The sequence below is a fragment of the Haemaphysalis longicornis genome, unplaced genomic scaffold, assembly GCF_048455015.1.
Source record: "Haemaphysalis longicornis isolate Haplotype H1 unplaced genomic scaffold, Haemaphysalis longicornis Haplotype H1 scaffold_1, whole genome shotgun sequence".
Taxonomy (NCBI): Eukaryota; Metazoa; Arthropoda; class Arachnida; order Ixodida; family Ixodidae; genus Haemaphysalis; species Haemaphysalis longicornis.
In genome coordinates, this window is record NW_027526203.1 from 448,227,005 (window position 1) to 448,515,362 (window position 288,358).

At 47.7% G+C, this 288,358-nt stretch overlaps 6 protein-coding genes, 2 non-coding genes and 1 pseudogene across 16 annotated transcripts in view; 6 read left to right on the top strand and 3 right to left on the bottom strand.

Annotated features, from left to right (window-relative positions):
* LOC144162325 (tubulin beta chain-like) overlaps window positions 1-6,096 on the top strand; it is an 11,547-nt pseudogene extending 5,451 nt beyond the window's left edge.
* A 6,237-nt stretch (window positions 6,097-12,333) lies between these two features.
* On the top strand, window positions 12,334-60,132 carry LOC144155960 (uncharacterized). Its single transcript, XM_077687690.1, has 2 exons — window positions 12,334-12,454; window positions 57,399-60,132. Exons 1-2 carry the CDS (start codon window positions 12,440-12,442, stop codon window positions 59,499-59,501), a joined length of 2,118 nt encoding a protein of 705 aa, XP_077543816.1. The 5' UTR covers window positions 12,334-12,439; the 3' UTR covers window positions 59,502-60,132.
* On the top strand, window positions 52,422-52,494 carry Trnar-acg (transfer RNA arginine (anticodon ACG)). The gene has a single exon. It is a non-coding gene; the product is annotated as a tRNA-Arg (tRNA).
* Trnar-acg (transfer RNA arginine (anticodon ACG)) lies at window positions 52,570-52,642 on the top strand. The gene has a single exon. It is a non-coding gene; the product is annotated as a tRNA-Arg (tRNA).
* A 99-nt stretch (window positions 60,133-60,231) lies between the features above and the next one.
* On the bottom strand, window positions 60,232-108,341 carry LOC144155961 (uncharacterized). Of its 4 annotated transcripts, none has more exons than XM_077687692.1 (16): window positions 107,839-108,341; window positions 104,381-104,484; window positions 104,230-104,304; window positions 104,031-104,073; window positions 103,535-103,950; window positions 101,334-101,401; window positions 97,911-97,953; window positions 94,713-94,860; window positions 92,089-92,179; window positions 88,468-88,518; window positions 82,175-82,370; window positions 77,513-77,721; window positions 75,630-75,830; window positions 74,970-75,195; window positions 64,867-64,949; window positions 60,232-62,337 (listed from the first exon to the last, which is right to left on the bottom strand). In XM_077687692.1, exons 1-15 carry the CDS (start codon window positions 107,897-107,899, stop codon window positions 64,935-64,937), a joined length of 1,947 nt encoding a protein of 648 aa, XP_077543818.1. In that variant the 5' UTR covers window positions 107,900-108,341; the 3' UTR covers window positions 60,232-62,337; window positions 64,867-64,934. The 4 variants fall into 4 exon arrangements, with proteins under 4 accessions (XP_077543818.1, XP_077543817.1, XP_077543820.1 ...); XM_077687691.1 differs by having other exon boundaries at window positions 97,911-97,956; XM_077687694.1 differs by having other exon boundaries at window positions 97,911-97,956; window positions 104,381-104,472; window positions 107,839-108,340.
* Window positions 108,342-121,234: 12,893 nt separating this feature from the next.
* LOC144155963 (uncharacterized) lies at window positions 121,235-134,388 on the bottom strand. The gene is made up of 7 exons (XM_077687700.1): window positions 134,165-134,388; window positions 132,904-133,376; window positions 130,190-130,689; window positions 125,936-126,057; window positions 125,801-125,859; window positions 125,373-125,459; window positions 121,235-123,176 (listed from the first exon to the last, which is right to left on the bottom strand). Exons 2-7 carry the CDS (start codon window positions 133,361-133,363, stop codon window positions 123,061-123,063), a joined length of 1,344 nt encoding a protein of 447 aa, XP_077543826.1. The 5' UTR covers window positions 133,364-133,376; window positions 134,165-134,388; the 3' UTR covers window positions 121,235-123,060.
* Window positions 134,389-134,427: 39 nt separating this feature from the next.
* Window positions 134,428-162,289, top strand: Sil1 (Sil1 nucleotide exchange factor). 5 transcript variants are annotated; one of them, XM_077687695.1, is made up of 9 exons: window positions 134,765-134,924; window positions 136,878-136,943; window positions 138,215-138,456; window positions 141,354-141,520; window positions 147,285-147,458; window positions 153,808-153,929; window positions 157,166-157,430; window positions 160,458-160,495; window positions 161,881-162,289. In XM_077687695.1, exons 2-9 carry the CDS (start codon window positions 136,906-136,908, stop codon window positions 162,179-162,181), a joined length of 1,347 nt encoding a protein of 448 aa, XP_077543821.1. In that variant the 5' UTR covers window positions 134,765-134,924; window positions 136,878-136,905; the 3' UTR covers window positions 162,182-162,289. The 5 variants fall into 5 exon arrangements, with proteins under 5 accessions (XP_077543824.1, XP_077543823.1, XP_077543821.1 ...); XM_077687698.1 differs by lacking the exons at window positions 134,765-134,924; window positions 136,878-136,943 and adding an exon at window positions 134,428-134,561; XM_077687697.1 differs by lacking the exons at window positions 134,765-134,924; window positions 136,878-136,943 and adding an exon at window positions 134,475-134,620.
* A 24,767-nt stretch (window positions 162,290-187,056) lies between these two features.
* Window positions 187,057-288,358, top strand: part of Idua (alpha-L-iduronidase) — a 114,338-nt gene continuing 13,036 nt past the window's right edge. Inside the window, exons 1-9 of one of the 2 annotated variants that reach the window (XM_077687701.1) lie at window positions 187,057-187,364; window positions 189,083-189,220; window positions 207,517-207,725; window positions 216,150-216,242; window positions 217,146-217,324; window positions 233,744-233,844; window positions 236,814-236,892; window positions 239,343-239,734; window positions 286,314-286,417. In XM_077687701.1, coding sequence (XP_077543827.1) covers window positions 187,171-187,364; window positions 189,083-189,220; window positions 207,517-207,725; window positions 216,150-216,242; window positions 217,146-217,324; window positions 233,744-233,844; window positions 236,814-236,892; window positions 239,343-239,734; window positions 286,314-286,417 — 1,489 coding nt within the window. In that variant the 5' untranslated portion in view covers window positions 187,057-187,170. The remainder of the gene's footprint in view (window positions 187,365-189,082; window positions 189,221-207,516; window positions 207,726-216,149; window positions 216,243-217,145; window positions 217,325-233,743; window positions 233,845-236,813; window positions 236,893-239,342; window positions 239,735-286,313; window positions 286,418-288,358) is intronic. The other variant, XM_077687702.1, reaches the window with a different exon arrangement.
* On the bottom strand, window positions 222,884-223,493 carry LOC144142475 (serine/threonine-protein phosphatase 4 regulatory subunit 2-like). The gene has a single exon (XM_077674021.1). The coding sequence runs from the start codon at window positions 223,491-223,493 to the stop codon at window positions 222,927-222,929; it is 567 nt and encodes a 188-aa protein (XP_077530147.1). The 3' UTR covers window positions 222,884-222,926.

Here is a 288,358-nt window from a genome sequence, read left to right on the forward strand (position 1 = left end):
AGTGCACAATATGGTGGCCCGGGACAGTGGCTGTTCACAGCGGACGGCTCTCCGGCTGTACAGCGCCTCGGGTGTGGGTCTCCTCATGTATGCGCTGCTGCTGGTGAGTCTGCGGAAGCTCCACAGCGCACTCCGCTTCAACACCATGTAGCCGCCCAGGTTGCAGTGGAGTGCTGCTGCTTGTGCAGCTTTTCTGCGCGTGTGTGTGCGTGCGTGCGCGCGTATACGGGTGTGGGTGTCTTTTCTGCTAGACCATTGTGTTCCGTACCTTGATGTGATTGATTGATTGTGGGGTGTAACGCGCCGACGGCTTTAACGCGCCGACGCAACGCAGGCGATGAGGTGCGCCGTAGTGGAGGGCTCCGGATTAATTTTGACCACCCGGGGATCTCTAACGTGCGCCGAAATCTCGTACACACGGGCGTTTTTGCTTTTCGCCTCCATCAGAAAGGCGTGTTGCATTTTATGCGCGGGACATTGGGGCAAGAATGAAAATAAAGAAGAGGACGATTCAGGGGTTGACAGAAAGGAAGAGAAGGAAGGCGAGCAGCGTTCGGACGCCATGTTTGTAGGAGATTAAGCAATTCAGTCTGATGTAAATAGAGATTTTCTTTCTGTATGGTGGCTTCGGACTCCTTTCTTCATCAAAGCGGCCGCCGCGGCCGGGAATCGAACCCGTGACCTCGTGCTCAGCAGCGACCTTGATGTGTATTGTATATGTGTAGTGTTTCTATGTAGTCGTACTTTGCACAATTGTTTAACTCATGTGTGTATATGTATTCGTGCTTTGCACAATTGTTTAACTCCTCGTTTTTCTTTATTTTCTTTTTTTCCCCTATGTGTTTTATATATGTCCCTTATTAATCTTGCCTATGTGTTTTATATATGTTCCATGTTAACTTTCCTCTACCCTACCCCCTATTCCTATGTACTCTTTCCTCCCCATCCCCCCTCCTCTACACCAGCAAGCGTTCCGGTGTCCGCCCCCAGGCGAGACAATTTACGCCTGCTGGTGGGCCTTCCTCTCTTCCTAAGAACAATACATACATACATACATACATACATACATACATACATACATGCATGCATACATGCATACATGGATACGTACATACAAACAAACAAACAAAAAGTTCCCGCGTTTTTGCAGCCGCCCCTTTCCATAGGGGCGATTTCCCGTGCAAGCCGGGTGAGCTTCCCAACTTCAAAGCGTTGTAGTCCCACACAAGGGCCGAGCGCCAGGCCGGCGAGTCGCTTGTACCTATTTTACCGGTAGGTGCCCGGCGCCACCAAGGAACACGAATTCACATGGTGCCTTCCACAGCCACGATGGACTCTCAACTCGCAACCGCCTGTGGCAGGACATGCCGCCAGACTCTTTCACCCCCGGCAAAGGCGCAACGCCGGGCATGATGGCCGGGGGCCCCGCCAGATGGACAAGGGTCAGGAGCTCCTCGATAGGGTAGAGGCAGCTTTCCAGACGTGGATTCCCCTTTCAAGGGTCCGCACTCGACCAGGGACGCCTGTACCCATTAAAGTAACCGGTGGGTGCCCTGCGGCACCAGGATTCGAACCCAGTACCTTCCGCATACGAGGCGAGTGCTGTACCTCTGAGCCACCGCTGCATGCATACATACATACATACATACATTTCTGCTGTCCACGCCGACCCACAGTGACCTGAACCACCTTGATTGATTGTACGATTTAACGCGCCGACGCAACGCAGGCGATGAGGCGCGCCGTAGTGGAGGGCTCCGGATTAATTTTGACCACCTGGGGATCTTTAACGTGCGCCGAAATCTCGCACACACGGGCGTTTTTGCTTTTCGCCTCCATTAGAAAAGCGGCCGCCGCGGCCGGGAATCGAACCCGCGACCTTGTGCTCAGCAGCGCACTTAGCCACTGAGCCACCGCGGCGGGAGACCTGAACCACCTTGTCTCGGCCACTGCAGTCGGGGGTCACCACCTGAGGCAGGAGGTTTGGTTTCCTACTCGTTCCTTTTCATGAATCACTTAATTAGAGCAGATTATTGAACTTTTCTAATGCCAGCAAGCAGATTCCACGATAGAATGAACGTGCATGTACAGGCGCTTTCTTTTTTTTTCTCATCATTTTATGAGTTGTGCGAAATCCAGGCAGTAGCCCAAAAAAGCACTCTGTTTTCCTCTAGTGTACGGACTTCGCGAATTAAAAAATTGCAAAGGTGGCGCGGGTGATGCGCGGTTTACGGCGGCTGCAGTTTTTATCAACTTTGGGACTTTGCACACGGCAAGGTGTAATTGTTACGATAAAAAATTGTTTGAAAACAACAATTACATCAAAATGACAAACAAATCAAGATATACTTTGCGTTCTGCCATGAATAAAAAAGTTTGCAAAAAATACGTGAAATCATACTAGACGCTAGATTGTCGCTCACTTTGACGCCTCCTGTCTCCGTATCTGCAATAGCGACCAACTTGTAAGGGATAGGTAATGTCCAGCAGATATTTCTTATTATATCTGTAAAATATCGCTTGTCTAGAAAAATATGAATATACGCGAAAAAAAAAAAAAAGATTTGACTCCTCTGCTTTTTCTAAGAATGCGTTAAAAATCAAAATAAAAAAAGAAACGATCTCCATTTTCCTCAAAATTGGGGAAACGACACTCCTTAAAAGGGCCAACAACGCTGCTGAAAAACATGGTGCATTGTTTTGTTCGAACCGAAGTTATGAGCGGCTGAACTCACGTGTTCGAGACGCGTCTCCGTGCCGTGTGCTCCGCTACTGCCACGGCTTTTGTGGCTTCGCGCTTTGATAAAAAAAAAAAAAAAAGTGCCTGTTTGCATTCTGCCGCCACACCAGGGAATTTTCAACATTTTGGGTTCTTTTAAAAGAGAAATCCGCTTTGCTATTTTTTTAATTGGCAATGTTTCACTCAATGAGCACTGCTACGCCTGTGGCGAGGACCCTATAGAAAGCGCGCTTTTGCGGGCGTCACTTTTATTTTCGCAAAACTAAAGAGCAGGGTAACAAAACAAAGAGTTTCTTTTTTGGTGTGTCGACTGCCATAACTGATCCCGTTCTGGGCGGGTGCAACAGAGGAGATGCATTGACCTCCTATAGTAACTATAGTAATGGTATAGTAACTATAGTAATGGTAGCGAAAAAGTCACTACCTCTCCTCGGCGGGCGCATTTCTGCAGCCGACGCATTTTTGGGTGCGCTCTAACAAAATGAAATCTTCCTTCGCAGAGGATGCAGATATACCGACCTTGAAATAAGCAATAAGACAGCGAGCATCTGCGAAGGGAGGGGCTCTGACGCGCCCAACCTGGGGGACGCCGCGAGCGTGTGAACTTATCGTGAGGCTATAGGTAAAGAGTCCGTCGTAATAAAGCGCTTAACAGATTGAGATGTCTCAAATCTGTTTCGCAGTCTTTATAAAGCAGTCCTACATGTCTATTCTTCGGTTACGTATCACAGCAGCAACGGGGACCTTTCATTTGCTCCTTGTATACAAGAAATTTGGTGTGCTGTCTTTGTCGTGTGTGTACGTCCAAGTTGTGACGGGAATGTTATAAGTGTTTCACCTTACTTTTATGGTTGTGATCATGTCTTCTGAGAGGCTTAAGTAGGAAAGAAATGCTTTGGATCTCAGTCACGTTACCCTAAAAAACTACCAGGCGTCCGCATTATTTCTCTTTAATAAATGCGTTCGTACTGCAACCGGAACTCTGTTATAATTAAATTACTCCACTGGCTTTTGCATATATGCATATAGGCGTGTCCAGGTAAATGTCGATGTTTTTCCGACATCGAAACCAACTGTTCGTTAATTTTAACATTTAAAGATATGCCCCATTTTTAAACAAGCGCCCCCTTTTTAACAAGTTGGAGGCACGGGGTCAATTACGGCAGTCGGCACATCAACAAAACTCTTTGTTTTGTTACCCTGCTCTTTGTTTTTGCTAAAACAAAAGCGACGCCCGCAAAGGCGCGCTTTTTGTCGGGTCCTAGCCACAGGCGTAGCTGTGCTAGCACTCGTTGAGTGAAACATTGCCGATAAAAAATTAACAACGCGGATTTCCATTTTAGAAACACACAAAATGTTGATAATTCCCCTGTGCGACTGCAGAATGCCAACACACACATTTTTTTTTATCAAAGGAGCCACAAAAGCCGTGGCAGTAGCGAAGCACACGGGAGACGCGTCTTGAACGTGTGAGTTCAGCCCTTTATGACTTCGTTACGAACAAAATAATGCAACATGATTTTTAGCAGTGTATTGGCCCTTTTAAGGATTGTCGTTTCCTCAATTTTGTAGAAAATACAGATCTTTTTTTTTATTTTTAAAGTTACGCATTCGTACAAAAAGCAGAGCAGTCAATCTTTTTATCTTACGTATATTTATGATTTTTCTAGACAAGCGATATTTTACAGATATAATAAGAAATATGTGGCCGACATTGCTTATCACTTACAAGTTGGCCGCTATTGCAGATACGGAGATATGGGCGTCAAAGTGAGCGACAATCTAGCATCTGCTCTGATTTCACGATTTTTTTGCTAACTTTCTTATTCATGGCAGAACATAAAGTCTATCTTAATCTGTTTGTAATTTTGGTGTAGTTTTTATATTCGAAGAAATTTTTGTCGTAACAATTGCACCTTGCCGTGTGCAAAGCCCCCAAGTAGGAAAAAACTGCAACCGCCGGAAACCGCGCGTCCCCCACGCCACCTTTGCAATTGTTTTGTTCGCGAAGTACGCACCCTAGAGGAAAACACATTGCACTTTTGGGCTACTCCCTGGCCTTCACCGAACTCATTAACATATGAGAAAAAAAAATGCGCGTGGACACGCATGTTCGATCTCTCCTGGATTTAACTAGCCTTTCCTAGCTGTCTGCTTGTAATTATGTTTAAAACTGCTGCATTACAAGTTTTGAACGTCTCAATTTTTTACTTCTTCCCCTTCTAACCCCCGCAGGTTCCCCGGCCAGTCGAACGCTGACCTGCGCAAGCTGGCGATGAACATGGTCCCCTTCCCGCGTTTGCACTTCTTCATGCCCGCCTTTTCCCCACTGACCGCCAGGGGCACGCAGCAGTAGTGAGCCTTGTCGGATCCCGAGCTGACCCAGCAGATGTTTGACGCCAAGACATGATGGCTCCGTGCGACCCCCGGCAGGACCGGTAGCGGCCATCTTTTGCGGCCGCATGTTCATGCGAGAGGTGGATGAGGAGATGGTCAACGTGCAGACCAGGAACCCATCGTACTTCGCGGAATGGATCCCCAACAATGTCAAGACAGAAGTCTGCGACATTCCACCTCGTGGTCTCAATACGTCTACTACTGTCACCGTCAACAGCACCGCCACTCAAGAGCTCTTCAAGCCCATCTCGGAACAGTTCAGCGGTATGTGGCGGCTTCCTTGGACTGGTCTGTTAACTCAACGTGCCTCAAGGGTAGCGCACACATTTGCCATTTGGGCACGTCTGCACCCAGCTTGTGCACACTGTTTGCAAAACTGGTTCTGCGCAGAGCCTGCCCACGTTCACGTCGCCTATAGGCTTCACGCGTACCAGCTAGAACCTTCTGATCATAGTTGAATGAAAGCAAATTTCTGGCACGTAATTAGTCCTGCAGACGCGCTCCTCTGATTGCTTATCATCAGTGTTTGTCTCAGTTTCAGTATGGTGTACTCTCTGTAAAAGACAGCGCTGATTCGATGTTTCCCAAGAGGAGACATCAGTTCCATTCACGCGGGAAATATTGGTCAGCCTGCGCCAGAGATAATCTGAACCAAAAGGTGTGCAATGTGATGTGCAAAGTGATGTGTTCCGTATTACTCGGTGCACGTGACCGGCCTAGCTCGGTTATCTTGTGACCCCTCATTTCTCGTTGTGTGTGTGTGTGTGTGTGTTTTTTTTTTTCTATCTGCGCAGCCATGTTCAGACGGAAAGCTGTCCTCCACTGGTGCACCGGGGAAGGCATGGACAAGATAAGAGTTTACACCGAGGCAGAATCACTCCGAGTACCAGCAGCACCAGGAGACTACGGCCGACAAAGAGGGGGAGTTCGATGAGTCCGATGGAGGCGATGAGGCCTGAATGCAACTCTTTTCACTTTAACCCATGTTTTCGTTTGCCTCTTCTCCCCTGTGTGTTTGTTTATGTACAACTTTTATTCCAATTCCCTGCTCCAGTGCCAGTTCGCATTTACTAAAAGTTTTAAAGTTTCGTTCTGCCTGTTTTCTTTCACTGCCTACCCACCCCCTATATTTGGCCATAAATTTTGTTCCACCACGTCACGTTGTTTGTTGCAATGGGAATCGGCACATGACCATTGCCATTGATGGTAATGAACTGCAATAGTCATAAATATAATTTCAGGGAAAGCCTTTCTACAACCATTTTCCGTGCGGACACCTTCATCTGTTTGCGGAAGTGTTAGTGGGAAGCGCAGACTGCAGCTTTCAACAAAATAAGTTGCTTCCTCGCCTATTGATAAGACCATTATAATGGTATCCGAGCGCTGTCTGCTAATGGTGGCACTTTCGTATACTGTGCATATAAATCGCCGATTACACGTGTGACGTTTTCTACCGCTAAGAGATTCATGAATTGCTGAGCCGAAATCAAAGAACGCAGCCAATGTACGAGTCCAGTAAGAAACAGGCGCAAAATAGTATTTTTTATATGCGAAGCATCTCATGCTCGCGGGGCTGTGTCTCTCCCTCCCTCGTTGTCGTTGTCCGCCGTCCGCACTCTACTGCGCATGCGCGTCTCTTCAGCCCCGTCAGCGGTTGGGCTGACGTCATCGCAGTCCACTATAAAAAGAAATAGTTAGGCGGCACCCGGTTACGATCCCACGACTCTCTGGCCGCAACGGGAGGTACGTGGCGCTCTTCCCACTGCGCTACAAACCGAGACGGGAGCACGTGCTACGAACGCGCCTTATGTCCTTCACTCATTCAAACTACGTCAAGAAGCTACTGATACAACGAAGGCACGCGAAGCTGAACGTCAACGGAAATGACGAACTGAAAACTAATGGGAACTTCAGTCGACCCCAGGCTGCTTCGCATACTACTCAGGGTTCCCCGACGGGAAGATGGTGTAATTGTTTTTTCTTTCTCGGAAACAGGTTTCACACCACGGCATGTAGTACGCTTCACGTGGGCTGTACAAATGTGCGCCATATATCTATGTCCCGCTGGCGCGCTATTTTGTTTCTTGAGGTTTAGAAATCTTGGACACTCTTGGTGTTCACACGAGGAAGCCTTGCAACGGAGACATCCAAGCGACTTCCTCACGTCACCTCATGTGTACTAAAGCTCGGCCCACACCTTCACTCACGCGGAGGATGTGACTTCAGGATACCAGTGTGTGCAGACCATGTTGGTCGCTAATCTAGACACCAGAGCAGAGCTGTCGTAGCACCGGTAATTCTAGGTCGGTGGATGTTTCTTCTAAAGCTTCTCCATACGGCTTTCGTCCGCCGCCCGAAAAGCGGTCGTGGGCGTAATTCAGGCGATACAGGGGCTTCAGTTTTTGCCTCGGGTAGAAAACGGCGCGTGCCGCTCTCCGAATTGGGAGGGGCCTTCGGAGCAGCCGGTTGGGCTGCGTCCAGCTAGGGTTTAGCACCGCGGGTGGATATTTCATAGCCGCTTGCATAAGAGGCGCGGATGGCGATTTATAGGGCAATTCTACCCTAAATTATCGCTCCTATACACACCATATGTACAACTTTGTTTGCGCCTTGAGATGTTTTTAACGAGCGGTGACTTAAACTGACGCTGGAGCTACCTGCATCACTTCACAGCCGTAGCAAACGCCACGTTGTGGCTAACGGTCACGCCGCGCAAGCATCCGCTTGTGGCGTCCGCACCATCATCATTGAGCCTGTTGTGTGCTCGGCGCGTTTCCGCGTCCAGCATAATAAGGAGCAATAAAAATAGAATGCATATATCTTTAGTCGCTGCTAGTTTACAGGCAGTCCAACGACACCACGCGGCCTCCGCCCCTAAGGCTCGTACTATTTCCAGATCGCAAACTAATTCTCAGCAGCGAGCCGTACAAAAACCTTGACGCAGAGGTCATGTGGTGCGAGCGAGCCCCACGGCGGGTTGCTTCGCCGCATGAATCCCCCTTAACACTGAGGTGAGTGATTGAGTGAAAAAGCTTAGTCACCACTGAAAAGTGACGGAACATCCTGGGAGCGGCAGCGCCCCCTCCCCACGGTCAGGAACCTGTGGGCCCTGGCGGCGTCCTCCGCCAACTAGATGACTGCTTCCTGAACTTGTAACTGTTAGTTGACCAGCGCGGCCTCCCATTGCTCAAGACATGTGAAGTGCATCCCTACGTCAGGGCGTTGGGCTCGCATTCCAACAGTTGCATAGTTTCTCTTTCTTTTCCGCAGGCCACGCATACCCCATCATCATTTTGTGAATACTTCCCCATAGAGCTCTTAGTTCGCAAGCAACCTTCTCTAGCCTCAAAAGGCAAAGCACTGCCCTGGGAATTATCGTAGAAATTTTCCTTTCTGATGTTCAATTTCTCAGCCCTGTACATCTCTAATGACGTTTTAGCTTCCATCTTTTCTCTCCATTTATTCGTTTCTATCTACCTTGCCTCTTTTTTGGTTACCTTGACTGTCTTGGATTCTCCACTGTTCTTTCTGTATTTCATCGCTAGCCTTCTAGTCTTCCTTAACCACTGTGTGTCCACGCTTTTCAAGTATAGGTACCTAAAAACCTTAGCTGCCACCTACGTTGATCCATTGCTCTCAACCTCATCTCAAAACATATTTTACTCTGCGCTTCTCTAACTTCAAACGACGCTCAGCCCATATCTCCCTGCACTGCTTCGTTAGTTGTTTTTCCATGAGCGCCTAAGGCCAAACGGCCTACTTTTCTTCGGTTAAGGCCTGATAGAATGTCTGATTTTAAGCAGAGTACAGCATTCGCAAATGTGATACCCCGGAACCATTACTCCTTTCTACATTCCTCTCACTACTTCATATTAGTTATACCCCCACAGAGCTCCATGTTTCATTAGAGCTGCGTTTCGCTTTCCCTCACCCTTAAGTTGCTCATCGTGAGTTCTTAACTAGTCATCCCCTTTGTTTATCCACACTCCCAAATATTTATATTCCTTCCCTCTGGGTAATTCGCCTTGCTGGATAGACACTGCGTCAGTGGTAGCGTCATTGAAAACCATTATTCCCGATTTTTCTGCGCTAAAATTTAACCCGAGAACGATGGCTTCCTGGCTGGTAATATTTAAGAGCCGTTGCATATCGGTCTGGTTATCATCTAAAAGAACAATGTCGTCTGCGTATAACGTTCCCGGAATACGCTGTTGTACCACTTCACCTTGCAGCATATGCGTTAGGTTGAACCCTACTTGGCTTTCTTCCAGTTTCTTTTCTAACCCTGCCATGTAAAGCATAAACAGTATTGGTCTCAAAGGGCATCCCTGTTTCAGACCCCGATGGGTGTTGACCTGCTGGGCACATTTCTGTCCTTCCCATGTAAGGTGCACTCTATTGTCTTTATAGATTGCTATAAGGAGGTGTATTAACTCTTGATCTAATCCCTTGAGTTTCAGCATTCTGCACAGCAGTTCTCTGTTTACGTTGTCATATGCCCCTTTAATGTCCAAGAACGTAATCCATAATGGTGTAATCTGCACTTTCGCAATTTCAGTGCATTGCATTATCACGAACAAATTATCATCCAATCTCCTGTCTTGTCTAAATCCATTCTGCAGTTCCCCAAGGATTTCATTTTCTTCCATCCATGCTTGGATTTCTGATTTTATCACCTGTATTACGAATCTATACACCACTGACCTTACTGTGAGTGGTCTGTATGAATCAATACTGGCTTTGTTGCCCCTGCCTTTATATATTAAATTTATCCTACTTTCTAGCCAGTCCTCCGGTATTTGTTTGGTTTGGCGAGCCTGCGCCCCCCCCCCCCCCCCCCCCCCGCCTCCGAAGTGGCAAGTCGGACTCCCCGTCCGAAGTGGCGAGTCTGTGGCAAAGGCGTCCCGGTAGCAGAATCCTAGGGCTGCCTCGTGTGCCCATTTCGTTTCCCGGTAGGGACGAAAGCGTCGGCGTCCTTATCAGTCCAGCGTGGAGTTGAAGGGTATGCGGGCCTTGACGCAAGATCTTGGACGTGATGGAGATGACCCTTCGTCGTGCGAAGTTGGGCAGGGCTGCCTGGGAGTCCGGAAGGATGATCATGGCATGCGTCGATCACCGTCAAGGCGAGAGCTAAATCCGCTTGCTCGCCGATTTCGGGGCATGGTGATTGTGTCGCCCTGTGGATCAATAACCATTTCCACCGGATGCTCCTGTACAGCCCTCGGGTAGAAGCGGTAGCAGTGTAGTACAAGCAATTCTTGAAAGTTCGCGGAAACCGACTCAGAAGGATGATGATCATGATGAAACACTTTATTTTAATTGGCCTGGCAAACGAGAGATTGCCCAAGTCAACCAAAAAATCTTTGAAAAATAGCAAGTAACTAAAACTAAAAAAATAGACCCATATCAATACAAATGGTATACATGGCCGTAATCCATGATGGCGCTGGGTGTAAACCTACACGTAGGTTCGTACAGCGTTTTCAAAGCAACGCTCTAACATGCAGCCAGGTACACCCCCCCGGCACATCATCGGAAAATGTAGGCTTACTCCAGGCTTCTACTATTCCCTTCCCCCAAGTCCCAAGAGCAGTGGTAGACACTGCTGTCTATCCCGTCCTTCCCGCACCAGCTCATTCTCGTCGAGCGGGCATACCGCGGTCAAAACGGCACATGGATTCCCGTGAATACGGAACCACTTCCACATGATCTTCTGACCAATGTTCCTAATGAAGTTATTCTCTCTCTCTAACACAAGACTCATAATTGATAAATGCTGTCATGCCGCTGAATCATCGCGCCATTCTCTCCGCATATCGGTAAAAGAGAATTCGCAAAGATTGCCGTCTATTTCATTTTTAAGAACGAACGGAAGAAATTTCTCTAATTGAGTGAACTACACTTGGCGCAGTGATAGAGTCGCTTTCGCGGTAACTTTTACTGGGATTCTTTTTCTAAGGTATCGACATTAGATTGAGAAACAGCTTTCGCAAGAATGTCGGCTTTGCCGCAAAGCGCGTGCTATGTGACGATGGACACGAAAAATTCTGGCCAGCGTATAAATACGACGCCTCCGTACCGCACAACCAGAATCACCCGGCACCCGACGCACCGCGTATACGATGCATCCACGTACAGTCATGAACAAATGAAATGCGAACACGACAATATGAACCAGAACACGCAAAATTGAAGATTTTGTTTGAAGGGGGGGGATCCCATAATGACGCACTATTGGTGTATTTGGACAGCCACATTGCCCAACTTTGTTACTGTAATTAAACCAAGCGTCGATTTGACCTGCATTGAAAGAAATCGCGCTAGATGTTGTTCTGGTTCATAATTTCGTGATCGTGTTTTATTTGTTCATGACTGTACATGCGCCAAAACCATATAGGTGAGTGCGGTGCCGATGTGCTAGTGACCGTTATGTCCTTGTTGTTGCGAAAGCCCACTAGGAACAAAGCTGACGGCCCGCACGATGCACAAGACGTCCACGACGTGAGAGCTTCAGACAAAACATACGCCTATGAGAACGCAAAAGCCGAAAATGTCTCACAACCTTACAAAGGTCGGAGTAACCATTCGCACGATCCATACCGGTCACAAGGCTAGCGCCAAAACCCGGCTAGAAGCCGAACGGCGCCCGGCAGGCTCTCGACCAGAGCCCACGACTACGCACCCAAATCCAAAGACCTCTCCCGCTCCCAAGACGCATCTTCTCGTGTATGAGTTCCTGGCTGCGTGGCGATACTTCCGGCCGCTACAACCCCCTGGACCCAGGGTACCTGAAGCAAGGGGCGCAAATTCCACAACACCGACGGTACTTCCACGCGGTGGCGTTCCGGGACCTGAGAGAGAGTGTGCACTGGTGATGGTGGCACCGTAAATGCGCGAAAAGCCCTGGTGATTGCGTTCTTTTCCCCTAGCCGACGACCGGGTGTTCAAACCCAGGGCGGGCCAGCCCGGTTCCCTGGGTTCTTGCGGTTCAACCCCTGGCTCGCGTCGAGATGTCTCGGCTGCCAGGGCGCGAGCCTTGTCCTCTGTCGGACGTCATCGGGACGTGCAACGGCCACTAGCGCGAGAAGCGCGCGCCCCTGATTAAAAGATTATTAAATGCGCCTCCGGTGTCGCCCGTGGGGGGCCACGCACGCCGGGCGAGGGGGGAGGGGGTGGCGCTCCGCCGAGCGCCCCCTGGCTGGCCTCATTTCCCGGTGACGTTTCGGGAAGCCCACTGAAAAAGAAAGCGCCGCCAGTCGAGCGTGTCTTTGGCCCGCGATGCCGGCGCGCTGACGGACGCCCATGTCTGCGCTCACGGTGAGTCCCACTCTGCCCCCGCGCGGCTCCGTGACCCCGAGACCGCGGCCCACTGGCCGGCCCGCTTGGTGTCACGGCTCCGCCCGGAGCTCGTTCTGTGCCCGGCTGCAGGAAGCGCGCAGCGAACCTCCGATAGGGCCGAATCCAGAAAAAGACTCCCGGAATCGGGCCTGCCGGTGAAACATCCGGGTGCCGTATTTTTAGCCAAGGGCCCTCGCTATGCCATGCACGCCGGTTCTCTGTGTGCGCGCTTCCTGACATGCCGGACCGTTGCCGGACGACAATGCGTTGTTGCGGTTATCGCGCCACCGAGTCACTCGCTGTACAGCTTGTTCGCCCGTCGGAATAACGTGGGTCCCCCTCGAAGTTCGTCGCCCGCGAATACGTCGTGCTCGGCTGCTTCGGACACAGCCGGGTTGTTCCCGCTCGGTCGCCGCCGTGCGCTGCTCCTCCGGCTGTTTGTCCACTACGGGGGAGTGGCAGCGCAGTGCGCATCGGGCCACTTGGCAGAGCAAACTCGCCCCCGTGAAATCCTGTGCGGTGGCATGCGAGTCGGTCGCACGACGAAACGGCCGCTCCACTCCGAACAGGGGCTTATACGAACCAATCCGTGCGCCTTTGCCGTGTAGCGCCAACCAGTGCGGTGCCCCGCTCTCGGAGCTCCGGCTCGACGCTCGCGCACGAGACCTGCCCCGGCTTGGCCGCGCATAGGCGCCAGCGGAGCGGTGGGGCCGGCGGCGGGGCACCATTGCGAGGGGTGGGCGGGGCGCCAAATTACCCCGGCGGCCAGGGCCAAGGCCGAGAAGCCAGGGTATGCGCAAGCATCGCGCGAAGACGCTGTTCGAGAAATGTAATCCCCGGGGGCAGCACGCACGGCGAGTTAACCAGTGACCGTGAATTTCCCCTGTCGCCGGTAGTTAGCACGGGAAAGCAATATCGAATCCCGCTGCTCGCGGAACGCTTAGCTAAGGTTGTTTGCCTTGCGGAGTGAGCCCCGAATGAATACCTTAGTGTGTATAAATTCCGCCGACGTATACTTTTTCTGTGTTGTTTACCGGTGTTTACATTATTTATTTTCCGTCTCGTTCATTCCGAGCAATCAAACCAGGCTTTTCTCCAGTCTCAAAAGCAGTATCGGGTTGTTCTGCTTTTTTGTGTGTGTGTTTTCCGTCTACTGCTTTGATTCAACCTCACTTTTTTGACAGAACTTCATGACAAAATATATGATCTCACAAAAACGAGCCAAGACTCAGGCAGCAGAGAAAAGGACGACATTCGCAATGCGCCCGAGAGCGAAAATGCGTTTGTCACTGCTGCGTTTGTAGTTCGAGCTAATGATTCACTTGAAATTTTACCTTCCTGCCTGATTCTACTTTATATCAGTGTAGAAAGCGGAAAGAACGACGTGTCAAAATTTTCTTTGTTTAGACTGCGGCCAATCACACCAGTGCTCAGATGGCAGATCTTCGATGGCTTTCGAAAGTGCATCGCTTCTCATTCCCAGCTGTGAATTCCCCGCACAATGCACTGATTAATTCACTAAGAACTTTCGTTAACATGAGAAGTAATTATTGTTATTCTTTAGTTCGTCGTCATACCTTGTTCTTTATTGATTTGATTTGATTGTGGGGTTTAACGCGCCGACGCAACGCAGGCGATGAGGCGCGCCGTAGTGGAGGGCTCCGGATTAATTTTGACCACCTGGGGATCTTTATCGTGCGCCGAAATCTCGTACACACGGGCGTTTTTGCTTTTCGCCTCCATCAGAAAAGCGGCCGCCGCGGCCGGGAATCGAACCCGCGACCTCGTGCTCAGCAGCGCAAAGCCTTAGCCACTGAGCCACCGCGGCGGGTACCTTGTTCTTTAAGGGCGTTACCGCTTGATAAGTATTGCGAAAACCAACGTTCCAGTTCCAACGTTCCAACGTGCGCCCAATATATCATATAACTAAACTAAGGTTTCCGTATATGCTGCAGAAATAGAAATATCAATGCCCTCCTGAGCGCAGCCATACGTCATACCTGCTGATACATTTCAGCAGCTGGAGAGATCCTTAGCCTTAGATTTGTACCTGAAACGTTTGATGCTCCGAAAAAATTGTCAAGTTTACAGATATTTAGTTTTAGCGAGTGGCTGTAATGCTCTTTAGCGTATTTTCTAAACGAGCCTGATTTGCTGCTGGCACTTCTCACGCCATAACAATGTAGTAAAACGAAGGGTCTATTGGTAAAAAGAAAACTCATATTATGGCGTTGACCTACGAAAACGTTACTTTAATACTAACAAGTCGCGCGGCAGTGCTGTGTAAGTGTATATTGAAATGAATTTCCGAACCCATCTTATTGCTGTAGTTTTATCCAATTATGCTTTCCCGGTACTGCAGCTGAAAAAAAAAATCATGTGCGGTTGAGGTATTAATCTACCGCTATATTGTTGTTCGGGACACAAACGTTAGCCACTTGTTTCTGTCCTGCGTGCGTTTGCTTGTTTGTTTTGCTCCAAGAAACGTCAACAAACTGTCGTCGCCAGCAACCACCGCGTGTCAACCTACATATTAGCGCGCGACGCACAAACGACGGCGCATCCGTTTTGACGTCTGCATCATCCAAGAACGCCTCACCCGTCGAGTGAAAGGACGAAGCCGTCGTCAGCGTCCGACCCTCGCAGGCGACGTTCATTGTGTTGTGCTCCCGTGCTGTCGTCGCGACGGGCAGTCGTCGCAACTGGATAACGCCGACGTGAGCTGCCGACACTCCTAGATCTACAGAGGAGCAACCCCACACGGCGACCGTGATGCGTGTCAACGTGACGACTCTCGAAGCACGCTGGGGAAGCAAGGTCAAAAGTGCTGCGTGAAAAGTGCAGGTCACGGTGGGACTGAGTGAGTTTGAAAGAGAAGGCCATCATCTCCTTCAGAGCTTGCGTGTGGTCATCAATCTCCTGGTGGGCCAGCCCACCGCCACGATCATCCCGCTCTGTGAAACGAGGGCCTATCGTTATCCCCCACAAAACATGCCACCACTACCCAGAATGCATCACTGCAAGGAAGCGAGCCAAGTGATGGCGGTTAATGCGGTGCTTGTGCCCAACTTCTTCCAGTGCACAGAACCGCCCATACAATGATGGCGCTCTCATATAACGTCTGCAGAAAGTAAGCGTGACACGCTTTAAGCGCTCTCAATTACACGTAGAAGTACGAGCGACATAGCTTGTATTCTTTAAAGCTGCGCGGTGGGTGTAAAGTGTGCGCGGCAGCATGCAGCTCGTCCGCGAAATCGAATATATACGTTCAAATCTGGAACCATATACTTTAGTGAGTTTGGCTACCGCGGGGCCGACAAGTTACCCACCTGTCACGGTCAATTTATTGCGGACAGTCGCTCGAGATGAGCGCTGCACAACTGGTAACACGCGCGTAGGCTCATTCGAAAGAGAGCTTCGATCGCGGCCGCCTACCTGCAGAAAGCAGACCGACGCCGGGCGGCAGAGGCTCCGAGGACCCAGTGGCTAATGACACACTCTTGGCAGCTGGGTGCGCCGGCAGCGTGAAAAGTGCGAGTTACTACCGCCGAGTCCGTGTGGCACGCCTACTTCGAAAGCACCAGAATATGCCTGTCTCTGTTCCAACAACTATACCTATATATCTCGAACGCACGGCTCGCTTCCCGCCTGGCCCTCGAAATTGTTCGTGCCTTATTCCTAGCGCCCTGCAGTGTCGACCGTACTCGTTGGGCCTTTTCGAACTCACGGTGCAGGACAAACGCTCGCCCCGTATGTGCTGAATTTCCCGTCTGTCTCACACCTCTCCAGCACATTATCTTGGTTCAATGAGCACGTGAGAAGATTCAGGTCCAGGAGCCTGTAATGAATGCCAGGAGCATGACTTGTAAGAAGAGATTTGATTGCTTACTCGAAATATACGGCGAGAACAAGTACGTCATGAGGAACAAATTCACGAAGCTCCGTTGCGGCCATCCTGACTTCTCCTGTCACGTGCGTGTGTGCGCACTCCTGTCTGCATTTGTTGACAAGCTTTTCTAGGCGACGCAGTTTGCCGCCATAGCTGCGAAACTAAACTACATGGCGGCATTGTTATTGTTATATACATATTGTTCTATACAAGGCCTTTGTTATAGCGGCAATAGCTTTACTCTGTGTTTTTGTTGCTGATGGTAGCAACGCTCTCGTCAACTACAAAACAGTCTTACTTTCAAAACATATTGGGTTCAACTGTGAATGCGGTTTTCTAAAAAACAGCAGAACCACCCGACTCCGTTTCTTCTCTGTTTAAGCCAAAAGTTCTCCTTTCTTTTTTTTTTTTTTTTTTTTTGCTATCAAAAATCTTTCCATTCCTCTTTTTCCTTTCCCTTTTTTATATCTCTTGTTCCTAGTAAGGTTTTATCCTCGAGTTTAAGACGACTATCTCTCTTTCCGGCGTCGTTGTCAGACCCCATTCCTGTCTAATAGAACCGATCGAACCCCCTTTTTCGCTGCTAGAAACTCTGCTATTCATAGAACCGACATCGCGTAAAGAATAGACACGCAGCCAAAGTTGGCAATGAAACAGGGCTGTTTGTAGATTGGCGTGTTGGTGACACGTGCACAACGTGCTCCACTCGCATCCCCTAAATCGTCGGCGTCGTCCTCGCACCTCGACAAAGCATCGATAAGCAGCACACGTCGATTAGTGCACATCACGGCGGAAAGTACTCGAACACAGTGACTCGCTAAGCGCTGCGTGGTTATGCGGTGTCCATATAGGGACGGAAAACCGTGAGTGACAAGCGTACGTGAGGTGTGTACACATTGTGTGCCGCCCATCGTGCAACGCTGACGAACTCCCCTTCAGGCTTCGAGTGCGAATTTGACAGCAGATGCACGAGTCCGTTGGACCCGCGTCCCACGCTTTTAACAACCTACGGCAGCTTGGTAACTGGGACTATTTCCGGTTAAAATGCGGTGGCCGCGTTTCTATCTCCTGCTACCTCCCCTCCCCCCCCCCTTTTTTTTTTCTTCTTTTCTCTTTTTGTTCAACGAAGTGTATTGAAATTACGCAGCAAAGCGGGAGGTACTTACCAGCCCCTCTTATTTCAGGTATACGGGCAACTGAACATTTCCTGCAGTCAGTATCGGACAGCCGTGAAAGGTTGTCGCGCGTTCCCCAGTTAAAATCCTGGGGGAAGCACTCATGCCCAAGAAAAAGCTGTAGAACACCTTAATTACACTCCAACAGATTTTAAATCGAACCTTTCTATGCCTCACTGATGGCTTCGGTGTCCAAGCACAACGTACTGCAGAATAGCCAACTTTACTCAACGGGTTTCACGAAATGATGATGATGATAATAAGCGGAGGCACATCAAGCGCCTCAAAAAAAAAAAAACAGTTCTCGCGGTCGGAATCTAACCTTAGTCGCTCGCGTTATGAAGCCGACGTCTATCCGACTGCGCCATTCCGACACTTTTTTTTTTTATTATTACCCACCATTCCGACACGGCCGAAGCAGTTTGTATTTAAAGCGAACTTTTCAAACCTTACTCAAGGCGACCGTTCCGTCACCTACAACTCCAACGATAGAGAACGAATCCCTCCCGAGAAAGCTGAGCGGTTCAACCATCGTTGTCGTTAGACGAAGGGGCATTAGTTTTTTGAGTGACTGTCCTTTACCGCAAAGGCGAAATAGTGAATTTAGTGCTTTCCGTACAGATGTTATTCGCAAATTCTCACAACTAATTCCGCTCTCGCACCCATCTTCTATCTGTAGTAGGCGTCCGCTCTACAGAAGAGAAAATGTATGAAATTTTACGCACTATTTGTAGAGCCCGCAAAAGTACACGCCAACGCTTGCAATTATAAAAAAACGACAGCAAAGAGGGCTATTTTCTCAATGAGTTACATCATATTTAAGACCAAAGGTCACTACAAAACACTGGTAAACATTCGCATCAACTTGAAGGCTGTCAAAAGCAACCAATTGACATATGAGCCCAAGGACGCGAGTACAATTCCCGGACGCGGCGGCCGCTTTTCTGATGGAGGCGAAAAGCGAAAACGCCCGTGTGTTCGAGATTTCAGCGCACGTTAAAGGTCCCCAGGTGGTCAAAATTAATCCGGTGCCCTCCAGTACGGCGAGCCTCATTGCCTATGTAGCTTCGGCATGTTAAATCCTCACAATCAACCAACAAATTGACATACGATGCAACATCCGGCTAACCCATTCTGCGGAGCCCACCCCGCCACTTTGTTCTCTACGATCCTGCATGCAATGTGAAAGTCACTGGAGGAGCCGAAAAATGTATCAAACCCCCCAAATGCGCAAGCAAAGCGGCTCGTGCCAGGCGAATTTTTCCCTGTGCCACCTATGCGCGAAACTAATTAACCTGTATGCGAAACGCATCAAGCGATCCGGCTTAGTTAACTTTATATGATTCCTACTGATAAGGGTACTTTGAGGAGGTACTGACTAGTATCGCAGACTTCTGCTTATGGCGAGCTGGCTTTAATGGGCACCTTGACTTAGCTGGTATGGCAACTATACTTATCATGGCCATCGGGACCATAAATCATAGTAGCCTGGTGGTACAAAGATACCAAGCCACTTCCTCTGAACTGCGCTCTCTCTTTTTAAGTGCGAATGCACTTAAAAAGCGACCCCAAACCATCCACCGCCGGCGGCGTTGGCGTCCGCAGTGCTCCTCTATATTTGAAAAAGAAACAGCATCCGGCGCCAGGTTTCGATCCGAGGACTTTGCGGCCGCAGCGCGACGCTCTACCGAACAAGCCACGGACGCGACGGTGATATCAGTGTTATACGCGCCTTATATCTTTAACGCATTCAAACTACGTCGTCAGCGGCGTGCGTTGGCGACTCAGCGGCGTTATAGCGGCTTGATAACTGCGTGGTGTACACGTGATACTACAAACCCGATGGAAGAGATGGAAGAGAAGGCGGCGAGGCGGTGGGCTGCGGGGGCCGAGCGCAAGCGCCGCAAGCGGGTCGACAACCGTGCATTCGCACTTTCACATTCTCCCCCTCGGGGAAATGCGGGGGAATTTTTTTTCTGTGAAAGCAGAGAACGAGTTTCAATGGTGTGTCTAGAAAGGAAGAATAAACTGAAATCAATTATTCCAAGAATAAAACTTGGTTTGTCTTGCATTGACGCATATTATATTTTCGTGAAGTGATCAATTAGGTTACCGTGGTAGAAAATCCCCCCCCCCCCCCCCAAACAAAAAACACACTCGAATGCTTACCGGTCGCGTCAGGCAACTGTGCTGGATGTTCCGCTGACTCACTTGCTCTGTTCCTGAAGGAAAAGCTTCTCTCATTAGTCTATTCCCCTTCCTCGACTGTCAGCTGAGCTTGAAATCTGCTCATCGTGTCTCTCTTCCTTTTTTTCCGCTAATGATCCAGCCGACTTCGGGGTATTCGAACCGAGAATTTTAACACGCGCTTGCCTCATCCTCACTGAACCGCTGTAGCCGCAGTTAGGATACACGTGCTTGTCCACTGGTACGGTACATCTACTTGCTGTTCTTTGTTCTTTGTCTTCACCAGATTCTATCGTCCGCTGTTCCGTTAAAGTGCGCAGTTACTCGCGACGCACTGCAGTTTCCTTGCCGACGGCACGCACTGAAAGAAAATCAGCACAAAACGCAGATACCATGTCTGGCTGGAGTGCGTGCGATGACCTGAACGAGTGCATACCTGAGCCGAAAATAATGGGGTGGGGCGGGTAAAAGGTGTAACAACTGGTTCAGGCAGAAAGAGAAAACGTACTTTGCTGGTTTTCACGTTTCTGAATTGCGCAGGCGGAAAGGGTGACACGCCAATGAGCAATGAAAAGAACGAGAGCGAGCCCTTATAGAACGCCCTGAGACAAAATTCCTCCCCCTCCCCCCTCCAAGGAAAAAAACGCAACTAAAAGAAGTGGCATGTGGATCTGGCATTGCGAATGACTGTTTTGTACTACCCCAGTTAAACAGATCGCACGCGTGAGAACTATGGCGAGCACGAGTCACTTCGCAGCACACAAAGTATCAATACTTACATATAGATCGAGACGTTGGCGCAGTAAGTCTTAGCAGATCGCGCGCACTTTTGTCGCAGGCGCACGAAGACGCGAGGTGCATAGCAAATGCGATCTTTAAACTAGCTGACTGTGCAAGAATCACAATTTCAGATCTTTGAAAGTTTCATAACCTAAGCTGTTGATAATGAAGGCCATGAATGACATTCGTGGGATGTTCTTAAGGAATCATGTTGCAGTAAAAAGATGCGGCCTATCGTCAAATATTTCATTTGGAGACACTGAAGAAAAGAAGTGTGCTGTACATCATAGCGAGATGGTATCGTTAACAAAGCCTTGCCTTTTTTATTTGTGCTGATGCTGCTGTTTATATTGGCCAATGCCGCTTGCCGCCTGTCGCACTGGGGAACTGGGGCCAGTCAAGCTGCTCTTCAGCTTTTACAACAAAGCTGTCTATGGCTGGGATTCAGCACATTATCTACGACAACAAAGCGATGTAGACAAGGATCGAACGCGAGTGTAGCGCCACTTTGCGGCGCCCACTCAAATTCCTGGGATCATAAAACTGTGCACCATACCTTCTGCGTGTGGGAAAAATTCATTAAAAAATTAAAGCCGTTCCACTCAATGTGAAAGCTGTCGGGAGTGCAGAGCAGTGATTTGCCATAATGGGCTGTAGCGTCGTCATCCGCTCACTGCTACCACCCGCTGCAATCAAATTTCCCGCCTTCGCAGTGCTCGCGCGCCCCCCGCCTGAAACTGCGCCAGCGGGAGTCCTGTTCTTTTTGTGCTTGCTTTTCCTCCCGCACGTGCCGGCGTTGCACTGCCACTTTTTTCCTCTTACTGTCGTAAAAACCAACCCAACTCGCTTTCCTAACTAAATGAACGCGGGCGCTACCGGGTATGCGTATATTTTGCCTCAAATGTACCTATTCTTTGCGCTAAACAATGGGGAGATGTATGACAAGCGCCAGCGGTTCACGAGTTTCGAACACTTATGACTATATAAACCGCTCGGCTTTCGAAGCCTCTGGGTTACGCCGCTACGACGGAACGCCGTGATGCTCTACTTGGGTCCAGCGAGAGAGCTACGACGACAAGGCGAGCCCCTAAAGTGCTCTGCACTTAATAACAAGAGGTCCTAGGGCCTTCATATTGGCTATAAAACGGCTTATATTCCCCCTAAAAATGTTTTCCTAAGAATACACTTGTGTTTAGACGTGAAGCTGACTTTCAGCGGATCGGAATACGCCTGGTTTTCGTAAGCTGGCTTTCCCACATTGTGTGTCGCACAGAGTGGCATGGCCATCCACGCAGGGAGTAAAAATTCAGAAAACGTCTCTAACTCCCGTGTTATCAAAAGTATTCGAAAACAAATTACATGACAATTAGCCGCTAAGACGACTGTACCATCACGCCGAGTTTCATTTACTCGTAATAATTAGTTCGCAGTGAAGTTGTAAACGTTGGAGAATTACCGTCTGCTGTCCATACATGACCACCTACGGAGGGAGCATGGTTGCCGAGAACGGTTGTAACTGTTGTTTTACGGGAACAATCCGGGGAAAAAATGTACGACTCTATCATTAGACACCACAGCTTCGCTGGTCATCCTTCTTCGCAGAGTGGAAGGGCACTGAATTTTTTCCCGGTTTCCTTTGTGTGAGTTATATACTTTGCACAATAATAAAATTCTATTGTATTTATTCTATTCTATTCTCATTATATGGAGGAAGGATCTCAGCTAAATGCGATACCAGTAAGCGTTCTGATAGCGCCGATACCCGATGATTGATAGTCACATGCACTCGAGGCGTATATTTGAATATATATATATATATATATATATATATATATATATATATATATATATATATATATATATATATATATATATATATATATATATATATATATATATATATATATAGATGAGTTTTGCAACGGGCCAGAAGGAACGGTCAGGTAAAAGATAAGAACAACTTTGCGGTTAACTTGTTTATTATAAATTAGTCCGACAGTTTCGGAAGTGGAACTTCCTTCCTCAGGGACGGTTCATTGTGGGATTGTCCCTGAGGAAGGAAGTTCCACTTCCGAAACTGTCGGACTAATTTATAATAAACAAGTTAACCGCAAAGTTGTTCTTATCTTTTACCTGACTATATATATATATATATATATATATATATATATATATATATATATATATATATATATATATATATATATATATTTGCGAGATTCGGAAGACGCCTGGGCATGCTGAAGTTCCGGTGTTGAACGCACGAGCCAACCACGGTGGATAAATTGATAGACCTGTGTTACACGGCCGTATCCAGTGCTCGTATGGGCAAGCCTACACCTTGAAGTCTGCTAGTCCATTATACGGTAAAATGTGGAAAATTGCCCCGTTTTTATTCTCTCTCTCTCTACGGAATGGCTTTGGTTGCACGTTAGCCTCATCCCTTCGGCAATTTCATTAGCGCTGCTTAGGTGCGAGGTGGCCGATTGCCACAGATAATCACGCCGCGCGCGAAAGCTGCGATGTTTTCTCCGCCGTTCGCCGCAGCCGAACCAGCGACACGGGACCATGTCAAATCGCCGTTTCGCGTGCGTTCGACGCTGGGTCGGGCGCCCCTCCTTCGTTCGCAGCGGGCGACATCTGGAGCGGGCGACAGCGGCCGAGCGTGCGTTCCTCCGAGTCGGCCGTCTCCTCGGCGACAGCGACGACCGCGTTTCCAGAGAAAGATCGCGTTTTCCCCGCGCCTCGGGGCCCGCGCTGAATAATCCCCAAGCGCGAACGCGTGCCGCTGCACGTTCCGCGCGGCCGACCGGGTGGGCGAAAATCGGAAGTGCCGCCCCTTCTATGTGACCGCTCGACCTACGCTCCCGGTCCGCTTAGAGAAGAGAACGAGGCTGGGCTGGATACGAGCGCGTGCGTCTCGGCCTTTGCCTCTACGCCGGCTTCCTGAAAAAGACCCGGCGGAATTTGCTGGAATGGCGTCGTGCGCGAGAGCCATTCACATGTACGCAGCGACCATCCCGAATACACCGAGGCCAGTGGCCGAACCATCGATATGTCACGGTGACAGCTTATGCTCGAGAAAATATGGGCATGGCTTGAAGTCCGGGAGACATTTTGAGGAAAGAGTCGCGTTTGTGGAGGTTTCTGTGGCTGACGAAATCTCGAGAGGCATTGCTGCACAGTGCATGCAGGGAAATCTAAGAAGCGCTCATCTGAGTGCGTGCGGTTAAATAGCGGAAAATGAAAAGTGTGGCTTCACAGCTTGGATTCAGAACAAAAGTTTTGGTTAGATGTCAGGAGACAATTCTGGCGTAGACGTCGGCTAGGCGTAGCCTTTACTCGTGGATGCTTTTACTTATGAGGCCGCGATGAAAACTGAGACTGCCTGCAGTGCCATTCACTGTCCTGAAACTCTACTTCGTGCACTCCGTGTTCGCTCAAAGTATGGCACCGCACGAAACGACCTTGGTGCAGCAGCACTTCCGTGGCTGGACACTGGCCCTCTGCCAGCAGTAAAGATTTCGGACGTGACGCTGGGAAACTACGTTATGCTGTCAAAACGCCTGGCCTCTGTAGGTCCTGACCCTGTACATACGGCAGGATTTTTTTCTTGTAGTTGTTTGCTATTCATTTTATTTGCTTGCGTGATGTTTACGTGATCGTGGCGAGCTGTTTGGTGCTCCATTTTTTTTTTTTTTTGCTAGGCGTAACTGGTATTATTATATGTCATATGTCTTTTATGTTAAGACTAGCTCTTTTTCGTTTGTTTAAAAGAAAAAAAAAACGCCCGTGTGTTCAAGATTTCGGCGCACGTTAACGATCCCCAGGTGGCCAAATTAATCCGGAGCCCTCCACTACTGCGCGCCTCATCGCCTGCGTTGCGTCGGCGCGTTAAACCCCATAATCAATCAATCAATCAATCAATCAATCAATCAATCAATCAATCAATCAATCAATCAATCAATCAATCAATCAATCAAATGAATATTTTTTGTTCATGCTACCTGGCCACAGTGAGAAATAACAGGCTAAGGATTCAGGTTGTGAGCCTACGTCTTGTCCTTTCAAAAAACGTTGTTCTATCTCTCTCCCTCCCCCCTCTCTCTAAGCATTCAGTATAAATTCGTGCAGGCATGAATGAGCCTCGACTTAACGATCACTGTAGCTCTGGTGAAGTCGCTCTGCTAGCTAAATTAACTTAGAGGACAGAGGCTCGTATCGCAAGAGCACATTAATCAACTTTCGCAGACAAGGGTTAGGTGAAGGAGTCAGGCACAGGATGCCAAACGTGCGCGTCCAATTTAATACAATGAACTTTGGCATGCCTAGTTCTGAATTATTACTGTTTCACTACAATGGTAAATTTTGTTTAGAATTTTTTTTTTTTTCAACAAATGTGGCGCTAGTGCTAACCACTGTAGCGACAGGCATGATTTTTACGAGTTCTACATGCGACTCGACGCAGACAGCCATGCAGAAGCTAGCTGATACTCGGTTACAGCCAGTCAAAATACAGCTGATATTCAGCACAGCCAACCGAGAGCGGGATCAGCATACGCGGCTCTATAAGTCGGAATGCACACTTCGCCGACTGTCTCGGGAGCCGGGGAAGTGACCGAGCCTCCGGGCGTCCGGTTTTCCGAGCCAAGCACAGGGCCGCGGTAGAAACCAGCATGGCAAAAGCTAGCCTCCTGCCCGCAGCCGGAAACACGTGCACGTGCACTAAAACCAGCGGAGAGAGAACGTGCCTGAAGCAACGACCTGTGTAATACGCAATGCTGAGAGGTGCGGAAGCGTTACCGGGGAGGAAAGTATATCTGCTTCATATAGTAGTGGCTTCATGTTGAACATATCAGAAGCCTTTATTCCGTCTTTGTGTGTTGCTCCAGTTGACATAGAGCAGCAGGGAGCGTTAGCTGTATGCATGCGGTGAAAGCGGTCCGCCGGGGCCGGTGCTCTCGACTCAGCGCGCATGCATATATACGCTCCCGTGTGTCGCCCGGTAAGCAAGCAGCGCACAGGCGTGCACGCCTCCGCCATTACGTCTCCGAAATGAACTGATCGTGACCGGTGGGCAGACGGAAAAGTAGTCCGTTTCGTTTTCCCGACGCACCACTTCCGACGCCGCAGGGGTGCGAACAGAGCGTGCATGGCGCACCCCTGATGTGAGTGCCGATGAAGCGGTAATGTCATGCACGCCCGACCGGTGCTACATGAATCCGCGGTATCGCTGGAAGAAAGCCCCTCGACGGTGTATGTGAGAAGGCATCGGCTAGCGAAACTGGTCCGTGGGTGTGAAAGAACTTTGCAAGCCCTGTGGTCACTGTGGTTTTTTTTTTTTTTTTTCGGACCTCGCTAGAAATACTGAGGGGACGCAAATATTGAGTCTCATAACGACACGCGTCGTGCGTTTTTGCTTCCATTTTCATCCAGCGGAGCATGCGCTGTGGCAGAATGGACGGGAGCACCCGTCATCACTGTTTCTCTCTCTTCCCCCCACTTCCGTCTTTACTGAAAACTCTTCTATTTTGCATGGATATTCAGGGAACTATATCTTGGACTAAGTCAAAACGCGCGTCGTTCATGCTACCTTACGTATTACCTTGTGAATAAAAAAAATGCTATTTTCTGAAAAGTCCCTTGAGAATGCCACTTCCCTTCAGAAGACACTTTCAGAATGCCAATAGGGTTTTCCTACCCTATTCTAATTCTTGAAGAAAAAATTTTGAGAAAGAGAGAGAGAGAGAGAGAGAGAGAGAGAGAGAGAGAGAGAGAGAGAGAGAGAGAGAGAGAGAGAGAGAGAGAGAGAGAGAGAGAGAGAGGGGAGAGGGGAGGGAGGGAGGGAGGGAGGGAGGGAGGGAGGGAGGGAGGGAGGGGAGGGAGGGAGGGAGGGAGGAATAACTGTTTTTATTGAGAACGCTATGGTGGCGCTTTGGGGTGGCTTCCTCAGTCCAAACTCTGGGATACCTTGAGCACAGGACGCATTAACTTCCCCTCTCGACCAGCCGACGCTGGTCCTCGAGGGTGGAGCTGACCAAGCGAAACAGTTTTGAAGCACCTGTAATATACTGAGGCGCGGCACCACTGAAATCCGTGGCGAGGAACGGGGTCATCGCGTTTCTCATCGTGTATACATGCACACATTGAAGACAAACATTTTTTCTCCCAGCGCACATACACCATGCATGCACAGGAATGCTAACCCCTTTAAAACTAACAGCGATTCCTCGAACAACAGCCTTTCCATTTGCTCTAGCCTTTTTTATCCATGCTGGAGTTTTCATGCCAGTGATGTCAAGAACACTGCTGAAGAAGAGGCCGCAGGAGCTTGCACACATCTGCGCGCACATTTCCCACTGGGTCCACTCAACCTCCGAATACTTCTCCTTGCTCGCATCGCCTCCGCCATAACCTCCCTCACAGATTATTCCCGGCGCCTCTGGCCGCTGAGGAAGGCGTTAATGGGATGCTCGTAATGGGGGTGATGGGAGGCGGCTCAAGTTCGTAAAGTATGGTGTAAGATGTAGTATATAGGCGATAACCTGCAAAGGAAATTTCAAGCCGGCGATGCCAGCTTTTACGCACCCCCCCCCCCAACTCCACCACCACACACACACCCACAACCTGAACCCCTACAGATGCGCATAAATATCGATGTTATATCGATACCCCCACGTAGTTATATCGATTTCCTCAGCAAACATATTTGCAGCATTCCGGAATAGCACTAAATGCTCTACATAGCGCGTTGCCGGAGGATACGGCCCTTCGCTCTGCGTATCATCGCTCGCACAGACGTAATTCTTCTCGTCGACTGCGGGAGGCCCGCCAGCTGCCCTTCGCGTGGCCCTGCTCCATTCCGAACGTCGACATCGAAAAGCGACCCGGAAAACACGCGCTGCGAAAGGAGCCGTGCATTCCGTCCCGGAGAAGGCGGTCTCGGTGCACGCGCTCTTGCTTACGGTTCTTGGCGGCGTGGCTCGACATGGGTCCTGGCGTTCCGGTTGCAATCGCTTAATTTGAGGTTAACGGACGCCGCTTCGCATGGCGCGCCGGGCGTGTCGGCGCCGCCAGTGCGGGAACCCGTTCTCGCTCCCGCAGCCATACCTCGGGGTGCGCCGGGTGGTTTGGCGACTAGTAATGCCAATCAACCCTCTTTCTCTAGATATTCAGGTGGTCGTCAGGCGCCAGTAGAGAGTGCACAACGCACCGGTTTAAGTTGCAATCGGATGATAGCTCTTGCTTCGTTTCTTCCACTTAACTATACATGACAGCCAGCAGAGGACGCCGAGAACCCTCCGAAACCAGAAATCCTCAACGAACGCTGCTGTCGAATGATGGAGGCGCTGTTAGTTAGTCGCCTGTAACATGAATTCGAATTTCCTTCCATGTCATCAACTAATTTGTGGACACACGCTGTAAAATTCAGAATCCATTTATTTTCCGAATTCGATGAAACGGTTCACTGTAGCGTATCAATACTTGCCTTTTAACTCTGCCGCCGCCATAATAGCTGAGTGGCTGAAATTTTTTTACCCAAAGCAATGGGCTTTCCTGTGTTGGCCAGTTGTTGCGCGTGTTACCTCTTGCACAACACTGCATCGCAACCTGCATCGCAGACTCGGCACTTGGGAATATAATGGGATGTTTGCCGGCGCAACCTCCAACGAGCTCTTGGAGCGGGTCGCGGGGCACGCGGGTGGCATCCGTAGAGGCGCCGCCCGCGATACGGCGAGCGAGCTGGCACGTTTCCGCTCGTCCCCCCTTCACATATCCCCTTAGCTCCGCTGCTACTTGACCCAGACGAAGACCACGATCGAGCGGCTAAAACTAGAACAAAACTGGATCCATCAAAATGGGAAAGCGCCCCACAACGCCCGCCGACTTAATTCCCAAATGGCTTCGGGGAGGAAGTCTTAATTTACATGGACGGCTGCTGCTCGCTGAGGATGTACGATCTTGATCACAGTTGGGGTGAACACGGGAGCGCGTGTCATTCCGTGCGCGGGAGCCGCCTGTCGGCGTTCCGGGTAACTTCGCACGCGCATCACATAGCCTCGTTGCAAACGAACTGCGCATGCGTGCGAAGTTACCTGGAACGCCGACAGGCGGCTTCCGCGCACGGAATGACACGCGCTCCCGTGTTCACCCCAACTGTGATCAAGATAGTACCGACCAAGTGGCGAGCATATGCCGCATCCGAAAGGACTCGCGATCCTCAACCATGCGGGTTACTCCGGGCACGACAAGGAGGACCCTCACACAGCGACCGAGACGTGCTGCACTTGGGGTGCCAGGCCACGTCCGGCGGTCTGGCATCTACAGTGGGGTTGCCCCGGCCTTGGCACCGGCGTTACCTCATTGGAGGAATGGACAACACCGCCCCCTGGCCCTAATGCGGAAGGCGCAGTGTTCTCTTTGTGGAAGTTCGTCGTGACTCGTGAGCTAGGCAGGCCTAGTTGGATTAATGTGACAGTCATATCCCTCCCCTTCTTTGTTATCATGTTACCCGACTGAGCTACAAAGCCTCCCACCTGCGAAAAAGTTTCATTCATTCAATGCGAGGCGGAATCTCTACACACGGACCTTTTTGTGTTTTGCGTCCACCAGAATCACCGCCGCCATGGATCGAACCCAAGAACTCACTCGTAGCAGCCGCTCCATACTTACGTCCCCACGGCGGGTGGTATTAATCCAATTGAAATGGCAGCACAAAACACATGCACTGATAGAAAGCGTTGTGTTGTTCTCCTCTAACGCCACGCTGTATTCCAGGCTTTAGTTTTGAAATAGCGCTGTGTTCTCCTCTACCGCCACACTGTTTTCCAGGCTTCATTTTTGAAATCAAGTCGGATAAAAACAAAGTTCTAGGGATGGGCTAATAGTTCATTTGAGGTTCGAAGTGAATTCGAAGCGAGTAGTGATTTTGTCGAATAATTTCGAATCGAATGGTTCGAATAGTACACATCACAAATTAAAAAAAAAAAATGGGCAACGTTTCACCGGCCTAAGAATTACAACTCACGTGGGCCCAGCATTTTGTGGAACTATTGCGAGTTGAAAATTTCTTTAGAAATCGCATGCACAGATTTCCTTTACTTTCTGCACAGTTTTCGGTGAAGAAATACTAGTTGCTCCACTTGCTCCGGGAGAACGAGGTCCCGCCGGCTGCTGATAACATTTCGTGTGGTCAAGAACGGCCTCTCGCTCCTCGCCTGGCAGGAATTGAAAGGTGCCACCTTGGCCAGGGCTGGGTAAAGCCGGCTTCCATGGTTCCCCTACCACTCCAGAGGGTTTTCAACCCGTGGGGGCCATAGGCGCCGACAACGATGAGCGGTTATCAGCGGCTTGCCATATGCACATATGAGTGGTCTGTGTCTCAGTATTGCTACTTTTTCTTATGGACATCGTCACTTGAAGGCAGATGTCATAAAACTATACATAATTCATTCAGTACTGAAAATGAGGCCAAGCCGGATTCACTCAAAATCAGAATCCGATTCAGATTATGGTGCGCGTGCCGAATTCTGCACCCAGGCTTGAGGCGCGCTGTAGTGGAGGTCTCTGGGGCAATTTTGACCGCGTGGGGATCGTAACGTGCGCCGAAATCTCGACATACTATGATGATGATAATGATGGGTACATTTCATGAGTGTGTGTGTGTGTGTGTGTGTGTGTGTGTGTGTGCGTGAGAGAGAGAGAGAGAGAGAGAGAGAGAGAGAGAGAGAGAGAGAGAGAGAGAGAGAGAGAGAGAGAGAGAGAGAGAGAGAGAGAGAGGGGGGGGGGGGCGCCCCCCTTCTGGAAAAATGTATGTATACATATATAAATATTTATTAACAAAAGGGGTGGCCAGTGGCTTAAGAAAAGGGGGGGGGGGAATGTTTGGAAGAGGGTGCAGGGCTCCTCTAGGCCTAGTCATACCAAGGAGACATTGCTCTCTGGGAAAATAAAAACTTTCCACCTATGGTGGGAGCACAGGGGCGCCCAAGTGGTCTGCCACTGGTCTGTCACAGCACACGCAGTGAGCTGCCGTATTTGCTAGATTCTATAATTTACTCAATTCCAAGCAGATACTTAAAAAAATGTAAATACAAAAGTTATGGGTCCAGTTAGATTACAAGATTTATATTCAAACGCAAATAGTAGTCGACAAAACAGAAAAGTGACAGGCAGATGGCTCCACAGCTTTTAACGCCACCTAGAGGCTCCGCTAAAAGGGAGTATTGTAGCCACTTGTATCCGCGGCCGTAGCCAACCAAAGCGCCAGTTACCATAGAGTTAATACTACCAGTTACTTAAGCCGACATTTTGAACAGTTTTCCGCTGATTCCGTATCGAATCGGCAGTACAAGTGCACCGGCTTGGTGCCACTATGTCGGCAACGGTGTCATTTCAATGTCGCCTTTGAACGAACAGTGTGATCGCGGCCGAGAGCTCGTGAAACCTCTAGGCATGACAAGGGATTGGCACTGCTGATTTATGATACATTTATTTATGTCTCATAAATAAATGTATGATACATAAACCATGCATTGATACATTGCGGGGTCTTGCGACAAGCGTGGGATGACACCTCGGAAGAATTGACCGAAAAGCTTGGCTTTTGGCTGCCTATACGGGAGCGCCGAATAATTCGAAAATATCGAATACCTGCATTCGTATCGAAGCGAACAACGAAGAGAGGGCGATTCGATCGAATCCTCGTTAACACCGAATATTCGCCCATCCCAAGAACAAACCAAGTAATTTATTTCATTACCTTGTAAAAATTGCATCAAGGAGGGCTGCTTCGCTCATCAAGTCTTAGGTAGCTTTTCGGTGCTTTTCTTAACGTTTGTAGGGCTGACACTTTTCTCCCAATTCGCTTATATTGTGGCCCGTGCAACTGACGTGAGGCGCCGGAGGAAGCAGATCTCTCCTACTTTCCCTCGCGCCCTCAAAATATACAGAGCACTTGCCCCTTGAAAAAAAAAATGATGGAAGCTCTCACTAACGCGTAATACTTGAAGGTAGCGAAGCTGTACGCAACCTTTACGACCATCCCGACGGTTTAAGTCCATGATTGCAGCCTATTTGTTTCTCCTTCGCTGGCGCAATGACCCTTTAAAGTGTGAGCTTCCTCCATTTTTTTTTTTTTTTGGAAGTGATAATCATTGGACCTCACCTTATAGGGGCGTACCCCATGACCTGTCTTTCTCGTTTCGAGCAAGTGCTGCCACGATTACGGCGAACGCTGGAGTTTTTTTTTTTTTTTCTGCCAATTTTTTTCCTAAGTGGGCATGCTTGGCTTGACAAACGTGCACCGGGGACGCCAGGCGGTCGCCGCGAGGCACGTACATGTACACACAAGCGCTCGGCATTTCCTTGGTTTTTTTTTTTACATTTTTGGGTGCGATCGCCGCGTGGAACATGCCGAGCCCGCTCACGCGCGCTCGGCATGTTCTTGGTATTTTTAACTGCGGACACGAAACTCCAAAGATTGCTAAACAGCTTCGCTGTTAAAAGAAATCCGAACTACGCCCCATCACAAGTGCCACGAACACGTGTTAACCTCTACGTCGTGCTAACTAGAGCGAGAAAAAAAAAAATCCCCGTTGTTTTCGCACTATAACGGTCTGCCGCCGCCTTTGCGGCTAGCCTATAGCGGCGTCACCTCTCATCGGACACTCGCCTAGTGCGGAAGTGTTGAGGAAAGTTGCTCGTGACACGCCCCGTGGCACTTGTCTGTGCTCGTTACACGAGTCCACAAGCAGTGGAAACGAGCAGAGGAGCCGCAAAGGAGGAAAGGATGGCCGAAGGTCGCCAGGGGGCGCTCCGTTTATTGGCGTGTCACTGCCGGAGAGGGGCAGCCGGCGCATCTCAACAAAATGATCTCAAACGCGCTCCGGAATGGGCAGCAGCGGCGAGACTTCCCTGAGCGCGCGAGGAACCCGCATTCCGGACGTCGGACCGTCGTCATCACTGGCGCGCGAACGGAGGCCGACGTAAGAAAAACGCCGGTTGGAATAACAGGAGGAAGTGCGACGCCACCGTCAGATGCTCGGCGGCGTTTATTTCTGCCGCCACTTTCGGTGGAGGCCCCTCCCGCCGCTGCACAGTTCCGCGTTCAAAGCAGCCGAGCGCGCGCCTCCTCGGAAAGCATGTCGGAAAGCCCCAGTGCCGCGGCCGATGTCGGCCGGTGTCGGCGGCGCACCACTCTCTCTGCGCGATGGTTTATTCAGAGAGCGAGCACAGTTTCGCTCGCAAAGAAGCCGCTTTCCGTTCCTGCGGCTCGGAACTGCACCGACCGCTGAAAGGGAGCGAAGGCGGTTTTACAGCCAAGCTGTATATATACATGGCTCACTCCCCGGGATTTCTCTTCGTGCCGCGGTCCGAGAGCAGAATAAACTTTGCGGCAAAGTCAACTTGTAGCTCTCAATTTAATATACATGTCCTAGAAAGAATCATACGGCAATTGTCCGCTAAAGCAACTCTTTCATCACGCCGAGTTTCATTTTACTTGTTATGATCAGTTCGCCGTGTCGTAAACAATCAGGAATTCCCGTCTGCTGTGACAAGAGGAACATTGGTATTGAAAACGGCTTTCACTCGTTTTTTTATCAGGACTGTCCAGAAACAAATACCCTACGTTCGTCTGCTTGAACAACTACATAATTGTGGATAGTTTTACCTGGTCAAGTGTCATGGCCAACTATCAGTCGAAGTTTTCATGCAAACAACATGAGGCCGCCGCTCCTAAGCCATGCATTCCAGCAGCACCACAAAGCCACTGTAAAACTGACAGTCCTATGTTTGTCTGCTAAGGAAAAACTGTAGTTTTGAGGTCCTGGCTTCATTACGATAATTAACTGAGAAGTATGCTGAATAACAAATCGGAGAAAAGTTTTTGTGTTGAGTATCTTGCACTCGTTGAGACTGCGCCTCGATCAATGCGCTCGTAAATAAAAATGTTCCCAAACTGCCCTTGAAAGCGCATTTGTCAGTGATCTCGTAATACCATTGTCATTGGCATTGTAACAGCTTCGCTGTCCAATCATGTGAGCAGGGCTGAGTGACATTCACTTTTTTAAAGCTTTGTGGTTTTCCTTCTGCTGCCTTTGACGTCAGTTAATTGTGAGTGCGGCAATTAATATCCGGATCGAGGTGAGTGTACGTGAGCAGAAGGCACGGGAGAAACTGTTGACAGCTTCCCCTCCCTCCTTCCCCTTGTGCGTATTAATGGTTAAGGACCTCAGACAGTTTCTCAGTCCCACTGTCCGTTTCACGCTGCACTGAACGTACCAACAGCCCGATTGTCTACCGAAACCTGTGTGGATCACGATACCTGGCTCTTACTTAAAGCAATCGCAAAAGTTCCTGAAATTCGGGACGATTTTCGACTAGCAACGCGTGATTGTCTCGTTCAATGGCGGTTCTTTGTTCCCCCCGACACATCTCACGCTACACACAAGCAGAGCCTGTGTCTTCTTTATCTTTCATATGATTGGCTATGTCACCGAAGGGTAGGAGCTGTCATTCATTCATTCGGCTCTTTTAACTGCTGCGGTTGCACTCGCATCGGGCATAAGTGCCTGCGCTTTTGTGCGACAGGGGGCACACGGGGCGGCCAGGTGTCGCACTCCTTGCTGGCATTCGCACCTACATGTTATGTCGGAGATTCATGACCATGCGTCAAGACACAATGCCTGTGATGAAAGCCCCAGATGGTCATCGACATCGTAGTTTGTGTGGGCGAGTTGGCTCAACGTTGCGCGCAGAAAGGGACGACGGACCACGCGCACCCGCTCGTGCGCATTCGCAGGAAAGGGAACTCGCAACGCCCGGGACAGGGACCAAGTGCCGAAGTGCGGGCGGCAAAAATGAAACAGATCCGCTGCACTGCCAACAATTTCACTGCGAGCTTTGAATGTAATCTATGCGTCACACACACGGCTGTTCCTTCACGTGCCATGCCCGCGTCAAAATGCAGCCGCTTTCAGCGCGAACCGGGCCGGTGGTCTTGAATGCAGCCTTCCCAACCAGCAGGAACGACGCATAAATTGTGGAAACAAATTTCCCGCATTTCCGCTTACACTGCGTACATTATCGTCGTCGCGCATATTATTTACATCGCCTCCTGGCTCCATTAGGGCCAATGGGAGTGCGGGGGTCTAGAGAGCACTCGCGCTGCGGGATGGCCGAGCAACATACGCGCTGCTCGGTCGTGCCGCGCGTACAAGCGCGCAGGCCGCGTTCAATCACGTCCGCACGCGTAACGAACGCGCGCCTTTAATGAGCGCGCACGCACGCATGCGTGCGCGGAATCTTTTCGGCTCGCCTGCCCTCAGCCGTGAACAAACCGGCCAGGCCGCCCCGCCGCCTGAGAATTGGCGGAACTGCGCCTGTTTTGCTTATCTCGCAATTTTAGAGAGATCCTGTTATTATAGCGCCGCTTCAATCCGACTAGGTTACTGTCCAGAGCAACGAAATACTCCACAAAAAAAGGTAGCACCAGATCGACGACGAAAAACACTCGAGCGCCACCTAATTGCCAACATATCTTGCTAGGCTCAGACCGCCTGATCCAACAACACAGCCAACCAACCAAAAAGCACTCGAGCACTCTGTATATAAATAATGATTATACACCTCCCCCCCCCTAACACCCCCCCTCCCCCCCCCAAAAAAAAAAATCGAAATTCTGCATAAACCCCTGATGCCTCAGACATTTTACAGCGAAGCTGTCTATGGCTCGGATCCAGCAGATCATCTCTGGAGACAGACAGAGCGCAGACCAACAACTGTCAGCGTATGAAAAAAAAAATTACGAAGAAATAAAAACAAGTCCCCAAAATATGGAGGATATTTTGACACAAGACGGCCTACATTGCCCCTGAAAAGCATCTTCAAGGCAATGCACTTGTGTTTAGAGGTGAAGTTGACTTTTAAAAAATCGGCGCAAACTTGGTTTTTGAAAGCTGGCTTCCCTACGTTGTTCTTTGCGCAGTGAAGCATGCCATCTACGGGGGGGATTATGGTTACAGCACCGCTTTATGGTCCTCTCACCGCCGCCACATCTTTCCCGAGTCGTGCACACCCCTCGCCACTCGCGGCGTCTTCGGCGGCCACCTGTGCTGCGCACTAGAGCCTGCGCTGTGACTGGCGTGGCCGCGCTATAATAAAACGTCATTGTCTCTACCCACAGATAGCGCGTGTCCTTGGTCTGTGATGTACAGATTCAACATAGTGAATCCCCTTACAGTCCCCTTAAAATTGTGGGGATCCTGATGCCCAGACCATTGCGCGATCCCTGGGTTTGTGCCATCACGCGGCGCTTTTCCCCTCTCTCCTCCGAAATTCCGGCTCGTCTTGGCGCCTCTGTGTAGAGCCGAGCCGTCTCTCAAACTCTTGCGTGAGGTGAAGCCTGCAGAGACCGTTGCGGCGATAAAACACTGTCACGCAGCGGGCGCTCCGCCCTGGTAGCGGAGCTAACCTCACCTCATTGGTCCGTTTGAACGAGGCCCGAACCCGACTCTCGCCGAGACGCGAACGCGCGCCCTGCGCGGGGGTCCGTTCGGAGAGACGCTTCCAGGACGCCGAAGGCGTTGGCCGAAGGTATGTGACGCTTTCTTTACCAGCCGGCTACAACTCTGTTGCGCCGGCGAAAGCCCACCAGCCCTTCCGGCTGCGGCCCGTGCCTAAGGCTGCTCCTGTCGCCCCTACGCTTGCATATAGTAAGGCCGTACCTACCACTCGACGATCACGCCGTGCAGTACGCGCCTGTGAGCGAAGGGGCCCCGTCTCCCTCGCTGCTGCGAGCCGATCTGGCCAGCACGGCGATGCGCGCGCGCGCACAACGTGCTCGCACCCCGGAATTTGCCCTGACAGAAGAGCCCACTGGCTCTGCGCCGACGAAACGCGCGCACTTGCGCGTGGCGCCCGATCGCCCCTTTCACCTAACGGGAAGTACGTACTTGTACTGTAAATTATGTAATTGGGACTGTAAAATATGTGATTAGAACGTCAGTGTAAAATAAACGTCTTCCCTCCGTACCCTGGGCATATTCCTTTGTCGCCCCTTTCTCCACCTGCCCAACAGAGGCGGTGTTGATTTGGGCGACGGCGTTTCAGTATCGTGAGCGTGCTCAAATAGCTCGAACCCGCGGTGGTTCCTCGCAGTGTGCATGAATGCCTGCCTTGTGCAATGCTAGGGTTATGCATATTGCGAGGTAGAGAGACCACAAAATTCAGCACACAAATCTGAAATATAGCTAAACCCCAACATAGCAAATGCCACCAGGGCGCCAGCTTCGCTGGACTTCCCTCTTCAGAGGGTGTAATGCCTCATACTTTTTTTTCGGCCATCCTTGTAGGACACTTGAACATTTTGTTTAAAAATAATGCCTCAATTTCTTTTTTCAGCCTTGTAGGACAAGGGCACTAGGCAGGGGTGTGGAATGAATGCCCCGTGCAGCAGCTCCGTGCTTCAACAGCTCCGCGTACTACAAACTGCCTTTCGTGGCAGGATTCCCGCATACCGAAGAACCGCTTGCAGTGCGAATATTGCTGCGACGACATGAATGCAAGTGTTCGGCGTTAGAGGTCGGCGTTCGGGGTGTTCGGCGTTCGACGTTAGATGCCCTGTGGCATCCCTGATGTCTCAAAAAACAACCAGCGGTGATTTCGTCTCGGCCCCTTGGAGAACAGCAATGCTATACCAGTTTATTTATTTATTTATTTATTTATTTATTTATTTATTTATTTATTTATTTAGATAGTTATTTATTTATTTATTTATTTATTTATTTATTTATTTATTTATTTATTTATTTATTTATTTATTTATTTATTTATTGAATACTGCCAGCCTGAGAGCCAGGCCTTGGGCAGGGTGGGATTACATGTTTACATTCACAAGGACGCAATAGTTAACTGGGTACATATTAATACAACGCAGAAGAAATAACACGACACACATTGACAACATTTGTCAAAGAAAAATAGAAAACAAAAGAAAACACAACAGAGAAAGCGCACACCTGCACAGAATTTTACGCGCATGGCACTTAACGTGCCACTGCAGAAGAGTGAGCCGATAACAACTATTTGCAATTAGAAAGCCACGGTACGATGACAAAAATTGCTATACAAGGAATAACTTAAAAAAAATGTACTCGGAGAAAAACGTTTGCACATCGCTGAAAAAAAAAACGGCAACAATGTTCGCATAAGAAAGAACACGATACGCGCATAACTGTTTTGAAAGGCATCGTTTACAGATAAGAAACCACTACGGCACAGAGAACATGAAAGTCAGAAGCAGCGATTAGCACAAAGCAGCATTAAATATACCCTTAAGGAAGAAGTTAAACGAGAACAATGAGACAGCAACTTAAATAGAGAGGTTTTGCATGAATACTTCTACAGTAGGGCATTCGACCATACTCTGAGGTAGGGAATTCCAACTAGCAACTGCTTGAGGAAAGAAGGAACGTTTAAATACGTTTGTGCGACAAGAAAAATCTGTAACTTATTTCTCGTGATATGAACACGTCGGGCGGCGATCGGTCATAGTGAGGTAGTTTGCTTTGTGTATGCCAAGTTTATCATGGTATATTAAATAGAACAACTTTAGCCTGTCGCGGTGACGTCGCGTTTCTAATTTTTCTATATTTGCGGCCTGAAGGAGGCTCGATAGGGATATGCGCCAGCTGTAAGAATTAAAAATAAATCTGACGGCTTTTCACTGTACTCTTTCTAGTTTGTCGATGTTCGTTCGCGTATTCGGGTCCCATACCGGCGCGGCATATTCTAGTACGGGTCTAATGTATGTTTTCTAGGCTAGTAATTTCACTTCCTTCGTTGAATTTCCCAATGTTCGTCTTAAATAGCCGAGCTTTCTCATTGCCTCATTTGTGATATACGTCGTATTGCTCAGAAGTGAAAACAACACCTAAATATTTGTAACTGGACACTGCGTCTAAAAAGCAATTACCGACATGATATCGAAAATTCAGTGGATGTTTTTTACGGGTTATAGTCATTGAAACAGTTTTTTTAGATTAATTGACATTTGCCACTTCAGGCACCATTCCTGTATATTTTTCATGACATGTTTAAGATTTCTTGATCGTTAGCAGATTCGATTTCATGGTATAGCACACAATCATCAGCAAATAACTTAATTTTTGTTGGTATGTTCCTAGCGATATCGTTAATGAAAACTAGAAACAAAAGAGGCCCTAACACGGATCCTTGAGGGAATCCAGATTGAACTACTGCAGATTTGGAATTTACGTCGTCCATAGTAAACGCCTTGTTCCCGATGTGAGAGATATGCTTCTAACCACGGAAGTAATGAATCGTTTTGTAAAATGGGTTTTAATTTCAAAAAAAGTTTAGGGTGCGAAACACGATCAAATGCCTTTTCGAAATCGAGGTAAATGATATCAACTTGCCGTTACCTGTCTATGGCTGATGCGAGGTCATGAACGGTTTCCAGCAGCTGTGTTACCGTGGAAAAGTTCTTGCGGAAACCATGCTGTCGGTTGTCAAGCATATTATTGTGTTCGAGGTAAACGGCGATGTGCTTGAAAATAATATGCTCTAATACTTTGGCGCAAGTACACAGCAATGATGTAGGCCGTAGGAACTGGGTAGCGATTCATTTTGATTTTTAGGAATAGGGGTGATTTTTGCATACTTCCAGTCCTTCGGCAGCAAATAGATTTATTAAAACAGAGATATTTAGAGCACCACTCGGCATACCTGACCAGAAATGCGTTAGGAATTGCGTCAATTCCAGGCGTCTTCTTTATGTCCAAGTTAAGAAGTGAAAAGACGCCTTCTTCATGAATATACACATCATCAATAGGCGGGAAAACAACAGAGGGACGAAATATCAGTGCAACATTATCGTCAATGGTGAACCAGTGTTGCTTTGTAGGATTAGTTGGTTGTGACCACGGGGAAGTTCGAACGCAAAAGTGAAAGAAATAACGCGAACAAAGTTCGTCCGTTTGACATGCACGTAATCGTTATTAGCAAGATGAATGGTAATGAACAACGCCCGTGTGCACGGTAGTTCAGCTTTCGGCTTTAGTTAAAGTCCACCATGCGCCCAAAGTTATCTGTACCCTAATCTACAGTCTAAGAAGTCGCCGCAGCTGGGCTTCAACACAACGTCCCTGAACGACCAATCAGCGTGACCAAATGTGCGAATTTGGCGAATGACGAGGCCGAGCATGCGATTAGAGCAAAAAGTAGAATCTTCGCTGGGACAACAGCGCAAGGCGTGCATGTGCGCTGTTTTCCCAGCGCAGATTTTTTTTTTTTTTTTTGCTTGGCGGCGTTATTTGACAAATACGCACATTTGCTCACGCTGATTGGTCGTTCTGGGACGTTGTGGTGAAGCCCACCTGCGGCGATTTTTTAGAGTGTACAGCGCGCCTCATAGTTCATATGTAGCTTCGACACGTAGAACCCCAATTCGATTGCACTTGAATGGCAACGAACGCTTGGGATGCAATCAAGAAAAGCGGTACATCAAAAACAGCTACCTATAAATACTAATGCCTTAATTAAACAATGAAATATTGAAACTTTCGTCGTTTCGAACCAAGCTGCTTTTATAAACGCATGTCTTGTATAGCGTAAGCAATACTGGCCTAACGTTGTAAATGTGAGGTCTAAGGGGACAAGACAAAACTCCCGCACGCCTTTGCGGGAGCAGTTGTTACAGAAGGGGGTACACTACCACAGCTGTTGTCGCAAAAGTCTGCTGCGCATAGGGCCTAAGCAAGCAAATAGGTTCGAGCAATGAGCAGGTTTGCTTCGATGAAAACATGTGTTGCGTTTAGCTCTAGCGGACGGACAGGTAAATGTAGGTACGTGGTTCAACAACCTCGTCCGCAAGTTTCAATCAGGGCTCCATCACGTAAGCGTCGTACTCTTGCGACTAGGCGCAGGTAACTGAAGCAACCACTTTCCTCGGTCTCTTTTTGCTTCAGCGCCGACCCGTAGCAGTGCGGAATGGCGACTCCCGGGAGCTGTTTGCTGGAAATATGTAGACCGGCAAACGGACAGGAAGAGGTTATAGAGTCGAGTCCCTCTTTGCCGCCTGTGCAAACAGCAGCTTTCCTTGTTCACGCAAGGCTGACCTTTGTTCCTTCTGTTTTATCCATTGTATACCAAGGGCTATTTTGAAGCGGCCAGCAGCGCTGGCGCATTTTTGTTTCCTTCAGATATAGAACAAAGCGAGCGACGACGATATATTGCCAGCGTTTCGGCACAGTGGTGAAGGATCCCGTTCGCATAGGGCGTGTTGTCGCACCGCCAAGTGCGAGCCTACACGATTATCTGGCGACCGCAGGCGGTACAATGGGGCGATGTCGATACCTCAACACGGGCGTGTATGTACGTACGTCCGTGCACGCGGGAAAGCCTACTTGCGACAAAAGCCGACGCAGAGGATCCGCTCCCGCCCTTTCGCTCGAGACACTTATCTGATCCCGGCGAACGGAGCGCGACGCTTTCGCCGAGCCGTTGACCTGTACGCGTGTATGCATATGCATGCGGCGTAACGGCGTGACAGCGGCCGAGTGCGTCCGCTCAGCCTGCGCCGATGTCCGCCCCGGCGTTTCGGGGGTAGCCGAAGCTGACAATGCCAAGTGAGTTCCTAATGGAGACAAGCGTGCCTATTGTTGAGGCCGTTGCGAGTCATCTGGACGCCAGAGGCAGTGCGCGGAGGGGAGGTGGCCAACTGCCACTGAAAAGAGATACGAGACGACAATCTCGTTGCCATCGATGTCTTTATGTGTACCAACAAACCGGGTGTGCGGACACTGAGATATCCGCGTGCACGTTCACTCAGCTCCCGCAACATTGGCTGTGAATAGCGCATCACTGGCCTGTCTACGTGCATCTCGAAAGGAGGAGTTCAGGGGTTTATGCAGAATTTCGATTTGGGGGGGGGGGGGGGGGGGAGGGGGGGTCGGTGGGATGTTTGGGGGGATGTTGTATAAATCCCTAGGCAGGGTGCTTGTGGTTGTGGAATCTTTTTTGGGGGGTGTCGAAGTTCTTTGGGGGGGTGTTAGGGGGTGTTAGGGGGGTGTGTATAAATCCCTGGAGGAGTTTAGTACATACAGTAGAGTTAATTAGGCGATGTACTCTGTTGCTCTCCTTGTGTTGTTGAGAGAGGGAATGGGGGCGGGAAAGTCGTGTGTACAGCGTAGTCAGGCGGGAAGGGTGCATTTAATTTATTCTGTACCTGTTGCACACTTGGGGCCAGTGACTTTCAAGAAATGAAGCTGACGCTAGAGCAGCCGCGTTATGGGGGAGTATGTGACAATAGGAGAGCGTGTATTTGCATGTCGCGAGGGTGCTCTCCCCACGGTCGGCTTTAGAACGCCGTGAATGTCTCGTCAATACGCCCACCTTTGTCATCATCCGGATGAAACAGCAGTGCTTACAATGGCACACGTAAACTTGGCGAGGAAGCATATGCCCCGCAGGACACGCAGTTGTAGGGGAGGGAGAAGCAAGTTGAATACTTTCAGCATAGCTGACACGGGACGTTATAACTGACGCGACACTCTTTCAGCAGGTAATCACAAGTAACGCCGTTATTTGCGAAGCAGGCTTCGGGTGGAGACAAAACTGCATGGGCTTTCATAAGTCACTGCTAGCGAGGTTTGTCTGAGATGAAACCTCATCCAATTTCGCGTGGATAAAATAGAAGAGGGGGAAAAAGAGAAGAGAAACAGCCGTCGCGGTGGTTCAGTGGAAGACGCTCTGCTGCTGAGCATGAAGACGTGGGTTCGAACCCGGCCACGGTGGCGGTTTTTCTGCTGGAGACGGGAAACCATAATGCCTTTGCGCTTAGGCCTCGGCAGACGTTAAGGATTCCCAGGTGGGCAAAATTAACCTGCAGCCCACCTGTATGGTGGCCCTCGTAGCCTGGGTGTTGCTTCTGCACATAAAACCATTATTTTTTTTTATGTTCTGAAGTACATCCGAGCTAATAAAATGGTATAGGAGTAAATAAACTATTCTTTAACTGAAACACACTGTACACGTGCATATCCCCCTTCACTCCTTTCTGTAACACGTCTAAACTGCTTCTGAGGTCACATATATATCTAATTGCGGTAAATTGTTCATTCAGTGTCCATCGAATAAGGGTATGAGACGCGTGGTTTCTGACTCTCCTGTTAAAATCCAGTCGTGTCCCACAAGAAATTATCAGGACAAAATGCAACTTTAACCTCGTAACTTCCTGCACGAGGAGTCCGCGGGCAAGGCGGCTCAGTAGTTGCACAAGTTAACGCAACAGTGAGATGGAGAGTTTTCCCAGCTAGGTTCGCAGAATCCCAAGATGGGGGCCACGTGCTTCTGAGGCCACATTGCGAAATGACGAGCCAGTTATAACGCTCCAATCTGGGCCCCGGCGCGCACCCGGGTACGCGAACCAGGGGAGTCGCAGCCATGCGAAACCGATCCGCTCTAAACCCCGCGGTAACTCCCCCCATCACGGTCCCCCTGCCCTGCAGAGGTAGCAGCGAGGCCTGCGTTGCTCAGAGGCTGGACCGAGGCGCGAATTAGTGCAGCCGGACGGTTGCCGAGCGGGGGTTCCGGGACAAAGTGGCCAGCCGAGGAAGAAGAGAAACGGGCCAGCGGACTGATGAACATTTATCCTTAAACGCAATACGCGCAGTTACACTATTGTTTCCGGGTAGGCCGCTCCGGGAGGAAATCTCCCCGCCGAGCGCTGGCGCCTGACAGCAGCACGGGCGCGAAATCCGCGGCTGCGCCGGCGTGCGGTACCGACCGAGGGACGACGCGGAGTCGGCCGGCTGCAGTAAGGGCGCTGACACGCTCCGTCGAGCGGCCGGCCGCGCAACCTTTCCGCGGCAGCGGCAAAGAGCCTTCGGAAGAACAATGCCCCCGCCAGGAAGACGTCGCTAATCGGCCCCGATCCCGGCCTGGCCGGCTTTCGCGCCCTCCGGGGTCGCGGGTCCCAGAGGTCGTGCGCTCTGCGCGCCGCGGTCGGAACGCCAGCCCCCGAGCGACCCAGACGGCACTTCCTCCCGCGAGGTTTCCGGCTAGCCGGCCTCATTGCGGCTCGCCAGAGGCGCGCGCTCAGCGAGAAGTGATTGAAAAAGATACAGGCAGCAGCCACACGGGCCGCCGCGATAGCATCGCGGAAGTGATCGGCGATCGGCGACGCGCGCCGTGGAAAGGCGTCAACGGCTTTCTGGAGCATGACAATTTTCGGACGCGCGCTGCTCGCTCGAAGAGCTGCTGCTACCGCGCTTCCATGGTCGCCGCCGCCCATGCCGATGCACCCCGGGACCATGCCGGCAATTTGCCAACGCTTCACATTCCAGAAAAGCCTCCGGCGAAGCGAGGCGAAAGAAAAGTGAAAAGTGCGCAGTCATTATACCTTCCCCCCGGCCGCCTCGGAAGAGGGAGTCAAACAGGAGCGAAAGAAACGGAGGTCCGAGAAAAGAAAGCGACGGCCACGATGCCTTGGCCCGAGGTCACGAGGGAAACCAGTTCCCAGTCGTGCACCTCCCTTGGGCTGGCCCACAGGGGCCAACGGAAGATTTCGCTCGTTTCTCCCCGATTCGGGGCCCGGTGTGGCAGCGCGCGCGCCAGGCGGGCACGATCCCCCAGCCAGCGTTACCGCCAGCTCTGTCGACAAACCGAGATGCCGCGCGCGGGTGACCCGCATACACTCCGCGCGGCGACAATCCGCATTCGCGTCGCTAGCAGCGGCCACGAGCGCCGACACGGAATTGGGCCGCGTGCACGACCGCCAGTACCGCGGGCTGCTCCCATCAACGTTATGCACGAGTGAATGCGCACAAAAACGGGAAAGCAGAAACAAAGCGAAAAAAAACGCACGCCGTTTGGCAACGACAGCACCGAAAGTCGGCCTTATGTGGAGTTTAAGTAACTTAACTACTGGTCGTTCATTGCCTGCTTACTACGTCAGGTAAAATAAATAAATGTCTTTATCTCTCTCTCTCAGGTAAAATAACCAGTAGTGGACCGACACTGCCCCAACCATATATAGTGCGGTCGGATAAGTTTGCTTAATTTACTTTTGCGTGAACGAAATACCAGTTCGAAGGAACTAACCTGAAGGGTACTTTTTTTTAAAGTGAAAGCCTTGCATGTCGCACCAGCGGTAGTACCTGGCGGTGCCCGGATGTTTAATATAGCAAAGGGTCTAACACATATTGAGGAATCCCTAAAACGGGTAATTTGACCGCAAATCCTGATTCACCTTTTTAGGGGGTGTTTGGAACAAACCCCATGAAACAGTTTTGATATGTTAGAATTGGTTACTTATATATCAGAAAAATAAGCTCGATATCTGAACAGGCAGCGAGATAATGAGTAATTTCCGGAAGAAAGAAAAAGAAAACATTTTAGCACTTGTTTTCACTACACGTAATGGGCATGCAATTTCCAATAATCCAGCCTTATAAGTGAGCCCCTTCGCCATGGTAGGAATATACTCCCGAAACATGAGGGTGCGAAAGGGGCACTCTGTCTGTCTGTCTGTCTGTCTGTCTGTCTGTCACAAGATTCAACCTCCGGGCCAGAAAAGAGGTGAAAGAATATGGGCAAGACTGTTCCAAACTACTAAAAGTGCTTCTATGGCTCATGCATGTCCATATTATCCAGCGCAAAGCTGCTGACATATTAGAGACAAAATATAAGTACGTAACCGATAGCACCAGCGTTCCTTTGGTTGGGAATACACGTTGGATTGTTTTTTTTTTGTTTTTTTTTTACTAAAGCAACTGAAAAGCAACGAGTTGAAAACGGTGTGGAAACGAGGTGATGTACAGTCATGGATGAATGAAATGCGAACACGGAAATATGAATCGGAACACGCAAAATTGAAAAATACTGTTCGTTGAGGACCAACAGTGGCCCGTTATTGTTACATTTGAAAATCCACATTTCCCAACCTTGTTTTTGTAACTAAGCCACGCGTCATTTTGACTTGCATGGAAAGAAATCGCGCCATTTGTGTGTTCTGGTTCATATGTTCGTGTTCGCGTTTCATTTGTTCCTGAATGTACAAGCAAACGCTAATACAAAAGATGCCTCGAGCTGCTCAGAGCACAGCTGAAACAAAATTAAAGTCCCAAGAGGCGGCGCGCGAGTTGTGCGGAACGCGGGAAAACATAATTGAACTGGGCAATGCTACAATGCTACTGGGCAATGGGCAATGCTACATGTCATGGAAGGAGCGACAAGGGAGGGGAAAGTCGTGAGGAGGAGAGAGGAGAGGGTGTTACGAGGCATCGCCTTTCGACGATGTTGCAGCGAATCAAGCAGGTACGCGGCCAATTTTGACTCGGGGTCTCGTCGTTTCCAAGCTTGATTTTGATCAACCACGAAGTAGCAGAGACAGATAAATTAAGAATCCTTGGGATGATTGTTCAAAGCAATGGCAGAGCAAACTTTACAATTGCACAAATTAAAAACTCAACGCTGCAAATTGCAAAGATAGTTAGGAGGGTAACCAAAAAGAGAGCAGCAGGGCTGAAGGAAGAAGAAACCTTGCGTATCATGCAGGCCTTAGTAGTAAGCAGAGCTGCTTACAGTCTGCCTTTTCACTCTCTAAACAGGCAGGAAAAGGAACAGGCCAACATTATATTGCGTACTGCATACAAAGCGGCTCTCGGTCTTCCCACCTACACGGAAAATGAAAAACTCATGAATCTCGGCGTGTCTAACACTTTTGAAGAAATTTGTGAAGCTACCCTTGTTTCACAAAAGGAAAGGCTGCAAAAGACGAGAACTGGCAGGGCCATTCTGCAAAGAGTAGGCTCCAGGTTAAATGTACAATCAATTATCGACAAAGACGACCTAAGCAACGCCGCCAGAGAGAAATTGAAAGCGCTCCCCATTCCAAGAAACATGGACTCCCACTTACATGAAGACAATTTCCTACGCAGAAAGTTGAAAGTTGAAAAAAAAAAAAAAACCAAACGTTGTATATACAGACGCTGCCTTTTACGACAAGACCAATGCTTCCCTAGCCATCGTCGACCAAAAAGGAGTAATCAGCGACTGCCTCACATTAACGAACACCAGCACAGAGGAGGCCGAAACTGGCGCCCTTCTATTGGCCGTAAGGTATGGAGAATTCCAAGGAAAAAGCCTCTTAATAATTACGGACTCTAAGAAAGCCGTACAAAACATTATAAGTGGCCGAATCCACAAAAGGCTCACAAAAATTTTACCTCTAAATATCACCAAGTTCCAAAATATCATTTGGACACCGGGACATGAGGAGCTTGAGGGTAATGAGAGAGCAGACCAAGCTGCGCGAGAACTTACTAACCGCTCAGCCAGTAGTCTTAGCTTACTCACCCCTCTCCCCAATACCTTCGGTGAGCGACTCAACATTCAAAGAAAAGCCAGAGCTCTCTTTCCTCCACCAGATAAAAGCTTAACAGCTGCAGAGCATCAGACTCTTAGACAAATACAGACGAACACCTATCCCAACAACATCCTCAGGCTATCGAAGATGTTCCCCGAGAAATTATCAAACGCATGTAATAAGTGCGGTGAAATATCCACCCTGTTCCATGCATCTTGGGGTTGCCGTACTATATGGCCCTCAGTAAACACCAACACCAAGTTATATGAGCTATGGGAGGCAGCTCTGGCCAGCTCTGACCCTGGGGTTCAGAAGTATCTGATCTTTAGGGCCAAGACTGGGGCAGAGGAAACAGGGGCCCTGGAAGGAGGGAACCTACCCTAGTTCAATCAAGACCTTTCAGTTCAAATAAACGTTTAATCTCTCTCTCTCTCTCTCTCTCTCTCTCTCTCTCTCTCTCTCTCTCTCTCTCTCTCTCTCTCTCTCTCTCTCTCTCTCTCTCTCTCTCTCGTCATTTCCATGTGCGTTTTAGAGGACCATGCTTTCTTTGGTCTCAATGGTTTTCACTGGTGTTTTAGAAGCCAGAAATTGGCTTATGACGATGGCAGTGGATGACATTACGTAAACTGTCGTTCTGGTTGGTTGACAATGCTTCCCGTTTAGTCTATCAGAAAAAAAAAAATCAGCAGTAAAGCGGAAGGAGGTGGATGGCGCACAGCGCGGTGATAATGAACAACCGTGGTGCCTGCAAGTGCGACGATATGAGTTCTCAGTGCGCCACTCAGAGAGATAAAAAGCTTGCTCCTCGGTGGCCACGGCTGCAAACTGCGTCCAAGATCCTTACACAACAGGGGTAATCGCCGCCCGGCTCCACTCACTCGCATCTGGACCTCGTCACGACAAAGAGCCGCGTCCACTGCCCATCGTCCGATGCCGGGCCGTTCGAGTGTTCCCGAATGCGAACGTAAAATGCGGACACAGCGAATTCGCCGGGCGGCCTGTCCTAGAAGCCACGTGCGACTTCCGCCTGCGACGGATCGTGATGGCAATCGCGGGGCATAAAAACCGCGCCATAATGACGCCGTGCAGACAACTCGGGGTATAGCTTAGGAACAAGTGCTCTTCCTCACGCACAATTGAAAGCTCGGCGGGCTGCGCGTGCGCGTTCAGCCCAGTGTGCGCCTCGTGTGTCACCCTCGTTCCCTGCTGAGGGGAAGTCGTGGCCTACATTCACGCACCGAGGGGCTCCCCCGGCGCTTTAGGGGCGACGCTATATTCAACACGCCCCCCGCCGGCTAGAAGCCCTAAGACGGAAGCGGAAGGATGCGGGTTTCTTTGGCTCGCTCGTGGGAAATCACGCGCTTTACCGCCGGTGGCCCAGTCTTTTAATTCGCTCCCCCCCCCCCCCCCCCCCCCGCACTGTCGCGTGATCACCGGGTAAAAGCGTCAAAGGTGCTTTGCGTTGGAAGGGCCAAAATGCGCCTTCTCTAGTGCAGTAACTAAATAGGAAGTCTATTCCTCTTTTTGATGACGTGCATTATAGCGCCGATGAAAGCAATTGAGTTACCGTCATGCGTTGATATGTTTTACGAAACCATAAAAGGATTTCACCCGGGGATACACCAACGCGAGGTTTAACGAAAACGTAGCACTTGATGAGGCGGACCCTACGAAAAGGGTAAACGTTGGGCGCATACCACCAGAACCACCGCCAAATAGCCCGTTACTCGGCTCGCTAAGCGTGCACTTTCTGCACCAAACACCGATGATCCTGCCAAAAGGAGAGAGACACAATTATTGCGCCGGTTCTACAAACCGATGGACTTTCAGCCTTGTCAGCTTCAGTCGCAGGGTTTGTGTCATGTGTCATGCAGTATACACCGCAATGACCTGATTGCTGAAGTGACAATTCGTGTCCGGCTCGCGGAGCGCAATGCGTTTAGGTAACTTTGACGTATACGGTCCACAAAGCGCGCAGCTCCCCTCTTTCGGGGCACATCTGGTTCCTCGCGCACGTCTATTCGTGTACGATATGGCGTGCTATTCGTGCATACCACGGCCGTGCCGACGCTTCGAATGAAAGCGGACACGAATGAACGAGTCGTTCCTTTTTCTGCCAGACGAAGGATCGCCGGAAAGAACACTTACATTCAAACAGCACTAGGCAGTTGCAGACTAGAACAAGCACGACAAATATTCAACGCACGGACAGCTCCCCCCCAAAAAAGTGCATCAGTTACCGCCGCCAAGCGGGTCCTGAGGCCGCCTTAGGTAACTGGCGATTACGGTCTATAGTCCTCAAGACTCGAAAACGGGGGAAGGAGATAAGGCGGCGTATTTTCAGGCCCGTGGCGACCAAACTGTGTCGCTGTACATGAGGCCTGGCGGCGGCAACCGAAGCCGGGTAGATAAGAACGACACGTTCCTCCGGCGTGCTGCCTCTGTAACACCGAAGAAAATGTGTCTTGCCGGCGCTAGAGGTTCGAGAAGGCTCCGCGCTTCGGTCAGGATGCAAGCAACATGGGAACACAACCACTAAATAAAATACACACCGGCAACGATACGCGGAAAACTATAGATGAGGGGATAAGACCCGAAGGCACGTGGCAATTGCCTTCAGGCCTGGGGCGGGGAAAAACGCCAGCTTTTCTGTGCGCCAGTATATCCACCAAAATGTGCCTTACTCCGTGGAAAAAAGTGGAGGATATTTATACGTATCGTTGTTGATTGTTCTTTGCTGGATATTACATGTACTCGGGCTGTTTAGAAGGCCTTAATTAGTCTTGCGCAGATATGGGAGGAGGGGATAAGGGGAAAGGAGCTAACATTTACCAGACACCCAGGCATCCCTGCGCTAAAGGCGCACAGTACTGAGATTATATCTAAACTACGTCAATGCGTGTGTTTTAAGCATAGGCATAGAAGGCTCGAACACACCGGATCCGTTTCTCTGGACCAGCGGAGTGCCGGCGCATTCCTACTTCGTGGCCGGCGGAAGCGCGCCGTATGCAAAATTCTGACGCCGCGTGGTGCGCGTGGCGTGGCGAGCGTTTGTCCGCGTGTTGCCGTGTTGGGCGAATTGAAATAAAAAGCAAGCAAATTTAAAGGGGCCTTAGAATAACACGGAGGAGCATCATTAGCAAATCAAAGTGTCTAACAGAATTCCCCCCCCCCCCCCAAAAAAAAAAACAAATCCGCGCTTACGCACATGTAACGAGTGTAAAATAGATCTTAATTTTTAATGCATAAACGTAAGGGCCCCAAAGGCAAACCTACGCAGAGATGTACGCGCGCAAACATTGGCGTAGCCAGAAATATTTTTCTGGGGGTTTTCTACGCCGCCGATAAAAAAAAAAAAAAAAAGGAAGAGATGCTGCGCCCCAACAAAATTTTACTCATTTTTTTGGCGTTAATAAACCGACACCCTTCTTATTGTTTCTATGTTATAGTACATCTATTCGGTTTGTAAATAGCTTAGGCGAAAAAAGTGCTGAAGGAAGGGGGAGGGAGGGATGTGGCGCTCAGAAAATTTCGGGGGGTGTTCTAACAACGACCTCCCCCCCTCCTTCGTGCACAGACGAGCTCATAGAAAGGAGGCGTAAATGCACTATCTGACCGTTCAATGAATTTTATTTATAGAGCTTAGGGCCAGATGTGGCACCTGCCCGCGGCGGGTGGTCGTCCCTGTCCGGGATGCCCTGTGCCCGGCCGCCGGTCAAGGCCCTCGTCACTATAGTTTCTACTTTTTTTTTTTTTTTTTTTGCAGGTTTCTTGCGGCATTTTATAAAGTTGTCGAACCGGAGCTGCGCCGGAGCAGAAATCCGGAACCAAACCGGTATTTTACGGAACCGAACCCGAACTCCCCCACAATTCGCATGCCTTAATTTGTTCAGGGCGTTTCTTGCACGCCTAATTGCTGAACCTTCTGCCTAGTTGAACCTCGATTTCCTGTTGAACTTTCATTTCTCTCGTCGGGCCGCTGCCGCAGCTGCATCCATTAATTGCTGCTTCCTCTCGACGGTCGACGGTTGCGGCAAGCGGCATTTCGAGCTGCTCTAGCTTCTTCCACCGTGGCGTACTTTCTAGTTCTTCTCCCCCCGCGACTAGGGCAGTGTGTATCGTCCCTTATTGGTGCACTCATAGCGGTGTGGAATGAAGCTCTGAGCCCACGTGCAGAGCGTCCTACGGTTCGCCGCACGTTCTCACAACCCTCCCACGGCGCTCTCCGCGGCTCGAGCTCCGATTTCTTGCGCGATTTTGTTCGTCACAACGATTTTCTGCACCTCACGCATTTCATGAAACATGGAGATCTAACGTTTTCGCTTTAAAATGAGGAGAAGAAACGAAATAGAAGGAAGCGACACATGCAGACACAATGCAGTAGTAAAGAAGCCTGTGATCAGGCTTTCAAAGCACGTAACAAGTGACCAAGGAATATTTATTTTGTCCTTCAGCCCTAAATTTCACGGAGCGGCGATTCACGCTTTGAAACCAGTGAGTAGAGCCACTAGATCAGGTTCTAACCAATGGGGTCTGTATTCAACCTGAGGTGCCCACGGAGACGCGCACAAAATGGACCTTTTTCCAGTACCGGTCCCTCTAGCGGCCGCCACGGCGAACTAAAAATGGCAGTAAGGCGCACCCCCAAGAAAGTTTGGCTTTCCGAGAACTCGTGCACAAAATAACCTGGTGCTGCAGCCCCTCCCGCACTGACCAGTCACCCGCACCTTTCACATGAATGTCACCGTAGCAGGCGAACGTTCTCGTGACTAATCTGCGGTGTTCGAAGCGTCCCCCCCCCCCCCCCCCTTTTTTTATTTTCATTTTCGTAACCCCCTCACTGGCAGCCATGTGCTGGCAGCGTGGTCAGTCTCAAGTGGTTTCGCCCCTTTTCTTAGAAAGCCATTATTGTATGCACGTACGAACCCACCACGAGGAGTCCAAAGAGAAAAAAAGAAAACGTGCAGATTATAGCCGCTCCCTAAGCAGGAAACCGAGGAGCGCGCTTTTGTTTATTTTGCCCGAGGCGCCTGCCAAGAATGGCGGACCGGCAGCCCGCGCATGCGCAGATCGCTACTGGAAAAAGGTCCATTTGAAGCAGGGATTTATACACACCCCCCTAACACCCCCCCCCCCCCCAACACCCCCTCAGAAGGACTTCGACACCCCTCCAAAACGATTCCACAACCACAAGCACCCTGCATAGGGATTTACACAGCACCCCCCCAAGCATCCCACGGACACCCCCCCCAAAATCGAAATTCTGCATAAACCCCTGATTTGAAGGAGGCCGGTTGGGTACTGATAATGGATTTTGGACCTTTACGTACGTGGTTATGTGTTATGTGGCTACGAAATGCTGGAAACAGTAGGCGGTGTTTAAGTAAAGTATCAGTATGGAGTATTTTAGCCTGGTTATGACATGATTATGATACCACATAAAAACAAAAACAAAAAACCCTAACCCAAGAATTCAAAAAAATTAAAGCATTACACCATTCCGAGGGACGCCGCCGGCATGCCGGGCCTGTGGCGCAACGGATAACGCGTCTGACTACGGATCAGAAGATTCCAGGTTCGAATCCTGGCAGGCTCGTATTGATTTTTTTTCTGATGGTTTTAGTAGCACCAAATTTTTAAATACCATTCCGAGGGACACGGTCGCTATGCCGGGCCTGTGGCGCAACGGATAACGCGTCTGACTACGGATCAGAAGATTCCAGGTTCGAATCCTGGCAGGCTCGCTTTTTTTTTCTTTTTCCCCTGCTGTTTTTTGTCGCACCAAGCTTTTTATTGTTGCTATGGGCACGGGGCGTGTGAACCAAGCTTAGTGTTTACATTTTTCGCATTTCGAGTCCTCCGTCCAGGCATGTCCTCGGTATTTGTCAAAGGTCATTGCGCACGGCTTTCGCCCTCCGTGCCATGGCCTCGCTCTCCGAAAATCCCATGGCTATATATATTGTATAGAATATACCATGACCCAGAGTAGAACCATCGCAGAAGGCAGTGTTTATGCCGTAACTGGCGACACCTTGCACTGTGAAGAACGCAAGGCTCGTTCGGCTCTCTAAGCGAACCTTAAGCCGCTGGAACGGCGCCCCGCGGCCCTTCTGACAGCGGCACCTCTTCCACCACGGTCAGGGCCGTTCCGTCGATCCACCCCGCCATCGTTGTCAGCGATGAGCGCGACACCACAACAGGCCGTTGCAAGCAGCCGGCTACAGGCGCGAAAAACAAAAGCAAAGGTGCAAAGAAAAAAATGCATAAAGCGGGCCGAGGAGTGTGCCTTTGCTACGCGTGGCGCAAATGCTGGGATAGCGCGTACCGCGTGACCTGCGCGCTTGCGAAAAGATGACGAAAAGATGCGAAAACGCGGAGGGACCCTAGCAGAGGTGTACGCCAGTTCCGCTTCAAAAGAAGGCTCGGCGACACCAGGACATCTTGCAAACGACATTGCCTCTTCAACACCATTACTTTATTGTCCTACCCGCCGCGGTGGCTCAGTGGCTAAGGCGTTGCGCTGCTGAGCACGAGGTCGCGGGTTCGATTCCCGGCCGCGGCGGCCACTTTTCTGATGGAGGCGAAAAGCAAAAACGCCCGTGTGTACGAGATTTCGGCGCACGTTAAAGATCCCCAGGTGGTCAAAATTAATCCGGAGCCCTCCACTACGGCGCGCCTCATCGCCTGCGTTGCGTCGGCGCGTTAAACCCTACAATCAATCAATCAACTTTATTGTCCTGCGCTTCACTGCTTCAATGTCATGGCTGAAAATGCCAACGGAAGATAATTATAGCAGCGTGTTTGGCATCCTCCCTCTGGCCAGATCCCCTGAACCCTTCAATCCTCACTTGGTCCTTCCCTTCAACTACGGAAACTCGTGTGTCTTCGCTAAACGGGGTGTGTTATTACTGCCGGTCCGCTGTTGGGCACTGCTGTGACTTCAGCCCGCCGCACGACTCGATATCCTATGCGCGCACGGTACAGTCCCTACAATATATTCTAGTATGCAAAGGGTTCCTGGAATGTTTTTTTTTTTTGCACGACTCCAGTGTTTTGTATTCCTCCCCCCCTCCATTCCTTGTGCAAATAAAGATTACAATTATGTACAATGCTGGAAGCATTACACGCGTTTTCGGTAGGGAAACAATGGCATAAGATTCATGTGGGGCGGGCAGTGGCGTTTCATCCCAGCCGTGGCGGGCGGTGCGCTTAACTTCTAGCTACGATCGGAATGAGGAGCATCCTCACGACAAGAATCTCTGCTTGTGTTTGTCGTCTCGTCGGACTCGCCAATTATTACTTCCACCAAGCCTGAGTTTGCCTCTGAGAGCAGTGTGTCATCCACACCCTTTTCACTAACGTCAGAATGATGCCGGTTCTCAATCGGACAGGACAGAGACACAGACACATGCCTGAAAGTGTTTCACAAGCACCCAGTAGCGCCACGAGCATAAAAAAAAAACGACAAGAGAGGCGCCATTTCTTCGTTCACATGGCTTCTCTTGTTCTATTTTAAGGCACAGTTTTGTGGCGATTTCTGTCCAGCCGATTTGTGTACAGCCGATTCGCAGGAATTTCACTCTCTCCTGGTACAATATCTTACATTTTTTCTTTTTCTTTTCACTGCGACCCATCACGGAGGCTCGGTGGTTGTGCTGGAGAGCACAGCCAAAGCCTCCGCTCGACCCGGGTTCGACCTGGATGTGGCGGCCGCTTTTCTGGTGAAGGCGAAAAACGATAACGTGCAGTGTTGAGATTTTAGTGCGATTTGAAGATGCCCATGTGGACTAAATTAATCCGTGGCTCTTCACTACGACGCACCTCCTAGTCAAACTGTGACTTTGGCACATAGAATCCCCCAAGTTAAACAAAAAGATACGGACAAAGTTAGCGGGCGATCATGGCAACGTGATCAATGTGAATTGACAGCGCCAGCTGTTGGATCATTCGTAAACATTTCCTTTTCATTTCACGTACTAAGTCGTTGCGTTTTGCGCAAGTATTACCCTCTATAGGTTCACTAGTTCCTTGCCTTTTGTTTCTGTCCTTCGAATGTGCATATTAAGCAACTTCGGTGCTTGCAGCAGATGCGACGATGCGGTCGACTGTAAAAGCACAACCTCTGGTGACATCAGCTTTGGTTCTAAATAGCGCGAGCTTTGACGCCGTGTCAGTTCCGATCATGCCGCTGTAATCACCCTCCAATAGTTTGTATTTCCCACCAGAAACACAACCTTCGTTGCATCAGTTAGCATTGTTGGTGGGCTTCGCTGCGTAACATGCAAGTGCACGGTGAGGCATGCTTGGGGAATTTTTGGTCACGTCGACGCGAATGCTGCCGAGTGCAGCTAGCAACACGGCACAGAAAGCATTTGCAATTCAAGCGAGCGAACACCAATCAGCCAAATAACAAATTATGTTGGTATATCATGGACTTTGCCCACGATGAGCTTCGTAGTCTACGAGAAAACGATCCTCGAGTGGGGAAGGGTTGAGCTGGCGCTTTCTGGCAGTACGCACAGTGAGCACTGCACACCACGAATTTTTGTCAAATTAAATTTTAGCTGAAACAGGTGCTGGTTTTTCAATCATTCCGTGAATACCTGAGATGCACGATTGGGGAGAATCTACGAGTATGCTGTTGTATTTTAAGACACACGGATGGCAACAAAAGCAATGTAGTACCACAATTTCTCCAGCACGATTCAATCCGATTATAACAAACAATTAGACTGAAATCATTCCTCCTCCATCCGAGACGGCTAATTCGGATCCGGGACCGCAAGCTCGTGTTGGTCATGCCACTGCAAGGAACACTAGAGAGTGAGAACTAGCATGTACGCTTGTACACGAGGAGGAGAATAAGACAACCTGTACGCACACATTTCGTGCAAACCTGTAGAAATCGAGTTCACATGCCGGCCACTGCCAGGCGCACCATGTGATGCGAAGCCTTGTACTGCGCTTACATAAGTTTCATTGAAATGTGAATGAACACTGCATAATTTTAATGCCCCATCTTTTCTGGGACCTTGAAACATGTTTGTGCATTGTAAATTAACTTGTGCAGTCTTACGGTCACCTGCGTCAAGGGCGTCTGAGCCGAATGTAGTAAAACCTTATGTTTGATGCGTATGCTGCTTGAGCCCGTCGCCCATTAGCTGGGCTGAGGCTGCGCACGCCTTATCTATCTTCAGCAAGAAGGGCGCATACCCAATTGTTTTATAATAAAGTTGCCCGCCGTTGTCTAGCCAATCTTTTGACGAGTGGAGAGAGATTTCCAAAAGAAAAGGATTATTATGCTCTTGGCGGCCACGGCGTGTGAAGGGTTCTTCACAGTTAACATGCGTGCAATCAGGTGACTTCAGCGACATACCGCGACGTATTTGTCAGTGGTGTCCAACATAAGCCACAAGAAGACACTTCCCAGCTTAACAGTGCGCAAGCACTAGAAAGGTTAATCAAGCGAGAAATTGTACAAAAATTGAGAATTGTCTACTAATGTGCAAACATTCTTTCTGCACTTCTGTTTTCCGTTTTCTTGGTGACATTGAAGAAATACACAATTTTTTTATTTTCACATAGGCAGGAAGATTACCTAGACCTTCAAAGTTTCATCAATTCATTTTCGAATTTCATCTTTCGCAAAGTCGGCTTCACTGCCATACACAAATGCATTGCTAGGAGGACATCTTTTAGGCACAATGTCAGTAGTTTACCAAAATATGAAGGCGCTGGGACCTTTTATTAAATACTTCCATAACTTCCGTAAGGCTCAATGTGTCGCAATAAAACTCTGCACAGAGTCCGGTTAAAGATAGCTTCAATGCTACGCACAGATGCACTGGAAGTGCATCGCGGCACGTGTTTATTTTTTAATTTTTATTTCTGAAGGTACCAATCATCTATCTACACTCGCACTATTATAACGATAACATGCATTAATTTGACCATTTCTGCATCTTTTTTGCAGACGTAAGGCGCCAAACTTTTGTGGTGGGGTTCTCACAAAAGAATGCTTATGCATTAAAATCACGCGACAACCACCCGCTGCACTGCCTTTCCCTATTGCTTCCCCTATTGTTTCAATAAATGTTTCTCTCACTCTCTCTAAAGGTTAGCACTTACCTGCAAAGTTGTATTGAATAATGTGAAAGCAGGAATTAATGCTGAGTGAAGCACACACATTGGAGAGAACAAGCAAGGTCTGTTTGGACTTGCTTCACGACACAAATAAGGCTTGCTTGTTCATTTAAAACAAATCTGTACCGATCATTCCATTTTTAAACCGCTTTCAAAGAATATTTGTCTAAAAGCCCTGTGTCGACAGCAATAGTGAAAGACAGGCTGCAGACCACTTTCTCCAGTCTACTGGGGTATTGTTAGGAACCAACCAAATGGCTTTTTTTACTAGCAACGATTTCCATTTTTCCATGCCTCCAATGTTCTTATTTTAAAACAAAGCTTTCGGCAACACTGACAAGCCGTGTTCCTTTGCAGATGAAATCCGTCCTGCTGGTGGCCCTCGCGGCCGTGGCAGTGCGGAGCCAGTCCGACTTCACGGACCAGGCGACCAAGTCGTTCCTGGGCATGCTGTTCGCGCCGTTCGGATCAAACTCAAAGCAGAGTGCAACTGCGGCAGCGTCGGCTCCGCTCTACGAGGCCGCTTCCAGGCCCCTGAAAAGTTCGGCCTACCATGACGAACCCGAGTACCCCAAGCCGAGCTACAGCCTGACACCGCCACGCTCGTACCGGCGGCCAGAGTCCCCGTACAGGGCCCCGGCCAGCAGCTATCCACGCAGCAAGTCACGCTCTGGACCCTGGATACCGCCGCCAGAGGAGCACTGGGTGCCTCCACCCAGCCACTGGGAACCACCAGCGTGGCAGCCACCTAAGCCCAAGCACGGTGCAGTTACCATCAAAATCCGTCCAGCAGCGCCGGAGGAAGACCACCACCACCACCATCACTCGTGGGACGAGCATTCCCACGGACACGACCACGGACACGACCATGGACACGGCCATAGCTGGGGCATCAAGAAGAAACCCCACTACAAGACTGTCGACGCAAAGATCCGCATTCCACCCGTCAAGTTCCGCCTCCATGTAAGCCCGAAGATCCGCATTGTGAGTGGCACCAAGGACCCACTGGAGAGACCGCCCCCACCTGAACCGGAGGAGCACTTCCCGTGGGAAAAGCCGAAAAGCGCCGGGTGGGAGAAGCCCACCTGGAAACCGCCGTCTGGGTGGGAGAAGTATGCCACCAGTGGGTGGGACAAACCCCACTCGGGAGGCTGGGAAAAACCGTCAGGATGGGACCGGTACCCGTCAAGCGGCTGGGAGAAGCCCACACATGGCTGGGAACGCACGCCGTCTGGCGGCTGGGAACGGTCGTCGGGAGGCTGGGAACGGTCGTCGGGAGGCTGGGAGCGCACGCCCTCGAGTGGCTGGGAACGATCGTCGTCGGGGGGCTGGGAGAAGCCAGCGGCTAGTGGCTGGGAACACTACAGCACTAGTGGCAGCTGGCATCCTCCCCCGGGCAGCTGGAAGCCGGACACCAGTGGATGGGACAAGTACACCCCTAGCTGGGACGACTCACACCACAAGCATTTCAAGCCCCACCAAAGGCACTACCCGCCAGACTACCCTCGCTATGACCCCAAGTTTCGCATCAAGGTTCACCCGCACATAGTGACCGACCCTCCACCGTCTACGACCACCACCACAACGGAAGCCCCAACATCTGAAGGCTTACGCACTCGCGACGATAAGCCGGAAGAACGCGCAGACAGAGTGGACACAACTACCACGACAGAGCCAACTACAACAGAGATGACCACGACGGAGCCCACCACCACGACGGAGCCCACCACCACAACGGAGCCCACCACCACGACGGAGCCCACCACCACAACAGAGCCCACCTCAACGGCTGAACCGACAACGTTCAGCGAGAAGACTGTGCCACCGACGACGACACCAACCACCACCTTCTACACCGTAGACCCCTCACTGGATCAGACCCCTGCCAACGGGCTGGAAAGGGAAGCCACCACGTCCGGGCCAACCACTGAACAGGACACCACACAGAAGACACAAGAAACGACCACCAACCCCACGACATATCGCATAGACGAAGCCACTTCAGCAATGACTACAGCGGAGACAACCCAGATGAGCACCGCTTACACAGAACCTTACGAAGAGCGCGACGGCTTCACGCCTTCCATCCTTCCAGAGAAACGATCACGAGACCCCAGCACAACAGAAGCGAGCAGCAAAAACTACCCTCAAGGCAAAAGTGGTGGCCAGGATAGGCCAAGGGACCCCAGGTTTCACACAATCGACGATGAAAAAGCATACAGAAGAGACCATGGCCTCGACAGTGAAGCAACCACAGTTGAGGAAAACAGCAGCGAAGAGGTCATAAGCACTACGTCTGCACGCCCGGCAACTACGCCAGCAGAATCAGATGAGCACAATGAGGTGACCATGCGCAAGCCGGAGAGCAGCGCCAAGCCCAGCAAAGTTGACAGGGACCTGCCACTCGTCGCCGACCCGTCCAGCCCCGAGGAAGTATCTGCCACTGGCCTGAACGCATGACTAGTGTCGATGTTGGTGGGCGATGGAGAAGCAGGCCACTGGCACACAGTGCTGGGTTCCGTGGCCAGAGCAGTGAACGAGTACAAGAACTACTACTGAGCACTGCACCCGAGAAGAGCATCCGCCCCCCCTGCACACACCACCCAGGGGGGTCCCCATTTGCATGCTCGTGGTGCCAAGACCCGTGCTACACTGCCAGCTTCTCGCAAGCATCCCCACCAACATCGCAAGCTCACTCACGTCTCAACGGAGAGACTTGCATTTGTGCAAAAGGATCACTCAAATGCCCGAATCCAGACACATGGCAACTGGCCAGTCCACTGTTTACATTTTGTTGCAGCCAACGTTTTTTTTTTTTTCCTCAACTGAACAGTGGGTGTACTTAAGACATTTCATTTTTCGTTGTAAATAGTAAGACATGCTAACTTTTGAGAGACAGCTCTGAATTTGTTACTCCAGTGCGTGCCTTGGGCAAGGTTGTGGAACTCTAGTTACTTAAAAGGATACTGCCATACAAGAAATGCAGCGTGGTTTGGGGAGAACGGTTGTCTCCATGCATTGGTGCACATGTGTGTATGCAGGTGTTTGTGTGTGGTGGCGGGGTACAAATGTGAATCTGGATTTTCACTGTGCTGACATCGCTAATAAATATACAATCGCAACTTCTCTGCCCCTTTTTCAGGCTTATTACGAGCCTAACATCCTGCAAACAATGTTCAGGACAGACAAGTCATAAAATTCAAAATTTATTTGTAACAAAAGTACGACTGTTCGAAGCCGGTGAAACGCAGACAAGGCACAAACACAGGGGCACTCCCAATGAGCAATCGCACACAAGGCAGCTTTTACTGGGTGCAGTGCAGTGGGGTCCAACGAACTGCACTTGCTGTTGAAGTGATGTAGAGTTGAAAACAAAAATAACTTGGGACATTGTGCTGCAGTTCTTTGAAGTTCCCATTGTTCGCGAAGGCCACGAGTATTTGATTGTCTCAACTTGAGAGAGCACACCCTGTGAGTTGTGATGAGGAACTTCTCGGACAATGTGACACAAACACAACAGTTAAGAAAAGTGATAGTGGAGTTCAGTGAGAAATTTGAGCAACTGACTGCAATGTACCGAGGAAGCATCACTTCCATACAAGCACCCAGAACCAGTGAGCTCAAAATTTAGGAATTCCACAAAGCATACATTAAGCTTCACCCTTTCTGAAGCGCGGTCATCGGCCAAGATGACACGCTTGCTGTGGCCATGGTGATGCCCGCAGTGGTGACAGGCACATCTGCCTTTTCTGGTCATGGAAAGGCAAAGAATTTCTGCGCAAAGAAAGCCACGAACCATTACCTACTACCGGCAGAGGTGAACAGCCAAATGGTGGCAATGTCAGGGCAAAAAGGGGGAAAATGCAGACGGCAATGAACAGATCAAAAATAATAATAACAATAATTAAAAAAAAAGGTCGGTTGCAGGGTTTTTGTGAGATGAACCCGTGCAACCTTGTGCGACCTATCCATGCAGGGTACCAGCAGCATGTGATGAGTTCCCACCCCTCAACAAAAGAAAAGAAAAAGAAAAGCAACCCAGCCATGTTGAATGTGTGAGTGGGACTCCCAGCTTAGTGCCCTAAAGCAGCTTAGCTACAACAAGGAAGAGCTGAGGGCAACGCTAGCAGATGATGCACCACCCCCTTGGCTTTCTCTGCCTGGTCCAATGAAGCACCCATTTCTAATTTAAGGGGGGACGTGGCAAGTAAAACGACTTTTTTATTTATGGACCAAATTGAACCAAATTAGGAGCATTTATGTAGCTAACCATTCTAACAAAAATACAGAAATCAGATTAAAGATACCTTCTATACTTTTTAAGTTGGAAGACTAATTACCTAAAGCTTGCAATCAGCATAATTAACTAATTAGGCATGAAGTCAACCAGATTTTTATGTCAGTGTGATTAGAAATGCCTATTCTGTGCAAGGAAGCTATTAGATTATTGCATTATATCCTTTAAGCATAAAGAAAGAACAAGTAAAGTTTCACCTTCCTTTCAAAATCAGAAATAGTGTCATGTCAAAAAGAAAGTGAATCTTCTGTCTTTCTTTTTGGATACCTAAAGGAAATAAATCAATAATCAAATAGCTTCCTTGCACAGAATGGACCTTCCTGGTAATGCTGACATGAAAATCTTGTTGAGTTCTTGCCTAATTAGTTAATTAATCTTGCGACAGCTCTGTGAAGGTAATTAGTCTGGTAACTCAAAAAGTATAGAAGATATTTTAAAACTGATTTAAGTTTTGTTAATAGGTTAGTTAACTACATAAAATCTCCTAATTTGGCTAAATTTGGTCCATAATTAACAAAAATAGTTTTACTTGCCACGTCCCCCCTTAAACTGGGTGTGCTTGTTTTGGTTAAGAAGAGGAGCATGCTTTCTCGGTATTTTACAGAAAGTAACACAAGATGAAAGGGAGGAAAACAACAAAGAAAAGGACTTCAGGACAAGCAATACTAGCCTAAAAACATAACTTCCAGGTACCAAAAGAAAAAACAGACAGTGCACAGGTAAAAATTCCTTGCTCACTATCACTGCCAGGGTGCTTGAGTATGGGTACTGCACCCACGGACAGACCCGCAACAGCTTGGGGCTGGAGGAACAACAGCCCTGGCTGGAGGAACAACACACCAAACTCTTACACGGCAAATGTCAGCTAAAGGGGAACGGGATGACAGGCTTGGTCCCAACAATACAAGGCAGTCGACTGGTCAGAAGTACGCGTCCAGTGAGGCAGTTTCCAAAATGAGCGTTGAACAACAGCAGATGTTAAGGCAGCGAGACGAGTCACTGAAACACAAAAACAAAAAAGGCAAATGTAAAATGTGACACAATGACTAAACATTTTCTTTTTTTACAAGCACCAAATATAGATTTTTACGGTCTTCAAAGTGCTGGGAACCATGTAAGGTTGACAAGCAGTGCCCACTGAGTCCCTAAAATTGAGGCCCTGTTATACTGAGCAAACACATAATGCGAACAAAATGTGAAATTTTGCAGGTGGTTCCACTGTCTGTTTTGCTATATTATTCACATTTCAGAGGCAGCTCTTGCCTAACTAGTCCATCCCCAGAAGCCAGTAAGAAATAAGTCAATGACTGCAGCCAATTCGCTTCTTTGCTGCTGCTGCAACGACTTTTACTCCATCATTGTTGATATAAGTGTGAGCTTTCTTCATTTTTTGAAAGTGATAATCCTTGGACATCACCTTGGAGGCGCAAACGCTATGACCTATCTTTCTCGTTCTGAGCAAGTGTTACCACGATAACAGCACACGCTGGAGATCCCTTCTTTGGGGGGGAAAGGGGGGGGGGGCAAATCTTGGTCAACCTCCCAGAAGGGCACACTTGGGTTGCAAACATGCGTTAATGTAGTGCCGTCGCTGCGAGGCACGTACACATGAATGCTTGACATTTTCTTGTTTTTTTTTTTCTTTTCGGGCAGTCGCCGCAATCTTGGCTGATCCCCCTAAGTGGGTATGCTTGGCTTGACAAACGTGCGCAGGGAACGCTGGGCGGTCGTCGTGATGCACGCACACACGGGCACTAGACATTATCCTGGTTTTGTTAACTCCCAAGCAAAAGTTGGGGATTTCCATAATTTGCCTAAATTCACGTGTAACTCTGACCGAGGTGATGCCCAAAGTTACTTTGCAAGTAGTATAGCTACTGAGGAAGGCAGTAGAGTTTCCAATTCAGAAAGCGCACCAAACAGTCAAGAACAACAACTTAGATTTAAAGGAGCCAACTACAGTCGAGCACGGATATACCAAACATGGATACATTGAATTATTGTCTATATCAAACAGTCTGACCGCCCCGTTGAAATCCCATGCAAAAGTATAGCGCTGTTGTATGCGTGTATCGAACTCCCGATGACGGGCACATTCAATATATCGAATGCTGCTGTGCAGGCGCCCCTGCAAGTGCGCTTCTTCTGACTAGATTTATGTGACGGCGATGACTTCTAGTGGGCGCTGCCATGCTCGGTGAGGACGAGTCAGGCGTCTCGTCGATTTGATGGCCTCCAACACCTGCTGCTTGCACGCTAACATTGGGGGCAGCCGAATGGCAGCAAGAATGTGTGGAGTGATTGGTTGCCAAATGCAATAAAGGAGGAGGGGAAACGGACCGGAAGCACTCGGTTCTGGCATTTTGTCTGGTGCTTGAGCGGTTACCAGTGGTGGCTCGGGCAGGGGAAGCGATGTGGCATGTTGCGTGTTTGTTTTGTCCGTGGCACCCATTTCGGAGTCAATCACGAAAACACCGAATAATTTGGATGTAGCGACGAAAGTGGACATTATTCGACGAGTACAGGCCGGCGAAGAAATGTCGGCTGCAAAGGTATTCGAAATGTCTCGCAACATTTTTGAGCCCGATACTGCGCATCAAATCTGACGTAAAGGCGCAGGCGGCACGGCCACAGCCCGGCTTATCCGGAGCATGTCGTGTGCACAGCGGCTTTGTTGCGCGGCTCCATACGAGAGGTGTTCGGACACCAAAGACAACGGCGCTGAGTACCTCGAGAGTGAATTTTGAGAGCTGTCAGCGTTGCCATGCGCCATTCCAAATGACGCAGCGGTACACAAGTTTGTAAGTGCTGATAACGATGTGCAGGCTGTGGCAGACATCACCGATGCCGAAGATGTGGACCCTACTAGTGGCCCTGACAACGTTCCCAACTCTCTACTGAAGCCGAGCTTGCGTCAGTGTTCAGATTCCCCACTGTTGTGGGATAGTGCACAATGCCTGATTTTCTTATTTGGACTGCATAAGTTTGAAGACAGTGTGGTAAACTTTATGACACAAAAGAAGAAGCAAGTGAATCTCAGACTTTTCATGTTAAATAAAGTGCAATGGTCGTCCCACTGCGGTTCGAATTTTCCGTGCTGTGAAGAACAAATCAGTAAGCTATCACTTGTTGCGTCTTGGAAAGCTCTCAGTAATGTGCAGAGTTATCAGATAATCTTCAGACACGCATATTTTATGTTTTGAATCATCGATATATTGAACTATTTCGTGATCCCATTGGAGTTCGATATATCCATGTTCAACTGTACTCAAATTTGTCAAATACAAATTCTCTAGCCCCAGTGAAAGAGCATCACTTAAACACCATACGCCAAAGCGGCTTCGCTGGCAACAATTATGAACGTATTTCCCAGATCCACCGGTGTTATGTATGCTGCCTGATATCCAAGATGAATACTGGAAACTGATTTAATAAGAGAATAAAAAAAAATACTTAAAAATATGATCTAAACTTACACAGGGAGAATGGCTTACACATGTTTGGACTACGCTTGACTCCTACACCCACCTGTGTAACAAATTTTCATTTTTTTTGTCGATGGGCGGCTCTCCCAGTTCATGCTGGCCAAGATGAAGCTAGCTTTTAACAAACTGAAAGAAAAAAAAAAATCCAGGTAACCAGTGTCTTTAATACCTGTACTAAAATAAATGGACCATAGAGTGCTTGCTACCTTCCTGAAAAATTTGAGTTTGAACAAGTACCGTATTTACTTCCGTAATGAACCCACTTTTTTTCTAGAAAATTCAGCCTGAATTTGGGGGGAGGGTTCATTATGCGGGAAAAAATTGCAAGAGATTTTTAAAAGTTGATATTTCATGCAATAAAGCTGCCAAGAAAAGCGCTGTTAGAGCCTTACCATCTTTGTAAAAACACGTAGGTAATTATGTAATCAAATTTCTTTTTTATTCCCAATATGCTAGTCATATGGAGCTGTCCTCACTGAAGTCGCTTGTGGCTTCACATTTTTTGTTGGCCCACAGCGCACCGTCTTCCGTGCCGTCAAGGCACTCCAAAATATCTTTTACGACACTGGGAAACTTCCCATCTTTGGAACCACAAAATACAAGGCGATCCCTGTTCACCACCCAAAAATCTCTCCTCCTCACCCATAGCGTACATGCACTGGGCCAACACTAAAGTGCCGCCCAGCCGTGCGGTTTCCATGTGCATCAACGTATGCTCCACCACCATCAGTTTAAAACTGGCTGTGTAGCTCATGTACTGGCCCATCAAACGGCCGGAACACAGCTGAACAACAAAACCACGGACCGTAATGGCGACGTTGCGGAACAGCAAAAGCAGGAGTGCGGAGTATGTTTAGTGCTTTGTTCGCACGCCGCCAAAACCAGCTGTAACAGCAAAGAGCGGGGAGTAGGTTTTGCGCTTTGTTCATAAGCCGCAACGTTTTCATGGCGCAAGAAGGTTTGTTGTGTGTTCAGCAGGTGGCACCCTGCAAGCGTGGAGGAGCACAAAACAGTATCAGTGCAGCAAGTAGAAATACCATCGGTGAAAGAGTATAAATATTTAGGAGCATGGCTGAACGACAGCGAAGATTACACGCACGCGCATGAGGTGGCACAACACCTTAAAGGTGCTGTGCCACCAAATTTTAAGTCTGTAAAAAGCCTGCTGTAGGCTTTCTCTGTATGCAAGGACCCTCAACACGAAGTTCCGGGTACAGCAAGCGCTTAATATATATTTTAATTTGCTTCTAAAAAGTACCTAAAAGCTCTTCTGGAAATCGGGACCCATCGCTAGCGCCACTAACCATGACGTCAGTGAATTGCCAGCATAACAAACGGTCTCTTTTTTTTGCCTGCTCAAAGCAGCTCTGAGCAGCTCCAAGCAGCTCCGTATTTTATTTGCCCATAGAACGTCTATGGCGGGAGCAGTTGTGGGCTGCTTGGAGCTGCTCAGAGCTGCCCTAAGCAGGCAAAAAAAAGAGACCTAAAGTTTGTGACGTCACACCACGTTAGCGACTCGAGCGACGTCAACGTGAACTCCAGTTACCACAGTGGTTTGTTTGGTCGCTTGGTCAGCTTGGTCGTATCACACATATCCCCAGTGCACTTCACGACAGCGACGACAACGCGACGGCGACGCCGACGAGTCGCCAAACCATCGCCCAACTGCCGAATTTCCAGACCGCGTTGTCACACTACGCCGACGGCGACACAAACACTCCGGCTGATGGAAAGTTGCCGTAGTTTGACAAACTCGCCGACCGAAGACGCCAACAAAACGGGTCGCCTGAGTGGTCGCGCAACGCGTCGCCGGGAATCGACCGAGAAGCGAAAACTGCGCCCCGACAACATTCGTGCCGCAATGAATGCGGCTCTATTTTGTTAGTTTCTGGAGTGAATAAACTCAGTAAAGTCCATGAAGCTCATACAACTCAACACTAGCGCTAATGCGATCCGTATTTGGCGTTCGACGCTGCGGCCGTGCTCTTCGGAAACGCCGCTACCCCGGAGCTGCAAACTGCATATGCGTGTGCGATCGGCTCGCCTGTAGAAAATATAAGGTCAGTTTTGTGCAGAAGAGTTACGTAGGGTAATTTGGGTAATAAGAGATCAATATCGACCAGGGTTTTTCACGTAAACCGTAAAACCGAAGTACGGCAAGCACTATCCCTACAGTGCAAAATCGCAGTGGCAGCCGGGCACACTTATTTTTGCGAGCCCTTTCACGAAGAAGCAGAGTTGATGGCGACAAGCTATTGCGGGGGCTTCGCGGAACCTTGATGCGCAAGCGCTATTTAAGAAATTTCAGTTTACCAGCCAGGAATTCTGTAAACTATCTAGTAAACACCGACGTACGACTCGAAGGATGGGTCTCCATCTATTACACCGGCTATTTCGCGCCCGGACGCTATTTGTTCGGTGGCGCAGTGGTCTCGCGCGTCGCGCCCGCCCGGTCAACGTTGCGGGTTCAATTCGCGGCAGGGGAAGCTTTCTTTTTTTTCTTTTTTTTAGTGGTTTTTTAAGGGGCATGGTCCGTGTCGGCGAGTCCGTGTCGGAGCTGTCGCGGCTTGACATGACGAGTCGGCGTGTTTACTTTCGTGGTGAAGCACGTGTGTGCGGGAGCAGATGCCGCAGTAAAGTCGCAGCGTACCGCAGCGCCGCCAGGCGCCGCATCGTAGACATACGTGGCAGAGCGTCCTCGCAACACTGTGACGTCACGGCTTGAATCGGCGCCCAGAAACCGAAACCGTATCCTGTTCCCATGAATCGTGCGATAATAAATTTTTTACTCAGAATATGTGCATGTGAGAGCATGTATCATGCTTTCTAAAGAAATATAAACCGTTTGCAACAAAGAATGCACAAGCAACAAATTTGGTGGCACAACACCTTTAAGACGAAAGGAAGACGGAACGCAGCTATAATGAAGCAGCATACGGCAATAGGGATACAGCAAATACGAGGTGGTAAAGCGGGATTCACACGACGGAGAAACCCTCTCACGGAGGCGGACGGATATGTGACGTCAACAGCACGTGACCGGATTATCCGGCCTGGCGGCGCATCCACACGTGCGGAGCTACGCGGAGTGACTAGCAGACGACAGCGCCGAGGAACAGGTTCCATTCCCCGCCGAGGGCCACCGCCGTCGAGCGAAAACATGCGGAGGCATTTTCTTTCGCGGAGACACCGCGGGCTATCCCCACCGAGGGGCGGAGCCTAAAACCGGTCACGTGGGCGGGTCCCGCGGGCCAAAAAGAGAGGGTTTCTCCGTCGTGTGAATCCCGCTTAAGGGGAATCTGGAAAGGTCATGGTACCAGGATTAGCTTTCGCAAATTCGGTTCTGCGCATGAAACCAGAGACCCAAGCGGGCCTGGAGGTAAATCAGAGGGCGGAAGGGCCCACAGCAAAACTACAAATGAAGCGATACAAGGGGATATGGGCTGCTCATCTTTCGAGGCGAGGGAGGCGCAGAGCAAGATAAAGTTTGAGGAGCGACTTCATGACATGGAGGACGAAAAATGGGCCGCGAGGGTGTTTAACTCTTTTGGGACCGGCGGAAAAAGTGATGAAAAAGGGAGGTCTAGTTACAAATTTTTTTTTACATAAAGCAAAGGCACCATCCTGCCTTAGCATATACCAAAATGCAGCTAATTATATGTTCTTTTACATACAATACCAAGTTTTACTTCAACACTGACGATAGAACCCTGAAAAAATCTGAAACTAAGAACTTCGTAAAAAAACTACAGAAAAAGATAGAAAAAAGCGTAAATATAAAAATATTAAAAAAGAGTAAAATTATTTACGATACACAAAATCTAACACAATGCTTTGTTTCTTCATTGAAAAAGTTTGATGTGGCTAGGTGCAACTAGTTTTTTGTTTTGTGTGTGATCTCTTTGGCACTAGGGCCATGGCTACGTCGTCGCCCAGGTACACGCCGGGCTCCTGTCTCGGCGAAAACTTAATCCGTTTCTGTGCTGGTGGCAGGAGATCACCACTATAGGCGCCGTGCAGTGAACAGAGGGCGACACTGAGCCGCGACACCCAGCGCCGCCATCGGGGAATAAGAAAAACACTGGGTCGGCCACCGCTCGCCAGCGTGCTCGGGTTTCGGTTGCGCTCCTGCTTGGCGGCACTGGATCAAATGTAGTATACGCAATTTTTAAGTTTTATATTAATTAAAACATACTACTGTAATTCTACCGCACCGGGGTAGGAATAGACTGAAGGACGGAACTGTTGACTACGCGTACGGAGGAGGAAAGCAAGCGATATTGACTTTGCCATGCATAGTCAGAACGCAGGTGGAGCCTTTCGTGCGGACGTTTTCACGTTTCCACATAGTTTTTTCAGTGAATTTGTGTTTCCAATAGAAAGCACAAATTAATTAGCTGCTCACAGCATTGGAAAGAAGCCGTTTTGTTCGCATACTTGAAATCGGACCGCCGCGGTTTCGCGAGTACGGTGCCCGTCTCACAGGATCGATTGTTTGGGTGTAGTGCGGTGTGTACGCTGCGCTACGTGCTAGTAGCATTGACTTCAAAGCAAGTAAAATTACCTTAAATACGCGGGCTCCAGTGTGGATCATGCGGGTGGGAAGCATGGAGAACTGCGCACCAACTGGGGGAGATTTTCGATTGATTGTGCGGTTCAACTCGCTGACGCCAGACAGGCGATGAGGCGCGCCATAGTGGAGGGATCGGGATTAATTTTGACCACCTGGGGATCTTTCACGTGGCCAGAATCTCGAACACGAGGGCGTTGACGCTTTTCGCCTCTATCGGAAAAGCGGCCGCAGCGGCCGAGAAACGAACCTGACGACGATTTTCAATTTCACGGCTTGAATTATCGCCAAACATTCCCAGAATGCGCCTTGATCCTCGCCCCTGACAGTTCATTCCGGCTGGTGCCAGTTCGTCCCACCCCGAGAACACGGAGCGAGCAAGCTTTCTTGCTCCGTGCACCAAGTCAACTATCGCCTCAGGAGCGACAGACTACAACCTCTGTGCCTTCTGTCTCCTTTTCCGTGAATACATTCACAATGTACACGGGTTTCGCTGCAAGACTACCTCTTCCTTTTTACGGGGTAAGCAGGGCCTCCAAATATTAGAATCATCATAAACTCCGTTTATTTTTTATTGTTCTCTGAAGTTGCTGTTGTGAGCCCCGTTAAAACGGCAGCTGAGTGTTACGTGCCGCATGAATTTTCATTATAAACGCCGCGAAAGACACATGCACAAAGCAGAAAAACCAACCCTCGTGTAAATACTGCCAATGCGCGCGGTATTCGCTAGGAGGGGAAATTTATTGTAAGCTCACGAGTATTAACAGCTGGCAAACCGATATACTTTACTTTGACAGCAGCATGTAATCTGATTGGTAGTCATCGCCGTTGTATTTTCTAAAAATTTCACGGAATTGTGCCGCCTGTGAGGCTGTGACCAGCGACCAGCCTTCCCAACTCGGACGATTCAGGGCAGCGAAGGCGGTAGCTTTCCTTCTGCGCTTTGTTTCTTTTTAAAGCCTCTCGGTCGATAACACTCCATCCTGTCGCCGTTGCAGCGTATTCCGAAAACTTGAGCCGCTTAAGCGCACCTAACCACTTGATAGAAGCCTTTGCAAGGGCGCGTGCACAGTGCCTAAAGCAGGCGGCCGGCCAGGACGGTGCGGCTCAGCCTACCCAGTGTTGCGCGGAGGCGCGGTAGATGGCGCTGCGCCCGCTCGGCAAACTTGACTGCACGGAGCCTATAGGTAGTTAACACCCTAGCGAATAAATATAAACCAGCCAGAACATAGTTCGAGCGCACGTATACCTACTCCAGAGCCAATTGAAACCGAAACCAACACCCACCTTTGAGCACGATTTGATGTTCCAGGCTGATCGACACCCGAATCCTCACTCGAGCTGAAATCCGATCTCTAAAGCCGCATTTCGACTCTTCACTGCCACTCTCATCGTTAAAATCCACAGTAGAAGGCGAAGATATGCGAGCCGAGACGAGGCGGATTTCTTATCGCGCTCACACGAGTACGACGCCATGTTTGTTTACATTCGAAACCACTGCCTGTCAGAACAAAATACCGTATTTACAAGACTGTAGGTCGACCCTTTTTTTCAAATTTGACAATCCAATGTAGGGGGGTCGACTTAGAATCGAAGTCGAACCGTCTACCGCTAGTAACGGCAAGAGAAACGAGAAATCGGGGGTGTTACGAGGTGGGGACAGCTTTGCATTCTCGTTCCCATGGTTATGGTCTAAAGTGTGAACCGCATGAGGCGTTTTCTGCTCACGAAAATGCGCCGCGCTGACGCTGCCGCAAATACCACGCGCATGCTGCGAGCTACGGCGGCGGCGGCAGCATGGCGGCGTCACCAGCCACGAAGAGGCCTGTGCGCGTAGCTCCAGCGACCGCTTCTAACCGCTCCCTAAAATATCACTGAAGGCACAAACGAAGACGTTTGTGCAGGAAGGGATCTGATAATGCGGTCGAAAACGACACTATAAAGCATTATCTGCGCCGCGAGGGAAAGCGCTAATCAAATATCCGCCACCGTGATAAGCCTAAACATCTCCGGCGGCGCCAGCCGGCAACTGCCACCATGAAGAGCGCGCCTCCCCATTGGGGCAAGTCGTCAGGCTCCTCCCGCTGCCGCGTGGTAGAACTTAAAAGCAGTAGAAGCTGCTGCGCGCGGAACCGTCGACGCGGAGGGGAAAAAGTCGCTAGCGCAACGCTGGCGCGCACGAATCGCGTGCAAAAACGTGTGAAGAAGCGTTCTATTCGTCTCTAACAAACAAAATGAGTATTAGCGAATCCCTTGATTAATGCACCACGCTAACGTAGCCCAAATCGTATCACGCTGTTCAGTACACTTCCAAACGCAGTGGTGGGGGGTCAGTCGCTCAGAAGTAAATCGCGCGCGCCGACGCTTCCGTCAGCCGCCATGTTATTTGTTTGGTAGAGCCGTCGTGTGGGTTGACGGAAGAGCTTCTCTTTGTGATACGATTTTCTAGGCGGCACTCGCTTTTTTTTTTGACAGATGCCATTTTTGGGGGTCGACCTACATTCGAGTCGACTTACAATCGTGTAAATACGGTATCTGACGCATTGCCGCCTGGCGATAAAAAAAGAAACTTCACAAAAGAGAAAACTCCAGTTTTCAAACTATCTCCTAGATGTCGCTAGGTGTTCCATCGAGCGAAAATTTGTATTCTGCAGGCTCGCGAAACCATCGATCATATGTGATCGATGGCCTATGGAGCGGTCCCGAAAGAGTTAAGTACCTGTATATGAGGAGCGTGGACACGCGGTGGAGATGGAGGACCAGACAGCTGACCAAGCAGTACGGAAAGTCGGTAGGGGAAAGTGGGGTTTACACAACAGTTAAAAAGCAGGTAAAGGCAGCAGAGATGACAAAGTGGGTGCAGAGAATGGAAGCGAAAAAGACCCTGGTGACTTATAGGGCCGAGAAACGGGAAATTAAGAAGGAGGGATTCTATGGCAATACGAGAGGCAGTGCATTGCTCTTCGAAGCACGGGTGGGGTGCCTGAGAACCCGGACATACATGGGTACCTGCAGGCAGCAGGATGAAACATGTGAATGCTGCAGCAGTGATTGCGAAACTATAGACCATATTGTCAGGGGCTGCACAGAGATACGACCCCCGCGGGGTGAGGGGGAAACGACGCTGGAGAAGGCTTTGCGATTTGGGCGAGGGGGAACCTCAACTTCAACACCATAGAGGTGACGAAGAGGCAACTGGAGTGGTGGTGGAGGAAAAGTAGGGAAGGGATGGGTACGCAGGCGGAGTAATCATACGGATGAGAATTTAGAACAGCGAGGGGAGAAAAAAGGGGGTGGGAGTGATTAGTTTAAAACAGGGAAGAGGGGGAGATGGGAGGGAGGAAGCAAATCTATTAGGTTAGCTGGGCAAGTAAGCGTAATAAAACAGGCAAGTTGGCTGCTGGAAACTGACACCCCGATACAAAGGAAGAGCCACTAATCATCATCATCAACATCAGTTTTTAGTTGTGAGCCACAGCATTCGCGCTCACATCTCCGGTTACTGTTCAGATTCCTTTTTGTTGGAATGCGTTTTTAGCCTTTCTGACTGTACTGTAGTGTGATATCAAGTTACTGCGATCATCTACGGCATCAGCAAACATGCTGAGATAAAAACATCCACGCTGCATTTTTTATTCATTGTGACAAAAAAATAAATTCGCAAGACGAAAAGTGTGGGGAGGGTTCATTACACGAGTAAATACGGTACATTGCTTGCAAAAATGTTTGAACACCCGTAGAAGGTCCCCGGTAAAACAGCGGCACATGAAATGCGCTAAAATGGAAGATTTGGTAAATTGGTATATTTTAGAAGAATAAACAGCTTGTAATAAGACACAAGAAAATACAGACAGCACTGTGTCTGTATTTTCTTTCTCGTGTATGGTTACAAGCTATTTATTCTTTAAAACACGAAAGTTTTTTTATCTGAAAACACTTGAAATGAAGATGTTAGCAGTATCAATCCTTACAAATGCTTTTCCTTCTGTTTTTTTTTTTTAATTTAAGGTGGCTATAGAGCTCGTAAATCTCGTAAATCGTAGGATGTGCCTACAGTTGTAATAAAGGTTAGACCCTAAACAGCACTTTTAATTTTCACAGCTCCTCGCACCTGTTCATGGAGCCACAATATATCTAGTAGGCGAAACGGCCCATTGCAGGAGCCGCAAGCGAGCCACCAGATAATGCCATCACAAAGACCAAAGCAGAATACATAGCTTCAATAGCAGAGGTGAGGGTAGCGGCCCCTGATGAACGATATTGTAGTGGCCAGGATTCATTCCGGGGCTCCGCAGTGAAATGCCGATCGCAGCAGCTGTGCCGTTTTTTCTCCCATGAGAGATGCCGCTACTTTAACCTAGGTTAATTAATGCCTGTGACGTTATCTGGCTGCCCTAGGAATCGTCGTTTCCCCTCCCGTCTTGTTCTTGCTCCGTGCACCTGACAGAAGTTAGCTCCTGTGGTTTAATTCGACGTTCTTTGCATGTTGTCGACTACATAAAATGCTGACTTTCATGTGCACAAGCAAGCATATATTCGATCAGTTTTCAGCCACTTTAACAGTGCCATACAGCGCAGAGATTTCTGTCATCAAGCCCAACCTTCGATAAACTGCTCCCAGTTTTGTGGTCCTTGAAATGCGATATACCAAAAATCCACTATGTTCTGACTAAATGAGCTGCCAGGTCGAATACATACAAAAAAGCATTTTTTTTTAGTTGTGTATACAAATGACAATTTTTTCATGTAGTAAGAAGTATGCAAATTAAACCTTACGAACATAAAACTTCATTATCTAAAAACACAGGTCTAAGGAATTACATATAGGGAAATAAAATCTCATTGATTAAAAGCTCTGGAACATGACAGCTAAATAAACATTCAAGACCAGACCAAAATTTAATGTTTAATACAGAGTGCAGAAAAAATAAAAGAAAGAATGCTATGCCTAATTTCTTTTTTGTGGTTAATTTTATGCCCCAACAAAAAACTCTGAAAGAATCTGCTTGGGCAGTCAATTTTTTAAATGCTCAACCAGCACTAGTTAATAACGTACTCCTAGCATCCTGCTTCTTTTTTTGTTTGCTTCATTGGTTATCACATTTCTCCAGCAAGGCAACAAGCAAGTCAATTAGTGTAAAGTAGCACTGAACAGGAAAACAAACCCAAAATAGAAAAAAAAAAAAAACAATGTCTCCATGCTCATGAAACAGACAGCAGAAATGCATAAAACTGTGCCGGGCAGTAAGTAAAGCCTAATAAAAAACACCAAGGCTATGAAAACGTCAGCTCAGAGGTTTGGCTCCACTTTTACAAAATGCTGTTTAGACCCTAGGAACTGCGAAGTTATGAGAAAGAAGTAGCACATCTGATTGGTTCCCAACAATTCCCATGCCACAACAAACGCACGGCGCACAGGACACACCACTCTACAGAAGTCCAAGAAAGCTAGACCAGTTTACCGATACCCTACATGCAGCAATGCCACAAATGCTCAACATTTTTGACAGACGTGGTACTTTCTATGCCGTAGCCTCACGGACTGAACAAGCCACACTGCACCCGGCAAAGCTTACGTTAAACTTCCTCTCGAAGCGGGGAGGCTTGCGGTCGATCCCCTTGTGACTAGGAATGTGTTCATAGAAGCAGTTGTCCCCGAAGTCGCAGCCACTGGTCCTCCAGAAGAAGCATTCGTTCCCGTTCACAGGCCCCCTCAGCTTGGGCCTTGGCGCGCTTGCTGCCCCAGCAGGTTCTGCACTTGCTTCTGCAGCAGGTGGCTTGGCCTGCTCCTTTCCGCTTGCACTGAGCACAACGTGGAATTTCTCTTTCAGCACTATTTTCCCACACGTCCTGCTTAGGTTCAAATGCACATTGGTAAAGTGTACAAAAAATGCCCCACGATCAAGGTGCATGTGGTAGAACAAAGAATTACAGCCAAGTGGTCCACCCATAAATGTAGACTATTCTGTAGGTACCAGAACAAATGTTTCCCATCAACGTAAACCTTTCGAAGACCCAATGCATAAGCATGCTTTCCCTTTAAAAAATAGAATACGCACAGTATATTTAAACACTTCAGAAACACCTGAGCATTTCAGAAGTCAAACGTGAGAAAAAGAAAGGGGCAAGTTTCCGTAGAGAACAGGAAAAGAACCAATTTAAAAACAGGGACGAAGTTCCCTTTAATGTCCCCACATTTTCATGCCCCGCACAATGCACGACAGAGGGCCACTCACGTGACGTTGGCCTTGGGGGCGTAGCCGTTTTTCTTCTTCTCCAGGTAGTTGTTGTCTGGGAAGCGGATCAGGAGGGTGGTGCCACAAAGTGTAGTGCCCTGCAGGGCATCCATGGCTTTGCTTGGTGACACCGTGTTGCCGTAGTTGATGAATGCACAGTGGCGATCGTACAGGAGACGGATGCTGTGAACCTCGCCATAGCTGCATGCAGAACAAGACAGAACGGACACTGCATTTCAAAGCCACCCTGTTTCCCTTTTGTTTTTCTTTGTCAGATACAGGAAGGAGTATGTGAGCAAACATTCCGATTTGTGAAAAGGCAGCTTCAGGCAGTGAACGACCTGAAATTTCCATAGCGCAGCAGGCCATTTGCAACATTAAAGGAGCACCGACATGAAATTTCGAAGCAGAGGTAACTATGCGAATAGCTTCCTGCACGTATTGAGGTATCTTGCAGGAAGTTTGAACTACAACTGTTGTGGAGAGGTGTACAGCAACCCATTCTCAGGCCCATGTGGGACCTGACAAAGAAACGTCTACTCCTTTCAGCTGCACTCAGACAGGCATGGTGGCCACGTTCGTTGCCTCAAGTCGCAGGTTACATGGAAACCCGCCCGTCCAACGGGGTGGCGGGGAGAGCTATGTGACGTCATCACAAGCTGTACGGCGAGGCACAGGAATTCCTCCCCTTTGAGGAGTTGATGTAAAGATGGCTAGCGGCAGCAAGGTGACCCTCCCCTCCCTCGGCCTAACTGCGGCCATTATCAGCGACCGAACCGAATGGCTCATGTCACCTAAACAAGGCAGAACTCCAGGAAGACCGGAGCACCAGGAAGGTTTTGATAACACGCTTCCTTGAGGATTCCCATGGTTTGCTCGCTCTCTTGCCTGCCTGCCACCTCAGCACTGTACCCACTGCAGATGTGTGGGGGACTGTCCGAGCTTGACTCATGCCACACCAATAAAATATTTCAAATTATAATTTGTGCATGAGCGAGAAAGCTGACAACAGTGCCCCTTGGACACAAGAGCCTGCTTGATGTATTCAGAGCTTGGCAGCCAAACTTTTGATGTCAGGTGGCACGCACGACCTGGTATGTGCGAGCTGCGAGCCAGTCAGGGAACGGCGAGTGGGCAGGGCCCTATTACTGGGCTCATGGGGAAGGGCATGTCTACGGAGGCGGTTTCAAAGCGCTCACAGCACCCAGTTCTCCCTGCCTAGACAGGTTCAGGGTTACCCACCATGGTAGATAGTTGATGGCTGCTTTCACTAGATGACCCAATTTCAACCCACATTATCACCTCTCTTCCTGCACATGTACATTTGTTTTCACCAAAAGTTCTTGTGAGCAGCAACGAGCTGCAGCTACCTGCGCTGCTTCATGGCTACACTGCGCATCATGCAGTCGCTGCGCAAATGCGCCCCTGTCCAACGCAGTGATGCCAATCTGGAGTCTGTCCCGGTATTTACACTGCGATGGGTCGCCTGGTGCGTCATTCTATGATTACTGGGCTGGTAGGTATCAACAGCAGCGCGGGATGGAGGGAGAACGCAACACAATATTTCACATCAGTACTCCTTTGAAGATTTCGGTGAAGAATGCATGGCTCCACCTGCAATATTAATACCAAGTGCTTATTCAACTATTTCTGGCTTAATTCGATTTCAGCTTTAACAGGTGTACGACTGTACATACCTAACAGTGTTTCGAGAACAGCCCTGGGCTATAAAAACATGCCCGCAAGAAAAGAAAAGTAAAGGACTCTTTAGTAGATAGATGGCACCCCTGTCTGGCATCAGAATCACAAGAGTGCAATGAGGAAACAAACTTGCGAGCACTGTGCTGGAGGAGCACTGTGAGGGGCCCCTGAGGGCGGCCTACCGGCTGAACAAGGTCTGGAGCATCTTCTCGGTGACATCGGTCGTGATGTTGCCCACCCAGAGTGAGCGGAAGCCCTCCAGGTTGCCAGGGTTCTCCTTGATGTCCGGTGCCACGGCATTTGGGCCGCACAGCATGTTGACGGCTGTCTGGACGTCAGTGGCACCATGGCCCAAGGCCCACTCGGCCTGCTCTTCGCTGAACCCCATGCTCTGCCAGGCACCAGGAAAATTTTTACCCAAAATGGCAGAGGGACGCACAGCATGCTGCTACACACATTGCAAAATTTCACAATGAGGGTTGTACACTGCCCTCATAATCACTACAACATTTGCACCTTTTTTTTTTTGTTCTTTGGTCTGGTTAATCCATGCAGCTGACAACTGGCTGTTTGACCTCAGTTGGATCGATTTAATATCTTAGTTTGATGAAGCTTACAGAGTCCAATAAGATATGAAGCTGTGTATTTCAACTTAGTTAATCCAATCTGACCAAATTTAATGGTCCCCTCCCAAGCGTTCAAAGTCGACTGCACTAGCAAGAATTTTCGTTCGGCACATATACACTTCTAAGCAGAGGCGCGCTTTGCACGAACAGCAACTGCTGTCGAGCATACTGATGCAAAATCTGAATCAAGTACAACAGTCGATTTCTATTAAAGATGGGGTCTTTTCTATGTCACCACAGTAACAAGGCAGCCATTGCTGAGGACTTTGAAATTTTCTTCTTTTCTTATCACCCGCATTAACAATCTGTGTCAAAATTGGCATGACTAACGCTCACAAGGCAATCTTTCGTATTAAGCAAGGTTAAAAGCTATTTAACATGGTTTTTTTTCAACACTAATGGCAAGCACAGCTAAGCCAGTGCTGTCTTTTAAGATTGCTGCCTGGTTCCACAGAGGCTAAAACCTGTTTAGTGTGTAGTTTTTCGGGGGTGATGCCCACTTAAGGTCAGTTTTTTCCCTTGGTGCACAAAAAAATACCGTATTTACTTGCGTAATGAAGTCACTTTTTTTTCCGGAAAATTCGGCATGAATTTGGGGGGAGGGTTCATTATGAGGGAAAAAAAATTGCGAGATTTTTAAAAGTTGAAATTTCACACAATAAAGTTGCTAAGAGGTTGCTAAGACAAGCACAGTCAGAGCCTTACCATTTTCGTAAAGACACGTAGATAATTATATAATGAAATTTACAGTGGTGCCACTGATGAACGGTGATTTGGAGCAATTTTTGTATCAGGAAATTATCAATTTTGGAGCAATTTGGAGCACCTAAATGCCAGTTTTGGAGCCGCTTGGAGCAACTAAACATCAACTGCTAGATGTGCCCAAAGCGTCTCTCAACACTAAAAATTGACCAGTATCATCCAGTAATTGATGTGTAGGTCACCATGGAAGGTGCTTCACGGTGCTTTTCACACATGCAATCACAAATAAACGGCACAGCTGAAGAATAATGGTCTTCTTGTCCTTACTAGGGGAAGACTTTTTCGAGGAGCCACTGAAATTTCTAGGAGCCACATGCATTAAAAATAGCTTTCACAGTCGACTTTCCCAATAGCCCAAGAATAGCTAAATAGCCAATCAAAAAAACTTTCCCGCCAGCCTCAAGAAAACGTAGCCCAACCTGGCTATTTATAGCCCAACCTGGCATCCCTGGGGAAATGGGATTTTTTTTTTCACGTATTTCGAAACAGTCGCTAGAAGTCGCCACAAGTTTGATGCAGTTAAATCCCCAAAGTATACTCCATGCAATAGCAAAAATGCAACAAAACGTAATTTTTAAGGTATTTAGTTCCTTTCTGGTGCGGATAAACAGCAACATGCAACACGATAATGAATATTGAAAGGCTTCGACAAACCTGCGTAGCAAAAAAACAACGCGTCTCTCGCGCCTCTTTTCCAGTTTATTAATTGTTGAGGCAAGCCCTCGTGTTCAACTTTTTCATTTTATTTGATGCAGGTGCTTGCAATCAGTCTTCGTGCGCATTTCCACGCTAGCTGGAACGCGCACGCAATTTTTTCATGCCCGCGTCGACGATTCCGCGTGCGGGGCAGCTTCTGCCTCGCTCAGAAAATGACGCGCATTGCGTGCGGCAGTGGGAGGAGCCTGATGACTTGCACCAATGGGGACGCTCGCGCCTCATGACGGCGGTTTCGAAGCGCTCGAGACAGCCGGCTGGCTCTGCCAGAGATGTTTAGGCTTACCGCCCCGGCAGATATTGCACGGGCGCTTTCACTAGCGACTTTCACTTCACCGCACAAGAAACTTCGTGTGTGCCTTGAGCGGTATTTTAGAGAGCGCTTAATTAAAAGCGGTCGCTCGAGCTCCCCAAACCACTTCGCGGCCGAAGCGGCCGCCATGTTGCCGCACCGCGCGCAGCGTGCGGGTGGTTCCGCGGCAGCGGCAGTGCACCTATGGCCTGCACGGCACGTTTTCGCACGCAGAAAACGCTCCATGCCGTTCACGCTTTTCACGGCCTGCTCCCCTTGCGACGGTCCACTCAGCGAGCCTGGCAAGCGAAGCAGGAGCTTGCAGCCGAGTGCGTCACACATGCTGCGACAGGGCGCTCCTGCTGGCTCTCGGAGCAGAGAGGGCCAGCAATAAATGCCACCTAAAACTATCTATTGTTTATAGCAGGAATGATTGGAAACTACAGCCAGAAGGAAAGTTTTTAACCGCGGTGCGCCAGCACTGCAATGACTTGCTAGATGAAAACACTGTATCGGCGGTACAGCGACGGCGCTAACCAAACTCGCCGCGGCTAACGCGATGACAGGTGCTAGGGAGTTCAAGTTATCAAGCCGAATTAGTTACACATGTCTAGAGACCACTGTGAACTAGTGCTTGTAACAGGCTGCACGCGATTTGCGCAACACAAATTTTGGCGCACGTTTGGCGCACTTGCTTGCAAAATCGTGTTTTTTTTATCAGGATGGCACAGGATACCTCATTTTGCGCTAATTGGCGCATTTGGCGCAGAAGTGGAAGCACTGAATTTATATTTTATTCGCAACTCGCCATCGTCCCCCTTCGCCATGGAGCTTCCCTCCTCACTGAAGTCGCTTGCGGCCGCACTTTTGTTGTTGGCACCGTCTTCCCTGCCGTCAAGGCACTCCAAAATTTCTTTTCCGACACCGGCAAACTTCCTTTGGGCCCACGAAACACACGGCGACCCCTGTTAAACACCCGAAAACCTCTCGTTTTCGCCCGTAGCCTACATGCACTGGGTCAACACTGAAGTGCCACACAGCTGCGCCGTTTCCATGTGCAATGCATGCTCCACGACCTTAGTTTAAAACGCCGCTCAGCAGGACCACAAAAAAAGGTTGGAACACAGCTGAACAACAAAACCACGGAGCGTAATGGCGAAGTCGCATAACAGCAAGAGCATGGAGTGCAGAGTACGTTCAGTGCTTTGTTCGCACACTCGCGGAACCAGCCTAAACATCAAAGAGCAGGGAAGGAGTGTGGAGTACGTGTGGTGCTTTGTTCGCACGCTGTAACGTTTTTTTGGCGCACCGCAAACGCCAATTTTTAAATTGTAAGCCACGGCATTCGCGCTCACGTCTCCGGCTGGTGATAAGATTTCTTTTTCTTGGAATGCATTTTTAGCATTTCTGCGTGCACTATAGCGCGATATCAAGTTACTGTGATCGCTTACAGCATCAGCAACCATGCTTAAAATAAAAACATATTCCCACTGCATTTTTTATTCAGTAATAAAAAGAAAATTCTCAACAAGAAAAATGGGGGGGGCAGGGGGGCTCATTACGCGAGTGGGTTCATTATGCGAGTAAATACGGTATATGGGCCAGAAACATATGGGTACGACAGTGGCATGGCTGGACAAAAATGGGAAAACATACTGCCACTTCGGTGACAGACATTGGAGGGACCCCAAAAACAACACACAACTTTGCTTTGGTCAAATTGGGCTGTTTACACCTCACTAATGCATTGTCTGGTGGGGAGTGACGCTGCCATTACTGAGAAATATACATCGCAATGCTCCTTTTAATGGAAAGAATAAAATCACTGCTGTCTGAGATGCAAAAATTTCTAACAGAATACATGCGATGTGCACAGGCATATGGTTTCAGCAGTCTGCCAACTCAGGCATGCAGTGCAACATTTGCTAGTCCCCTTGCAGCGACAGGAGTGGAGAGTTGTGGTATGCACAGGTGCGAGAAATAAGTTCCTCACTCTTGTTACTCCACCAATTCCAAAACCTTAAGTTGAGGATTGCTGCTTGAAATAATGCACAGCCATGCAAAGCTTAATTAGGATTACAGTGTTAAAAATTCCCCTGCCCACAGCTTGAAAAGTTTCTTTTCTCATGGGACAATTCTGCAATAACGAACACTGACGTCCTCTGTACAAGCTAATGCAGATAATTGGTGTATGAGAAATCCGTGGTAACAACCTAGCGCTTGTCACAACTCAAGACTCCCTACATCTGAACCGCAACAAACTGATGAACCCTCACGGGAACGTGATTGAGCCAACATATGCTTCCTATCTGCCACTTCTCCCGCGGTGAATTTATACGGGTGCACAAAAAATGTGAAGAAGCATTACAAACGCAAGGTCCCCCGATTCTAAACTGCACAGCAATGCACCTAAGCCAGGCAACCAGGTGAGGGGAAAGAGGCCTCCTCACCTTGAGCTCGTAGACGTGCACAGTGTGCAGCTCTTTCTCGGCATCCGGGCAGTTGGGTTCAAGCTTCAGCACCATCTTGAACGCTTCGGCCGCCTCACTGTACCGCTGCAGGCCAAGCAGGGCCTTGCCCCGCCTGAAGAAGCCCTTGGCTGATTGGGGTCCCAGCTGAATGGACGTGTCTGCATCCTTCAGGGCCCTGCACATCACCACACAGAGCGCAATAGCATCCCCACAGGACAAGACAGAAACGAAACACCACGTCAAAACGTGGGCCCCCCACTGAATGAGTCCTCGCTTACTCCACAGTGTGAAACCAAGAACAGCCGAGTGCCGACGAACATCCTGGTGACTCAGAATGCAGAAAATGTCCTCCTCACATTGACTGCAAACTTGGCAAAAAGCAACCCCAGTTTGCAGTGTGCACGATGGCACGACGCAGGGCACAGTGGAATTGAGGACAATTTCTACAAAACTTGAAAACCCCACAAAATGTTCAAATATTTCCAGCAATACTGCTCAGCAACAGTACAGCAGCACTGTTGTCTTTAACATAACAGTACTGCAGGGCCACACGCATGTAAACCCGCAGTCAAAAGTTTGCAGGACAGGATTTCAACCTTCAATGTTAGATTCTCTGCTCTCTGGTGGCTCAGCCCTTCATGTGGATTTGTAAGCAAAGCACCACGCTTTGAGGTATCATCACCATATGCACAACCGGAGCTTAGACCTCAGAGAGCAGGGAAATTAACGTTAAAAGTCGAAATCTTGTCCTGTAAACTTTTGACCCCAGGTGTACAGTCATGAACAGAAGCTGAATAGACAGACGCCTAAGCTGGAATGATGGAACAGTGACCGATCGGCACTATTTTATGATGAAAGGGAGGAAGGGAGGGAGGGCAAAATGAATTCCTCCGAGCACTTAGGCATGCCCACGTGCCCTTTGTGGTCCATTGCAAGGCGTGTGTGCATTCTTTGTAAACGAAGTGCACCATGTCTTGCTGGATAAGTGAACTTTGTTTAAGTTTTCTTTATTTTGCACTAGTGTGCAGCACAATGTTCAGCACAGGCCTTCTGCATCCTGGAGCATTTTCACGTGTGTGCTATTCGCTGAGAAGCATTGCCGCTTTACCATCACAGACGTTCTACAGCGGCGCACTTAGCGAAAGCGATGACAACTTCAGTGAGAAAGAGAATTACGTGCCTCCATCAATTAGTGATGACAGTGATTCAACAGAAGCGAGTGACGAAGACCACGACGGCGGATGAGACAGCACCAGGTGGATCATAACTCAGTGAGGTACACATTTTGTCTAAAGGCAATGAATAGGTGGCGAAAGATCTTTTCCTAGTATCTAGAGGTTTCCATTGTCTAAAGTTTTATTTGTAAGCGCACACAGCTGCCGAATCATGCGGAGAAAGATCAGTGAAACCTGCAGTACTGCTGCAACCTCATTTAACAGCTGGTGGGTGATCTGAGGGCTCGAGCCAAAAAGTGGGGCCTGTCTGCATGTATGGACTGCGAGGAAAGGCCATTTGGGATTAGCCATTTTTCCTACAAGCTCCCACGCCATAGCAACAAGGTCTGTGCTGTCTGTAGCGATAGGAAAAAAGGAGGCAGGAAGGAAACTAATTTTCTGCAAAACCTGCAGCAACAACCCTGGCCCGCACCCAGGAGAACATTTCGAGGGGTTTCCCTGGCTGCTCAAATATCGGCAAGGGAGTTGCAAGCAGAATGCAAGAGAAAAAATGAACAACCTGCGAGTCTTTCTTGCACAGTTTGTGTTTTGAGTTGCGGTGCCAGAAACTGCTAAGACGGCTGTGGACTGGAATGGCCGGAAAGTGGGTAAAAGTTCCGGACTGCAAAACGTTAAGGCAGTTGCCTCGTGTTATTTTTGAATTGTTTACTGCTACATTGTATTTGAGCCCCTCTCCCCGTTTTCATTTCTTCATCTTTTGGTGCTAATTACTTTGACAGGGTCCTTTACTGCAACAGCATTTTTGTGTTTAAAGGAGCCATGAAGACAAAATACAAGTTGGGTTTATTAGAAAGACTGCTTAGTCCCGATAACAATGATACCAATATCATCGCAATCTTCGAACAAATAACGGAGATATGAAAGGGACACTGAAGCGATTTGTAAACATTGCGGGATTACGAGCGAAAATTGAAGTCCGGAGTCCCTAGGCCCTGTTTCGACCACTCTGAGCACATTTGCGCGAATTTATTTAGTAGAAAAATCAATTCGAAAATGCTGTCCTCCTCTCTGCACCCTCGCTCATTTTCTGTGGCGTTTTGGTGTGACGTGAGGAGGAGATGAGCTGGCAATTGGTTGCGCTACTGCATGGCTCGCTGACCTTCCGACAGCGTCAGTCGGCCCAGCGTTTCGTCCACCGGCCGCCGACGGGTCGTCGCAATTGGATCGCACAATTGAAACGAAGCCAGGACACGATTGTGAATGGAAGAATGTGCCTTTCTTTACTTTGTTAGTTTGTAGACTGTATCTAGCTCCGAGTCAAGGTCGCTCCACACATGTGCACATGTGACGCTTCGCTGACTGGTACGCCAGTATGAAAATCTAAGGCCACTTGAAGGCGGGAGAAGAGTCAGCGAAGTCAATACAGGTACTAAGGAAATAAAATCAACTGATACTTTTACCGTACAGCGTAAAACTAGGGTGCAGGAAGCACTTACTTACACTGGGTGAACAAGCACAGCGTGTCAGCAGCACGACTACGCACCTGCGAACGCTTTTCCGTCTAAGAAATGCAACTGCTAGACGTGAGATATTGTGGAAACTTGGGGGGATGCTCACTGCACGGGCGCAATACAACAAATACCGTATTTACACAATTGTAAGTCGACTCGAATGTAGGTTGACCCCCCAAAATTGCACCTCAAAAAAGAGCAGCGAACGCCACCTACAAAATTGTATCACAAAGAGCTCTTCCGTCCCACACGGCGGCTCATGCTTCCACAGGAGCCATGCGCTCGCGGCATGCGAGGTAGATGTTAAAAAAAAAAAGCTTTTGTATAAGCACCCAGAATAACCATGCACTGTGGGTTGAGCGGGAAGAACACATTCGCTGCGAGATGACAACCATCGAAGCAACCGGCAGCGGCCACTGCCACGCGATACCAAAACAAACAACATGGCGGCTGACGGAAGCGGCCGCGCGCGATTTACTTTTGAGCGACTAACCTCCCACCATCGCGTTCGGAAGTGTACTGAACAATGTACTATATTTGTGGCTACGTTAGCGCCGCGCATTGAATCAATGGATTCGCTAACACTTTAGAGACGAATAAAACGCTTCTTTACGCGTTTTTGCACGCGATTCGTGCGCGTCAGCGTTGCACGAGCGATTTTTTCACGCCCGTGTCGACGATTCCGCGCACGCAGCAGGTTCTGCTTTTAAGTTCTACTGCTTCTACCTTGGTATGACGCGTGACAAGTGCGGCAGTGGGAGAAGCCTGACAACTTGCGGCACTTTGAAAGCGTTCGGGACAGCCGGCTGGCGCCGCCGGAGATGTTTAGGCACCACGGTGGCGGATATTTGATTGGAGCTTTCCCTAGCGGCGCAAATGATGCTTTATAGGGTTGTTTTCAAACACATTATAAGCTCCTTTCCTGCACAACTGTCTTCTATTGTACCTGCAGTGATATCTTAAAGAGCGGTTAGCTACGCGCACCTCTTCGCGGCTGGTGACGTCGCCATGTTGCCGTCTCCGATCGCGTAGCGCGCAGCAAGCGGGTGGTATTCGCGGCAGCGTCAGCGCGGCTGTGTCGTGCGCGGCGCGTTTTCGCGAGCATAAAACGGCTCATGCGGTTCACACTTCAGACCATAACATTGGAAACGAGGGTGCAAAGCTCTCCCCACCTCGCAGCACCTCCGATTTCTCGTGTCTCTTTCCGTTACTAACGGTAGACGGTTTGAGTTCGATTCTAAGTCGACCCCCCAACATTGGATTGTCAAAGTTGAAAAAAAAAAAAAAAAAAAAAAAAAAAAAAAAAAAAAGTCGACTTACAATTGTGTAAATATGGTATACTCGGGAACAAGTTAAGAACGGCACCAGCTCATGTACGGTATCACTCCGCCTAAGCGACGGACCCGGATGTCAACGGGCGCGCGCGTTTTGAAAGGAGACTGCCACGAATGCGTGATAGCGTCTGCCTTTTCTCACGTAGTTTGTTTGGCGTCGCTGCAGCAGTTTATAAGCATATTAGGTCCAAAAAGATACAAAAACGGCTTGTGCCATGTTCAAAATATTCCCAGTAACGCGCTACTTGTGCTGCGCGGAGTGACATCCGGCTGCGGTGATGAGGCACAGCGGCAACTTCGGTGCCGTTCTTAAAGTTGTAACCGAGTATAGTCACCTAAACTGCTTGAAATGCTAAAACTAAATAAAAGTCTAAACTGTTTATACATTATATACCGTATATTTCCAAGGTCAGCAGCGTTCGCCCGTGGCCTAGTGGTCTGGAGCGCTAGGTATGTTATTGCAAGTGTTTTGCAAGTCACATGTTCGAATCCACATTTTTTTTCTTTTTTTATAAGTTGACTGTTTCGTTTTCGGCCGATGTCTTCCTTTTTTGGGGCCGTGACGTTCACTGCTCCATGAACTAGTTCACGGAACGCACGCAGGCTGACACTTACGCGCTAGCGAGTTCTCGATGGCGTGCTGTTGACTAAGCACCGACGGCTTGCGGGCAGTGGGCACAGGCCAGAATCAACAGACCCTTGGCCTGGTACGAACACGCTTTTTGCGATACAGGCACGAGTGAGGCAAGCTCCAAATATGGGGGAAAAGCGCATGGCATTTTAGCGTCTGCGGGGACGCGGAGGGTGTTCATCCACTCCTTAGGCCTCGGCTAGTGATTGCTACGCCTCGAAGCCGTCCTGGGAGGCTTATCTTATGCATTTTACAGCCGACAACATGGCAGAAGCGCGGTACGACAATTACTGATATCGAGAATGCCCATCCAACAATGCCGTTGGATGTCAAGCATGTTTTACAGAACCAAAACCGAAACTTGTTTGGATGCTAACCTTGGACATCGTCCAATCACGGTGCGTCTCCTCCCGTCGTCACAGCCTCTAGTTAGTGCGGCCGCCGCAAACCGCGCATGGTAGTTTTTCTTCTTTCGCGCTTTGTAAAATAATTACCGACTTGTCAACCGGATAACCGATGAAAAGTGTGCCAATTTCAGCGAGTCGACGCAGTGCAAGCAAAAACGGGACCTTGACCAATTCACTTCAGTGTCCCTTTAAAGAAAACATGTGAAGCAGTCGCGACCCCCTAGCCAATTTCCCGCAACTTTTCTATGACGTCACGGAACCTTGCTTGTTCAATTGGCGGCCGCCTAACTGACCTGTCGCGACGACACATGACTGGACGTCTGTAATGGGGCCTCTAGTTCCATTTGACCGCATCACTTGAATGCTGACGTGTAGTTAACGCACTGAAAATTATGTTTTATTGTTGGCCCGTACGACGTCATTCTTGCTCATAACACGTCAATGTGGCGCAAAATTGGAAAGTTTTTAAATACTTCTTGCTTTTTTTTTCGTTAAAAAAACTTCTTTTGTGGCTGTAATGGAGCTGAGTGAGATACTGAATCCTAGTTCTTTCAAATTAAACGAAGTTGTATTTTCTCTTCATGGAACTTTTATTGTCTTTTTGGGTGAACTACTTCAACAAGCAGACTTCCTTTATTAAACAAGCTCATGCATAGAGACCCTTCCCGTACCACCAAGGTATAATGGGTTCTACAAGCAGACTGGCACACGGAACAGCTTCCTAGAATCAGTTCTGCGCAGCTGGTGTGCACCTGTTCTAACTCACAGGCCATCAAGTTCACCTCACACGGCACGCACTATTCTACTGTATCCGTTTCAACAGAGAGAAGGGAAGAAACCCCAACTTTACACACGCCCTCCCCCAAATATGCTTCTGTGGTAAAGGAGAACATTTATTTTGCTCTTGTTTTTTTTGTTTGTCCAATTACCAAAGGAAGTATCTATCGGCCACCATCCTGTTGTTTCAGCTTAGGCTGTCCATGACCGTACAAGAGTTTCAATTAGGGGAATCTAAATTGCAGAGCAGTTCATTGCCACCCAACTCCTACAGCATTCCTCCCACCCATATCCCAGTTTCTAAAGTTAATTAGGGGTAAGCCACAGTGTTAGTTCATCCCCCTCCCCCTGCATACACGTCTACACACAAGACCACCGTGCAAGCTGCTCTGATTTAGATAAGGGTGTCCCACTGTACATGTAAATAAATCACTCACTTGTCGAACTTTTCCAGGATGGCATAGCAGTAGGAGCGGTTGCCATAGTAGCTGAAACACAACGTAAAACAATAATTTAATCACACTGACAGACCACTCTGCCCCAGCGTACCCATAATTCCATTAATTCATTCCGCGTACATGCCCACCAACAGCCCACCGCGCAATTCAGTGGCATGTAAAGTGCATAAAATAAGAAATAAAAGCCAACATGTCATCTTTTACGACTGCGGCACACTATTGGCCGAATGGGGCTTGAAGGGCAAAAGCTGTACACGATATGAATCTCTGTATGGTTTAGTTGACTGCTTAGAGTTACTAACTCGAATACAATTTTGAGTACGATTGCAGAAGACAATGAAGTACTTCAGTATGTTCTTTCAAAACACTTGTGCGATATCAACATGCATTTTGCAGGAGTGGAAATATTTAAATGAACTGCAGTTCTCCCATCCTTTTGAGAAGCGGTAAATGCACTTTAATTTTACATACCTATATAATTTTGGTATTGTGAATACCTGTGTGCATGTCCCCACTTCTATTAGCTTTTCGAATGCTAGCGTACATGTATTTTTATGACAAGGCACCAAAAATATCCATCTATTCAGAGTGAAAAATTGTACAATTTAAAAAAAAAACCAAACTATGAAGCAATGATCACGAGTGATTGATCCAAGCCATTTAAATACGGCGCTAAGGATGCACCTCCGGGTATTTAAAGATAGCAGAAGCAGCATACAGATGTGCTTATATTTCACTGGCTTTTATTCTTGCCAGTGCCAACATTTTCGGGGTAATTTTTTTTTTTATGAATTACAAGACAACTATAGTTCATTCCACAAGCTACGTGCAGCACTGCGGAGGCTACATTGTTGTCAACAGTGCGCCCACTGAGGGCGCCTAACTCACCCTGAAGGAAACGACAAAATGCGCCGGGGCTTTGCGGTTACACCTGCCGCGAGCGGAGACAGAAACGTCCTTTAAAGGCCCCCTTCACCTTGAGTTAGGTGTGCTCAGTGGGCGCGCTGTTGACAATATAGCCTCCACAGTGCTGCACGTAGCTTGTGGAATGAACTATAGTTGTAGAGTACACTCTTCCCCTTGTTTGTTCATTACTTCTCACGGCTACTTCTTCCAGTAGGGGTGCTAGCGTAATTGCACCTTTGCTCGTATATTGGCGGTTCCAAAAGTTACTTCTGTACGATATTGCATTCTGGCATGCCACAAACATGAAAAAAGTTGACACTGAAATATAACTGCACTGTAGGCAATGCATGTGAATAAGGATATGAGTAAGCAGCCAGGTGTTCCTTTGGAAGATGCATGAATATTGAAGTTCCAGTGCTTCATAAAAAATAAAAGAAGACACTGGAGGAGAAGTAAATGAAAAGAAAAGGTAGCACGATGACAGCAAGCTAAAAATAGCAAGTATCCTTCTGGGAGCTTTTGACCCTTTGAGATAAATGTGTGGACACAAGAATAATACTAAAAAAAAAAAAGGCCAAGATACCATTCCTACATCATCTTAAATCTCCTGCGACTCATTACAAGCAAGATCCTGGATTATTTTTTCACGTGATACATGTTCTAAACGATTTTGCTGGTTTGGTTCATACGAAAACCACAATATAGGTAATGCATGCTCCATTACATTAGCATGCTATTTGGTGCCAAGGAAAGGTAACACTAAAATCTAGAACTCTGCCTCAACTTCACCCCAGCTATTACAGCTGAAAACAACACTGCAGTTAAGGCGGCACGCTGGTAAACCAAAAATGTTTATTTTTACCGTTATGATGATAAAAATTAGAGTACTTGTGTAGTTTTTCATTCTGATTGTAGATATGAAATTTGCTTTTGTGTAAAACAACTACATTCAAAGTTATTCGGATTTTTATATTTTAATTTTTGGCAGCTTTTGTAAAAGAGCTGCTGGAGTGATGCAGCTGAACGATGTACCAGTGAACTGTACACAAATCAAGGAGTGCAATAAGACTAACATTATCATTCTATCTGGTCTGTAGCAGAAGTTACAACCGTTTGAAGTTTGTGCTTGGAAGGCAAGACCGGTTTTTCTGGTTCCCACCTTCCAAGCCCAAACTTCGAACGGTCATAACTTCTGCTACAGACCGGATAGAATGATACTGCTAGTCTTATTGCACTCCTTGATTTGTGCACAGTTCACTGGTACCTCCTTCAGCTGAATCACTCCAGAAGTGTTTTTACAAAAGCTGTCAAAAAATCAAATATAAAAACCTAAATGAATTTGAATGTAGTCGTATTGCACAAAAACGGCTTTTACATCTACAATCAGAATAAAAAACTACACGTCCTCCAATTTTTAGCATCATAACGGTAAAAATAAAGTTTTTGATCAAAGACCCGTGTGTCCCTTCAAAAAGCTGCAGAACATCCACTCTGCGTGCAAAACTTAGGCTAAAAAATTTCTCAGGGCACTTAGGTCTGCTTACAAGCTTCAATGGTGAATGAGTGGCAATGCAAATTAACGTCTTTGCTGCAAAATTGTACTTTTTCCATTTCCTTCTTTGCTAACGTTTCTGTCATTTGGCGTGAATTACTTCGACCAGTTTCTTTTCAGCTACACCGTGTTAGTGTCTTTTTCTTCGCTTTCGTTTCTCCCTCTTGCGGTGCGAATTATGTCAACACGCAGACTGACACATGCCACAGCTTCCCCAGGGTTAGGGTTCTGCGTAGAAAGGGCGCTCGTGTGCACCTGTCCCACTCACGTGCCACCACGTTCAGGTGTCACGTGGAACGCACTATTCTACAGCTTCTATGTTCCCAATTTATAGTTCTCTGAATTTCGTGACAGGCAACTTAGCCCCTCAAAGTGCCTCCTTCCTGGCCAATCCCCAAAGGGAGTATGTGTAGCAAAGTGTGGTGATAGCCCAGTGGTAGCGCATCGGGCTGCTACTATGTACACCCGGGTTCAAATCGCATTAAATCACACTTTTTTATCTACTCTATACAGCCGAGGCCACTTTCTTTACCAGGCAACAACAGTTTTTCGCAGAATTGGGCCCTCACGGCTTTTGCCTTAATATGCAGTACCATAGTCTGTGGACTACAGGTACAAGACCTACGCAGCTGATTTACCCATCCCCATCAAACCGGATCCCACAGCTGCACCCCCGCTGATAAGCAAAACCATACGCTGGAAGGTTCTTCACTGTGGGTCAAGGAGCCGAAACAAGATGTAGGCAAATGCAATCAAGCTGCACACAGGGCAGCAATCAGCACAGCCACCACTTGCAAAAAGAATGGCTAGACCGCTCAGTTTCTGCGCAAAAACACTCCTAACCCAACAGATGGACGACAGAGGGAAACATTTCCGCAATCTAATTGTGCCTATGAGGTCCTGTACTGGCACTTGAAGCGAGTCTCACTTTTACGGAGAAACGTGCCTATCTGAAATGTCTTTCCTTTGTTTGAGTCGGACAGTGACTGTGTGCTCGCTTCCACGATTGCCAGCTCAAACTTTACCCGAGCATGTGACGAAACTTAAGGTGTCTAAGCAGCGATCAGATTGCAACATAGTTCAATTTTATCAGTGGAAATAAAAGTCCCAGAAAAAAAGCATGCTGACCACAACCAACCCACCTGTGCTCGTCCCCGCACTTCTTGATGGCCTTCGTGAAGAGGTCAATGGCGTCCTTGTAGCGGCCAAGGGTGCACATTTCACACCCTTCCCCTGGGATGCAAGAAACAAAACTTGGGCCGCACAAGTCATGGCTCATGCCCAAGCCCTGAGAAGGCTATTATGCCATTCGTGAGCCATCAGAAAAACACATGCTTTAACCGGTACATAGCCAGAAGTGAGGCCCAAAACATGCAGCTTGTGCGGCTTTCAACGATGCTGCTATAGCATACTCGGCTATCATTCCAGGAGGTTTATTTGTCAGCATGAGCTATTTGATGGGGGCATGGATATACGTGGAATGAGGAATAGCTGAGCTCTGGTCAGCCTTTCAGACTACAAGATAAAGCTATTTATTGCATAAAAAACAAATGAAAAAAGGATACCCCCTAAAATCCCCGAAGAAAAACGTAAAGAAGTCAACGTAGCTCTTTGGCGGCTTCACTCTCCAACCAGCATATCAAGAGCTCTAGCAACCATTCTGTGTAATTTACAGGACAGACGTGCATTCTGAATGTGTGAACATTTCTTTAGATTGCCGTCAGCAAAACACGTACACATGCCCTTATATACGAAGTCTAATACAGTGTAGATTATTTATAACAAAACTGCTTATAGTACGGGACTGGATATAACGCAGGTTTTCCTGGCCACCGGTAGGCCTCCCATAGATATCGATGCATAAGCTGCTTATAATGCGGTTGCCCAAAGCGCAATACCACTTTAGTGCGGTTCTTGGTGGGTGCTGATCGACTGGTGCAGATGGAGAATCGATATAGGGTCGCGAGAAAGAAAAAAGAATGGTTGATCCAGCCACCTAACGCAGCCTGCGCTCCCTGCTCTCCTCTAAACTTTGACATAGAAAAGAAAAAGAAAATAGCCTCCCTTTAGTTCGCATGTTCCATTTGGACACACGTGATAACCACAACTGTCCTTGCTTGCCACACCTCAGAAGATAGCGAGCCCCTTCCCCTCCCCCCTCCCCTGCACGCTGTAAGTTGTTGCAATTAGAACCTTGTACAGATAAGCAATCACCCTCTTCCTTTTCGAAGATCTAAAGATAGCGAGTTGAGCCACGACACCAGAGGTTTCCACTACCTGTACGCAACCGCCTTCGGCATCGCAAACGCAAAGTGCAAATAGGGGGGGAAAAACAAAAACCAAAGAGACGCTTGTGTTTTTATCACGTTGTGTCGCCGTATGCTGGGCTGGCATCTGTTCTTCTAGACACTCAAAACAAACACAAAGCATAAATCAAAGCTGTGCCCATGATTTGTTAGACCATGCAGCAGCGGCTGATGCCGGGAAAAAGACGAAATTAAGATCGTACCTTCGTTTTTAAGCGGCGTTTGGTTGAGCCACGATAAGCAAAGAATGATTTAAAGGTGGCTTGCGATATGTTTGGATTCGCGCATGTTTTGTTTATAGCGCGGTACCGCTTATAGTGCCGATTTTCGACATACGTTATAGGCAGTCTACACTGCACCAATCACGCAGACAAGCTTAATTGTGACAGCGAGGGTTAGAACCCCTGCAAGAACAAGAGGCAGCATCATCGGTCGCTTATTTATCTAACATACAAACAAAACTATGAATATCAGATCATACACACCAATTCCAACCTTAGAACGCCAGATTTCTTAGCAAAGTTCTTTGAATAATGCATCAGACGTGGCACCTCTTTAGAGTTTATTCAGTGAATGTCAGAACCATTTCGTCAAGGTGCCTTTGTTGGGTTGCATAGCCCAGCAGTGGCATCATTTTGTTCGCTTTTATAACACCAAAAGGGAGAGAGAAACACTGCAAACTGCAAGACATGACAGAGCTATTTGCTAAATGAGCAGATGTCCAATTCAAGCTTCGAAGTCACTTGCACCTACCTCCAATAGTAGTAGAGATAATGGACAGTCTTTTAGTGATACTATTCGCAAAACACATGCTCTTAGCAATGTTCATGCAGTTTAGCAAATTTCACTCGATGCGCTCGCAGCAAGCTACCTACAGTAAAATTCCGAACAAGTGCAATGCTGCAAACTTCTTTTTTTGGGACCGACTCAGAGGATTCTTTTGATGGTTTTGAGAGCGATAACTAATATTCTTGGCAAAATGTCAAGTTCGTTTTCCCGTTCCGTTTTTTTTTTTTTTTTTCCTCTGGCGGGGGAGCTTTGTTGCACCCGTTTTGAATTTTGGCCCTATTCAGGGATAGCGCCCACTCCCCACTTTGCCAATGATCTTGACTTGCCTGCAGGGGTGCTTGCTCAGAATTTCACAGTAGTGTACAATAAATGACGAGCCGAGTTGTGTCATGAGTGTATAAATGGCACTGAAAAGGCCTCATAACGACCTCCCCTCACCCATGGCAATTTTAATCAGATATCTTGAGATGAGCTCCCATTCCTAATGTCAGCCACAGAGGGGCTGACAAACTCAAAACAGGAGTCTTTTGTTATTTGCGAGCTCAAATTAATTCCGCTTAAACCACACTACCCTCCCTTTCCCCGTGTCTCGTGCACAGGCGAGTTTAACAGCAAGATCCAAAAGGTAAAAAACTACACTTGAGCATAACCGCAACAAGCAGTATACATACGTGCCAGAGTCCTGCTTTGAGAGCGAAGGCTCTCCGCAGACACAGTCTTGGGGATGACACCCGCAGAAGCAACCTTTGACCTTGCTCCCGTACCAGTGGACATTTTGCTGAGTGCATTGGCCACAAAGGCACTGTTGGGGTCCAGCTCCTGGAAGAAATTTCAAAGCAAAAGTGAATAAAACTTGCACACAGGGATGATGGCCACCCATCACAGCTCTGGGTCCAATAAGCTCTTAGAGCATCGTGCCCCTGGGTCCCCAATGGTCTCCTGTACTGGTAAAGTAGCCCCAACAGAATAGGGGGAAGAGGTTACACAGGCGCTACACTCAGAGCTGAGGGAGACATATGAACATAGAAAAATGCTGGACGCTTATGAAGCTACTCGTTTTTCGTTCCTTGCATCTTTAACAAAAATTAAGTGGACATGCCCCACTGTAAAAAATGCCATGGCATGCTTTTGCTTTCACTCCACGCTAAAAATGAATTCCATGCAGTGGGGCTCAGCTTCAATATGAAGGTTGACTGACTTGGTTCAAGCAGTTTTCAGCACAGCATTCTAGCTTGCCTGCAAAAGACGGATGAAGGCCGTAAAAATTGGCTTAGAGTTGCACACCATGAGCAAGGAAGAAAAAATTCTAATAAAACGGCAAAGTCTGCCGAAATGAACTCAACACTGTAAATGGCCATCTTGACTTTGCTGCTGTTTTATGCCCCGCGAAAGCTCACACCTACCTGCAAGCACTGCAGTGAGCACGAAAGCAGAAGAGTCGCACAATTCAAAAAAGACTATAATATATGCTTCCTTTATTGTCACAAGAGCAACACAATTGCTTGGCCATTGTGACTGTTGATGATGTGTCTAAAATAATGACAGGATGGGTGTAATAAGTGCTTATGTGTGCAGAAAGCCCTTTATCCGAAGGTGGTCACATGCCAATGACAAGGAATAATAATGATGGTGAGGCATACAAAGTGCCTGTCCCCTCAAATGTGTCCCGTGCCTTGGCGAGGGTAGTCAAGGTATTAGAGGGCCAAGAGCAGGACCCTGCTTATGCCGAAGCAATGTGGTTATGTAGTGCTGAAACCGCTCCACCACATACCTTGCTAGCTAAAATACGATGTCCCTTGGAGCCAGAACTTGTATCAAGCTTCTCAATGGTGTGTTAAAGTGTTAAATTTCACTTTGCCCCAGTGCCAGGAGTGAAACGATGAAAGGATTCTGATCCCGCTGCTCATAAAATACGCGCAACTTCAAATACATCACAATCACAAACAGCATTTGCAACTCAATTTGATTCGCATACTCCCGACTTTTGCTGTTAGAAGTATTCTTTTTTATATGTACTATGTACTAAAAAATTAAAAATAATAAAGTAATAAAGGTTTGCTCGCCGTGGGTCATGTTGGCTGAAGTGCAGTGCTGCTTACAGGCAAAATTAAAAGGCAGCATAAGTGAGTAACTAAGAGTTATGGCCCAAGTGAGTAACCCCGAACAAGGCCACTGCTGCACCCACACACGTGTACCACTTTTCAGCAACTGACAAAAAATACATGCAGCCCCCTCCCCCCACTGTAGAACTTTGCTAGAGTCTGCTGTGTTTCTGTTCCACTGCCTTGCCATCTTGACTCAATCTTTCATTTGGTATTCTGTACCCTTTTCTTGCATTAAGCATTAGTGCATGAAAAGGTGTGTGAATTCCTGACAAAGCAAATTATCTATACCCATGTTCAGAAGCTTCATATAATCATTTTCGAAAACATTCCATTTGATTCACTGCCAAGTTATGGCTATTTATAGCTGATTAGTTTTATATTTAAAAAATGTTTAATTGCTAAACATGCACAGTGAACTTGCCTTTTGTTTGCAAGAGAGGTAGGAAAAAAAAAAAAAAAAAAGGTTTGCTTGCACGAACCACAGCATGCAAAGTCTAATAAATGCGTTCTGAGGTGCTTTTCTTGCTTTTACTTTTTCTTTTGGTAGATTTAATAATCCAGGCATTGTATTATGTTTAGCGGCACATTTTCGCTATCGGTGTGATGCCCGGTTGCTAGCTCATCACTGGATATCATTGAAATCATTTTATCCAAACTGCCATCACTATAATTTTTAAAAATTCAATAGAACAATTTCATTTCAATAAACACTTGCATGGCTAGTTTAATCTCACAAAAATGCAACTCAAGATGCTGAAATGCCGTGACTATTACGCTTTTATTTACCCACTAAACATTCGTCAGACACGAAATTCTCATTAAAAAAAAAATGTAGAAGGAAAACAGCAATTTTCACCCTCTGGCCTTAAAGTGTATTTTGAGATGTAGAAAATCCCTTTTAGTTCCTTAATGAGAAATTGATTTCCCACAGCAAAATTTTCAATTTGTCAATGTAAAAAGAATAAACTGCCATGTCATTTTACCCACCTAAACTTGTCAAGTGATGAATCTCGAACAAGATAAAAATTTCGAATAAGATGTCATGCTCCATTATTAATATGCCGTACACTGCATGGTGGACCTCAACCCTTTTTGGTGCCTACATACTCCATACTGAAGAACATCCAGCGATTTTTGAACAAATTTTATGCAAGAAAATTGGAATCCTAGTCATGACAAGTTAGCTTTTTAATAACACTAAGAGTTGAAAATGAACATGAAGCACTTCCAAACTATAAAAAAAAATTACGTGCATTAAATCCATGAGAACAAGGTCAACAAGAAGAAAACAAAAATAAGCAGAGCTTTGGTATACGCTATGACAATTTAAGCCCACAAATCTGAGTTGAGATGCAACAACTTGAAGAAAGCAATTCCATTTTAATGAAGGTTTACAGTATTAACAGGCAAATACGAGAAATACGAGACAAAACAAATACATGACAAATTTAGAAAAACCCGTGGAATTTTATACTTCTTTTTTTTTGGGCTGCTACCAATGTTTCAGACATCGTGAAATATAAAAGTACTACTGAGTATGAATTGCAAATGATCTCGGATTAATTCAATGCCATACAATCCTAAGCTGCTCCAAAATTACTTAGAGTTTTTACTTTCTGAGCTTATGACCGATACCGCAACCTCCCTTCCTTGCTATTCATGAAGCAATACTTAAAAGAAACAAAATTTTGCTGGTTCGCTTTGCTTCAAATGTCACTGCCAGCTACTTCCAAGACTTTTAAAGGCCGAGCAAAGCAAAGTTACCTCGTCTTCCTCAGTCTCGATTTCCTCCTCCGAGCTGCTGGAGCTGCTGCATGGAACAGGAAGACGACAATGAGACGCATGAAATAGCTGGAAGCAGAATTCAGTAACAGAAAAAGCTGCACCTTTCTTCACCCAATTGTAACGTGCACACAAAGAAGCGGTTAGAGATGATATGAACATAGAGTGAGATACAAGACAAACCATCTGGGTCATTAAAAGGGCTGCTTTTTCCCGAAAGCGATAACAATTTAAATGCAAACTTCGACCGAATAATGCAAATGCTAATGAAAACATTTGAAGCAGTGGCGAATCTCCCTCCACTTTCTGACAATTTCTCTATGACAACACAGAATCAAGTTGGCGATTGGCGACCACCAACTTAATAAGCCACTGCCCCAAAACATGACTGGATGATTGTGGGAGGGGGGGGGGGTCCTCTAGTTCCTTGAATGCAAACATGCTGGCCCAAACAACATCACTGTAGCATGAAATTTGAAATTTTTTAAATATTGCATTTTTTCAGTTAGCCTGTGTGGCTGGAATGGAGCTGGGCGAGTTACTAAGGCTAGTTCTTTCAAGTCTAACAAAGCTGTATTTTGCCCTTATGGCCCCTTTTAATGACAGCATGACATCACTGCCAGCGCAGCATGGTGGAAAATCGTTTTTTTAAATCAGTGCCAGTCAATAAAAGTGCAGTTTATACACTTACACTCATACTTTTACAATACGCAAAATTTTTTTTAATGCCTCGCAAATTAGGGGCGGTATGCAACAGGGATGCCAAGCTTAGTTGTTTCCGTTCTATTTTCGTGTGCATTGGTGACCTCTTTAAAGCATTATCACTAATCATGTCACGCACAAACAGAACTCCACAACTCTCAAAGTGTAATCTGTCAGCCACACTGGAAGGTCCATCAACATATTTTTGCCCAAACAACCTGACAAGAACTAAGAACAATTGAATTCCTCATAAAAAACCCTTGCTGTCACCTGAGGTGGAGTGGTTGAGTTCTGCAAGTTTCCAATTTTGTGCACCCCGCGTTGTGCAATTCCTGTTCTCAGTGACAAAGCATGACACTAAAAGGAAGGTGCAAGGATCAGGCGTATTCAAAAATATCTGCAGAACTACGAGCATCAGCGATTCTGCTGCTTCAAATCTGCTGCAATGGAGGCACCCTGACATCGGTCATGCGTGTTCTGTGGCTGAAGGTTGTGACACAGCCCCTGAAATTGAGAACCTTTCAAAGACTGGGTTTTCATGTTGCGAGTCTCATAAACTACGTTTTTGTAATGATCAATGAATATTTTACCTGTAAAGTGAGAAATCAACGCCCCTTTCTTAAGAGAAAGATAATTAAAACCAGAGTTACTGGATATAAACCAGTTGCAAAACTCCCCGTAGGCCCCACGCATCAAATTCCGGCCTTCGGTTGCCCCCCTGTGCCGGGGCAAGCACGGGACATGTTGACTAGCCTGTTGTCTGTCGGCAGAAAGTTGTAGTACTCAAATGCTTGCGGCTGCTGCTGTAAGTCATTAAAAAAAAAAAAAGCAATAAAAACATAGGTACATTTTACCTAATTAATGTCTTATAATTTAAAAGCGAGCTTTATTTTACAAAAAATTGTGAATAAGTGATACTTTATAGAAAAGTTTTTGTCCCCTAGGGGCGCTTCAGTACACACGTTCCTCAGCTTCAACAGAGCAGAGGGGCAAGTGTACTGAAGCCTCTAGCCATAGAACACAATTCAGGTCCCACCTTGGATGCCCCAGCTTGGAGACTTGGATGCAAGACAAGACCCAAACTTTGGAACATGGTATACAACTGGCACCAGCATTGCATTGCCAGAACACTGATGCAAAATCTGGAAATATGGATGTGGAAGCAGCCCTGGTTCTTTTTCAAACAGCTCTTATCAGAGCACAGCCTGTGTTACACAACCCCATGTCTTACGGAGACAGCTGCACCTACTTTGCTCCTTTCATAGAAGGGAATGTATATGCCTCAATAACGTTGGGAAGCTAGGCAGGACTAGGAGGCGCTGTCTAATAATGAAGTGAAAACCACTGAGTGAATATGTTGGCGAAGGCCTTCCTTGGCAATCTCACGGACTACAATGACTGGGCCCTGAGAAACAACTCAATGCAGCAGCAATGCAGCACAACCCCTCCAGCCCTATTTTTTTTTTTAAACAAAAAACGTTTTCCGTGAGTTTTCTTAAATTTTAGGGCCCCATACGCCCACAAACAAGAAATTGCACTGGTAATGCAAGTATTAGCTGATTTATTAATGAGGAAATTAAAACATATGGAAATTAAAAATTTTGTATCACGCACAAACATCCTTTCACATGTTTTCCTAAACATTGTGACCACATGAGCCAACAAACAAAAAATGAGCTTTGTAGTGCACGTATTTACGGATTTGCAAGCTTGGGAATAAAACTAGAACCCCCGTTTTTCAGCGTCAAACGTCGAAATTTTCTCGTCACCGGAGCGCGGATTTTTTCCATTTCACTTCTTTATCCCTGTATCCCAAAAATGTCAATCAGAACTCATTCGGCACATCATCTTCTTTGTAGTGTCCAGATCTGCGAAAACGTACCAACGGTGACGCCTATCGCAATAGGCATCATTGAAGAATCCTTCCCCAGAAAAGAAGCAGTTTTTGTTTCGTTCGCTATGCGTTAGAGGAACTTTTTTGTGATGGCGTCAATTGACACCACCAGGGCCGAAAGGGTTAATGGCCACATACCACCCCATCCCGTTCGTTGACTGACCAGGACCCTTACCGCACAACTTAGCCTGAGGGTGCTGAATCCCAACAAGACATGATTACTGGCGTGACAAGGACGAAAGGAAGAGGCATGGGATGACGCTGGCACCCTCCAGTGTCTCTTTCTTTTGTCCTCTTCAGATACCCTAGTAATCAATGTTTGATACCAACTGTCCCAACTTTTTGCCTTCGCTGGATCACAGTGCAGCCATAAAGCAGCTGAAGCAAAAGTTTACCCACAGCCACAGCTCAACCTCCCTGGCCTGGCTACACCTTGGCTGCCGATCTACAAACAGCCGTCATAGTGATCTCTCTTTCACTGCGGCTTGGGAGTGGAGACCTGGGCCCATTTGCCCGAATGCGATCAGTCGAGGAATAGTTATCAACTACGACTTAAGCACTCCCTAGAAAATTGGTCATTTGCCCAAGACCTAAATAAGCAGGAGATAGATAAATGGCCTTTTCTGTCGGCTTTTCCAGCAACTGACTTAATTGCCGTGGCCGACTTCGACTTATTGCAGACGGTGGTCGCCATTTATCGTTAGCGGGAACTTATGTGTACGTGCAAACGGTCCCTGGACTTCATCCAAGCACAGGTGCCACAGAGGACAGCTGGCATAACAATGCTTATACAAGGGAAGATTACTTGCCTGTCCTCTTTTTCGGGGGCCTTGTTCACTGCCTTCCTGTCCCCCCGCTTCTGCTTCTGCCTGCGTCGCTGGAAAACAAGAAAACAATACTTGAACTTGCATTTATACTGGCATTATGACCTACATCTTCATGAAACAGAATTAGTGGAATGCAGCAACATTTGTCAGGAAGTGAATGAAATGTACTGAAATAAATACAAATTGATATTAAAAAAAAAAAAGCCTTTTCCAGTCTAGGGTTTGCAGTAAGAAGACAACTGCAGATAAATTTTTCTGCAAGTTTGTGAATAGTTGCCCCTGAAAGTGAGCTCCACAAAATCCCTTTTGGAACTGTTTAGGGCTCTCGGAACACCATGACCCGAATAAAGAAAGGTGTTCGTGCAGAGGACAGTTGTGTGAATCTGTTGAGCACCAACGAAAACTGACTGCACAACTTGACACTGAACAAGGCAATTATTTAGAGTATGCAAAAGAGCTTTACATTAGACAGTTCAATAATAAAAAAAAGAGCCTGTTACACCTCTCACAAATAATAAAATAAACTTGCTTTAACCCCCTCTTAGTCTAGTTAGCATGCAAGGGAAGTCATTTTGCTGGTTTTCTTTTCCCCACTGCTTCTTTCGAAAGTAAAAGTTACTTAAATGGCCATCTACCCAACGTTTCAGACACAGCTTCTGCCTTTCTTACTTCCACACTTGCTAGGGTTAAAAAAAAATGAAGGGAGCTCACACTAATGCGTGAGACATGAAGGTAGCGAAGCTGTACGCAACCTGCACGACCACCACAAAGGTTTAATTCCATGACTGCAGCCGATTTGCTTCTTCGCTACCACTAACCTATACTCCATCATTGCTGCTACAAGTGTGAGCTTCTTTAATTTTGCTTTAAGTGATAATCATTGGACATCACCTTGGAGGGACGTACGCTATGACATGTATTTCTCATTCCGAGCAAGTGTTGCCATGATTACGGGAAACACTGAAGATTCGTTTTGGCGGCCAATCTCCTAAGTGGGTATGCTGGGCTTGACAAACGTGTGGTGGGGACACTGGGTGGTCGTCGCGAGGCACGCTCACACGAGTGCTCAGCATTTTTTTTTTCTTCGTTTTTTTAACTGCCAGGCGGTCAGCGCGAGGTCCACGCTCATTGCACGTGCTCGGCAATTTGTTGGTATTTTTAACTGCGGGCACGAGAAATTATGACTTGCTAAACATTTTCACTGCTAAAAAAAGGCAGGAAACGGGAGGGGGGGGGAGGGGGGGAGGAACTAGAGTCATGAAACGTCCCTTTTCATGAGTCTGACAAGGGACGTTTCTCTATGGGATGAAGCCTTAGTGCAAAATAAACATTTCTTGTGCAGCCACTGATGTTTTGCTACAAATACCAAGTGTTGTCTACACCAAGGAGAATAGCTTTGCTTAAAAAAACTACCTAGACACACTGTCATTTACTTTTAACCATTTAACCATACAGACAGAACACCAGCACACATTATTTTACCAAGCTACATGGCTTATGCAGTGGTTCAGTCTTTTTAACACTCTAGCTAGCTTCTGCGCTGTAAGAAACTACTGCGTCTCAAGGCCATGCTAGGCATAAGAACAGGCCCATTCTTTTGTTCATCTGATAATTAAGCCCCCCAGAAGTTTTCTTACTCGAAATATTTGAAAGCTGCAGTGCAAAATGCCAAGACAAACGAGCGGAAACACAGCCACACAGTTTGTACTTGTTTATCGTGCTGGATTACACTGAAACTTCCAAGTAGGCAGTGAACCAACTAGCCAATGCAAAACTTCTACTTCATCTCCCGATAGCTGGTAACTGTACAAGTACAATGCTTACACAACTTAACACTTTGGTGCGCTTTACAGTAAGATTACTATTTGAAGCCCCATGTGGCAGTAATTCCTTCATGGCACTGTTCAGCGCAGCATTTCCAGTACTATGACTGGATCCTCACCACTTGTAGACATCTTGAGTGGTCACATTACACCCCAAAAAGGACTCTGTAGGCAAAACCCAGACGTGCAGAACTCTGGGCAATATGTTACTTCAGCACGCCAACCCCAAAACACGTGCTGCTCAAGTACACAAAATACAACTAAGAAGACAAACCAATATCAATGGACCAAACTAAGTTACATCCTTCACACACTAAGTAGCACATTTCAGAGCCAACACGGAAGCGCAGGTCTGCTTACCTTGTTGGCCTTTCGAGCAGCTTTCTTCGCATCCTTGTCGGCCTGTTTCTCACCAGGGGTGAAAGCCGCCGCACTTTTTTCCGCCACTTTTTTCGGCGCAACCACTGGCTTCTTTTCCGGTGCAGTGGTACTGGCAGGTGCAGCTCCACTGGCGAGTGTGGCCACACTGGCAGATGCCACAGCCTTGCTGGACACAACAGGCTTGGTGGGCCCGGTGGGCTCCTGAGTCTTGGGGCAGCAAGCAGAGTTGACGTGCGGAGGCGCCTGCGTCGGTGCAGCCCTCTGGGCAAACGCAGCAGCAAGCTTGGCCACAGAAGCCCCCAAAGGGGCAGCTGTCACCTCAGCACCCCCACTGGGCGCTCCTTCGCACTGAGTCGACGCATCCTGGGCAGGTACTTTCCAAGCGAACGGCGGTGCTGCAAGAAGGCGCTCTCTTTTTCAAGACCTCGCCCCCCAAACCACTCCAGGTGTGCACCTCGAATCAAGTGAGCCTCACCTTCCAGCTCAAAGGCCTTGACGAAAACGTCCAGCATTTCCGGCTGCAACAAAGAAAAGGCAACACCGGTGAAGAATACTGACTGTGAAAACACGGCCGTCTGCAATGTGAGAAAGCTGAAAGCAAGCTCAGACTCATAACTAACACTCGGCCACTACACTAGTTGCCAGAAGTTCCAGCACTGTGTTGAGAAACTTACGGGTGTCAACAGGTTTTCCATTGAGTCTTTCCCTTCTGTCAGGATCAGGTAGGACCTACATAGCCGGTCAAACACCTACGGGGGAAAAGAGCTTCATGACACTCACATGTTCAATGTGTAGACGGGCGTTAAAATATAGAGCCACACTCACCTTTACACAGAGCCGATTACCTCGCTGCTTTGATGGATGAAACTGCAGTGCTAGCTGCTGATAATTCTGCTTTATATCAGCCTCCGATGGATCTGCAATAAAAGCTATTTTGAAATACAAAGTGAGGACTGAAGGACCCCCCTTAGCTCAAATCCAGAAGTGCAGTAATGCCTTTGTAAATGTTAAACGGCTTTCACAGTTATGCACTATGTGATAAACACTTAGATGCAGTTCTTTTCCTAGACACCCAATACTCAAATTTTAACTTCGGCAGCAAAAACAACGGTCAGTTTTTAATGAAGAAAACTGTAAAGAAAGGCTTATATTTAGACAACATTTCCTCTTTGAGAGGAAATAACTTTGGCATGAGAAGGCACAATGCAGACCCTCTCGTGCATAGTTGACCTGGTTCCCGTCACCTGTACATTCCCAAGCTGCTTTAATCAAACCTGCTTGAGCTTCTGGCTGATGTTTGAGAACTAGTACACTAGTCCAGACACGAGCTGCGTGTAGTCGTGAGAGTTTTAGTAGCACCATGAACAACATTTCCGATGCCGTAAAGGCTTCAGCATGAGCGCCTCTGTGCAACTTTCCCCTCTGATGTGAGCACCAATAATGCGATAATGTGCCAGAGGTGTGCCACTGTCTTTTCGCTGAATCTTCTGCAGTCATTCACTCTGTACTTTTCGAATAGCTCTGCTGCTCTCAACCTCTTCCAAAAACTTGGTTCAGTTACCACTGCGAGGCAAATGGCATAGTTTCATAGATTACTTTCAGGACTTTGCAGGCATTCAGAAGCAAGTGTGCAGTGTTAATCACATTTAACCTGAACTGTTTACAGGAAAACCTCGCTCAGCTGATTCTCGTGTACGGCTTGGGTGCTACAGCCACCGAGCAGCAAGTGTAATTTTCCCGAGCCCACTCATTTTAGGAAGCCCTGCCCCACACCGAAAACAGGAAGGACACAGACTGATTCATGGCACTAACAATGTTTTCACACCCAGCCACAAAAATGGAAGGCGTACAATAGCACTGCGATACTGCCGAGAGCCAGCTCATACCACGCGTACCCGACGAATGCTGTATTGCCTCCAAAGTTCCTTTCTACCGGTAACACTGTGAAGTCCATGTTGAAACTTGTGCATGCCAAGGTCAGCAAGTTTGCATTTACTTTCCAATCAGTTGCACATTCCTTGAGAAAAAGTTGCGCCTCAGCTAAGAGCAATTCAACCGTCTATTGCCTGCAAAACTTGACTCTCCACAGCACCTGGACGCGATGTTTTAACACTGCAACTCCTTATTACGCAGATTTGAATGCCACAGTTGCAGATGCTTGGAACGTAATAAAAATAAGAAAGCGTGAACATGGTGTGCACCTCTTGACTGTAGTGTGCAAATTCAACATAATTACGGAGAAGCATGTATAGTCATGGACAAATGAAACACGAACCGCGGAACACACGGCCAAAGATACCGGCGCCGTCACCTGGCAGCGGCCGTGCAAAACACACGGACATGCGCAGCTGAGATGTCAGGAGCGAGGGTGCTTGCCTCACTGCGATATTTTGCCATCTCCTCGCTCACATGCTTGCCTTGTTGCCACGCAGGAGGAGTGCTGAAAAGCACCGTTAGTGAGGTGGCACGAGGTAACTGCAGGCACTGCGCGCTTGGTGCACACGAGCGCCCGCTCCCCGTCTGTGCCGGTGTCACACTGCCAACATAGCTTTGCATGTGTGGTGCAGTAGTAACTGGAGAAATTGACGATGGACACCTGGGTCACGCTCAAGACCATATTCAGTGCTGCCCGCTCTGGAGACTTCTACAGGCACTATGGCGCCCACAAAGCAAAAAAATAATAATAATAATAAATCAGGCCACCAACACTATAGGGTTAAAGCAGAACGGAGAACTGGAACTCAGTACACCTGCGCATGCATACAACCAGTTTTGCAACCTCTGCGCACATGCAGTTGCGCTGGTCACCTACCAGGTACCGTACTGGGACTGATTCTCCACTCTGCTGTAACTCTATTGTGCAAGGGCAACTGGCCCATAGAATGAGGTGCCTAACTTCTTAATTTTTGTGAATGTTAAATTCTGCCAGAATTCTAATTATTAGAATTAGAATTCTAATTACTCCAACCCACACAATGCTTGCAGTTAATATATATCACTGGAGACAAATTCTGGTGGTATATTTACTGTTTGCTACCGGCACCGAATCCGCAAAGTGACTCGGCCATGACTGCATCAAACAAGGGCACGTTCTTGGCAGCCAGCTCCGTGTTCGATTTTCGAGCCACTGCACCACAAATGCCATCCGAAATTAGGCAGCATGCTTTTATTTTTGTCTCCACTTCTGTGCTCTGGTTTTCTTCAAGAAGGCATGATGAACTCAACGGTATGCCTTACGGGTGCGTGCAAACGTTTCTTGCACAAGCACTGGCCGCAGCTGCAAGCAATTACGCGCCGCATTGCTCTCAGCATGACCAACACCCTCAGGTGCGTCGGCGGTAGTACTTGCAGTGCTTGCAGCGCCCCTGCAGCATTGCGACAAGGCAAGCATGCAAGTGAGGAGAGGGCAACATATAGCAGTGGGACAGGCACCCTCGCTCCCAACGTCTCAACTGTGCAAGTCCGCGTGTTTTCCACGGCCGCTGCCAGGTGACGGCACTGGTACCTTGGGCCATGCGTTGCGTGGTTCATATCTGATTTATCCATGCCTGCACATCAGGCAGCTGAAGACCATTCAACAACGCTGAAGTCCACACAAATTTGAGCGAGCTGTATGAATGTTTGTAGCGCATTTTGGGGCAAATCGTTACTAACAATATCTCAACACAGTTTGGATTCATTTTTTCAGTTTGTTGCAGCCGGAATGATTTTTTTTTTTCTGAATAGCTTCGAGTACAGTACGGTGAACGCCAATACAATTACAATGCTGTAGATAACAATACAAACAGTTGCTTTTCCGGGCTGACAGTCCTTCGTTCTTTATTAAACGCGCGGTGCCATGAACTCGCTCTACCCGAATGTAAACACGCGCGCTGTACATAAACGCAGGCCCAAGATACAAGCCAGCATTTCTTCGCACGATGTAACAGTGACAGTACAAAAAGAACGACGCTAAATAAGAGTTCAACAGGCTAAACAAGTTCAGCACAGACAGGAAATGGGCTGCTGTTTCCTACTCCTACGTGTCCAAACAAGTTCAGAAATCAGTCAACCACAGGTAGTGTTCCGGGGAATATTATTCACCAAGCCAAATGCGCGAACTACAGGAATCCTGATGCACAAACACCATCCGAGTAACAATGAAATTTGCACAGCGCGTTTGATGCACAAACACCATCCGAGTGACAATGAAAAAAAACACCATCCGAGTGGCAATGAAATTTGCACAGCGTGTTCCTAGTCAGGGAGACCTAGTCGACAGTAATAGGCACAAAAGAACTCACCTGGCCCATCGAGCTTCAAAATTTTCAAGGCTTCCGCCTTTGTTATCTTCAGCCTGGGCATTCTGAAGAACGAGGACGGTGCGACCTACGAAGCTACCGGTTCGAATCGTTCGCGAAGGTGCACGCATGAAGCACCGAATGCAGTTATTCCCTGCTGTTACAGTTGGCTACTGACTGAAAGCATCGCTTTCGGTAACGCAAATTGCAAAACTTCGCGTTGTTGGCAGACAATACGCTAGCCACCGAACACCGGCACGGGCGCATTAGTGAGAAGAACGAAGTAAAGGTGGCAAAGGGATCACGGCACGCAGCACATGCGCTTCAACTTCTTCAACATTCGCCACGTGACACGCAAGTGACAGAGGAGACAGACGACTATTACGCATCAGTTGCCTGACACTTCTGACATAAACCTATCTTTTTTGAACAACTGTACACACTGCGCTACCACATTTCGACAATTAGGCCATTAGACTGATTACACGTCTACCGGACGTCAAAATAGCATAGCAAAAAAACGCATAGGCAAAAAAAAAAAAAAAAAGCAAGCGAATTTTTCGGGAAATCGAAAATAGCGCTTATAACCAGAGTTACTGGATATAGAGTAACTCTGCTTATAACTGGCCCTGAAATCTTTCCTGTGTCCTCGCTACCCTAGCCCTCGCGCAGCGAATCTGTCCTAGAAAAAAAGTGGCTGTCATGCATAAAAACATGCTGTCATGTACTTCGGTGGCTAGATGCCCTCCCCCCCCCCCCCCCCCCAACCTTTTTTTTTTATTGCGAAAGTATGCATAATTTATTGAGCGAGAAACCGTCGGCGTCTGTAGCGGCTCCTGAAACCATTCATTGTGACGCGTTCCATAGCGCGTGCGTCAAAACCAAAAGGGAAAGAATACAAACTCGCGGCGCGTCCCACAGCGTGTGGTGCGCAATGAAACAAACAAACAAAAAAACAAAAACAAAAAAGCACCGCGCGGCATGCGTGGAGACACGTCGACAAATGGAGATGTCTAACCGATCTGAACAGGCTAATGAATGAGTTAATAACTGGTGACCAAATTAACTTTGAATTATGTAATTCCTCCTCCTGAACAGGCGCAGAAGTCATCAACTTTTTTTTTATTATTCAAAAGTTTGCTCTGCAGTATGCAGTACGATGGAGGCGGGTATGGCTAAATGTACTGCTGGTCTGTGGTTTTCCTGGTTCGTAGTCGTTGCCGTCCACTGAAAGAATTACAATTTTCTGATGGCATCCATTGCAAAAGTGAGACCGTGGAGAGGAACCTTGCTGAAATCTTACAGTTCACCTCAATTGGGTGGAAAACGACCTCTAGGAAATAGACAGCTGTATGAGCTTAGGGAGAATAAAAAAAAACGCGTACAAGTAACAATTTATTATTTAAAGGTAACAACTGCATTCTTTGGGTAAATGCCTTTAAGCAGTACCAACTCTTCAAATTTATAGGTGTGCGTGCGGAAACTTCTAGCATAAATTTGAAAATAAAACATGTATCAATTTTCTGAACTGTGGATCCAATCCAGGCACCACGGTATTCGAAGCAAAAATAAAAAACCTGTTTACAGTTCTATTCCAAATAACAACGAAAGTTTTGTCTGTCATTTTGAAATACACATCAACAGTTCATCGCACATACATATTACCATATCACAAGCAGGTACCCTCTGCCACACGATTCCGTGATGAGGGCAGAGCTGACTGGAGACAGCTGCAGACAGGCACGTTCCCAAACTTAACATATATATGAAGAAACATTTACCCGACTGGCACAATCAAAAACCCAAACTATAGATGGGAATACCAAAACACAATGGCTGTCCCCAAGGTCAGAGACTTTAATGCGGAGCAATGGGAGGCACTGTTGACCAGCCACCGTTGCGAAGACCACAATGGTCTGGTTCAGTGGGCACACGAGGCAGGCTTTTCGAGCTCTGGACCAAGGGTACTATTCCGGCTGAACACTGTCAGGAGCTGTAGCACATGGCACGTACCTGGTGAAGTGCCACCCAACCCTGCAAAATAGAGCTATAATAAATGTTTTTCCTATCCAGTCCGCGTATGCCTCAACTGGAACTTACAGACTAAAGGTTCATCCAAGGAGAAAAAATTTCCCCGCATTTCCCCGAGGGGAAGAATGTGAAAGTGCGCATGCAGGAGTTGAATTTGCGCGGTTCGGTAATGTTCGCGAAAGAGAGATAACACACACACACACAACTACAAAGAAAGAAAGATGCATTTATTTACAGACACCTATTTGTGTTGTCGTTGTACTTGATTGCTTGAGCGGATCTCAGCTTTGAAATTTCGTGTCAGTACTCCTTTAAGCGGGTGCATTAGCCCTTCTCACGCCCGATTCCTGGCCAATCCCCCACGTGGGTATGTGCCATGTCAGCGGCCAGGCAGCGCGCGCCCATCTCCCCCCGTTGCCATGGAAGACAAGGAGATTCCTGGCCAATCTCCCACGTGGGTATGTGCCATCTCCCCCCGTTGCCAAGGAAGACGAGGAGCGCGCGCACCCGCAGCTGTTGCTATGTGGACGGACGGCGGTCAACGGAATTCAGGGTCGCTTATAAAGTGCATTCGCACTTAAAAAAAAAAACAACTCAGTTTGCTTGCGATTAGACAAAACGATTTAAGATCACTGGAATTTTCAGCTTGAAGAAACCCCCCCTATCTCGTTGCTGAAGAAATTGGTCATCTTATGCGCGAAAAAAAAAATATCTTTTGTGCACCAACACACATTCACATGGGGGAATCGGCACATAATAAACAAAGGCTCCGCCCACAATGCCATCAAAGCAGACTTCATTGCTAATTACGGGCTTGTTCAGTGAATGCAGTCTAGTATTTTCAAAGTTTTTGCACTTGATGTCCTTCTCAGGAAGAGGTCAACTGTGTTTCTCTTCTTGCTAGTTTACATGCCGGGATTTACATTTAACAGAAACGAGGCCGTTACGGTAAAAACTTATTGCACTTATGTCCAAGTCAAGCTTAGTTTTCACATCAACCATTACAAAAACAAACAATAAGCCATTGCATGAGTGTACATAGTACTTCAGTATTTCTAAAGAGAAGCAAAAAAGTGACACAATCATTGGTGCCTTCAAGTGATGCAACTCCTGCAATTGATGTTGCTATAGGAGCGACGAAACTGTCACTTTCAGCGACATCAATGAATTTACGCAGTAATGAGTGAGAAACTAGTGGATTCCATGGCCGAAAATGGACAGAAACAAGAGACATGGCACTCCCATTGCATAAATATTTAGTAAACACATGTTGAACGTTAGCTTGCACTGAGCTCACAAGCTTGGCAACCTTCATCAGTAAACTTTTACAGCTAACAGCTATTAACTCGGGATATGCTGGCATATAAAGATATGCACATGTTGAACATTAGCTTGCACTGAGCTAACAAGCTTGGCAACCTTCATCAGTAAACTTTTACAGTTATTAACTCTGCATATGCTGGCATATAAAGATATGGGGGATGTTCTAGAGTTGTGAAGAGTCCATGCACGTGACATAAACATCAATCTCGCATTGTATGAAAATATTTCATCAATCACATGGCGACAGGCTCCAAGCGAAAATTTGTCCTTTGAAACACATGCACAGATGTCGCAACATCCTCCGTCATAGCACGAAAAAAAATAAGGGTTTTAGGTGCCCATTGTAGGCACTGTAATTTAGGCATATATAGGCGCTAAGTACTACCGTATAGGCATATATAGGCTCAAATAACATTTACTCGGGCAGCGTATTTCAGTGCAATATTTCGGCTTTTAGTAAACATAGGATACAAACGTCGTGATTTGTAAAATGTAATTTTACTTTCATCGTGAAACACAGTCAAGGGTCGCCATTTCAAAATATGTTGGGAGATCCAGGGTGGGTTTAACTGCCTTTGTTGGGCAGCAACACAACTGAAAACATTGGGTGTCTACGACAGGTTGACTGATGACCAGGAGGGACAATGCCAAACATGCATTATAGCCCCATAAGAGACGGAGAAGCCGAATACTCTGGACATGCAAAATTTGTTACCTTTTTTAACGTGCGACTGCTAAATGGGCGATGATGATCAACAAGAAACCTAGAATGAACAGTTCTTGCCACAGACATCAGCATTTATACGGGTGCACACACTGAAGGCTGCTTGTCTTGGAAAACAATGCTGGGGCCATCTTAGACATGGACCATCCAGTCTGATGAGGTCCACTGCACAAACTGTGGATGTTTATTGGACCAGGTGACCATGCTGTATTAACTGCTTTTGAGCCTCAGTAACTGTTGGCAATGGGGAAAGTGCAATGCACGCAACTAAGTACAACTACGAGCCAAGACCTCAATGTCAAAACTTCTTCAAGATGGAACGACATTGACAGCATGAGCCAAAATCAAGGCCGGCTCCTCCCTTAATGAGGCAGCCACTCCTGCTTACTAGCAAGTCGCGGGCTGTACAGCTTGCACAGTGCCAGATTTGTTAGTGGCACTATCAATAAAGTGAGACAGGAGACCAATACTCCTCTTGCCTCTCGGCACCCTTCGTTTCATAGGAGGTGCTTGTAATGTTCAGGGGCCCTCATTTGCGTGAAAGGCTCTTCCAATAAATGATGCCCCAAGCGCAGGTGTTAAACTGTACTACCAGGCAAAGCTTGACGATGAGAAAATTTAAAAAGTGTTAAAGAACATAAAACAGCTGTTTACTACTTGCACTCCCAGAGGGATATGACTGCCCAACCAGCTGTGTCAAAGAAAGAAAATCCAGGCACCAAAAGTTGGTTGAGCTGTGCACAGATCAAGACACAAACTGCGTCCCGACTGAAGACAAGTTGCATCTACCGAGCTCAAGGAGGTGTCTTACGCACCCCGCATATCATTCCCTAGGTGGAAACTAAACCTGGCCACCCTAGCTGCCCACAGTGTGGCCACGGGTACCCTAACAACTAGCACTACATGTGGGAGTAGTAGTAGTACGAAACTTTAGTGAGCCATAAAATAGGAGTGGTTCCCTAATCCAGGAATCTAAGTGATGACCGAGCTACCGATGCCCTAGATGCCAGAAGTTGCTGGACGTCCAGGTGGTCGCTGGTAATCTGCAGGTTCTCCTACAGCTCATGGAGGGGGAGGGGGGAAGGAAAGGGTGGGAGGTCAGGGTTATGTGCATGTTCTAATAAAATGTGGACTAGTGTGCCAGGCTTAGAGCAAAAAGTGCATTTGGCAGGAAATTGGGTGGGAAACGTGGTGTAAGCGAATTGGATGGACAAAAGTATTCATTTGGATGTGACAAAGAGTGGTTTCTTCTGATTCGGACAGCTTGGAGAGGTTGAGGGAATTGTCTGCCATGTCAATAGTACTGTGTAATGTCCTCAAAGGTTAGGGTCCCTTGAAGACTATCGCATAGCTGAAGCAAATTCTCGTTCATTAGTTGCTTGGCATATTCAGTGGCAGTTTGGTTTAGTGACGCAATTTTATGGCGAAGTCGGCGATTGTGGCGTTGGTGTTTCCATCGCTTACTGAGGCTCCGATGGGCTTCCCAAATGCGAAGGAGTTTGGGGTCGATGCTGGGTGTTTGATAGGACGTGGCGATGTTTTTGGTGTGCGCACGTACTGCTTGCACGAGGTCGTCAATCCAGGTGCTAAGGGTTCATGCTAATAAGGCTCAATGGTATCAATTGAGCAGGAGGATGTAGCCTTTTGGAAGGCGTCCCAATTAGTGATACGGGCCACACCTGTTTTGACGTTGTAATGGTTATTCTGGATGGCGAGTTGAACAATGTTGTGATCAGAGCCCAAATTTTCAGGAGTTGAAGTCCAGATGACATCGAGATTCCCAGCTGAAAAGGATAAGTGTGGAGTTGTGTCCCTGGCAGTACTTGTGCCCATACGGGTAGGTGATTCCGGGTGACTGAGCAGGATAAGTTGAAAACCTTCTGCGGCCTGGGCCAGCAGGGTGCCTCTTTTTGTTTTGTACGTGTAACCCCACTGCGAGTGAGCGGCGTTGAAGTAATCCGCCATGATCATGGCCTGCACTCACAAGTTTTGCACCTCTCATAGTGGTGGAGATATCAGCTGTCTTTTGAGAAGGGCAACAATATACTGTATTTTTGCGATTCTAAGCCCACTCCTCTACTTAAAAAAAAAATTGGGTAAAAAACTTTCACGCGTATCTAAGCACCTCTTTTCTGCGAGGAAGCACGCGTTGCCAAGGCGGCCAACTAATCGTTCGCTTTGTTATTAGCCGGAGATGTCGGAGTGGCACAGTCTCTGGCCTTTTGTGCACGGCCAGGCTAGACTGGAGGTGCACACCCTATCCCACTGAGGCTAGCCCGGCTGTGTTTCGTTTTAGTTCCAACACGATGGGAAAGCTACAGAAAGCGTCCCCATCAACCCTAAAGGTGGACTTCAGATGCGTGGGAGCGGGTTCAAGTTGCCGTTGTGGCCAATTTTTATGTATGCTGTATAAATCATCCTTTGTGATTGTCTTATCTAGATATTGCTGCAAAAAGGATGTGTTCATGTTTGCGTTGTATGTATGTGTGTGTGTGTGGGGGGGGGGGGGGTCATTTTATATTTATTGAATGTAAGCACCCCCCCTTTCTTTGGACATTGCTATTGTGGAAAAAGGGGGTGCACAGAATAGAGTAAATACGCTAAATTCAGGATGAAAAGGCTAGATTTGGTCGTAGTTGAAAGAGAGAGGAGCTCTATGAGAACTTGATAGCATCCCCATTGCAGGGTGACGTGATGAATTACCGAGGTGGTTTTATGCACCATAGCAAGTGTAGGGAACGTGTCAATAGAGCCCTAAGGGACGTAGCCCGGTAGTTTGCGACAGATGAGTTTGCCTCCTGCAAGCCGACAGCCGCAGGTTTTGGGTCAAGAGCGTTAATGAATTGATTTAAGGCAGCTGCTTTCTGTTTAAGATTGCGGCAGTGCCATTGAAGAATGCTCGTAATATTAGACTGGGTCCTGGCCATCTAAAAGAGATGCGGTGGCGAAGTCGTCGGGAGTACGTACGCGAGTATGGGAGGCTTTGGCTGTGGGCTCTGATAGGCCCTTTAGAAGACCTCTCTTGACGTGCGGTTTCCAGTTCGTAGTTGTGATTGATAGCCGTGGTTGAACTACCGGCGGTGGTAATTTCCTGTCAAAGGGAACTGCGATCAGAACGTAGGGACCGGAATTCTTGCTGTAGCAACTGATTTTTCTTGGCGGACGTTTCGGAGTTCTTGCGTGATGGAAGTCAACCGACTAGCTAATTCAGAAAATGTGTCTTGGATCAGAGGCGGGGGGGGGTTGTGTTTTCGTCACAGGAGAGGTAGAGGCCTCTGTTGTGGGCGGATTCGATTTCTTGCATTTTTCATTGGGTGTTGCCTGTGTGAGTATACCTAAGTGAGCACGCAGTGACGCTAGTAATGTGTTTTGTTGCACAAGTAATTGATACAGATGTTGGCAGTCCACACAAGAAGTGGGGTTTTTGGGGTAAGGTTGGGGGTGTTAGAGGGGTAGTTTGGGAATGAGCTCTGGGAGAGGCCCGTTGGGCCTAGCAAACATAACCGAATACATGTGGGACTGCGCAGATATTATACAGACAAGGCACACATATGTTGAATTCCAATGGCAGATCCGGAGCACTTTCGGAGCAACTTTTCTGCTCTGTCTGGAGCAGACGCGTTCCAATGGCAGATCGGGAGCAACCAAATCCTGTTCCAATGGCAGATTGGGAGCGCCATTGCAGCCGAGATCGCTCCGTGGAGCAAGAAAAGTTGCTCCGCCGAAATCGGTGGAGTCGGCCGGAACTCAATAGGGCGCTTACTTTTGCCGCGTGATGTCGCCAACGTCACCGCCGTCTGCGGTTCTAGCCAGTGCTCGCCTCCTCTGCCTCCTTCAGCTGCGCAGCGCGAGACGAACGCGCCGCGGGAACCAGACGTTTCGGGAAGGCGCGACGCAGAGGATGCTGGGAATTTTCTTGGAATTCAACAATACAGACTTTTTTCCCCCTTCTCCTGGCACTTGGGCAGAGTGGCTCCACCCCACAGAGGACCCACAAAAACAGCTCAAACTTGCTATCTGCAAGCACACAAAAAGCCCTGGCTGGTACCAGACCTCAGTCAGACACTTGACCACCTCCTCATTAAGGCTAACAGAAGAGGAGCACTGGGAGGCTCTCCTCCAACACATTGACACAGTCCTTGGGGGCCACTGGTAACAGCAGCCCCACCCCAGCAAAGCAAAAGCCTTTACAGAAGGGCAAAAAAAAAAAAAAAATTATCTCTCTCTCCCAATGTACGAACACAGACTGCCGAGAAATTGCGGTAGAAGTTTTATACGATGTGGTGCCCTAAACCACAGTTCCCGAGTAAGCTCTGCTGCAATTATGAAAATAGTCACCAGCAGACAGGGCCAATCTGCAGTGCAATGCTATACATTTTTGTTGTCGTACACCACTGTGTAGACCACCCCCAATAATAATAATAATAAAAGCGCATGTGCACGACCTCCTCTGCCATCGTCATCTTCCTACCGTAACTTTCGTTTCCCCATCCTAGTAGCTGGCCCGAGTCTTTACTCAGGCCGACTTCCCAGTCTCAAAAAATTCAAATTTTGGTGTTTTACGCACCAGAGCTGCACCTGGGCTGCAAAGCATACTGCAGTGCAGGGCTACGAATTAATTTTAACCACCAGAGAACCTTTACAATGCGCTGCAGTGTCGACACACAAGCATTTTCATTTCAGTGAAGAAAACAGCAGGCACGGCAGGGTTCGAACCCATACCTTCAGCTCAAAGTACAATGCCTCAGCCGCTGACCTACCAGAGAGCGTCTGTCTCGGCAGTCCCACTTCACAGTAGGGACAGCTGACACCTATTGCTCTTTCAGCGAGCATTATAGCACAATATGGAATAAATGGAATAATGAAATAAGCTTGCTACCTCCTCATGCCTCATCCCCCTTGGAGGGTCGAATGTAGTGTGCAACATATGTTTGCATATTGTGCAAAATTGAAGTGCATTTGATAGTGGGACGCTTGCCAGACTCACTACAGACTCTCCAAGCAGCAACCCAGCCTGCATCCTCCCAGCTCCATTAAAGATTACTCCCACTGTATTCAGCAGGTCAGAAACTAGCTGGGAAGAGGTAGGGCAGAAAGGTAAAAGGGGACAAAGACACCACAAGCCCTACCAAAATGCTTACTTCGCCGTATTCCTGCTGTCCGCGGGCTTGTTGGTTTCCTTACCGACTAATATGCATTTTGCCGAGGGATGGGCCAGATCCCACAAGACCGATAGTCTGGAAGCTTCAATGTCCCACACCTTTGTCCCCGTATTCGACAACCCAATTGGTGTCAGAGTGGCTGAGCTGCCATTGTGCACCCTCTGAATACTGCAGCAACATAGATTTGAAATTGGGTCCAAGTACTCATGTTGGATGCCTCTATGTAGGGAAGCAGCTCGGTATCTCCATGAAAGTTCAGTTTGGGAAACTGAACTTTGGTGCAAGTAATGTAACTAACCACATTAAAACAGACGCGCGTTCAAGGAGCTACCTGTACTTTTTCCAATGGCTGGAATTTTTTTCGTAAAAAAAGTTAGGAGCGCGACTAGGACAATGGCAACCGAAAGACGACGAGTTCGTCTCGTCGTCTTACTGTTTTCGTCCCAGCTGCGCTCTAATTTTTCACCAATATGCTTCAGGGTTCGTACACGCTTCAGAGACAAGAATGCAAGGATATTCAAGGCCTCATCAAGGTATTTTCAAGGGTATGGGCAAGTTTTCCCACTTCTTAATATTATTCTGCTCACACGCTCAACACTTCCTTCTTTTGGTCTAAAAAAGGGACAAAAGAAAGACATTTTGGTGCAACTCTCCCCTTTATAAATGAGCAAGATTGGTGCACCGGCAATAATATTAAGGGGGCACACTGGTCTTAAAAACTTTTTTTTTGCTTTATGACCAATTTCGACACAACTTCACGGGCTTGTTCAGTTTTTCTAGCAATTTCAAATATCTAATTAGTTTTCATGTGAGATAACTAATTTCTGAGTTAAAATTTTTTCTAGATTGCTCTTGAGAACAATATGGAAATAACTATTCAGCAAAAGATTACCAGCTACACATGAAGATACCAGAAGTTGTGTAGAAGGAAATAGTATGGGAAGCAGTTTTTTTTTGTTTTGCAATCACATTCTAACTTAAGTTTGAACTACTCCTGCTAACCAATTAAAAATAATGCTAATTAAACAACTACTGAAACACAAAATGCAAAATCTGCTTCCCATATTGCATGGTTTAAAGGAGCCATGAAGAGAAAATGCAACTTCGTCTAATTTGAAAGAACTAGGATTCAGTATCTCACTCAGTTCCATTATAGCCACAAAAGATGTTTTTTTAACGAAAAAAAAAAGCAAGGAGTATTTAAAAACTTTCAAATTTTGCGCCACAGTGACGTGTTATGAGAAAGAATGACGTCATACGTGCCAACAATAAAACATAATTTTCAGTGCGTTAACTGCACGTTAGCATTCAAGTGATGCGGTCAAGTGGAACTAGAGGCCCCATTACAGACGTCCAATCATGTGTCGTCGCGACAGGTCAGTTAGGCGGCCACCAATCGCACAAACAAGGTTCCGTGACGTCATAGAAAAGTTGCGGGAAATCGGCTAGGGGGTCGCGACTGCTTCACACGTTTTCTTTAATATCTCCGTTATTTGTTCGAAGATTGCGATGATATTGGTATCATTGTTATCGGGACTAAGCAGTCTTTCTAATAAACCCAACTTGTAATTTGTCTTCATGGCTCCTTTAACATGCAGCTTCTACAGTGCAAAACAAATGATCTTCCTAGCTGCACTACATGCTGGGATGTATCTCTCGAGAATTTTGTATCACTGCGATACCACTCGTGGCGAAAAAGTGGGGAATTACGGGAAATTATTTCTTTGTTGAAATCGGGCCTCTATGGCTTTTATGAGTACCTGGTACTGTTTCATGTACGGAATTTTCTGAGGAAAAACTGCAAATCAAGAGAGAAGCGATACCTAAAAAAAATGCTTTTTTGGGCAATTTTTTGGTTAGGAAATTAAAATAGGCCATGCCATGTTGAACACTTTAAAGCGACGAACTTAAATTAATACCCACCCACAACCCTCCTCCTCTAAATTCCTGTATTGACAAGAGGGGGGGATGGACGAGTGCTGACTTAGCCCACCATCACACGTGTCAAAATGAAACCTCCCAATCAAGGCATGTAGGCTGTTCAAAGTCTTGCTATTATCTGGGTTATTTCATCCTGGAGTGTCAGCACCATTTGTTCTTAAAAAGTGGTGGGGCCTAACAACGGAAAGGTAAGCAAAATGAACAGGGCGAGACAATGAAGAAAGCAGCATCAAACACGAGGGGACCGATGCAAGTTTCTCGAAACTCCGATGCGTGGGTTTCATTCTGCATGAGCCGTGGTATAACAAGGCACGCCCACACTGCCAAGCTTGCTTGGAAGTGGAAAAAAAATGTTTTTGGTGGGGAGTGTGCGCGGCAACACTGATAAGATGTGAAAATGAAAAGTAGGTCCCATAATTGGGATGCTTCTTGGTTGCCCAAAGAATTCAAGGGTTTTCAAGGAGAAAAAAATTCCAGGCTTTCAAGGCCCTTGAAAAGTGAAAAATTGCGAACCTTGTGCACCAACTTGCCCAACAGCGTGTTCAACTGGAAAGTTTTCCCCACTGTGAGATCTCGTCTCCACCACAAACTCGCCCTCACTAATCAAAGTCGTACTCCACTTCTCAGCTGAGAGGAGTGTAGAAGGCAATAACAGATGTGATGCTGGGCAGATACAGGAGCACCTTTTATGAGGCAAGAAACTATGGGCAACCTGCAACGCATTTCAGCTTCGTGTTTCTTCTCGAAAATGGATGATTCACTCACTGAGCAGAGAAGGGGAAAAAATGTGAAATTTCGACGATAGGTAGAGTTTTTACGAGCACACATTTCAGCACATAACACAAGAACACACATGCTTGGTGTGGCCACCTCATTTCCGGTGTATCGGTGACGGGCTCTTGACATTAGTGATGGTGATGCGCACCTGAACTTTTAACTACTGCTCAGATATCCTGCCGGTGCTTCATGTGGAGAGCAATTCTGAAGACTCAGATTGGAGTCTTCAGAATTTCCCTCTACTACTAGTTGATAAGGTTACTCTACTCTTGCTCATGTCGCAAAGTAAATGGCCAGTCAAGCGTATTAGATGTTTCACTGCGAAGTGTTCTTTGGCTACTAATCCCGGTTTCAGAGACATTTCCCACTTCCTGGCCTCCATAACACACACAGCAGGATTGCTCCTGTTGTGTGTGTTCTGGGATCCTTACCGAGATGCCTTCAACAAAACAGAGTTGTTTGGCAAAGTGAAACACTGCTTTTGAAGGCAATAATCAGATGAATTCTGCCCACAATTTTTTCCCCACCTATTAAAATTATTTACTTTGAAGAATAAAATCCCCCTGTTCAGAAATGCCTATAATCGAGGGATGACATTGACACCCATGGGGGGCTACATCACACATTACAGTACATTACTTCAGCTCTCCGCTCTGTGAAGAATGAAGGAGCTGTACCTGAAGCTCACCCCAGGTTACTATGTACTAAAAAAATAAAAAGCAAATCGGACACTTCACGCCAATTCCACACAAGCTCCCGCAACTTTTCAAAAAGAAAGAAGACCAGAAAGAAGGAGTACGACAATGTTAAAATCTATAAGTTAAAATTTCACCCTCCCTTACATCACCTGCTCACAGAGGCCTAATGCTCATATAGCTTCACAGAAGACTGTAGCATGTTTTACATCAAGCTGTCCACAGAGACATTACAGGTGCTTCCTCAGCCTACTCACCTATGTGGTTGCGTGTTCTCAGCTCGCGATGCCACACAGAGTTAAGGGGGGAAGGGGGTCTTCAAAACAAAAACTGATTACTATTGTGGTGATTGGCAAATGTGTGGTTTTTAGTTCCAACTGCAGAAGTTAATCTTGCTTTTGCATAAAACGGGTATTTTAAAATTCATTTGTAGATTAAATTTTGAATTTGTTGACAACCTTTACACAAAAATATTGTAGCCCAGATGCAGCTAAACATGTTACCAGTTAAATGTGCATGCAATAAAGATTGCGACAAGACTTGCATTAGTATTCTATCTGTTAATGCAGTTTGGTTATATTTTTCAAGCATAAATTTCAGTTTCCCATTTTTCAAACCCAAAGTTCTTATTTTCATCATCATATCTGCAATAGCAAAGTTTTTGACTTGAGACCCCTTTAACAGCTGTCAAAATGGTTTGTCAACTGTGTGCAAGCAGTCAAAACACGATAGAATGAGACATGAGCTCTGAAGTATTCGGTTTGTATTTCGTATCTAGAACATTTTTCGCACTCTTGCAATAACAAAAGTGTCACCACCCAATTTTAAACATGTTCACTGCAGATGAGAAGAAGAAGAAAAAAAAAATGTCACTGTATTATCACCAAGTTTAGTCAGATTTGATTATGAAGTGCTAGTTACCAATTTAAACTTCATCTAACAGGGTACCACATGGTAGGCACACTTCTCAACACTAGCAACATTAAGACCCAACCACTTGAACCCTTTGGACAAGCCATGCCTTTATGTGGAGAGAGATGAACAAGTTGCTTTTTTAGTGTGGCAAACAGTTGTTTTGTCCAGTGCTCCACCTGACCAGTATGTTTGCAGGACACGCACTGTGCTGCAAGGGAATAATTTGGGACAATGGAGTTATGCTCATAAAAGCTTGATTTGCCTAACTCCCCCACCTCATCGTGGCTCGTGACAGCCACAACAACTTTGACATTCAGCGTCCACAATGTTTGACCAAAAATATTTCAACCAATCGAAAAACCCTAGAACACCTTTCTGCACTCCCTGTAGATATAGTTCAGCAAGACTACGAAAAAGAAAAAGAAAAAATCCTGCACAACCATACTGAAGGTGTGCCCGGCCTTTGTGAGGATGTAGACAAGTACACAGTAATTTCTCATTCAAGCACACCTGATTAAGTCAGCCAGCTTATTAACTAAACCATCGACAACATAATCACGCAACCTTTCTGCTGTATTCTGTACTACCACATAGTACACGACCTTTCCGCACTTGTAGCAAGGTTCTACTGTTTGTGGCATGGCACACAATTAAATTTGTTTACCTGCATGACTTAAAGGGAAATAAAAGAAGGCACATATGTACGCCACATTCACTAATTGCACCGTGACAGTGAGGACACAAAAGGTACTTAAAGCCACTGATTTAAGTACTTATTGAATACAGCCCCGCAGGTTTTCCTAGGCCCGCCATATAGCATTGTTTTACCTCCATGGAGAGAAGAGATGATAAAGTAAATAATGTTTATTGCTGAAACAGCTAATGTAGCAATATCAAGAAAATGGTTTCAAACAAAGCTAGGTAGAAAAGCGGGCCCACCAGCAGGGATGGCACCAAGTGCTAGCAGCTTAACACAGCAGCCCAATTAGAGTGTCCCAAGCCTGGCTTGCTACGCCTCCAACACATTTGTATACACCTACATTAAAATCCCACCCTAGGGATTGAACCAACTCCTAAGCCTATCGGCCACTAGCTTCATAGAAAAATAACAAAACTATAGCACTACATAAATGAACAAACAAGACTACAAAATTGTTCAAGTGAAAACTACGGTACCCATGGTGGCACTCTATATGTCATATCTCAAAACTGAGATGTGCATGCCATTTGCTAAACAGAGATATGTACAAAAAGAAAATGCATACACACGATTGCTGAGCAGGTTACACATACAACACAAGAGTTCAGCACCTCTCCTTGCAACAGCAGAAATATAATGCAATAAACAAAAACTAAGCACATGCAGCTTCAGTCAACACAATCATAAAATGGGAACAAAACATGTGGCTGGCAACATACTCCTGAGTCTCAGACATAAAACTGTCCTTTGCCTGCCGCAAATTGCAATGAACATAATAGTTAAAAAGGCAACCCACCAGTATATACAACCGCCTAGCACACCTATGATACTGTACACTTTAAATATGGCTCGCACATAGCACCTCACTCCATCAGACGAATAAGTTAAGCAGTCCAGGTGCCATTCAAAGCAGTCGGGGCACAGCACCAATAGAAAACACCATAAGGTCCACAGGTGTCAGTAGCGGCTGTGGCCCTGAGACTTGGACTTGGCTGCTTGTAGCAAACTGTCGAAGTCCAGGCTGTTGACGTGCTGCTCTCGCTGGATGTAGTAGTACCTCTCGTACTGGGAGTCTGAAATCACACAGTCCACGCTTTAAAAGGTCCCCCATTCTCACCCATGTTCCAGGAGAAGACAGGTTACAGTTGAACTCAGCTATTTTCATGTACTCAGCTAAATACAACATGTCTGTTGGTTTACACTGGCCAGCACTTCCACATTTCTACAAATTGATGGGAATCTGATGCTGGACTTAATGCTAGTTTTGTGCCCTTCTCTGTGCCTCCGACCAATGAAAAGGTGTGCATTTGGCTGAGTTGAAACCAGTTGAGAACCAAGTCCCCCTGCACACACAGTCCATGCCACCACTGGTCATTTGATTTATTGATTGATTGTAGGGTTTCACGTGCCAACGCAACGCAGGCGATGAGGCGTGCCGTAGTGGAGGGTTCCGGAGGAATTTTGACCACCTGGGGATCTAACGCGCACCGAAATCTCGTACACACTGGTGTTTTTGCTTTTCGCTTCCATCAGAAAAGCGGCCGCTGTAGCTGGGAATTGAACCTGCGACCTCGTGCTCAGCTACAACTGGTCTCAGGTACGTCACATTCAACAAAAGCGATACAAGATTTCTTTCCCTTTAAAGCTGCTGTGGTGAACTTGCAAGGCGTTGCCGCTGTTTGAACGCTGTGGCAAAGCTTGCTTACTCAAGTTTCAAAGAGACGTGCACATACAAACTGCCTATTTTAGATGTTCATTCACACGCAGTTGTGGAAATAGATCGTGGAACTACATAAAGGCAATTGTCACTTAAAGCTGCAAAGGAATCCTGGATTCTTAAAATTGTGCTTCTTAAGGAAGAGCACTCTCATTAGGCTTCCCTGCTGATAAACGGGACAGTTTCGCAATTTCGTCAAGTTCACAAGATTCCAGGAAAGAGTTACAGACTCTTGCACTAGGTTTTGAAGATGAAACAAACGTTTAACTGCACTGCACTGATGAGACAAGTACCGATGCAAACAGTGTTAGAAGCCGTAAGTAAGGTTCATGAAGTAATAATCATGAAGTAACAATTCCCTAAAACGACGGGGTAGCGCCATGCAATGCATGTGCTCTGGGGTTGGGGCTGTCGCTTTGGGGAAGCTGTGCAAGGAGTGTGAGCCGCAGAAAAGCAATGTGGCAAGGCAGGGTTCGTACAGGCTTGAAAAGCAAAAATTCAAGGGTTTTCAAGGACTTTCAAGGACCAGAAAACACATTTTCAAGGTCCCCATCTCACGTTTTAAATGGGATTTTTTATAACTTTTCCAACACAATGCAAAAGTTTTTTATTGCACAATACCTAAGCACATTAGTGCACATTTAGATAGTTGCTAACGGGTTCGTAAATGCTTCCCCAGCTTTATTTTTTATTTCATGGCTGGTATTTAGAGGTTTTTCTTTTTCCTTTGTTTGCTGAGGCTGTTTGATTTTAAAACTTAGTTAATGTTGCCTGCATCTCCTCCTTTGTCAGCAAGAGTATCAGCTAAAATTAAATCCGCAAGTGTTGCTGCAAGGCAGGATGAACAATGTACACGTCCACCATTTGCACGAAAAAGCAAACGCAGATGGAGCGTATGAGGTACAGGAAACATGCAAGGAGCATGCGTCCACAGACTATATGAAAGATGCAAGATAGAGAACAGAAGCTGGCTTTCACTGGATTGTATCGTGACATGGATTGGATTGACAAGTGTCTGCTCCCACCAAACTTGTAATTTCACGCAATACACTTAAACTTGATTGTTACGATGTTTCTTTACATTTGTTAGCACCAAAAATCCACGACAAACACTTTGAATTCTTGTGAAAAGACAGGGCCATTGATTCTCTCTGGAAAAATCAAGGGTTTTCAAGGACCATTTAAAAATTCCAGGACTTTCCAGGCCTTGAAATTGACACTACTAAATTCAAGGGTTTTCAAGGACCTGTGCGAACCCTGCAAGGGCGCGAAGCGACAAATGAAAAAAAAACTACAAACAAAACCCAAAAACAAGCCAAATGCTTGCAGGCTATTAAAAAAAAAAGGCTCTCTTTAGTTACTTGTGAGCAAGTGCCACTCAGTACTGAACTTGCATTTAGGGTTAATGTGACATGCCATGCTACTCATCTCTCACCATCAACACTTCAAGTAAAGATGATGGTATTTCACGCCAAAGAACACATGCCGGATTCACCCCCATGCCTGACCAATCTTGAAACAAGACACGTTGGAATCGAAACTGACAACTGACCTAAGTCAGCCCAGTTGGTCCGACAAAACTGCCGCCGGCCGCCGAAGCAGAGGTCAAATCGAGGGAGCTTGGGGTCATCGTTACCATCTGGCAAATGGGAGGAAAAAAAAAAAAAGTGTCATCAGCCAAGTGAACCATCCAAAAAGTTCAAGAAACAGTGCTTCAAGTCACCCATCTCATTCGCCGCATAAGCAACAGATGCCATGGTCTCAAGAGCACAACACAATACGCTTGACCCAAGCCCTAATCATCAGTAGGATTATTTACGGCACTCCATACCTCAGTCTCAAGAATAGCGAGCGCGACAAACTGAAAATCCTTATCCGGAAGGCCTACAAGCTTGCCCTTGTACTACCTCCGACAACTTCTACAGACAAGCCAACGAAACTTCATGAAGTGCACGTCATGCTTAAATTGCAGCAACTTACGCTCAACGGCCTCATATGCATCACTGCCCCTGAGGAAGGTTACGAAGCCATAGTTGTCCCTGCGCAACGAAAGATCAGATTAACAGCCGCCCAAATGACCACAAGCAGACAGGGGCCCCAGTCAGGCGTACATACCCATGATCCCTGAAGTGCACGCTCACTTCCTCAATGTGACCAAAACGAGCAAACCGCTCGCGCAAGGCCAGGCGTGTGGTCCCTTCAGGGATGTTGCCCACATAAATCACACGCCTCTCATCCTGCAAAAGACAGGTAAAAAAAAAAAAAAAAAGGACCATGGCAATTAAGTGATACAAAGCCCACAGAATGAAATGCAAAATCAAAAGTGCCCATCGTTGTGCACCACAGTAGGAGTGATGGGCACAAAAAGTCTGCTAAAGGTAAACTGCTGACAATGCACTTTGAGACCATGAGACCACTGGACGCCCAAGCAAAAACACCTAGCAATCAAGTGAAGCTAATTACAATATAGTCACTGGGCTCACTGCCAATGTCTAATGCAGTGGTCCTCAACCTACAATCTGCGGGGTGCTTTTGAATATGGATTTGCGAGATACAAGGACCCCACAGAAACTTGGAAGGAGAAATTCTTTGCTATTGTAAATTTATTTCACCAAATTTTGATCTTGATACATAGTTAGCAACTAATTCTATGCATGACTTGTGAATTTGGCTTTCTGGTGCACGGGCAAAAACACCATACAACTGCATGCAAAATTAGCTTGTTGCTCACAGAGCTGCTGCTAAAAGGGTAGCTTCGAACAAGCTGGTTAAACCTGTTCGAATCCTGCAGCAAATGGCCTTTTCCTTCCTGCGATCCCATGCATGCTCCCCTTTCATTCCCCATGTACGAGGCAGCTGCCAGTCAGCAGACATAGTGATGCATTGCTCAGATTCATTTGAGAGGCTCTACAAAGTTGGTTCACTGCATCACATGCCTTCCAGCTACGGGATGTAGAAAGCCATTTTGTTTTGTGCTAACTCAGCCTACCTGAAAGACCATTTGTGAGCAGAACTAGCACAAGGCCACAAAATGTTTTTTTAAATTCACATGAGAGAGTCCTGTACACGCTGCCATCAGTTTTCAACGTGGTGAAAACATGCGAGACACTACATTACAATTTTTGTTGTTCTTTTAAAACTTGTCACACGTACGGCACGACTGAAATAGCAACTATCTGTGCAACAGTACCAGTCTACCCGTGTTTCAAGTGAAAAGGTACCCAATACAGCAATCCTGAAAATTTCTGTTATAGCAATGAGAAACATTATAATAAAGCTTAAGGGTTCCATTTATCAGCAATTTTCGCTCAGGTATTTGTGGAATAAATAAAATTGTCTTTCAAGTGCTTCATATCTTCCTTTCATACTGCATATTTTGGAGGGACTGAGAAAAAATTGTGTGTGTGGGGAGGGGGGGTCTTTTCAACTGTCCATAGACAAACAATGCATTCAAAAGGAATTCCCACAATGCAACAGATGGCTTGTATGACTTCATAGCTGCCATGTTTGTGACCCACAAGCACGGCAAAAGGCTGCACAGTTATCCGATGCTTTTATCTCTGGGAACTTTGCACACAAATAGTTTATCTGAAAGTAAGCATTAGGACAGTCATGACTGACCCCCATGCATAAGGATGATGCGGTTGTCCCAAAGGGAGCAGATAATGCTGTCTGGGTCTACGTCGTCACTAGCATCTGCCAAAGCTCCCCCTACTGGATCACAAAACCGAAGTGCAATTACTAAAGAATGGCTTAGAAAGTCTTCAAGCTCACAAAGGAAAATATAACCATTCCCCTGAGCCCAAAAGCGGGTGGGCAACCACAGCCCGTGGCGCCGTTCTAGGTCTAGCTCTACAATGAGCATGTGACATGTGATCATATGTTGGTACCGGGCCGAAGAAGTTGTCACCCCAGGTACAGCTAGAAAGGGATTGGCCTCCCTATCCTAATTTTTGTCAATTCTCCACAACAGATGTCTCAGCAAGTAAAGGTCTGGAGCCGCAATGTCATGTATATTTGGCCTTGCTCTCCTCAGTGGAACCAAAAGCTAGAAGCCACGATGGATATTTCTTCTGCCTCCTAAAAATAAAGAGAGAGAGAAGGGTGCGAGAGAGCTACCGTTTAGTGGCTATGATTCCTGTTTCAGAAATGGTAGGTCGTGGTTCAATCTCGAGATCACAAACTTGCCACCACATTTATTTGCCGATGTGCGCTAATACAGCCCATGGGCAGAAATCTTTGGAGACTTGTTTCGATACTGCTAAAGACTATAAACAGCAACAAAAAATAAATACATGAATAAAATAAATGAAAAGAAAGCAAAACACTTCAACGCAACTCCTCCCCATATATTCCGTGCCACATGCCCGCTATAGCCCTTGCCATCACCAACCTTTGACTCATACCAAGCCAGCCACAGATTTTTTATACCAGCTACATTTCATACTTTGCCCTAAAGCTTCTCCAGACGATCAAGACCCTGTCCTACATCCAAATCATGTGGACAAATGGTCAGGCCTCTCTTCAAGGGAGTGAGTCAGCTTACGCCACTGACCGTGATATTCTACTCCTAGCATTCCCGTTGAGGATGGGTGACTTGGCCGCACCTCCCTCCAACCTTCCCATTCCCCCTCGCTACACCGATATCCCCCACTATCTTCAGAGCGGCATTACCCATCCCCTCCTTACCTGTCCCTCAACATCTGCAACGAATGACTATGGCACACTCCAGGCCCAAACCCCTCTCCATCCCATCTCCCACTGCGTACCTTCCATACGCCAAATGCAACCTGCCATCAAGCGTGGGCATTCCCCAACCACCCAAATCACCTCCCTTCCCTCACCGCTACACTCGGGAGCACCTGATCCCCCAGCTAGAGCAGCAGCATTAGCCCGCAGCTTTCGAAGAGGCCACCCACCTTCATTTTGTTTACCTAGGGGCTTGCTCAAATGTTTCTAATGCAAGAAGCTTAATACCCGTTAAAGAAAATTCACTGGTGTACAGGTACACATCAGTTTTCCTGCCTCTTATGAGGCAAGCGTTATTAAAACAAGTCATGAATAGAGGAAATGAAAACGCGAAAACCTAAACCACGACACACACACTGTGGTGTAGTTCAGGCATGTTCGTAAAGCGGAACAACCATTCAGTAAAACCTTGTCAATATGTAGTCTAAGACTGGAAGTTGGAATGCCTGGCTGACCACCAAAAAATGTGGTGCAGCCAAGTTGCAAAGAGGGGGCTCTGATAGGGAGCTTAAACACGCAAACTAAAGCCAAGATCACCCTTCAGTTCTAGTGCTTTAACTCTTTCCTTACGGCGCCATAGGCCATTGGACACTGAGTTCCGGTGAGTTCAAACATCCCATGAAAGCAAAAAATGGCGCGATGTGGACAACTAAACGCCATCTGGCGTGTTTAGTGACAACTCCTTTTTCGATTTTATTATGTTTTGTTGACATTTCACGTGCGGAGGCGGCACCGAGAGTGAAATTTGAACCCGCGAAAGCAGAGAGTTGCATGAAAAATGGTGTCCACTTCAAGGTGCGCTCCGCAAAAGCAGACAGCTCTGGCAAGGACTTCAGTAGCTGCTGCTGATGATTTTTGTTACCCCAGCAGCAGTGACGACTCCAACAACGATGTGGATTCATTAGATTTTAGTTCTGATGAAGACGCTACCATTCAAATGCCTCAGACTTCGACAGGTGCTGCCAGGTAGGTTTGTTTTTGACTTTGCGCTGTATTTATAAACTACAAAACTTGCGTTCTATCTGACGACTGCGGTCCTACTTTGATGTGTAGTGTCTGGACAACGTACAGCAGGGATATTTTGTCAAATGCACCGCGCTGCATCGCGTTATCACCTTCAAGATGGACTGGCCCTCGTGTCAGATTAGTGCTACTGAGCGATGCGCGAAACTTCTCAAGAGCGGTGGATCTTTTTTTCTTGTTTTTTACCACTGGAGTGATAAGGATTTTGTGTGATAACACCAAAAAGTATGCTTGGATGCATATTTTAGAGACCAACCTACCCTCGAGGGGCTTCGAGGAGTGGCACAGCCATCAGTTCCCCTAGGTTGACGGGCCCACAAAGATCTCAAAGTTGGTGTACAATGTTGATTTATATATTGAATCATGGCCAAGGAATGTGGGAACAATTTGTACATCTTAGAATTCCTAAAATATTTTTTAGGCTCAGTACAACTGCATATATATACGTTGCGTGTATACTTTTTTGTGCATGCTCGGGGCACACGTTTTTCCCAAGAGTGGCAGAAACAACCCTTACGAGTGTTGCGTGTTAGGGGCGGTACCAAATTGTTACGTTACGCAAGAGGAACAAGTAAAATGGGGCAGTTGAGCACCCACCTTTTGATCTGGAATCCGCCGCCTTGGCGGAGAAGGCATAAACCGGCGTGAATCCTGCCGGCGCTGTGGCCGCCACGGACCACGAGAGTCTCGCAGCCTTTGGGTTGGCCTGGAGCGTCGTCGCACTGAACCATCGGACGATCCACAGGACGAGCTCCTTGAAGACGGGGAGCTCGATCGCGATCGCCGCCGGGGCGACCGTGAAGGGTGCCGCCGCCGCGACACACTGCGTGGCCGGTATCTCCTCGTCACTGACGGAGACCTGGACACCCGCCGCACCACCACATGATCCCCTTTGCCCGACTGACTCTTGGCTTTGGGGCTGCCCTTGGCTGCAGTGCAGTAGTCGTGGTCCGGAGTGGCGGCAGGACATGGGGCAGTGTTAGTGGCCGCATCACTCTTCGTCGTTGCAGGCCGGCTCCGCTCCGGCGGTTGGATCAAGATGGGGCTGCGTTTCTTCGCTGATGCCGCCTTCATTCGGTCTATCAGGGAACTGGAGACTGTGGAAAAGGAAAGAAATGGCTTCAAAACACTGCAGTAGGTTCTATTAGCTACCTAAACGCTAGACAACCTCCCTTCAATACGAAAACAGACCAAGAGCAGTAAAGAGGTACACAGAAAAAGCACTGTATTACAAAAAATCAGAGCCTAACAAACATAACAAGAGAAGAATGACAGGACAAGCTCTTGCCCTGTTGTCCTTCACTTGCCATTGCATTTATAACGCTCGTTTTTTTATATCCCCTATTTTCCCAACAGGCCAGAGCACCATTTTTGAATTAAAAAGTTCATTCATTCATAGCAGTATGCACCAATAGAGTGTTCACATGAAGCAATTTCAAACCTGCTTTTTTTCATTAATCTTCAGTATGCTTTGCCAAACTCATTATTCGCTCTCTTTAGAGGAGATGCCAGCACTATACTACTCACATGTGTAAAACTTACCCAAGGATATATAAACATATATACATAAAAAAAATCTGATGCTACCTCCAAGTCATAATCTTAAGTGTCCTGAATAAACCCTATTTGTTTTTAATAATTTATTTTCTTAGCTCTTCCCAATCTCCCCCATCCCTGTCAGGATCTTATGACCTCCTTTAATAAACAGCCATCAATTTAATTCCACTCTGAAATACTCAGATGAACACTGACGAAATAGTTCATAACGTGAAGACTCATCCACTATCAGTACTTTTTTCGCAATCTTTTGCACGCAACTTGTTGACAGTACTGTCGTTGTTGAAATCCACTTTCGTATTGGACAGACTTTTGAAGGTGGCTGAAGGAAAATTCAATACACGACCGACACTGAAGCCCAATGTTATCCATAGAGAGAGCGAGAGAAAGAGAGAATAAAAAAAAAAAAAAAAAAGAATTCGTTACACCTGCTAACAGCCTTGGCAATACTACCAAACCAACCGGAGTCCCTGCAGTAATAATAGACCCTCTGCAAAAAGGAGGGCCACACTGAACGTTCACTGGTGGTTAACGCCACGACGAAGGAAGCATTGCACAGAAACGCCTTTGCAGTTTTGGGACATCGCTTTACCATTCTGCAGCTACATTTTAAGGCACAATGCCCACGCACTGCTGTGTACCTCATTGCAAGTGGTACGTTTGCGTGCAGTGATGTTGGGAGAAAGGTACGTACGACGCGCACCCTTAGAGTCTCCCCCCCCCCCCCACTTGAGAGCTGCTTTATGGTAAAGTTTCCCGTGCAGATCATGACTGCCGAAGTTTTAACGTGAACGTTGAGGCAGGAGGGTTCCGGTGGTGCAGCCAAAAGTTCGAGCCTTCAGGCGTGTTTCACTCTGCCCGTTTTGACATTTCAATGGCAGGCAGTAGATCGGGATTGTGGTCTAGGACTTCAATGCGAGCGCTCAGCAAACAACGGGCCCCTCATAGCAGCCAGCCGCCACTACGACAGGGCAAGGGCGCATCGAATAAACAATTACAACTGGACCACTAAACGAGTAGGCAGTGGTAAAGCTATTCTTTCTTAGTAAAAAAATCCTGCATACGTTTGCTGCTGTTCATCCTCCCAGACGACGATATTCCACGCTGAAATTATAGGATCTCGTAGGCTCTGTCAGTCGACTGCCTCGTCGAATAAAAGTCCAAACTATGCTGCTTTTCAAAAAAAAAGGAAGATCAGCAAGGGTATCTTGCCAGCCAGTTATGGGAAAAACAACTTTATGAGAAGCGCATGCCATTATTACGCTGCTGCGTACATTAGCTGCCTTTTCGCTTCCTTTATGATGGCAGTGCACAGTGTTGCCGGAATGGCTTACTGCTTCTCCGCTAGTGCTCGGGCCATTTTGCAACAGGTCTAAAGCACCCCCTCCTATTGTATCCGCTCCAATTTGCCTACTCCATGCAAGTAAGTTTGTCAGGCCGTCAGGTTTTCCATTGCTTGGCATAGCTGTGCTTTTGAATGTATTTTTATAAACCCTATCAAACAAAAATAAAGGAAGCATAAGATATTAAACTGCTGCTCCAAACAAACTAGTTTAAAAAACTTGGGCAGATGCCTTAATTATGATATTACTATTAAAAAAAATGGGAGGAATATATATTACGACTGTTTCTCATTGCCTTATCAGTTGTCATAATGAAGTGTCACTGAAAAAGTTCAGTCATTGCCACACAAAAAACCAGATGTTCTCATTAATTGCAGTGTGGCTTAAAAATACATACAAAAGGACACTCACCAACTGGTGTGTCTTCATTTGTCTTCGCCGGGCTTTGCTCTGGCGTAGGCTGCGTGCTCGGTTTTGTAGGTGTGGTGTGCTCTATACTTTGAGCAGATTTGCCATCGTCGTCAATGGAGACAACATCCACTTCGTCATCCTCTGAAGACTCTACCTTTGAAGCCTCCTTGGCCCAACTTTGCACCTCACTGATCCAATTTGCGTCAGCCGGGGCTTCCCCTTCGACAGAGCTCACCTCCGGAAGATCCCTACCCCAAATGGGGCTCTGTTTAACCCAGCCCGCCACGTCAGACTCGAAGTCAACAGCTGGGTCAGCGAGCTCAAAGGGCAAGTCTGCCTCAAAAACTGTATCAAACAAATCCTTATCGTCATCTTCTAGGAGGGGCCCAGAAAGGAGGTCAAAATAGACTTGCTCCATACTGGTACAGTTGATGAAGTTGTTCATCTCCATTGAATACATTGGTAGCCGGCCTCTGCAATAAACACAGACAGCACCCCTATTAATGTCCTGCAAAGACCTCAGCCTGGCGCAAAAACGAACACAAAGTGTAATCGGCTACTGTCAACTGTTAAAACTTCCGATAGCGAAAGTGCCAACTCCGCAACTCAATGACCATGCGGAGCGAGGCGATACGGGTGTGCGGATAGGAATAAGCAAGTGCTACGCCTATCGCGGCGATTTTCGCGATTATTCCTCGATGCCCTGTCAAAGAAACCGATCGAGAAATCAGCGGTCATTTTAATTGAGGCCATCCACGTGTACCGGCATCGGGAGCTGCGCACGCGGCATGTCCGGCTGGCAATGCCGTACGGATAGATGGTCCGGACGTGCGGACTGACACCCCTAAATCTCGATTACTACTCGCATATACAGCTTCCGCCGGCACAATCAGGTGATATCGCTCAACACAGGATTGTCATGCGATGCTGTCTGTCGCTACACCTCCACGGCCGGCATACTTGCGCATCCGGAGTCAACAATATGGCATCGGGTCCCACCGGCTCCACGTGTGAACATGACGCTCCGTTCTCAAGTTCGGCGGATGCGTACTTACGCCAGGCAAAAGCCATAGCTGCAGCCCGCTATGACGAAAAGTAGATAACTGCGTTACGCGTATTTCGCAAGTTACAAAGTACCGAATAAGCCTAAAGCCTTACACGTGTTCCGGCAGTAGTTAAAGGGGAGATACCTAAGCCAGTGCAAAGCAGCTTAACATCGCAGCCCACGAGGAGTAGCTCTCGCAAAAGTTGTGCTACTCACATTTTGCCGAAGTAAGCGTCAGCTAAGAATTTCACACATTAGAAAGTCCGGAGACGGACGCACGTGCTTGCGCAGTTGACGGGAAGACAGAACACCCGTTCACTGCGCTTCTGACGCACTCCAAGAGGTGGCGGCGCAGTGCGACGGACAGCCAACGCGGCGGTGCTCGTTGTGCGCTCCCGCAGCTCCCGCCAAGTGTCTCGCCTTCTCTCCTCTCACGTCACGGTACACGCCCGCGGTGTTGGTTGTCCGCATTTCCACGTTTCCACCGCCCCCTCCCCTTCCGCCCTGTTCCCCACACCCTCACCATCCTCGCCCGCTCGCCAGCCCCGCCACCCCGCTTTGTCCATAGACAAAGAGAAACGCCCGTGGCGGAGCTGGGGCGCTGCAGTCGTCTGTGAGTCATTTGTGGTCTACGCGCGACTTCTTGGAATATATAATTATTTTTAAGCACGTGTAAGTTGTGCTTCGTGTATTGGAGGCTGCATTGAGCTGTTTATGTGGACGTAGATAGGTTTCTGCATGTGTTCAGGTCGTAACAGATCGTCCTGCGAGAGAAAATCGGGTGGCAAAAGCTGCTCTGTTGACATCACATGGTGTACACGTGTTGTCCCGTGTATGAGTTGTCGGCCCCACGTGTTAGCGTGAAGTACCTGCTTTGCAAGGCCAAGGTTGACGCAGTACCAGTCTTCAGCTGTCGTTCCTTAGCTTTAGCTTAGTGTAGTGAAGCATGGCCTTTGCCGCATAGTGTGTAGACAGGGTGTGTATTGATGGGTTTATCTTCTACGCTGCTGGTCGGCTGCATGGCTAAGGCGCTGAACGGCACTCTTCTAAGAACAAAAGTTGGCGCGTGGAGTCAGTGCTCATTCGCCTTGAGCACAGGCCACATGCATATGTTTCTCTTGTGCCAAAGTCGTTCGGCACCACCTCCCCCTAAATTACCCTAGTAGCTTGTTTTGTAATTCTGACCGCATCATTAGTTTAATTGTTGAATTGCAGCCCTTTGCTAGCCATGTTTCTACCTCTTCCTCATTTTATGGAGGGAATGAATCGAGTTATTCAGCAAGTGTTCGTTACAGCCCTGGAGTTGTTTCAGGTGCCTTCTTCAGGCGTTCAAGCAAGGCTAAACTGACCATATTCCTCGGACTATGACACATTGCACTTTGTAATATTACATCTGCACCATGCGACCTTCCTGGTTCTGCAGGTTTTTTGCTGGCCACCAACTGATATTTCTTGCTTGAATGAATTGCCCCATCAGTTCTTGTTTTTGTTGATGTGTCTGTAGTACCGCTCACACGTCATGTGCAAATTCACCTTAAGCAACATCACTGCTTTGAGTGTGGTCAAATTAAGTTGCGTCTTCTCTGCCGTCCACCTCTTATTCATCAAGGAAAGCACTCTTTCCACTGGTGCGCTTGTGCCTGGCAAGCACATGGCGTACTCGGCATTTGTCTTGATATTGCTGCAAGGCATTTGTTTCGAAGTGCTGAAGCACGTCCACCCACCGTTCCTCAAATGCAGAAGGATGGGCTGAATGGCCTGGTACACCGTAACTTCAAAAACACAGCTGAGACGTTCGGACTAAACAAGAACCACACAACACAGGCGCTGTGTTGTGTGTTTCGTGCGCAGTCCCATTGTCTGTGCTGTTTTCTTGAAGTTTCTCAAACGGTTTCTCTTGGCTCTTCCATTCCTAGGTCTGGTCAGGGGTCATATTTGCGAATATAAAATCGTGGTCATTGACCACGATTGGGCTCCAAAACGTCAAATTTTTTCCTTTGGACTTGGTCAGTGACCACGATTTTATATTCGCTCTTCCATTCCTCCAGCTTTTCATTCGTGACCCAGGGCGACTGATACCCGTCTTGCATACTTTCAACCGAAGGCGGCACAAAACGCCGTCTCACAAGCAGGCTGCCGGGACAGTGGGACCACAGCCGCAAAACCGGGATGTCTGGTCACTTTGGGCCTTGTTACAAGGCCCAAAATTTTATTTTGTCGGACAAAATTGCAACTTCGGTTGAAAAAAATTAGGCTATTGCAATTACCAAAAAAAGTTAAGAAACATTGCAAAGGAGGTAGCAATATTTAATTGAAGCAAATATGCAACACCTCATTACCAAGACCTGTCGCAGAGCACAGGCATCTAATAGATGAAGTCACACAGGGTGCAAACAAGCTCCCATATTCAGCCACCATGAAGTGTGGTTGGCTGTAGGTGCTGAGAGCAGTTTGAACTGGGGCGGTATTCTCGTAACTGTCCCTTTCGAAAACGTCCCTTTCGAGTCCCTTTTATCGTGACGTACTTCCGGTTAAGCAGTGGGCGTTGGCAGTAGGTTTGTTGCGCTTGCGTTATGTCACTTCCGGTTGTTTGCTTTTAGCAAATCAGGGCTCGCCAAAAGGGACACTTTTGAAAGGGACAAAACTCGAGAATACCGCCCCTGGACAGTACCATTAGTCAAATCTTGAAGCTGTGTGCTTCTCACCAACTTAGATAAAATGCAGTATGTATGGTTGTTCTGGGACATGCCAAGAGCAGCATGTAAAACAAGTGCGCACTCATGACTGATTTTTCTGACCTGACAGAAACAGCGCAAATGCGCTCGAGTACTCAAGCTCTTCGCATGAAGTTCTGCTTCGTCGCTCGATAAATTCTCTGAAAAATGCCTGCTCTGTGAACTGGTTTGTTATGAAAAATGGACCATTGCAGCTTGTGCTGAACAAAGCCACCACCGGGAATGTCACACCTCGCACATCGCAAGAATAAATATTATAGGTGAACATTGCTGCACATTTATTTAATGCGGACAAGGTGAAAATCAAGGCAGAACGAGCTGCCATGTCAGGAGAAACACAAGTAGAACTGGAGTGGAATTGTTCTAATGGAACATATTTGCATTCGAGTAACATTATTTTGCTGTGGCATTTTGTTTGTTTCTCTTAGTGATAATATGTAATTGTCTAGACACGCAAAGGAATTCTGCACTGGATAATTCACTCTGTGCTGAACAGGGTTGCTTTGCATTTTTTGCATACATTTCTTAATGTGGGATTGTTTTTGAATCTTGTGTTTTATGAGGTTAAGCCACAGCAGCTTTTAATGTTGAGATCAGGGCTGAACCAAGGAAGGGTACATCACCCTGGCCCCCCAGAATTTGGGGTAAAGCCTGGATTCCTTTCCATCATAGCCATAAATACATTGAATACTGGCAAACATGTTAATCTTTACTGAGATCTATTGTAATATTTGCGAAGTTGGGAGCATTTCTGTTTCAAGATGGACTGTCAAAGGTGATGCGTGGTCATGTCAAATTTTTCTGACTAACTTGGAGGGTTTTTAAAGGTCATCTGCAAAAAATTTTAAAACTATCACGATTTTAAAATTACTGGAATTCATCAATGCAGCTTCCCACTTTTTTTATTCGTTAAATATTTATCTCTTTAAAAATAAGTGGAGGATGTAATGACTCGTAAAACAAAATTTATAATCACAGGTATAGCACATAAGTGGGCAAAAAAAATCTGTTCCGTAAAGTTTTGACCTGCGATTTTTGTGTAAAGTAGGCTGACAAATTAAAATTTTCTGTTGGCATTACAGATTTAATAGGTGTAGCCAAAAAGCCATACGTTCAGCACAGGATGGACACCATGAGGTCTGATACGGGCCGACTAGCCCTAAGTTATATTTTAAAGTTTTAGTTTTATGCTTGTCTAAAAACTTCTAACCTTCATTTGTACCTGGTTTTTAAAAAAAAATTTCCAATCAAGCGATCCACTTCATTCTTCATTGCTTTATCAGAACAAGCCTGAATTTATTATTTTGTAGTATTACCTGATTTAACCTGGCTAATTATTGACCTCAATTTGAGTTACCTGGTTAAAAAGAATTCTAATCAGAGCAATTCACCACTTTATCCGGACAAGCCTGAATTTATTGTTCTATCCTGTGACCTGATATAAACTGACTAATTACTGAACTCAATTTGATTTATGCCCGAGTTGACATATTAAGAAAGCATATCGTTCTTCCCCCCACCTCCCCATCAGAGGCAAGACCCTGTGCGAGCGTCCCCGACAGTCTTGCAGCAACATGTTCCAGTCTAAGTTTCTGCGTCTTGTTGTGGCCCTGGTTGTGCTGGCAGAAATAGTGCAATGCCAGCAGCAGGGCCTCACCATAGTCGCTGACCAGGATGCGTCCCAAAGCAAGAAGGAAGAGGAGGCTGATGAGCAGGAAGAGAGCTCCAAGAAAGAGTTTGAAGCCACTAGCGAATGGAAACAAGTTCAGCCCGGTGAGGACTTACTGCAACTAATTTGGGAATCAAAAGCAATCTGGTACACTAAAAACTCAATTTTTTTTAGTGGAGGTGTGTGAATATTTTAATTTTTGGATACGTTATTCGGTTGGTATTTAATTGGGAAGTTAATACCAAGTATTCTGGCTCGCATCGACTGTAATCCTAAAACATGCTGTAGACAACTGCTAAATGTACTGAAGCCCCGTGCTCAGCATCTGAGAATAAATCCGAGAATGCACTACGTTTTCTTCGATTAACTCCATTGCTCTTTTGTAAAATCTTGTTACATGATAGCTGGGCCACCTTGTATAAGCTCCAACAGGGGCACAGTCAACACTTTATCTCTGGCCAATCCCCACGAGTGGGTATGTTCCCAACATTTCAAGTGCATCATTGTCATTAGATAATGTAGATAAAGTTGGCTTTGCCGCAAGGCGTTTCAGCGTATGCCACCACCAAAGGTGCAAATCAGCCGATACAAGCTTCGCTTGAATTTCATTACCTATAGTGATCAAATTTGTTGAAGGGATCCTGCAACACTTACCATCGACTACTCGGAATGTATTTTTGGGTAAAGTCTATTGTCCCAGCAATCTCCTCCCGCAAGAATTATGAAAATCCATTCACTATCACCGAAACTACGCCCGATGAAAAATCGCGCATAAATGTTCCCTCTCAACTCAACCGCGGACAACGCGACGAAAGCTGCGCGCTCTCTCCCGGAGAGGAGGGCGGCGCGTGGCGTTCTGTTCGGCGGCCTTCGATATGTCACAGGCCGGGGAGTTTCGTCCTTTTCCCCGAAACGTAGACGGGTATATTTCCGGTCTGGTGCCACAAAAAAGCAGGCATGGTGGCCTGCTCGCAAGCAAGCGCTCAGGCTGGTAGGGCGTTTTTGGAGCAATAAACGTTTGTTGTCGAGTGGGCTCGTTGAAAGTGGAATATTTAGTTCGTCACTCAAACTCCACGCGCACTCAAAACAAAAGAAACACCAAAAGCATGCGGACAGGTTCAGACATAGAAGAGGTTGATACACAGTGCCGACGACGGCTGATCGTCACAGGAAATGCCAGAATTTAGCCGCGAAGTTGACCGGCGACCGCCAACAGGACAGCCATGGCCCAATTGACGTCGCAGAGGCCATGCCAGGGGTGCATAATGAGGAGAATTGAAGAGAGAGCGGTTGGTTTTTACGCGTCTTTCACGGCGATTTGCGCGCTTACCGCTTCACGTGCACGTGTAATATTTGGCTCGGGTGTTCCTGGAAGTCTAATCTAAACGTCACGCAGGTTTACTTGCACTGCACGAAGAGTGTTGCAGGGTCCCTTTAAGCTTCATAACCGAAGTGTGGCTTAAAGGGGCCACGCAGAGAAAACACAAGTTTGGTTCATTCAAAAGATTGTTTCGTTAGAATCATACTGACACCGCTTTCAACGTAAACTTTTCTCAAATAAGCTACATAATTAGGAAAAAAAGGGAACGGCCGTGCGACCCACTAGCTCATTTCCCGCAACAGAACTTATGATGTTATAAGCCCTGCTGTGCGATTGGCTGAGGCCAGCAAAGCAAACGCAAATTAGGCAGGGCTTATAAGCTTGCCGAACGAGCTGTTTGCGCTTAAATGTAGGGCACATTGTTTTTATACCCGTAAGAATTGTAGGGTCAACAATTGAAGTTACGAATGACCACGTCAACACCGAAGCAGTTAGTGCGGCACTTTGCCGGCTGACACCGTTGACACCGCCGTCGGACGCACTGTACTTGTCTGAAGCTACACTGATCAAGTGACACAAGCGGCACAGTCGCTTACGGGACCAAGTTTGTCGAGTCATAGCTTAAGTTTTAAGAAACGATTAGTATGAGCCGTAATAAAAATATGGCAGGTGTAGAAGTCCGGCAGTGCGAAAACTGGCACGTCAGCAGTATTGCAGCGCCATTTATGAAAGCAGGCGATAAAGAAGATAACCAAACACTGGCTTTTCAGCAGTATTGCAGTGCCATCTATGAAAGTGGGCAAGAAACAGATAATCAAACGGGCACCTGTGAGATGGTAGCAGCCCTGGTCAGCAGGCTATATTTAGTTTTAAGGCCTTGCTTTTAATGCGTCAATGTCAACATCATGAAAACACACGATTTAGCTGGGAATTAAAATTTTGACTTAACATGTCTAATTTCTCAGTGAATAAAGCATCGTTTGGTGCGGAACAAGCACTTAGGGCCCTATAAAACGCTAAATCTTTCAAATAAAACAAACTTGTGTTTTGTCTGCGTGGCCCATTAAAGGTTTGAATTGCTGATTTTCTGAGCTATTTTTTTTATTCAGAGATCTATGATGATATTAAATCCTGGGCTTCTTTCATTCTGTAAGCTCTTTTCGCGCTCTTGGTGCTCTCTTTTTTTTTTTTAATGAAGACATCTCTCTTTATCATCCTTAAGGTTATAAAGAAAGATGCTTGTGTGCAGGTGAGTTACAGGAATCAGGTTGCACAGTATACGAGGAGTTCATGCTAGGTTTAAATGTCATGCACTACTACAGAAGTGCGTGAAATCAGCCGACTCGCGAGCAGCATGAGTGTTTTAGGTATGGGCATGCCTTCTGAGTGTAACTGTACATTATGAATGATTACATAGCTGAACGCTTGCTATCAGATATACCTCCTGTAAGGGCTCGACATTGATCAGGACTTTGAAATATCTTCTTGCTCCATGCAGTTTGACACCACAGTTGGTATTTCTAGGGGCACTGGCTCAGTTCTGTGTACTCTAAACTATCAAGTGGTACACCTTAATCCTGAACAGCCACAGTGAATAACAGAAAAATATTTGCCCATTTTCCGGCTTTCTACCCTATCTGCGCAGTGTAAGCAAAAGTCTGCTTTGCCATCTCTTTTCAGGGGAAGCCATTCCCCCTGGTCTGCACGTGAGGATGAATCTTGCCACTGGCCACACCGAGGCTAAGCTGATGGACGAGGAGGACCAGCCGAAGGAGTCGCAACAGCCGAAGGGCCGCCAGCGGCTGCTGCTACAGCAGGCAAAGGCCGAACCTTCGATCAGAATTTCGGTAGGGAGCCTTGTCATCGCGCTCATCCCTGCATCTTGTTTTATGAAAACTAAGTCCCCAGGGGGAAGCAAGTTGATTCTCAGCAGAATGACTACGCCGTTACGAGACGTAGCAGTGGCCCTGCTGTGGGTAAAAGGAGTGGGCCTTGTGCTGCTGTCACTGACGAAGGGATCTGGTACGGCGTCAGTTAAACCTGGGTACCGTTGCAGCCCTCTCAGCCTTAGTATGAACCGTAACTTGTAATGGGTAAAAGCATTCATTCCAAGTGAATGCAGCTCTGACCTTTGCAACTGCTGCTCTGATTTGTTCGTGGAGTAAAGAAGGTGTTCCATGGAGGGATTTTTTACTATTCTGAGTAAAGCTTCCTCAAGTGCAGCGAGCGAAATCTCGAATTTTCTATGGGACTATAGAGAATTTTTTTTTGCTCCTGCAACTGTTTTGCATATAAGCAATTCTTATAGGGACCGGGTGGCCGTTGTACGGCACCACTTTCGCTTCAGCGAACAGCGCCGCCCGTGGCGAACCGCTCGTCAGTGGAATGCCGGTGGCGGTCAGCGCAGCGTTGCTGTGCATGACTTTCTGTCGTTCTGCTGCGGTGCGGCTTGCTAAGCGTAAATAACCACAAGCACTTTTTTTCAGATTGGTAAATCTTGAGCGTGGAGGTGACCTTTACGAGGCATACCATGTGTGTGATTTACGCCCATACTCAGTAATTACAAATATAGCAGATGACGCTCAATGCACCAAGCTGGAAGTGTAGCTGGAGGTTCAAGTCCGTTCCTTCATGCAAATTTTTCATGCCTGCATGCAGTTTGGCGTATCGAGGAATATATTGCAGCTAAATGCTCCTACAAAGCCGGTGTGTGCAGCCGATTCACAAATGCTGCGGCGCGGGCCTTTGGCAGTTGATGAAAAACACCATCGTGCACCAGCGAAAGACTTCTAAGCTTTACCTCAAAACCGAAATTGTGATGGACGACGCTTCCGTAGCTTTATTAACAACGGTAGAAACGTGTTTAATTTCACAGAAATACGCCTACTACAGTAATCGGCAGTCGTTTACAGAATAAATACCGCATTATAGTAGAACGTTATTGCTTGTCGTGGAAAAGCATTGGTTTACAAGAATTGCAATGGTTGGTGGTTAGATGGTTTTTCAAAAAAACAGCTGTAGGACGAAAGACAGGAGGGTGCTTAAAACACGCACTCAGTTTCACAACTGCATGCTGAGGTCGTTTTACAAGCTGCCACAGGTTATGCTTGAAAAATTGTGCACTCCTCCCTCTAACGACGATGATAGTCTATCGCAAAGCCTTCTCGTGTGGGTTTCCTTGGTTGCCTTCTGGATTTAAACTTTGACAAGTTGAGCTTTGAGTTTGACCAACACGCAGTTTGGTCTTTTGGTTTGACCTTTTTCCATTCTATTTCGCATGAAGAAATTTAGCTTCCCGTTCAACCATCGTCGTCTTTAGACGGAGGGCTGCATGATTTTTCTGTTTAATTTCGCGGTTCCATGCACCTCTCTCGAAATTCTAACTGCTTCCACCGTGTCGGAAATGTGTCTGTGCTGGAGGACTCGGGCTGATGCACCCCTATTTGAGGCAGCTAGCCGCGCGTTTTTGGTTCCTTCACAAGCATTACGCGATTCTTTAGGTACTCGGTAAAGGATACTTAAGCGTTAAAGAACACAGGCTGACGTTAACACTGCAACGTTTTTTAACGATCGGTGCCAGACTTTATTCTGCGCAGGGGTTAAAATGGGAAGGGGAGGGGGGATGGTTTGTAGCTTGGGTTGTTGGGTTGTGAATAACTTTGGCTCTTGATAAAATAACCACTACAAACATGGGAGTTACGTTTCGGCTCTCAGGCTCCCATGCTGTCACAGTGTCGCTCACCAAAACCGAAGGCACGAACCTCACGGTTACAAAAAAAAAGTGTAAACTGCCACGACGTTCTCGTACGGAAGTTCCTTTCTCTTCAAAGCACACGTATCCAGGTATCCCAGCGTTAAGGCTGGCGTGGAAACCGTAGTCATTGATACCAGTGAAGATAATTTAAAGTGGTAGATATGAATACTAATATTAATAGTTTTATTCCTACTCGGATCGCGCGAAGCTAGGCGCAGAGCGCTGCAAAAATTGCTCATGTAAATGTAGCCCATTCTCAACCTTAGAAGCACCCAATAAGTTTACGTCACCGTTAGTGCATTCAAAAAGAAATGAATATTAATAATAGTAGTTTTATTATTCGTACTCAGAACAGGTGGAGCCAAACTTAGATCACTTCAAGAAGCGCTCGTCATTGTAGCCCATGCCCAACTTTAGAAGTGTCCGACAAACTTACGTAGCCGTTATTGCATCTAAGAACCCAACACATCTCTCTAGACTTAGTTTCACCGCACATATTCACTCACAACACCTCCAAAACATTCAAAGCACCAAAACGAACACGGAAAAACCAACGTTAACGCTAGGCTGCGTAGTCCAATGCACTGGCTCATTCCACTAACGAGGGGAGCGCCGAGTGGTGGTGTCATGTCATCCGTCCAGCTGCCCGGTCCCTGTATACTGAGGTGCAATAGGTTTAAATTGTCCTCTAATGAAATGGAAAATAAAGGATGAGTAAGAGATTCCTGAAAATATTTTTCTGCCAGGTTAGGAATTTACAAAAGAGTCATAAATGAAAGGAAAAGCCTGCTGTTAAAAGGAGCAGAAATATAAAGTTTAAAAACCTCCAATATATTGCCAAGAACTATTCCTCCTGTTTTGTGTGCTGCTCATAGCTGTCACTTAGCGAGTGGACATTTTTCCAGCACCGGTACTACTAACGGCCGCCACGTTGAATTAAAAAATGGCAGTCAGGCACACCCCCCCAAAAGTCTCACTGTGGGAAAACTAGTGCAAAAACTTTCTCATCCCTCAATCCCTCCCGTGCCCAGCCGTCACCTGTGCCTTTCACATGAATGCCATGAACGCAGGTGCACATTCCTGAGGCTAATGTGCTGTGGACAAAGTGCCCTTCTTTTGACTGTTTTCTTTGTTTGTTTTTATAACTTTGTTATTCCCTCACTGGTGGCCATGTGCTCACAGCATGGTTTGCATCTTTTGTTTGTAAGCTTTTTTTTTGTGCGTGCACATACCAACTCACCTTGAGCTGTCTAAAAAGAGGAAATAAAAACATGCAGTGCTAGAAAGCATAGCTGCTCTCTGAGCAGCAAGCTAAGGGTGCACCCTCTTCAAGTTTAGTTTATATTGCTCGAGGCAGCTGCCAAGAATGGCGGACCAGCAGTCTGCGCATGCACAGATTGCTACTGGAAAAAGGTCCGTCAGAGCATTGTAGATAACATATCAGGTTTTGGTGCACCATGAAGTTAGCTGGCATAATGCTTTTGCCAATCAAAGAGACGCTTCGTGCAGCAGTGAAATGCCAGTGTATTTAGGTGGAAAATGCATTTTGTGTCAGAAATACCAAATAGAGATTTTTAAAAATGTAATGCTTGCTGTTTGTGACTTGTCACTTGATATAAGGCCAAAGTGCACGTCAGTGAAAACATTGCATGGCACAGTGCACTCACAAAATATTTTTACCCCAAGTTATCAAAATTATAAATATTAAAATTAATAAAATGTGCAAAGCATAAACAAGGTATAAAAGCTAAAGCAGTATGCTTTAGCTGGGTATGTATCTTTGATTTGCAGTTATCCTATGTGCTTGGCCATGGCACAAGATGCATAGTGGCCCACATTTACTCAATGATCACTCACCATCTATTAGCTGCTCACTACATTTGACACGGCAGTTATCAGTAGTACCAACTCTCTAATGCCATGTCCATAGCCCTTATAGTAGACCTGTTTGATTTGTATGGAAGGGTGTAAACATGAGTTGAGGTCATGAATTGTTTTGCCCGTGTCCAGTGACAGGCAGCAAAGAGTAATTCACATTGTTAAATGCCTATTCTGACAACATTAAATTTTGGCATTAGTACGATTACATCACTCACAGTTTGAGAGAATATTTTATTCTTGCTTTGAACAACTACGTTTTATGCAGTTTGGTAGAGGCAGATGAAATAGGCTTCGGAGTGCTGGGCTGGAAAAGGTCCTCACCACAGCAGGCAAAAATAATAGTGCGTGTTGGAACGTGGTATGAAAAGGTTTAAGTGATGACACTCGTGGCAGAAGAAAGTATTTGCATGCTCCTGGGTGTGCTTGATGTACCATGCATCATCATGAGAGAGCACTGTGCCCTTGAGGCGCACTGTAAGACATACCCTTCAGAGCAGTGTCATTCATAATTATGTAAGACGGCATTCTTGGGCTTCGCTGCATAGCATACAACTTCGGAAGTGCATGTTTGCACACTTCGGGCACTATGTCTGGAAAAGAACGGCACCCCTCTCATAACAGCACTGTGAGTCAAACCACTGTGTTGAGCAAACTCAGGATTGCCCCGCAGGGTGGAGCCGGTGAGGCACTCCCCATAAACTCAGCTTCAAATGTAAAAACCGTAACCTGCAAGCATGTTTCACACCTGCAGGATGTACTTATTCATGGTGGCAACTGCGTCATGGCTAGAGGAATTACCTTTGGATGCTTTTTCATGTAAGGCAGATGCAACTTTTAGTGCTCAGCACTTGTGGCGGCCTCGGAGTCGTAACCAAGCGAGCGATAGGAACACTGAAGACTGAAAGAAAACGGAGGAGGAGAGTGTTCTGTAATTGTGAGGGGGAGGACGGTTTGCAGGGGCAGCGCTAGACGCTCCTCTGAAAGTGTGAGGGGGGGAGCAGTGTGCCGAGCCACGAGCCCGCGCCAGACACGTGTGTGAAAACTGCCCTCAGCGTCTAGTGGTGCCTGAGAAAAGAAACACAAAACCAGGCGTCCTGAAAGCAAGCGTCTTGTTCTTTCAAATTCACGGAAAGCACAAGAACTCAGCACGTGCTGCGTGCTGCACGTTCATCAGTTCTTCGGCTCCTTTGGCGTTGTCCTCGTTGCGTGGCTCATTCGAACCACGTGGCATTTGCGCGGGAGGTTCAAACAATTTACAACAACATGCTCGGCAGCGCCAACGCGCTGCAAGATAACGGCAGAGTAGCGCGTGCCGCCGTGCGCTGGCTGATCACGTGATCACTTCCTGAGACACGGCAGCTATGCGCCTTGACTGAGAAGGCTGCAGTTTGCACTGCGCAGAGATTTCGCATTAGGGGGTATCGTAATTGTCAGGCATTTCTTCCTCCGCATTGTACATTGTTTTTTGATTGATTGATTATGGGATTTAATGCACCGAAACTACACAGGTTATGAGGCATGCTGTAGTGGAGGGCTCCGGATTAATTTTGACCACAGGGGGATCTTTAACATGCGCCAAAATCTCGGAACACACTTCAGTATTCAAACATGACACTGGAAAACCTTCTGGTTAAGTTTTTATCCATTTCAATAAAAGTTAAAAAATAACTCAAGCCAACACTATGCAATCGAATAAAAACTGGAGCCCAGTTTTTTAGGGCTCTTTTGGTTTACCGTGTCAGGCTGGTTAACAATTGCTGTTGGATTGAGCACACTTGAACCATGTGCAGTACACAGGTTTGCACACAAAACATGTCAGCAGTTATGTGTTAGTCTGTGTATTTTTGTACTTTTCTTGCAAAAAAAAAAATCCTGGAAAGACAGTTTGGATGCTGTTGTAGCTCAGTATGCCACTCAGTAAGTCTGAAAACTTGGCTGTCAGTCTATGTTGCCTTACAATACTGAAATTTTTGCAGGACAAGAAGGATCTGCCGTGGAACATGAACGAGCTGAAAAAGAAAATGGCTAGTGTGAACCTTGAGGCCAAGTCGGAGTCTGAAATCCTTCACAACCTTCTGCAGCACTACCATAATGCCACGGACTCAGGGAAGGCGGCTCTGCTGCGAGACATGGAATTCCTTGTCCACCAGGTAGGCCCTTCTTATTTTACAAAAGGTGTGTTTTTTTTTGGAAGGGGGGGGGGTCTTTATTCAGCAGGCTGTCGTAATATTCCGAGGTTGTCGTTGTCTTCCTCTTTTTTTCTAGTGTAGTCCTCGAATAAAACTGCATAGCCCTTTGTGACTGGCAGAAATAATGGGACATGAAGTGTAGTGCAAGCTTGCTTGTGTCACTGCAGTACAAACCTCAAATACTGGAAACCCTCTTGTTTACAGCTGTAAGTTTTAGTTTTTAGGAAGGCTGTGGCTAGTGTTCCGTCCAGACGGAACGATATACAAGTGCTAAAGTTCCGTCCAGACGGAACGGAGCGCTGCGGGTTATCCTTCCGTCCAGACGGAGCCGGCGTGAAAATTTATGCAGTTCCGTCCAGACGGAAGCAAAACCGGCTGATTAGACGCCATGTTCAGTCTTCAGATTTGGTGTAGCGGTTGCGCCTCGGATAATTGCGCAATTCTACTGGGTTCGATTCCCCCCGGACATGCTTTTTTTTTTTTTTGCGTGGTTGCGCCAGTGTTTTGTAACAGATAACTTCGCGCCAACTTTACAATTGACGTGGTGAGAGCAGCAGGCCTTGATTTTGCACTCAACCGACCGCTCCGCTACCGCTCAATAGAGCCAAGGCCGACGTATCCATCGCCAGAGTTCCGATCATCTGTAGTTTGTAATGGTGATCACTAATTAACGGTTATTCTGGCTAGTCAATGAGTGGAAGCGGTTCGTTCGGCTGGGTAAATATCAAGAAAGACTGTTCTCGCTGCTTGTTGTGAAGCGGGCGTCGTCGAGGTAGCGGCTTGGAGTTCCGTTTGACGGAGTTAGAGTTAGTTTGTTGAAGTTAGTACTCGGCGGAAGTAACTGTAGTTAAGTTTAACCGTGGTTACTTAACTTTAACCGCAGTTATCGCAAACTACGGTTTTGGCTGTTACACGCAAAATTTTAAATGTGGTGACCGCGGTCACTTGGTTGTGAGCGTAACAAAAATAAATTAACACACTTTTAACTTCACGATAAAAAACAAAAGAGAAGCAGTGTAGACAAAAGAAAATATCGTTAAAACAGTCGCTTCAGACACAAACGCAACGCACTCGCGCGAGGCGAGATTTAGGTGAGGGGCTTCCACAGCAGCTCGCAACCGGCTTGGTTTTCTCACGTCTGCTCGGTGTTGGGAACTTTAGGCTTAGCTCCGCGGTGGATATTTGACCGCCGCTATCTCTACAACTGCGAATTGCAATCCATAGCACAATTTTTCACCACATAACATTCACTTTCTCGCATGTGGAAGTTCTTTTCCGCGATCAGATTGATTTCGAAGAGCGGCGATAAGCTGTTGCTGCCGTGGTCTGGGCCGGTTTGAGCTGCTTCCAGTGCCGCGCGGGCAGGCGCGCCGGCATGTTTGCAGGCACGGTCGACGTGCGCACTGATCGTTTCCGAGTGCTGAATTCCGATGCGTGGAATTGACAAATTTAGCACGGCTTTTGTCGTAGTTGATTGCTGACGGGCAGTCGCGCTAACTGCGAGAGCGACGCAAAGAACGCAAGCGCCCCTTGGGGGCAGCTTTGGGGGCGCCCGCTATTTGAGAACCTTCGTCTCCTCCGAACACCAGGTGATTTTTTTTTTTCACCTCCGCTGATGCGCCGCCACTTGCGTCCAAACTGACTTGTGTGATTTTGAGCACTGCGGCTGCGGGAACTGCAGTTAGTGTGACCGAACTGAGGTGGCCAAGCTCAGTGTGCATTAACACGGTTAGCGGGGTAACCGCAGTTTCGTCTGTCGTGTAACGCAGCAAACTGTGTTTTTGTCTAACCGCAGTTCACTTAACCGTGGTAAACTGTGCCCGTGTAAACCACTTCCGCTCATTGACTAGCCAGAATAACCGTTAATTAGTGATCACCATTACGAACTACAGATGATCGAAACTCTGGCGATGGATACGTCGGCCTTAGCTCTAGTCAGCGGAGCGGCCGGTTGAGTGCAAAATCAAGGCCGACTGCTCTCACCGCGTCAATTGTAAAGTGGGCACGAAGTTAGATGTTACAAAACGCTGGCACAATCACGCAAAAAAAAAGTATTCCGGGGGGAATCGAACCCGGTACAATAGCGCCATTATGCGAGGCGCAACCTCTACACCAAATCTGAAAAGTGAGCATGGCGTCTAATCAGCCGGTTTTGCTTTCGTCTGGACGGAACTGTACAAATTTCACGCCGGCTTCGTCTGGAGGGAACTCTAAGCTCTCAGTTGTATTCCGTCTGGATGGAAGGATAACCCTTAGCGCTCCATTCCGTCTGGACGGAACTTTAGCACTTTTATATCGTTCCGTCTGGATGGAACGCTAGCCACAGCCTTTTAGGAATTTGCTTAAAAGTCAGTGCATTTGTAGCCCCCGTAATTTTGGAGTAATTCTGGTCTAGAGAGGCATGTGAGGTGAAAGCTTTTGGCAACCCTGCCAAAGCACTTTTTATATCTGCACCTCCTGAGAGGGCTTCAAAGTTCATTACCTGAAGCTTGGCCCTTTTTCTGGTTTGCTTACTGTATAAAGAAAAAGCAGCTGACCATAACAGATATTAAACCAAATGTGTAGCTTCCGTTACCACATTGCTTACGACTAATGGGATATTGGACTAGTCACAGCCTTGGGCATGCATTTTGTATTCAGCGGTCTGCACCCTTTCAAAGCACAATGCTCTAAAACGTGACCTTAAACGTTTCGTTATCTGGAATATTGCAAAGGTTGTGCCTCCACATCCGGTATCAGAATGTCTGCAGGTAGGTGACGTCGTCCCAAATAATCCTTCATAAATTTTACTTTCTGATGTATAAGTCGTAGCTTTTCCCTAAAATAGGCAGGACAACTTGTGTAAGAAATTTTTTTTACAAAGTGGCTGCAATTTTTCTAAGTAAAAGTTGTAAGGTGGCAGTGAGGTCTATACAATGGTGCAGCTTATGCACTGAAAAGTACGGTAGGCTGTTTTGGTCCACCCTTACCGGTGAAACTAGTGCACGGTAGATTGGACTGGGGGGCTGGTAATAATGGTAAGTCCAACATCATCTAAGTGCACTGTTGGGCGAATTGCTAGTTCATGTTAACTGGTTACAGCGTGAAGGGGAACAAAGATGGGAAGTACAACGGGACAAGCATTCTTTGCATTCACTCAGTTTGCAGTTTGTTTCAAACCATGCAACAAGACATGAAGGTGCAGAATACAATGGCAGTCCTTTTTTTTTCGCTCTCCGGAGAATGGTTATAATGTCCAAGTTTAGAAAGCCAAGATCCCATTTTCTGAAAATGCCTTCAGTCAGTGATACAGTCAGGTGGCGTGGGTACCCAGGTGACTCGAACTGGCTAATTTGCGTGTTGAAAGCACTTTGCACTGCATGGGAGCACGACTTGCTCACAGTGCCTGAATTCAATGCACAATTTAAGGGGGCAGTTGGGTCTTTGGGGCCGAAAAACGGTCAAAAAAAGCGTTTTCTCAAAAATGGAATTTTTGGCCTCCACGGCCATTTTTCTAACAGTCTGTAAATTTCCTCATCAAAGGGCATCATATTTTGTTGTTATTATATTATAATAGCATTTTAAAGTGCACTCTACAGCTCAGTTAGTGCAGAATTTGATGGTGAAACGGCACTTTTCTTGCAATGCAAAGCTAACATTTCATCCTCAGATATCTTGGCACCCAGAGCAGGTACAACTTTAATTCTTTTTGCTTCTGATACCGAAATGTGTGGGGAATACAATATAGGAAACAAATCTTTCAAATGGAGGCTTTGGAAAATTATTATTGTGTTCAATTGGCACCACCTGCGAGCCATTTCTGGCAGAGCGCGGGAGAAGCGAAGTTCCCTGTGTTGTAAAACGACCAAAAATGGCTAAATCAAAAAAGTTCTTCCTATGTTGTATCCTTTAGTCATTTGTCTGCCTAGCCACGTGGTAATTGCCATTCTGCATGGAGTGGTTATTTTGTAACTGTGTCCCAAAATAATGGCAATTAATCATTAATTAACTAAAAATATAATCAACTTACAAAAAATCTAATAGGAGATTTAAAATCAGCGCAAAAAACTCTATAAAGCAGTGCAGTTTCATTAAAATTGGTTGGTAAATAAAAAATATAGCTCTAAGACCAGTCTGCCCCCTTAACTCAAGGTAACTTTGAGTGTTCTCCATAAACTGTTGACGTTGCCAGGGTGATCTTCAAGGCAGGTGTGAATAGCTGTGGGGGCCATACAAGACATTGTGTACCATACATGGCATGCATTGAACATATTGTTTGTCACATTCTGCAAACTTGTGGGTCGGCTGACGTAGGTCAAACGGCAAATGCTTGAAGGACCAGTTGAAGGAGCAAGAGAATAACATCTGGAAAGGTTGCAGTGGTTTGTTTTCTTTCCGTCCATTGCAAGTCTTGTGGGTGGAAACCACGGCTTGACATGTGCAGAGGGATAGGAAGGAGCGAAAATGAGACCACGCGCAAGTTTATGGAAGCGCATGAAACTGTTCAGTTACGTAGCAACTGCAAACCAACACTTTGCTGTGTCGTGCCATTTTAAAATTTTTCGACCCCAGCGTGGGTAGGCGATGCTCTTTCTGTGGAGATATCTCTGATAATTTCCACATGGTTTGGGCTTATCAAAAGAACCCCTTCCCCCACCTGGGAGACAGCCCTTCTCAACTGCTCTGGACTTGAGTCCCAAAGGACTCTGGTTAGAAAAGCTCAGGAAGCGGCCAAGTCATGTGGTATGCCGGACTAAGGATGCCGCCCAAGCACAGCATCATTAAGATTCTGCTTTTTTCTGAACAAAGTTTTTTCCTCCTCGGCCTCCCTTATGTTGTCCCAAAAAGAAATTTCATCTAACGTGTGCTGTGAGCAAGGAGCGACATGAACAAAATGTGGAACCTAGTATCTGTATAGATTGTGCGAAGTATTTGAATGCCTTTGGGGTGGTGCAGTGTATGTATGTTATCGTATTTTCTGGCTTTGTATCTTTTGGTTTCCTGGTGTTTAGATGTGTGAGGTGCAAGTTTTTACAATAAATTTCAGTTGGAAGTTAATGCTTGTCCCATCGTCTTTCTTTGTTCCCCTTCACGCTGCGACTACATAATTCAGCAGTAGCGCTTCATAGAGTTTGCATTGCAAAGAATTTTGCTGACGCCTAGCTTAAAGGGGTACTGACACCAATTTTTGGTGTTAATATTATTACCCAGTTCGCTTCCTTTGCTCAACAGAATACCTTGGCTGAAATATGAGCGGCCTGCAACGCGTGGAACATACTTCAAGTTGATTTGATTTATCGCGCCGACGGAACAGCACGCGGAGCGGTGCGCAGCAAACGGACATCAGCGTGACATCACTCCGTGAGAGGGAAAAGAAGTGACGTAGCCGTCTGCCTCCAACGCTCGTCAGAAACTCGTGCGTCAGCTCACGCGTGCGGCCCGGCGAGCGGCGATTGGGCGCTGGCGTGCTCACAAAGTGATACACGTAGCCAGAGCTACAGGCATAACCGCTGCCCAGAAAGGCACTCTTACCAAAAATAAAGTTCCACACGGGGGAAAGGAGCCAATAATAAAGCCCAGAATTGCAACAGACGCCGCCATCAGGTATTTTATTGAAAGCGGTCATCAAATTTCTGCCGCAATGCTAGGCCTAACGCCTTCAGGCAGCCCATCCGCTCAGCTCCAGCGGCGGGGCTGTCAAAACAACACCTCCTCCAGCCATTGTGGTTTTTTGGTGTCCGCACAAAACGGTGAGGTCATTCTGTGGTTCTGTCACACGTGCCCTCCGGGAGGGAAGCGCGAGAAAACAAAAGGTCAATTTTCGGGCCGTTCAATGTAATTAGTTATTGCGCGCTAAAGTATTTAAAGTGCTGTTTCGGGTTTTCCAGGCCGTTAAGCATTGATCAAAGCAAAAAAAAAAAAAGGAACAAAATTTTGGTGTCAGTACTCCTTTAAATGCATGCATGTCCACCTGTTTAAAATTTCATCACTGCTTAATAATTTTCAGGCATCGAGTGTTTTTCTAAAACACTTGCCGCAGCTGTATGTCCCAGTTTTTTTCCTGTGGGCATTTTATGAGCATTTGAATTTGTAGAGTGTAGTGCAAAAAAAAGGCAGTGCTCAAGACTACAACTAGGCCGTATAGTATATTCGACAGAGCACTCTGTGCACACTGTTTTAGGGGTTAGTAGTGCTAGTACACTATGCAACAGGGCAGGGGTATAATGTGTCCTTGCACCTGTACAACCTCTAACTCAGAGTGCACTTGGGAAGTGTCTGTGGTGCAACTGAAAGGCTGCTTAAGCTGTGCCCTTTTTCTTTCTCTCCCTAGTACGACAGGGCTGTGGATTTTGTCAACATGGGCGGCCTGCTGGCCATTGCACCGGACCTGAATTCCACATCTGACAGTGTGCGGGAGCTAGTGGCATTCACCCTTGGTTCGGCATCACAGGGGTGAGTTTGTGCCTTCCAAGCAGCTGAGCTCACTTCACAGCTCTGAACTCCACGGGGGGGCTGAAGTAAGCTGGAAATAGTTCATATTTTTGTGGTTCAGTATTTTATTTATAGGATTGCATGTGTATTGCCGTGAACTGTACTTTCTGGTTTGTTTATTTGTATGTGTTGTTGCCAGCGTCTGGCCGTGCCGAACTGTCTTATCCGAGTTGAAAGTGAAGCTTGCATTTCCGTCTCTGTTTTTTGTATGTTGCACAGACTATCTGATTTGATAGAAAGCGTGTATCGCCGGTCGAATGTTCGTCTTTGATCGCCAGCGTTCTAGATCTGATTCTATGGTTCTCAAAGAATTAACGCCAAAGGATAAATGCTTCCAAGGCAAGCTCCGCAGCATTCGATTTGCCGAAACCAGTCTGCGCACGTCACTTGGTTGACTGCTTCTACGCTGCTTGTATTTTCTTGGAGTTTTTGCGGAGTTCGCTCCAATAAATGTATGTTCCTTGAACAAAACCTGCTTCGTCCTTGGCACATGACAGCATAATGAGAAATAAAGTTTATCAGATGTGCAAGCAATGGCCAGGATGCATTGCTCCACCGCCCAGTGCTGAGCAATCAGTATCGTGATCCATGCTTGGCACTTTCCAGCTCAGCTGTGCCTGTTCACTTGCTTCTTGGTAGTGTATAATTTCTCAGCTATGAAACGGGCAGGAAGTACTGTATCAGCAGGCAGTTCTTGTGCACTTGTTGAGTGGCATTATTATGTGGCATAGCTCGTGCTGCGGCTTGCACGGTAGGCAGTGTGAGCTGGCATCTGCATGACATTTGCACCGGCCTCTGCAGTCACCGTAACCCTTCGGCTTCTGTTCTAAGGCGCCAATCTCTTCAATGTTCTTAGCCTGCCTGATGAGCTGTTGGAGCGACTGATGGAAGCATTCTACTGCTAAGCATAAAGTCACACATTCACGCACCACTGATGCTAGTGGCAGTGCTGAAATTCCGTTTAGGTGGAGGCAAAATCTGGGAATATAGGCATGTAAGAATGGGCAGTGGCCTCGGTACTGTGGTCTCTTGCATTTATTCGCGGTGTAAAGCTGTCAAGCTGTAGAAGCGAGCAGGGATGATTGGCGTCCACCCAGGCCAGCTACCTGAACCTTTTATTCTAGTAGGCAACCTCAGTGCACACAATGCACTCTGAGGCTCTTCTAGCACAGAGGCCCTGGATCATTTTATCGAAAGCATTTTTTTAACTTCATCAAGAGCATGCCTATTTATCAAAAAACAGCCTGTATACCATACCATAGCACACAACACTTACACCTCTATGTAGCTGTTGGCTCTGCAGTTGTCTTTCCAACTCTAGAATGGGGTGCGGGCACAGACCTGTATGTTAGTGATCATTTACCAACCTCATCGAAGGGCACAGGTGAGGGTCCAGACAGTCTATGTTCCATCACAAGTTCAAGGGAGGAAATGCAAACTAGAAAACTTGTACAGAAACATCTCATTGTCATAATCATCATCATCCTGTCCGCGCCCACTGCAGGGCAAAGGCCTCTCCCATAGGTCTCCAATTAGAAACATCTAAACCACTCTAAATGTCTATAAGACATCACAACTGGTCACCGCATGCGTCGTCAATGCCGCTGTGGAGTTTATCTCACGGCCCTCCGGTGTCACGTGCAACCCAAGGAGGCCCTGGTGAATTGAGGATTGTAGGCAGGCACGAGAGGCCTTGAACAACACCATGTGTATCGTGTATCGATACCTGACTTCGGTAACCTTAAAACTTTTGAACAAACAAAGGCTTTTGGAAAGCTTGTTCATTGTGCAGCAAGAAGAGAGAGTTGGCCCAATTCATACATGGACAAACACAAGGTGTAGACACGAGTACAGAAACTGAAAGGCAGCAGAGCCTGCGCATAGTTATCACTTAATGACCATGCTAATACTATGTTTGCTCAAATATAACGTGCCCTCGATTGTAACGTACACCTGAATTTCGCGACCGGGAAAAGGAAAAAGCTCAAAAGTTTTTTTCACAGGTCAGGCTGTTTGTGGATGCGAGAGCTTAATTTATTATCATGCTACAGCTTTGAGTCACAGCATACTATATGGCAAGCCACAAGGAGCCACCGCTTCAAATTTAAATTGTGCGAATTCAGAAAAATCAAAATCAAAGATATGGAGTGTGAGGCTGTTACACAGCAGCAACCCTTTTATCTTTAGAAAGGGGCACACTGCTTGTACCTATACTGCATTAGCTGCTCTTTCTCCTTTGTTGGGGCCAAGCAGGGCCTTTTTGCTATCTGCAAGAGTTTATTTTTAATCTTTTTCTGCCCAAGAAGCACTCGCAAGGCCCTGCAGAGCCTCTCACAATGGCTGTACGCAACCTGTGCACCTTGGAGATAAATTGTCTCCCAAGGGCACCTGTTTTTTTGTGCATGTGCACACACCATGGCAGTGGCTGTAGTGTGTTGTACCTTGGATGCAGTAAGTGCCTTTGTTCAGCACGAAAAGACGTAGCTCTGTGGGTGTTGCCATGCGCTGCCTAATCTTTCATGCTTTACCTACTTGCTCAAACGTGTGACTATGGTTGCTTTGTTATGTTAATAATGATAAGCAGCCAGTGGTGCTGTTCCATCTGGTGCTCAGTTCTATTGTGCATGCAATTTTGGGATATATTTTTTTAGATAAAATGTGCTTGTTAGAATCGAGTAATTGCAGTATACTTGCACAGCACCAGTCCTTCACACTAAACGAACTCTTTCATGCAGCAGAAAATATCTTCTGGAAGGAAGTCTCAATGCGATAGTTTTTCATTGATTAGCTGAACGCTGAGCATGTGCAAGCCCTCAGCCCCAAGTGCAGACAACATAACACACACGAGATAACACAACACTCAGACGCCGATACCCTTGAAGCGCTCCTTCCCTTATGTAATAAAATATGGCTGGCCGGGTGCTTCCCTATGTTGTGGAGAGATGCCGTAGTAAAGGGCGCATCCTCTCCTGCAAGTTATCGTCCCATAGCACTGACAAGCCAGGCTACGTTGTAGAACTTGCAGTTGGGAATTGTCGATGTGCTGTAGCTGCTTCCAGAGAAAAACTGGACTGACGGATGGAGTGGCAGCGAAGCGGCCTCTCAACGAGGCAGAATCTGTTGTAGCCACGCCTTTTTGCTCGGTATGCCACCCTGTGTGGTTGCTGCTCAATCATCCCGCCTGGCGTGGCCGGCAGGAACCCGCGGGTGCAGCAGACGGTGCTGGCTGCGGGGCTGCTGCCGCAGCTGCTGCGGCTGGTGGCCCTGGATGGATCGGTGCGGGTGCGGCTGCGCTGCCTCTATGCCCTGTCCTGCCTGGTGCGCCAGATGCCGGAGGCCCAGGACAGCCTGCTCCACCACGGAGGGCTCACTGTGCTTGCGGGGCTCTTCACAGCGCCGGCTGCCTCACTCAAACTTCAGCTCAAGGCGGTCACCCTGCTCCACGACCTGGTCATCGAAGAGGTGAGGGCACCCTTGGGGAGTGTCCACTGTCAAGGGCTGTGCAAACCATGTTTTTTTTTTTTTTTTAACAGGCCTCAGATTAAGTTAAAGGGGCGATAAACACAAAATGCGTTTGGTTCATCTTCGCCCCTGTTTTATTGCAAACTTCAAACAAGTAGTGGAGGTATTAAGGAAAACAGATGAAGCAGTGGCAACTCACTAGATTCTTTCGCGCCAGGTGTTCATGCCGTCACAGGATCTTGTTTATACAGTTGGCGGCCACTGACCAAAATCAGCACCAAGGCACCTAATTTTGCAGTTGTCGTGTTGCCTCTAGTTTCGTTTTTGGCGTTCGCTCACTTGCATCACTGCTGATGCCGTGCGACATGAAATTTGGAGGGGTTTCATTGCTCCTTGCTATTTCTGAGTTAATTTTAAAGGTTTTCATTACTCCTTGCCATTTCCGAGTTAATTTAAGTTTTCATTACTCCTTGCCATTTCTGAGTTAATTTTAAATTTTAAAAAAGGTTTTCGTTACTCCTTGCCATTTCTGAGTTAATTTTGAAAACATGTCTTTCGGGACTGGAATGGAGTTACTTTTTTTTTCATATATAACAAAGTTATGTCTTGTCTTTATGGCCCCTTTAATTAAGTTGTGATGGTTAAACCGTAATGATGAAGGTACTGAGTTTAACACCCATACGAGCTTACTGCTCGTGAATAAGAGAATGGACCCTTAGTACTGTGTCTAGACGGTCACCACAATTTGTTATAAATGAAGTTTCTCAAAAGTTAGGCTCTTGCTCCAGTTTTTTTTTCAATGGTCCTTGATGTTTTAAACACAGGCATACCATTTATTTCTAGTCCTTTTCTTTTCTTTCTTTTTTTTTTTTAAGTCAGCTGCTGTTGCTGCACAGTTTCCCAAAATCACAGACACGTCTTAAACTTCACTTTCTTTGTTTTGAGTGTAACATGATGAGAGCGCAAGCCTTTGCTGCCTTTATTATTTTTTTGCATGCTACTTTGTTCACTTGCAATGCGAAAGGTGGTAGCTTAGGGGTGCAACATTCTTGTAGAAACAATTCAAGGCCAAGATCGGAGTGGGTTTAAAGAAAAAATGTAGAGCGTGGGGTAGCGGCTCAAGTTTTTTTATTTTTACGGGCTGCTGCCAAACGATGTGTGCCCCATGTGTTTGAAGCTCCTGATGGAGACTGCACATGATGCAAGGACAACATGCCGTAGCAGATAAATCTTGTGCACTATGAAATAAGAATGTCTTTTGTGATAGCCTGTGGGATTTGGTGTTTCTATACAAGGGAAGTTACTCATATAGGCGTAAATCACAGTGTAGCATGTGAAGATTAATTAGCACTTTTTGCGATGGCTGGTGGTGGCAAAACAATGTACCTACTTGAAGCCGTATTTGATGGTGTGTCATGCTTGACGGACGGTGTAATCTAGCCATGCATTTTCACTGCTGTCTGTTTGATTTCAGGATACTAGTGTGGTGTCTGCTTATCTGATGTTGAGGCTGGAACCCACCATGAAAATGCTGCTTCTTCAGCTCTCGTAGTCTGGCTTGCAATGCCTCTTTGGTGTTCCAGGCTACAGCAACAAAAATTGTGTGTATTTTGGACAGTTATAACAAAAAAGTCCATAAATTCCCTAGCAAAAATTTTTGCTCCTTTGTCACTGTGTCCAACAGCTAGAGCATTCTCATACTTGCCACCTGGTTTCCTAGTTGTCAAACATAATGAAATGCTGTAACTTTCAAGTGTCCCAAATTAGTCCACAACCCCTGGAGTTAACTGCTGCTGTCATGCCTTCTTGCACCTCCGAACGTTGCCCTTGCCATAGGTTCCATGCCGTCTCCTTCTTCAGCTTGGGGTAGATGCTCTTGAATAGGCAGACAACACTTGAGCAAGTGCTTGTTTGTCAGTTCTGCTCTATTTCTTGCTGAGCTACTGGAAAGGAAGTGTAGCAAACGCGGGCTGATACAGTTAGGGCATCTTCAATCAGTGGAAGGGCTGGTATTAGACAATGCTATCTGTAACTTTGCTGTCGTAGCAGGATCAGTTACTAGATCGCAGCTTTCTATGTGGTGAATATGAAAACTTGTGGGTTGCCAAGTTGGGAAGAGGCCAAACAGCTCGTCAGAACAACAGGCTGAAAGCAGAAAGGCCTGTAGTCTTTTTTTTTAATATGGGCGATGTTGCACCAGGGTGGGTTCTTTATGTCATTCATAAATGTGCCTAGCTGCAGTAAAAAGTCTGTAGTGCTATAGCACTTGTATGGCTACAAGAGTTTGGGGGAAGGGGGGGGCTGAGCGGAAGGGGGACTGTTCTCCTTTGCGGCGTCAAGTGGAATATCCACCTGTACTACTGCTTCCTCTGCAGCAGCTGCAGGCGCTGCCCTGTGCTATCTGATTGCTATTACATTTCAACTGACTGGGGTTGCCAAAAGTGCCACTGTTTTTTTTTTTTTTTTTTTTTTTTTTCTATCATCTTGGTACAAGTGCAATCTCTGAACACTCATAAAACCAACTTAGTTGGTCAAAGGGTAGGTTTATCTTGGGAGTGCTGAACAATTCAATGTTCAAAGGTGCACAGCAAGTGGCCTACATCGATGCAGACTAGCAATGTTTTTTCAAATAGCCTTCGTTTGCGGAAAATGTCATGTGACTAAGGATGTCTGAATGGCTGCATACACTGACATACGCTCATAAAATTTGTACAGACAAATTTTGTGCAGTATGCAGAAAATTTATTCATTGGAATTCGCCATGAAAAACCAAAACTAAAATTCCAGTGTTTATATGCAGTGCACATCTTGCAGTAGCACTTTTTAACTCTGTTATTGTGCATTTAGAAACCCCTACTGCACAGCAGGCTCATTTCCTTTCTTACGGGCAGTGGTTTTAATCTCTACTTTTGTAGCGAATATCGGATATAACGAAATAACTCTCACTCCAGATGCTATTTCGTTACTCTTGATTTTAGCTACAAGGAAACTGTTCGTGCTTACTTTTGTTTTGTTTTGTTTTCGCAGCGCTTGAGGCATGATGCTGGCCACCCAGTGCACACTGAGTAAGTTCTTTTACAAGGCTTTTCTTTTTAAAAGTTGATTGACCAATGTAGGTTTTCACGATTTGTTTGGTGCTCCCTTGCTTTTCCCTAATGGCTTTGGGCAGCCCTAAGACAAAAATATTTGCTATAACTGTGCTATAAGGTTTGACAGGTGCCTGCTTAGTCAATTATAATTCAGTTGTAAAACAGCACTAATTACGTGAAGGATGTACTGGTTGGTTGTACTCAGCTTCTTGTTTAGTACTCATGCCTGTGTGAATTATATGGCTGATGGATTACAACAAGCATTTAAATGACACATAAAATTGAGTAAAGTTGGCAAAACTTGGGCCCTTTTCTGATTACTTTTGTATTTAACAGTACGTCAGTTTATAGACCCTATTCTCACACGAGGAACTTCATTTCATCTCTGTTGAGGCGTATCGATGGCCTCCTGACATGCTTTTGGTTAATCTCGGATAGCATTTTAAAATGCTTTAATAATCTCTGCTACTTTCATTTCCCGAGCGGTCGACAACCATGATGTCATCTAGTTGCGTCCTGCATTTTCATTTAGTGTAGTGCAATGTAATGCCCCTTCCCTCTCAGGCACATTCATGTCTAGGCAGGGCACCATAATTATTGGCGAAGGGGTATTTTATAAACAACTCCCTTCTTACATTCTACGATATTTGTTTAATGGCTGGCAGTGCATTCAGCATCAGCCTTTTCCACTTTCTGTACTTGCTTAATTAATTCGCTCCATGTCGAAACCTTCAAAAAGTGCAACACTGAAAACGGGACACAAACGAAAGGAGCACAGGACGAGCGCTTTCTCATGCCCTCATCCTGTGCTCCTTTCGTTTGTGTCCCGTTTTCAGTGTTGCACTTTTTGAAGGTTTCGACGTGCAATTTCACCAACTAGCCCAGCTAGCCATTCTGCTGTGTAATTCACTCTTCTGCACATGCTCTTTTGTTTCGAAGGGGCTGGAAGAACTACTAGGACGCTGCAGTTTTCTCCACTCAGTGTTGACTTGCATATGCTTACCTACTTTCTTCCTCTAGGTTTTTCAGCAATTTTTATTGCTTACGCAATGCAGGGCTTTGCAGTTTCCCATTTGACTACTTTCAAATTTTTTAAATCCTTGTTTCACATTTTCAGCCAGCGTGTGAAGTTTCTCCTCATGTTTATGGCCAGAAACTGTAGACATGACATCCTTCCTGAGCATGTCAGTGGGGAAATCTAGCCTCTTGCGGGCTTTTCTGGGCTTTCTTGAGTGTGCATCACACACTTTCTACCACTACATGATGCAAGTTGTCACATTGAAGGGAAGCCGCTCTTTGGGCCCCAGTTGAGGGCCCAGCGAGTCTCCTGTGGGCACCGTAGAGCGCTCGTTTGGACGCAGGCTGACCGAGAGTGTCCAGTTGCATGGGTTCTGTGGCCTGGTGCCCCGGCTGCTGCACAGCCCGGATGTAGATGTCCAGGAGAAGGTGGTGCAAGCCATGCAGGCTCTGGCAGACATCTGCACGGAGGAGTTCCAGCAGCACGTGCCGCTGCTGCGGACGCTGCTGGACAACTACCGCCGGGAGGTGCAGCTTCAGTCCAGGGATGTGGAGCATGCGGCCGACTACTACGAGGGCCTGCTCAACTCTGTGCGCCAGCTGGTGGACTCTCTGCAGCAGAAGCGCAAGAGGGACGAGCTCTGACCTTTTCCCTGCGGGGAAACTGTGCCGGCACCTACGACTGTGATATGTAACTATGTTTATGGGGTGTGTTTCTAAGTCAATTAAATCGTTTTGCTACGGGCTACCCTCTGTGCTGTGTTGCAAGATTGGGCAGGGAGGAAATGCAGCTGTCACGCTCGCCGGGTGGCTTGACTTGACTTTGGAGATGGCCAAAGGCGTGCAACACTGCGTGACGTGTCTGCGTTTACTGTTCAGTGCAACAGTGTCGATAATACGTGTGTTCCTGTGTGGTGTCGCTCATCATTGAAGAGATTTCTGTGGCCCTGATAGCCATTCTGATAGTAGCAATGTTTATTTACCAAATTTTTGAGCTCATGACCAGCACTGGTAATTGACAAATCTTAGGGGATGAGTTGGGGTGCGGGCAATACCGTAATTACCCGATTCTAACGCGCACTTTTTTTCCGGAAAAATAGGTCGAAAAATCGCATGCGCGTTAGAATCGGATACGAAACCGAAACTGCCGAAACAACGGAAATTTCATCCCGCCCATCGCCATCTCAAGATGGCGCCAAAGCTTTTAGCAACGATTTTTCGGACGCTGGAAGCATAGGTATGGTAGCATAGGCGCTTAGGCTTTTCTATTGGCGTTCACACAAACCGTCAAATCGTTCCACTTGCGCGCTTGATAACAGCAATGGCAGCAGCGGCTCTCACGCGTTCAAAACGAGCGGTCGGCTGAAGCGTGCGCCTCTGGAGAAGCTCGCAGGATGGGCGTGCGAGGCGTGGGCCGCGATCCCATCGAATATGGTTGAACGTCCGTTATGAAGTGTGGCATCGCGAACGCGCTTGACGGCACCAAGGACAAGATGTTGTGGTCAGCCGAGAGCGACGAGGTGTGAGATGAGTGAGATTACTTCGAGAAATAAATCGCCCTTTTCTCTCGCATTCGTTCTTCTTGCTCACAAATTTCCGTGCGTGTTACAATCAGAGGTGCAAGTTTTTTCGCTTTTGTTGCCGGGAAAATCGGGTGCGCGTTAGAATCGGGGGCGCGTTAGAATCGGGTAATTACGGTACGTGAATTTCGCCCAATGTGCAGCTTCACTGTGGCATGAGTTGTCACCAGCCATCGCTGCAAGCCTCCTCCTTGCTCTGTTCAAGACCACTTATGTTCAAAAGCAAAAAGAACATGAAGTTTCACTGTTGTGTTCTGGACCCTCACTATCCTGTCTTTATCTCAAGTTTGCAGTACCAAGGTCAGATGCCACTAGGCGGCATCAAAAGGATGACTTAGCAGGGGTCGGCCCTGGCACAAGCACGAGCAGAGCCATTGAAAGCCTAGCAGCTATCTGCAAGTAACCAGTTTAGTAGATGTCCCTTGCCGTGCAGCAGTGAGATTTCTTTCTTTTTAAACACGAAAGTGTTTTATGCCGGGGTCCACCGACGTCTCACTGAATTCATATCGGTCACGGGAATGACATCGTCAGAAAAACTTGGATTGATGCGGCTGCGCCGAAATTCAAGCCACCAACTTTTACGCCGCGATGGGAGGTACGGAACGCTTTCCCAACTGGGCTATGAACAGACGCTTAACCCTTTGAGGGTCGAATTTTTTTTTAAAAACTTTCCCTGGTGGTCAAATTAGTTTATTGCGGATTTGGAATGTACAAAAAGTCTAAAGTCAGGATTAAATGGTAAAAAATTATCAGGAACAGTATTTTGAGGTCAGCATCACTTAGAACTGAAAAATGTTCAATAGTATTTCAGAGTGTGGTATTCCTTGAAACATGGGTCTACGCACAGTGCCTTATCGCAGTCTGCATGCATTAAGCGCATTTCCGAAAATGAGCTGTCTTCTTCCGAAGAAAGACTGTCTTCTGATTCAGACTCGGTGAAAGGAGCAAACTCAGAGTCAGAAGAGTCATCGCGATCGGTGTCATCAGAGCGGGCAGTTCGTTGGGCCATATCGCCGCTTTGCCGTGCATCTGAAGAACTCGAAGGCAACCCAGTAAACAAGGAGAGCGAGAATAACTCATGCGCGCCGGTGATAAACAAGCTAAATAGCAGCGCCAATATAGATAGAAATCAACTTCCGCCGCCCCCGCAACGGAGTCTCCGATTAGGTTACTTCAGTTCCAAGCAAGGAGGGAAAGAATACCTAGTGAGCGTGGGCAATAAACAAGATAAGAGCAGCGCCAATATAGATAGAAAACAACTTCCGCCGCCCCTGATAGCGAGCGCCGATCAAGTTTCGCGCGCCTCCGATGCGATCACGTCGCGAAACTGAAACCACGAAACTCGTTGACACGTACAGACGCCGTAACGCACCGAAGCCAGAGAGTTCTGTTTTTCACCGCAAGAAGGTAGCACAATCAAATTTCAAACACTTCTTGTAAGTCCCAGGAGGTGGCAGCACCTCCCAGGGAGCATGCATCGTTAATATGGCGCGAAATTTCAATTGGAGGCTTGAAATCGTACCCGTATGGCAAAGACCTTGCGGGACGGAAAACCGCCGCAGTACACGTACGGCAAAAACCCTCAAAGGGTTAAATAGGACGACGGATGCGCCTTATATCCTTCCCTTCAGATGGTGCTGCCGTCTAAGAGAGGCGAAGCAAAGTAGTGCATCATGACGGTATTGAGCGCCGACAGTTGGCGCCTCGATGCCAGCGCCTACATTTATGGGGGGCGCACAGCTTAAGCTGCGGTGGAGCCTGTAAGGCAATGACGCCAACTTGTGAATGTCGCAGTCGTGACACGGTCTGCTGCCCCTTTCGCTGCAGTGGGCTGTGCGTTCACCAAAGGATTCGCTGACAACCCGTTTGGTTTCGTTCGCACGGATGGTTTGCGAGTGCCTGTGGTTTCAGTCAGATTACACAATGCTCCGGCACGTGCAAACCAGTGTCTAGCATTGATGTGTATAACGGTGCCATACCGACGAAATATATATAGCGATGTGCAAGTTCATATTGATGCACAGTAAACATTCAACTGCTCCTGTGAAGGCACATCTCACTTTCGTATTTTACCGGTTGCTATGGAAGATAAGGATCAACCACATTTTTTTTTTTCCTTCTTTCTTTTTTGAGGGGGGGGGGGGGGCTGCACCTTTTTTCTTGAGTAATGTGCTCTCTGTGTGAGGCAAAGAGATGTTTAATAACCACCCGTGTCTCTCAATTAACATGACATAATTGTGCGGCGGTACTTTTTTTTTTATATATATATATAAAGATCAGAATGTTGCATTGCAGTGGTCAGTATGTAGGGATGTTTTTATCTGGGTGCAACATGGGGTTCAGGCTATATGCAGTGGTGGGTTGTGTGCACGAAAATGCAGTAGCTGTGATGTCATCTACTGGACAATCGATTTTTTTAACATAGTAAAACCTCGTTAACTTAAATCCAGTTAACCTTAAGGGGTTAACGGATTAAGGGGTTATCAAGTTCTGCTTAAGCCCCCTATTTAAGAAGAACTTGTCCTAGCCAAAGCATCCCCAAATTGTATTGGACGTGCTGAGCTTGTCCTACCAGATTATGTTTTCTTCTTTAGTGTTTGGGATGACAGGCGCTCATTTACAGCTTAGATTGCATGTTGCCCAGCTGACGGAAGCACGTACTTGATGATTTTGCTTTCTCCTGCAGAAGAAGGAGCTCTATTTGTGAGTGAAAGCATGGCATCCGGTGGCAGTGACACAAGCACAGCTGTCCCAACAGCACGGAAACAGAAGCTTTTCATTTTCGTCTTCTGTTCTAATGAAGATGATCCGTGTACTGATGTTTATCTTGTGTCTGGTAGTGAAAAAGACTGCAGGGATGCTGAATTCAGCTGTTCTATTGATGAGGACATCTCTGAAGCGAACATTACGAAGGCTCGTAGCAGGTCTTTGTCATTCTCTGCTTCGAAATTTTCAACACCGTACCGATGCTTCCAGAGGGAAACAACCAAAGGTCGATTACCCTGCACAAATGAAGAATGATGCGGCATTTGTGGCTGATCTCTTTTTGAGGTTTGTATTTTATAAGCACCTGGCATCTGGTGTTCTATATGCAATGTTCATAAACAAACTGTACTGTGTCGTTTTAGAACGTTGTGTAAATATTGTTACGGAGAGGAATACGTGAGAATGAAGGTGTGTCAAACACACGTATTTGCGAGCACTGTGCTGGCCCTAGCACGAACCTCTTCTTCTTCCTCCAAAGACCCCTCAAAGCCCCAGCATGCCTGGTGCCTTCTTCTTTTCAGCTGAGCCCTAGCACATGCCCGCAATGCTTGGGGCTATGTACTAACTTCCCATTCTTTGGCTGCTGACACACACTGTAACTATATACTGAAGATTGAGTAGTCCTCTTCAGCATTCTTAAGGGCACAGGGTAAGGCAAAATTTTGAAAAAATGACTTTTTGTTTTTCTTCGCAATTAGGGAAGTTCAATTCCTTGCGCACATTTTCCATATTCATACTTGCCTTAAAAAGTCTTATTTCTCGCTAAAAAGCAGTTTTTCCGTAAGCATGTAGTAAGTGCCCACATCCTCTTAAGAATGTTCTCAGGGTTTATTGTCATTTTTTTTCATCAAAAAACTTCCAGTTTCAGATAAAATGCTTTTCTGGAACCAGCTGTATTAAGAAATGGCATAGCAACCATTGCAGAGCTGATTTTTCAGTGAGGGCAATCCCAAGACCCTGTTGCACGTTTTTTCCACATTTGCACTTCGAAGCTGCGAACAAAAAAACATCTTTTTTGGGCTTCACACTCTAATGACTGTAACATTAGATGCTGTTCTTTTATTAAATGATGAAGCAACGCATGAGCCAGCATTTTGAAATCATTCAGACCAAAACCTGGAAGCAACACCACCATTAAGTCGCTTAAATAGGTTGACCACAAGCAAAATACTTCGTGAGGAGATCTGTACGATGGTGCACAAAATAGTCAAGGAAGGACAGACGACCGGGTGAAAAGCAAAAAAATGACTTTGGCAGTGATTATGAAGCTGGTGCTTTTTAAATAAATGGCTCCAGTGGTGTTTCTGGCAAAAAAGTATTGTTTTTAACCTCTTTTTTTACTTTAAACTCAATTATCTCAAAACAATGTTTTTTCTTACATAGGTACCATTATTTCCTATATCGTTCACAATAACGAGCTGATTTTTTTTCCCTGTCATCTACATAACGTTTCACACCTGCTGTACTAGAATTGAAAGTATGCACGCAACAGTTTTTTTGTTAAACAATTTTTATTGCTAAAATAATGCCAAAATTTAGGTACTAACAGACAAAAAATTATAAAAAACTGAAATTTTTAAGGATGTTCATAATTCTAGTACAGGTAAAAGAGCAGAAAATTTGAAAGAAAATGACATATACGTTATGTATATACCTGTATTAGATGCCGAGAAAAATGTACCTAAAAATGGCCAAAAATGCATGGGAAGTATAGGGCTTACCCTGTGCCCTTAAGGAGCCCACCTGTTTTGGGTCGAACTGTACGCATTTAAGATGTCCCAAGTTACAACCCCCCCACCTTCTACTTGCCCTTCCCCCACTTGACGTAGAGTCTTCCTGCCACAATAAAGGCTACCTCCTCCTCCTCCTCTTTTTAGCACAATAAGATTTGAAATCAGCTATAAAAAAATTAGGCACTGTTGGTAAGAAAATTTTCAAAAAAATAAAACACTTCACAGGTTAATCCGAAGCTGTTGAGATGCTGAACCAATTGCCAATAAGATAAAAATTTGGGTGTTTATGAGCTGAAGCTACACCTCTGCTATGAAGCATGCCATAGTGGAAGGATGTGGATTAATTTTAACCACCTTAAGATCTTTAACAAGCGCCAAAATCGACACACAGGAGTTTTCATTTTTCACCTCCATCGGGAAAACAACTGCCATGGCCTGGTTCGAACCCCCATCCTTGAGTTCAGCAGCACAGTGCCTTAGGCGCTCAGCCCCCGTGGCAGAAGACGGACATGCTTTGTGTATTTTTGCCCGCTTATCTCAAAAATGTTTTGAAACGGACTCTAGATAACTAGCAGTGTCGCCTACAAAAGTTAAGGAAGACATCTTCACTTGGAGGTGTGCTGAAGCTCAATACAGAATATCGATAAATGATGTTTCATCTTGCCTAGAGTCTACATACAGGAAGCAAATGCAGTTGAAGCACTTCATTGGAAGGGGGGGGGGGGGGGGGGGGGAGTGCCTACCTTTGCGGTAGCATACATGACAAAAAGCACTTCCCAAGTTTCAAGGCATGGTCTACTTGCCACCTTGTTTCTTCGCCCACATCCCATGCCCATGGATCTCTTTGCCACCTTCTTAGCTTTTTGTTTTCTGCCATCTGCCTTCTTGCTTTCATGTTGAAGCTTCGTGCTTTCCTTCTATGGGCATGGAGGAAGTGTTATGGTTCTAATTTTGCATTGCGACTTGTTTTTAAATTGTTTTGGTTATGTTAAATAATGAGATACATGAAGCGAATAGAAGTCTTTTATGTGTGGAAACAGAAAACAGCTACGAATGCAAAAAGAATTTGCAGAGCACAGGTATTTGCATGTATACAAACCTGTGTTTCCAATATGTTGCCTACTGGTGCATCTGTGCAGCAGGAACACCTCATCTGCATTATTTTTCTCTCTGGCTTACAGGCTTACGGGGTTGTGCTTTAGTTGTAAGACAAGATTTTCAGTGGCACGATAATAGGATGTGGTACGTTATTTAACTTTTGATTTGTGGATGAAGCTTTGTTTAAGTTTGTATTTTTCTGGAGTGTGGCATTGCCTGGTGTCACAAAAACTGTGTTTCAATAAACGATGTGTTCATTTCAGTGATTTTATACACAGTTCTAAGATGGTACAAATATAATGAGTGAGTAAATAAATAAAGGCAAAAAACTTCCTTTTCACTGTGGTATTCAGATTTTTGTCCCTCCTCACAGAGTTAGTGTGGGATGAAAAAAAAAAAACATGGTTTGACCTTTATGAGCAACAGTGGCGTTCTATCCATTTGGGAGGAATTGCAAAAGGAGACAGACCATGAACCCAGCCCTGAGAAAAATCAGCAGAAATTCAGACAATTCTCTACTAATGTATAACCTACTTATGCACATACTTATGCCACTTGTTTTTATTGTGGATATTCTTTATATCTAGATTTGTTTATGAGTAGCCAAATACACTGGGTTATTTTATTTTTTTAAATGTCTCCTTTGTTTTTTTGCACCATGTGACATACATTTTCACCATTATAGCGATTAAGTGCCTTACATTTTTCTTTTTTGGGAAGCAGGTGTGTAGACCATTCCAGCAAGGCAGCAGCAAGGGTACTGGTACTGCCATCTTACGTGTGCAGCGCCCCCTGGTTGCTGGCTAATTTGCTGGCTTGGCTGTTTGCTCCGCGGCGTTTGGGCGCCAGCTGCATCTTGGCGAATGTCTTGTTGTGGCGCGTTGTACACAAATGGAAAAGTTCTTGCATGGGACCAACTTAAGCGATATGGCTTAAATTGGTGGCTTTTGGGGCCGTGGGGAAGCTGAAGTTCATCTCGAAGTGCCGCGATCCATGGTGGGTAAACGATGCCGAGTCAAGCATAATGTCTTGTTTGTTTGTGTGTGTGCGCCTGGGATCATGAATAGCAGCTATTTTGAATGTTTTACTGCAAAAACGGATGTTTGTAAAAACGATCCAACCGTGACACTCTCGGCGCCCATGGGCAACAAGCAGAAGCACGTGTCAGTGTAGCAGGCAGCTGGTTTCAAATCCCTAGTTTCGTGTGAACTTGGCACGTATGTATTTGGCATATTACATCATTTGTATTAAATCTTGTTGATATGCCAACACCGCACCCTCAGCCACCACTGGCAGCAACTACACAGTATAAACAAATTAAACTTCCTCTCTCTAGGATTACAAGCTGCTCTGCAGCACAATTTAGCCGTGCAACTAATGTACAAGATAAATAAAATGAAAAATGGCTCCTGGAGGTTGTTTAATAAGAACTCACTCGGTGTCCGCAATCCGGCAGCGAGAGAAACATTCGCTTTTGCGTCATCATCATCATGTTTTGGCAATAGACCGAGCTATTGGCTGAAGTGAGTGAGGGAGGGAAAACTTTATTTGGTCCTGCAAGTAGTGATAATGTGTACAACTTTATTTCGCCCGAGACGGGGAAGGGGAAAGAAGGGAGGCGGAATCCTCTTCAGTAGCCCCCCCTTCCTCTCTCACTCGGACTGGCTGGAGAAAAGGATATCCTAGGGAGGTAGTAGTCACAGTGAAAATCGTCAAGGCCAGTCCACGTAATACTTGGAGCTGGATATGCCGCAATGTGACCAATGTGACCGCAGCAGCACTTGATATGGAACTATTACCACCTGTGGCACAGGCTAGTTTCAGTGACCCATTTCAGTTTGGAAAAAAGATACGCATAAGGGTCATTATATAAACCACCGTTATTTTCCATTCACCTGCGGCCAGGTGCCAACCGCTACAAGCTTTCCAGCACAGCTACTAAGTGATGGCTGTAATCTGAAGAGATTTGAGAGTTTTCTAGCTATTCTGACGTGACTTATTCCTATAGGCCAAAGAGGCAATCGAACGGCGAGAACTCTAGCTAGAATGAAACATAATTGCCAAATTTCCGTCCGCTACTGCGAAAACCGGGCTCAGTGCTGTTGACCCTGATGGAATTTCGGCAAGGAACAATTGATTAAGTTTTTATTATCTTCCCTACCCCATTGGGACGGCAACCTGTAGCAAACAAACTCTGCTGTCCGAGGCATCTGAGGCACAGAGACCATTAAATTTTGCCCAAATTATCTGCGGCTACTCCAAAGTAGGTGTGCAGAAAAGAGCTCAGTGGAACAAAATTGCCAAAAAACATGTGCTTTGAAGTGCGCAACTCACAAGCTGCCCAACTTGCCCATTAATTGGCAAGATTTTATTAACATAATGCGTAAATTAGCAGCAAGCCCACCCATGCGATGCCTACAAAGCGCAGTCAAGACAGGATGTCAAAGGAGCACCAGGCCAATACCAACTGGAAAGCAAGGGAGCTGTTACATTCGGGCAGGCGCCCCAGCACCGGGCTCCGTCGCCTCCGTCATGCGAGTGGTAGCGTGGTCAGCGTGGTGGTGAGCGGCTAGCAAATGTTGCTGCCTTGGTGACGACGACAAGGAGCCGAAGGCAAGCTTAACTGGTTTACTGTATGGCGAGAGATGAGCCGAAGCAAGACAAGAACAATGCCCAGACGGGTGAGGTTACAGTACATAGCGGATTCGAGCAGAGTGATAGCATTGATTCGCTGCTCCAAAATGAATGCATTTCTGCGCTTGGGGACCCCCGTATTTATACCTAAAGTGCGAACGGTCAAACAAGTTCTCCCCATGCTTTTTGCACACGGCATGAACAGTACAGACGCACACAACCCTCTTTCCAGTGTTCTTGAGGGGTCGGTAGTAGCGGCGCACGCTGAGTCCGAGAGAGGGGAGAGAGGAGGACTCCTCATCGACGCCCGCGTCCTGCGGACGAGTCTCTGCGTGCCACGTCTGCCGCCACCGAAGTTTGAATCACGCCGACAGAGAGGCGCCCGCGATCCGGCCTTTCCCAGGCACGTAGCGGCTTGTTGCGTTCTGTTCGCCTTCGCTGCAAGCTTGAGGCACCGACAGAGAGGCGCCCACGTGGGTGGCGCACGTAGTGGTGGCTGTGCCGCAAAGCAGAAGAGCGCTGCACGAAGCTTGCAGCACAGCGGTGCGCTACATCGTAACAGAGCCCACGCCCACGCCCCGCGATCGCTGAGTGCGAGGATACGTTTCCCCCTCGCCCTGGCAAGTTCACATTTGTAATTTCTTTAACTTTTCTATTTTTGTATTTTGCGTTTCTGTTTCACCGGTGATCTCCATTCATGCTATTGTACCGATTAAACGTATTACTTCCTCCAATTATGCATTTTTGTGCGAATGCAGCGCATATATGGCTGGAACCTTTCTGCTATTTTTTTATTCGTGTTTCTGCCGTTCTTTTCCTGCCGCTTGTATTATATAAGTTTTCGTTTTTTTGAAAGGATGTCTTAAACATCCTTTCAAAAAAACGAAGACTAATATAATATTGTTTGTGTTTTATGATTTATCAATATTCCGTTTTACAAATTATCTCCATTGTCACTATTGTAACGATTAAATGTGTTAAGACGAATATTTTTTTTCGTTGATTTTAGTAGAGAAAATTCCTATTTTTGTAATTTTTTTATTTATCAATATTCGACCAATGATCTCCATTTACGCTATTATAACGATTAGTGGTGTTACATCTCGCAATAACGCATTCTCGTGCAAATGCAGGGCGTCACACGGTCCCAGGTATACGCAATAAAACAATGATTTTTTTTTTTTTCTCATAACCGCGTAACCAGTGAAAAAGCGGGATTCTGCCCTCTCGTGAGTTTGAACATATGCAGACAGCGTGTTTGAAGATGCAGGAGGTGCGGTCCATGATTCATGAGTAGTTTACCTTCTAGTGCTTCCAGCATTAAAAATGTTTCTGCGACAGTTCTAGATACCCTCCCTTCTCCCCCGCACCACCTTGCTTTCGGCTTTTTTTTAATTGCACCATTTGCCGCAGGGTTTACAAAGCGAAACAGAAAAGAACACAGAAAAGAAAAAGGCTCCAATCCACGCTGCGAAGGTGATTGGAAAGCAAAGGTTTAAACGACACCCACAACAATTGCCCATGCGACGTCACTTGAATTCACACACGTGGCTCTACAAAGAGTGAAACGAGAGATTCTGCCAGCCGTTACCTGGAATTCGCGGGGGCGGCGTCCTGACTCCTGAACGCAGCAGCAGCGTCGGCTACGACCGAGCTAGAGCGGCGGACGCCGCCGCTGTAGCCCGGCCGTGAGTCGGGAGAAAGAAAACCGAGAAGAGCGTCCTTTGAAGGGTGAAACAACGGAACCTAGCCATCCTGATGTGCTAGGTTGGGGCATCGTGCGACACAAGCTCAGACACCGAAACAATTCGGCACGTGAGCTTAGCGATTCCCATTTATACCGATTTAAACTAAAGGGAACTTTTGTAATCGCTATTTATCAGAACCAGTTGCTACTCTCGCTTTTTGTAATACCTCTTAAAACACAACCGAACAATCACCAGTTTAAAAAACGGACACTCATTCGTGGCAAGCAGTGCGCAATGGGTAGCGTTTCTCTAGCGGCCAGATGTCTGTGTGTGGTCTCTACATTTTGTTTTCCCGACCTGCAAACCAATCCTTAACGTACGTTTGCCGTACAATGACTTAATTCTGTTGGGTGCGGATTACCCTTGAGGTGCTGTCGAACAAGTTAATCAAGCCGTGTGAAGGCACCGCGTAATGGACGCGAAGCTGTACCAAAACAGGCCCAAAATAACCGTCGCTAAAGCAGACGACAAAGCCATACTGCCGCCGCCGCCGCCGCCGGCGAGCAGGCACTTCCGCGCGCGGAATGCTGGGTAAATTCGCCGCGCCATCTGTCGTGTGCTCCGTGAGTGAAACTGAAACCCTCCGCCCCCCCTCCCTCCTCCCACCGCCGCCGCCTCCGACGCGTTGGGAGTTTGTTGTCCCGCACGCCACGAAAGAACCGTTGGCTGGTAGAGCTAGAGAGCTTTGCTTTAAAAAACTACAGAGAAGTCACGTGAAGCAGGCGACTTCATGAACTACACAACACTTGAAGGCCTGTCTTAGAAAGAAGGTTCATCAATTTCTTTGTGAGCAAGCAATTCAGTACTGCTAGACGTTAGCCATGACTCACGGGTGCGTGCCCACCCTTTTGGAGGTTTTCCGGCCGGTTATCGCAACTGATTCTAGGAATGGCCAGACTAACACCAACTGGAACTAAACCAGTCTGGACGCTCCCTTCCCGCACAGGGAGAGAGCTGTCGAGTTCGGTTTGTCACGTGGTGTCTCGACTGCCATGGCTCGGAGAGAGAGAGAGAGAGAGAGAAAATTTTTATTGTCCCAAGGGCTAATTCCGGGTAGGGGTGGTGACCGAGAGAGGTAGGTCCCCGGTACTTTGGCAGCCCGAGCAACGATGGCTTCTGGCACCGCCGAATCTGAGCTGCCCAACGACCTTGTCCACTGCTCACCATGTTGGGGGAATGGGTTTTGGGGACATCGCCAGAGGAGGTGATCCATGGTTTGTACCACCCCACAAGCTGGGCAGAGGAATGGATGAGGGCAAGTCGTTGTCAGGTTGCACAAAACGCACATTTACTCCAACACGAAAAACCCTAAAACACCCAACACCCCAAACAACACACCACGTTCCAGGTATGTCCCGAAAACCTCCTAAAGCGTACGTCCTGGGGATTCGGATCATCCCTAAAACCTCCAACATAGGCTACAGTCTGGCGATCCACATACTAAAGCGTACCCCCTGAGGACGTCCTTGCAAGACATTGGGATTACCCCTAAAACCGCCAAAATTGGTTACATTCAGGTCTTCTTTCGTTTTCGTGAGGCGACCACAACTCATCTCCGATTACCAAATAGCTGGCCATGTCGGTGTGCTTAGACCTGTGCGCCGGTCAGAAATCGCCTGCGGCGGTGCGCCGGTGTTTCCACCTTCGGCGGTGGCGCGGCGCGTAAAAGCGGGGAAGAGGGAGGAGGAGGGGTAGGTTCCAGAGTGAGAAGAGAGAAATGGAGTCTTGAATTTGTAGAAAAAAATATATATACAAAAGGGGATCCGGACATTTCGGTGTCAGGCATTTCGGTGCGGACATTTCGAGGCATGGGATATCTCAGGCATTATTTTAACGTCTGAGCTTTAATATTATAATTTCGTCAGGCGATATGATCAGGCGATATACGTCAGGCGACACTGGTTAATGTTTGAGAGTTATGTTTGGGCCGTACTGCGTGGAAACGAACAGTAAAGCGAGGCGGGGGATCAGCGCGTAAAACCCCATATCGATAGTAGATGTTAAAAATTAACGTTGTTAATTTACTTCCGTTCAAGTTTTTTTATTATTTTAGCCTTCCCATGAACAGCCCTCATCCTTTAATCTAAGTGTTACTGAAGCGCTTTGATTTCACCTTACCCAACGCTGCAAGATGTTGTTGCTTTTAGTCCATTCCCTTTCCCCGCCTGCAAAACCGCCATGAAACAAAAAAAAAATGATAAGGAAACTAGCTAGCTTCAGCGCGTGTGTATTACCTTTTCATTACTTTCTCTACCGACCTCGTCTTCGTTGCACTGGGTCTACTGAAAAACTTAGTGACGTTGCTAAAGAGGGAGGGGGAGAGGGAGAGGGAGGGAGGGCTGGGCATTCAGTACTAGCCTCCTTGGCAGAGAGGGGGGGGGGGGGTGTCACTTGCGCCAGCTTGCGCTTCTCCAATGTGTAAACTGCACCTCGAAAACTTGAACACGACTGTCCCAGCTCTCACCAAACCAGCTCACCAGACCCGCCGCGGTGGCTCAGTGGCTAAGGCGTTGCGCTGCTGAGCACGAGGGCGCGGGTTCGATTCCCGGCCGCGGCGGCCGCTTTTCTGATAGAGGCGAACAGCAAAAACGCCCGTATGTGCGAGATTTCGGCGCACGTTAAAGATCCCCAGGCGGTCAAAATTAATCCGGAGCCGTCCACTACGGCGTGCCTCATCGCCTGCGTTGCGTCGGCGCGTTAAACCCTACAAACAATCAGAAATCAACAACTTCTTTTTCTTCTGATAATGGAAGAAAGGGAGAAATGTCTGGGGTGTCCACGATATGCGCGAACTGAAGAGTTAATTGCCGATGGGGCGACCGACGGCGAAGATGGAGCGATTCCTAGAAGGAGCGCCGTCGGTATGACCGCGACGCGCGGAAAGGCCAGTAAGCTTGTTCCTCGAGGGGGAGGCAGGGGCAACGACACTGGTCATTGTGTCCTCAGGGGCTTTCTGGGCGGCTTTTTGTTGCGCATTAAAAAGGTTGTGTGGGCTCATGGTGAATGTATCGCTTTTTCTTGCATCAATACGGTCTTGCATCAAAAAAGGTCTGGGCATTCACTAACGGAATACTAACGAGTTACTTGTCCCAGTATACACTAGGTACTGTTAACTGGATGTAGTAAATGTAGCACTTGTCAGAATTACTAACCGAAGCAGGCAGTAAGCACCACTACCCCCACTAGTAAAGTCCCAGCGATAGCACTCTTCTGAGCTACATGCGTTTACTAACTGGTCATGCACAACCTAGTCATAAGCACGACCTTAATCTAGTGCATACTACTTCATACACTCAGTTAATTTACTAACCATGCAGTTGTTAGTGGCAGAGCCTACGTACAAAACCGCGGGGTAGTAAGGTTCGTAAGGAGTTAGTAAATATAGCCATTACTACCTTTTTACGACCTTTTTTTTAAAAGTGATTGACTTAATTACGCAAGCAAAAATGAAGGCAAAGCGCACAAACACACCAATATGTGCATACTGTATAGTAGGGCAAATAATCGTACATAAGCAAACGAAAAAATTAACAAACCCGTTTTCTCCGGAAACAGGGGTGCACGCGAAGCTTGACCTAAGTTAGAACGAAAAGGACCAAAATAGAAGCACGATGACCGCAAAACTAATACAAAACACTTCTGCCAAAATCAAAACGCAATGACTGTAATGAAAGCCCTAAACCATCGATCGACCTAAACGAAACCTCCCCATTTCTCTGAACTTTATACCGAACGCAAATGTCTGGTATTCGTTATTGTAGATCCTTCTGCGATTACCAGGAACGCTTACGTTCTTCAATGGCTGCTCGCTCTTCCGAAGAGAGAACCTCGCGTGGGCTGCACTATAAGGTGTACTGCCCGACGAGAGCGAGCAACCGCACCTGCGATGTGGCGTGATGCGAACGACGACGCTCAGTGGCCAACCATTTTGGCGTGTGCGACACCCGTGCGAGTGTGCCCGCGCCAGCTGTGAACGGAGAGAGAGAACTGCGCCCGGAGGACTTGCCGCAAAACGTTTGTCGTACGCCACCATCGACGGCGCAAGTCAGCCAATACAAGCTTCGCTTCAAATAAACACCATTTATAGGATAGCATGCATAAGATAGACCATAAACCCATATAAAACTCGTCAAACCTTGAAAGAAGCTTAACGTCTTGCGATTGTGGTGTACATACGCCGTGTGATAGCTTACACAAGAGCAGTGTGCACATAACATAAAAAATGGCAGCATCTCCACTCCGTGGATGATGGCGAGGGTGTAGAGTACGGGGACTCGAAATGACATCCAAGTTGCGCCCCGAGTGGCACACAGCCTCCGACGCATGCCGCACCATCTGGCTGCACTGTCAGTGAACTGCGCGCATGCGTATTTCTTTAAGAGCGTTTGAAAGCGTGGCCTACTGTTATTGTGAATGCTTGATAAAGAAGCGACGCCGGCAATTCATTTTGAAGCATTTGTTTATGCTCTGTTGCCACTGAGCACCCTGTTATCTACTACATTCGGGTGCCGAGCGCGCAGCAGGCTGATTGCAGCTAGCATGATACCCTTCAACGATCATCCTGCTCAGTGGCGACGCAGCGTGAAAAGGTGCCTCAAAATAAACGCCCGGCGTCGTTTCTTGATCAAGCATTTCTTATAAATGTAGGCCGCACTCTCAGACGTTCTCGAAGAAGTACGCATGCGCGCAGTTTACTGACTTTGCAACCAGATGGTGCAGCATGCCTCGGAGGCTGTGTGCTCCGGTGTTCGTATTTCTTTTAATCCCTCCTGTACTCCACACCTAAAAAAACTGCACCACAAAGACAGATCCAACGATGCGGCATTCAATTTTGTGGGCGGTACTTTTCTTTGCACACCCTTCCGACGCACGCAGCTTCCGCCTATAACAGCTCCGCTGTATAACTCTAATGGTCGACTAGCAAATCACCTCGTAGATATAGCATATAGCATACATACAGCCATGTACAGCGCCTGAATCTACATTTCGAACTCGCTGTTTGATTCCAGCAACCACGCCATCAATTCGACCATTGGCTGCGTGTTGTCCGATACAAGCTCCGGCTGCGCAGTACTATCTGAGTATATTCCTGGCGCACTTTACTTTGGCGGCAAACGCGAATTGTCTTTGCCGGGCATGGGACACGTCAATGTACTGCCAAGTTTATGAAGTAGCACAGACTGCAGCTTTTAGGTAGGACGCAGAGTGCAAAAAGCCATCCTAACGACGGCATGAATAGAGGCAGCTTGCAATCCATGCTTAGCGCAATTTGTTGGCGAGTTACTCACACGGTTACTTGCGCCACTTCACATAGGTTGTACGTAGCGTCCCTAAATAAGCTACGCCTTTAGTGACGCTAGGTACGGCTATGCTGGGGTAAGAGGAGTTACCTGATGCTTGAAAAAGGAATTGTATGTGGGACAAGCATTTCAACTCATTTGAAGAGTTGCCCGGACTCCTCCACTTTTTAGAGAGATAGTGTGTGTGTGTGTGTGTGGGGGGGGGGGGGGGGGGGGCTCATTACTTATTTTCTTCTTCGTATGCCTTATTGACGAAGAATGGGAAAAGTAAGTGAACTTGCCCAGCTCACTTCTTTTTTCCCCTTTACGAAGCAAGCACTAAGGATGACATGAGGAGAGTCCGAATGTACCGAAAGTTCAAAATTACGCTTTACGGACGATTTTCCGGCCAAAAATTATATTTAAACTTTGAGTTGCTTGATTGGATCGCGTGTGTCAATGATGAAATCGAAGGCGGTTAACAACGAAAACACCCAAAACTCGGTGCCTTGTGGAAGTTGGCCGACCAAAGTTGGCCGTCTGCAAAGTTGGCGTTCTAGCTCATATCGTTCTGCTGGCCTCCAAATGTGCGGTGTGAGCTAGAATTCCAAAGTATTTGGCTGCCAACTCAATATTTGATGTCAATTAGAAATAATGCGTCCATTCAACCCGCACAGATGGTTAAAGCTGTAAAGTGCGGTCGGATTTACTCCTTATAGTTTATTTAAAGTCTTTCTCATTTTAAGTTGCGGTCTGTGGTATTGTTCTTTCGTTCCAGTTTCTGCTCACGGCGTCGCTGGCCGTAAGCTGCCTGCTCGTGGGGAGTATGTACCTATGACGCGCGTGGCGTACACCCATTCCGAAGTCACGTGCGGCAGGTGTTTGCCATTAATGCCACGATGATGCGCCCCCGCCCGCTGTCGCTTGAACTGTGCTTGACGCAGCAGCTCGCTGCGAGAGAAGTTCGATCTTTTTTTGCACGGTCCGATGCGCCGTTCCCACCTACCCGTGTAGGTAGAAGTGATAGTGTATTGGTGTATAGCTATGTCAGCCTCTTTCCGCTTACTTCCAACTCTTCTCCAACTTGGTTTTTTCGCGCATGGGGTTGCGCCGGAGGAGTTTTCTGCGTACACAGGACCGCCAGATTTTATTTCCCCTAGACATATAAAGCTTCGCCTTAAAATCCTTACCGTTTCAACGACAATGCCGTAAACTGGTACCTTTTGGGTGCCCCTAGCTTTTGCTGTCTCGACATGCAGCGCATCTTCCGGGAAGTGAAACAAAGCTCTTGCTGGTTGAACAAGGGCCACCATCTGCCGAGAAGACGTGAAAATAGCGAGGAGGTACTTTCCGTGACACCATTCCCCCTAAGAAACTTCCATTGGTCTGCTTCTCCACAATGCTTCTGAATGGGAAAAAATAAGGGGGGAAGGTGGGGGTGGGGAGTGCCGCTCGACACTGATTTTTCGGCACGTGCAATTTTTTAGAGCGCAGTGGGGACCATCGGTGTCAGCGGAGAGCAAAGCATCTCTCACTTCTAACATTTTATTGGACGTGATATTGGCTAACGCAGCCTCCGCCTTAGTGGGAGCGTGTAATCGCTTCCTCCCCGCAGTCAATTTTTCCCTTTAAAAGAGTATCAGCACTGCAATCTGTTGATGAAGACAGCACTTGGTGCGCAACTGAGAACAGATTATGACATTTTTGCCCCCCTACCATCGGCATTATGATTGATTGATTGATTGCTAGTGGTATCCCTTTTGAAACAGGGTGATGACGTGTCATCTTACCAAGAAAAAAACTAATATATCTATGCTTTATACTATAAAGCATAGATATATTAGATAAACGAAGAGTATAGTATACTCTTCGTTTAATATTAGCGCTGTTCGAGGGCAAGCACAAAATACTTTTTTTTTTTCTGTTGCAGGTGGTAGCGGTCCTAGGCATTATTCCCCTGTCAGCTTTTCGCCACCAGTATTCCAATCTTCTTTTAGTCGTCTCGACAGCCTTGAAGTTAACTTCCTCTGTGCTACCCTTAAATCCTAGGGCTCCTTGAATCCGAATATTTCCCTTATGTAGATTTGGATGGATACACTCCCATTCTCAAACTACGTGCCGCATAGTTTCCGTTTCTTTTCCGCAGACCGCGCATACCCTATCATTTTGTGTATACTTCCCCACAAAGCTCTTAGTCCTCCAGCAACCTGCTCTGGCCTCAAAAAGCAAAGCACTGCCCTTGGAATTATTGTAGAAATTTTCTTTTCTTATGTCCAGTTTCTCTGCCCTGTACATCTCTAACGACGTTTTAGCTTCCATTTTTTCTCTCCATTTATTAGTTTCTATATGCCTTGCTTCTTTCGTTCGTTTCTATGTGCCCCCTCCTCCGGGTAGGCACCTGGATCCGCCCCTGGTTCGAAAAAGCCAAATTCGAAGGATGCATGTGAAGCCCCACATACGATTTGACGAAAAAAAAAAAAGGGGATCTGTTCTGGGACATCGCACAATGCAAAGTATCACGATCGCTGCAGCAGTATTTACTGGTGGTTTTGAGTCTATATGGCATCGTGGCCATCATTAGTGACCTGCTTTGCGGCTTTCATCGGAATCATTGGCGGAAAAACAGACCTGCTACAGTGTTCTCAGGAGTGCATGTTCAGCTGTTCCTACTAGTTGCTCCATTGTTGCTACACAAATACGTTAGTTATTTCTAGGCAAAAAAAGTGGTGATTCATCGCCATTGTCAGCATGCATTAATGCTCGTTTAATAAAATCAATCAACCTTTAAATACGAATAATAGTTTGGCTTGGGAGAATTTCTCACACAATCACTCAGGCTTGCCCCGAACTACTTTTAATTCTTTACATTACTGGTTCATTACGCCGAAATGACTTGTTAGTAGCCTAAATAAATTTGGATTTCTTGGAGTTTCTTCGAATTACTTGCAATTCATGGAATTTACATAGAATTGCAGCGCGCTTCAACTCATCGTCACGGTGGCTGATCTTTCCAAGGTCGCGTAGCTAATTCAATAGCTGCATGGTTTTTGCTGTCTTTTTGGTCAACTGTTGTATCAAGAATTTGTTGATCCTGAATCTGCAACACTATGTGCTCCGCCAGAAAAAACCACTTCTATTATTCACCTGAATGCGCGCTCTCTTACAAACCAATATGACCAATTCACTTTCTTTCTTAGCCAATTCGCGTTTCGTTTCAACATTATCATGCTTACGGAAACGTGGTTGAGCTCATTCGATATTCCTCCTTCTTTATCGGGCTACAAGCACTTTTTAGCGAAACGATCCGACAAGCGTGGGGGTGGTGTTTCCATCTTTACATCCATTTCTAGTTGCTACGACCAGCTACCGCAATTTACTGTGGTATCCAAAGACTACGAGGTGCTGAGTGTTGAAGGCACGAACACACTTGTATCTGTTCTATATCGACCACCCAGCGGCGATACAAATACTTTCATAAAATTTGTGGACGAACTGCTTGAATACGCTTCATTTAAAATGCTTCGATTAATTCTTGGTGGGGATTTCAACATTACCTTCTTGCTGAGACCACTCATTCAAAAAAATTAATAAACGTTTTGACTGCCTGTGGCTTTAAAAATGTCATTAAAACGCCAACCCGCGTGACGTTAACAAGTTCAACAATCCTTGACCTTCTTGTGACCAACACCGACACGCCCGTGGCAGCAGCTGGCACTATAAATTGTGACGTAAGCGACCAGTGTCCAATATTTATAGCGTATTCCTCTTGCGATAGTCGTTGTAATTTCTCTCCCCCCAAAGTAACTTACCAGAGCATAACTGAGCGCAGGTTGTAGCAGTTCAGAAACAAAATTCGCGAAAGCGACTGGACACCCGTTTTTAAGCATGGTACCGCGCAGACGGCGCTTACAATGAATTTTTAGCAATCTTCGCTAGAAACTACAACGCCTGTTTTCCGATAAAATCCTTCACAGCCAGAAAGCGTATGAGAAAACCGTGGATTGGGCCTGATCAACTAAAAATGATAAGAGAAAAGAACAAGCTTCATCGCTTATTTTTAAAAACGCGCACCTTGGCGGCGCATAAAGCATTTAAAACTCTCCGCAATCGTTTGACCGCCGAACTATAGGCCAAAGCCCAGTATTATCAGCAGCTATTTTCTGACGCATCCCGTCCTGATCAAACATGGAAAATTATAAATGATGCACTGGGAAAACGCACCGGGACGACGGAAACGTCACTAACTGTTCGTGGCGAGACCCTTACTGCGACAGCACTTTCTGAACACTTCAACGATCACTTCATCTATGCAAATGCTAACATTACGTTCCCCGACCCCATGTCATGTACTCTCGACCAGCATGTTCCCGAAACTGCTTTCTTGAAACCAACAGACAGCTCGGAAGTTAATCAAGCTTTTATGTCACTTAAAAACAGCAAGGCCCTCGACGTTGAAAGCATGCAGATTAAACCCGTAAAACACGTCCTCGACATTGTTTGCCCGTATATAGTCTTTATATTTAACCTTGCAATCGAGTAGGGTTGCTTCCCGCACAAAAGGAAACGCGCTAAAGTGTCTGTTATATTTAAGGGTGGTGACAAAAACAATGCCTCTAACTATATCTGTCCTACCAGTGCTATCAAAGGGTTTCGAAAAAAAATATTTTGGCGCGGCTTGAAATATTTTTTTCTAAGCATAACATTTTGTCCGAACGCCAGCATGGTTTCAGGAAAGGCTGCTCCACCGAGTCTGCGCTGCTCTTGCAGAAAGAAATAATATTAAAAAACATAGAAGCTTCCAAACTTACACTTGCAATATTCATCGACTACAGCAAGGCATTTGATTCTCTGCATCATGAAATTCTTCTGCAAAAGCTTCACAAGTATGGAATCCGTGGTGTATCGCACGCGCTTATGCAATCCTATATGTTTAATAGAAAGTAGTGTGTTGTGCACAATGGCTATCAGTCTTCATTTAGAAAGATATTGTGCGTGTACCGCAATGAAGTGTTCTGGGACCGGTTTTATTCAATGTTTATGTTAACGATGTAATTTCTATTGATAAACAAGCCGAATTTGTGTTGTACACAGATGATACTGGTCTATTTATTAGCAATGCTTACTCAACCCGCCTGTTTTCCGCCGCCAATTTTACCTCAACACAATTACACGCTTGGTCGAACGAAAACTTTAAAAATTAATGCAAAGAAAACGAAATGCATTTTATTCGCGCCTAAAAATAAAAATGTAAATGTAACAGGAGACTTGATCTTGGGGGCCTCGCAAATCGACATTGTTCAGCAGCACAAAGTATTGGGGATGGTGCTCTCGCACCGCATGACATGGGACGCCCATGTTGAATTTCTGGCAAAAAAATTGTCATGCGCAGTGGGCGTATTGTACCGATGCCGCGACTTCTTCCCGCTGAACATTAAACTTCAAATATACCATTTGCTTTTCTGCTCACGCCTTAATTACTGTACGCTAGTTTGGGCCATGACAACCAAGAAAAATATTAGCACGCTACGGCTGTTAGAAAAGAAAGCTATCAGATGTATAAATAACGTCCCGTATCTTCATCCGACTAAGCAATTGTTTGAGCAGAATAGAATAATCAATATTGGGTAGCTTTATTCTTACCTTCTGCTATATCAGTTACACTTTTCAAATGATAAATATAAGCAATTCTTAACACAATTATATGGTCTAGATCTACGAATTAGCACTTATACAACTCGTGGCTCGGGACAATGGCTCGTTCCACGCCCACGAACCAATTATCTTTGGCAGTCATTGGCATACAACATTCCAAGCATATTAAATAAATTACAGGGAATTAGCGGCAATTACGGAACACTAACACGTGCTTCCTTACGTGATGCGTTTGTCAGAAATGATTGTTTTTGAATTGTATTTGCTATATTGTTGTGTAAATATGCGTGAATTGTCTGGTCTGTTCTTTTACCTGTACATAATTATGTGACGCCGAAGCAATGCGTTCAAGCTCACTATACAAGTATTTTATTGTTTTTATTTTTTCGTGATGTTTATCGGCCTTCTCAAAGGCACTGTCATGCTGTATCCATCGTTTTAATCGCATTGTACAGTCGTCATTGAGCTGCCAATTTGGCTCCCTGGCCCCGTCAAGCTGTAGCGACAGCTTTCTTGCCAGGGAGACCATCGACATTGTATTATGTTGAGAGAAAAAATAATTTTGAATTTGAATTTGACCCGCCGCGGTGGCTCAGTGGCTAAGGCGTTGCGCTGCTGAGCACGAGGTCGCGGGTTCGATTCCCGGCCGCGGCGGCCGCTTTTCTGATGGAGGCGAAAAGCAAAAACGCCCGTGTGTTCGAGATTTCGGCGCACGTTAAAGATCCCCAGGTGGTCAAAATTAACCCGGAGACCTCCACTACGGCGCGCCTCATCGCCTGCGTTGCGTCGGCGCGTTAAACACCACAATCAATCAATCAATTTGAATTTGAAAAAAAAATTGATTGTAATGTAAAAAATTAGTTAGAATTACTTTTTATTGACTTGGTATTTCTGGTATTCTCTTTGTAATTACTCGTAAATATTTTTAATTACATGACGCATTTGCGGTAACAAAGAATATTCGGGATTAAAGGACGGGATCTGCAGAGTCACGATAGAAGTGGTATAAATATTTGTGAGAGGTCTTCATCCGGCAGTGTTTACACAAACCGACTGATGATGGTGAAGATGATCAATTAATTGACATTATTTGTCGTTACTTGGAAGTACACCCATCTTCCGGTTAGTAGAGAGGATGTCATGCTGTTGGTGTTTGTGTGTGTGCGTGCGTGCGTGTATGCGTGCATGCGAATGCACGTAGCGCTTTTTAGACTAACAGCATCTTCTTTTTTACGAGGACATATGTACGCATTGCGAATTCTGGGTGAGTAGCTAGAGAATGCCCGTCCATTAACAGGTTTGGCAGCTTTTAAGAAATGCATTCTGCATTGAGCTGAAGTCGATATGAGGCTTCCATGTGGCGAAGAAGCTGCTGCCGTGCAAGTCACAATCTTCGCTGGTGGCCGATGGAGTCCTGGACTGGCTGTGATGGAGGGAAAGAGACCGACATGTTCCGACCACTTCTGTGGAATCTATTTTGAAGAAGGACAGAAAAGGTATTACTCCGATGTTTTATGGTGAAACCGTATGCCTCCAGAAAAAAAAAAAAAAAAAAAACAAGCGCTCTTCCTTTGCTATGGCAATGCCTGGGCATGCGCAAAGCCAAGTGGAGGAGCGGAGAGCTTCCACCTGTCACGGACAAGAGGACACGCGATTTCAGCTCGCGCCGCGCATGCGCAGTGGGGGAATCCTGCTTCCTCACCCTGCGGCGCAGAAGTCACCAGTGAGCTGGGGCGCTCTACGTGGATGGTGCACCGCCGCAGTCCTTACAGGCGCTGCGACCGCTTCTGTTCCTCTCGGCGGCATGGAAGATGGCGGCTCCCATAATACCGGCAAAAACTACTTAAATGCACGCAGAAACATTATTAGAACACTTTTCGCCTGTGCGACAATAATGCTTGAGTCCTGAGGGGGCCTGCCGATTTTTTTCGGCAATATTGCAACTACCGGCTTACCAAAGTTCCTGGCTCCTTCCGGTGCCGCAGTGTTAAGGTGTGCGTATTTAAACATGAAGCTATGTACAGCAAGGCAGTCCATATGGTGAATGTATGCTAGACCTAATACGCGACTGGTTGATTATACAAATTATTCTAATTTGGAGGCACTGGGGAACCAACCAACGTTAAATCATGAGTCGCATTTGCGATAAAAACCAAGGCATCAGTGCATGGCATTGCATAGCAAAAGTCGAGTAGTACTCAAAAAGTCGCTCGCTCGAAATACACGTGTGAACGAACATCTTGTGTGTAGAACGCTCATGTGCGGTTTTGGACGAATGAAAAGTGAGCACGAAAAAATTAACCAGAACAGTGGAACTTCGTTAATGACATGGTTGTTGTATATTTGGAAAGTCACGTTTCCAAACTTTGTACTTGTTACGAAGACGTGTGACAATTTTACTCGCGTGAAAATAAAGTGTGTTCCGGTTCATATTTTCGTGTTCGCATTTAATTTATCCGTGACTGTACACCATGTGCGGAAGGTTTAAGCGGCCAGGAACCACCAGTAACGGCGGGCGTCCGGGTGTAGTGCACCTTATTTATGCGATCTATTTTATGCTTATGTTTATGTGCAATCTATTCAATATTTCAACCACTTTTAGTTGATTTTTCAGAATAGTTACGTTCGCGGTTACAGATTTCAATGGTTAGCTTCATTATTGACAGTTTAGCTTCATTATACAAATTTTAATATACCCACGCGTATAAAGGCGACATAAAAATGACTGAAAGAAACGATCCAAAAAATATGTGCGATGAAAAGTGTCCGCAAGGATGAACTCTGTTTTCGACTGGGATTGACCACGCGGGGTTGCATTATATTCAAGGACAGGCTGTGCCTGAGCGCGAAGAAACGCTTGCGGGACTGTTTGTGGTCGAAGGAATGGCTTCTTGGCAAATGCGAGATTGTGTGTCTCGCTCCTGCCACTCTCCACGGAAGGTCGCTCCAGATATTGCGGGCTCGCGATCTGTGCACTCGCTGCAGATAGAACAGCTCGCTATAGAATGGGGGAAGTTGCCACTTTTCCTTTCGACCGAGATAGGGTGCATTGAGGCGGTTTTTATCGGCCCGATAGCTACGTACGTGCGCTGTTGCCCCAGAATCTGCGCCTGGCACTCGCGCGGGTACGCGTGAAATGTCACGATGTGGTCCGCAGTGGTGATCCTACTTTTGTGCAAAGTAATTTCGACTCAATCAGCGTGTCTTGACTCTGACCTACTATACGCGAGAAAGTTAGACGCGCCCATACAGGTGACTTGGAAGGCGTACCAAGTCCTCGTCAATGCCTCGGACGTCATTGGTGTCATCAAGCCCTTTTGGAAGAACACCGGGTTCTGGTAAGTGCACGTGGGCGTCTTGGTCGCGTGAGTTGCTTCACGCATTGTGGCACATCCTTTCATATAAAAGCGATAGCGACATCTCAGTTAAATGGTGTCCCTCCTTAGCTCGCGCTGTGTGTATAAATACACAGCACAATAATAATTATTACAAAAATGGTTTCAGTGTGCTGAAGTCGCAAGTAAATGTTTGTGTATATTTAAGCTTGATTAGAACATGTATCGCCTAAATTAAAAGGGTTCTGTGAGTTAAGGGACTTTTTTTGCGTGGATACTACCAAAAATTAATTTGCACGGGTGTCAATACTTGCCTATGAAAACCTTATGTGTATACACATCAATGCCGCCAAACCGAAGTTTTTAAATATGTCATATAGCGTATTGTTTATTTGAATGCTTTTTCTAAAAATAAACTGCGGCATGTAAAAATGAAATGCGTTTGCGGGAAGACGAGTGCGTTAATTTACGTTAAGTCCAGCCACCACAGTGCCCCTAAGCTGTTTGCGCCCTTTTGCCCCACTTTAATACACTGACATTAGTCATTTCGGCCACTATTAATTTTTCGAAATCGCACTATAAACGCTAGAGTTTAATTTTAACTAATGCAATCCGACACGCGTTTTAATTCTCCAGTCATTTCATACTATTTATGTACCCGCCGCGGTGGTTCAGTGGCTAAGGCGTTGCGCTGCTGAGCACGAGGTCGCGGGTTCGATTCCCGGCCGCGGCGGCCGCTTTTCTGATGGAGGCGAAAAGCAAAAACGCTCGTGTGTGTGAGATTTCGGCGCACGTTAAAGATCCCCAGGTGGTCGAAATTAATCCGGAGCCCTCCACTACGGCGCGCCTCATCGCCTGCGTTGCGTCGGCGCGTTAAACCCTACAATCAATCAATCAATCAATCAATCATACTATTTATGTATATGTCTAACACGTTCTCCGGTGCAACTTTACGAACTTGCAGCTATTGGCGTAAGTGTTACTTGGCCAGTTCGGCGGAAGCGCGCACCTGGATGGCGTCTTCAAAAAAAGCGTACAAAAGACACCCAGCCCTAGGCATGTGTTTGATTCCCGCTGGCTGCGACGTTTTCCACAGCACTTGCACCAGAAAAAAATAAAACACAAAGAAAAGCGCGTGTACCAGAAATCTCGCCCGCAGCCTCAGCTGGCCTTCAGCTTCTTCGGAGGCAGTGTCGGATCGCCACGAGTAGAGATTCGGCAGCAAGTAACTGCAACGAGTCCCATTTCAAAATTGCAGACTGAAAATTGACATCGGCATAAGACTAGTCTACGAACCCAGTCAGAAAGAAACCATTTCGGGTTCTCATCTAATAAGAATATGCTGAGGAATCCTGTGCAACTTTTGATTTCCAGCATGTACAAGTTGTGTGCCGGTCTTCAGCCGCTTTGGTCTTTGTAAGCTACAATAGTCGCTTCTGGGCTAGGTAATTTGGCACATGAATATACTGCTAGCCTAGATAAATGTAACAGGGCAACGGCACGCGTTGCATTAATTGAAGCTTGCACAGGACCATTTTTGGACCGTGCTACTCATGCAAACGCTTAATTACCATTATTCCAGTTCAGCGAACTTTAACTTCAGCAGAGTTGCCTGTCAAGATCGCCCGAGCGAAGCTTTGCAGGTTTGCAAGGGCCGGCCGCTTGGGAGTCTCGCCCAGTTCGTGTTTTTAGCTGGTCCCCCAAAACTCTGTCTTTTTCAGCCCGCCCGAACCTCATAATGACCCGGGGTTCTTCCTGGGAGATGATATGCAGCAGAACCTGATCTACATCGCTTCTGTGCCTGGCTATGGAACAACCCAAGTTAGAATGCACTGGCTCCTGGACTTGGTGAACGCCACGTACGTTATTTTGAAATTTCCTCGTTGATTCTCGGGCTTGTAAATGGCTTTTCTTTTTGTTGCGTTTGCTTCGCGCCTACGGCACACGCACGGAAATGAATCTTTTCTGCACACGTGCAGATTGAAATTACAATGCTAGGTTTGTGTTAATTCCGTACGGTGGTCTAAAATCTGCAATGAAAACTCCGTTGGGAACATTTCCTTCTTCATGTCCAGGTTGTTACTGCATGCTCTAATTTGCCAATCAATAACGAATTTGACAACTGCCTTGCTGCTTAGTAACGTGCAGAGTTTAAAAGAGCGAGAGAACACAAGAACGCAAGGTGAGAGCACAAGATGTGCAGTGCCACCGTCGGTCGTAAAGTCGCTCGCAGTATCCGTCTCTTATTCAGGTTGATTTTTCTTACGTTATGTCACCTATCCGTTTGTTATCCCCCTATCGACATATAACAACGCTATTTTTTATTTGAAGCGCTGTGAGTTCGAGCTGCAAGCCCACAAAACTGTTTCAATAATCAGCTAATTTGGCTGCCATCAGCTAATCGTGCAACTTTGACGTCTTTCGTCTCAAGTTAAGCGCGGAAAAGTATAGATGTCGAGCAACCGCTCTTTCTCCGGTTTTCCTCAGTTTGTAACCCATTTGATGGGAACTGGCGTTAACACTAGAACGCGCCCGTGTTGTTCCCACGAGGCTATCTTTCCGTTGGCGTGAAGGCGTAGGCTATCTTTGTGGCCCCTTTGAGAACGAACAGATTAAAATTAAGCATTGGTCTTGATTTTTGTATTCAAACGCGTGTATACAAACGTATGCAAACGCATTATCTGAAAGCGCGTTTCAGTGTTCCATGGGTAGGAATACTCTTTTCGGCTGTTCTTTCAAATGCATTGCGATGGGAGAGAGACCATGCAGTGTTCGCCTGACCTGTTTAGAGGGGTTAACGAAAAAAAAAATGGTTGATTCCTCTGTCATATGAATCGGTAAAACACGAAAGGGAAATGTGCAGCGAAATTTGCAGCGAAATCTGCAGCTGAGCATGGCTGTCTTGTGGGTGGGCTTAGCGAGCGACGTCCTGCTGTCGGGTCGCTTCGGCAGAGGTGTACAGGCGTCATTTCCGTGACGGATATGACGCCAGTGAAATCTTGGTGTATCCTGGCCTAAAACACTTTCGTGTTAAAATATAAAACCCGAAAACGAACAACCCTAAGTATAACAGGGACTCTGGTATAACGTATTCTTTAGCACTAAAGGTTGCTTCCCCGCAAGAAGACGCTGTGTGCAGTGGTGCACCCTTTACAGGCCGCTTGCTTCGTTGTACTGGCGTCATTTCCTTGACGGATATGACGTCAGTCAAATCTTCGTGTATCCAGGAATAAAACACTTTTTGTTAAAAACGCCAACGCTGCTGTACTCGGTACATAACGTCGCAAGGGCCTGTTCGAGGAACTGCACGCAGGCGCAGTCATAACATATCGTGGTGAAGCGAAGCGGGGCAGGTCTGCAAGATAGGATACAAAATGCTTCCTAACAGATGGTGTCGCGATATATGTTGTTATACAAACAAGTGGATTGATCCACGAGGCAATTTCTATACGATGTTACCGGCCGTGTCTCAGATTAAAAAATGGCAATGTGTGTCCAAGCATAGGGCTCGCGTGCACGCGTGGAAGAAAAAGAAATCAAGACTGACAATCTAGAAAGCGCTCGAGGCAGACATTTTTGGCAAATAAAGCGAACACAGTGCGTCGCGCAGGCGTATGATTGCACGGGGACGCGTCGCACAGCTTAGCGCTGTATTAGAAATGCATGTAAACGCCCTAATCGCGGTCGCTGAACGAATCCACATGGCTGCCTGCACTTTTAATCTCGCTTTCCCGCCGGTTCTTCTCCTGGCAAACTGCTCGCAGCATCCCCCAGGGAAGCGCTTTGCGGCACGCCTAAGCCCTTGGCCAAACAGCGGGACAAGCACCTGAGCAAAGTTCAAAGGATCGCCGTGCGTGAGGGGAGAGGGGGGTCTGGGCCCCATTCTTCGCTCGGGGGCAGGGCTCGCCAAATGGGACTCCGATCGGTGCAGTGATCGTCTAAAACTGCGGCCTCCATGCACGGCCTGCTGCGAAAACATTGATCCGATCCGACTGCGCGCGCGGCGCGGAAGTCCAACCCGTCACTTTCGATTGCGCAATCATTGCGCTGCTTCCCCGGCCGCTGCTTCCACGGGCGCACTGCCCGGGTCCTCCTCGGCGAATAATGTACGCTGACTCGCGAGGGCGTTTTCTTTACATGCGCTATCGGAACAAACTGTTTTGCACGTGGAATAAACTTATGAATACCGTAATAAACTCTTTTATTGGAATACACTCGTGAAGGCTCCAGTCGGCCGACCTACTGCGAGTCTGATGGCGCATGCAGTGTTAGGCATCATTCACACAGCCGTTTTAAAGACGATAGTCTTTCTTGGGCTACTTAAACCCAGAAATTTTGGTCTGTCTGTATGTCTGTCTGTCTGTGACTCGATTCAGCCACCCGGCCAAAGCAAAACAATGCCTGCGCAATAGTCTTATATAGTCACAGCTAAATCTACCCGTCTTGGTCCGGTGTAATGTTCATACTTATCAACATTCTTGAAGAAGAACAAGACATTACGTAAATATGAGACAACAAATCAATACAGAAGTGATATTTGCAGTGTTCCTTTATAAAAATTCAAACATGCTTGACTTTTGCGAAATTAAATACTTCATCAACTGCAGAAAAAGAATTTACTCCGCCGTCGCCTGCTGTCGCCAGCGCCACTATAGCTTCTGGCGCCATTTTAAGAAATCAACCGGCAACAGTTACGCAAGGTTCCACTAGATAGTTTCCACGTTCTGCTTGCAACGCACGTGGAGTAGGGAAACGCGGTTCTATAAACGTTGAAGTAGGGTGCCTCGATTAACGCGCGTCTTCGCCGTACGGCAGCGTTCGCATCGAGACACCCGGTTTGGAGCAGTGGAACGCGGGAAATTTAAAATGATTTAAGCAAACCTTTGGTGTCTTTAACTCTTTACCTTGGGGGGAGGAGCGCGACGCAAGAGGAACAACATGAGAGGTGAGCGGCAAAGCGAAGGGAGGCATTTACTTGGCAAAAGTCGATAAAGACTATCGTCTTTTGACGACATTTGCAACGAAGGAGCAGATACGCGGCCAATTTATTTCACCCCGTCACGTCACCGCCACGTCACCGTCTTCCGTCATGGGCGACGGTTTCTCAGCGATTTCTCGCCGAAAACGGTGCAACGGTGACTGGAAGCCGAGCTCTACGTTTCCGTTCCGTCAACGCGACGGGACCACGTCCCGCGGTAAACCAGCCAATCAGAAAACAAATTGTTATGGCTAAATTTTGCAAAAAGTGAGCCCACGTAAAAATCTAAGCCATTTTCTTTACTTTTCAGATTAAGCACGCTCAATTCTAGGCTAAACTGATCACTAAACAGACGACCCTGTACTTTGACGGAGAGCTCCAGTACGAACACTACTCCGTCGCGTCTCCATCGCGGTTTTTTGACGTGACGGTGCCTTGACGAAGAAGGTGACGGCTGTGTGAATGACGGCCTACACGGTTTGTGACGGATAGACGGCAGCATTACTCCACGCTGACTGGTTTTGACTAAGTGCAGCTCTCGTGTCGTTGGTTGGGGTTCTGATGGTTTACTATAGATGTGAGTGGGGCGACAAACGTTCATCGCTAAATTTTTTCTCGCCTAGCCTCGAACCAAACTAGACACTCACTGTCCGACAGCACCTCAACTGAAGGACTATTCCGAGGAAAGAACTCTAACAGCCCTCCGACGCACTCACAGGACATGGAGTCACCTTAAGAAAAGCTCAGACACATTGAATACAACAGCTGGACTGCACAAAATATGGAGAGATTCTGACACACCACCCCCTACGTGCTCCGCATGTAACATCATAATAGACCCGAATCACAGCCTATGGAACTACACGACAATACACAACACCATAAACATGCACACCCTTCAAATGATGGCGGCCACAACAAGCACCAATGAAGAGCAAAAGCCACCGGTGGCGCACATCAGGCGATGGCTTTGAAACGTCAAAAGAGGTCCTCTGGAATGTGAGGTCGAAGCATGTCCACGTGCATAATAATTAAAAGGTATCTCTCTCTCTCTCTCTCTCTCTCTCGCTTAGCCTTGGTTCTTCGCAATTAACCGCGAAATTGACCAGCGCAACAGATGATGGTGCAAAAGTGCATGGCTGCTTGTAACGGGTTCATGCCTATATCTGGCTGGCGGCCCATTCTCGACTTTTCCAGGACGCCGACATTTCGTCACGTGGACTTCGTACACCATGTCTACGAAAGCTGTCGAAACGTTTCCGGGACAGTGAGTCAAAGCGGAACAACTACAAAGCGTTTATTGACCCCCCCCCAAAAAAAAAAAAAAAAAACTACAACACGTTTTGTAATCAGGAAAGAATAAACCTGAACGCTAACAGCATGGAGTGCTTACACAAATACACATAAAGACTGCCTTCTAGCGAACATGCGTCGCCTGCTCTGCGAATGGTGAGTCTGCTGATAAGTCTGTCCTTTTCAAAGGCGACCGCTTCCAGCGGGCCCTGATTGGCTGAGGACGGAAGACCCCGATGTGACGCAAAACAAGCGTGGAGGCATAGCGGGAGTTTTTGCAATACGTCAGGGGCATCAGAGGGCCCGCAACCGGAACTACGTCATGATTTTTCATGAGTCAGCTTTATTGAATGGTTCTGCGAAATAATAGAACAAGTATTTCGACCAATAGCCAAAGGCTAGTGTCCGGAAACGGACACTAGCCTTGAAACGGACGTTAGCGGTGGATTTGAAAGGAACACAACTCAGAATTGTGCCCATGCTAAATCTAATTTCTATGGCAGATCGGAAGGGGTCGCCGACCTCCGCCGCAGAGCACGCTGCTCCCTTGAAGAGCGGGTGCTCCGAAATTCCCTTTGGAACGCACGTGCTCCCGCCGGAGCAAATGCCAAAGCATGACGGGAACAAGAATTTCCGGGCAGCCTTTACGTCGGGCCCTCCCAAAACCGTCTGCTTCCCTGCAAGCGTTTTCTCCTTGTCGTGTCTCAACTAGTCTCTTCATCGGTTTTTTCCGATGAAGGAAATTCTGTAGCCTCGACGTCGTCCAACGGCGCCCGTGACGAAAGTTTCGTCGGCCTTTCGCAGGCATGCGAAACAGAAAATAAGAAACTCTGAAAGCGTGTTTGTACGCCGTGTCCACCCAGTCGCCGTATGAGCTGGGCTCCTCGCCACTTGATTCCGAGTTTCAGCTGTCGCACTCGCTTTCGTTAAGTAGCAAGCATGAACGCGACACGGCGTGCAGCAAGTATTTTTTTTTCGTTATGTCTGTGGCTGTTGCGCGTATTTGCCGGAGCTGGCCCCATGGCGATTCGAAAAGCGGAAGCAGACGGTGACGACGTCACGAAAGAAGACAAGACTAGCCAGCCCCGCGAGTTCCGGCTGACTCCGCCGATTTCGGGGGAGCAACTTTTCTTGCTCCATGGAGTGATCTCGCCTGCGACGGCACTCTCTATCTTCCATTGAAACAGGATTCGATTGCTCTCGATCTGCCATTGGATCGTGTCTGCTGTAGGCGGAGCAAAAAAGTTGCTCTTGCTCTCAAAGTTCTTGCTCTTGCTCTCCGGATCTGCCATTGGAATTCAACAAAGATGACATGGGCCATATCACACGTGCTTCCCACAGCTTGCCGAGCAACTGGCAACCGCAAGATTTTCACCTCCCGAAGCGCAAGTCAGGGTTTGCGCCGCGCAAACCACCGTTAACGCAGTATAGGCTAGCGCAACTTCCGGAAACATGTTTACTGGTTGCAGCGACGTCTATTGTACTTCTTCAAAATAGCAACCGTGGTGTCATCTCGCTGCAGCCGTGGTGGCGAAAGTGACGTTGTCGAATATTATTACTTTATCTACTTTTAGGCAAACAAGCAGTATTTCTTACTGCAAGGCTGCAGTGTCTATGGTGAGGATGCGGGGTTTTATAGCGTCGGCGCGAAAAAAAGAGAGAAAACGCAATGCATGAAAGCCAGCTAACCAAGTAATACCGATACTGTACTGTGGCCTTTATGTTTTGATACGACGGCTTATATTGTCCCTGGAAAGATGCATCTCTAGCAATGCATATATGCTAAAGGGTGAAGCCAATTTTAGGGTTATTGGTTTAAGCTCGGACAGCTTACAGAGACCAAGTTTTCGCCTATGAGATGTTAAGGCTTTCATATTTTTATATAAGATGGCTTACATTCTCTCGGGGGGGGAGTCTTCCCGGCAACGCTTTTGTGTGTAAAGGTGAAGTAGTCTTTAAGATGATCGATGTTAGCTTGGATTTTGTAATCTGACTTTCCCACATTACGTGTTGCACAGTGAAGCTTACTCATAAAGAAAAATGCGATGCGAACGGGGCCCGATAAACAGTGACGCCAGTGTAATCGTCGACAGCCTGCCCATACTAATTCAACGAGCTGCTCGCGAGACGGCACGTAAGTGACGAGCAACAACCGACGATGCATACCGTGAGTCCAAAAATGCCGGAAAGCGCCTTGTGAGCCCAAGTACCAACTTGTAAGAGTTCGAGGCGCGCACGCCAGGTTCCAAGAAGACTTTCTCCATCGTAATCTCGACTCGAGCGGCAACATGTGCGACAGACGGCGGTTATATATCCACCTGACCTCACACACGAAATTTCGATGCACACTCGCCGGAATAGCACCATGTTACACCGCCCAAAGCACGCAGCTGTGCTGGACAACCACATTCACAGAGGGATATGGCCGGTGAATTTTTCTGCAATCTACTGAAACTGCATTACACTACGGATCATTTTATTTGTTTCATCAAATAAACTACGCGGATATTCAGGCATAGCTCGAACGAATGAACCTAGAAGTGACCAAAAATTAACACTATACCAACGTTTTTCTGCATTGTTTCCCGAAAATTTTCGGAACGAGATTTGCGACGCCAGCTAAATTAAACCATGGCCATCCAACTCAATATAACCGCCATTGCGCGGGCTCAGTCTAGGGCACGGTAATTATTGGTAGCCAATGGTAGCGAATCACTATAGATCGCGGCGAGTTCTCCCGCATGACTTCGTACGACACTTGCTCAACCAAAATCTGCTGGGGGCGGGAGATGTTCTATTTTTTCTACAAGGTGCTGCCTCTTCTCGACTTCATAAATTTTCCTTGAATTCGCTGTGTGGTTTTGCGTTAACGATCGGAGGCGTATACTCACGTAGAGTTTTGATGAAATGACTCGTCATTTAACGGTCACCGTACAAAATTTCTTGAAGCTACCCAGTCTATGCACACGAGGTAGGAAAACAGTTGCTACGTATTTGAAAGATGAAGTCGAACGTTAATGAAAACAATAAAACACATTTTGTAGTCGAAATTAATGCTAATATCCCAAATCGATCCAGTAACGTCGGCCGAAATTCCAACGAACAGCACATGTTGAACTGAAGAAAATCGCGCGATATTTTTACGTGTCTGGTTTTTGTTTTTATCGCCTTTAGTACCACAATAAACGCACTGTTTTAATGCTAACCTGCAAGCTGTATTTGCATTATTGCTAGTGTTATTGCATTATCATTGCGTTAATGCAAACCTGCAAACTGTATTTGCATCGACACGCTGTCGTCCGCTGCTATGGCTCACGCCGTTCATACGGTGTCTATCGGATCTGCAATGCGGCACTGATAGCGAGACGCTTCGCCCGACGATAGATAACAGATAAGCATATCTGTGCTCCCTAGCTTGTCAAGCTCGAACTCGTTCAGTGCGGCAGTAAATAAAGTTGTCATTTTGCTTTTTATTTTCTCTCGTTTTCAATCATGTGAGTGGCAAGCGCACTGGATGAGGTCAGGGGCGGTATTCTCGTAACTGTCCCTTTTGAAAACGTCCCTTTTGCGTCCCTTTCACCGTGACGTACTTCCGGTTAAGCAGTGGGCGTTGGCAGTAGGTTTGCCGCGCTTGCGCTACGTCACTTCCGGTTGTTGCTTTTGGCCAATCAGGGCTCGCCAAAAGGGACACTTTTGAAAGGGACGCAAAAGGGACAAAACTCGAGAATACCGCCCCAGGACGGATGCAGCGCATTGGCTTCTTTGCTACAAAGAGGCATGTACTGCACCCTTGTGATGCTGTTACATTGAACCGGAAAACACTACTTTATTGCTACTCGTAAAAAAGCAAAACATCAACTTTCTTTTTTTACGCTCAGCTATTTTCTACTTAGAAGCAGCCCAAATTGTAAATCATTTGGAAGGCTAGTGGAGGGCTACGAACCAGTTCGAACGCACAAATACAAACATTCATATGTATGCATATGAACTTTTTTGGAAGACGCACACGCGTACGCGCGCGCACCTCGCATCAACGTCTATCGACGGTGATGAGGGTTAATTCGAGAAGTGGTGTGTTAAATATTCCCGGTCTCATTACTAATTTTACAGGCACAGCCACTACACACCCGCCGCGGGGGCTCAGTGGTTAGGCTAAGGACGCGGGTTCGCTCCCGGCTGTGGCGGCTGCTTTTCAGATGGAGGCGAAAAGTTGAAAGGCTAGTGTGTCGAGATTTCGCTGCCGTTTAAAGATCCCCAGGTTGTCGAAATTAACCTGTGGCCCTCCACGGCGCTCCTCATAGCCCTGGTGTAGCTTCGGCGCGTTAACCTAGCAAAATTATAAAAACATCCGCTACGCTCAGTCGGTTACATGATCAGTTGCATGGTCAGTTATGACGCTGTCAATGCGGCCTGTTGTTCCGTTGAAAGGCGGAACCCCCAGGCCTGTGTTCGGCATTGCAGTTATCGTAATGGGCAGTCCGCGCGTACCGTCCCTTAAGCGGCTCGACGTGATCACATGGATTCCCGGCCGCGGCGGCCGCTTTTCTGATGGAGGCGAACAGCAAAAACGCCCGTGTGTACGAGATTTCGGCGCACGTTGAAGATCCCCAGGTGGTCAAAATTAATCCGGAGCCCTCCCCTACGGCGCGCCTCATCGCCTGCGCTGCGTCGGCGCGTTAAAACCCTACAATCAATCAATCAATCACATGGAGTTGAGATTACCTCGATTACAGGCAGCGTGGCTGGTCATTGCGTCATTGCGTTTATTTGCCCCCTTTCGCTTGCTTATCTCTCCGCGTCTGTTTGTTCGCGCTGATTTCTTCGAGTCGCCTCTTAACACGGAGTGTGTAAACAATGTGACCCTCTTACCTTGAACCGGTCATTGGAAATAAACCATGTGCACTCCACGCAGCGCGAACGCAGGCGTTTTTGTCCGTGCCTTCTTTAAAAGGATAAACTTTGTTAAGGCGTCATAATGATTTAGTTCAGCCTTTATAAGATTAAAGCAGATGGTAATACGCTTTCAAGTTTTCCATGGACCTCATAACCTGGGCGCAGACATCTTATTTATGGTTCAGTGTGATGTTATTTGTTGACAGCAATCATCATGACGACTACCATTAATTATATAATTAACGCAAAAAACTGTGGTTGATTCCTCTGTCATAGGAATCTGCAAGACACGAACAGGAAATGTGCAGCGAAATCTGCAGCTGAGCATGATTTGCGGGTCGGCGGCTGTCTTGTGGGTGTGCTTGCCGAGCGGCGTCCTGCTGGCGGGTCGCTTCGGCAAATGTGTACTGGCGTCATTTCTGTTACGGATATGACGTCAGTGAAATCTTGGTGTATGCCGGCATAAAACACTTTGGTGTTAAAATATAAAACCTGAAAACGAACAAAACCCGAAGTATAACGTACTGATGATGATGATGATTTCTATTGGTTTCCCCTTTGTAGCGGGATGATGACATGTCATCTTACTAAAAAGGACTAATATACCTATGTTTTATACTTTTGGTTTAATACTAGCGCTGCTTAGGGCAGGCACAAAATACTTTTCTTTTCTGTTACAGGTGGTAACTGTCCTAGGCAATATTCTCCTCTCTGCTTTTCGTCCACCACCATTCTAATCTTATTTTCGTCGCCTCGACAGCCTTGAAGTAAACTTCCTCTGTGCTACCCTTAAATCCTAGGGCTTCTGGAAGCCGAACATTTCCCTCATGTAGATTTGGATGGATACCCTCACATTCTAACACTATGTGCCGCATAGTTTCTGTTTCTTTTCCGCAGGCAACCCATACCCCATCATTTTGTGAATACTTTCCCACAAAGCTCTTAGTTCGCAAGCAACCTACTCTAGCCTCAAAAGGCAAAGCACTGCCCTGGGAATTCTCGTAGAAATTTTCCTGTTCAATTTCTCAGCCCTGTACATATCTAACGACGTTCTAGGATCCATTTTCTCTCTCCATTTATTCGTTTTGTGGTAAGGGTCTGACTCTGACGATCCTCCTCGCGCGGCTGCCGGGTAGACGGTGCCGGCGTGAGAGGCAGGCAAGAGACAAAGGAAACCGACGCCAACCTCCGAGGGGGGTTTATTCCCAAAACTCTCCCCTAGCTGGCCCCGTCTTCTCGGTCATTGACGGGTCCCGCGTTGCTCGAGCGGCCGGAGTCGTTCGACTCCGCCGCTACCGGTGGACGATGGTCGGTCCAGGCTCGAAGGGGAAGGCGCCGGGTCGCTCCTCCGCACGTCGTCTCGTCCTCGCTCGGAGCGGCCGCCAAGCGCGCCGGTGGCGCCATCTCGCGATGCGCAAGCGAACCCCTCTATTCTTGCCGTCTTGTTGCGCAATCCCGCGCAAGCCGCGCGGCCGTCCGAGCAGTATTAACTCTATGGTCCGAGCGCTGCTGCGTACCGAGTCGGGAACGCTTGCAGCCCCAATTTTCACAGTTCCAATCTGCCTTGCCTCTTTTTTGGTTACCTTGGCTGTCTTGGATTCTCCCCTGTTCTTTCCGTACTTCATCGTTAGTCTTCTAGTCTTCATTAAACACTGCGTGTCCACGCTTTTCAAGCATGGTACCTAAAAACCTTAGCTGCCCACCTTCGTTGATCCATTGCTCCCAATTTCATGTCAACACATATTTTGTTCTGCACTTCTCGAACTTCAAACGACGCCCATCCCATATCTCCCTGAACTGCTTCGTTAGTTGTTTTTCCATGCGCGCCTAAGGCCAAACGTCCTACCGTTCTCTGGTTTACTTCAAGGCCTGATAGAACGTCTGATTTTAAGCAGAGTACAGCATTCGCAAGTGTGAGACCCGGAACCATTACTCCTTTCCACATTCCCCTCACTACCTCATATTTGTTATACCCCCACAGAGCTCTATGCATCATTATAGCTGCGTTTCGCTTTCCCTTAACCTTAAGTTGCTCCTCGTGAGTTCTTAAGTAGTTATCCCCTTCGTTTATCCACACTCCCAAATATTTATATTCCTTCACTCTAGGTTATTCGCCTTGGTGGATAGACACTGCATCAGTGGTAGCGTCATTGAAAACCATTATTCCAGATTTTTCTGCGCTAAAATTTAACCCGAGGTCGGTGGCTTCCTGGCCGGTAATATTTGTGAGCCGCTGCATATCGGTGTGGTTATCAGCTAAAAGAACAATGTCGTCTGCGTATAACATTCCCGGAATACACTGCTGTACCACTTCGCCTTGCAGCATATGGGTTAGGCTGAACCCTACTTTACTTTCTTCCAGTTTCTTTTCTAACCCTGTCATGTAAAGCATAAACAGTATTGGGCTCAAAGGGCATCCCTATTTCAGTCCCCGATGGGTGTTGACCTGCTGGGCGCATTTCTGTCCTTCCCATGTAAGGTGCACTCTATTGTCTTTATTGATTGCTATTGATTTGATTGATTTAACGCGCCGACGCAGCGCAGGCGATGAGGCGCGCCGTAGTGGAAGACTCCGGATTAATTTTGACCACCTGGGGATCTTTAACGTGCGCTAAAATCTCGTACACACGGGCGTTTTTGCTTTTTGCCTGCATCATAAAAGCGGCCGCCGCGCCCGGGAATCGAACCCGCGACCTCGTGCTCAGAAGCGCAACGCCTTAGCCACTGAGCCACCGTGGCGGGTTATTGATTGCTATAAGAAACTGTATTAACTCGTCATCTAATCCCTGGAGTTTCAGCATTTTCCACGGCAGTTTTCTGTTTACGTTGTCCTATGCCCCTTTAATGTCCAAGAACGTAATCCATGATGGTCTATTCTGCGGTTTCGCAATTTCAATGCATTGCGTTATCACGAACAAATTATCATCCAATCGCCTGTCTTGTCTAATCCATTCTGCAGTTCCCCCAGTATTTCATTTTCTTCCATCCATGCTTGAATTTCTGATTTTATCGCCTGCATTACTAATCTATACACCATTGACGTTACTGTGAGTGGTCTGTATGAATCAATACTGGCTTTGTCGCCTCTGCCTTTATATATTATGCATCCTACTTTCTAGCCAGTCGTCTGGTATTAGTACTCTTTAGTACTAAAGGTTGCTTCTTCGCAAGAAGGCCCTGTGTGCAGGGGTGCACCCTTTACAGGCCTCTTGCTTCGTTGTACTGGCTTCACTTCCGTTACGGATATGACGTAAGTGAAATCTTCGTGAATCCGGGAATAAAACAGTTTCGTGTTAAAAAAGAAAAATGGCGGTACCGTGTGCTGTGTTGCGTAGTGCAAAGCCGCGCAGTGCAGAGCTTTCAGATGGTGACAAATTGAGAGGGGTGAATGCTTGGTCATTATTTTGCACGGGCTCTCTGCCCGCAACCTTGGAAGGGCGACTTCACTTCTCCGTCTTCTTACTCTGTAGGGTGACTTTGGAACCCCGAACTCGGTAATTCTTATTTCCCCCGGGAAGGTCACGCGCAACAACACTGCCGATTTTTAGTTTGCTTCTCCGCTTAGCATAAGCTTGAGGAAATATGAGTATACTTCAGGCAATAAAGACCAGAAGGGCATGGCCGGTTTGGTGCTTGTTTTTATTTACCTTTGCCAACAATGCACAGAAGGTTTAAACGTTGATGGCGGGAGTATCATTGAAAAGTTGTAAAGAGCACATACTATAGAGGTGCACGAATTGCGATGTGTTGTAATCTATCTGAACGCAATTATAAGGGGGAGAAGGATAGACCTTGAAAACAAACTTCGGATATCGAGCTGAACATTGGAAAATTTTCTACTAAATAAAGAGGACGCGAGATAAAAAGAGAGGGAGGTATTAGAAATGAAGCTGAATGAGAACGTTAAAAAGTTCGGGCTGTATACGAATGGAAGTAGTTAACTCAGCTTGGCGACGCGTGAACAAGAAACAACTGACGTTTACCAGTAATTGTGTTATCCCGGACGTGACATGCAGTCTATAAATTGAGTGATCCCGGGACCTCTGCGAGGGCCGAGTGGTTAAGGCACTGCGATATTGCGTGTTCATTCCGGGGGATGTTGACTTTTTTGGGGGGAGGGGAGAAACAAGAACGCCCGTGTGTATGAGATTTCGGCCCGTGGTGAACGCGCCTACATTACCTAAATTAATACGTAGCAATTTACTACTGCGCTATCAGTAGCCTAGATGCAGCTTCGGTGCGTAAAAATAAGAACAGAAATCATGGGTGTATTAACGTCATAATAGTTAATAAAACACTTCTTGAAAGAAAACCTAGGTCAGCTCAACGAGCTATGAAAACAAATATTAACAGGGCATCGATAGGGGCTAGTTGGTGCGTCATTACAGAGTGTGAAGCGCTTAAACTTCGAACAAATATAAAAAAAATTGGGCCCATCTCCCCGCGAGGGGGACTCGAGTAAATGCGTCGCATAGGGGGTGGGTGTATTGCGTTAACGTTTAGTGTTTGGGGAGTTGGTGGTAGTGAATGCGTTGTATCAGCAGCTTCTTGACGTAGTTAATGAGTCAAGGATATAAGGCGCGTTCGTAGCCTCCCATTCTGTGTCGGCTTTGTGGCGCAGTGGGTAGAGCACCATGTACATTGCGTTCCGCCCGCAGGGTCGAGGAATCGAAACCAGGCGCCGGATAGTATTTTTTTTTTATATAGTGTAGGGGGAGGGGTGCGGACAACGACGGTGCGGACTACGACGGACGTCAACGCGGGTGACATCGTGAGTTACTGAAATGCTCTGCATTTAAAAAAACAAATATGATAGGAGTAACGCTTGGAGACATGAAACAAGCGGGTGGGATCAGGGAACAAACTCGGGCGGACGATATGATGTCTTATTTACGCCCGACTATGTCTCCCGCACACTTATCGGCGAGAGGGTTGGTTGATACGGGTATCAACTCTCGGGTCAAGTGTGTCGGCGCCCCTACTTTGACGTCCTGGTTCCGTGATCACTCCGTCTAAACAACCACGAAAACGTTGACAGCTTCACGAGGAGGAGGAGGAGCTGGAGGGTGAGAGTTGCTGAGTCTGCAACTTCGATTCCTTGTGACAGCGAAGTCATTAGAGAGAGAGAGAGAGAGAGAGAGAGAGAGAGAGAGAGAGATGGAGAGAGAGAGAGAGAGAGAGAGAGAGAGAGAGAGAGAGAGAGAGAGAGAGAGAGAGAGAGAGAGAGAGAGAGAGAGAGAGAGAGAGAGAGAGAGAGAGAGAGAGAGAAGGCAAATGGAAAGATAGGGAAGTTAACCTGACAACGACGTCCAATGTCCGGTTAGGTATCCTGCGCTTGGGAAGAGGACATAGGGAGACAAAGCGAAGACAGATCAGAGGCGAAAAAAAAAAACGATATACAGAAGCCTACGCAAAAAAATTGTGCCCGAGCTGCTGAAATGCCTTCAGCGCCACCCACGTCCTGACTTTTGTGCTAAAGGAAATGCAGGGAAGTTTTTCGCATGAACGAAGAATCTAAATTTATGCCTGACCATTTGTTTCCATCCGTTTGTCATTTTTTTGTTTTAAACTGGCTGCGGAAATCGTCGTTTGTTTTCGAACGGCGTCGTAGCGTCCAGGGGCCCCGCCATTAGCACCGGTCGCTCAAAGCTGGAAGCTCGGTCCAAAGTCTACCCTAGCTCGAATCGCGCGGACTCCTTTACAAGATTGGCGAGCAGTTCACAATTTAAGAGCGACGTTTGTCTTTGGATGCCAAGAGAGAAACAAGTAAAAACAAAAAAAACAATCCCCGGATAAATAAACGTGCTCGAGGCACGGCTTTGCTGTCATTTGCTCAGCAAACGGCAATTGAGTGAAGTGGAGCTTTTAGCGTCAAAACGTTCCGGACCCCGATCATTGGCACACATGGGCGGGACGATCAAAAGCGATTACGTGTGTACAGTGTCGCTTTACGTTCCTCGCTACCGCGCGGGGACGCTTTCACTAGCGAGGACAAATGGCGCTGAAAAACGGGGGACCCTCTACAGCAGGGCGGGACGACGGTGTTCGGAAAAGCGGTCTCTCGTGACGAGAGAGTGGCGCGCTCTTGACACCCGCATTTGCGCAGACGAGGTCGAAGAAGCTGCCACGATCGGCGTACACAAGTGGCCGTCGGTCGGCCCAGGGCCCCTTCGCCCCCCTCGGGGTCCGCAGCGCTGCTTGAGCTAGGGGCGGCCGCGTGGCGCTTCTCCTCTCGCGAGCCTTTCGGCGGCATCGAGGAGTCCTCGGTGTGGGGCTCCCGCCCTAATTGGCCGGGACCCCGTGAAGACAGGCGAGCGCGTCTGTCTCGCGTCTGGCGACCCGCTTTCGCTCCGCAAACTGCCCCGCTGCTCTTCGCCCCCACTGCCGCTCTGAATCAGCGGATGACGTTTCAATTTCACGAGCGACGAGGCTGCGGCGTCGGGCGTGTGCGTAGGATCAGCGCGTAGTACAGGGGGCGGCTGCTTATCGATCCGCGCCCGCAGCAGGAACCCCGTGCGTGCGCGTCCGCTGTGTAAACAGCCTAATATGCTCCCCGGTTTCAAAGAAATAATATTGACATTTAATTTAGATATTTGTTTGAAACGCGCTCTCTCGGAATAAACAATATCGATAATAGCCGGTCGCGAGCGTGCAGCGACCTCGCGCCGCTATTATCCGCCAGCGCCCGCATCCCGGCTGGCGCGGAGGGCGAGCGGCGGCGCCTCCGCGGAGAGCGATCGCGCCCTGCGCCGAAACGTCGCGCAGGCGGAAAGAACGGCGCACGGTCTCCCTTTGTGGAAGAAAAGGGGGAAAGGACGATCCTGCAAGGCGCCGTGGCCGAGACGTAACTGATCCCTTTCTGAGCATCTCCGGGCTCCGAAATTTCCAGCGAGAGGGTACGGGCGAAGCGGGCGCCCCTCCAAAACCGGTCATTTACATGGCGGGCGCCGGCTCCCTCCCATGAGCCCTATGGTCTCTCCCGGGTTTATCCCGCGGAAAGAGGACACCCCCGGCTATTCCTGGGAAGCGAGTTCCACTTTCCATTTTTAATCCGACGCTCGAATGAAAGATTACACTGCCCGCTTTGCTAATCCCGAGGTCATAATTGACGCCCTCTGTCCGAGCCTTCCGGGCGATATCCTTCCGTTGCGGGGAAAATGACAGGTTCTGGTGCCCTGCCCGCTAAAAGGATAATAATCAGGTCCAGCAGTTCCCGAAATTAACGGATCGCTTTGCCGCTGGGGCTGCCGCGGATGGAGGAGGCCAGCGACGCGTCCAAGCCAGTGGGGAAAAGTTGAGAATAAATGAGCGCGAAGAGAGAGCGCTTTTTGAGAACTTTAAAAGGGCGATTCCATAAAATTGTGCATTGCGTGGAGTGGTCATTAGTAAGGAGTGACGTCCACGTAAGCGTTTAGAGAGCTTGGCCGTGTTGTACTGACTCATGGTGATGACCCGACATGCACGTGTAGCGCAGTGCGTTTGTTTATCCTTGTGACAATGTTTTGTATGTGCCTGCTGACTTCGTGGGCATTCGCGGCTTTTTAAAACGCATCATTAAAGAGGGAAAAATGTATTTAGATATCTGGTTTCAATGAATACACGGGGACTGGCAGATGCGTCACGTCAAGCCAGGTAATTGGGGATGGAATCAGATCCCTAACAAATAAAAAAGCTTAGACATCAAGGTTATAATAATACTTGAAGAAGAGGGTGGGTGTGTCACTGTTAATATGACTAATTTTCGCAAACCATGTGTATGCGTTTTGTGACGAGAAACGACGTGTGTGCGCACACTCCCGCGCTTTTCTGGCATTTGGTGCCAAGTCGCTCGTAAATTTTTGGAGAGAACGGGCTTGGCTAACATCTCAATAGGTCGGATTGGGAAAAAACCGGAAAACGTTTATTCCTCACTCACTCACTCACTCACTCACTCACTCACTCACTCACTCACTCACTCACTCACTCACTCACTCACTCACTCACTCACTCACTCACTCACTCACTCACTCACTCACTCACTCACTCACTCATTCATTCATTTGTATGCTCTTCGCCTTTGCCGTTCCACTGTCACACGCGATGGTTTTACCCCAGCGAGGCTTTATTCCCCCACAATCGCCAATATCTCTCAATGATAACATTCAGAGCTTTTTCAAAGAAGGTAAACCACGTTGACGCCTTTATGTATCACCATTTTTAGCACGAAAGTGGTTTATTCCCTGACGTCATATTCGTCACGGAAGTGACGCTTGTACAATGAAGCGGCCTGTAAAGGGTGCACCCCTGTACACAGGGTATTCTTGCGGAGAAGCAACCTTTAGTACCAAAGAGTACGTTATACTTAGGGTTGTTCGTTTTCGGGTGTTATATTTGAACACGAAAGTGTTCTATGCCGCGATACCCCAATATTTCACTGACGTCATATCCGCCACGAAAACCTTGGGAATCTCGGCACGGAAATCTCATATCCGTCACGGAAATGGCGCCAGTACACCTTTGCCGAAGCGACCCGCCAGCAGGACGTCGCTCGCCAAGCACACTCACAAGACAGCCGCCGACCCGCAAATCATGCTCAGCTGCAGATTTCGCTGCACATTTCACTTTCGTGTTTTACTCATTCCTATGACAGAGACAGCCTTTTGTCAACACTGCCACTTCACAATTTTGGCATGCTGACATGAATTAGTAAGGGCATCTTCATTTATTTTATCAGAGCGCTATCATTCCACAATTCTTTCAATGAAGTATCGTTTCCTGCAAAATGGCTTTGAATTAGGGCACGAGCTCCCTTTCAACATCATAAAATGTCGAGTTATGCGAAGCTTGCAAGAGAGGAATGTAGTTGAAGATGTGGACATTGTTTTGCGCAACTAATGCTAAGAAATAATTTCCGGCTTGTTGTGTCTAATTCAAGAATTTCGCGGGGTAGGCTTCTCAAAAGTGTAGTGCGACTTTTCGCGGACGTTACTTCCCATTGGCGTTTTGGTACAGTGGCCTGTTGGACAGCGAGGGTGGAAGAAGTATCCAGGCGTTCAACTTCAGTCTTCTGGACACACTGCTGGACCGGCTGCGAGCACTTGGACTCAGACCTGGCTTGGAACTCATGGGAAACCCTTTCTCGCGGCCGCTGGACTTCGAACAGCCTGACGATCTTGCCCTGTGGAAGGAGCTCGTGGAGGCACTGGCTCGCCACTACATCGGTGCGCATGCTCAAGCGTTAGGAAATTTGCTGGAGTTGGCAAGACTAATAGGCTGACTAATTGTATAGAGTATTCATTTGATTTATTAATTGCGACGCTCCTTTCTTGATGGCGTAGTAATAGTAGAGACTTTTTATTCTGTCGAAACTATGCGTGCTGAGCGTGTCGACCGCCTGGGCATCCAGTCGGCGCTGTTGTCCGTCCCCTTCATAGCCAAGCCAGTAGAGCTAGGGGCTGGCGGAAAGAGGAGGGATCGGTGCTTGGTTGCTGAGCCGCCAGGCAATCGAAGAGGCAATGGGGTAAATCAGCATACGCAGGGGTATAGTTGGGACAGGAGAGGCCGGATCGATAGCGATGGAGAAATAGGCGGGAGGGAGTTATCAAAAAATCATTTGGATGTGCCGGAGAAGTTCAGCCTCCAGAACGGTGAGTGATGGAGGAGGAGGTTGGTAGAGGCGTTTGTCCAGATGGTGCTGGAGGTAATTATGTTGATGGCGTTGCGTATGGAGGGCCTCCAACCGTCCCCGGAGCGTCGGTCCAGGAAATCAGTGCCGCCCGGTAAAGAGTATCGTGGGCGGGTTGATGCGCCAACTAATTCCCGTCAATCCCGGATTGTGCAGGGGTACAACGGAGGAAACAGTATTTGGCTATAGTGCGGAGATCGCTCGTTCGACCTCCCGTGAAGTGCATACATAGAGGCTAGCGAGTGGTTCTGTTTGTGTTAGAGAGCGGAGTAGGAGTGGGAAAAGACTGTGACTCAGGGAGGGAGGGAAGGAAGGAAAGGAAAGGCCTGGACGGCATGTGCAATGCTGAGAACTCAAGGGGCGTCGAGGTACGGGCCGCTAGTGTGGACTTCGGGTTCGGGAAGGGGGGGCTGATGCAGAGCGTAGCCGCACGAACCTCGAGGAATAACGAGAGAGGCATCTGCGTAACCAGTTCCCTGGGTCCCGAAAAGAGGAGAATGATGCTGCGCGGCCGCATGACGATGACTTGCATGGGAGACAGAGGGCATGTTGGACGGGAGGGGGAGGATGCGAATATTGGGAGCCGACATTTGGGCGTTAGAGGAATGGTGGAGACAGGATATAGTCGCCTGAGTCAGTGACTGACCCTAACGGGCAAAGGGGAGCCGGAAAAGCTTCGAGTCACAGTGTAGATTGAGGTGGAAGCGGAGGGTACGACAGGGGCCCGTGGCAGGACCAGGAATATGGAGTGAGCTGAGGGGGTGCGCTGGTACGAAGAATGACTGCGGAGACGGAGCAGGAGAGGGACCAGCATTGGGAAGAAAAGAGTCGACAGTATCCTGCACGTGACCCGAAAGCCAGTCGAAAACCGGAATGCGATGTCGTCGCCGTAAAAGATGGGGTGAAGATCAGGAAATTGGGCTAGCTGGACAGTGAGAGGGGTTAGAGAGAGACAGAGTAAACGTGTTTATTACGGAAATCAACGGGGAGGAGTTCTCAGTCCAAGACCCATTTAGCCTTTCCAGCTTGAACAGCCCTCAACACCAGCAGGCGCTGATCATGGAAGTCGGAGCTGGTCAGAGCTCTCTCCCAAAGCTCGTAAGAAAGCGAGGGATTGCGCGAACGTAGTGGGGCGTTCGCCCAGCCCCCTACCATATTGTCACGAAGCCAAGGACGACGCAGTTGTCTTGCAGGAGAAACAAGTTTATTGGAGCGAACTTGTGCTCCCCTAACAACTCAAAAGAATACAGAGGCGGCGAAGCAGCGGTCAACAAAGTGACTTGCGTCAGCGAGCGTCGCAGAATCGAATACCCCGGCGTCTGCTCTGCAGGCTTTTTAACTTTCGGCGCGCGTGGTTCTGGAACCGTCGATTCGCATCGAGAACATTGTAGATGCAAGAAGATTATTCCGGGATGTTCACGTTAGATCGGAATGCTCTCCCTATCTGAACAGATAACACATGCGGCTCAGAAAGAAAGAATGGAACACGCGCTTCCCTTGGCACGGAGATAACACAGACCGGCGCAGCCGGGCGGTAAAAGCAAAACACAAATAAACAAACCCAATGCATGGTTCGCGGCATTACCCCCCCTCTAAGAGTGCATCGACCCGATGCTAACATAAGCGACAGTCCGAAAACGAAAATAAAAGTTCGTCATCGTTCGTAGAAAGGTTTTAAGCGAACCACGTGGATGACTTCGGGCCGCGTACGTCGTCGTGATGTGCCGGAGTCACCATCGGGGATCACTTCGTAGGTAAGTTGGCCAACACGTCGCAGAATCTGGTAGGGTCCGAAATACCGTCGCAGAAGTTTCTCGCTCAGTCCGCGTCGTCGGATGGGAGTCCAAACCCACACACGATCCCCTGGTTGGTACTCGGCGTCTCGGCGTCGGAGGTTGTAGCGGCCGGCATCCACCAGCTGCTGGTCCCTTATACGAACTCGAGCGAGCTGGCGGGCCTCCTCCGCACGTTGAAGGTATCCTTGGACGTCGGCGTTGAGGTCGTCGTCTTGTACATGCGGAAGCATGGCGTCGAGCATCGTAGTCGGTCGTCTTCCGTAGACAAGCTCGAACGGTGTCATCTGCGTAGTTTCCTGCGTCGCTGTATTGTACGCAAACGTGACATACGGGAGGACTTCGTCCCAAGTCTTATGTTCAACGTCGACGTACATGGACAGCATATCCGCAATTGTCTTGTTCAGACGTTCTGTTAGTCCGTTCGTTTGGGGGTGGTACGCCGTCGTTCTTCGGTGATCCGTGTTGCTGTAGCGTAAGATTCCTTGCATCAGCTCCGCGGTAAAGGCCGTTCCGCGGTCCGTGATTAGGACTTCAGGGGCTCCATGTCGCAGCACAACTTGGTTTATAAAGAACTTGGCGACTTCTTGTGCAGTCCCCCGCGGAAGAGCGGCGGTCTCTGCGTAGCGCGTCATGTAGTCTGTCGCTACGACAATCCACTTGTTCTCCGATCGTGACGTCGGGAACGGGCCTAGAAGGTCCATTCCAATTTGTTGAAAGGGCCTCCGCGGGACGGCGATCGGTTGTAGAAGTCCAGCGCGTCTTGTCGGCGGCGTTTTTCGTCGCTGGCAGTCCCGGCAACTCCGAACGTAGTGGGTGACGTCGGATGTAAGGCGGGGCCAGAAGTACTTCGCCTTAATTTTTGCAATAGTGCGAGCTGTGCCGAGATGTCCGGAAGACGGGTCGTCGTGGGACGCTTCCAAAATTTCGTCACGAAGGTCTGCGGGGATGACAAGTAGATAATTCGTTCTTGTTCCGGGGCTGAAATTCTTCTTCACGAGGACGGAGTTTCTGAGGCTGAATGCTGGTAAGTTACGCTTGAACGCTCTAGGCACGGCGACGTTTCGTCCTTCGAGGTAGTCGATCATTACTCGCAAGTCGGGGTCGGCACGCTGCTGGGCGGCTAGGTCGCTCTCCGTAACGACCCCGAAGAACGCACTGTCTTCATCGGAGTCTTGTGGTGGTGGGTCGACAGGGGCGCGGGACAGGCAGTCGGCGTCGGAGTGTTTCCTGCCGGATTTGTAGACGATTGTAATGTCGAACTCTTGCAGGCGCAAACTCCACCGCCCAAGACGGCCAGAGGGGTCCTTCAAATTGGCGAGCCAACACAGCGCATGGTGGTCTGTTACAACCTTGAACGGTCTGCCATACACGTATGGGCGAAATTTTGAAATGGCCCATATAATAGCCAGGCACTCTTTTTCGGAGGCAGAGTAGTTTTTCTCCTCCTTCGACAGACCACGGCTGGCATAGGCGATTACGTTTTCGCACCCGCTTTGTTTTTGGACAAGGACGGCACCCAGGCCTATATCACTGGCGTCCGTGTGTATTTCCGTTTCGGCGTTGTCGTCGAAATGAGCGAGCACGGGCGGGCTTTGCAGGTGTTTTTGCAGCTCGCAGAATGCCTTTTCTTGGTCGTCTTCCCAGCTGAAAGCGGTGCTATCTTTCGTCAAGCGCGTGAGCGGCTCTGCAATGCGTGCGAAGTTTGCGACGAAGCGCCGGTAGTATGCGCACAGTCCAAGAAATCTGCGCACGCCCTTCTTATCTTTCGGCCTTGGGAAGTTCGCTATGGCTGAAGTTTTCGCCGGGTCAGGCAGGACTCCCGCAGCGTTGACGACATGGCCCAAAAACTTCAGTTCCTCGTACGCGAAGCGGCACTTTTCAGGCTTCAGCGTTAACCCCGACGTACGGATGGCCTCGAGTACTGACTGCAACCTTGCGAGGTGTTCGTCGAAAGTCCGGGAGAATACCACAACGTCGTCGAGGTATACGAGGCAGGTATGCCACTTCAGGCCAGCTAGCACAGTGTCCATGACTCTTTGGAACGTTGCTGGTGCCGTGCATAGCCCAAACGGCATTACCTTGAACTCGTATAGGCCGTCCGGGGTAATGAATGCAGTCTTCTCTCGATCTCTCTCGTCCACTTCAATTTGCCAGTAGCCGGTCTTCAGGTCCATCGATGAGAAGTACCTCGCATGGCAGAGGTGGTCGAGGGCGTCGTCGATTCGTGGCAGGGGGTACACGTCCTTTTTGGTGATCTTGTTCAATCGCCGGTAGTCAACGCAGAACCTCAGTGTGCCGTCTTTTTTCTTCACGAGTACGACCGGCGCAGCCCACGGACTTTTCGATGGCTGTATAATGTCGTCGTTGAGCATGTCGTCGACTTGAGTCCGGATGGCTTCGCGCTCGTGGGAAGAGACGCGGTACGGTGACTGTCGGGTAGGTCGGGCTCCATCCTCGGTTATTATCCGGTGCTTCGCCAGAGGTGTTTGACGTAACTTTGAGTTCGACGAAAAACACTCGCTGTAGCGACGCAGCAAAGCCAATAACTTGTTCCTTTCTACTTGCGGTAGCGCCGGATTAACGTCGAAGGGGTGCGGAAGCTTGAAGGTATCGTCGGGTGCGCGTTCAAAGTCGGCGACTGCTATCACGTCACTTGCTTGTTGCGTTTCTTCGACGAACGCAATTGCAGCGCCCTTGTTTAAATGCTGGTACTCCTCGGTGAAATTGGTGACCAAAACGTGGGATTTGCGCTGCTTAAACCGCGCAATGCCTCTTGCGACAGACACACCGCGGTCAAGAAGCAACCTTCGGTCACTCTCCACGATAGCGTCGACGTCGGGAGCAGCACCTTCACAGTAGACGGTGATCATCAAGCTTGCGCGGGGTGGCAGGGTGACGTGATCATCGGCGATCCTTACAGCTGCACGGTGTTCGAGGTTCGATTCCGGCGTCATGGAGTGGTCGGAGGAAAAAGTTATCGACTTCGTCTGGAGATCGATTATTGCGCCGTTGTCTGTCAAAAAGTCCATTCCAAGAATTACGTCGCGGGAGCAGTTAGGCAGAATGACGAACGCCGCAGGGTACGTTGTGCCGTCTATGGTGACGCGCGATGTGCACGTTCCACTTGGCGTCACGAGGTGGCCTCCTGCTGTGCGTATGTGCGGACCGTCCCATCTGGTCATAACTTTCTTCAGTTTAGACGCAAATGGTCCGCTCATTACCGAATAGTCAGCTCCCGTGTCTACGAGGGCGACTACGTCAAAGCCGTCGATTGACACCTTGACGTCAGATGCGGTCTTCCTCGAGTTCCGGGTTCGTCGGGGCGTCGTATCTCTGCTTGTACGTGTTGACGGTCGGGCAGTGTGCATCGTCGTTGTCGTCGTCTTCTCAACGGACGTCTCGGTCAGGTCGGGTACGCGTCGCGCCGTGTAGCTGTCGTCGTGTTCGGGAGTCTCCTTAGGGCTAGGTCGGGTCGTCGGGTTGAGGGCATGTCGTGAATCACTGTCTTCGGCGCGTCCTTGCGTCGTTGGAGGGTTTCCGGTTTTTCGCCGTAGAGCAACTTCACCTCCAGAAGTTGCTGCTTTTAGTTTCCCCCGCGTGGGCTGGGGGACCTTCCACGGGCGAAGTCAGCGTTGCTACGGCGGTTCGGCGATTGGTATGGGTAGGGCGACGGCGAACGGTTGAAACGCGCTGGGCCACGGCTGGTTTCAGATAGATACTCGTCGATCTCACGTGGTCGTTGGCCAGGGAGAGGGCGAGGTGCGTCGACGGAGAAACCACGCAGTCCGAGTCTCTTGTATGGGCAGCGACGGTAAATGTGGTCGGCCTCTCCGCAGTGGTAGCACAGAGGACGGTTATCGGGAGTTCGCCATACGTCCGTCTTCCTCGGCGTCTGGTTTCGGGCTACCGGGGGTCGGGCGGGTGACAGTGGGCGGCGGTACGGCGGGGCCTCTTGACGGCGTGTTGGAGCAGGGCGGGGTCGACGAACAGCCGCGGAGTATGTCATAGCTTGTGGCTCTCGGGGTACCTCGGATGGCGTAGAAGTTCCCAACGCTTGTTGCACTTCTGCTCTAATCACGTCGGTGAGGGAAGCGACTTGGGGCTGCGGCGGCGTTGGGAGAAGTTTCCGCAGCTCCTCTCTCACTATTGCGCGGATAGTCTCGCGTAGGCTGTCGGCCGGGATCCGCGTGCTGCCAAAGTCGTTCTCATTGGCCGCGCCAACAAAGTTGCGGTCATACTGCTTAGCACGCATTTCGAGGGCTTTTTCAATGGTGCTGGCTTCGGTCACGAATTCGGCGACGGTTTTGGGCGGATTTCGGACAAGTCCAGCAAACAGTTCCTCCTTCACTCCGCGCATTAAGAAGCGCAACTTCTTTTCTTCCGTCATTTCGGGGTCCGCATGGCGAAAAAGCTGCTTCATCTCCTCAACGAAGATCACGACACCTTCGTTGGGGTGTTGCGTGCGTGTTTCCAACAAAAGGGCGGCTCTTTCTTTCCGCACGACGGTAGTGAAGGTCTTAGTGAACTCGCTTTTGAACTGAGCCCAGTTTGTCAAGGAGCTCTCGTGGTTCTCGAACCAAGTGCGAGCCGAATCTTCCAAGTAAAAGAAAACGTGCCGGAACGTTTCTGTGTCGTCCCACCTGTTGAATTTCCGGACGCGCTCTAGTTTCTCCAACCATTCTTCTGGGTCTTCTGCGGGGGCTCCTCGGAATGATGGTGGTTCCCGTGGCTGCTGCAGAACGACAGGAGGATTGGCTTGGTTGAGCATGGTGCTGGTTGCGACGTTTTTCTTCTTCGTCTTCTCCGGTAGTAGACCGAACTCGGGTGGTAAATCTTGCACGCGGAGGCTGGCTCTTGTTGGACTGGCTTGGCGGCTTCCAGAGGTTGTAGTGGGCATGAAGGGTGCGTACCCAGCACCTCCACCAGATGTCACGAAGCCAAGGACGACGCAGTTGTCTTGCAGGAGAAACAAGTTTATTGGAGCGAACTTGTGCTCCCCTAACAACTCAAAAGAATACAGAGGCGGCGAAGCAGCGGTCAACAAAGTGACTTGCGTCAGCGAGCGTCGCAGAATCGAATACCCCGGCGTCTGCTCTGCAGGCTTTTTAACTTTCGGCGCGCGTGGTTCTGGAACCGTCGATTCGCATCGAGAACATTGTAGATGCAAGAAGATTATTCCGGGATGTTCACGTTAGATCGGAATGCTCTCCCTATCTGAACAGATAACACATGCGGCTCAGAAAGAAAGAATGGAACACGCGCTTCCCTTGGCACGGAGATAACACAGACCGGCGCAGCCGGGCGGTAAAAGCAAAACACAAATAAACAAACCCAATGCATGGTTCGCGGCAATATGAAAGAGCGTCCCGTGGGCGTCGCATGAGCGACGTAGCGAGGGGATATACGGTGGGGCGCAGTATATGGCATTTAGTGGGAAACGGAAAGGTATAGAGTGCCGTTCCTCCTCTTTCGTTAGGTGTTTATGCGGTGCTGGGAAGGTGATAGGTTCAAACTCATAGTGTTGAGTTATCTCGTGATATGTGATCAACGGCGTTGGCCTGTCCTGCTCACTTCCTGGCGCCCGGCGGAGTAACTCTCGGGACAACAGGTGGGTGGTTTCGTTGCCCGGGACGGCAGAGTGGGCGGGTGTCCATATAATCATGATGTGTCTGTCTGGTGGACGCTGTCAGGCGCTTTGGTGGGTTGACATGTGAACTCGCCCGCGCGAGAAGTTACGGCACGCTTACTGCGAATCTGTGATGATGACTTAGGCTGTAGTTTGCGTTATGGCGAGAGTTATGGCCGCTTCTTCCGCTTTGTAAGGGGTCGTATCGGGTTAGGCTGGTGACGTGCTTATTGTGCTGGACAACCACGGCTGTCATTGATCTTGTGCCGGGGTCATTGAAAAGGGTGGGAGAAAGAATAGCACTTCGAGGACTGCCTCGGGTGATGTGGCTGCAGTCAGATGGGTGTCTACCCGAAAGCGAGCCACTCGGTAGAGAGAAAGGAGCGGTGTTGTACATGCGGCAGCCGCAGGCCAGATAAGCAAGCTGGAACAGGGTCTGGTCATGGCACACACCGTCAAAGGCCTCACGGGCAGCTAACTTGTTCAGCCTCTGTGGGACGACTGTAGACGTATATTCATTTTTTACGGTGAATTGCAGAACGGTATGGCGAGGAATATGTGACGCAGTGGAACTTCGAGTCATGGAACGAGCCAGACCACAAGAGCTACGGAAGCAACTTTACAGATCAAGGTGATTTCTCGCTATACTAGGCCGTGAAAAAGCCGGTTATTTGTTCATTTCATTATGTAGCACCATAACTTAGCTTCTATAGGCAAATGCAGAGCAGAGCTGATGTTTCTTACAGTTTTTGGTAGCCTACAGGGCCTATCTGTTGGTTCGCCAATTGTTTTTTATGCAACATCTTCATTCATACGTAGTGCATCAAGTGTTCATACAAGATGACGCCCCGGAGTAAAACTTGTGGGGTACCGCGTGCTAAAAAACCGAAGAAATAACCCACGTAAACGCAAGGCAGATAGGCAGATGTTCGTTTTAAATACATGTATCAAGTTCACATGGGAATATTGTAAATATCTAAAACATGCAGGGTGATGAAAAGAAAGAGAATAAAAAACAAGGAACGGTACACTTTCCAGAGAAAGAAAAATGCGTTCTCTAGCACTGACAGTAAAAGACAATTGGCGATAATCATATGCAGTCATCAATGGCTCAACTGAATCTGCAAGCATCCACTTGTCACTCACTTCATAAGCTGTGGGAGCGCGAAGGGGGATGTCGTATACGAGAGCCCCTGTGCCTGCTTGTGTTCCCGGTTTATAGGCACGGCGAGTAGTTATTGACGGCCACACGAGGAACATCCGACGTAAGGCGTGGTGCGTGGAGGACATGCGAGAGATCTGGTCAAGTGAAAATTACTCTATGTTTGCGTATTCTTTGGGAAAAAAAAGCTTTGCGAACCAGATCAAGTAACTCGGAGAGTCCTAGCTTGCGAATGCCGTCATTTCAACCGCTGACCAGGATTAGAACGATGAATGGCGCGAAGAAGCTTTTTCACGAAGGGATAGGCCCGTGGCCAGGTACTTCGTCGCACGGCATAGACCATAATGGCGCCGCGTAAACCATGCTCGGCAGGTTTGTGCAACTACTACGACGCTTGCTCCGAGGGCCTTCGCGAGGCAAACCCTGGTCTGCGTCTCGGAGGGCCGGCCGAGAACATGGCCTCGAACCACCGGTCGCCCATGGCCTGGGCGCTGCTCGACCACTGCGAACGGAGCGGCGCGCGCCTCGACTTCGTCTCTATCCACCAGAAGGTATACGCTCGAGCTGAAACAAACCGGAAACGCTGCGATGGTCTGTGTTCTTATATATGACTGGGTTTGCCAGAACTCAGTTTTTATTTTGGAAAAATTCGGCATACCTTTTTTTCGGTTATGGTCCAACAATGAGCATCCCAGGGATTTTTTTTAGATTGCGGGGGGGGGGGGTTGAATAGTTATTTACATTTAAGCCTATCCATTTTTAATATCCATACGTGGGGTATATTTATTCAGAGCACTGTATATTGCAGTGTTTTGGTTTATCATTCGCGATCGTGTTCGAACCTGAACGATTAGAAGCAAGTAAAAATCATTGCGAAGTTATACAATAGAAGCTTCTTTTTAATTCACCCCCCCCCCCCCCCCCCAAATCTAGACCTTTTGTGCTAGGCCGAGGGATACCGAGGGCGGTACTTTATGGTGAGGGCGAGAGTGTCGTCTCGCGGTATTTTTCATATTCCGCGGGGTTTCTTTATAAGCCAGGATAAATGATTGCGCAATTAGATCCTTGCCGGAAATAATGTAGTTAGATGCCTCTCGTTGGTACCTACAGGTGCCTCATTGACACTTTATAGATCGGGTCAGTACTTCTCAAGTTAGATAATCTTTTACAATAATTAAGTAATCTCATTAAGGAAATATACTGGACGTTACTCCTTTCTACTAGGAACATTATGCCCTAGGTTTCCTTCGAGTAACCCCATTGCTCTTTTTTAAAAACTTGGTGCATGATAGCTGGGAAAACCAGTATACATGGGCTGTATACGAAAGTGTGAGGCTCTGGACGCGTTTGGATGGGGTTTGAAACCTGATAACGGCAGCGCAACAGAAAGCATGTTTGTTTCTGAAAATTTTTCAGATAAAACAGGAAAAACGAATTGCCAAGCGCTTGTACACATAGACGGCTAGATAAGCAACCTGAGCGACCGGCGCGCATTGCTTCACTGGTCGTCATGGGAAGATCGGGAAGTAAGAACGTGCGTAGGCTGAAAAGGCAACAGAGTATAGTAAATAACCGAGGTCAACGGGGTGGCGTAAAAATCTGCTGTAAACAGGTATTCGATAAATGCGGCATTACCATAAAATCAGTTGTGTACGAAAACACGGTTAGAACATTGGAGCAGATATTCGACAAAGGAAACCATGCTGACTAGTTGGTACCCGTTTTACTCTGACGCATACAAAAAAAAAAAAAGAGAACTGAGCCGGGTTTGTCGGGCACCATACGTTCAAGGACCACAGAGGAACGTCTTCACCACCACGGCACTTCACTTTGCAAGCTTTCCACTTTCCTCGCCCGGAGACTCTTGTCTTCTTCTAGGCCACAAGCACGGTCCACAAAATCAGCCTCCACGACAGGAGAGGCGACGGAGGGTTAAGAGAACAGCGATGGCCACGTAGGAATCAGCGAGTGGGGGAAGGGGGAGTTCGATGATGGAAAAAGGAAAGAATGACGATGATTGCCATTACTTGCCGCGACGACCAAGTTTGTGCCGGGACCATGCGTGTGTAGAGGTGCCCTCTTACTCGGAGTGCTCCCGCTCCAAATCCACGCGGCCGGGCCATTCTGCCTTGGAGCCGGCGAAGAGGCCGTTGACGACGCCATCTCCGCCTCCCCGGGCTGCATTGGCCGCCGAGTGCGCTGGTGCACTGGCCTGCTGCGCGAGGGACCTCGGTTCGATGGTGCTCGCAACCAGCACGCTCTTCTCCACGGCGCGCATGTACTTGTCGATGCGGTTGTAGTGCCTCCACGGATCCACCAGCAGCTCACACAGTCGCTGGACGGTGAACGGGGCCCCATCGAAGCGGTCGATGGCCTCCAAGATGAAGTCTTTCATTTCCTCGTAGTTGAATGGTGGCACGTTAGGCATGGCTGGCACTTCATCCGACGGCCACACCACCCAGTGAGCATCGTCCATCACCAGTTCCAGTTTGCGACGTAGAAGGGGTCTCACCTTGTCCCATGGAAACACCGTGTCTCCGGTCTTTGCGACATGAGCGAGGTATTCCTCGAGCAGCAAAGGGATCTGAGCCGGCTGCTGGTTGGCGAAATTTGTTAGCTCGTCCAAGACAGCCTCTTTGCTGGTGTTCATTTTGCTCTGTCGCGGGGTCCCCTCTTACTCGTTGCAGCTCTCCCAGATTCGAGCAGAAGCACACACCACCGGCAGCTGTTGGCCTCCTACGACGACGAGCCGAGCTTCACATCGGGCTAGAGAAAAAGAACCAGAACCGAGGCAGTCGGTGGAATTCCGTCACGAGCCTAGGTGGCAATGATGATGACGGCCATGACGACGAAGATATCGACGATGATGATGGTGATGACGACGACAATAATGATGATGATGATGAGATGCGTTTGGAACGTGCCCGAAGAACAGATTTGCCCCGTCTAAATCGTTGGCTCTGCTCGGTTGGAGGTTGTGGGTTTAATTTAATTTAATGTCCAGAAAATAATATTGTTACGGGAAAGCAACAAGCAAGATAAATGCTAGTGTATTTGGCGAGAACCTAACAGCTCGAACCAGACAGTAGCTCGCGAGTCTCAACCGGGCACCGAGCCTCGTCTTCCTCTTTGTTGCCTTCGACATTGCCAGGGACGTTGGCCAATCGCCTTGATTCGCCATAGAATCTGCAGTAGCTGCCTCGGTGCGTAGCCAAGCTGTACTGGCAAATCTATTTGCGACAATATAGGTGTGGTAATACGAAAGTTGACTGTGTTTTTTGTGACTGTGAGTACTGCCAAAACGAAGCACATCTAATACCAATTCAACGCGTGATTGCTGTCTCGTAGTATGAATCAGTACTGACACCTGGTACGAGGTAATTATATTCATCCAGCACAGTAAATATATTTTATTACCCATGTTAGCGTGCCGCCTCATTTCTTGGCTATTTATATTGTTTAAGGTATCTTTATACTGATTGTCTTCAAAGAGCAGGGCGACGTCTTCTTAACATCTCAAGTGGCCCAAATATCCTTAACTTCTCCCAAAAAAGCTTCCTACAGCCTACAGTCTACAATATAACCTCGCACGGTCGGTCTTTTTATGTGCCGTCCATGAATTGAACGCCGAAAATCGCACTTGGACGCCTAAATTGCCCTTCTCTGCTACCCCGTTCTCAAAAATTGGGCCCATCTCCCCGCGAGGGGGACTCGAGTAAATGCGTCGCATAGGGGGTGGGTGTATTACGTTAACGTTTAGTGTTTGGGGAGTTGGTGGTAGTGAATGCGTTGTATCAGCAGCTTCTTGACGTAGTTTGAATGAGTCAAGGATATAAGGCGCGTTCGTAGCCTTCCATTCTGTGTCGGCTTTGTGGTGCAGTGGGTAGAGCACCATGTACCTTGCGTTCCGCCCGCAGGGTCGTGGGATCGAAACCAGGCGCCGGTAAGTATTATTTTTTTATATAGTGTAGGGGGAGGGGTGCGGACTACTACGGACGCCTAGAACGGGTGACATCGTGAGTTAAAGAAATGCTCTGCCTTTAAAACCAACTGTGCAGCAGAAAGGCCAGACGGTCTGTTCCTTGACGCATCCCTTCCACCGCGGCGGCAGACGAAGACATGCAACGAATCAAATGCACGCTCCGTAACTTAGCAAAACCTCTGCGGACTCAGTGTCGGGGTTCCCCATCCATACTTCTGACCCCTAGAATGACCCCGCAACTTCCGTAATTCCGACCATAACGCACCCGCGCGTCGCACGCTCTAATTCGACAATTACCCTCGTTATCTAGAAACAAGACATTCCGCCGGTTTAACACGAGAAACGGAGGAAAACCTCCGGCAAAAGCGACAATCGCTCCTCCCTTGCGTACTTACGGGGAAAAACACAAGGACGAGTGAAAAATGCTCGTGCGGCGGCCATTTGCACCTCTCATACAATATCAAATCCCGGCCGTCATAAACACGATGAAACACCACTACGCGAAACGAGCCAAGCAGCAACGATAATTGAGCTGCCGGCGGTTTTCATAAATTGAGGTACTCGAAAGAAAAATCGCGCGTTTGTGTCTTTCTATAAGATTTACTCTATAAAGCTAAACCAATTCTAAAACGTCATCTCGTTTCTGCTCCCGCCTACAACTTTGCACAAATTTTCACACGTACAAAGTAGGGGTTCCTAACTGCCGTGCAAACCCCTGCTTTTATTCGTTCGTGTCCGAGACCTGCGATGACTGGCACCTCCTCCCCGCCTTCATTGCCAGCATTCAGAATCCAACATCGTTCAAAATGGCTTTTGTTACTGTTTATAAATTGTCACCCACCCCTATCTGTAATGCCTGTGGTCTTTGAGAGTATTTAAATAAATAAATAAAATAACAGCCAATCTTCAGTCCAAGCCGCGCTCAAACACACACTACATGTCTTCCTTGGGAACTGGGAAAAAAGTTAACGGATTGAGGGCTTCGCGACAATATAATAATAATAATAATAATAATAATAATAATAATAATAATAATAATAATAATAATAATAATAATAATAATAATAAAACTTTATTTCTGTTTCATTCTATTATATGACCGTTATTTCGTGCGACTGCAAACCAGCGCTTCTATTATTTAATTGTTGCGTGCGGTGTCATTTCCGAAGGCAGCTCCTATGAAACGCCTGCATAAAACGTAAACTTGCTCTATTTGAAAACGACCACTTTATCATTGACATTTTGTCCCCAAACAAAACGCCCCTCTATGCTGTTATGCGTAGATACTCTGACGTGACATTCCACGAGATGTGGGGTTTGTGAACGTTAAACTGGCCTCAAGCGCTAACTCCTGGCCCCCCGCAATCATTGGTCTACCAACACTCCGGCTGTTCACACTTGTGACAACCTGTTTTCGTTGTTAATAAGCAAACGGACGCAAACAATTGTGGTGACAGAGTACACCACGTCATGTTTAATGATTCTGCCGATGATAGTACAGCGGGCGGAGTCAACGGGCTGCCATAGAATTTTGCGATAAACTGAAATACGATAAATTAAAGATAGCGATAAATAAGTTGTGCGCGTAAACACAGCTGAAGCATTAAAGCATATGTTCAGTAATGGAAACCGTACTGATATGCTAGTTGGTACCCCTTTATTCACACACACGCATACACGCACGCGCACGCACACGCACACGCACACGCACACGCACACGCACACGCACACGCACACGCGCGCGCACACACACACACGCACACGCACACGCACACGCGCGCGCACACACACACACGCACACGCACACGCACACGCACACACGCACGCACATACACACACACACGCACACACAAAAGAAAAGAAATCGAACCGAGTTCGTCAACACAGAAACATCTTCGCCAAAGCCGCACTCCACTTCGCAAGGCATGTTCGCCGCATCTGCAGCCGTGGGAGCCCATCTCAAGCTTCCCCGCCCAGCGAATCTTGCCCCAAGCACGGTCCACAAAGTCAGCGTGCACGGTAGGAGCCGCAATGGGGACGTTATGGGAAAAGTGATGCTCAGGTAGGAACCAGCGAGGCGTCGATGATGGAAAAAAGAATGACGATGAGTACCATTAGTAGCTGGGATGACCAAGTTTGCATCCGGACCATGCGTGGGTAGAAGTTTCCTCTTACTCGCAGTGTTCGCGCTCCCAATCCACGCGGTCGTGCCATTCTGCCCAGTTGCCGGCGAAGCGGCCGTTGATGGAGCCATCTCCGCCACTACGGGCTGCACTGGCCGCCGGGCACGCTGGTGCATTGGCCTGCTGCGCGAGGGACCTCGGTTCGATGGTGCTCACAACCAGCACGCTCTTCTCCACGGCACGCATGTACTTGTCGATGCGGTTGTAGTTCCTCCACGGATCCACCAGCAGCTCACACAGCCGCTGGACGGTGAACGGCGCCCCGTCGAAGCGGTCAATGGCCTCCAAGATGAAGTCTTTCATTTCCTCGTAGTTGAATGGCGGCACATTGGGCAGGGCTGGCACTTCATCTGTTGTCGACACCGTGCGAAATTCCTCCATCACCAGTTCCAGTTTGCGACGCAAGAGTGGCCTCACCTTGTCCCATGGAAACACCGTGTCTCCGGTCTTCGCGACGTAAGCGAGGTATTCCTCGAGCAGATAAGGGATCTGAGCCGGCTGTCGGTTGGCGAAATTTGTTAGCCCGTCGAGGACAGCCTCCTTGCTGGGGTCCATTTCTCTCCGTCGCGAGATCCGCTCTTTCTCGTTGGGGCTCTTCCAGATTCGAGCACCTACACACAACACGGGTAGCCTCTTACGACAACGAGTTGAGCTTCACATCGGACTGGAGAAAAATTCCCCGCATTTCCCCGAGGGGAAGAATGTGAAAGTGCGAATGCAGGAGTTGAATTTGCGCGGTTCGGTAATGTTCGCGAAAGAGAGATCACACACACACACACAACTACAAAGAAAGAAAGATGCATTTATTCACAGACACCTATTTGTGTTGTCGTTGTACTTGATTGCTAGAGCGGATCTCAGCTTTGAAATTTCGTGTCAGTACTCCTTTAAGCAGGTGCATTAGCCCTTCTCACGCCCGATTCTTGGCAATCCCCCACGTGGGTATGTGCCATGTCAGCGGCCTGGCAGCGCGCGCCCATCTCCCCCCGTTGCCAAGGAAGACGAGGAGATTCCTGGCCAATCCCCCACGTGGGTATGCTATGCGGACATCGCCGGTGGACGCAGGTTCAGGGTCGCTTAAGAAGTGCATTCGCACTTAACTGGCCAATCCCCCACGTGGGTATGTTATGCGGACATCGCCGGTGGACGCAGGTTCAGGGTCGCTTAAGAAGTGCATTGCACTTAAAAATTACCGAGGCAGCCAGCGGAATTCGGTCGCGAACCTATATCTGAGGATGATGCGGATGATGATTAGGATTATGATGATGATGGTGATGATGTCCCAGATGCGTTTCGGAGCGTACCACAAGAAGGAGTTAGTCAGGACTAAAGCATTGACTGTTACTCGGTCGGAGCTTGCGTTTATTTTATTTTGCAGAAAAAAATATATATATAGGGCGCGAAACAAAGACGCATTGCGATGAATCCAGAATTACCAAATAATTATGTCTACCCTAGCAATTCAAGCGACCTATCCAAGAAATATGACACGAATTAAATTATAACCTCTTTTTACGTAACCTAGATTCGCGGCCCCCGAAGACAATAAGTGGCATATTCCGCCCCAAAAGGGATAAATTAATTGGCTCCTCCAAAAGCAATGGTCTAGCTTCGGAGACGTGGCGGGAATGGAGAAAAAACTCTAAGACACCTAAGCACTCTTTATGATGTAGTGATTGCGAAAACATTTGTGTTGAACTGTGTGAGGGATATGCCGGTATTGTGTGCGCCTCCATGTACTACAGCGGCTGTAAATGTAGACGATGCAGAGTCCACCGCCGTGTACACCGCACTGATAAAATTGCTGGAACAAGTGTCACGCGGAAGGCAGCGCGTTCATTCTGTGCACTGTAGTGACATGGTTACTACGGTGGGTCGTGTCCTTCGGTGGCGCGCATGTGTTCTCTGATTGTCATCGCCATCATCAACATCATCCTTTTCTGTCTGAGTCATTTTCTTCCTCTTTCGCACTTTGCGCCAATCGCCCATGTGGTGGTGGTAACACGCATTTATTTTAGCTACAAAGGATGCAGCGACGACATATTTGTCTAGGAGAGACGGGGTAGCTTATGGGAATTGGGGAAGAAGTTTGAAATATCCAATGGGGTACGAAACTAAAGGAAATGGTGGAGGCCGGAACCGGAGGTAGTGAAGTAAAAATGGGATATCTACCGGGACAAGAAAGTAGAACGGCTGAAAGGGGTGCAAGCAAACACCAAGCAGAAAAGCGAAGAATGGATGGCACAAATACGGAAGGACAAAAGCGCATCAAAGAAGTTTTGGAACCATGTAAAATTACTAAGCTCAAGAAACGATATCCATCAAAAATTCTTGATTGATGAAGAGGAGAAACATTTAGAAGGAGAGCACGTGTTGACGCATATTCATGGAGTAATTAGTGAGAAGTTTAGGGAAATAGGGGTAGGGAAGCCTGCACCGATAACATTAGCGCCATGGAGGACTGCGGGAAGGGAAGTAAATTTGAGCAATCTTGATTGGAAAAAGGCAGAGCAGGAGGTTTCCCCCACGGGCCTGGACGGAATACTACATTCGCCAAACAGGGGCACGACGACAGCGACGAGCTCACCGTTCCTCTCCTCGCTGATGATATAAGGAGCATCATACGGAAACTAAGTGAGCAATGGTCTGCAGAGGCGTGGTTTGATGAAGACACGAAGCGGTCATTGCTGTACGCAATAGACCCAGCCTTACAGTTCCGTTTGAATGTGGAGCTGTCAAGAAATTTAGAAGCTCTGCTTCACCGTATGCGACTCGGGGTGGCTTATACAAAGTCGTTTCTGTTTCGAATTCGCTGTGCAAACTCACCATCCTGTGCGTGCGGAGCGCCCGAGGAAGATGTTTTCCACGTGATGCTAGACTGCCCATTATATTCACGGCAAAGACGTGAACTTTTCAACAAAATCCCATTAGATAACCGTCGTGTGGTGTGTTTAGCATCTTTACTAGGACCATGACCTGATGCGGGGCTTCAAAATAAGGTTGTTCGTGCCCTGAATGTGTTTTTTACCTTAACAGGACTAGCGACAAAGTATTAGGTGGCATATTAGATTTTTATCGTGACTCAGTGACCACCAACACAGGAGGACATTTTACAGACAACTTTTTGTACTCACGAAATTGTTGTGCACAGTGGACTAGTATAGCTGGGCCTATAACCCTGTATTGGTGTAATGGAGTAGCCGGGAGCAGATTCGCTTCCAACCTCTCCACTCAATAAACCAGTTAAACCACCGCCATCATATATACGCTACTAGCAGAAACGTTCACTGCTACTCACCTAATCGCTGCTTGCGGAATTGCCATGCTCAAATTTTCCTACCTCTAATACCCGTATCCAAGTCGAAGGTCACAAGCAAAGAACGGGGGGACTTAGCGCGAAAAAGACGAGGACGGTGGCAGACGAGACAGGCGCTTTACGAGGTTCACCTGCCGAGGTTCACCTGCAGTCAGCTAATATCATAGAGCTGTAACTTTCAGTTTACACATCATCAACAAGCTGTCGCGCTCGCTTGCACGGTATCTATATCACTGATAATTAGTTTACCAATGTTTTAATTACATGGTAAAACCATTTCTTTTTAAGTGATCATTGCATGCTCTTTGCATTTATCGGGCCACCAAACAAACAGACAAAAAAGAATCGCTAGCATAGGTTTCAGGGGGAATTGTGGAAACTTAGTTCTTGTCTCCTTTTAGACCAAAATTTTCGATTCAGGGTCTCTGCCTGCCTGCAAAGTACCCTGGAACGCACTGATCTGTCGATTCTTCAAAAGTGGTACCTTTGATAGCACGAAATTAAAAACTTGTAGTTACAGATGCTTAGACTCGGGTGGTGTTTTTAAAGCACCATCACTTGTCGAACTGGGCAGCATTTTGAAAAGCCTGCACTAATCTGAAAGAATTGAACCACGTGTTCTTTGAGTTCATTCATTGAGTGACGACACTTGCGAGAGAAATTCTGAAGATTGGATACAGTGGAAACACGTTGACTAATAATGTTAAAAATTTCTGACATTTAATGATTACTATTCAGAAAATTTTGGTTGCAGCGCTTTAGTGAGCAACAATTTTGGTCCTTTCTTGGATTTTATTGATTTTTTGTTTTGCCCCAGCTTAGTGAGGAGGAGCGTGCTCTTGTTGAAGAGCCAATCACGCCAAGTGAACTAGAGACCGCTATACAAGGCACTGTGAGAACCAATAAATCCTTAGGTTGAGACGGCCTTAGTGCGTAACTCTATCAATAGTTTTATACCCTCCTTGTGTCTGTTTCGTTCACAGTGTTTATACAAGCCTATGAGCTGGGTGCCCTCCCTTCTACGTTTTACGTTGCTCAGGCGGCACTGGTACCCGAAACCACGGAAGAAATGATTTTGAAAACTGTCGATCTCTTCGTGCAATGTCCATTACAAAATTTCTGCAAAAATTTTATCACGTATGCTGCAGCTTGTCATTAGTACTCTTGGATGGAACCAGCGCAGACAATACGGGACGCAGAGAAGATCACACAGGAAAGACGCTGGTCTAACAAGGGGCTTTTATTAGGATGAAAAGAAATATATCGGCAAAAGAAACCACACACCCAAACAACAACAAAAAACAAAAAATAAAGACGCAAAAACCACGGCGTAAAAAGGTACTAAAAATCTTGCTTGATTTGTCTGTCATAGGAATCGGTAAAACACGCAAGGGAAATGCACAGCGAAATCTGCAGCTGAGCATGATTTCCGGGTCTGCGGCTGTCTTGTGGGTGTGCTTGGCGAGCCACGTCCTGCTGGAAGGTCGCTTCGGCGAACGTGGGCTGTCGTCATGACGTCAGCGAAATCGTTGTGTATACCCCCATAAAACACTTTCGTGTGAAAATGTAAAACCCGAAAACGAACAACCCAAGTATAACGTACTCTTTAGTACTAAGGGTTGCTTCCCCACAAAAAGACGCTGTGTGCAGGGGTGCACCCTTTACAGGCCGCTTGCTCCGTTGTACTGGCGTCATTTCCATGACGGATATGATGTCGGTGAAATCTTTGTGTGTCCAGGAATAAACACTTTCGTCTTAAAAACGACATCGAAAAAAGCGAGCTAATACAGGCTCCAAAAAGCAATTATGAGTCCCTCAGATATGCAATCTGTTTAAAATGGAGCAACACGCTCGCCTGGCTTATGCACGTGTCTTCCCTGTCTGCAATGTGAAAATCTTCAACAACTTCACGTGTAATCTGCCGATTATGTTTCCACAAAATGATAGGGCCTTGTAGATTCGGTGAGCAGCCATATTGAATACAGTGTAAAGACAAGTGAGAGGAGGCCGCACCTTTCAATGACAACTGGTGCTCCCGTAAACGCTCATTCAGGCACCGGCCCGTTTGGCCCACATACGTTCGCCCAGACGACAGGGGAATACTATTAACAACACCCGTGGCGCACGCAACCTGTTTGACACCGCAGCCTACGACTTGTTTATCAGGACTGCTCTTAGTCCTACTATCAACTTTGTCCTTAATAGTCATTAATAGCCTAATTGATGCATATCAAACATGTGAAATTTGATGTCGAAGTACACAGGCAAATATTTGTATTGCTCATTCAACATTATAATGGGTTCCAGAAAAAGGAAGCAAGTGGCACTGGTACCAGAAGACCTTGCAAAAGCGTTTGATTGATTTCTACATAGTTTTCTGTTTTATGTACTGAAACATGCGGGTATTGGGGATGTCTTAATCGGGGTATTGTGTTATAAAAACTGTACTACAGAGCTAATTAATAATTTGGAGGTTTCTTCTCTTGTTCGCATTAAATCTACCACTTGTCAAGGGTGGTCATTCGTCATCATCATCACCAGCCTATCTACGGCCACTGCAGGGCAAAGGCCTCTCCCATTAATCTCCAATTACCCCGGTCCTATCTCCATCATTATTTGGCTTATACTTCTTACACCGTGGTTTTGATATATTGCAAAATACAAACGTAAAATGTTTTTCACTGTGGCACTGTGACGCCAGAATATTAGCTGTGACGCCAAGGAAGACATTGCCTGCTTTTCTAATGATAAGAGAAGTGCTTTGGAAGCACTCAGTTGGACAAGGCATGTTTCAGGAGGGTCTGGCGGTGCCTTAAATCTAGAGAAGTCTAAGGGAATTTGGCTCGGCCACTGAGGTACTCGGCCAAGGTGTTTTGGAGGAATTACATGGAGTCGTGAACAACTTGGGTACCTCAGAGTTCCCCTTAACCGCATTCGTAACAGTGGACCTCACTGGGAGTCAGCGCTATCGCGAATTGAGCATCAGACGCAATCGCGCATGCGTATTTACCGTGCTCGAGCGTGCAACGTTTTCCCCTTTGCAAAACTTGCCTACGTGCTGCAAGTCATCCACTGGGCTAAGAATAAAATGCAAGCGCTGCGTTGGCTGCTCGCCACCTGCGTCTGAAGGTAACGCTCTGAGCCCATGCAAAAAGATAATCCGCTCCTTTCCTTAGAGTCCGGAGGGCCGGAGCTTGTCCACATGTGTGTAAGCGAAACTGTTTCTGCTTTTTTTTTTTAGAAATATGGACCACCCTTTCGTACGGCTGGTGGTCCAACGTCGTTTGGGTGAACATTTGCCATTTGCATTCGCTCTAGTAGAACCGGCCATTTTATGTACCATCCATCGGCCGCACTTTCTGTGCCATAGACGTCGAATTTTTGGTTAGTATGTATAGTTTTTTTTTTCTTTCTTTATTTATTGGTCTTTACAAAAGTGGGAGGTTACCAGGGTAAAAGCCGTTCTGCGACGGCTCGAGGGTTCCTTGGCCACCCGCGGCAACGACTGGCGCCGATCACAAGCAAACACACACAGCCGGCATGAACAATTTCACGAAATATTCAAGATTACGGGAGAGCAATTATCAAAACAACACTTATACAGCTACAACTCCAACTGCAAGTACAATTAATACAGAAAAACGTTTACAAATACAAGCACTAAACAAGTTTACATCCTTTAGTCTCAAAGCTTCACATAAATAAAAAAAATCATAATATACTTTCCAGGAGTTTGCAAAAAATACAGGCACATCTTGTTCAGGTTGTAGAAGGGTGGAATAGAGAAAGAAATACAAGCATTTAGGAAACGATGCAAAAACTATATGGGGGTTCCGCGAAAATAATAAAAGACAAGACAGTTTTATAAAAATGCAATGACAGAAAGTAATAAAAGCACGTTCGTGTTAGGCAGTATATAAATCAGTTAAATAAACTTTGCTTAGCAATGTCAGCTCTATTCCCTGGCTATTAAACTGACTCACCAAACGTGGCAGGTTATTTGCAAGCATTTGCATTCCATAGTTTGTGCGAGATTTTGGAACCTTCCATTTCTCTGCTTTTCTAGTTTTGTAAGACAGTTCATTATTATGTAAATCAGCTATTTCAGTTAATAATGGATTATTCTTTTTAATGCTAATAGATAACTCTCTGGCTAGCCGATATTCGCAGATATCATGTACTCTCATAATTTTTAACTTCCTAAATAGTTGCGCGGTAGGCTCGGTATATTTCTTGTTTCCAATTATTCTGAGGACTCTTTTCTGAATATTTAGTAGTTTTGTTAGATTTGTTTCGGTAGTAGTACCCCAAACTAAATGACAGTAATTTAAGTAGGAAGCAAATAAGGCGTTATAAACCAGAAGTTTAACGGTCTCAGGCAGAAGGTGTCTGTTGCGGTTCAAAATGCCAGTAATTGAGCTCAACTTTTTCAATAGATAATTTACTTGGTCATCCCAGTGCATGGTTGCCGTAAAATAAACACCGAGTATTTTAACCGAATTTACTACTTCTATTTTTGATGACCTGAATAAGATGTCAGACTTAAGGAACACCTCTTTTCCTTTAGAATGATAGACAATTGCTTTGGTTTTTGTGGGATTGATTTTTAATTGATTTTCGGTTGTCCAAATGCCAATTTTGACAATATGTTATTAGCTCTGGACACAATTTCATTGCTAGAAAATGCTGAAACAAATATTGTGGTGTCATCTGCATAGATACTAAATTTCATAGATACTAAATTTCAGTTCACTAATGCTATCGCATTATTAATTCTGTTTTATCATCGCCAACTTGAACGCGATAAAGTTGTGTCCGGGAGAAAAAACACAACTTAGCTGCACGAAAATATACCTGGAGGCATGTCCTCGTGATCGTAGGACAGAGCCGATCTAGTGCAGGGATTGGACACAGACCAATCAGAGGTTTTTGAAGGCACATTGGTTGAACCATACGGCCGTATAGCGCCGTAAGAGAGGAACGATTTGTCAGAAGTGTGTTTTAGATCCATCCATGATTAGCTGCGCCTGTGAATGAAGCAGGTCAGATTTTTGAAGCTACCGCACATACATATGAGGAGCAAGATGCACGATATTGTGCGAAGCCTGCTTTTTGGGCACGCTCGTGGGAGCCGGACAAACATGCATTGATATAAACGAAAGCAGCAGTACTCGTTGCGTATAAGCAGGTTGGAATTTTCCTACGCCACTCGTCGTGAATTCCTGATTTCGATTGATAAATAAATAAATGTTGATCGAAATCTGCCTGGTTCATCGCATGATTAGTACTATGGTTATGACATAACTAACCAAAGTTACTAGCATTCCTCACTTATAATGAAACGCTCATCACGAGACAATTTTTGTAGAAAAAGAAAACAACCTTCAATAATTCTTTTTTTGGCAATCCAAATCGTCCAGGAAGCTTGCATAATCCGCACGGGGTTGAACACTGTTCTACCGTTATGACCCCAAAAACGGGTGAACGTAAGAAACCAAAGAAGGATGCGCCACTTTATCCACATCGACTACCACAGCTGGAGAAACTGCCATAGCCCTTGCTGCCACCACCGGCACCCTTATTGCGGGTTCCCTGCAAGCCTGCACCAAATTCCGCGTGGACGCATTTCACTTCCCTCTTGCGGACATTCCCATCGTTAAACCTCCTCCGCAACCTCTGTATCGTCTGGACCCCAGTCCAATCGTCTCTCGAAAGAAATGAGGCAGCTCGCGACACTGCCCGCGCGCTTGCACACCGGACATTCCCCTCATGGTCAGAACCTACGGCGTAATCTCTCCCGCGTCCCGTAGTTCCATCACGCTACCGTGACATCCTACACACCTATCGCAACCTTCGCCTTACTCTGCCTCAACCCCACCTTCGGCTCGTCAAGGAGGAACCATTCATCTGACGTCGCTGCCAAGGAGACTACTACAACGCAACTATCCTCCACTCCCTTACCTACCACATACATCCTCAACTGTCACTTTGCCCCTCTTGTGGTACCACCTACCACGTGGTGTAGGTTAGCTAAGACGCCTCAACTCTCACCCCCATCTCCAACCCTTTTCCCGAGTAGGCCCGCTGACCAGACTTGACCACCCTGACCAGATCTTCCCGGTCACCGGTGCCACGGCTGCAGCCAAGGACGAAGGGTACCTGGACTGAGGCCACCCCATCCCACCGTGTGACAGCTCAACCGCCACCGTTTGCTCGAATAAAAGTTTATTCTCTCTCCCTATGTTAACCCGTTTCGCCAAAATGCCCACCAATGATCAATCGCTGCGTCCAATGGAGCGAATGTATAAGACTTTTTGGCTCAAAAATATGCAAACATTATGGTCGCACTTTCTACAATGTCACAGCACGTTTTTTCAAGTCAAACCTTATGCTGTGCATTGTCGTTAGCCTGGCCCCTTGAATGCAGCAGTTGGTACTTTGTGTGCATCGTGGGGAAGCAGACCCACGGGTGTTGATAGGAATCCACACACTGAAATGCCTCCGTGGGTTGTTTTCACCACAGTGCATTTTTTCGTCCAAGCGTTGCAAGAAAACAGTGCAATGACGATTATCGTCGAAAAATCTTGCGATGTGAATTACGCAGTGCAAGCAAGACGTTTTGCATTGCGTGAGGTCGCCGCGCCGATGGGATTTGTGATTCGTACCGTAAGTGTGGCGTCGCTATTCGGTCAATTTGCTCAACTGTACATTCGGATTCTAGCGCATTGCGACAAAGCAGATAAGACAACTGTTTAGAGTGTGGCGTCGCCTTGCTTCTTCCACCATCCGTATGCATTCACACAACTTGGAAGTGGACGCGTGTGGAAAAGCCTGAAGAAGACCCTTAATTATACGTGCGCACTTCTTGACGTACGGTCGACTATCTGTGAGCACTGTACACCTCGCAGCCTAGCCTATTTGACACCAAAAGTTGAGAAATTTGCTATCAGTGTTTTAAACTGAGGCAGAACCCTTCCCTTAGGGGATGGTTATCTGAGTAAATTCGATTAGCATACCGTTCGTGCTGGTGGTGGGTATGCAAGGGTTGACTGCGCCAATAATCTATGTTACAAAGAGAGGGAATGGGCCCGATCTAGTTGCAAACGAGCAGTTGTCTCGTCGAGCGTGTCTGCAGCACGTTGCCAGTGGCATGTAGCACGCTTTCTTGCCAGGCGAGTGGGGCGATGGTTCTGATTGATGAGGAGCGATCTGCGCTATCAATGGGATACGGTTGTGTCACAAGTTAGTGTTGACGAACTCAATTTATTTCACCCAAAGCTCCCTTCACTTCTCTCTCTCTCCCTCACTACCCCTCCATTTTCATGCGACACATGCAGAGGACTCGGTGTAAGGGGCGAGGCAGAGACATAAAGCGATGTGGGGGAAGTAGGCTAAAAATCCTGCTCGCATCAATACTGTGCCTGGCATAGACGACTCGAATGCCATAAGGTTGCACGGGTGCACTGAGAAACGGTGACGGTAATCGCAGGGCAACGCCTCCACGGAGGGCATTATGGAAGGGGAGCTGGACGCCCTTTCCAGGATCCGAGAACGCTGCCCCAGCCTCAGCTCGAAGCCCTGCATCAACACGTGAGGCGGAACCCTTCATACTCGTCGTTTGGCAAAACAAAAGACAGTCAGAAATGCTTTAAACTCAAAATGCAATCTTTTTAAGGCGAAAACCTTACATTTAATGTTTCATAGAACGCGTTGTTAGGTGCGAAAAATAGTGATTTACAGAAAATATGAGCGCAAGCCGGGAAAGGGAAACAGCCGCACCAGAGGTGGCTGGGATACGAGCCGCCTTGAGAGGTACCTTACAGGGGCGAACAGGCGGCTTCTGGTGATGGCGAGCCAGCGGAACGGGCTTTGGAGGGTGCCGTCCAAGGGGCTGGTCAAATTCATCAGAAAATTCAACAGCAAGTTAACACAAAGTCCAACCAGGACTTCGCCTTCACACTCTTCAAAAGTTCTAAGCATCCCCCGTGATTTCTTTATGTGCTGATATAAAAGCCACGAAAAACATTGGTCGCCATCCCGCCCTGCGAAAGGGGATATCCAGCAAAGCTGTTGTGAACCACTACAAACGGTGGTGGAGGAGGGTATGAAATGTTTCTCGTCGTCACGGTGGTCTTGTCGGTTGCGCTCAGTTAGTGTTACTATATAAGGGAACAGAGTAACGGCACACTTTTTCGCCCATTGTTCTCGCCCCGCCATGATCATTGGTCAGTTCTCATTGCCTCACATTCGTTTACACTTCGACGGTCCATGGGCGCCGCCATTTTGTTGTGTATGCGTTTTAATCGGTGACTCTGGTAGGCTTAGCTTGTCCTCCCTGCTCTGCTGCTGCGCGCGACCAATGTCGTTCCGAATGCGAACTAAAGAAAACGCGTGTAACAGCATTTCAGCAGCAGAAGTGTGTCCAAAGATGCCGTTTTTCTGCATCTTCGGTAATGTTGTTAAAAAACGACCCGGTCGAAATTAACGGCGAGACCGCGGATTAGGCAATCTCGCAGCGCTGATGAACGACACAATGGCCGCCGTTGCAGATGTGTGTGCCTCAGTGGCGGTACTCTAATACCTTATCTAGTGACAGCGTACGCTCGGCTTCTGTGGCGGCAGGGGAAGCCGTGAGCTCGGATTGGCGCTCTTGCCAAAGCAGCAGTAGCGACACAACCCCAGCGCGCCCTACACCCGATGTCTCAATATTATCGTTGTAGATGGCGGACGCTGCTTCGATTACTAGAATTTCTTTTCTGTTTGTAATGGTAACGAATAAATATTTATTTGTTTTGTCATTCAATATGTCATTTAATACATAAATAATCATGACAGCAGTGCAAAAAAAATTTACTGGCAAGAACGAGCATGGATAGTGCGCTGACCTCCAATTCAGTGTTTAATATTTTTTAAAGCGTATTTAAAGCAAGAACGCTTGGGCGCAGGGAGATTACTGCGATTGGTTAAACCTTTAGGGCCTCTCTCCGATGTCTGGCTTTTTTTTTTTGAGTGCACATGTAAAGGTTTCCCTCGGTAATAAACATTCGTTAATGGTCACGGCAGCGCAACTTCATTTCCTAACATTTTTCTTTGTTTTGACGCTGTAGTAGCTATGCTCAACCAATTACAACAAAATTTAACCTTAATAATCTATTGACGGCAAGCTGCGCAGAAAAGCTGGCTACCTTTTCTTGTAAATTTATCCTTTGATGTGTTAATTGAATACAACTAGTATTTGAACGGCTGTATAGCCTTTTATTGTGTGTATGCTTTATGCTTTTGGGCCGATATCATGGAACACTTAAAAATGATAATTCTCAAATACAAATTGGGAGATGAAGGATTAACAGAAAACTGTGTTGATTCCATATGAATCGGTAAAACACGAAAGTGAAATGTACAGCGAAATCTGCAGCTGACCATGATTTTCGGGTCGGCGGTTGTCTTGTGGGTGTGCTTAGCGAGCGACGTCCTGCTGCGGGCGGGTCGCTTCGGTAAAGGTGTACTGGCGTCACTTCCGGGACGGATATGACGTCAGTGAAATCTTGGTGTGTTCCGGCATAAAACACTTTCGTGTTAAAATATAAAACCCGAAAACGAACAATTGTAAGTATAACGTACTCTTTACTCTTCAGTACTAAAGGTTGCTTCCCCACAAGAAGACCCTATGTGCAGGGGTGCACACTTTACAAGCCGCTTGCTTCGTTGTACTGGCGTGATTTCCGTGACGTATATGACTTCAGTGAAATCTTGAGGTACCCCGGAATAAAACACTTTCGTGTTAAAAAACAGGAAACTTGCACGAAAGAAGTTATGTCCCTGTGTACGAGGACGCAGGTTTGTTGAACACAAGGTTGTGGATTCGATCTACGGCTCTCGCGATCGCTGTTTTTCTGATGGAGAAAAAAACACATCTGTATGCGACATTGCGGCTCTTTACAGCTTCCAAAAGGGCAGAAATTGTAATTGCGTGCGAGAAATACGGCGAACTTCATAGCTATGGGTGTAGCTTTGGCGCGAGAAATCACGTTAGAGGATTCAGGTTTTGTTATTGTACACTCTACAGGGGTGGGGACAATGATAACATGCTATAGGAGCGATAGGAAGGTAGATTTCAGATTAAAAAGGCGATGTTTTAAATTCCCAGGCAGCGGCAAGCCACGAGTCTAGGAAAAGAACTTGACCTGAAGGTCATCACACCATCGAGTTGAGGGTGCAGTCTAGCTTCAGGTCCTGTTGATTCCGTACGAGGCCGAGGAAGCGACATGTGCTGGCTGAAAAGCCTTGACAGAAGAAGAAAAGCTAGCTGCTTTCGAGAACCTCCATAAAACCTCCGCCCCAATATAACCCAACAAACCACAGAGATGGAGATGCACATTAAATAAACAGCTCACGAGTAATCCGTCGAAGCAACCGAAAAGTGGTTCATGCACATGTTTCTGCTCTAAGATCCTCAGCATCACGGAGGCCTATGTTCATATAAATTTTATTAAAATTCCAAGCAAATGTAGCTCATTACAACTGAATAATTTACATACGGCCTGGCTGTTCCTCCTTAGCGAAGCTGATCCTATCAAGAACTGGGCAGAACCGCTCCCATGGCGAGCTGACGCAACCTACGCAGCAATGCTGGCTCGGGTGAGTACCTGCAGCCTAACGGTGAATAAGAAAGGCTGCCAACCTCTTTTTCACTACCGCTGTTGTTGTCAAGCTTTTTTTTTATCTTGCGCCTTGCTTCAATGGCGCTACTCTTGTTAATCTGAGGCACTGAGGATGAGGCGTTTAGGACGTACTTTGGTTTTGGAGGCGTTTACATGACGTCTTTAGCAGGCTTGATAGTGCTGCTGAAACATTCAATGCTATCTGCCCGTCTCTAAAATGCTATAAACGTGACCAACACTAGGCAAGATATTAGTGTAACTAGTAGTCTCAAACTATAGTTAGCAGTTGGTGTTTAGAAGTTGTGTATTCAGCGTGCTTTTCTCTGATGCTTTAGTTATTTCATTGTAAGTTTTTTTTTTATGTCCGAAAAGTTGGTCCGGGGGGTGGGAGGATATATTATTAGCGGGCTTTGTTCCCTGCCTAAACTTGGCCAGCAGATTCACCACACCCGTATCTCTAACCACTCCTTGCGCCATTAACATCCAATCATCATCATCATCATCACCATCATCATCATCTGACCACTGAAGGGAGGACCGGCGCCATAAATTTAGGGACGCTTTACAGTGCAGTGAAACGCACCATGGCGCGATCTGGTGTGGTCATCAACACCATGCTCAGTTTAGCAGCTTACAGGTTGCCTCATCGGGAGAAATCTGGTCGCGGCAGCAAGGCGGCCGCTGATGGGGAGCGAAAATAAACTAAATAAGGAGTTTTTGTGCACTTAAAGCGAATCTGCATCAGACCATTCCGTAATATTTTATGAAGCACATGCAGGCTAAGACCCCTCGCACGCCCTGTTTTTGAACGCGAAACGTCATTTTGGAAAACCACCGCAGGTTACGTGTCAAATTTAGTCATGTCAGGCAAGGTCACGTCAGGTTAGGTAATGTCAGGCCGTACAATGCTACGTGATGTCGTTTCATAACATGTCGTACCCATGAAACCGAACGCAGCCGCAAGAAGCTTTGCCTTTGTACTCGGTTGTCGTACAGAAAAGGGACTTTGAGTCCCTTACACCAGGTAGTCGCATTTGTATCTGATCTTAACTAGAATTCTCTAAATAAAGCTGATGAGAATTACTGTCAGTGCTGAAACTCATGCCATGCTTTTTTCTCTTTCCTAAAGCGAAGCTTTCTATCTCGCACTGATGGCGCAAGCGCGTACCACAAAACTCACTGTAGGAAAGCCAACTTTCTCTGACGATAATGATGATCGTGGAAGCGCCTCTAGAAAAAAAAAAAAAAACACTTCATATGGTCGGAATCGAACCAGGGTCCCTCGCGTTATGAAGCCAACGTCTATCCAATTGCACCATTCCGACACTTTTTTTTCTCTTCTTTATTGGCACCATTCCGACACGGTCGAAGCCGTTTGGATTTGGAGAGGGGTGCATGGACGCGCAAAATTAGACAGAAAAATCATGCACCCCTCCGTCAGACACTGCGATCAAAAGTTCAAACTGCTTGCGAGTCAAAGTCGAAGCTCAGTGAGTCTAAGTCCAAACCGTCTGCGAGTCAAAGTTCCAACACAGACGACAACCAATGAATCCCTCACGAGAAAGCCATTCTCCCGAAATTCTTCGAACGAAACTGAATTCCAATTGAAAAAGATCGGCTATATTTTAATAAACACGTGAGTTGATTAATCAATCTCATGTCCTCGAAGTGGTGCTCACTGGGATGGTGTGTCTGGGAAAAAGGGGTGAGGGGGCATCGTTAAAATAACTCAACGGCACCCAAGAGAAAGTTAAAAACACGAAACAAAATGAAGCTTCTGTTGTCTAATGCATCAGATCTGGCTTTTTTTCGCTGTTTAAGTCAGCTTGGCTCATTTCTATTTATTAAGATGGCATGAATCGTATACACGGCTTTTGTCAGAAATTGAGTATAACACAAGTGAGGGTTTTGGACAGGAGTACTGGGCGACCCACTTTGCACCTGGTGAAGCCTGCTAAAGGCTCCGGTGCGTAATGCGTAATGATTTTAATCGTGCCTTCAGGCCTTGCCATTTCTCTAACAACCTTTAGGCAAAATTATAGCTATAAAACAACACCTGGTTGCTGATCCAGCCTCAAATCCACAATAAATAACTTTTCACCGAAGAAAAAAAAATGGAGAATGTATTTTCACTGCTATAAAACTACTCTCATCATTTTGATTTGAACAACAGAAACCGCTTCTGCACAAGTTTCTACCCAAGGCGGTGATCGTAAATATTATAAACAGCATTTGGGGAGATGACCAAGCTCCGCAGCTATGAATGCCCTTACATTTCCAACAGAGATATCAGTAACGGGAAAGATGCCCATTCACGGCACCTGTAGGAGTTTCTCAGGGCAAGCAATCGCGAGCAGACGGGTAAATGTGTCCTCCTGTCCGTGTGTCTGTAGCTGACATTCGGGTCTCCTGGCTCCTTCGTAACAGGCGCAGAAGAGAGGATGTCCTCCAGCTCCTCCGTCGCGTCTTGCTCCGAAACAACGTCGCATCCGGCGGCTCTTTCGTGACGGCCCTGTTCTCCGCATGCTCCCCTGCTTTCAGCTGGTGCACGCCCACCTGGAGGAGCCCTTGTCGTGCGGCTCCCTGAGCAGCGACAACGGCTTCCTGAGCTACCCGCCGCTGCCCTTCAGCCAGCGGAGCCAGCTGGCGCGCTTCCGCATGAACCTCACCGAGTCGCCGTACGTCCTGTTCGTGCGAAAGCCCGTGCACGCGCTGCAGGCGCTGCTGGGCAAGCTGGCCAGCCGTGCGGTCAGGGCTTCCATCCACACGGAGGGCGAACCAGGAGGGCCGCGGCTTGGCGTCATCGCCACCTCCTCGGGGTGAGCGAATCTCTCGCGCGGGTCCTCGCTCCCTGCCGGCGTGCGTGCTGTGCCAGTCCCGTTACGGCGATGTTTTTGTACTCGTGGAAGGCGTCATGGGTGCCGTCTTTTTACTCTTGGAGTTTCGGCAAAGTACGGGGAATGGCTTCTGGCGCTGTCTTCGGGGAAGCGGGTTGCGCCGTGTCGTTTAAACGTCGGAGCTTTGGCCGATGTGAATGTGCCCACGGGGCAGAGGGATTCGGTAAATCCCCTTGTTGCTGCTTTGAGTGAATCCGTTTTGGTAGCGCTTGTCGCGAGTTTACGTCGCCGTTGACTCGTCAGCACGCGACGTATAGATGCCTTGTTTTGGGCGGCAGTGCACCGCCGTCAACGATGTTTGGTCCATATTTTTTTCAACGGGTAAAAGATCGTGTGAACAAAGCTGCAAGGCACTTCCTTCTTCGTTTTTACGGAGCACGATTTTTTCTTCACCTTATTTTACTCTATGCGCAAATGTTTCGCACATGTGCAAAAGCGCGCTCTTTGAGTAAGCGGGATTCTGTAGACCACACACTTGTTTCTCAAGGCTGGCGATCATCGGATTCCAACTTTTTCTTAAAGATTCTTAAAAATTCTTAAAATTCCTAATTCTTAAAAACTTACAAACAAACAACAAATCCCGGGCCATCTCCACTAACGTAAAACCTGGGGATGGGCGAAGCATGCAGAGTAAAGTGTATTCTTGGCGCGTTGGCGTTTTTGCCAACGGAGATGAAACTGTTCGAGGGTACAGGCATACAAATTTGCTGTAAAAGTCTCGTGTCTTTGAAGCACAAAGCTCTATAGCGCGAGGCGTAAACGAGTGTCCTGGTGTTTTTTTTTTTTAATTACGCGTTACGTTCCAGCGCGAGGCGTAAACGTGTTTACCGGTGTTTTAGTGCCGTGGCTACATGCGACGATGATTACGACGACGATTACGGCGACGATTACGGCGACCACGACCACAGGAGACGCCAACAGCCCCAGCCTCCAAGGGGCTTCACGCCTAAAACGAGCTTTCTTGGTTATATCCCTTGGATATTTCGGAATTTTGCTTCGACTTTTTTTACCCACCCCCACCCCACCGCTCCTACGGTGGTGCAGCAGGTTTGCCCCCCCCCCCCCCCCTTTTTTTTTCTCAAGACTAAATCCTGCCGACGCCCATGGGTGGGGTATACGACGTGGAGAAGGGTGCTTATCAGGAGACGTGTTATTCTGTAGCCTCCAAAAAGTGGTGGCTTCATCTGTCGCAATTTCGGTTGCGGTGACGGGCATTTCGTTCGTTCTTGACGGAAATGCACCAAGATGAAAACATGAAAACGCAGTTGAGGAGCAGTCCGGGAGCTGCATGCGAGGTTTGTACATCTTGGGTAATGGCCCGGAGTTTATGTCCGGGCCTGTGCTATATGATTACCGTTGAGGGAATCGTGGTCGGGTAACCAGAATAGTCTTTCAGTGTCTTGAGCGCTGTCTTAGATATCCGTTCACGGAGGTAGTCACGTCATTTGAGTCGTTAGGATGGTGACGGCGTCTCCATCTGCTATGCCGGCTAGAGCTATTGATGTTTGTGGAGAATCGTCGGTGGATCTTGCTGTCGTGTTGTCGCCGTATGTGGATTGCATAGCTTGTGCTCTAGCGACGCATCTGACCGTGTTTTAAACTGGATGCATTTTTCTCCGTATTGGGCCTAGTTGAGTGGCTTGTCGGATGTATAAGGGAACGCGGTCCGTCTGTTCTTCTGGTGGTGGTGTCGCACATGTTAATCGTCGTAGTGTGGCTCTTTCTGTAGGTGCTACTTTAGTACTTAGGACGTTCCAGTTGCGAGGTGGGATGCGCCTCCTGTATCTCTTCCAATGAATTGTGAACTCCTAACTATAGTAGTTTCTTCGTAGAAGTCTTAAAAGATGATAGTATACGTACAGAAGTTGTATATGATTGTTGTTGGGCGATGTTGAGAGTGGGTTTCTCCGTCGTTTTGAGGGCCAAATATGGCATCCCATATGTGACCAAGCTAAATAGGTAGGCTTGAAATATGCCTAACGTGCCAATATCTTTCATGCGGAATCTTCAAGGTGAAACGCTCTGGATGAGATGCGTGAGTTTATAAAGTATCCTTTGACGAGTTGCGACGGTATGAAGACCCCAACCATTTTGGGGGATAGCATTGCATGGAGGTGAGGTACGTTTGAAATTGCTTTTCCGGCTATAGGGAACGCGTTGTCCTGGATATATTGCTTGTGTTCCCGTCCTATTTCACTGCAAAGGGTAAGAAGGGCGGACTCGTCCGGAGCATACTCAAGGCCCCTGGAACGCCGATAACGGTGTGCTTAGGCATTGTATCTTGCACTGCTCACTCATAGATCCTGTACGGGTTCAGAAGGTGAGATCTTCGGCGTGTAGTAAGTGCCGGGGGGGGGGGGGGGAGGGGGTACGTTGAAGTGTGGGGGGTAGTCATTCATAGCGGTTGCATCAAAGAGCCTTGACCGGTACCTTAAGGATGGTCTTAAAGACAGCTGAATGGAGGTGTTGAGGTGGTTGTGCTGCGGTTGGTGAGAAATTCCGGGACATAATCGCATATATTGTTGCCCCAAATTCATGGAGGGCTTAAACTGTGACGTTTCCGAGCGCGCCCCGATATCAGGGCGAGAACGAAACGTCTGTGTGTACTTGCGAGCAGATCTATGATTTCTATTTCAAACTGTAGAAGTATACCCCGGATAAGAAGAAGTCATCGGAAGCCATACATGATATCTGGAAAATGTTCGTTGTCTTCAATGTAAGCAGATAAGCTACTCTGCACCATACGTTACATTATCTTGCCTACACGGACGGGGCGGGCCGGAGATTGGTGGGGGAAAGCGGTTTACTGGGCTTCGCAATGAGGGCATTGTGGGTGTGCTTCCATGGGACCAGGAGCATTGACCATCTGCTCCGGGGGGAGTAGTAGGAGTTGGCGTACACGGGCAACGTCGGCACTCACGAGTCCGACGGCTAAAGGGGTGCGTGGCAACCGGCCTAAGCGGCCGTGTGGTGGAAACAAGGGTTCCAATGTGTCAGGAGCGCCGGGTCAACTCAGCTCGGCGTCCAACCACCACACACCCGGGGTGCGGGTAATCCCGGACTTGACACCCACTTCGGCCTAGCCGGGGTGGCCACGGACTCGACCTACCCACCTAGCGGCTCATGCACAAACTGCGTCAGGGCGGACCTCTACCCCATCCGGGACCACGGTAAGCAATCGGCCGGAGGTCTCCGTTCGGGGGAATGTCCCCCTGGACCAGTTGCCCGTCTACATGACAGAGTTCGCGAGTGGTTTTACTCGGCCCTGATCACTACGGCATGGGTGGTTATCTGTATCGCACACTACGCCCCCGTGGAAGCGTCAGGCGTCCGGGTACTACTGCGCGCGCACTGGGAACTCCGCTGGAGGCTAGTCCTCAACTGCAGGACGCCCTTTGCGCAGCCGTACAGGGAGCGTGTTCCATCTTGCGTGTCCCGAGTAGGAGACGATGGGTTCGCCTTGTCCCTGCGATTCGGCAGGTGGGACTCCGGTGGGCAGTGCTGGCGCTTCGGGCAGCCCCCACCTCCACGATTTTGACCCCCGCATCTCAACCAGCTTGGTGGACCTGGTCGTGGTCCAGCCAGCAAACGATGATGGCTGAGAGGTGGCCACCCATTTCCACTCAGGTGAGCGTATTTAGTTTTTTGAGAGTCTTGTGCTCCCGCCTTACTCATGCCAGATGACCGGTGCATGGCATCTGGCTGGGCAAACCGGTCTCGAGGGTTTTCCTCAGGCCGGACGTTTCCTCACCGCGGGTGGTCTCCGCAGTACAGCCCGTCGCTGCAAAGCGGCGGGTGAATCAAGGTATCTAGCGCGCCGCCATCAGCGCACTCTTCGTTGATATAGTTTATACAGACCTTGTAGAAGCTGTGTCCAGGTTCCAGATTAGTAATTGGGTATTCTATAATTGCCCGGCGCGGCGTTTCTCATTTAGTTACGGACCGTAGATTCTGTTTGTACCAGAGTGAAGGTTGCATCCATTTCGTCGTAGGGAGCACCTAGGAAGGAGGTTGCTGGGTGACTGTCCTGTATGGCTATTTAAGCTATTCCACGAGGTCTTCTTCCGATGCGCTGTAATTATGGCCAAGTCTATGGAGGCGATGCCGCGTAGCTGATTTAGACGCTTCGTTGCCAGAGAGGTGAGTCGGTGCATGCGAGGGGGACCTTGAATGCAGAACTGTGCCACATTCTTGGCTGTGTGGCCGCGTTTTGCGACACTCGGACGACTCATCTTCCTAAGTTGCCGCTCTACAAGACAAGGCCGCTGTGGTGGGACCAAAAAAGAGGTAGTCACAAAAATATGTCGTCGAGCGTGCGGCGCAAGCGAGGGAGAACAAATACTAGTAGAAGAGCGGAGAAGAAAAAGGAGACGCGAATTTCTTCCCCTGATCAGTGGGGGAACGCCTCAGCGAGACAAATTTCATGTGCTTCACCCGATAGACCGCGAGGCCACCGCGTGTACTGCAACTTCAATACAAGTAGAAACATAACTCAAAAGCATTTTGTCATCGGGACTGTAATTATTTCGTATTCCTATATATATATATATATATATATATATATATATATATATATATATATATATATATATATATATATATATATATATATATGTATATATATATATATACACGTAAGCGCGCGACACGAGTAGGGGGTGCCCCAAAAAACGTTATGCCGTGATCTCTGTCAAGGTCAGTACATAGCCCGGAGTGCTTTAACACCTGCCACCCTGTATTTTGCGTATTTAGTATACGTACCGGTCTTGGCATATGCATTTTGCGCTGCAGCACCTTGCACTTTGACAAACAACACCACGTCTTACGTGTGCTCTAATAGTGTATAGCGCCTCTGTTTCTCCCGAATGCCGCAGTTTCAGCGCCTACTGGAGGTTCGCGCCGATTTCACTTCGGCAACTCTTCGTTTCCTTTGTTTTCCCTTCTGCTTAGGACATTAACACAACTTTCACAGCACATGGAAGACCTTACTCCTTTACACGCTCTGCAGCGCTGGACGTACAGCATCCGGAGGCAAAGCGACGAAGGCTATTTACCCATCTGACTATGTGCCAAGGCACTCGTAAAAATCGTTTCTGTTATTATGATCCTGAAAATCGCAGTTTGTTTTGTAGTGGGTCACAAGAAACCGGGGAGCCCGAAGACGTCGCGACGAACAAGCAGACGCGGGAAGAGGAAGTGCGAAAAAGGGTCGGTGCGAGGGGCAGTTGGAGGAGCGGAGGGGATCGGGCCTCTGTGCGGCTCTGAAAAATGCAGCGCGGTGGGTTACAGCGCATGGGTACGTTGGGGGATTGAACACCGCTGTACCTGATACGGGGAAGTTGCGCATCATTAGCATGACTAAACAGGAACCAATAAGTACGGCCGAATGAACTCCGTTATTCTTTGCAAATTTACCGCTTATACATGGCAGCACGAAGAAATAAAACCGCTCATTTGTGGTCGATTCTGGCGCATTATGCCCGAGTCACGGCGCGGAAGAGCTGGCTCGTTTTAGCAGAGAAGCATGTGTCTGTCTCGCCGTTGCTATATGTGCTGTCGCATATAGCGTACTAGTGACACCAGGGATAGCGTGGCGGCGATGCGTGCATCAACTGTATTTGCTAATAAGCTGCTTGTGTGAGAGAGCGACATTATCATCGCGGTACTCAGGACAAGCAAGAAAGAAAACGAGGACCACTCGTCGCCATTTTGAGGATGTCGGACGGCCGGTCACAGACGGTGCCGCCTGAGCCGACCGAGAGGCGACGCGCCGACGAGCGCAAGACAGCGGGCTCCATGGAGTCGAAGACCGTCGTGAATGAGCGTGACCGGGAGGCCGAGCACGGAGTCGGGGTCGAGATGCCGCCTCAAAAGCCCGCAGCACTGCGTGCTCTCCAGCAGCAGGCGCTGGGCGTTACCTTGGAGGAACGACGCAGCCGCACTGGCCGTCGGCATCACCAAGGTGACTCCGCTGCTTCGCACAGTCTGATGGAAGGAATGAATGAAAACAAGGCCGACGGGGACGCTTCGAGCAGTTGGAAACCAGAATTGGGCTCGTATGCGGAGACAGCAGGCACGTCTCAGTCTGCCGCAGAGAAAGTTGAGAAGACGCCACTCAGCTTTGAGGTGAATGAAGGACTAGCGACAGCTGCATTCGTGCACCTTCAGACCATGCAGCAAGCAAGCAAGGCCATCGACCAGTGCGAGACCTCAGAGTGGTTCAGTGGCACGCGGACGCACGTCGAGGCGGAGAAAGTTCTGCTCGTAGCCACGCAAGCCCGTCTGGCCGCACTAAACGAAATGCAACGGCTCAGAGGCGAAGAGGAAACGCCCAGCGACGGTCGCCAGCGCTCACTGGTGGTGAGCAAAATCATATTACCCATCATCGTAGAGGCCCTGGAACTTTCCGACGGCCTGCTGCACTACTTCGTCCTGCTGTTTCAGCACGACGCCACCGTGCACGCGTCAGCGCTGATGTCGAGCGACGATCTGGCGAGCAGGAACGGGGGCATCTGCCTAGACTTCAAGGTAGACGACATCCAGTTCTCCCCACTGCAGGAGAACTTCAACGTGAAAGTGGATATCTTCGCACTCAAGACTATGCGGCGAGGGGTGGCTAATAAGCGTAAGGACTATCCCACGAAGAAAGCGAAGACGAAGAACAAGGGGGCACATTCAGGCAAGAAAGCTGGGTGCTCCTCTCGGGAACCCCCGGAGTCAGTTCCCGGCGGACCCAGCAGTGTTCGCCTACCCTCATTTAGGCACCTTGGATTCTTCCTCCTGGATGCGTCCACCTGCGGTGGATGTACCGTCCCCGTGACCATGATGCCGGGCTGCTTCTGCCTCGAGGACAGCGCCTTCGTGCAGAGCGAGCTGCTCCCATGCTAAAGCCTCCATCACCGATGACATTGGACCTTCCTCGAGCGGAAGAGCGGGAAAAGCACCACATCTTCTCCGCGCCGCTGGTGCCTGCTTGCAGAAGGCCGCCGGACCTTCTGGAACAGCCACGATGAAGAAAAGCTGGATATGCCACTCGACTGGTTCACCCTCCCCCGCTGCATTTCGGAACGTGTGTCGCGTCTTCTGTCAACCTAGTGCAGCCGCCCTTATAAAAACTTCTATGTCCATTCAAAAGACAGTCTATGGTCCGGAGGCAACAGACTATGTATGTCCTGTGAGCGTCCTCTGCATTGAAATTTGGCCACCGACTTTGTGTGTCCTGCAAACGTACTTTGTGTTTCCGTCCTCCCTGTGTACTGTATATTTCCCGAAGTCGATGGACCCTATATGTCCTGCGAGTGTCCCCTATATTGAAATTTGGCCACCGGCTCTCTGCGTCCTCCAAACGTCCTTTGAGTTTTCGTCCTTCACATTTCCTCCAAGCGACCTGCAGGTACCCGTCCTCCACATTTTCAGCACCTTTTGAGCTTTCCAACTGATGATAAATGGCTGCCAGATCTATGGGTTGTGTTCAATTGTACATTGGCTGAGTAGCTCAAGAATAACAAACATTTTATAATATTTTGCGGCATCTGGGACTGGCAATGTCAACTCCTACAACCCATGCAGCAAAGCAGTGACAATTTTTTCACCACCTGCATGTTTATTGACCTTATTTAGCCACCTGGCCCCGGGCAAGCGTTGATGAGAGAGAACCCGAAATTTCTTTTTCACAAACTCCGAACTCGGAGCAGGTGAAAGCTGAAAAAAAAAAGTGAATGAGACAAAGCAATTATACCCTGGATAAGAAGTGATCGGAAACCATACATGATATCTGGAAAATGTTCGTTGTCTTCAATGTAAGCAGATAAGCTACCCTGCACCATACGTTACATTATCTTGCCTACACAGACGGGGCGGGCCGGAGAGTGGTGGGAGAAAGCGGTTTACTGGGCTTCGCAATGAGGGCATTGTCGGCGTGCTTTTATGGGGTAGCGCACCGCAATCAGCGCACTCTTCGTTGATATAGTTTACACAGCCCTTGTAGAAGCTGTGTCGAGGTTCCAGATTAGTAATTGGGTATTCTATAATTGTGTGGCACTGCGTTTCTCGTTTAGTTACGGACCGTCTATAGCTTCTGTTTCTACCAGAGCCAAGGGTGCATCCATTTCGTCGTTTGAAGCACCTCGGAAGGAGGTTGCTGGGTGACTGTCCTGTATGGTTATTTAAGCTATTCCACGAGGTCTTCTTGCGATGCGCTGTAATTATGGCCAAGTCTATGGAGGTGATGCCGCGTAGCCGATTTAGACGCTTCGTTGCCAGAGAGGTGAGTCGGTGCATGCGAGGGGGACCTTGGATTCAGAACTGTGTCCCATTCTTGGCTGTGTGGCCCCGTTTTGCGACACTCGGACGATTCGAGGACGCGCAGTTTCCGATTCATCTTTCTAAATTGCCGCACTACAAAACAAGGCCGCTGCGGTGTGACCAAAAAAGAGGTGGTCACAAAAATATGTCGTCGGGCGTGCGGCGAAAGCGAGGGAGGATGAATACTAGTAGAAGAGCGCAGAATAAGAATTAGACGCGAATTTATTCTCCTCAGCAGTGGGGGAACGCCTAAGCGGGACGAATTTCATGTGCTTCGCCCGATAGACCGCGAGGCCACCGCGTGTACTGGAACTTCAATACAGGTAGAAACAACTCAAAAGCATTTTGTCATCGGGACTGTAATTATTTCGTATTCTTATATATATATATATATATATATATATATATATATATATATATATATATATATATATATATATATATATATATATATATATATATATATATATATATATATATATATATATATAGCGAATCAGAAAATGGGAAATGAGGGGCTCCGTGAAATAAGACAGAAAATAAGGGTTGGCAGTCAAGAAAACCTCGGAAAGCAAAGGGGAGGTTGCGGTGAGTCATAGAAAGAGATGAAGAATTTTTTGAGTCGAAAAGAAAGTGGTGAAAAAATGCCCGCTGGGTGGGATCCGAACCCACGACCTCCAGAATACCGGTCTGGTGCGATAACCACTACGCTACCGGCGGGGCTGTTTCCCCAGCACTTTCTCGGGTATTTATGTTAAGGTATTTTTGTTTCCTGCACTTGGGGGTGGTAGCCAGCGCCACTCGGACTACTCGGGGTGAAGGGGACCTTCTTTTTAACCCCCGGGAGGTGACTCGAGTGTCTACGACATGTCGAGAGTGGTCGACCAGCGTTGAACCCTCTTAAGCTCCCTTTGGCACCAAGACTGCCAGAACAGAGGCCCTCGCTAAGCATATAGCGAATCAGAAAATGGGAAATGAGGGGCTCCGTGAAATAAGACAGAAAGTAAGGGTTGGCAGTCAAGAAAACCTCGGAAAGCAAAGGGGAGGTTGTGGTGAGTCATAGAAAGAGATGAAGAATTTTTTGAGTCGAAAAGAAAGTGGTGAAAAAATGCCCGCCGGGTAGGATCCGAACCCAAGACCTCCAGAATACCGGTCTGGTGCGATAACCACTACGCTACCGGCGAGGCTGTTTCCCCAGCACTTTCTCGGGTATTTATATAGATACATACATAATACACACGTAAGCACCTTTAAGACTGCCTGCCGTTCTTCATTTACGTCCCACTAAAATTAGCGCGACACGAGTAGGGGGTGCCCCAAAAAACGTTATGCCGTGATCTCTGTCAAGGTCAATACATAGCCCGGAGTGCTTTAACACCTGCCACCCTGTATTTTGCGTATTTAGTATACGTACTGGACTTAGCATATGCCTTTTGGCTGCATTAAGACCTTGCACTTTGACAAACAACATCACGTCTTCCGTGTGCTCTAATAGTGTATAGCGCCTCTGTTTCTCCCGAATGCCGCAGTTTCAGCGCCTACTGGAGGTTCGCGCCGATTTCACTTCGGCAACTCTTCGTTTCCTTTGTTTTCCCTTCTGCTTAGGACATTAACACAACTTTCACAGCACATGGAAGACCTTACTCCTTTACACGCTCTGCAGCGCTGGACGTACAGCATCCGGAGGCAAAGCGACGAAGGCTATTTACCCATCTGACTATGTGCCAAGGCACTCGTAAAAATCGTTTCTGTTATTATGATCCTGAAAATCGCAGTTTGTTTTGTAGTGGGTCACAAGAAACCGGGGAGCCCGAAGACGTCGCGACGAACAAGCAGACGCGGGAAGAGGAAGTGCGAAAAAGGGTCGGTGCGAGGGGCAGTTGGAGGAGCGGAGGGGATCGGGCCTCTGTGCGGCTCTGAAAAATGCAGCGCGGTGGGTTACAGCGCATGGGTACGTTGGGGGATTGAACACCGCTGTACCTGATACGGGGAAGTTGCGCATCATTAGCATGACTAAACAGGAACCAATAAGTACGGCCGAATGAACTCCGTTATTCTTTGCAAATTTACCGCTTATACATGGCAGCACGAAGAAATAAAACCGCTCATTTGTGGTCGATTCTGGCGCATTATGCCCGAGTCACGGCGCGGAAGAGCTGGCTCGTTTTAGCAGAGAAGCATGTGTCTGTCTCGCCGTTGCTATATGTGCTGTCACATATAGCGTACTAGTGACACCAGGGATAGCGTGGCGGCGATGCGTGCATCAACTGTATTTGCTAATAAGCTGCTTGTGTGAGAGAGCGACATTATCATCGCGGTACTCAGGACAAGCAAGAAAGAAAACGAGGACCACTCGTCGCCATTTTGAGGATGTCGGACGGCCGGTCACAGACGGTGCCGCCTGAGCCGACCGAGAGGCGACGCGCCGACGAGCGCAAGACAGCGGGCTCCATGGAGTCGAAGACCGTCGTGAATGAGCGTGACCGGGAGGCCGAGCACGGAGTCGGGGTCGAGATGCCGCCTCAAAAGCCCGCAGCACTGCGTGCTCTCCAGCAGCAGGCGCTGGGCGTTACCTTGGAGGAACGACGCAGCCGCACTGGCCGTCGGCATCACCAAGGTGACTCCGCTGCTTCGCACAGTCTGATGGAAGGAATGAATGAAAACAAGGCCGACGGGGACGCTTCGAGCAGTTGGAAACCAGAATTGGGCTCGTCTGCGGAGACAGCAGGCACGTCTCAGTCTGCCGCAGAGAAAGTTGAGAAGACGCCACTCAGCTTTGAGGTGAATGAAGGACTAGCGACAGCTGCATTCGTGCACCTTCAGACCATGCAGCAAGCAAGCAAGGCCATCGACCAGTGCGAGACCTCAGAGTGGTTCAGTGGCACGCGGACGCACGTCGAGGCGGAGAAAGTTCTGCTCGTAGCCACGCAAGCCCGTCTGGCCGCACTAAACGAAATGCAACGGCTCAGAGGCGAAGAGGAAACGCCCAGCGACGGTCGCCAGCGCTCACTGGTGGTGAGCAAAATCATATTACCCATCATCGTAGAGGCCCTGGAACTTTCCGACGGCCTGCTGCACTACTTCGTCCTGCTGTTTCAGCACGACGCCACCGTGCACGCGTCAGCGCTGATGTCGAGCGACGATCTGGCGAGCAGGAACGGGGGCATCTGCCTAGACTTCAAGGTAGACGACATCCAGTTCTCCCCACTGCAGGAGAACTTCAACGTGAAAGTGGATATCTTCGCACTCAAGACTATGCGGCGAGGGGTGGCTAATAAGCGTAAGGACTATCCCACGAAGAAAGCGAAGACGAAGAACAAGGGGGCACATTCAGGCAAGAAAGCTGGGTGCTCCTCTCGGGAACCCCCGGAGTCAGTTCCCGGCGGACCCAGCAGTGTTCGCCTACCCTCATTTAGGCACCTTGGATTCTTCCTCCTGGATGCGTCCACCTGCGGTGGATGTACCGTCCCCGTGACCATGATGCCGGGCTGCTTCTGCCTCGAGGACAGCGCCTTCGTGCAGAGCGAGCTGCTCCCATGCTAAAGCCTCCATCACCGATGACATTGGACCTTCCTCGAGCGGAAGAGCGGGAAAAGCACCACATCTTCTCCGCGCCGCTGGTGCCTGCTTGCAGAAGGCCGCCGGACCTTCTGGAACAGCCACGATGAAGAAAAGCTGGATATGCCACTCGACTGGTTCACCCTCCCCCGCTGCATTTCGGAACGTGTGTCGCGTCTTCTGTCAACCTAGTGCAGCCGCCCTTATAAAAACTTCTATGTCCATTCAAAAGACAGTCTATGGTCCGGAGGCAACAGACTATGTATGTCCTGTGAGCGTCCTCTGCATTGAAATTTGGCCACCGACTTTGTGTGTCCTGCAAACGTACTTTGTGTTTCCGTCCTCCCTGTGTACTGTATATTTCCCGAAGTCGATGGACCCTATATGTCCTGCGAGTGTCCCCTATATTGAAATTTGGCCACCGGCTCTCTGCGTCCTCCAAACGTCCTTTGAGTTTTCGTCCTTCACATTTCCTCCAAGCGACCTGCAGGTACCCGTCCTCCACATTTTCAGCACCTTTTGAGCTTTCCAACTGATGATAAATGGCTGCCAGATCTATGGGTTGTGTTCAATTGTACATTGGCTGAGTAGCTCAAGAATAACAAACATTTTATAATATTTTGCGGCATCTGGGACTGGCAATGTCAACTCCTACAACCCATGCAGCAAAGCAGTGACAATTTTTTCACCACCTGCATGTTTATTGACCTTATTTAGCCACCTGGCCCCGGGCAAGCGTTGATGAGAGAGAACCCGAAATTTCTTTTTCACAAACTCCGAACTCGGAGCAGGTGAAAGCTGAAAAAAAAAAGTGAATGAGACAAAGCAATTATACCCTGGATAAGAAGTGATCGGAAACCATACATGATATCTGGAAAATGTTCGTTGTCTTCAATGTAAGCAGATAAGCTACCCTGCACCATACGTTACATTATCTTGCCTACACAGACGGGGCGGGCCGGAGAGTGGTGGGAGAAAGCGGTTTACTGGGCTTCGCAATGAGGGCATTGTCGGCGTGCTTTTATGGGGTAGCGCACCGCAATCAGCGCACTCTTCGTTGATATAGTTTACACAGCCCTTGTAGAAGCTGTGTCGAGGTTCCAGATTAGTAATTGGGTATTCTATAATTGTGTGGCACTGCGTTTCTCGTTTAGTTACGGACCGTCTATAGCTTCTGTTTCTACCAGAGCCAAGGGTGCATCCATTTCGTCGTTTGAAGCACCTCGGAAGGAGGTTGCTGGGTGACTGTCCTGTATGGTTATTTAAGCTATTCCACGAGGTCTTCTTGCGATGCGCTGTAATTATGGCCAAGTCTATGGAGGTGATGCCGCGTAGCCGATTTAGACGCTTCGTTGCCAGAGAGGTGAGTCGGTGCATGCGAGGGGGACCTTGGATTCAGAACTGTGTCCCATTCTTGGCTGTGTGGCCCCGTTTTGCGACACTCGGACGATTCGAGGACGCGCAGTTTCCGATTCATCTTTCTAAATTGCCGCACTACAAAACAAGGCCGCTGCGGTGTGACCAAAAAAGAGGTGGTCACAAAAATATGTCGTCGGGCGTGCGGCGAAAGCGAGGGAGGATGAATACTAGTAGAAGAGCGCAGAATAAGAATTAGACGCGAATTTATTCTCCTCAGCAGTGGGGGAACGCCTAAGCGGGACGAATTTCATGTGCTTCGCCCGATAGACCGCGAGGCCACCGCGTGTACTGGAACTTCAATACAGGTAGAAACAACTCAAAAGCATTTTGTCATCGGGACTGTAATTATTTCGTATTCTTATATATATATATATATATATATATATATATATATATATATATATATATATATATATATATATATATATATATATATATATATAGCGAATCAGAAAATGGGAAATGAGGGGCTCCGTGAAATAAGACAGAAAATAAGGGTTGGCAGTCAAGAAAACCTCGGAAAGCAAAGGGGAGGTTGCGGTGAGTCATAGAAAGAGATGAAGAATTTTTTGAGTCGAAAAGAAAGTGGTGAAAAAATGCCCGCTGGGTGGGATCCGAACCCACGACCTCCAGAATACCGGTCTGGTGCGATAACCACTACGCTACCGGCGGGGCTGTTTCCCCAGCACTTTCTCGGGTATTTATGTTAAGGTATTTTTGTTTCCTGCACTTGGGGGTGGTAGCCAGCGCCACTCGGACTACTCGGGGTGAAGGGGACCTTCTTTTTAACCCCCGGGAGGTGACTCGAGTGTCTACGACATGTCGAGAGTGGTCGACCAGCGTTGAACCCTCTTAAGCTCCCTTTGGCACCAAGACTGCCAGAACAGAGGCCCTCGCTAAGCATATAGCGAATCAGAAAATGGGAAATGAGGGGCTCCGTGAAATAAGACAGAAAGTAAGGGTTGGCAGTCAAGAAAACCTCGGAAAGCAAAGGGGAGGTTGTGGTGAGTCATAGAAAGAGATGAAGAATTTTTTGAGTCGAAAAGAAAGTGGTGAAAAAATGCCCGCCGGGTAGGATCCGAACCCAAGACCTCCAGAATACCGGTCTGGTGCGATAACCACTACGCTACCGGCGAGGCTGTTTCCCCAGCACTTTCTCGGGTATTTATATAGATACATACATAATACACACGTAAGCACCTTTAAGACTGCCTGCCGTTCTTCATTTACGTCCCACTAAAATTAGCGCGACACGAGTAGGGGGTGCCCCAAAAAACGTTATGCCGTGATCTCTGTCAAGGTCAATACATAGCCCGGAGTGCTTTAACACCTGCCACCCTGTATTTTGCGTATTTAGTATACGTACTGGACTTAGCATATGCCTTTTGGCTGCATTAAGACCTTGCACTTTGACAAACAACATCACGTCTTCCGTGTGCTCTAATAGTGTATAGCGCCTCTGTTTCTCCCGAATGCCGCAGTTTCAGCGCCTATGGAGGTTTGCGCCGATTTCTCTTCGGCAACTCTTCGTTTCCTTTGTTTTCCCTTCTGCTTAGGACATTAACACAACTTTCACAGCACATGGAAGACCTTACTCCTTTACACGCTCTGCAGCGCTGGACGTACAGCATCCGGAGGCAAAGCGCCGAAGGCTATTTACCCATCTGACTATGTGCCAAGGCACTCGTAAAAATCGTTTCTGTTATTATGATCCTGAAAATCGCAGTTTGTTTTGTAGTGGGTCACAAGAAACTAGGGAGCCCGAAGACGTCGCAACGAACAAGCAGACGCGGGAAGAGGAAGTGCGAAAAAGGGTCGGTGCGAGGGGCAGTTGGAGGAGCGGAGGGGATCGGGCCTCTGTGCGGCTCTGAAAAATGCAGCGCGGTGGGTTACAGCGCATGGGTACGTTGGGGGATTGAACACCGCTGTACCTGATACGGGGAAGTTGCGCATCATTAGCATGACTAAACAGGAACCAATAAGTACGGCCGAATGAACTCCGTTATTCTTTGCAAATTTACCGCTTATACATGGCAGCACGAAGAAATAAAACCGCTCATTTGTGGTCGATTCTGGCGCATTATGCCCGAGTCACGGCGCGGAAGAGCTGGCTCGTTTTAGCAGAGAAGCATGTGTCTGTCTCGCCGTTGCTATATGTGCTGTCACATATAGCGTACTAGTGACACCAGGGATAGCGTGGCGGCGATGCGTGCATCAACTGTATTTGCTAATAAGCTGCTTGTGTGAGAGAGCGACATTATCATCGCGGTACTCAGGACAAGCAAGAAAGAAAACGAGGACCACTCGTCGCCATTTTGAGGATGTCGGACGGCCGGTCACAGACGGTGCCGCCTGAGCCGACCGAGAGGCGACGCGCCGACGAGCGCAAGACAGCGGGCTCCATGGAGTCGAAGACCGTCGTGAATGAGCGTGACCGGGAGGCCGAGCACGGAGTCGGGGTCGAGATGCCGCCTCAAAAGCCCGCAGCACTGCGTGCTCTCCAGCAGCAGGCGCTGGGCGTTACCTTGGAGGAACGACGCAGCCGCACTGGCCGTCGGCATCACCAAGGTGACTCCGCTGCTTCGCACAGTCTGATGGAAGGAATGAATGAAAACAAGGCCGACGGGGACGCTTCGAGCAGTTGGAAACCAGAATTGGGCTCGTCTGCGGAGACAGCAGGCACGTCTCAGTCTGCCGCAGAGAAAGTTGAGAAGACGCCACTCAGCTTTGAGGTGAATGAAGGACTAGCGACAGCTGCATTCGTGCACCTTCAGACCATGCAGCAAGCAAGCAAGGCCATCGACCAGTGCGAGACCTCAGAGTGGTTCAGTGGCACGCGGACGCACGTCGAGGCGGAGAAAGTTCTGCTCGTAGCCACGCAAGCCCGTCTGGTCGCACTAAACGAAATGCAACGGCTCAGAGGCGAAGAGGAAACGCCCAGCGACGGTCGCCAGCGCTCACTGGTGGTGAGCAAAATCATATTACCCATCATCGTAGAGGCCCTGGAACTTTCCGACGGCCTGCTGCACTACTTCGTCCTGCTGTTTCAGCACGACGCCACTGTGCACGCGTCAGCGCTGATGTCGAGCGACGATCTGGCGAGCAGGAACGGGGGCATCTGCCTAGACTTCAAGGTAGACGACATCCAGTTCTCCCCACTGCAGGAGAACTTCAACGTGAAAGTGGATATCTTCGCACTCAAGACTATGCGGCGAGGGGTGGCTAATAAGCGTAAGGACTATCCCACGAAGAAAGCGAAGACGAAGAACAAGGGGGCACATTCAGGCAAGAAAGCTGGGTGCTCCTCTCGGGAACCCCCGGAGTCAGTTCCCGGCGGACCCAGCAGTGTTCGCCTACCCTCATTTAGGCACCTTGGATTCTTCCTCCTGGATGCGTCCACCTGCGGTGGATGTACCGTCCCCGTGACCATGATGCCGGGCTGCTTCTGCCTCGAGGACAGCGCCTTCGTGCAGAGCGAGCTGCTCCCATGCTAAAGCCTCCATCACCGATGACATTGGACCTTCCTCGAGCGGAAGAGCGGGAAAAGCACCACATCTTCTCCGCGCCGCTGGTGCCTGCTTGCAGAAGGCCGCCGGACCTTCTGGAACAGCCACGATGAAGAAAAGCTGGATATGCCACTCGACTGGTTCACCCTCCCCCGCTGCATTTCGGAACGTGTGTCGCGTCTTCTGTCAACCTAGTGCAGCCGCCCTTATAAAAACTTCTATGTCCATTCAAAAGACAGTCTATGGTCCGGAGGCAACAGACTATGTATGTCCTGTGAGCGTCCTCTGCATTGAAATTTGGCCACCGACTTTGTGTGTCCTGCAAACGTACTTTGTGTTTCCGTCCTCCCTGTGTACTGTATATTTCCCGAAGTCGATGGACCCTATATGTCCTGCGAGTGTCCCCTATATTGAAATTTGGCCACCGGCTCTCTGCGTCCTCCAAACGTCCTTTGAGTTTTCGTCCTTCACATTTCCTCCAAGCGACCTGCAGGTACCCGTCCTCCACATTTTCAGCACCTTTTGAGCTTTCCAACTGATGATAAATGGCTGCCAGATCTATGGGTTGTGTTCAATTGTACATTGGCTGAGTAGCTCAAGAATAACAAACATTTTATAATATTTTGCGGCATCTGGGACTGGCAATGTCAACTCCTACAACCCATGCAGCAAAGCAGTGACAATTTTTTCACCACCTGCATGTTTATTGACCTTATTTAGCCACCTGGCCCCGGGCAAGCGTTGATGAGAGAGAACCCGAAATTTCTTTTTCACAAACTCCGAACTCGGAGCAGGTGAAAGCTGAAAAAAAAAAGTGAATGAGACAAAGCAATTATACCCTGGATAAGAAGTGATCGGAAACCATACATGATATCTGGAAAATGTTCGTTGTCTTCAATGTAAGCAGATAAGCTACCCTGCACCATACGTTACATTATCTTGCCTACACAGACGGGGCGGGCCGGAGAGTGGTGGGAGAAAGCGGTTTACTGGGCTTCGCAATGAGGGCATTGTCGGCGTGCTTTTATGGGGTAGCGCACCGCAATCAGCGCACTCTTCGTTGATATAGTTTACACAGCCCTTGTAGAAGCTGTGTCGAGGTTCCAGATTAGTAATTGGGTATTCTATAATTGTGTGGCACTGCGTTTCTCGTTTAGTTACGGACCGTCTATAGCTTCTGTTTCTACCAGAGCCAAGGGTGCATCCATTTCGTCGTTTGAAGCACCTCGGAAGGAGGTTGCTGGGTGACTGTCCTGTATGGTTATTTAAGCTATTCCACGAGGTCTTCTTGCGATGCGCTGTAATTATGGCCAAGTCTATGGAGGTGATGCCGCGTAGCCGATTTAGACGCTTCGTTGCCAGAGAGGTGAGTCGGTGCATGCGAGGGGGACCTTGGATTCAGAACTGTGTCCCATTCTTGGCTGTGTGGCCCCGTTTTGCGACACTCGGACGATTCGAGGACGCGCAGTTTCCGATTCATCTTTCTAAATTGCCGCACTACAAAACAAGGCCGCTGCGGTGTGACCAAAAAAGAGGTGGTCACAAAAATATGTCGTCGGGCGTGCGGCGAAAGCGAGGGAGGATGAATACTAGTAGAAGAGCGCAGAATAAGAATTAGACGCGAATTTATTCTCCTCAGCAGTGGGGGAACGCCTAAGCGGGACGAATTTCATGTGCTTCGCCCGATAGACCGCGAGGCCACCGCGTGTACTGGAACTTCAATACAGGTAGAAACAACTCAAAAGCATTTTGTCATCGGGACTGTAATTATTTCGTATTCTTATATATATATATATATATATATATATATATATATATATATATATATATATATATATATATATATATATATATATATATATATATATATATATATATATATATATATATATATATATATATATATATATATATAGCGAATCAGAAAATGGGAAATGAGGGGCTCCGTGAAATAAGACAGAAAATAAGGGTTGGCAGTCAAGAAAACCTCGGAAAGCAAAGGGGAGGTTGCGGTGAGTCATAGAAAGAGATGAAGAATTTTTTGAGTCGAAAAGAAAGTGGTGAAAAAATGCCCGCTGGGTGGGATCCGAACCCACGACCTCCAGAATACCGGTCTGGTGCGATAACCACTACGCTACCGGCGGGGCTGTTTCCCCAGCACTTTCTCGGGTATTTATGTTAAGGTATTTTTGTTTCCTGCACTTGGGGGTGGTAGCCAGCGCCACTCGGACTACTCGGGGTGAAGGGGACCTTCTTTTTAACCCCCGGGAGGTGACTCGAGTGTCTACGACATGTCGAGAGTGGTCGACCAGCGTTGAACCCTCTTAAGCTCCCTTTGGCACCAAGACTGCCAGAACAGAGGCCCTCGCTAAGCATATAGCGAATCAGAAAATGGGAAATGAGGGGCTCCGTGAAATAAGACAGAAAGTAAGGGTTGGCAGTCAAGAAAACCTCGGAAAGCAAAGGGGAGGTTGTGGTGAGTCATAGAAAGAGATGAAGAATTTTTTGAGTCGAAAAGAAAGTGGTGAAAAAATGCCCGCCGGGTAGGATCCGAACCCAAGACCTCCAGAATACCGGTCTGGTGCGATAACCACTACGCTACCGGCGAGGCTGTTTCCCCAGCACTTTCTCGGGTATTTATATAGATACATACATAATACACACGTAAGCACCTTTAAGACTGCCTGCCGTTCTTCATTTACGTCCCACTAAAATTAGCGCGACACGAGTAGGGGGTGCCCCAAAAAACGTTATGCCGTGATCTCTGTCAAGGTCAATACATAGCCCGGAGTGCTTTAACACCTGCCACCCTGTATTTTGCGTATTTAGTGTACGTACTGGACTTAGCATATGCCTTTTGGCTGCATTAAGACCTTGCACTTTGACAAACAACATCACGTCTTCCGTGTGCTCTAATAGTGTATAGCGCCTCTGTTTCTCCCGAATGCCGCAGTTTCAGCGCCTATGGAGGTTTGCGCCGATTTCTCTTCGGCAACTCTTCGTTTCCTTTGTTTTCCCTTCTGCTTAGGACATTAACACAACTTTCACAGCACATGGAAGACCTTACTCCTTTACACGCTCTGCAGCGCTGGACGTACAGCATCCGGAGGCAAAGCGCCGAAGGCTATTTACCCATCTGACTATGTGCCAAGGCACTCGTAAAAATCGTTTCTGTTATTATGATCCTGAAAATCGCAGTTTGTTTTGTAGTGGGTCACAAGAAACTAGGGAGCCCGAAGACGTCGCAACGAACAAGCAGACGCGGGAAGAGGAAGTGCGAAAAAGGGTCGGTGCGAGGGGCAGTTGGAGGAGCGGAGGGGATCGGGCCTCTGTGCGGCTCTGAAAAATGCAGCGCGGTGGGTTACAGCGCATGGGTACGTTGGGGGATTGAACACCGCTGTACCTGATACGGGGAAGTTGCGCATCATTAGCATGACTAAACAGGAACCAATAAGTACGGCCGAATGAACTCCGTTATTCTTTGCAAATTTACCGCTTATACATGGCAGCACGAAGAAATAAAACCGCTCATTTGTGGTCGATTCTGGCGCATTATGCCCGAGTCACGGCGCGGAAGAGCTGGCTCGTTTTAGCAGAGAAGCATGTGTCTGTCTCGCCGTTGCTATATGTGCTGTCACATATAGCGTACTAGTGACACCAGGGATAGCGTGGCGGCGATGCGTGCATCAACTGTATTTGCTAATAAGCTGCTTGTGTGAGAGAGCGACATTATCATCGCGGTACTCAGGACAAGCAAGAAAGAAAACGAGGACCACTCGTCGCCATTTTGAGGATGTCGGACGGCCGGTCACAGACGGTGCCGCCTGAGCCGACCGAGAGGCGACGCGCCGACGAGCGCAAGACAGCGGGCTCCATGGAGTCGAAGACCGTCGTGAATGAGCGTGACCGGGAGGCCGAGCACGGAGTCGGGGTCGAGATGCCGCCTCAAAAGCCCGCAGCACTGCGTGCTCTCCAGCAGCAGGCGCTGGGCGTTACCTTGGAGGAACGACGCAGCCGCACTGGCCGTCGGCATCACCAAGGTGACTCCGCTGCTTCGCACAGTCTGATGGAAGGAATGAATGAAAACAAGGCCGACGGGGACGCTTCGAGCAGTTGGAAACCAGAATTGGGCTCGTCTGCGGAGACAGCAGGCACGTCTCAGTCTGCCGCAGAGAAAGTTGAGAAGACGCCACTCAGCTTTGAGGTGAATGAAGGACTAGCGACAGCTGCATTCGTGCACCTTCAGACCATGCAGCAAGCAAGCAAGGCCATCGACCAGTGCGAGACCTCAGAGTGGTTCAGTGGCACGCGGACGCACGTCGAGGCGGAGAAAGTTCTGCTCGTAGCCACGCAAGCCCGTCTGGCCGCACTAAACGAAATGCAACGGCTCAGAGGCGAAGAGGAAACGCCCAGCGACGGTCGCCAGCGCTCACTGGTGGTGAGCAAAATCATATTACCCATCATCGTAGAGGCCCTGGAACTTTCCGACGGCCTGCTGCACTACTTCGTCCTGCTGTTTCAGCACGACGCCACCGTGCACGCGTCAGCGCTGATGTCGAGCGACGATCTGGCGAGCAGGAACGGGGGCATCTGCCTAGACTTCAAGGTAGACGACATCCAGTTCTCCCCACTGCAGGAGAACTTCAACGTGAAAGTGGATATCTTCGCACTCAAGACTATGCGGCGAGGGGTGGCTAATAAGCGTAAGGACTATCCCACGAAGAAAGCGAAGACGAAGAACAAGGGGGCACATTCAGGCAAGAAAGCTGGGTGCTCCTCTCGGGAACCCCCGGAGTCAGTTCCCGGCGGACCCAGCAGTGTTCGCCTACCCTCATTTAGGCACCTTGGATTCTTCCTCCTGGATGCGTCCACCTGCGGTGGATGTACCGTCCCCGTGACCATGATGCCGGGCTGCTTCTGCCTCGAGGACAGCGCCTTCGTGCAGAGCGAGCTGCTCCCATGCTAAAGCCTCCATCACCGATGACATTGGACCTTCCTCGAGCGGAAGAGCGGGAAAAGCACCACATCTTCTCCGCGCCGCTGGTGCCTGCTTGCAGAAGGCCGCCGGACCTTCTGGAACAGCCACGATGAAGAAAAGCTGGATATGCCACTCGACTGGTTCACCCTCCCCCGCTGCATTTCGGAACGTGTGTCGCGTCTTCTGTCAACCTAGTGCAGCCGCCCTTATAAAAACTTCTATGTCCATTCAAAAGACAGTCTATGGTCCGGAGGCAACAGACTATGTATGTCCTGTGAGCGTCCTCTGCATTGAAATTTGGCCACCGACTTTGTGTGTCCTGCAAACGTACTTTGTGTTTCCGTCCTCCCTGTGTACTGTATATTTCCCGAAGTCGATGGACCCTATATGTCCTGCGAGTGTCCCCTATATTGAAATTTGGCCACCGGCTCTCTGCGTCCTCCAAACGTCCTTTGAGTTTTCGTCCTTCACATTTCCTCCAAGCGACCTGCAGGTACCCGTCCTCCACATTTTCAGCACCTTTTGAGCTTTCCAACTGATGATAAATGGCTGCCAGATCTATGGGTTGTGTTCAATTGTACATTGGCTGAGTAGCTCAAGAATAACAAACATTTTATAATATTTTGCGGCATCTGGGACTGGCAATGTCAACTCCTACAACCCATGCAGCAAAGCAGTGACAATTTTTTCACCACCTGCATGTTTATTGACCTTATTTAGCCACCTGGCCCCGGGCAAGCGTTGATGAGAGGGAACCCGAAATCTTTTTCGCCAACTCCGAACTCCGAGCAGGTTAAGGCTGAAAAAAAAAAAGTGAATGCGACAAAACAATTATTTCTTTTGCAGGCACCATTAAGCTATTAAGGTCTACAGAAACACACAACATGCACACATACTGGCATATATTGGATAAAAGGCGTTCATCGGTAGCTATTGCAATTCATCGAAGCAACTTGCAAAATAGTGACAGAGGGGTTATTATCTATAGCAGGCTTTTATAAAAGATATTTACCGCAGACTCCAGGTAGTGCACCACAAGGAGGGACATCGCTAATGTATTCAGTTCATCAAAAAAAGTGCTCTGGAGCATTCTGGAAAGGAGCTGTGCATTTTGGTGGTGGAAATTGGGCATTTGGTAGGTGAGCAATATCGCGAGTGGTCTCCTCATGGACGTATGTAGTCCAAGCCGTAAGATCAGTGCAAGCAAGCTCCCACCATGGTGCTACAGGTAATGGTGTCCCTAATAGGGCTAACAAAGGTCTACGTTTGCATTGGCAAGTTGCTTAAGTGCTGCCCAACATTCTGTAGAGATGTGTCCTGAAAATGGGCCTCTACAAGCAGAGCTTTTTCAGAAAAGAAACTCCGAAGACTTAAAAAGAGCAGACACGTAACGCGCATAGTTTCTGGCCGGTTAAGAATGCAGAATCAACTCAATACTGTTAACTTACAGCAAAAAACATGTCACAGAGATGCGGAGATGTCTCTACCCCAAATTCTCGAAATACTGCAAAATGTAGAAAATGGCAACAATGGCCACCTGGGCATATGCTGCAAATATTGCGGTTGTTGTCCTGATTTTCAAAACTTGCGTTATTTATACTGATCAAAAGTTCGCTAACAAGACGGCTGAAGTATTCGGAATCATATCTGGCTGGACGCACATCAGCTTACTGTCGCTAATGCTAATGCAAAGAAATTCCACATTTTTCTTGCCATCGTACCCGACCCACGGTAGTGTCTTATGTGAGCTTAATTTCTTCAATGTTCAATAAGTTTTCATTCCCATGGTTCTGTGAAAATCAAGCACCAGCACTAAATAATACCATGTCCAGAGTCCCTGACTAAAGGGCAAACATGCTAACAAGTTGGTTGGCTTTGTTATCTATATACCCAAGCACGTATCAATAATTAGCTTATACAAAGGAGCGTAGTTCTGTTTTATTATTCAAAAACACAAGTTGAATAAAGGAACGAGTAAAATTAACAAAAATTGGGAGACACCTCAAGGACAAACTCACACAGGACGGCTTGCAGCCTCCGTGGGTCTAACGCCTTCTTTGCGGCAGTATGTTTCTGAGCGTTACAGGTTTTGCGTGGAGTGAGGAGCCGGCCAGCTCCTCTGTTGTGAAGACTGCACGCAGAAGGTTCCGGTCAAACCTTGTGGGCTGGAGGGCTGCGCCGCTGCTCGTAATCGTGGCTTGCAGGATTTGTGGCACGAGCACTCCGTATCCTATGCCCGCCTGTAAAGAAAGAGTAAAACCCGTAAATCTCGTAAATCCCGGAATCAGGTTTAACCCGTAATCAGGTTCTACCAGCAGAAAAGAGGACACACTGGCATGCTTGAAATTGCAGAGGGAACAACAGCATAACACGCAGCAAATGCAATGACATTGCTGATCATGAGCTTTTGCAACTTGCGTACGCCTCGCATTATCAGTAGTGCACTCGCACACTGATTAAGAGTTATTTTTGGAGGAGCAAAAAGTTCACTAAAGTTGACTGTTGGGCTGGTTGGCCCCACACAAAGCGGTGCACACGGTTTCAAAACCCGACGTTTCGAAGCCGGGTCGGCTTCTTCTTCAGGGGTGACAGTGGCCACGCTGCAGCTCCATCTTATAGTCTCACATTTGCTGGCCTCGCACAAAGCCCCTCGCTGCGGCACGTAATCACACACGGATTACGTGCCGCAGCGAGGGGCTTTGTGCGAGGCCAGCAAATGTGAGACTATAAGATGGAGCTGCAGCGTGGCCACTGTCACCCCTGAAGAAGAAGCCGAGCCGGCTTCGAAACGTCGGGTTTTTTGCCTTTTTGCATTGTATTGGTTGGAGCCTAATTAAATCTCAGTTCAGTAACTTACCAACCAGACAGAAGTCTGTCGAAATGTTCACTTTCAAGTCCGTGGTTGATGCTTGGTGACGTTCACTGCCAGTTATCTTTGAAAACATAAACTTGCGGTTTATTATCATTTTCTGACTCGCTATTGTAGCCTTGCTTGCAGGAATGAGGTGCGATGGGCTAGAATTGCAGCCTGGAAACTTTGGCCGAGTAGCTGTTTTATCACTCTGCCTATACTTACGAGGATATGGATGGTCGGCTGGGTCGTTTTGTCAATGGCACAAGGCATACACATTTGCAGGTTGTGCAAAAATTTTCAATTCTGTCAATCATGCCTGTGCTGTGCTCACAAATACCATTTCGTCTTCTGTAAAGCATCATATGACCACCATGTTGAGAGGGCTCAAGCTGAGGGTGCGCTCTACATCTTTGTTGAACTATATTTTTCTTGGAAAAGGGCATAAATCGGAAGGAGGTACAGAATATTCCATAGTGATAGCCAATGACTACACACTTTGTGTTCAAACTTTGGATAAGTCTCGCAGAGCGAACTTTTATGTTCACGTAACTTCTAGCCCTCGTGTGTTTGGCCAGATCGTTTCAGTAATACACGCGGGAAATCAATATTGATTTTAATCTGTAAAGGTGGATAGCGATTTAGACTTTGTGTTTACCCTGGTACACACAAAGGAAAACATCATGTTGGTTTGTCCGGCGATATATTAAAAGTACACAGCCTGTCAGTGACCTACAGGAAACACAAGGGAAAAGTCAAAAGAAAGGTAACATAGTAAACATGGAGGCAACACAAAGGAAATAGAAAGGAAAATTTTATTTTTATGAGTGCGACCCTTCGCTTTTGAGCTGGTCATGGCAGGGCACCAAGACTGCCGGAAACGTGGCGACTCCACCGCCAGCCTCCAGGCCTCCAAGCCCGCTACGACGCATCGCCTGTCCGCGGACAGCGAATCCAAGTTCACCGAATGGCTGACAGCCATCAACGAAATGCTGCAGCAGATTTGCGCACTGGAAGCGTGCAAGGACAAGGATCAAAACTAGCTCGTACTCCTTCCTACCAGGCATCGCAATAAACCTTTTGAAACATTATCGTGAAATTTTATTGAACACTTGAAGAGGGATGCTTCGGTGCTCACGAATAGGGGTGGAGAGGGTAAGAGAAATAATAAGCATTTATTGTGAATATAGTATTCGTGCATTTTGTATATCCATCTTCAAAGCCTTCTGGCGATAAATATGACCCCGCTATGATTACGGCGACCTTAGTAGAGCCAAACACACGCTAAATATTCATGGTATTACATAAGCGACGAGATGTGCGGGCGGGCGGAAGTGAAAGTGAGTCATGCAGGTGAGGGACGTTATAGTATATTTTGTGAAATAGGGGTACTGTAATTATTGCAATTTGGTTTTAATCCCGCTTAAATCCTACCGGACATATTCGCACGTTTAGTTACTAAAACTTAACACATCATTCCGTTAGGGGCGAAGCCCCTAAATGAAAAATGTGTTTTGTTAGACGCCTCATGTCGTTGTCGTAACTGTCGTCTCATGTAGTCACGGTACTAAAACATCGGGACACTCGATTACGCCTCGCGCTAGAACGTAACGCGTACTAAAACAACCCCGGGACACTCGTTTACGCCTCGCGCTAGGCGCTTCGATCGCGTACAAAAAAAAAAAAAACACCGGGACACTAGTTTACGCCTCGCGCTGGAACGCTTCGTTCTTCAAAGATAGGAGACTGTTACAGCAAAGCTGTATACCTCTACCCCCCCCCCCCCCCAAATAGCTTTATCTCCGTGGGCAAAAACTACAAGGCGCGAAGAATGCACTGATACACTGCATGCTTCTCCCCACCCCAGGTTTACGTCAGTGGAGATGGCCCGGGATTTTTCGCTCAGCAATGTAGACAAATATAAAGCATGACACCAGATTGAGTGGTTTGGGAAGGTTGTGCCTACATGAACGCCTTTTAATCCATTGAATTCAAACTTTCTCAATTATTAGGCTCGCATACTTACATTATTTCAGAAGGTCATACTTGGCAATAACGAAATCCTGCATGTTGAGCGTGTCAGTGATAATGCTAGCTTTAATACAGTGCTTTAGTAGTCAGCGTGCTATATACGTCTAAACTGTGTGCGATCTGATGAATGGCCATGGCAGGCACCCGTATACTTTACAGACGCATGTGTTCTACGAGCGTAAGGCGTCGCGCGCCTTTTGTTTTATTTTCCGTGCACACGTGTCGTCTGCTCTCGGCTTCCTGCGCTCGTTTTCCTTCTTGCCCTCCCCATCACTTGCAGGAGAATCCGTGCTCCCTGTGCCTTTGGTTGCGTAGAAGCGGAAGGGGCAGCCTAAACGTCCGTTTGTATATGCCATAGCCGCTGAATACGCCTTCGCAGAGTGCTCTGAGGAGCGTGTAATTGATGGCGAATTCATTTAGTGGTAGGCAGGTCTGTTTTTAGCAGCTCCCTTTCATTCCTCCCGTCTAGGATCCCTTTATCCACTTCTCTTGGACATGTTTATCCCCCTTTTTTCCCCGTTCTTCCCATCGCTAGCCAGCTCGGTCAGATTGCTCAGAGGGGGGGGGATAGGTGAGCGTCGCTCGAGGGACCAGCCACGCGTCGCCAGCCGCACCGATTGTCCCCTTCCCTCGTCGTCAATTATTCTCATAATATTTCACAGGGGTACGCGCCTGCTCGCGGGTGCTTATTTTGTGATCTGTTTAAATTTGGTATGCATGCCCGCTTCCCCACCCTTTTTGATTTCTCGCCAGCGGAGGCCTCGCGCGGCATCCGGCGGGAGCGTTCCCTCCCTCAGTCCCTCAAGTACCGCGCTTTCTCGCGTGGGGAAGGGTCCCGCAACGCGTTCTGCTCCCGCCACCTCCGTGAGGCCGTGCAGGAAGCGTCACAGACGCGTGCATGGATCGATCAAGCGCCAAGCGGCCGCAAAAGGAGTCGCGCGTCTCGGGCGGGCGGCGATGATTGCGCGCCTGCAGCGCGCGTTCGGCCCCTGTTGTGGCACTCTTCGTGAGAGCAGAAATGCGACTCACTTGGACGCCGGATACACTTTAACGGGAAAACACAACGACCGACCAGTGCAATAGTTAGCCTCGGTGCTGGGCAAAGTTCCACCAAATGAACCAAGAAGGATGCAAAGTAGAGTGTATGGGCCCAACGCGCCACATCTTTTTCATCTTGCGCTGGTGCGAGAAACTTGATGGACGAAAATAAACCAAATAAACCTGCTGCCACATGTGAAAAAGACGAGAGAAACCCCTCCAAGATAAAACACTATGTAGTTCCATCAAGGGTTGCCTGCCACTTGTACCGGGGCGATGTTACATGACTCAAAATACAACATAAAGGTAGCTCAAGGAATATTACTTGAAGGAATGTTTCACATGAACAAACTTTTTTTGTCTCCATGCTAACGGCGGTCAACTGATATGAGTTTTGGTCTGACGAGTGAAATGCAATGCATGAAAACGCTACTCACTAATTGCCTCACTTACTCTAAAGTGGATATGGCGCAATTTTTGCCCTCCGTCTTTTGGCTTGTGTGCGTGCGTGCATGCGCGTGGGGGTTGGGAGAAGGGTGGAGGGGTTGCGCGCGTTCACGGGTGACCCATGAATGGTGACTGATTGAGCGCCATTGGACAGCGAAGTTTGTTACAATCCTATTCGCAAGGGGTGTAGACGGCGGCACCGCGTGGTGGAAGGAGAAAAAAAAAAAAAACACTGTATGGCGGATCGGCGAGCGACGGAAACGTCAAAGACCGCGCACCCGCACGTTTGCCGGCGGCGTTCGCCCGTAGTATTAAAGTGATTTTGACGATGTTTTTATATGCATTAGCAAGAAGTACAACATTGACCGAATGAGTTATGTTGTAAAGGTTCTCTTGCTTGATAGACCGCGCGCAAAAATTTAAACGCGCTGCACAAAGACGAGGAACCGAAACATGAATCGCACACAGTGCGCATGGTGTGTATTTTGATGTTGTAGTTCTTCGTCTTTGTGCAATGCTTTTAAATTGTTTCAAGTATGTACCGAGTCGTCCGAACGACAACTCTGCTGTTACATGGCAGACACCTTTTGTTTCTGTCACCCTCACTTGACGTATACGTTACATATCGAAAATTCCAGGTAGCAGATGTCCGTAGTCTTAATCGTGCAATGAACGGTAACAAAGTTGCTATAATTATATTTTCCTCGTGTTTACGTACTTACATAAAAAGAGGGGTTTAGAGTGCAGATAAAATATTTCATTAGTAAGATTTTACGCTGAACCATAACTTGTGTTCGAACCGTACGGCTGTTGATGACCGTTCCTCTGCTTTACGCATCGTGCGTTGTGCGGACGCGTTCTCAGATAATATGGGCCTAGCTTAACAAAGCTGTTTGCACGTACCACACCGCGAGGGTGGTTTGTGATTTGGTGACAGCTCGGTAGGTTACTGACTTCGCTAATTGCGCGCCACTGCTCTTCCGAAACGAAACTGACAGCAAGGAGGATGGCTGAAGCGCGAGGGAAGCAACAAGGGAAGCAGCCTGTCTCGCATTGTACAAAATCTGTAGTTTGGGCAACCTAGCCTGGAAGTCAGAACTGACACGCGTCAGTGTGCGAGGGGATTTCCACCGCATAGCCGCTTCGTCTTCTCTTCGAGGAGGTCGGCGAAATGGCATGCTGACAGCGTTTTTTTGTTTGTTTGTTTGTTTGTTTTCTTACTGCGTTAATCTCCGCTTTGTGTACCTGCACCGTGCTGCACGGCAAGGACGGCGACAGATGCAACGTCGTGAAATACTGAAAACAGCTGCAGCGTATGAGTTGGTAGCGCAACTTAGCCGGGCAGTTTGAACTGACGCACGCTCAACACTCTTAGCCAAAAGGGAGCAACAGGGGAGTGCCATTGCTCCTTTGGGGGGCTAACTGCGTTGCCACAACCATCACTCCCCTACGGGAGTAAATGCACGAACGGTTACAACCCCAATCGTCCGTCCTTATCGGACGAACGGGTGCTCCGTTCCCTTACACCCCTACGGAGACGAGCTAGGAGCGGCGAAAAAAAAAAAAAAATCTAACCACTGCCCCCCACAACACCAACCTGACGCGCTACCGACCAGACCATGAGCCCAGAAGGAAAATCGGGAAGAAAATGGGTAGTCGAGTGCAAAACGTTCGGTACTCCGAACTTGCCGTCGTTGCATTTATTGCTGAGGCCGGAATTTCTAGGGATGTACGTGCTTGCAATTTACGCGCTGCTAACTCTAGACATTGTTGCTGAGCTTCGACTGCAATTAGAGGCTCACAAGAATAGTTTTTCCTTGTTAAAGGCAAGAAAACCAACCGCCCTCGTCGCAGCAGGAGGCTGAGTGTACTAATGACGCACCCCCTTCTGAAAATCCTAACGAGTTCCTAATGATCGCAACTTACCCCAAATTTCTTTGGTCTCATCTGTGCGAGTTCATGGTTGTCTGTGAGAGATAAAAAATAGGACGACAGGGCTCATGTTCCGACGCAGACGAAACAAATTGCGGCGCTGCTGGCTTCTGGAACTAGCGTTGGTAGATGGAACTGGAAAATGCAGCTGGGTCTTACGGCTGTTGAGGCATTCTCATTGCTTTTGTACGAAAGGCATTTATGTCCCGCTAGTGAAAGCTAACAGCAAAGCGCTTACCTGTAGTGTGCGCTTACGATTTGCCGTTGTTGATTGATTGATTGTGGGGTTTAACACGCCGACGCAACGCAGGCGATGAGGCGCGCCGTAGTGGAGGGCTCCGGATTAATTTTGACCACCTGAGGATCTTTATCGTGCGCCGAAATCTCGTACACACGGGCGTTTTTGCTTTTCGCCTCCATCAGAAAAGCGGCCGCCGCGGCCGGGAATCGAACCCGCGACCTCGTGCTCAGCAGCGCAACGCCTTAGCCACTGAGCCACCGCGGCGGGTTGCCGTTGTTGTCGTTGTTGACGTTCGTCGGCCGGTATAAACATGTGTATCCACTACACTTAGTGAGTAAGGTTAGCGATTTATTACTAACACCTACCTCACTGTGTCATGTGCGCGGAGTATTTCATTCGCCTGTATTATCGCCCGCGAGATCTATACGTGCGTCACACTTCGTATTAACGTGAACAAGAGGCGTTTGTCTATCGCAGCTGCCTCTTTCTTCGCTTAGACAAGGCGTTTTTTGTTATTTTTAAAAATAAAATTTGTTCCTATGGCACTATATAAGAGATTCTGTGTTGGTAGCTACGTTTGTTTGCAAATTGTGAAACTGAACAGACTTTTGCGGCAGATCGTATAGCAGCGACGCCATTACAGGGGGGAGTAACTGCTCGGCTTTTCTTCCTCCCGTTGCTCTCTAGATTGGCGGGGACGAAAATTTACTCCGCGAATTATGCACACGGCACACACGCTCCCACAGTTACTCCTCTTGAGGAGCAACGGTTGCTCGCAAGGACTAACGGCTGTAGTTACTCCTTTTTTCGTCCTTTTTGGCTAAGAGTGAATGTTCGCGAGGATTGTCGCCGCATAGCTGAAAGTAGTATTACACCGCATTGCAAAACAATAGCGACAAAGCAACTACAATTTTTCTTAGATGAACAGGATTTTTCTTTCGTGTATGGGAAGCGTCAAACACCATCTGAGAGCGAGCGAGGAGATGACAATGCTCGCCCTCTAGCATGCTCGAAGTAAAGCAATCGTAAACGTTTTAAAATGGCCGATAGATGACGAAAAAAAAGTAGCGGTGGGGAGGGTCAGCTACTAAGCATCACCATCAGTGGGCACTTCAAGGCGTTTCCTTGGTTTCCTTTATGGATAACGTATATTATTATAGCCAACATCACGGAGGCCGCATGTGGGCGGGGACATATTGGGAAGAAACGCACAACACAGCGACATACACTTCATTAAAGGCACTGCTAACGTCAATACACGCAACACACAACATCGCAAGCATAACAGACGTATACACTACAACATATAGTACACTTTTGACATGTCCGCATGATCACAAGCCACAACTAAACATTGAAACTTTGCCAAAGTATTTATAACCCTGATCGCCAAGAATGCAGGTAGGAACAATGAGGTTGTTGCTTGTTTCGATAACCCACGGCAGTGCGTGAGCCTTAGGTGGGTTTTGTTATTTCATCAAATGTAACCCGTGCAATTGGAAATTTTTATTAATTTGAGGTTTTGTAAGAAGCAGTAAAATAGCTCAAGGAAGAAAAAACGTTTCGCGAAACAGTACGGCAGGTATGTTTGGGTAATGACACTCATTGCCTCGCTCGTTGCTCGTTGACGAAAAAAGGGGCAGTTTGCTATCATCGCTGACCTCTTTTACCCTTGGGCGTCAGTATGAAACGTCCACAAATGCAGTGGTAACGTTGAACAGGGCGCAGGCGAGTCGCCCACAGCAAGCATGCAGCGGTGCCCGCAGAATGTGCTTCAAACACACGGCTGGCGAGTCATGCGTTAGCTTGGCGGGCGCCTGGTAATAATAAAAAAAAGACAGCGAGAAATCAAGCAAGCAGCCCATCGCAGGGGATGTGTTGCTCATAGTCGTCGTATGCGCCCGATCGGCGAAAGCCACAGTGCAACGATGAACGGTTTCGTTTTCGGCGTCGGCGCCGACAGCAGATTGCAGACGACAGGAGAGAATATTTCCTCCTCCGTTTCGGTGTTTCGTAGAGGCCGTACAGAGGGCGCTACGTGTAATTAGCTAAAGGGAGAAGCTCGCTGGTCCGGGGAAGAAAACCCTCGATTTCCTCCCTTTTTCTACCCTTTTTTCTTAGAGTGGTAAGCAAACTAAACGACGAGAAAGCAAACTTAGATGCGCCCAACGTGCCATGGAGTTTATGAACAGGAAACGAGCAGCCTTGATTAGGGAGCAAACTCCAGTGGAAGATATCATAGTTCCAAGCTAGAAAAAGAAATGGACTTGGGCTGGCCATGTACTAGGACGAACGGACAACAGGTGGACCACGAAGGTAACAGAGTGGACACCGCGAGACGGGACTAGAAGAAGGGGAAGGCCATTAACTCGATGGAGAGCCGCTTTTCTGATGGAGGCGAAAAGCAAAAACGCCCGTGTGTACGAGATTTCGGCGCACGTTAAAGATCCCCAGGTGGTCAAAATTAATACGGAGCCCTCCACTACGGCGCGCCTCATCGCCTGCGTTGCGTCGGCGCGTTAAACCCTACAATCAAATCAATCAATCCCGGCCGCGGCGGCCGCTTTTCTGATGGAGGTGAAAAGCGCAAAAACGCCTATGTGTTCGATATTTCGGCGCACGTTAAAGATAACCAGGTGGTCAAAATTAATCCGGAGCCCTCCATTAGGGCAGGCCTCATCGCCTGTGTATACTAAGCGTCGACGTGTTAAACCCCACAATCAATCAATCAATCAATCAATCAATCAATCAATCAATCAATCAATCAATCAATCAACCATTCACGGGCTTAAGGGCAACAATAAAATAGTAAAATATTTACGAAGGCTCAGAGATCACAAGAAACCACTGCGTTACATAGCGGCAACATTTTATAAAACAGAAAGATCGAGGACACTATTTTTTAAACAGTTGAGGCGTTTTTCTTTTTTTTTTTTTCAAAATTAGCCAATCCACCTAACGCAAATTTAAGAAACAAGCGGAAGTCTGTTGCCGGACCTAAATGCAACGCCGTCAAAGCTATTCTATGATATATTTTACATGTCAGCTAAGGGAAGTTTATGGCCCCAAGTAATTAAAAATTATGCCATCAATTTAAGCAGTATTGGGGTGGTAAGTTTGGATTTGGTTCATATTGAATTGAAACACTCAAGTTGATGCGCCATTCTTATGAAAACTTTATTTAAATTGACGTTCAAGCATGGTGCGATTGAGTTTTGGTGGAAAAGGCGCTAAAGATTTGCATCAGCGCTTGAAGAACCCTCGAACTATACCACGGGAGCAGGTCAGTCTTCTTGGCACCATTAGCAGCTCTTTTCGAATTTTTCCCTAGGATAATTTTTTTGGGCCCGCCTGAAGGCACTCGTGAGCTCTTCATTGTTTGCCATGAATTTCCAAAACGCTTCACAAGGAGGCTGCTCATATCTTCTTCACCGGTACGTACTCTCAGAGGGAGGGGGGGAGGGGTGGGGGAGATTTGCCGTTGTTTGTAAGCGGCGGCTATTTAGTTAAGTACTAAAATGGTAAATACGGCAGTAAAAAAAATATAACCAGCGTTATTTCGTAGGGACGGCTGAGACGAAATGAAATCATTGTTTGACATCTCTCAGTTTCATTTCGTTCACTTTTTCTTCCGTTCCTTCTGGAGACAGATATTTCGCCGATCTCCTAACTGTCGCCTGAATTCATAAATAATAATAATAATAAAAAAACTAAAACTTCCGGAAACACCCACGAAACAGTCTGAACACTCAAGCCACAAGTAAACTCCAATTGGGCAAATGGATTCGGCTCATTTTGATCCGTGAAACCGCAGGATCTGGCTTATTTTCGATACGAACCACGATCTGCGTACACGTTTTCAGGGCGTTATCTCAACCATTTTCTTTCCACCCCTTGATTAGGGATAAGTTGCCGAGTCTTTCTTGACAGTGCAGTTTTGTCTGACTTAGTTTCGGTTTCGGGACCTGGTTCATTTCAAAAAGAAAAAGAAAACGCCTCAATCATCTTGCCACGATCAGATAACCTTGCGAAAATAAATGATATCGTGCGGAAAGAATGCGAAAAATTGGTGTTTGCTCCCTGCAAACCCATGACTACAATCGATCTTCCATAAATCAGCACCACGAGTCTGCAGGCGCACGCATCACAAAGTGGTTATTTCTGTGAACGCTCTTTGTCTCTCGTTTTCAACTTTTTTCGTTATGCCACCGAAGCCTGCCGAGTCCAGACAGATGTTTTTTCCTACATCGTCGAACGAAGCCATGTTTCCATGCGCCGAATCACGTCAAACAAACGCTCGATCGGAGCAACATGTCGTCGCAGTGATCATGACGACCGCTTGCAGAGTGCTGCTGATATTGGGATGTATCCGGCCAGCGATTTCCAAAAAAACCACCGGGTATTTAGTGTAGTCCGTTTTCTTTAACGATCGACGCCTAAGTTCAGCTTCAGAGTAGAAGTTGCCAAAATGATAGTATTTTATATCGCTCGCACATCTTCGTTCTGAAATCTTGATCACCCCCTCGACGCCCTTGATGCAATAAAGGCAAAGCGAATGCGAGGTTTGTCTCCAAAATGTTTCTTCTCGTGCTGATAGCAGAGAATGCAAGTAAGGGATGAAGATGTTACGAGTATTCTTTCGGAGTCGCGGTGGCTCAGTGGGTAAGGCGTCCCGGCAGCTCTTTAAATTACGTCACGCCTTCTCAGCCAATCACACAGAGTGGGTGACATACAAGCCGTATTGTTGTTGAATAGGAAATACAGGCGTAAGTTGTCATGTCCGCTGCATTTAGTCTAGTTTTTCATTTCCGGACAAGAATTATGCGCTTTCAGTAAAGAGAAATAACGCAAACTTTAGAACTGGTGCCTGTAAACGTCATGGAACGTCAAAATGACGACAGCACACACAATCGCTTTGTCAACCGGAAGAACGAGACCAAAACTGAAAGCCAATAAGAAAAGACTTCCGGCAAATCAAATTCACAGTTCACTATGAATTTGTGCAGTCGAGAATAGGGCCCCTGCTCAGTCTCCTGCGGCCAGCGCGCATGCGCCTGCTGTCCGAATCTCGCCTTATCTCGATGTCGGCGCTGAGACGGAGCGGCACAGCCACGCAACCTCTGCTCATCGCTGCCGGCGACAAAGGGAGCCAAATTGCCGTGTAGCGAAGGCGCCCTCCGTCAGGTGGGGCTAAGTTTAATCACGAAGTTTTTTTGTGTGTGTGCCTGCTCTAAGAAGCGCTAGTATTAAAGCAAGAGTATAAAACCTGGGTATATTAGTCCTTCTTGGTAAGATGACACGTCGTCACCCCGCTACAAAGGGGAAACCAATAGCAGTCGTTGTCATCATCATCATCAAACTCGCCGGCTTCGCTTGGCTAGCAGTGCGGCCTTTGACTGCTAGCCAAAAATGTAGCGCTCGTACCATAGAGTTTCTTAGTAAGTATAGAAACTCTATGGCTCGTACCAATCAATGCCGATTGCACCGATCACTACCTATAATATCGACCATCAACGAGAATGAACGGTTAAGTCTACACCCGATTCTTAACTATGCAAACGTCCTCGTGCACAAGTAAACCACACTGCTACCATATGCGCCTGCTCGACTGGCGCTCTTTATTTTCAAGCATTTTTGTTCGTTTAAGCATGTAGAAACTTTGCCGACTTCGCTTTACGTCTAGGAGCTTTCTTCCGACGCCATGCCCGTCAATGCACGGGCAAAAGTTCGCAGGGGAGGCTGGAATTTGTATAAACACCCAACCAGCGCCATTATTTGCGTGGAAGCGCCGTCATTGTTTTTCAGGGAAGGGAGCACTAATCGACGGCAATATTTTCAGCGGCGCTGCGGCATTTTCACCATAACTGGAGCGCCACGTTTGTAAAAGCTCCGTCGGGGTGGCTTACAAGCCCAACAAATAGTAAAGACGAGTATGGCAGCCGTGCCAAGTCGATGCCTGCGGTGAGAGCCAGTTATCTTCGGGATATCTTCTTGAGCCACTGCCCCCGCACCGATTGGAACCTGGTGAAAACAAACTTTTACCGTGCGCCTGTCGGACTTGCTCAGAAAATACCATCGCGTACGATAGGTTCATTGAATGTACGGGCAAAAATATTGCAGGATCTTTCAGCACACTCTTTCGCAAACGCGTTTCAGGCTAGTTCTGTCGCCGGGCGTAGCCTAAGCCCTTATATAGCCTACAATCATTATGATGGAACAGCGTAAACTTTACGGTAAGAGGGAAGGACACAACACGAGCGCTCATGTTGTGTCTTTCTCCCACCCCGTCTCCTCTGTCCCATCATAATGAATGTATAGCCCAACTCTCGACCTTGTTGTAACCTAATAGCCCGGCATCACCCTCAGTACAGCTACTTTTTTCAAGAATAACTATTCATGCTGCTGCTACACTGCCTCAGAAGCTGAATGCGAAGGCTGCGCGGGAAATGTCCAACGCACGAGATAAATAGTTTGTTGTTGTTGTTGTTGTTGTTGTTATACTTGGAGTATGCATCGTAAGCCAATGAGAATTAACCACGCGCCAAGTGCTTCTTCCTGTTTTTCCTTTTCCTTTTGATGCGCTATATGAAACAATACGCGGGTGCTATAAGAGAAAACGCGCTGAATATTTCTTTTTGTTTGAGTCTTTCGGATGTACTCCCGCTATCAAACACGCGGAATTCCACGGAACGCGTTAGCCAAGTGTAAGCAGCTGTGGAAAGTTTTTTTACGGACGATATCCGGGCGGGTGCACGCGTTCGGTGGACGCCGGCCGGGTGCGCGCTTTCTCCAGCCTGGCCAAGTAACAGTTTCGCGTTAAAAACTTTTATTTGAGCGCACCGCCGACACTACAGAAGGTGTGCACTTCCCCCAGTGTGAATCGGCAAAGACTGAGCCCAACGGAACGGGAGAAAGACGAAATAACAACGATGGCAGGCCGAAAAGTGGGGATTAAATGCAGACTGCCTTTGCAATATGGCCGTCGTTGTTTTTCAGCAGCCCGTGGCCCCAGTTCAAACGCCTACAAGTGATATTTGTACAATCCTTACTAGACCCGTTACGTGTGGCCCTATTATCTGTTACCGTAACAAATCGTTATGCCTCATCCTTAGATGTAGTTTTTGATGAAATTTTCCCCAGGAATGCTAAATTGCTTCCGTCGAATCTCTTATCCGGCCTTTTGCAGGATCACCTTACAGGTTTCTACGCATGTCATTATTGCCACTGATGCCTCCGTCCGAAATGAGAAGGCAGGCGTGGCCCTTTTCCCTCCGACTACCTGATTTCACTAGTTCTTTTCATGCCGAATACTTAGCAATTATCCTACCCCTTCGAAAGTTAGATTCTGCTAAACAACATGTAATAGTGATTACTGACTCTCTCTCAGTTTGCACTGCTCTTTCGTCCCCAAATACATCTCCTCAACGTCGAGCCCTTAATTATTTATTGCCTACATCATTACGTGAACTTCGTTTGGTGTGAGTGCCTGGACACGCTGGCATCTCGATTAACGAGTCGGCAGTTACGTTGGCGGGACTTTCATTGGATGGCCCCGTGCTGGAAATCCTGCCGCCCATACATTTCCTCACCTCGGCATGTTTTCGTATATTAGGCCTCCTACAAAGCATGGCTGAAACTGCGTGCGTAGGTTCACAGCTTGAGCGCCTCCGGTACTCATGGGAGTGCCGGATTAGTCACTCACGAGAATGTGAAGTTAGCCTAACTTTCGATGTGGCGTACCAAATTTAAATTATTATTTGCACCGTTGTGATCTGGCCCTCTCACCCCTTTGTGCATTTTGTAATTAATTTGAAACAATAGAACATTTTTTCCTCTTCTGCCGACGGTGCACCTCCATACGAAAAAGATATCTGGAAAACACGTTTAATCAATTGGCCCACCCAATCTCTGTTCCTCCAATATTATCAGTCGGAGGGAAAGTCCTGGGTTTTTGCCGCGGAGATCTTTGCCGCGCTGTACACTCATTCATTTCTGAATCTCGCCGTCTACTGTGCTAGCCGCTAGATCAAGATGGCGGGCTGCTCTATAAAACACGTCAGCGCCTGTACTCACTGCCTTCCCGCTCACTTCCTCTCCTTCACTGCCGTATCTTCTTTCTTTATTTCTTTACGTACCTTTCACGGCTGTCCTTCTCTCTATCCTTTCCTCATTCATTAGTGTTGATTTTATATTTGGTGTGTCCTCTCTGCTGCCGCACCTCATTTTCTGGCAGTCTACTTGTCTTTTTTATTCCCGTTTATATACACTTTCTTCCTAACCGAGTTCTTCAAGTGCATTCACTTTATTTCTTTTTATCCCGAGTACAGTTTTTTTTTCTCTCAGTTAGCGCCCATTTCCTGGCCAATCCCCCTGAGTAGGTATGAGCCATTCTTTTGGCACCAACCAACCAAATGCAGCGCAAGCCGGTGCAGTGGCGTCGGAAGAACTAAAAAAATCACGCCATATCCACGGAATGAATGATGATAAGTGGGGCGAAGCTCGAGAGGGGGAGATGATCGGTAACCGTAACTCTCCCGTGAAAGTTCGCCCATTACATCATTAAGAAAGACGTAAGACTGTGTGCGTACATTGTACAAATCAACTTTTATTTTGTTCTTTTATTTTGTTGTTCGTTTGTTGTTTCGTTTCTTCGTTTGTTCTTTTCATTTCGTCGTTGTCACGACTGGATTGCGAGGTCTCTTCATTACGACGGCTTTATGATCTGTGAAATGAAGCGAGAGAGGTTCTTGTACTGGCTGCAATGGGAAGTTTGCAAACACTAAGTCTATACATTTCCTCGGATCGTGGTAGGGTTCATATGGATACATCTGAGTGCGTATTTGAAGAAAGAACTTTTATTTAGGTCGAACTTGTGCCCGAACAAGACGAGAGGAAACGAGCAAAGGTCCTTGCGTCTCGTTCGATCTCCGAGAACGACTGCCTGCGTTCGTGGCATGATCTCTTGTGTGATCTCCCCCTCGCAGTGCACGTGCGCTCGCGCCTCCGTTGGCTAACACAGACAAGCTCGCGCTCCCGGTGCCGAGTTTGCGCTGCCGGTTGCAGCCGGTTCTTGCGCGTGCAACGCGGCCCACTTTGAGACATCTCCGAAAGCATGCGGTGGTCACGTACCACGAGACACAAGGGATGGACAGACCCATGGCTTTAGGAGCTTCGCCCATAAAAGAACCAAACAAGCAATAACAAATTCGGCACGCGGAATCGTCGAGCGTGGACAGGTCGGTATCTATAAAGCCGGTCGTGGGCACAACAAGCCGCTCACGTGTTTCTAGTAATGGTGGACCGTTCTGTACACTTCAGAATATAGAGGTTTCGGAATATAGATTCAAGAAGAGTGGCCACAGCCGACATTAAAGGGACCAACCACTTAAACGTATAGAACAAGAGGTGGGACTCACCTAAAGGGAACACAACTGCCCGAAATCTCATTTTTAACGCACAAATGTACCATAAGTAGATAAGATATGTGACAAAAAGAAATGTGTTTAAGTAAAAGTAAAAAAAAACGATTAAATAGAAAAATAACCGGAAAATGCGGGATTCGAACCTGTTTCTTACGACTGCTACCGAAAACGGAACATCAACACCACGACACTTTTTTGTTCTTTATTGCATGGGAGAATACGCTCAATCATAACGATAGTGCAAGTACAATGAATAGTCAAGATTGTCAACCAGACAAGACAATACACTAAAATTGTGGCAAGCACCAATACATCAAAATCAGCAAGCACCAATACATCAAAGCGTTCAAAAGAGGGAACCAGCCAGATGGTTGGTCGAAAGGATTATACACATCATGTACAAACGCCACAGTTTCTCGTAAATACCTAGCTCAATACCACAAAACCAGCCGACCCGCGTTCGTTTAAACTGAGTATAATAAGCTCGTGGATACATGTGCAAACACGCCCCTAGATGGCGCCACTCGCATGCCCCCCCCCCCCCTCCCCCCACGGGATATGGAATGTGAATGCGCGTGCCGTCTTCATTTACTGTGATCACCATTACGAAATCAATTATCATCATCGCGTGGAGAACACGAGAGCCCGCGCCACGCAGCACGCGTCTCGCCTGAGTTCGCTGGAAGACAGGATGTCCCGATTCTCGACCAAGCCATTTCGGAGGTCAAGTCTCTGCCCGGGCCAGGAGAAAATCAGCAGGGAGGAGCTCCTTTCTTGGATCAATGGCAGGCTCCAGTCGAGGTACGAGAGCTTCGAAGAGTTCACCACAGGGGTAGCCTACTGTCAGCTCATCGACCAGCTGCATCCTGGAACTCTTCCGATGAGCAGGGTGAGGATGGACGCAACATTAAGTTTCGAGAAAGCTAACAATTTCACCCTCTTAAATCAAGCATTCAAGAAGGCTGGCCTTCCGATAGACATCTGCATTGAACGGCTGATCGCCGGACGCTTCAGAGACCACTTTGAACTTTCCAAATGGCTGAAGAGGGTCACCGACGAGCGGCAGCTGGACAGTGCCTGCCAGACGGCACCACGTTCCCAACTACGTGACGACCAAGGCTCGAGTACCCATCGCTCACTCAGGGAGGTGACCCCCGGGACGACGACACCACGGACCCAGCGAGCATGCCGGGATCAAAGCACGGGGCCGGAGCCGCGCTCTGAGGTGGACTACCTCAAAGAAAGAGTGAAGACTCTTATCCAGGAGCGCGACAAGATCCGGGCCACGCTGACTTCCATCGCGAAAATGTGCAGTCACTGGAAGAGCGAAGGCACCGTCGAGACGAGCGTCACCAGCGACATACTTGAAGTTATCCGTCAGAGTGAGTTGGAGGTATTTGCTTCTCGAGAAGACTCCGAAGACCTGGTTACGAAGGAAGAGTGAAAAAGAAATTGGTGCGGCTATTTGTAAAGAAGCAACTCTTTTGGGGGACACGAAAAGAAGATCTTCTTGAACCCTTTTAACGCACTTCCCGAACAAACCAAAACAACGTCATTCGACAACCAATTAGCCACAACAGTACTCACCGACATTGTTTTTCCCTCCTCCATTTCTTACTGAAACCAATTACAGGAAATCGCAGTCAGCTGCGAAACTGTGCAATGATTTGTCGATCGGATTCAAAATTTGAATTTTGCATGAATGTGACATTCAGTTTGGTATTGACTGTGGTATTTACTTGTAGTATTTACTCATGTATGTGGTTTTTAGTTCTGGAGAGAAGACATCCAGCTGTTAAGTTGTCGACTGTCTTATATATATTTTATTTTGCTTACCACCTAATATTATCGCGGCTGTTTTTTTTTTTTTTTACCGTAATGTGTGTACTACAAAAGTGTATTGTACCACTTCTTCTTGGACCTCCAAGGTCTGCAATATATTCAAATAAATGCATAAATCAAGCAGTTTAATGGGCCTCCTGCATGGTTATGTACAGCGTGCTCCGTTAAGGTTACTAAAATCGGGCTGTGTCTTTGCGGATGACGTGTTAATTGCAGCCAAAACTGCAACGTTTTTGATCCAGTGCGTGCGTACCACTAACAGGACACCACATCCAATATAATAAGCCTGGGTGTCCACACGCACCCCGTACCATTATTTCGAGATATTAACGAGCCGTAAGTGAGCATAAGGGATTTTAAGAACGCGTCAGTTATAAAGTAAAATTCCACTCGAGCAAACGGTGCACTTATACAGAACTACTCAAATAAAACGGCTTGGTCGCTCAGTGGTTAAGACGTAATTGCGCTACTGAGCAAGTAATCCTGCAGAGTTGGATGCTCTGCCACAGCAGCTGTTTTTCTCGTGGAGACACAAAAGAAAACTTATTAGAACACCTAAACACTAATTATGATGCAGTGAATTCGAAAGCATTTGTGGCGTCTCAATATCCTCATCATCTTTCCCCCTTTGCGTCTGTTGCTTTCACCAACAACAAAAAAAGGGAGTACTGACAAACTTTCACATCTTTCACTGCATCATGTCAGCAGTGAAGTCATTCAGGATGAAAAATTACACCATCTTCCCGTGCGGAACCCTGATGAGGATGCGAAGCATCGTGGCGGTTCCGTGTGGTTCCATTGTGTTGCCGTTATGTTGACTGATCTGGTTTTTACTAGCGCCAGAGGGAATTCCGCGTCCGGGTCCACACCGGTGGCAAAGGCACGCAAGTGCTGTTGTGTTACGGTGAGTAGGCGGTGGTTCTCGAGGCGCCGAAACTCGTCCATCATGTTCTTGTCGATGTTGTCTCTGTGGTAGAATCGGTAGTCTCCGTCAGCTTTGGTGAGGTAAAGGTTGTTGACATTGGTGCACCGGCTGAGAGCAATGTACACGCCCTACTCTTCGCAGCTTTGTTGTTGTTGTTATTGCGCGTTTAGGTATGGCACATACCCAATCAGGGGATCGGCCAATCAACAGAGGATGGTTAAAAAAAATGGAATTCTTATCTAATCACGAGACGTTTAGGAAAGATAATTTAGACCGGTTGGAAAAAATTTTGAGAAAAAAGGAAAAAAAAATCCTGAAAAATCAAAGCGAGGGTGACCAATCGCAATCATAAAGATAATCGTTTTGAATTTTCAATGTAGCGCAGGAGGGCAGAGCATACATACCGGCGGCAGAACCCCGTTTCGGATGCCCCGAACGATAGAATAGCCGGCACTGTTAGGGATATCCCCAAACTGTAAAGCGGCACCTCCAGGGACTGACGTCTCAGTCGGGAAAAACGTCGGCATGTCAGAAGGTAGCGATCGACGAGTCTGTCGCAGCTTTGTCTTCTCGTTCTTCTTCTTCTTCGGCGGTTCCCCTACGGGAAGATGACGACGGTGGTTGAACGCGAACCTATCTCGTGATAACTTCTTTGGTTGGCCAATCCCTAGGGGCATCCTGCCACAATCAGCATCAGAGGCGCTGCGGACGGGGCTGGTTGAGCTGCAAGGCGCGTGGCGCTTCCCGCCACAGCTTTCCCACAGGAAATTCAGCATCCCCCTCTAAAGTTTTCAGTTCGTCGTTTCCGTTGACGTTCAGCTTCGCGTGCCTTCGTTGTATCAGTAGCTTCTTGACGTAGCTTGAATGAGTCAAGGACATAAGGCGCGTTCGTAGCACTTGCTCCTGCACCGGATTTGTAGCGTAGTGAGAAGAGCACCGCGTACCTCCCGTTGCGGCCAGAGTCGTGGGATCGAAACCGGGCGCCGCTAACTATTTCTTTTTTTTATAGTGTAGTATCGCGGAACTGTGGGTGTAAGGAGGAGAGTTGCGCATGCGCACTGAGCGTGTGGACGGCGCCGCCATCAACGACGCAGGACCAGGCGAGCCTAAGAAATGCTCCGCATTTAAAAAGTAGTAATCTGTGCGTTAACTTCTCTATGACGGCCAAGTGATGCAATAAAACAGAACCAGACTCACCTTTGCAATCGAATGATCATGTTTATCCGTAGTCCGTTTTCTTCGGGATCTGCCAATACCACAGACTAGTCCCTGTGACGTCGTGGGGGCAGTGTGCACGGTTATCGCAGTAATCATCCACGGTTTCATCTGTCTCCTATGTTCAGACTCCTATGCGATGCTCTGAGTTGCCGTTGACCCTGCCCGCGCCTCGGACTTTTGGAGGGCAGAGCTGGGTCACTCCGCCGGGGGTAGGTGCGCCGAGCCATTCACTCCATTTCGGAGATTGCCCGTGTACTGTGCTAAAAGTAGAATTCCGTCATGCCTTGTTCTTTCCCTTTCTCCCTGTTTCTTTTTGTCTGCTGCACATGTTTTTCTCATGCTTGTGCTTTTTTTAGGAGAATATGTCGTTGGGCTAGTTGGTACTAATCTGAAGATCACAAAACAGCGCAGATAAAGGTGAACGAAGGCTTAGAAGACGCATGTTAGAAGACCTATAAGATTCAGTGTCTGTCCCGTTTGTCTTCTAAGTCCTCGTTCCCCTCTCGCACTGTTAGGTCTTTTGTAGCACTTAATCTCCCGCCACTCTTAATTAGAAACACATTTCTCGTTCTCAAATGTATTTTTGTTTATTCATTGGACCTGATTATTGTTGGCCAGTCCCCCTAAATGGGTGTGCTGCATTTTAAGCGGACATTTGTCATCATTGTGGTCGCCATCTGGCTGCCACATCGGTTGCTTCATAATTCATAACAAGCGTATACCCTTGCCTCCGTGCCGTCGTGCCCTCTACAAATAGTGATAACAGACACTGTATGAGCAGGCACACCATTACTGGCACCATAATCGTTGGCCTTGCATTCCAAATCCTGGGCCACACTGCATGTTGACCCTGGCCGTTCCCCAGCAGGCCATTCACCACCGCCGCTGCCGCTCGAGCGTCCCGACACGATGCAGTTGAACCACCAGGTAATGCGCTATCTCGCGGTGTGGCTGGCTCAGGTGCAAGCCCAATTTTACGTCACGCTCGCACTGGCTTTTTGATCATCTTACCAGAAAATTTCCCGCCGACATTCTAGGCGAGTCGAATTCCCCCTTACTCCCCTTACTCCCTTACCCCAAGGAGGAAATTTAGAGGGCTTTGAAGGCCAGCTCGGCCATGTTCTACATGGCGTCCCTTTACCATAGTTTTCAGACTTCGAGGCTAACGTGATGCACCGTGCTGCGCGTACAGCTCGTTCTGTACCACCCACGGGGGTGCCTTCGCAACTGCAGCCAGCCGTCTACCCTAACAACAGCCACCGCATGCTCATCGGATTCTTGCGATGCTGCGCTACAGTTTATTCGATATGGGTACCTAAATCGACTTACTCTTTTCTACCAGCCGCTTACTTCCATCAACCCTTACGTGCAAGCCAGAACGGTGCTTCCCTCGCCTCTCACGAGCAGCTCTAACTACGCTCCAAGGCTTCCTGGTGAGGTCCTTACCAGGCACGAGCTGCCTCTCTTCTATAGGGCCGGGCTCCTTTCGATGCGCCCTTTGCCGTCGTGGATTCCGACGGTGACGGGCAGTACGCGGCTTCTTCAAATGAGGCGCCGGTGGGCCTGTTTACTAAGCCGGCTACTATGGCACCCGCACACTTCACACGTGACCCTTCCAGCGAAGCTGCGCACACGGCGTTACGCTGTGTATCCTTTGCTGTCGTAATACTTGTGAGCCGGCTTTCTGCCACCATCAACCGAAACGAAAGGTGCCACGCACTGCAGCAACGCAACACGAGGGTTAAAACCTCAGCTTTGCCGCCATACTACATCCGCACAGGCGCCGTTTGAAACGAAGACAACCGCGCATTGCAACCGTCGCACATTACGCTGCAAGGCGCTACACCTTGCCGGCACGTGGAGAGTTGATGACGTCAGCTAAAAAGCCACTCCTCTACGCCTTCCCGGCCACTAGTGGTCCCGGCGAGGTAGTCGACCATGACCAGTCGCTGCCCCAATCGAACTCACCCCCCCCCCCCCCCCCCACTGCTATACTGGTACGGACAACAAAGTGTTTATTAACATATTGGGATGAATTCAAAATCCCGCCGCCCACTTTGTCACCAGCTAGTACGACAGGAAAAACCAGAACTTCAACCATGAAAAAAGCCCTATCGTGGTTCTGCATACAAAACGGGCCAAGATGTTTCCACCTTTCATGCGTGCATCAAATCGTCATTAAAACGCCGGTATTAATGCCTAATTTATGTGAGGCTACCTGCATAGTTATAAAAAGGGAAGGTGACGAATTTAGAGGGAAGAAAGTTCAGCGAGAAGAAAAAAAGGAAAGGTATCGAACTCAAATGGAGCAGCCGACAGCCGAGTTGTTCGTCTTATTATTGCTCTTGTCCATGTCGCTTGGGAATATCTATGGTGCCGCTGGACGCTTTGCTGTACATGTGCGAATAGCTTTCCCGAACATTTTGGGGGCAGTATCTATTTATTTTTGACTATTTAGCCGAGAGCTGTGTACTCCCTCCTCCTGGACGTCCTTTCAAATTAGAACGTAGCAACAAAGAGTAGATTAGTGAAATAGGGGCGTCTAACTTAAGGATCACCGAGTTCGCACCCAGCTACTTGCCTATCAACGTTGCCTACGTCCCGTCGCAGCTCAACAAAATCACCTAGTGTTCCATTGGCGAGGCAACTGTTGACTAATTTCTTTCACCTGTTTCCTTCTGCCGTTTCAACGCTATTCGAGAGACTTAATGCGCGATAGGTGGTTCAGAGGGTTAGCATAGGTATAGTCCGTAATCAATCTCTGTGCATCTTTTTAACAACGCACACAGTTCGCAGTCTCTGTCCACGTTGCTGTACCACAGCAACGAGTCCGTGTGGGAGCCCGGTGTTGAAGCCAAGGTGTCCCTCCGGGCCCAGCTGGACTGGCGTAGTGGTGAGTACCTCCCTTTTCGGCTCGGCTGTGACACACAAGATGGACGCCTCACCGGCGCGCATGCGGACGAGCTGCAAATGCGCTAGTGGTGGACGCTGAAGTCACCTCACAAAGCGAAGGAAGGCTCTGGCTATGCGGGTAAACTCCCCGCTCAGAGCAGTGAGACCGATCGTTTCTGCGGATGCGCAGGCTGATGAAATCGCACAGGTGGTTTAGCGGACTATTGGAAAGAGATAACTACACAGTGCTCACGAATAGCGCAACACGACCAAGCCTTCCCCAAGGGTTGAATGCAAACGCCCATGCAGTTAGAATAGGAGGATTAGAAAGGGTTCGTTGAGAGAGCGGATAAGAGTCTGCGGCGGCCCAGAAAAGCGACCTCGACTTTACCTTTTTCGGCGTCCAACTATATATATATACGTGGCTAGGCACACGGATTTGACAATGGGAGCCACCCACGCTTTGTGGACACAAATGGGAGCCCTGCGATGTAATAACGACCCGAGTACATGCTCCATGACTGAGTGTCTGGTCAAATACGCTGGTAAGAATCCACTGAATTATTGCCTGATGGGTATACTGCTAAGTGACAGCTAACTCGCTTTCTAGTCTGATATTTTTCGCATATATTTAAGAGCTCTACTGGCCCCAAATTTGTTTTCTTGTCCTCGTGAGGATGTGCTGCGTAGGCTAGTATTACATGTGTTGTCCGAATAAAGGGCAAATCAAATATTAACTAAACTAACAAAACAATCAAGAATAGTTTAATTTCTGTGACGTTTCATAATTCTAGTGTTTCGTAAGCGTAGCGCAATTTTTGGCTACATTTATACGTTTTTATGCAGTGCGTGGGCATGTGCGTCTGAGTGCGCGTGTGTGACAAAGGGGACAGGTGTGTTGTTCTAGTTTTCTGTGGAAATTTAGGAAAAACCGGTTTTGTCCATTGGGACAGAATGAGCCTTTTTTGAATTTTTTTGCGTGTATGCCTGCACAGGAAAAAATCATTCCGGCTAGCTAACCCCCCCCCTCTTCTATACTCGGTGACAACTTAAAAACGGCACCGAAAGTTGCCGCTGTGCCTTATCACCGTAGCCGGATGTTTCTCCGCGCGGCGCAAGTAGGGCGTTACTGGGAATATTTTGAACATGGCGTGAGCCGTTCCCCTGATTTTTTGGACTTAATATGCTTATAAACGACTCCAGTGACGACAAACAAACTGCGTGAGACAAGGCAGACGATATCACGCATCCACCATCATCCTCATCATCATCATCATAATCATCATCATCACCAGCCTATCTACGCCCACTGCAGGGCAAAGGCCTCTACCATTATTCTCCAATTACCTCGGTCCTGTGCCAACTGTGACCAATTTATCCCCGCGTCCATAGCAAACCCCTTTCAAAACACGCGCGCACTGACCTCACGGATGCGGCGCTTTGGCGGAGTGATACACTACATGAGGTGGTGCCGTTTTTGAGTTGTAACCGAGTATAGACAAAATCTATAGTTTTGTTCTATTAATTGAAAAACCAGAACTCTGATGTTGCCTGGGTTATTCTCAACCATATTAGACCATAAAGTGAAACCTTCGGGTCAAATTTTAGTGAGAAGAATCCAGCTATTTGTAAATGATAGCTGCTTAACGACACTCATTTATTGTTGAAACACCTTGTATGAACTGGACGACCAGCCTAAATAAAACCAAACTCTAAAAAAAGTTCAATTTTCAGAGAGATTGATAATCGTTCATTCCACCTGGAGATCTGTTACGTTTGAAATTTGAAATTCTGTTACGTTTGAAATTAACAACTTAGCTAATGCGAAGTAGCTAACATTTACTCCCCCGTTTGTTAATTATAAGGTTTTGCGGAATAATAAAAAATACGACACTGTAGTTCTCTTAAAATTCCCTAAAACGAAGGTGACCTATATATACAA

Excerpts from the sequence above, each read along its gene's own strand:
- LOC144155961 (XM_077687691.1), bottom strand. The coding sequence starts at position 107,899 with ATGCCCAGGCTGAAGATAACAAAGGCGGAAGCCTTGAAAATTTTGAAG. Across the intron at positions 103,951-104,030 it reads CAAGGCCTTTGAGCTGGAAG|CACCGCCGTTCGCTTGGAAA; the intron begins GTGAGGCTCACT and ends GCCTTCTTGCAG. Across the intron at positions 101,402-103,534 it reads CTGCTCGAAAGGCCAACAAG|CGACGCAGGCAGAAGCAGAA; the intron begins GTAAGCAGACCT and ends CTTGTTTTCCAG.
- LOC144142475 (XM_077674021.1), bottom strand. The coding sequence starts at position 223,493 with ATGGACCCCAGCAAGGAGGCTGTCCTCGACGGGCTAACAAATTTCGCC.
- Sil1 (XM_077687695.1), top strand. The coding sequence starts at position 136,906 with ATGTCACACCTCGCACATCGCAAGAATAAATATTATAG. Across the intron at positions 136,944-138,214 it reads CGCAAGAATAAATATTATAG|AGGCAAGACCCTGTGCGAGC; the intron begins GTGAACATTGCT and ends CCTCCCCATCAG. Across the intron at positions 160,496-161,880 it reads GGCCACCCAGTGCACACTGA|GCTGACCGAGAGTGTCCAGT; the intron begins GTAAGTTCTTTT and ends GTTTGGACGCAG.
- LOC144155963 (XM_077687700.1), bottom strand. The coding sequence starts at position 133,363 with ATGTATTCAATGGAGATGAACAACTTCATCAACTGTACCAGTATGGAG. Across the intron at positions 125,860-125,935 it reads GTGCACTTCAGGGATCATGG|GGACAACTATGGCTTCGTAA; the intron begins GTATGTACGCCT and ends TTCGTTGCGCAG. Across the intron at positions 123,177-125,372 it reads GACCAACTGGGCTGACTTAG|ACTCCCAGTACGAGAGGTAC; the intron begins GTCAGTTGTCAG and ends GTGTGATTTCAG.